General features: G+C 37.5%; 2 protein-coding genes, 1 long non-coding RNA gene and 1 pseudogene across 6 annotated transcripts; 2 read left to right on the forward strand and 2 right to left on the reverse strand.

The window, feature by feature from the left end:
• The first annotated feature begins 18,252 nt into the window (after positions 1–18,252).
• DCUN1D1 (defective in cullin neddylation 1 domain containing 1) lies at positions 18,253–48,716 on the forward strand. Its single transcript, XM_082624555.1, has 7 exons — positions 18,253–18,396; positions 31,044–31,260; positions 32,479–32,647; positions 34,850–34,980; positions 44,475–44,557; positions 44,790–44,886; positions 46,228–48,716. Exons 1-7 carry the CDS (start codon positions 18,394–18,396, stop codon positions 46,305–46,307), a joined length of 780 nt encoding a protein of 259 aa, XP_082480681.1. The 5' UTR covers positions 18,253–18,393; the 3' UTR covers positions 46,308–48,716.
• LOC309806712 lies at positions 26,252–27,386 on the reverse strand (annotated as a pseudogene). Its single transcript has one exon. The product of its transcript is annotated as an uncharacterized misc_RNA (transcript).
• Positions 48,717–87,557: 38,841 nt separating the features above from the next.
• Positions 87,558–208,292, reverse strand: ATP11B (ATPase phospholipid transporting 11B (putative)). 3 transcript variants are annotated; one of them, XM_082625863.1, is made up of 31 exons: positions 207,984–208,292; positions 184,882–184,998; positions 178,688–178,777; positions 176,957–177,037; positions 171,934–172,041; positions 171,618–171,746; positions 170,885–170,988; positions 162,387–162,434; positions 160,164–160,228; positions 157,579–157,660; positions 155,534–155,684; positions 154,249–154,446; positions 145,800–146,042; positions 144,833–145,008; positions 144,260–144,328; positions 142,844–142,917; positions 142,667–142,770; positions 139,670–139,851; positions 137,979–138,182; positions 132,629–132,782; positions 130,730–130,832; positions 127,977–128,122; positions 126,723–126,782; positions 125,050–125,177; positions 123,720–123,858; positions 111,267–111,332; positions 110,622–110,725; positions 109,171–109,336; positions 106,171–106,256; positions 95,501–95,634; positions 87,558–91,317 (listed from the first exon to the last, which is right to left on the reverse strand). In XM_082625863.1, the coding sequence occupies exons 1-30, from the start codon at positions 208,008–208,010 to the stop codon at positions 95,532–95,534; spliced, it is 3,507 nt and encodes a 1,168-aa protein (XP_082481989.1). In that variant the 5' UTR covers positions 208,011–208,292; the 3' UTR covers positions 87,558–91,317; positions 95,501–95,531. The 3 variants fall into 3 exon arrangements, with proteins under 3 accessions (XP_082481989.1, XP_082481988.1, XP_082481990.1); XM_082625862.1 differs by lacking the exon at positions 106,171–106,256 and having other exon boundaries at positions 87,560–91,317; positions 207,984–208,291; XM_082625864.1 differs by lacking the exons at positions 87,558–91,317; positions 106,171–106,256 and having other exon boundaries at positions 95,050–95,634.
• Positions 208,293–208,402: 110 nt separating this feature from the next.
• Positions 208,403–213,287, forward strand: LOC309806861. The gene is made up of 4 exons (XR_014294449.1): positions 208,403–208,556; positions 210,471–210,552; positions 211,131–211,224; positions 212,570–213,287. It is a non-coding gene; the product is annotated as an uncharacterized lncRNA (long non-coding RNA).
• The last annotated feature ends 75,071 nt before the right edge of the window (positions 213,288–288,358 follow it).

The following is a 288,358-nucleotide window of genomic DNA, read 5'->3' on the forward strand; positions in this document are numbered from 1 at the left end:
ACTAATAAATCTATTTTCTTCAAACCTCTGTAGTAGTTCTCTAAAAATCACAACAGTTGGTTAGCAAGCTGACTTTTTTATGTGCTCTAAACAAATAATGGTGAACTTTTAATATGTTGAGTGCTTTCATTTTGATAACTGGATCTCCATTTGATATTTTCATTTGTATAACTCACTTGCAGTTTGAAAGTTTTTTACTGCTAGTCCCTGACATATCATAGAAAGTTAATTTTTATTGCATTTTAAAATATCTGGATCATAAAGAACAAGTGATGAAAATAAGTTAAAACTAAAAAAAAAAAAAATTAAGCTAAAACCACCAGTATTTGAGGGTATTATTACTGTGCCCACAGTAACAACTCACCTTTATAAAGCATTTTATGATGTACTGATATTTTATCACCAAGAGAGGTATCAACACTGCTATCCTCATAGAAATTTGAAGGAACTGAAATTATGAGATCAAAACGATCATACTTTGCATAGTTACTGGGACCAAAACTGAAACCAAGGCTTTTCATTCCAAAATTCTCTGCTTTCTAACCATATAATGCTGTCTCCTGAAGTAGCCAGGCCGGGGCAGGGGTAGGGGGATGGGGTGTGTGTGAAGGAGGCAATTTTATTCATCCACAACTTATGTTCTCCTCTTGTTACTGCACCAAACTGTGGTCTGCTTGCCCATTTGCAGTAAAGCCAATCTACTGGTACCAGGTTGTGGTGAAGGAAAGCGCAGCATTTATTGTAAAGTTGCCAATATAAGGAGAATGGGTGGCTCATGCTCTAAGGCCCCAAACTCCCTGAAAGTTCAGCAAAGCATTTTTAAAGGGGGGGTGGGGTGGAGTGTGTCTCAGGGCAAGTGATCAGTCTTGCACAGTTCTCTGATTGGCTGATGGTGAGGCAACAGGGTGGTGTCACAGGGGTTAACATTATCAATCCTCAGGCTCCAGTAGGCCTGGGGGCCATGTGCTCATGATCATCAAGTATTTAACATGTTCCACTTGGTGGGGACTTTCACATCTGTAAAATAACTCGGGAAATGTGCATCAGATACAATTATCTACTTACTCCAGAGAGGAGCTAAAGCAGAGAATATGGGGAAGGGGTCTGTCCCGGGAAGGCCCCATAGGGTCCTGCTCAGCTACACTCTTACCCATTTTCTGAAAGCCTTCCCTCCTTGGCTGAGTACCTTCTCACTCTTTCAGATCTTCACCCAGAGAACTTAATGGTACCAGGGCCCTAACACTGGCTTGACCAGGGGATCACAATCATGCTACTGGCCAGATCAGTCACCTTTAAAAACTCAGTGCAACTTAAGGTGTAATTGGAACCTTGCAAATAAAAACTGTTCTATTCAGAATGGGGGTTAACATTAAACTATCCTCCAAACAAACCGATCCTCTGATGGCCTGATTTCTAGAATAAGATTATCCACTGAAACCTCAATAGAAATACCGTGTTTCAACATCAACAAGGAATTTGTTAATTTCCCAGATGAAAATCCCTGGGAATGTGTTAACTTCCCAGCAATTGGATGATAGATGGAGGTGATGAGGTCCACAATTCTCAGAGATTTATATTCCTTGAAAGGACTTTGGAAACATCTGATATTTGGGAAAATGTACTTCGTAGGTAGATTCAGTGACAGTTTAGTTCTTCTAAGCAGAAGGGTAAAATTTTACCCTCCTCCTGGAGAATTGTGAAGACAGATTAAGGGAAAAGATAGGACTCACCAAGGCCAGTATTTCATTTATAAACACTGAAAGAATTAAAAAGACAATTTCCTTATCAACTCTTTGCTTTTTTAGATGTTTATTCTTGTATATTTTGTACACTTTTATTATTTGCTAATATAATTCTCCTTTCAACAAAAAATCTGACCTGCTTAAAGAGATGTATGAAAAGCATTAAAACTACACAGTAGGATCCACATAGAAGAAAACTTTATGGGCAAAAGTATTTGCTCCTTCCTCCAACAGAACACCATATACATGTGCACAGAAATTTGATTTTGTTATTAAAACAAAAGTGGTTTGATCTCTTAGAGACACTAATAGAACCCACAGAAAAATATATCAATACCTTAATGATGATTTCTTGATTCACAGTGAGAAATATACCTGTCACAAATCAGAATACTTATATTGATTTGACTAGCGTGTTTCTCCTAGTGTGAAAAACACTTGGGGGACTTCCCTGGTGGTGCAGTGGTTAAGAATCTGCCTGCCACGGGCTTGAGCCCAAGAAGATCCCACACGTTACGGAGCAACTAAGCCTGTGCACCACAACTACTGACCCTGTGCTCTAGAGCCCACGAGCCACAACTACTGAAGCCCACGTGCCTAGAGCCCATGCTCCGCAACAAGAGAAGCCAGCAATGAGAAGCCTGTGCACCTCAACGAAGAGTAGCCCCCGCTCGCCGCAACTAGAGAAAGCCCGCACACAGCAACGAAGACCCAATGCAGTCAAAACTTAATTAATTAATTTTAGGAAAAAAGAAATAGAGCATTTCCACAGTAATGGAAAGTTCTGTTGGGCGACACTCATATAGACCATGTGAGTCACAACAACTTCTGTCCCTTGTGATTTAAAACAAACAAAAACTTGGAAGCCAAATTATAATAATGAGACTTCTTGATTAGCAGAGACCCAGATAAAAGCAGTTTGGTGCATGGTAAAAGATCTGACAATTTGATTCATCTCTCTCCACAAAAAGAACTCATACCGTTTGGGGCTACAGAGCCCCAAATGGTTGAAGACAAGCTACCAATTTTCTCCCCTGGAATTTCTATTTTTAAAATTTTCATTTGCTGATCCTTGTTTTTAAAAATATATTCTTCCTTTAGTTTTATTAATACCACCATTAGCCTATTCTCCCTAAGCCTTCTTGATAATAAGAATCACTTGGAGCGCTTGACAAAAGTAGGTTTCTGAGGGACTTCCCTGGAGGTCCAATGGTTAAGAATCTGCGCTTCCAATGCAGGGGGCATAGGTTCGACCCCTGGTCAGGGAACTAAGTTCCCACATGCTGCTGTGAAGCCAAGAAAAAAAAAAAAAAAAGATTTCTAAATAAATTTCTAAGGGAAAGGCCTGGCATTCTGCATAGTTAAAAAAAGGCCCCAGGAAGGTTTGGAAATGACTAGTTAGTTCACTGCAACTCAAAATGTAATGTTCCTACAAGCCACCTGCATATCCTGATTCCACTGGTCAAGAGAGGGCCCGAGATTCTCCTTCCTAACAAGCTCCCAGGCATCTAAGCTGGGGACCACACTGAATAGCATGCCTCCGTGGTTGTCATAAAGTGCTCCAGGGCCAGCAGGATGGGCAATAGCTGAGAACTTCTTAGAAATGCAAAGTCTCAGCCCCACCCTACACCTACTGAATCAGAAACTCTGGGGATGAGACCCAGCAATCTGTTTTAACAAGGTCTCCAGGTAAGATTTTGATACATCCTAAAATTCAACAACTACAGATCTAAAGTTATGCTTAGTTGCTTCTTACTGCTTCTGATGAGGAAATTATTTCATTTGAGATGAACCTTTGCATGTTTCTAATTTTATTTGTCTTGTGTCCATTTAGACAGTTTAACTCCATTTGGGGTGGTACCTTGCTAGCACCATTGTAAAGTGTTCAGGAAACATTAGCAAGAAAATCATCATGGAGTATTTTGAGGAAATTTGTTCCTTTTTATCTTTTTTTTTTTTTTTTTTTTGTCTGCACTGTGCATCATGTGGGATCTTAGTTCCCTGACCAGGGATCGAATCCACGCCCCCTGCATTGGAAATGTGGACAGAGTCTTAATCACCGGACCGCCAGGGAAGTCCCTGTTCCTTGTTATCTTTACATTTAATTTTTAAAGATCACTGAAGAAAGCATTTTGTATTAATACAAGGTAATGGGTAAGATGCCAATACAAATGCCCAAAGGGACCAAATAGCCAGATAACACCTGTAAGTGAAGTGATGGGTTCAGGGAGGAGCTTTGGCCTCAGAAAGCAGCTGCTTCTCAGCTCCACCCAGTCAGTGCCAGGCTGTGCGGGAATGTGGGTCCAGAGTGGGTACAGCAGTGCCAGCTGCTTAAAAGAAGTCAGAAAGCCAACTTTTCACATGAAATCTCTTGATTTTTAAATGGTGGCAAACTATGCAGGTTTGTAAATATTCTGTGTGCCTAACAAGTTAGACTTCTGTTAGTTACTCTACCTTGGAGAGACTAGTCCTAGTCCGGGAGGTGATAGGCTGGCCTTCTCCCTCTCTGTGCATCACTGAGACATATGTCTGTCTCAGAAAGAAGAGAGAGCCAAGCCGAGGTCTATCCCCAGCTCTGGGGGTCCACAGCTGTGAAACCCCAGCTGAAACCATGTACCATTATCCTGTGAAAGGCCAGTCAATCCTTCCCTTTAAGTAGCTCTGAGCAGCCAAGGGCTAGTGTTCATGGAACTATTTGGAACATTCTAAATTGGGAAACGGACAGTTTTACATTGTGTAATCCATCTGGAAGCAAACAATACCTAATAGGATAGTGGTTCTAGGGGCAGATTCAGATTTTGTGGGTCCTGAAGATTATACCATTTGGGGCGACTCTAAGAAAAAATGTGAAATTATGAATACAAAATTAGTTATGAAAGTACACAGAGGTCTTAACCAAAGGTGGGAAAATGTTTACTTCTGCAAATTTTACAGAAAGCAAATGTCCAGGCCCTGGAGCTTCCCAAGTGTCCTGGCACATCCCTCTCTGTCCTGGTGACCACTGGGGTGCAGGTAGGGGTTGGGATCAGGACTACAGGTGTTCTGGGGTGCTGCTGATGTTCTGTTTCTTAACCTTGGTGGGGATTCATTTTACAACAATTTATTAAGCTGTGCACTTATGTTTTTTGCACTCTTATGCGTATTTCATAATTTAAAAAATCATTTGACCCTTTTCTAAGTCAGCAAAAATACTAATTTCAGGGACTTCCATGGCAGTCCAGTGGTTAGGACTCCGAGCTTCCACTGCAAGGGACATGGGTTCTATCCCTGGTCAGGAACTAAGATCCCACATGCTGCATGGCGTGGCCAAAAAACAAACAAAAAAAACTCATTTCATTGGGAAGTAGATCATCAACAAATATTTGTTGAATGAATGAACAATGAATGAGTGTTTTCAAATCTATTCAGCCAATATATGTCAAGGGCCTAAATGTGTAAGGATCCCTGCTAGGTATTGTGTTATTAAATACTTTATAGTATTTAATATTTAAGTAAAAAGTAAAATTTAATAAAAGAAATAAAATAATTATATTATATTTTATTTCACCATTTAAAAAAGGTTAATCTGACTCTTTCACTATTGTTTTATATATAAATAACTAAAACTATAAAATATAAATATTATTTTATGTATATATATAAGCTGGATACACATTTAAAAATTTTTTTAAATATTTATCTACTTATCTATTTATTTATTTATTTTGGCTGCACCAGGTCTTAGTTGCGGGCACACAGGATCTTCACTGCAGCATGTGGGATCTTTAGTTGCGGCATACGGGCTTCTTAGCTGTGGCATGCGGACTCTTAGTAGTCGCGGCCCATATGCGGGATCTAGTTCCCCAACCAGGGATTGAACCCAGGCCCCCTGCATTGGGAGTGCGGAGTCTTACCCACTGGACCACCAGGGAAGTCCCTAAGCTGGATATACACTTTAAAAAGAAGAAAATATATTTAAATTTAATACCATTTTTAGCTTTAAATTTTTAAAATTTACAATCATACAATTTTTAAAAACGTTAGGTAGAGGGAACAGAAAAACAAAAGAAATTGTTATTTATTTAGCATATTCTAAAGGCCAGACATATAATATTTTTAAAATCATGCATAATTCCACCACACTAACATAACCACTATTATTACTTTATTATATTTCCTTTCGGTCTTCTAGTTACAGGTACACTTTTTACATAGTTAAAATCATAATGTTCATAAAATTTCAATCCTGATTGTTTTTACCTAACACATCATAAGCATTTTCCATGTTGCTACATGGTCTTCATAATCCTAATTTTAAAAACGTCATAATTATTCCTTAGTTATTACTGGTAATTGAACAGAATATAATTTATACATCCATTTTCCTAATCTTAGACATTCAGATTATTTTAAGTTTTTGCTATTATAAAATGAAGCAGCACTTATTTTGATGTACAAAGCTTTCTTTTTTCCTATTAGGATTATATGCTAAAGATACACATCCCTCATTTTTTTCCCTATAAACCCATATATTTTATTTGTCCACTCTAAAAAGGAACTAGTATTGGGGTGGAAGTGAGAGAGGGAAACAGATGGGGAGATGATACAAAAAGGAAAGTCCCTCATGCATAGATATTCAAAACTATTTACCTTGATTTAATCCAAGACAAACCTTCCATTTTTGTATTAAAATTCATAGAATGCATCTTTCTCCTATCAGGGATATTCTCTTACTTTTATTTGGTGGCCGTCGATAGTATGCCAAAACTGACAGATTCTCCCTAGAGACTCAGTTTCTCAGGTTGTCAGAAATTGTGATAGCTATCAAGAGATTTTTAGTAGCCAGATGTTTCAGATTTGCAACTGCCCATGTTATATATGACATTTTCATTTCAATTTAATTCAAGAAATTGAGGATCTATATTGTCCCTACTTCCTGTACCAAAAATCTGAACAGGTACTGTGAGGATTTTTTTTCTGATTTGTGAATGTAGTTACATGGAAAGTCATAAAAAGCTCTTTTATTATGCATTTAATTAATTACCTTTACTTTGAAATCTGGGCATAAGTATCAGCAAAGTGCTCAGAAGCAGGCATAAACAAAAAGTCCCTCTGCTCAAGGAGTTTATAATTTACTAGGAAATCAAGAACATAAACCTGAGTTAATTAACTTTCTAAGTAAAGTTTATGTTCTTAAGAAATGTGTAGACACTCCAGGGAAATGTAGACACAAAACGGATACTTGAAGATATTAAGGAATTATTGTTAATTTTTTAGATGAGTTACTGGTATTGTGGGGTTTGTTTGTTTTTTTTTCCTAAAGAAGAGATACTGAAATACAAATGAAATGTTTTAATAATATCTGAGATTTGCGTCAAAATGATGCAGGCCATGGGAATGAGTGGGGTATGGATGAGAGAAGGCTGGCCTTGAGATGAAATTGTAGAAGTTGGGTGATGGGTATACAGGAGTTAATTATACCATTTGGTGTACTTTGTATATGTTTGAGAACATTTAGAGTGAAAAATTATTATACCTTATTTAGTCTTCCTTCTATTGTGATATCAAAACACTAAATATGACTGGAGCCTCAATGATCCATCACACCATTTGGAACCCTCTCCACCTTTACCCCTGGCCAGCCTGCTTGCACTTTCCTCCTGGACCTTTACCAGACCCCTATGGTTGGGTCTCAGTAGAGGCATCTACCTGGAAGGGAGTTGACAAAGCAGCTTGGTTAGTGAGAAACTTGACTCCTGCCTGAACTTTAAAATCTATGTTTATTTGGGAATAAAACAGAAATGATTCATCTTATGAGTTTCCTCAGGGCCAGTGAAATCCTGAATTCTCTTGGGTGAGTTTATTCATTCTGAGCTCTAATTGAAACCACAACATGGAAACTGGTTGGCTCTTCTCTTATATACTATGTCTGTTAGAAGCAGTAACATCTGCCAGCATCTCAATTCCTGCTTTCCTTGGCATTGGGTTGAATTAATCAATAGAGTATATAACTAACACACACAAAAAATCCAAATTAAAAATCTTCCAGCAAAACAAATGTAAAATTACAAAATAAAATCTTAATTTTCTGCAGTTTTTCAAGTTAGGTGAAAATGATTCATTTTTCTTTTGATTTGAATTGTTTTGAATTAAAATTGAAATTGGTAATATAAACCTGGTACACTCTCAGAAACTACTGATATTCCTTTTCTTGTATTCCCTCTTTGTTGACATTGTTCCCCTTAATTCATTGAATTACATCACTGTAATCATTCAAGTCACTGTTACTAAATAGAAAATCTGATGCCACTATTATTTGATTTTAGATTCATACTATACACGATGATCCCATCAATGAGAAGGGAGTAAATTCTTAATATTTTGAAAGGTCTGTTTACAATATCTATTCTAATATCTATTACTATCTAGTTTAGTGGTTCCCAAGCTCTTTACCCTTTTAGATTCTCCTTAATTATTTCTATCAACAAGGACTTTCGGTATTAAAACAATTTTCTCCTAAACAAATAACCACATGTATTTGTTAAGAAGTCATCAAGTAATTTCTCCACTTAAAAAAAATTTTTTTTTTTTATTTGGTTGCGTCGGGTGTTAGTTGCAGCAGGCGGGCTCCTTAGTTGCGGCATGTGGGCTCCTTAGTTGTGGCTCGCTGGTTCCTTAGTTGCAGCTCACGGGCTCCTTAGTTGCAGCAGGTAGACTCCTTAGTTGAGGCTCGCTGACTCCTTAGTTGCAGCTCACCGGCTCCTTAATTGTGGCTTGCCAGCTCCTTAGTCATGGCATGCGAACTCTTAGTTGCAGCATGCATGTGGGATCGAGTTCCCGGACCAGGGATCGAACCTGGGCCCCCAGCATTGGGAGCACAGAGTCTTAACCACTGCGCCTCCAGGGAAGTCCCTCCACTTTTTTTTAAGTAATGAAAGAACACATGCAGCTCATAATGAGCTTGGAGTAACGTGTATTACTACCCCGAACTAAAACAGTCCCAGCTAAAAGGAAAGAATTTCAATCTTTTTAGCAGTAGAAAGCTTTTCTTTAGCTAAGCCATTTCTGTTAGACTTTTTTACATATTGAAAATTGTCTGTGATCCTTATTGCTACCTTTCCAAACAGTAGTTGGGGTAATAGCTCTAATTAATAAAATTATATCATTCAAGGCTCCTATAAAAGAAACTTGGTAGCAAAAAAATAATGTATATTCTTGCAGATGATTTTTCTCCTTCTCATTGATAAGCATTATTACACATAAAATTGCATGAGCTAGTAAATAATTTTTTACTAGTATCCTTTCTCCCATTCTTTCTTTTCTGTGTTCTCTTGCTATAAGACCAATGTCCCTGGCTGTTGCCAGAGAGAAGAGGCATCCCAAAGCTTACAAGCGGACATGTGCCAGCCAGGCAGGCAAGTAGTGAAACAAGTGGTTTATATTGAAGCCCTTCATGTTCTTGCCATAGTTGAGGTATAGTTGATTTATAATATTATATTAGTCTCAGGTGTACAACATAGTGATTCAAAGTTTTTATAGATTATACTCCATTTAAATTATTATAAAATATTGGCTATATTGGCTATGTTCCCTGTGCTATATCCTTGTAGCTTATTTATTTTATACATAGTAGTTTGTACCTCTTAATCCCCTGCCCCTATATTGCCCCTCCCCCTCTTCCCTCTCCCCACTGGTAACCACTAGTTTGTTCTCTGTATCTGTGAGTCTGTTTCTATTTTGTTATATTCATTCATTTGTTTTATTTTTTGTTTTTGTTTTTGTTTGCGGTACACGGGCCTCTCACTGCTGCGGCCTCTCTCGCCGTGGAGCACAGGCTCCAGACGCGCAGGCCCAGCGGCCATGGCTCACGGGCCCAGCTGCTCCGCGGCATGTGGAATCCTCCTGGACTGGGGCACGAACCTGTGTCCCCTGCATCAGCAGGCAGACTCTCAACCACTGCACCACCAGGGAAGCCCCATTTGTTTTATTTTTTAGATTCCACATATAAATGATAACATACAGTATCTGTCTTTCTCTGTCTGACTTATTTCACTAAGCATAATACCCTCCGGGTCTATCCATGTTGTTGCAAATGCAAAATTTCATTCTTTGTTATGGCTGAGTAGTATTCCATCGTGTGTGTGTGTGTGTGTGTGTGTGTGTGTGTGTGTGTGTGTGTATATGTATACAGACTCTTGCATCTTCTTTATCCACTCATCTGCTGATGGACACTTAGGTTGCTTCCATATCTTGGCTATTGTAAATAACACTGCTGTGAACATTGGGGTGCATGTATCTTTTGGAATTAATGTGTTTTTTTTCTTTTGCTATATACCCAGGAGTGGAATTGCTGGATCATGCGGTAGTTTTATGTTTAGTTTTTTGAGGAGCCTCCATACTGTTTTCTACCATGGCTGTACCAATTTATAGTCCCATCAACAGTGTAGAAGTGTTCCCTTTTTTCCACATCCTCACCAACATTTATTTGTGGTCTTTTCTTGTCTAATTGACTTTTCACACAATACTCTGAGGTAGGTATTTTGGAGATAAAGGAACTGGGGCTCATATTAAGAAATATGCCAACATCACCACCAAAATAAGCAGTAGACTCTTGTTCAAGCGAAGATCCAAGTAACTCGAAGCCCACGCTCTCCTGCTACACACAGCCTTGTGCCCATAGTCCTGTTGGGTTTCCTAGATGCAGGACTTGTAGAACCTTCCCAAAGACCCTTTCTTCAACTCTCATAGCTTCCACATTGCCTGATCCTAAGTTTCTGGGGTGGGTGGGCAGTGATGCCGGGACTATTTGGTTCTTTCTTTATATTCCTAGTATTTCACACTGCGGTTGACACGTAGGTGTTCAATGAATGTTGAAATAAATGACTGAATGAGAACAATTATACTTCCTAGAATTTTGAGCAAAGCTCAGATTTGAAGTTGGAAGGGAACCAAGAATTTATCTAATCCAAATTTGCCATTCTGAAGAATTGTGGTTCTGAGGAGACAGGTATAATTTGCCCAGTCATATGGAGACAGACTAGAACACCAATGTCTTAGTCTTTGACTTTTTCATGTAACCCTTTGAAATTTTCATGGTATAGGCCTATTTCAAATGTTTAAAGTTGATGCCACTCCTCAGTTTCTAAGTTAAATAAGAGAAATACACATGTAAAAAAAAAAAGGGGGATCTGAACTTCATATAATGTAAAGAAAATATTCCAACTGCAGTACCTTCATAACTGACAATATTATTCATTATTTCTTTTGAGAAATCATCCATCTGAAGGACTGGAATCAAATCTTAGGCACTTCTCAGCCACAAGATCAACCAAACACATGAAACATCTGGCTCTGGGGGAAGTGGACTAAGAACCTGGGCTCTGAGCCATACACTTCACCCAAGGTATGTGGCCCTGTCACATCCGCCCAGCCTGAGCCAGGTGTTCTCTTACACATTTCACAGCTATGTTGTTACTCTGTAGCACTGTATCCTATCGATCAGGAATGAAAATAATCTCTTCCTCTCTCCTAACCCCTCCCTCTGGCTGTTCTTTCCAGCCAGACCTGATCTGCAAATTATGCTGTCACCAACACCTCCCTAGAGCTCACCCGTCAGGCCTGACCCTGGACCTTCATGCTTGCTTCCCCTCCACTCAACCGTTAACCCCCGCACCCTTCTTCCAGGTCAGACTACCAACAAAATCAAGGGACCTCTTCAAGTTCTCTAAAATTCATTATTTTGTTTCAAAGTGGTCATCTGTAGCCACATTTTCCTTTCTTTCACTTGTGGTCAATTAAGGGTGGCCAGGTCACATTTCATCCATAAAGAGCTTTGCCCTGTCATCTCTTTTCCCAAATGTCCTGAAGGGTGTTCAGGTCTCCCACAACAGATTAACCCATTTGGGTTTCATCTTTAGATTCTTTCATTGACTTCCTCTTTCTGTATATTTATTTTCAAAATGATAATCTCACATTAACATTTTTTAATTGTTTTTTTCTCTTTCACAGTGCTGTAGGGCTAAACTGACCTTGACATTAACCTTTTTAGTTTTACAATATTTGCACAGAAACTCTCTCTTTCACCAAACTCTTCTCGTCTCCAATCCCAAATAATTTCTTTGAAAAGAGTGACATATCTTGAAGGAAATAGAAAAAATGGTATTTACTTAGTGTGTAGCCCTGAGGGAAACACCTCAGAACTCTAAAGGGCTTGTGAAATGCATTTCAGTGTTTAATATGTCTACTTTTGATTGAAAAATGCAGAAATTACATTTAATGGGATGACATGTTCAGGGTCAGGCAGATTATTGGTGCTTGGTAGACATTTATTAATGCGTATAGGTGATTTTCCTAGTTTGCTATACACACTGAAAACATTTATCCCAGATATAGGTGCGTATTTAAAGAATAATTCTTGGGACTTCCCTGGCAGTCCAGTGGTTAAGACTGCGTGCTTCCAATGCAGAGGGTGTGGGTTTGATCTCTGATCAAGGAACAAAGATCCTGCATGCCGTGTGGCATGGCCAAAAAAAATTAATAATAATTCTTATTGCCTTCCTGCCAATTTTTTTTCCTCCAGTTGAACTGTGTTAGCTTCCCAAATGCTAAATATTTTTGTGCTACTATTGGTTATATATTGATATTCCAGGTTTACTTTGGTTTTCATCTATTTCCCAGAAGTAAGAGTACTTATTACTCCCATTTGTTGGGCATCCACTGCAGGCCAGCCACTGCCTAAGCCAGTGCTGACCAATATAGTAGCCATTCACCATACTCTGAGGTAGGTATTTTGGAGATAAAGGAACTGGGGCTCATATTAAGAAATATGCCAACATCACCACCAAAATAAGCAGTAGACTCTTGTTCAAGCGAAGATCCAAGTAACTCGAAGCCCACGCTCTCCTGCTTGTGCAGGAGCACTTGAAATGTGACTGGTCCAAATTAAGATGACTTTAAGTGTAACATACACATCAGGTTTCAAAGACTTACTATGAAAAAAAGAGTCAAGTATCTAAATGATATTTTATATTGAGTACATGTTGAAATACTGATATCTTGGCTATCTTGGATTAAATAAAATATTAAAAACAAAACAGGTGAAGCCTGTTTCTTTTTACTTTTAAAAAATTTCAATACTAGAAAAACTTACATGTCTTATGTGCCTCACGTTTGTGGCTTTTGCATTGTATTTGTCAGTGTGGTGCTAGCTTAGGTGCTTCACACTCTGCACAATGAATGAATGAGTGAATAAATGAGACAGGCTCTGCTTTCCTGATATTCGAGGACAGCTCATAATAGTCTACCAGAAAGGAATCAAACAAACTTAAGGGTTGATAGAAACTTATTACAGTTCAGCCCAGCCTCTTCATTTTGAGAATACCGAGTCCCAGAGAAATCTGCATGCCTTATGAACTATCCAGTGAATAAAGACAGAAAAGCAAGGTTTTGATTCAGTACCAGCTTTTCCTGTGTCATCATCAGTGGAAAATTATGAGGACACCGAAGGTACCTAGGAACAAATGCCTGGGATTCTAGTTGATCATCTAGCCTGCTACCTGTAGAACTGTTTCAGTCATTATGATTTCAATGAATTCACTCATTGCAGCTGAGCAGAATTGTTCTAGACAGATACCTGGGCTGAGCCACAGTATCATGTAGGAAGGAACAAGCTGAGCAAGGCAGGGAGGTCCAGGATGGACCTCCTGGGACAGTAGGGCATTGTGACATCATCAGTGATGGTCTCAGATGGTTTCCCGTTGCTGGCCCTCCAGTCTCAGCTGTTACTGCAAATTCCGTTCCTCCAGCATGAGTGTGGAGCAGCTAAAATCAACAGATTCACATGTACCTTGAGATGAATATTCCCATTTTCCTATTTAGAAGGTGACCCACTGGAATACTGCTTTTATTGGCTCTTTTGTGTGAAGAGGACAATGGTGTCCAGTTTCCTAGGGACACTCCTTGAAGTTTATTCTCTTGTCCTGATTAAGGATTCCTTTACAAATGATTCAGAATGTTGGGGAAAGAGTCTCAGGCAGTCATTTCTTTGGCTTCACTGGTAACATTTATCAAGGACAGGAGCGCCCGAAACCTTCCACCTCTTCCCCTACTCTGGTGAGTTTGGTGTGAATTTGGGACCATGGTTCTCACATTAGACATCCCTGTCCTTGAGGCCTAATCCTGTCTGCTGTACCTTTAAAAAGTTATAATTCTGGACTGATAAAATCTAAATGTCATGTTTCACTCTAACTAAAATAGGTTGCATTGGTCAGTCTCATTTACTCTTACATATTTATAAATAGGCAAGCTTGAATTCAATAAGCACGTTTATATAAATGTTGGGCAAAACTGAGTCCACCCAAGTTAAGTGTGGGAGGGTGGTGGCTGTGTGTCCCAGACTAGTTCCTTTGAACTGTAACTATGTCTACATAGTTACCCTGCAAGCTTAATTTTAGCTAGATGAACTACCAGAAATGTTAGCAATCTGTCTTTTCAGATTGCTTATGCTCTTTCTCTTTGCTGAAAGATAGATTTTAAAAGTATGGAATCCTTGGTTTTACATGTTTCTTTAAACAGACTTGTAACAATTTTATCAGCAAATATACATATCTTAACATGAATTTTTAAACATCTGAGGCAACAATTATTTTCAAATAGTTGCATGTTTTACCTTGAAAAATTATACTATGTACAAATACTGTATACTTGTCTATGTATCTATAAGTATACAGTGACTATATATGTGTGTATGCGTTTTCTCCATATATACACACACACATGTGTGTGTGTATATATACATATGTGTATCTATATATCGATACCTTTTCCATATCTATGTATAGATACAGATATCTATCTTGTGGGGGAGAGGGAGAATGATAGTGGATTTCAGCTAGATGTTTCTATCTTATTTGTCTTGTTATATTGAAATTGTCACTGCAGAAAATCTTTATAAATTCTCTACTTAAGAAACCTCAACTTCTTAACAAATACTTGAAACCTCATAACATAAAAAGTGATATGAACATGGTAATGAATATTCTTTAGTTAATTAAATCTTGTAATTTATGCTTTATCTTCAGGATTTTTCCATTTAAAAAGTAATCAGGACAATTTTAACAAGTATGTTTCTCTAACTCAATAACGATTGAGTAATAATTCTCCACTTCACATTCAGTACTGTAGCTTGGAAGTGTAGTAATGGGTACAGTTGCTACTACATTTACCATCTGACCATATGGTATAACATACATCTGCCAAGGAGGAAAGACATTCCATTACAATAACAAACAATATAGGCACAGTCTTAAGGCAGGTAAGACATCAATTAGATAACTTCTTTCTTTTAATTTATCCAGGTATTGCCACGTAGCATATATATATATATATATATATATATATATATATATATATCTCCTATATGCTCGGCACTGATTTTTAAAAATATTTATTTATTTATTTATTTACATTGGCTGCATCGGGTCTTAGTTGTGGCACACAGGAGCTTCATTGCGGCACGTGGGCTCTCTAGTTGTGGCCCTCATGCTCAGTAGTTGCAGCACGTGGGCTTAGTTGCCCCCGCGGCATGTGGGATCTTAGTTCCTGACCAGGGATTGAACCCGTGTCCCCTGAATTGGAAAGCGGATTCTTAACCACTGGACCACCAGGGAAGTCCCTCGGCACTCATTTTGACACTGAAAACTCAAAGATGTGTGCAACTGGGTCTCTGGCCTGGAGCAGTGCACAACCTGGCAGGGGAAGTCATGGAAGCTAATAATTATCATATGTCATAAGTGTAATAGAAGTATATACAAGCAGTCACAGAAGTACAGAAGGAGAAACATACCTACCAGCTGGAATCCAGGTGATGAGGTCAGCAGATAATCACAGAGAAGATGGTCTTTGAGTTGAGTGTGAGGTCTTGGTAGGAAATACAGTGTGGTGGTTAAGAGAATAGAGTCTGTAGCCAGACTATCTGGGTTTAGGTCCCAGCTCTACTACATATCAGCTGAGGAACATTTGGCATGTTATTTAACCTCTCCATGTTTCAGTTTCTTCCTTGGTAGAATGGGCATAATCATTGGTCATAGTTCATAGGTTGAAGTGAGGATTATGTGAGTTAGAATGTGTCGTGGGTTTAAAACAGTGCCTGGTACATGGAAAGCCCTCAGTCAGTGTTAGCCAGTCCTCCAGGGATAGCAGAATGAGAAATGGCAGGTTTGGATTTTTAAAACTGAAATATGAGGTGTATTTGTGTGGGAGGTGGTGGAAAACAGCAAGGTGAGTGGACAGATTATGGGGAGAGAGCCTTGTACGCCACACCAAAGAGGCTCACGTTTATGGAGCCCAACAAGAGTTTTAAGGATGAAATTCAGATTTGTGTTATAGAAAGAGAACTCTGGAGCGGTGGGGAAAGAGTAGAGGCCAGAACATTGGTTAAGAGGCTGTTGATGAGAAGAGAGATAATATAGGCTTGGCTGAGGGATAGAGAATAGAATGCAGATACAAAGTTATTTAGGTGGTAAAACTGATGAGGTTTGGTGAGCTATTAGATTAAGGTGGATGAAGTAGAAGGAGTTGTGAATAACTTAGATTTCTGGCTTGGATGATCTGGTAAAAAGACAGGAGGAAAAGCAGGTTTGGGGATAAGGTTTTGGATTTGTCAAGATTGACAGGCCTGTGGAGTAACCAAAATTAGTGTGTAGGCCTGCCACTCAGGACCTCAAAGCCAAGATTTAGGACTCCTCAAGACACAGGTAGTAGTTGACATTGTGGGAATGTGAGTAAGAGCATGACACAGCTCATATACAGGAAGAGATTCAGGGATAGTTCTGGAAAGCCCACGATTTAAGAGCCAAAGAGAGCTGAGCCAGCCAAGGAGAGTGGTCACAGAGGAAGGAGGAAACACAGAAGAAAGTGGATCATGGCAAATGATGGAGAGGGAATTTAAGGAAGAAGTGTTCTAATGCAGGAGAGAGGTCAAGTAGAATGAGAACTAAGAGCCGTTTGCTGGAGTTGGCAATTAGGAAAAAGAGCTTAAAACCCATGAGGTATTACCTCAGTGAAGTATAACAGTATGGGGAAAGAGATACAGTGGACCCTCTTCATTAAGACCCTAGATGTTAGTTGATATTTCAGGTCAAATGCTAGGTGAATTCCTGGAGAACATCCATTGATGTGGTCCAGCTTCAGGCTTGCTGCACAAGGCAGATCTGGCCTGTCCTGACCAAGCTGTTTTCCCAGAGCCTAGCAAGGAGACTGGCACATTAATATGTATACACTGAAGGTTGTTGAAAGGAATCGATGTATGCTTAGTGGTGGCCCAGGATCTGTTTTGGTAGAGTCCCTGGAGCTCCTGATACATGGCTGCTCCAGGAAGTGTTAGGAGGCCCCCAGGAGTTGCCAAAGAAGTTCTGTTGCTTTGATAAGAATTTCAAAGCCATAAAGTTATAGGGTTGATCTGGCAGACTATGCCAGGGTTGGGGGGAAAAGGATGTTGCTGAGTACAGCGATAACAGGTGAGGGTGATAATGCTTCCACTCAGGTTGGTTCTGTTCTGAAACACAGATTTTTTGGCTCAGTCTTAGATGTGATTTTCTGATGTTTGCTTTATTACCTGTTTTTCTTATTTCCTTCCTTTGTGTTTGAAAGTGTCTCATCTCTTCAATTGGATAGTCAATTTCTTAAGGGCAGGGACCACTCCAAAGAGTCTTTTCTACTCCCTGCAGCACATACTTGTCCACTTGACCCCCAGCAGAGAATCCTGGTACCCTCAGCCGTAGCAGACTTAGAACCAAAATTAGGACAAGCCTGACATCAACCCTCAGTAAAAAAGATGTTCGTTACTTCCCAAAACTTTACCATAGGAAGGTCGAACTAAGCGGATATTTAGAGAAAGTGGTAGGCGCTGATATCTGCCACCAGTGTGGCATGAATGGGGCCCTGAATGCTCAGTCTTCCTCGCCTGGAACCCTAGGGCCATCCCACCAGTCTTCCTGTGGACACAGGTCTGGTTAGAGTCTGGGCCATTCCAAAGGGCATTCCAGCTCCCACATGGCTAGACTAAGGTCTCCTCTGACATGTTCACGTGGGGAACCCGACGCAGTCCAGACACTGGACTGGGAGAAGAAAACACTTGGTGACGGAGGTGTTTTTACTGTTTTCTTCCTTTTTGCGGGGGGGGATATTTATGCGGAGGGGTGGTTTGGGACGGATCTAGCGCCTCAGTCCTAGCCCTTCCAAGCGCCCCCAGCTGCATAAGTTATCGGCCACAGCTCTTGCCCTCCTCGAGACGGTGTAGACACGGCCCTGGCCATCGGACGGCGGAAGGAGCGCGTAGGAAGCGGAGGTGGTGTCGCCCGGCCCCCCGCCCGCCGGGCGCGGCGGGAGGATGTCGGCGCGCGCAGCGTGTGCGTCGCCCCCGGCCCCCCCCGCGCCCCCCGCCCGGGGGGACCCTCGCGCCCAGGGGAAGCCCCGCGCGGGGCGCCCGCCGCCCGCCCGCCCCAGTCCCTCCGCCTCCCGGAGGCCCGGGGCTGCCTCTTCGGGCCGCGCTGGGGCCGCCCCGCACTGCGCATGAGCGGGAGCCCGGCGAGCCCGTGAGAGGAGCCGCCGCCGCCGCCGCCGTCCATTCGCTGCGGAGCCGGAGGAGGAGGGGAGAGGCCTGGAGGACACCAACATGGTGAGGCACTGCGGCCGCCCGCCCCGCCGGCTGGGGGCCGGCGCAGCCGCGCACCCCCGCCCCGGCCGCCCTCCGCCCCGGGGCGACCCTGCCGCCCCGAGCTTCGGCCCGCGGCCTCCGTCCAGCTCCCCGGCGGGGCTCTCCTCCCCGCCTCTCCCTTCCTCCTTCGCCCCTTCCCGCCCGGGCGCCGCTGCTACGCGAGAGCCGAGGAGGCGGAGCGGAGCCGGGCCTAGTCGGGAGCCCCGGGTAGTTTGGGGCGCGGGGAGCGGCCCCGGGTGCCCCTTGCTGGGCCCGGCGCGGCTAGGGTAGGCGTTGGGGCTGGGGGAGGGGATGGGGCAAAGGCTCTGTCTCTGCCCGGCCCCCACGCTGGCTCCATTGTGTCTGGCCGGGGACCGGGGTCCGGGGTTCCGGGTGAGGAGCCTCCCCCCGCCCGGAGCCGGGGCTTCCCCCTCCGCTCCGCCGGGGAGAAGGAAAGACTTTCCCGGCTCTCCCCTCCCTCCTCCGCTCCGGCTCCAACACCCCTCAAGTCTCCAGGCAGTTTTGCTTGGGGCGGGGTAACAGCTCTTTTCCTTTCTCCATCACCTCTCGATGCGCCCCGTAGTCCTGGAAAATGGGAGTTTCACTGGCCAGTTGGTGGAGGTTATATTTACCTCTCTACTGAGAACATGGGAGACCGCTGAGCTTGGGGGACGTGGGGGGGAGGGGGGAGTACGGAAGTGCAACCTGTTCTCATTTCATAAAATTAGGAGAAACAGACTTGCTACCTTTTGGGCACATATTTTATTTCCTTGGGGTGGGAGGAGTAATTGCTTTATTATGCCAGTTAAAAACCATTCGTGATGTTTAAAAAACAGTTTGTCAAGTTAGTGCCCTCTCCCTTTTTTGTTTGGAAAATGTCTTACAAGCTTGAAGACATGGTATTCAAGTTATCTGTTTACATTTTGGTAATTATGTACCTGATTATTGGACTTTATGTTTTTCAGAAGCTATGTTTTAGTATTATAATCTGAGCATGAGTTGAATTCCATGCAGGTTACTGTATGAATAGACAGTGAAAATGATGTTCTTGTCCTTTTGCTCATGGGGAACATAAAGGCCTCTTTGAGGAGGGTGTATGTGTGTGTCTGTTAAGGGAATGCCCCGGTGTCTTGTTTTTAGCTGGTCTTATTTCTGCTGTATGACACTTACCTAGTCTCAGCCTCCAACTTGGCAGAATTTTGGTGTCTCGCGTATGGATATGTGGTTTAGTTTGCCATATATTCAAGAACTTAGGTTCTGTGGTAAGTTCCATGAAAGTTTACCATTTGTATTTGTAAGAAAACTTTGCCATAAAGTACAGGTGAATGTTTAGATTGATGTTACAATGTTTAAAGATCCACCAGGGCGGCTAAACAGTTTCCAATTTCTTAAGCATTTTGACGGTCATAGACATTACTCCTGAAGTTTCCAGACTCTTGGCTTGTACGAGTATGCTTGAAGTAATGAAATGTAATTCCCCGGTAAACACTCTGAGAGCATTGAAATGTGTTCTGCTCATAATAGTCTCCAATCAGCATCATCCTCTGGAATCCAAAGTGTTGATAATGCTCATTACTTGTTACGAATTCAGGAGTCATGTGGTTCATATGAGAGTTCAGCTTGTATTGGAGCTTGTAAGCTTCTATCCTTTTACTACTATTAAATTAGCTAGTTTTGGAACTTAGCCATAACTATTTAATTACACTACTAATGACAGGATAGCGCTAACTTAAAACACGTTTTGTGGCTGAACTCAGATCATGTCACTAGAATTGTCTTGGTATGCTCTTGTTAGTTTGGAAACTAAATCACCATGGGCCCTAATAGAAGTTAGGCCATAAGAATTTCCTAGTTAAGTTTTTCATTGTAAATTTATTTTACTTATTATTTCTTGATACAATTTTGGGGCTAATGTTTTTCTGTGTGTGTAATGCAGCCCATTTCTAGAGCACATGTTATATTGTCAATTCTGGGGCAAATTTAAATGACAGGATATCTGAATATGTTGTGGAAGAAAAAAAAATTGTTCGTTCAACCTACCTGACACCCACATAGAAAGGCCAAAAATAGCTCCAAAACTAGACAATATTCTGTTACCCCTGAAAACCTTTTTAAAAAGTGTTTGATTTCTGGCTTGTTTTCTTATTTGTAAGAGGACAGGATTTGATGATTTCCAAAGTTACATTCAGCTAAAAATTTTGATTTTAATTATTTTTCTTAGATGTGTGAGAAGTTTGTATACTATGTAACCTACTAGATTTTTATAGACTCACGGCATCATAGAATTTTTAGACCTGAAATGGCTTCAGAGATCATCTAATTTACTCCTCTTCCCTTTTACAGAAAAAGAAATTGAAGATCAAGGAGGTTTTGAGGTTCAAGTTTGCAAAATTGTTAGTTGCAGAACTGAAACTAACTTTTCCTGGTTTTACTGTTTCCCCCAGTATTTGTGGTACATGTAATCTTTTAACTCATATGAAATCTAAAGAAATGGTTGAAAATTGGATTTGAAATTAATTTACTCATTTAAACAGAGGGAAACCCAAGTGTTATTAGTGAAAATGTTAAATAACAAAATTCAAATTAATGATTAAGGGTGTTAATTTACTGTTTTTAATGTTTTTTTAAAAATATGTGGACTTATAATTTAAGATTATATTTTCAACAAATATCAGAGTTTGTAAGTCCAGATTAATGTAGGCCTGTTGAAGGTTGTCTCTGTAGAACTCGTTTCACATTGTTTTGCATATACATAAGTAATTAAGGGAGGGCCTTAACTAATTTTAATAATTATTTCTTAAATGCCTACCATGTGCCAGGCACTGTTCTAGGCACTGAGGATATGGATATACACACATGTATTTTTATATAAATATATATATATATATTCCCCCCCACACTGAAAAAATAAAAATCCCTACCGTGGTGAGGGTTACATTTTAGTAGGGAGAGACAAATAATAAACATAGCATATATTTTTCTTCCTTACTATGTTAGAAGGTGTTAAGGGCTATGGGAGAAAAGCAGTGTTATGGAGGAGAATTGGGAGTGTTGGGGCACAGTGGATTTGGGGTTGCAAAATGGTGTTTGCACCACTGATGAAGTGGGTTTTGAGCTGACTAGGAGATGAAAGAGTAAGCCATGCACAGATGTGGTCAGAGAGAGTTTGAGGAGCACTGAGTCCAGTGTGGCTGGGGTAACGTGGGGGGAGAGGGGCATGTTGGGAGTTGGAACAGATGAGGTCTGAGTGGTAAGGAGTGGAGATGGGCATGGGTGGCTATTGTAAGGATGTTATTGTGTTTTTACTCCAAGAGAAATGGGAAGCCAGTGAAGGATTCTGAGTAGTATGATAGACTTTGTTTCTACTCGCTCATAGTGTCCTATTAAAATTATAGGATACATAATTATCTTCAAAGCAGTTTTTAAAGACAACTTATGCAGTTTCTGTGTGCAGAGTTTTGAATTCTGATTAAGATGACTGTCCAATATTCAGTAAAAACTAGTTGAACATCAAGTTTACCTAGCCATGCTGGTTAATAAAAACAACACAACGCAATCTCTTTTGTAGATTGCTTTTGAGTATGTTCTTGTAGTTTGCATGTTGTTTAATGACTGTATGCAAAAATCTGGGCCTTTGGGAAGGAAGAAGGACTTTAATCTTTACTGAGAACATACGTCTGCTAGTCAGACAATTCACAACTCTTATTTTATCTCCACTCCAGTTTGTGAGATAGGTATTGCTACCTTCTTTTAACATACCTGAAAAAGGAGGTTTAGTGTTTCTGAAGAGATGGGCAAGGTAAAGAGCTAGTATATGACAGAGCCGGGATTAGAAGCCCGGTCTCTGGTTCCAGTTTATTTACTCCTCCTCCTTTTTTTTTTTTTTTTTTTTTTAAAAAAACCCAGCAAGCACCCCTTCCGTATAGGTGTGGAATTTTTGATTGGTTTCACTCTGGTTTCTTCCTTATATTGAATAGTGACCTAGTTGTTTACATATCAAATCAGATGATCTGATGTAAACATTTAAGTAATTGAAAAATTAGAACTTTTTTGATACATATGGTAAAAAAAGTTGAAAGTAAATTTAACTTGTGGTTTTTTTGTTTTGTTTTTTAAGTTTTAAAAGAGCTGATTTCATTTGAGTCAAGTGGCTCTTTTGATTTTGGCTTTGTAGGTTGGGTCAAGCATAATGAAAATCTGTGAGAAAGCCCCCTTTTAAATTTGAGTGTGTTGTTGTTCAGGTTGTGATAGTATTAGCCATGACATTTGATGAAGAGAGATAGTTCCAAATAGGATTCAGTTGCTTTGTGGACACAAACAAGCTCTTGAATAACCTGCTGACTATCTAGTTTACCTAGTCACTTTAGGTGTATACCCCCCACCTAAGAAAAAGCAAAAGCAGAAGGGGAAAATGCCACTGAAATGTCTTTCATCACTTTGTTGAATCCATTTTATATGATTAGTACCTAATCATTTAGAGTGATTAGGCTGCTTATTTGCATTGTAAAATTTTAAGAGAGATTTACTTTTCAACAGTCCTTTGCTGAAGAACTCTATTGCATTATACTTTCGAATCCCTCAACACTGAATAGTGTTCAGCAACAGAGATTAAGTTGAAGTACGTGGCCCATTCCTTTGTTATATTAGGATATTTTTGTTTCAGTAAACATTTAAAGCACTTACTTATTATACATAGGATTTTACCATTTCTAGATTTAGGACTTGAGTAGATACCAAATCTTAGAATTAGGAAATTTCATTTTTTGAGGATCATTTATTCTCTTTATGAAAAAAATATCCATGACTGTAGAATGCTAGTCATTATTATAAGTTCTTTAACTGTGGAACTTTAAAAATCTCATTTAATTCTTTGTTGTTGTTGTTTTGTTTTCACCTCAGTAATCTTTTTGTTAATTCAAGATTTCTTTAGAAAAGATGTTTCTGGAGAGGAGGAGCGAATTTAAATTAGCTGCCTTGACTACTTGTTACATGTTCAAGCACTAAGTTTGGGAGAATCAGTTGAAAGACGATGGCTAACACAAGTATTGTAAGGAGGTTATTTCTATCCCATTATCAAAGATAATCAGGAATTAGCAAAAATAACTTTTTAATAGTCAAAACAGTCTTCTGTAAACCAGAATCAAAACATTTATTCCATTTACAGTGGTAGTCATCTTTTGAAAAATAATTCTGAGGATGGGGAGGAGAAAATCCTTTAAATTTTCATTAATGGTATATTTTTTAAAAAACTTTGAGGAAAATTATTTAAAAGCCTACAAAACCAGTTTGAATCTTACAGATATACTTCTGAAATATTTTTTCAGGTGAATTGCCATTATATCAATATAAAACATAGTTGGGTACAATGTTTACACAGTATAGTATATTATTCCACTTTTGACTTAGAAGTAATGCAGCTCCTCTCAAAGAAGAGTTCATTGTAACTGTCATTCAAAGCGCAGGAAGTTTAGGGATGAATAATAAGACCCACAGGCCTACCATGAGTAACTATTCTATACTGCAGATGATAATTTACATGAATACTGGGGGTTTGGGTTTTTGTTTTGCTTAATATTTGAAATTGTATACATTTGCTTATATTATCTGGCTATGACCTGTACATGTTTCCCCCACCCCCTTCTGGGTTTCAAGCCTTCTCACTGGAAAAGGAAACCCTGACTTTCAGTGCCCCTAATTTTCCACCTCTGTATAGTTAAAGCTATAGATTTTGGCCATCTTTTTAAAAATAGACTATGACAGGACTATAAACACATTTTTTTCTTCCTGATGAATTACTTGTCTTAAAAATAACCAATCCACCTCTTCTCCCCTCCCCCCTTCCCAAAAAACCCTGAAAGGAAGTTCTATCCTTAAATTAGTCTTTTAGTTAGTAAGGGAATGTTTAATTTGCAATTTTTAGTCAGAATGCAAATTGTTTACATTTGAAAGGGAAAAGGTCAGTTGATTACTTATTTAACTTTTCCATAAAAATAGGTGAAGAAATATTGTTCACAATTCCCCTCTCTCCCCAGTGCACACAATAATTACTCAGTGGTTGCATTTTTGCCCTTTTTGTTTTCTCTCTTACTTGACGACTATGTAGAAGAAATGGAAAACTGCATGCCTTGAAGCCAGGCACCAGGGTTTCATTTCTGGCTCTGCTACTTTTTGGATAAGTCTGTTTAGATAAAACGAGCTCTGAGGCTTGGTCTCCTCATTGCTAAAACAGAATCAGTGATAACCACCTTGCAGAATTGTTAATAATTAAATATCTAGCACAGAGTTGGCACACAGTAGGAGCTCAAATAAACGTTAGCTGCCAGTGTTGTGATTATGGTGGTTGTTATTCTTTCTTATTTACATAAAATTTTTTCTCTGGAGTATATTCTTTGTGGACTTGTAAGGAGTCCTTACTATGTCCTAGTTACAGTTCTAAGAGTTTAACTTGAATTAGTTCAGATAACCTTCACACCCTATTTACAAATGAAGAAATTGTAGCACAGAGATTAAGTAATTTTCCCGATGTCACACAGCAATTAGGAGGCACAGGTGGAATTAAAATCCTGCCAGTTTGATTTGAGAGTCTGCACTCTTCACCTCTCTGCTGCAGGTGGAAGGGAAGAGAATTTCTAGCTACTCCTACCTAGATTCTTAGCCTGGCTTTCTGGTAGAACTTTACCTCTAGGTGAAAGTCTTCTCTAGGAGTAGGTAGTCTGGTTAGTTGAATTGATTTTTCTTGTACTTTTGACTTCAGACCTATAATCTGTGAGAAGGCCTTTTATAGATGAGTGGTTTGGGATATTGGTAACGTTTGGCTCTATCTGCTGAATACTATGTATCATATGTGGAAAGTATGATTTTCTGGACTTAAACCAGCTCTTCTAAATTTCAGATGAAGTTAAACTGTTAATCATATGGTAAACACATGAGAACAACATACAGAGCTTTTTTTTTTTTTTTTTTTTGCGGTACGCGGGGCTCTCACTGTTGTGGCCTCTCCCGTTGCAGAGCACAGGCTCTGGACACACAGGCTCAGCGACCATGGCTCACAGGCCTAGCCGCTCCGCAGCATGTGGGATCTTCCTGGACCGGGGCACGAACCCGTGTCCCCTGCATCAGCAGGCGGACTCTCAACCACTGCGCCACCAGGGAAGCCCAACATACAGAGCTTTTAATGAAAATTATGGGTGATCATTACAGTGTTTGATTTTTTAAACATTTTTTTGTGTGTGAAGTAGATTCATCAAATCCTGAGATAACTAGAATTGAGTTAGGAAATTAATTCCTTTAAAAATATAAAGGCCTTGGTGTCTTTTTTTCTGGAGTTTAGACTGAATTTGAAACTTAAGGGTGAGAGATTGAAATTTAAGGGTGAGATTCTATTCAGAATAATAGAAATAATGAATCTTAATTTTTTGCTTTTAAAAATGTTACCCATTAAAATTATTTTTATTTAACTAGAAAATAATTTTCCATGTTTATTGTTTTTCTTGATGGAAATACTTATAAGAGGAATTTTATAACTTTACGAGTTTTTTTTTTTTTTTTTTAAAGCTGTAGTTCCATTTATTATCCAGCAAACAGTAGGAGCTCCAGAGGAGGGGCCCAGCCTCGACACCCTCCCATTATTGCCATGGATTGCTTCCCCAACCTCGAGGGCCTAGAGGCGCTCGGCCTAGGGGGCGGTGGACCCAGCCCCGACTGCTGGGATGGAGCAGAGTCCAGATGGCCCTGGCCCTAGCGACCCCAGGCCTGTCTACCGAGGGCCAGCAGAGCCCCTCTTGGAGCCAGGCCGACCAGACTCTGGGCTGCTGGGTCCAGCTCCAGACAGGCTGGACTCTGAGTCCTGGACCCCAGCCTGGCTGGACCCTGGGATCCCGATTCCAGGTTCCAAGTGGGGTGGACTTAAGTCCCAGACTCTGGGCTAGGCCCGGGGCCTTCAGGGATGCAGCGGGTAGCTGCCTTTACGGCTGAGCTTCTGGGCCGGGGGAGCCTTCTCGGGTCAGGGGCCAGGGCTGGAGTTGGGACTGGATTCGGAGAGGGAGTCAATGTTGGCAGAGCGGGAGTGGCAGGCCCAGCAGAGAATGACCCAGAGCAGCAGCAGCAAGAAGCCTAGGAGGCCGTTGCAGATGATGGCAGTGAGGACCCCCTGGGAGATGGCTGCCCCCATGCCATGATGGGCAGCACCCTCAGACAAGCACAGACTGAGAAGCTGCCTCGATGGCAAGGCCCATGCTGAGGCGGGACTCTGGTATAGCCGGCCTTCCAAGGAGGCTGTCCTGTCCACACACTCAGTGATTCCCGGGCAGTGAAGATGTTCACCTGCAGTTCCGAGCCTGAGTTGAGCCCGGTGGGAGGGTCCCGGGTAGCGGGATGCTGGGCGCCGACTTCTGTCGGGAGCCTGCGGGTGGGGGGCGGGACAGTGGGAGGTGGGCAGGGGTGACGTCCCCTCCCCTGGCCCTCCCCGTGGCCGCTCCCCAGGGTGCAGCATTATTTTTTTATTATAGAGTTTTTCTGAATCCCTATTCTTCTATCACAGTAGACTTTGTAAGTTCAGTGGTCATACACTTGACTATATGATACTTGGCTACATCCAAAGTATTTGATTTTTTTACCCCAGATAAACTGTTATTTTATTTAATTAATTAATTTATTTATTTTTTGCGGTACGCGGGCCTCTCACTGCTGTGGCCCCTCCCGCCGCGGAGCACAGGCTCCGGACGCGCAGGCTCAGCGGCCATGGCTCACGGGCCCAGCCGCTCCGCGGCATGTGGGATCCTCCCGGACCAGGGCACGAACCCGCGTCCCCTGCATCGGCAGGCGGACTCTCAACCACTGCGCCACCAGGGAAGCCCCAAACTGTTTTTTAAATGTAATTCTTAAATTTCTTGAGTGGAAGAAAATTGCAAACATGCTAGATTTAAGTATTAATGTATATTGATAACCAGATTTTCTTTTATTTTGGAAAGATGAGTAAGTAGGTGCTTTTTACTGTTTAGATTATAGTAATAATAGTATTTCTAACTTTGGTAATCTTTGATGCAGTTATTAGCTTTCTATTACAAGAGACAGCATTTCTTTATCTCCCTCCCCCTCTTTCCTCCCTTCTTCCTTTCTCCTTCCCTCCCTTTTTGCTAGAATTAAAAATAATCATGGTATATTCTGTATTTTATACATTTTACATACTTAATCAATATTGAATTTCCTTGAAAATTTGGTAATCTCCAGATAGTTTTCACATTTGAGTCCTGAAGATTGTATTGCCTTATCTTATTTAATGACCACTCTAGTTTGTTCCTTTTAAATAAGTCTTAAATAGTATATACTACATTTGAGTGCTGAATCATTGTAGTTGTCATATGTTTTTGCTCTTAGGAAGATACCCACTGGGTTTGTAGTAGAAACAAAGACAACCCATCTGTTATTTCTTCCACCTCAGTTTTCTATCCACCCTCTCATCCCCTATAAAATAATTCTTTGCTGGTTAGATATCCTTTTTCTCTTCCTTAAGTTGATAGAAATTTAAACCTTTGAGCTGTACTCCGAAAATCAGAACACCTTGCCTGGTGCCCTCTTGTGGCCTGGGAAAAGGGGGTGAGAGTGTTGTAGCTCTCCTAAATAGGCTTGGGAAAAGGGCAGGTCTGTGTAGCCCACTCCAGCTTTCCTCTAGGACAGCCTTTGGGACTACAGAATTGAGTACATCCTCCGTAGTAGGAGAGCAAGTGTTAAGATTTATTCTAGGCACAGAGAGCTGACAGAGAAATGGTCAGAGTACATTTTAAGTACAAGAAAGGGGAGGGTACTTATCAGACTTTGCAGAAATGGAATTGCTTATTACTACTTGGCCTAGCAGGAACTCAGACTATCAGTTCTCTGCAAGGTATCACTCATTAGCCTCTGTGGTGTTGGAAATGGGTAGCTGCAACCCTTTTTCTTAAGATATATTGATATTGCCCCATGTACTGGAAATTTAAACCAGTTAAAATAGTTTCTATTTGCATATACATAGACGTTATTGATTACATATACTTTTATTTCAAATAAGATACAAAATGGAGTTAAATAATTCACTTACATAATTTTGTTATTAGTTTTTATGGATAAGACTGCTTTTTAACTTGGTCCCCCCAATTTTCTAATATCTTGCTTTCCAACAGGAAGTCAGTAGAGTGAACAACTCTTTTAGGCTTGCAGAAGTGACTTAAGCTGTGTTTTTCCTCCCTCTCTTCAACAAAACTGATTCAAGCTTCAGAGGAGAACACTGGATTTAATACTGTATGATAAAACCCCCAATAATCCTGATTGTTTTGCTGCCTTTAACTTTTAGGAGAATGGAAAAAGGTTATACAGAGAAGTTATGTCAGGTTTAATTATAAAGTAATTTCCAGGTTGTGGCCTGTAGTTGTTATACTTCTAGGTTAATCTCCAGTACTTTGTACAGCATTATACAGTGGTCAGTGATGATCATAGTGACCCTTAGGTACTTCCCTGTTCTTCGAAGGATTAAAACATATGTCAGTATACTATATCTCTTAGATACTGTATCTCTTATGTATACTATATCTTAGAAAGGTATACTAATTTTAAAAATAGCTCTCAGTAACAAAAGTTGAAATCAAAGTGGTTTCCTTTCAGTTAAACAGTATATTAAAATAAGACAGGTATCTTCCTTGGCATTTGATTTCATTATGGGTTTGTTGCAATTGAATAACATCTTGAGGAGATACTTTTCAAGAGGGAAGACTCCTAGACATTTGAGAGATGTGTCCCATAATAATATATGAGTTATCGGGTGTCCAGAAGTGGTAGAGTTATTTGTGAAATAATGAGAGGTTAGTGAATTTATAGTTTCTCAATTTTAATGGAGAACAGAGATTGAGATTTTAATCTGTAATCCTAAGCAATAACATATTTACAGAGAGAGAAGAGTATGGCTGACAGATTAGACTCCAGGGTATAAAAGATAGGGTTGGTTTTCATATTTGATTTTGCATAGTCTTATTTTTACTCTGTGGTAGGTAGAAATATTTATATCTTTGGTAGCCTTTTTCCTGAAAACCTAAAAAGGTTTATAAGTATGTACAGCAAGCAGTGTGATTTATGGAAAGATTACTAAGACCCAGATTCATGAGAGCTTTCTGTTCTTGTCCCATTTCTACTAATAATAACCTGGGTGATTTTTTTAAACAAATTCCTTAACCTTTGGGGTCTGTTCTCTCATCTGTACAATCAGGTGGTTGAGGTTTGTGATCTGTCAGTTTGGGCCAGATCAAAAATGCTGGGGTTTTCAGATGTGTTGCTTAAACCACAGAACACTGTATCTATTAATGTGTGCCCTCCTCACATGCTTTTTTCCCTTCATTTGCAATAATAGCTCAGGAAGAACCCAAGTATTTTGCTGAGAGATGGTATTAGGACTCGCGAGAGGGAAGAGTAATACTGGGGAGGCTGAAATTGCATAGGAGACCAGCTTGGGTGAGAGGAGAAAACGAACATGGCCCTTGATACTGGGAGAGAGTGGAGGGCCTAATTGCCTTGCTTCATTTTGCTTAGGGCTTAGGTCAGATGAGAAATGAATATGTGTCAACACAAGACCAGTGAGAAGGTTATTACAGTAGGAAGGCTGGTTAGAACGTCTGCTAGGTTCAGGCTAAGGGAAAGAGGTGATTCTTTCAGGGTAAAAAAGAGAGAATTCTGTGAAAAATTACCTTTGTTGGAAGGATGCGGGGTACTTGTTCATATTTCACTGCTTCTCATTTGACTGAAAATATGAGGAAATTCTATGGATAATTATCTTGGTTCCTGGGCATGCAAGGAGAAATGCAGAGTTCTCACATTCTGTTGCTTTCTCACATTGGTAAAAATAGCAAGAAAACAAGGGGGTAGGGTGGGGGTGAGGTTGGGGAGAATTGCACCCCATATTCTTTATAATGGGTTTTAGGACTGCAACAAATACCTGTTAATTTCATTGTTCCTCAGGGTCACTTGACTGTTCTGACTGGCTAAATAATGTCACCATTAGTGACATTAGTGGTGGTCTTCCTCACCACTCCTTAAGCATCCCTTAGAGCTTTGTTGCTTGGTTAAGGTTTTTTTTTTTTTTTTTTTTTTTTTTGCGGTACGAGGGCCTCTCACTGCTGTGGCCTCTCCCATTGCGGAGCACAGGCTCCGGACGCGCAGGCTCAGCGGCCGTGGCTCACGGGCCCAGCCGCTGCGCAGCCTGTGGGATCTTCCCGGACCGGGGCACGAACTCGTGGTCCCTGCATCGGCAGGCGGACTCTCAACCACTGCCCCACCAGGGAAGCCCTTGGTTAAGGTTTTGAGAGTAGCTCTCCTTCCCTTCGAGAGCCTTTGTACATGCTCACAGGACCCAATTTTAGGAGAAATGCAGGGTGGGTGAACTTCTCTTGCCTCTGTCCTAGTTTCTTTCCCCAAATGATACCAATTTTATGTTTTAGATTTTTTAAAAATTTGTCTTTCTGATTAATAGATCGAAAATAAGTCTTGAACTAAACGTTTTAATATTTTACGAGGAAAATGTACTGCTAAAAATGATTTAGTCAGCAGTATAGAAATGCTTAGTCTTTTGTGATGTTACACAGTTTCAGTTTATTTTCTGGTTTCGATAGAACAAGTTGAAATCATCGCAGAAGGATAAAGTTCGTCAGTTTATGATCTTCACACAGTCTAGTGAAAAAACAGCAGTAAGTTGTCTGTCTCAAAATGACTGGAAGTTAGATGTTGCAACAGACAATTTTTTCCAAAATCCTGAACTTTATATACGAGAGAGTGTAAAAGGATCATTGGACAGGAAGAAGTTAGAACAACTATACAATAGATACAAAGGTGAGTGTTTGCTTGTGACTTTAAATATTTTGAATGAGGTTTTCCAAATTTACATGCTGCTTGTGAGAAATCAAATGATACAGAGACCATTAATTGGGTGGATACAGAGCTCTTTAGATCTTAGAATTACTTTAAGAAATATGAAAAATTATTTTCCTCTTTTCACTAAAATTTCTTCTTAGTGTCTTTATTTCCTCCCCCTTTATCCGCCCCCCCCTTTCCTCCTTTGTGATCCAATTTGAGAATGGGGGCTGGGGGACTAGGTTTTTTCCCTCATTTTCTTATAAAACTCAGCTGAGCGGATTTTAAGAAAACCTGCCTAATAATTTTAATAACCTTTAAATAATTATAAAGTAATATACACTTAAAAAGTTAATACAGAATAGATTGAATAAGGAAAAAGTTAATAGTTTCTCCATCTTTTGCTTATTTATTCTCCTGAGGGAACCAATATTTAATAGCCTGGTGTCCAACTTTCTGGGTCTTTTATGTTTATGCAGAAATATATACGCAAAAAAAATTTCAAAATTTTGCCAAAAGTGGGATTATATTTTATGCATAGCTCATGCCCCAAAAATCAAAGGATGTGCAAATTTTTTATTCGTAGAGATGTTAGCAAATCACATTTGACAACAGTGTATGAGTGCCTCTTTCTTCTTGTATTTGTATTTAAATTTTTGCTGTCTGAAAAGTAAATATTGATAGTTGGGGGTTTTCTTCTTTAATTTGAACAACATATGTTTGCATTGTGATTAAAATTGAATTGCAGAGTTTATGTTTTTTTCGATATTCTTTAAGAAGTGATTTCTGTAGTGAAATGAACTTTAAGATAAAAAGAATTTCTGTGTATAATACTGTTTAGAATGCCTCTGTAAAATGTGGCTATGTTCAGTAAAAATCCTTTATCCCTATATAGGAGTGTCTGATTTTCTGAATGTGTGTTAAGTATGGAACTTTTTTCATATGAATAAATGAGACTTAAAAATCAGGTGCCTATCTGGGTATATATCTTGCTGTTAACTGTAAGAATGTTGTTTCAGGGGCAAAGTGGCTTTAAATATTACAGGGGGAAAATATCTCATAGAGCAATATTGCTTCATATTTTTGGTCTATCGTGATCATTAAAAAAAATGGAATATAAAGCAGTACCTTTCTCAGTTTCAGGAGTAGCACAGTAAAGTATGGCACTGATTTCATGTTGCATTGTTGTTTTTGAAGATCCTCAAGATGAAAATAAAATTGGAATAGATGGTATACAGCAGTTCTGTGATGACCTGGCACTGGATCCAGCCAGCATTAGTGTGTTGATCATCGCGTGGAAGTTCAGAGCAGCAACACAGTGCGAGTTCTCCAAACAGGAGTTCATGGACGGCATGACAGAATTAGGGTGAGTGTATAATTACCACAGGAAATTAGGTACATTACTGTGAGAATTACTGTGGAACTGACATTCATGCCCCCAAACATTGCTATAGATAGAAATGGGCTAATATGCTAGTTCCTTCCCATGTCAAGTTATTTGTGTAGTTAGTACAACCAACTCTATTTGCATTATGCTTTTATCATTTGTTTCTAAGGGAGATTGACTAATGTTAAAATTACTATGCTTTAATATTTTACATGGGTAAGTGAAATGAGCAAGTTTTAAGTTATTTCCTAATGTGAGGCTGTGAACTCTGAATTTACAAACAAACTCCTAGAATTTAAAATCTTGGAAGTTACTAATCACTTTTTGTTCTGCATAGACCTGGACAACTGATTAGCTAAATGTCTTGGTATAAATAGATTGAAAAATCACAGGTAGCGGTTTTACCTGTGGCCTTTAGTTGTCTGTATGTGATGAAGCTCCAAAAGTATTCAATTTGTGGATCGGTAACAGGCTGCCCTTTCTGTTTTTAGTGGGTGCTTTTGAATGATAATAGCTAAACACTTTTTGAACGTTTATTTTCTTTCAGGAACTATGCTAAATAAATACTTCACCTACCACTTCACAACAACTTTGTGAAAGAAGTGGTGTTTATATCCGCATTTTAGAGATGAGGAAATGGAGGTACAGAGAAACTAGAGAGGTAGTATTAAAGCCAGGATTTGGGCTCAGGCATTCTGATTCTTGGGCCTGAGGGACATTGTAATCAGTCAGGGTCCAGGCAAGACACACAAACCATACCAGTAATTTGAGCAGGGTAAATTTAAAAAATTGTTTTATTGTGTAAATGGGGTAAAAGAAAACTCTAAGCATAACAAAGGTGGCAGTTGCAAGAAGCTGCCATCACCCCTGGAACGGAGGGAAGGAAACAAGGAAGGAGCCTAGACACTTAAGAGGATCCCCACAAGGCTGAGATTCCGACCGCAGAAAACAGTGTGTAGCTGCCGTAGGAGCACTCTGCTCTGTTGCCTGCTTCTCTCGTGGAGAAGAAGCTCGCTAGGGGCCACTTGCTGCAGAGCCATGCAAGTTGCCTCCATTGGTGAACACTGCAGGGACCTCCCAACACGCTGAAACCCTTGCTCTCTGCAGAAAACAGACTGGGATAAGAAAAGTTCCTTCGTCCTCTCCCAGCCTTTCATCGCCCTCTCTTGGTAGAACCTAATAGTGAGCCAGCTGGCAAGAAAAATGAAGTTTCACAATTTGTAGTCCACTGCAGATAGTCACAAAGTAGGGCAAAGAAGGGTGAGTTTAAAGCCGAGAGACAATAAATTAATAACTGGCCTAGCCACTATGTTCTACAGCCAAAGCCAGCCTTATCCTGAACTTGCTGAAATGTTCTATGCTAGGACAGGTTTCATTAGAACTCTCTTTTTTTTCCCATTTAAAAGTGAGTTTATGTAAAATGTAATGAACTTCCAAATCAAAATTTTAATTTACAAACTAATAATCTGGGAGGTGTTATAAAGAGCATGGAAGGAACATAAAAGCAAAAATGATTTGAAGGAAAAAAAGTGGAATGCTTGGTTTGTGGAATCTATAACAGATCGAAGATTTCTACCTTATGGCTGTTAATGTGGAAACTAGGACTTGGTACTTGGACCCTTTCAGCTCCTTGGAAATTGAATGCTTTGCACATATAGAGAAAGTTTAATATTGATTTGAGGTAACTTCAGTTGGAGATGGTTGGAGATGATGTTTATTATGATACTTTGTATATATCAAGAAGTTTTCACGAGGAATGCTTGTTTCCTCACCTAGTCAAGACACTATGCTTTCAATTTGTTTGGAAGCTAGACATGTGATTTGTTACCATGTAAGGAATATCTACTACAGTTTGAACTGATGATTGTAAAGCTGATTACTATACATTCTCATCTGTTCACTACAGCTGACTTCTACAATTTGGGTGTGTTGACAGTCCAGTGAATTACATAATTAAAAGTAATAGCCCATTTCTTTTAAAAATAGTAGTTATTTATAACATTTAATCATCCCAGATCTTTTCTTCCTCCATCTAACCCCTTCTTATTTATGTAATGTAGAAAGGTGAAAATTTAATGGATTTTTAAAGAAGTTCTATGAAATATAAACTGTTGTAGGAATAAATGTTCTTAATATATAGTGAAAAAGTTTATCTTTTATAAACTTAATTTTACAATATAGATGTGACAGCATAGAAAAACTAAAGGCCCAGATACCCAAGATGGAACAAGAATTGAAAGAACCGGGACGATTTAAGGATTTTTACCAGTTTACTTTTAATTTTGCAAAGAATCCAGGACAAAAAGGATTAGGTAAGAATTTTTAAAAATTATATTTGGTGTTTCAAATATATTCAGATACATTGACAGCTTCACGTTTGTAATAGGAAGTTCTATGTTTTGAGCATAAAGTCATTATCAGTTACTGAAAAATACCGAGAAACAGTGAACTTCTAGTTAATCAGAATATACTCTGCCTATTCAATAACAGTGTTACCCTGGATACTATATGTGAACCACTGATTTTTTTTTTTTTTTTAAGAACTACAATACAGAAAATAGTTGTTAAAATTCCACTGACATAGGTTTGTATATTTGATCGTTTATTTTTCAGAAGATATTATAGGATCGTAGGATCATAAGTTTTTCACTATGTATCTGTTGAAATAGCATTGTAAGATTTCTGAATCACAGAATGCCAGATAAATGTATTCTTTTTTGGTGTGAATTATTTGGAAACTATAAGAAAGAATAAAAAAATGATTATCATTCATAATCTTATCCAGAAATAGCCACTGTTAACAGTTTAGATCAGTCAGTTTATACTGTAGAAACAACCACACATTTGCTTTGGGGATGGCTAAGGGAAGTGGAGGTAAAAGCTACAGTGTAATTTGCAGATTATTCAGAAAAAGTAGACAGTAGCACATAATGCAAAATAATAAATATGAGTGTGAGGGTTTTAGATAAAAGGAGAAATGAGTAAAAGCAGGAATGGTTGGGAAATGCTTCCTGGGCAAGAAGTGATGAGAACTAAAGGATTTGATATTTGGGCAAGGGATGATGAAAAATGTTCCAGGGAGAGGATAGTTATTAATGAAGGTCTCAGACTTCAGAAATAAGCTTGGCTTCTTTGTGGAAGAGAGAAAATGATTTGATTTTAGTGGGAATGTTTGTTTGGAGCTTAAATTGGTGAGATAAGGCTTCTTTTAAAAACAGGACAGAAAGGCTTAAATTGGAATTTATGGGCAATGGGGTTGCACTGAAGACGATGGTGGCAGTAACAGCCATTTAATGTGAGCTTTTGGTGTGCCTGGCAGTGTGCTGAATACTTTACATACACTGCCTCATTTGGTGTTTAACAACTTTATGAGTTATTCATTCTTTCATTCAGTAATTCACCAGCTGCCATGTGCCAGTCATAGAGTGCTAGACACTTGTTATCCTTATTTGGCAGATGAGGAAACTGAGGCACAGCAAGTTAAATAACTTACCCAATGATGGAAGTGAGTTTTTGATTTTGAAGATACAGTAGTTGGAGAGGCTAATAGGGGCCTCTTGTACTAATCATTCTTTATATTTTAGATTAGAGAGAAAAAAAGCTTTGAGAAAAGGATTGTGTGACTAGGAATTAGACTGGAGGAAGTGACTGAAAGCTAGTAGAAGGGATGAATATACAGCATTTGTATTTGAGAATTGGCCTAAAGAGTGACTAAATGTGACTGAATTAAGATTTACAAAATACCTATTAAGGAAAATTCGAAATAATGAAGTCTCCTTTCCAATTAATTTAGGTTGCATCTTATTCTTACAGGAAACTTCTTCATTTTGCAGGCAAAATAAGCTGGGATACCTAGTGTTAGTTTCTCTATCCTGTATCTGTGGCCACAAGTTAACTGGGCTAGTTTTTCTAGTCTCCTCTTTTCTTCCCACAAATAAAAACCAATTAACATCTTCGAACTTACATGTATATACTAAAAGAATTATTTCTTTGTGTTTAGAAATGTAGCACAATGTTTTGATACCATTAGAGAAAATGTTCTGAATCTCAAGTGTTGATTTAAAGGGGCTGAACCTATTCCTTAGTTATAACCCTACCCCTTACTAGAGCACAAAATAAATGATGTTTTTGGGTGACTATGTAGTCTTGATATTGAATCTTAGTTTTTATTATATTTGGTGAAGATAAGGCAAAATTAACATTTTTATACCTGTTTGATATATCAATATGATGGTAAATTGGAATTTTAGATTACAGGAAAAGTTGAGAAAAATATTGTGCTGAAGAATTCGATTTTAAAATTATGTTTTATTCTATTATGTAGTAAGTATTGAGCTTAAGAAAAATGTCACATTGTTTAATGGGTGTAGAGTTTCTGTTTTGTAAGATAAAGAGCTCTGGAGATTCATTGTACAACACCGTGAATGTAACTAACACTACTGAACTGTACACTGAAAAATGGTTAAGATGATAAATTTTATGTGTATTTAACCACAATTTAGAAGTTGTTTTTAAAAAAGCCCTGAACCATAGAATGTGCAACACAGAGTGAGCCCTGATGTAAAATACTGGACTTTAGTTAATAATATTGGCTCATCAGTTATAAGAAATATACCACACTAAAACAGTATCTTAAAAATAGTGGAAATGGGGGGAAGGTGGGGTAAAGGTATATGGGAACTCTGTACTTTCTGCTCAGTTTTTCCATAAACCTAAAACTAAAAAAGTCTTAATTTTAAAAAAAGACAAAATGTAATAAAAGACAAATCATAATTTCTCTTTTTGTTTTGCATTGGTATTGGGTGTCAGGAAATGTAATGACTTGCTTAGTTGAAGAACTTAATTAAACAGAAAACAGTTTTCTTGACAGCCTTTCTAAGGGTTCACAGGGCTCTTAAATTATAATATTTGGCAGAAAGGAATTAGGAGATCGTAGGAGAGGAGGTGAGGCCCAAACAAATTGGCAAAGAGTGACAGTGACAGCACTGCGGTTTATTTATAAATAGCTGTGCTAATTCTAATGAGAGCTGGTGTTTTCCATATTTTCTCATTTTCTATAACCTTATTTCTTGTGACACCAGGATAGGGTACTTCCTCTGTCATCATCTGCTTCAGTCACCTGCCATTTCTGATGGTCTTCTGAATCATAAATTTGAAAGGGATTTCATAAGTCCTGTGTTAAATCTAACCTATGCAAAGTAGCACCTGTACCTGATGCTCATTTAGCTTTTATGTTTGAATGTACAGGGTGGGGCTTGAACACACATTGTTTTAGAAAGTGGTCCATTCTTATCACAGAATACTCTTCCTTGCTATCACAAAGTTTTTCCTTATTAAGCTAACATCTTTGTCTTTATAACTTTTACCATTGTTCTTATTTGACCTTTGCTGCAGCACAAAGGAAGTCTAACCATTGTTTTTCTCATTTATCCCTTCTCCTTTTTTTCAGGTCAGCATTCCAAATTTTAACTGTTCTTCATTTGAGAAGACCTTTGTTATTCCGTTGCTGTCACCCCTAGATAACATTTCCAATTTCTCAGTTTCTCTCAAAATAGAGTTCTTAAAGCTGAACATAATACTCCAGAAGGAGGCTATTTAATGTAGAATACTGTGGGTCTGTTATTTTTTACGAGACTGTTCATTCTATTAATTTGTTCAAAAATTACATTTGTTTTTTACAGCCATGGTATTTTTAGGACCATCCTGAACTTTCTTAAAGTCTGTAGGTTATTTTCTTATGAACTGTTGTGGTTCAGCTAGAATGTTATACCTGTGCAGTTGATTTAAACATTTTTAACATTACTTGTTAAACATTCATTTAATATTCAGAAATAATTTTATAGAGTGTTTTTAATGTGTATTTTCATTTACGTAATCCCATTTGCTTCTCATAACAACCCTTGGAGCTAAGTAAAAAACCTCTTTGTCATAAAGATGAGGAAAGTCATGGTCAGAGAGGCTGACTTATTAAGGTCACATAACTTTAGAGTTGGTAGAATTGGGACTCAACCTCAGATCTTCTGATTCCACATTTTTTTTTTTTTTTCCGGTACGCGGGCCTCTCACTGTTGTGGCCTCTCCCACCGCGGAGCACAGGCTCCTGGTGCGCAGGCTCAGCGGCCATGGCTCACGGACCCAGCCGCTCCGAGGCATGTGGGATCCTCCCGGACCGGGGCACAAACCCGTGTCCCCTGCATTGGCATGTGGACTCTCAACCACTGCGCCACCAGGGAAGCCCCCTGATTCCACATTTTATATTCTTTTTATTATATTAGGTTGTGCTAACTATAGATATCTCTAGGTAAATTAAGACTTTGTGAGTAGGATTTTAAATCCCCATTCATCCTCCCTAGTGAGTTGGCAACATTTTGTTCCCCTTAGGGATGGTGTTTGGATCCAGTCTCAGTTCATTTCCATATTCATCTGTCACTCAATTGATCATCTTTTATGAAACACATTGCCCTTGTTGATTCAGTTTGAAAGAATAACACTGGGATTACCTCTGTTTGCATTTTAAATTTTATTATAAGGGCTTAAGGATTCATTCTGCAAGTATCTCAGTTTTAGGTAATACTATTATTAGGACTTGCTTGTGTCTTTTTCTCTGTGTTATCCTTCTGTTTATTCTAACTGCGGTTGTTGCTTCTTGTTACATTATTATTGACTTTGTTCTCTTTCCAAAACTGCTTCAGAATCTATAATAATAATTTTAAAAATTATTAAAAATAAACAATAGTAATAATAAGGACACGTTATTTACCAGGCACTGTTCCAATGTTTTAGGTGTGTTCACTCGTTTAATTATTACAACAACCCTGTGAGGGTAGGTACTGTTATCTTTTTTTTTAAACTGAATTACCGAGAGGTGAACTTAGTTGCCCGAGGCTACTTAATTAGTGGTGGAGTTGAGATTTAAGAGGCTAAACTACTATATTAAACCACTTCTCTCTAGCTGGGTTGTTCTTTTGTCACTCAGACATTTCTAACTAAAGGGCAGCTTTCCTTCCTCCCTCCCTCCCTCCCTCCCTTCCTTCCTTCCTTCCTTCCTTTCCTTCCTTCCTCCCTTCCTTTCGGTGTGTGTGTGTGTGTGTGTGTGTGTGTGTGTGTGTGTGTGTGTGTGTGTCCCCGTACTGCGCGGCTTACAGGATTTTAGTTCCCTGACCAGGGATTGAACCTGGGGCCCTGGCAGTGAGAGTGCTGAATCCTAACCACTGGACCACCAGGGAATTCCCTAAAGGGCAGTTTTTCATATGCTTGTGGCAATTGACATTTTATCCCTGTACAACTTAATCTTATGTGTTTCAGCTCCTAATAATAACTTATTAATCTTTTTGAATATTCCTGTTTCATCCAAAAACATTTATTGGCTGGTTACTCTGAGAGCATGGAATTAGGAACGTCTTAAGTCTGTCGGTGAGTTTGCATAGGAACATCTTAAGTCTGTCGGTGAGTTTGCAAAGTCTTCACAAAGATTATACTTTTTTAGCCTTGAAGAATGAATATATGTTTTCAAAGCCAAAAGAAAAAGAAGCCATCTCTAATGTGGAGAGATTAGAAAGTTCAGTTGCTTAGAGGTGAGAGACATAGCACCTTTGAGAAACTGCAAGTAAGTTCATTTGATTAGAAATGTAGATTTTTATCTGAAGGCAGTAGGAAATATTGCAGATTTTAAAAAGTTAATAGACTTTATTTTTTGAACTGCTTTAGATTTACAGCAAAATTGAGCAGAAGGTACAGAGATTTCCCAACTACTCCCTTCCCCCACACCATGTATAGCTTCTCCCATTATCACATTCCCACCAGAATGGTGCATTTGTTACAGTTGTACCTACATTGACACATCATTATCATCCAAAGTTCAACTTCACAGTAGGGTTCACTCTTTTTTTTTTTTTTTTAATTTTATTGAAATATAGTTGATGTACAATGTTGTGTTAGTTTCTGGTGTATAGCAAAGTAATTCAGTTATATATATATGGGATACATACAAGATTCTTTTCCATTATAGGTTATTACAAGATATTGAGTATAGTTCCCTGTGCTATACAGTAGGTCCTTGTTGGTTCTCTACTCCATATATAGTAGTGTGTATATCTTAATCCCATACTCCTAATTTATCCCTCCCCTAGGGTTCACTGTTAATGTTGTAAATTCTGTGAGTTTGGACAAATGTATAATGACATGTATCCACCATAATAGCTTCATACAGAGAAGTTTCACTCTCCCTAATAAACCTCTGTGCTCTGCCTGTTCATCCTTTCCTCCCTCCTAACCCCTGGCAACCACTGATCTTTTTACTATCTCCATAGCTTTGCCTTTTCCAGAATGTCATATAGTTGGAATCATGCAGCATGTAGCCTTTGCAGATTGACTTCTTCACTTAATAATATTATTATGCATTTGTTTTCCTCCGTATCTTTTCATGGATTGAAAGCTCATTTCATTTTGGCAGTGAATAGTTTTCCTTCATCTGGATGTACCACAGTTTATATATCTGTCTACCTACTAAAGGACATCTTGGTTGCTTCCAAGTTTTGGCAGTTATGACTTCTGTAAACGTCCATGTGCAGGTTTTTGTGTGGATATAAGTTTTCAGTTCATTTGGGAAAATACCCAGGAGTGTGATTGCTGGATTATATGGTAAGCGTATGTTTAGTTTTGTAAGAAACTGCCAAACTGTTGCAAAGTGGCTGTACTATTTTGCATTCCCACCAGCAATGAATGAGAGCTCCTGTTGCTTCACATCCTCGCCAGCATTTGGTGTTGTCAGTGTTTTGGATTTTGGCCATTCCAAAAGGTGTGTAGTGGTATCTCATTGTCGTTTTAATCATTGAAGAATTTTAACATGGAAGTGAAACCAAATTTATATGCCTGAAAGGTCCATCTGAAAGCAGTGTCGTCCTTTAAAAGGTGTGGAGGCAGAACTAGAGGAAGAGAAATTGGTTATGAAGCTGTTGCAGTGATTTAGCTAGACATGAAGAGGACCCTAGCATAGGCCCTAGCAAGGGATGGAGAAGAGAGAGAGATTTAAAAGGTACTTAGAAGCCAAAATGAGAAATCTTTGATTGAAAGTGTGATGAGGAAGTTAGTCTTAACTCCCATTTGGGGATATTTGGAAGTGGGGGGGGGTATTTTTGGTATTGTTACAACGACTGAGGGTTTCTACTGGGATTAGGGGTCTGTCTGCTAAATGACCTGCAGTGCATAGGACTTCATTTCCTTACAATGAAAAATTGTGTTTCATTGAGAAACACTGTAGGGTGATGACATTCATTGAGAGAAAAGAAAATGGTAGGTCTGTAGAGGTAAGATAATGAGTTCAGTTTGAGCCCTGTTGAATTTGAGTTGTTTGTGGATATCCAGTTGAAGATGTCCTTAGGCAATTAGATGTAAGAATCTAGAATATAGAAAGAGCCGTTTCAGATTTAGGACTTGTTAGAGATGGTTTGAGCGTATAACTTGAAAAAAGGTAAAGGTTTGAAAAATCTACTGAGAGAAGTAGAGGTGGTTATTGCTGACGTACAGTGTTATAGAACATCAACATTTAATGGACAAATGGAGGAAGAGGAGCAGTAAAAGAAAATAAGGCCAGAGAGGACAGAGGAAAATCAATAGAGTGATACCATTAAAGCTGAGAGAAGCGACAGTTCCATCCAGGAGGTGTACTCAATTTTGTCAAGTACGGCAGAGAGCCAAGTAAATTAAGGACTTAAAGGTTTATTTGGCAACCAGAAGGGCTTGGTGACCCTTCAGAGATTACTTTCAGTGGGGTGAGTGACAGAGGTGGACACTAGTTTATAGAATTAAAATGTGTGGTAGGTGAGGAAATTGAACAATGAATGTAGATTACAAAAAGTTCTTTTAACTACCTGAACTTTCAAACATCATATAGGTACACTCCTATTCTTGTAATATTCTTAGGTTAGTATATCAGCTGAGAAATGGGCCTCTATAGGTGTCTCATGGTTTACAGTTATTTGAATATTTCATTGTTTCTCATCCTTATTTTCTAAAAATTAATTGAAAAGGGAAAAAAATGCTAACACTAGTAATAAGCTTAGTTCTCATAAATTTAATGCATTTGAAGTGAAGAAGGATATCATTAAGCATGCTAATAACAGCAAATCCTACTATACATGCTAATAACAGCAATCTTACTGCACTTAAGCTAGACAATTATATGTTTGGTTGGTAAAGAAAAGGATAAAATTAAAGAACCTGGAAGGAATATTTGATACAGAGCTTTAAAGACTGCAAAGATTAAAAAGGAATTGTGATTAGGGATTGTTGTCATATTTCTAGTTCTCTTAAAACATGGGGATCTGAACTTGACTATCAGACATGTTTTCATGAGCACATTAAAAATAAAAGTAGAAGACTCCATGAACTCTCTCAAGATGATCTGTGGAGGGAAGGAGAAAGAGGGTAGCTTGTAAGGGAATGGAGAGATACAAGAAAGATTTATTAAAGATAGGTGATGACTTGAGCATGTTCCTTTGTGGGGGGAAAGCTGGAAGACAGGGCAAAGTTGAAGATACAGGGAGAGAAGAAAATTAATCAGTAGACCAGATTCCTTGAAAAGGCAGGATGGCATATTGGATCCATAGTAATGGTGTTAGGGACTTAACCTTGGATGGGAGAAGAGGTACCTTTTCCAAGGAAACTTGTTCATTCAGCAGTTTCTGAATGCCTGCTGTGTGTTTCAGTATGCTAGTTTGGGGATATGTAGTCCCTATCCTTGAAGAGGTTAGGGTCTAGTGAAGATGGGGGATTTTTTTGCCTTAAGTCCTATATGTTTTTTTTCAGGTAGGATGTGAGCCTTTTTGGAGTCTTTCCTAGTCTTTCATGATTCCTCAGATTATCCAGAGTAGTTTGGAGATCATATCTAAAAGGACTTTTAAGTTACTTGGGGTGTAATTTTTCCTGACCTGGAAATGTAAATTTACTCATAAAAGCTTGACCTAACTACTTTAGTTCCTTGAAAGAGATCATAGTTCTTTCTCTCTGTTGTTATGACAGATCTAGTTTTTTGTCATGTGGTAATATTGCTTCTTTATCCTTATCGGCTCCCAAACCAGATAAATAGTCATTTATATCCTCTTCATCAAACTTTTAAAAAGACAAATCTTAGTTTATTATTAATTTTAAAATTTTAATATTCTTAATGGTCTCCTTGAGGATCAGTCAGCCAACAACTTGGAGTGTAAGGTTGGTTAGGATTGTGGGTAGTAATTCTTTGCGTTACAGCTTATAGGTGTACCTCAGTGATTTACAGCTGGGGGCAGTTTTGCCTCCCAGGGGACCTTCGTCAATATGTGGAGATACTTTTGGTTGTCACCACTGGGGATGGGGCAGAACTGCTACTGGCACCTAGTGGATAGAGGCCAGGGATGCTGCTAATGCTGTAATGCATGCACAGGACAGCTTCCCACAACAAAAAATTATCCGCCCCAGAATGTCAAAAGTGCTGAGGTCAAGAAACACTGGTGTACATTAATATTTGAATACTTATGAGCTAGTCAAACATGCTTACCTACGTTATCTCATTTAAACTTCAGAAACCCCTTATGAGGTAAGTGATACCCTTCTTGCCCTGAAGGCACCATTCATTTGTGATGGAAGCAGGATACAAAGCTTGGACTTAACTCTATAGGAAATTTTTATTATGTAAGTATTCAGGACACAAGCCTTTTTTTTTTTTTTTTTTTTTTTTTTAAGGCTATCTTTTGTCTTACTTGGTGTTTTTTTGTTTCAGGGACAAATATTCCTGACATTTGAAGTATATAATTTATTTTTAATATTACAGATCTAGAAATGGCCATTGCCTACTGGAATTTAGTGCTTAATGGAAGATTTAAATTCTTAGACTTATGGAATAAATTTTTGTTGGTAAGTTCATATTTTCTGCAGTTTGGTGTTTTCTCTAAACTTTTGCTTTGTTTGAAGATAAATTAACATTTTAAAGCATAACTAATTTCAGAGCATGTAATGGACATAGAATGAAAAATTTGATTTCCAGAATTTTATTACATAGGTCATTTTGCATTCTTGTATTTGGCATCATCTGGACTGTTTTTTTGAAACTCTTTTTAGTGATTTGGATGCTTTTTTTTTTAAATAGGAACATCATAAACGATCAATACCAAAAGATACTTGGAATCTTCTTTTAGACTTCAGTACAATGATTGCAGATGACATGTCTAATTATGATGAAGAAGGTAATGAACATTTTGCTCTATGAGTTTTTTGAAAAATTTGTCTTCTTTTATCACACACTCTTGAACATCTTGTCTACTTCTGTTTTTCTTAGAGTTAGATTTCCCTCTTCTGAGCTTTTATTTGTGCTCTTCTGAATGTATGAAATGCCTTCATCTTCTTTACCAATCTGCATTGTTTCCTTAAATACCAACTCTGTGTATTCATATCTTGCAGAAAGGCATGAGTACTTTTCATCCATGTTTTAGATTTTCAGTTTACTTTAGGAACCTGTTCTTTTCTTAATGTACTTTTATAGTACTTGTATATGTATTTTTTGTTGTCGTCTGTTTGTTTTGTCTGTGAACTTGATCGTAAACTCCTTAAGTTTAGTGACCTTGTCCAAATGGAAACGGTTTAGTTTCCTACTGTAGTACTCTTGGCATTCAGTAAATATTCACTGATTGAATGCTTTTCTGCTGTTTCTTCATGTACATATAAGGATGATTTTGCCATCCACTATCAGGACATGTGCTTTTGTTTTTCTGGAACTGGCAGTGATTTACATTCGTTTCTTCACGCATACTTACCTAGTTCCCCTTGAGAATTAGCAGGATTTTTTTTTTTTTGATATTGTTGAATAGACAGGTATTCTTTGAAAAATCTCTAGTAACCTTGGTCTCCTTAAAAGTGTCCTGGAACTACTTAATGTAACCAAAGATATTGTTATTTCCTTATCTTTGTTTTCATTGTCATGTATTGTCTTCTTTAAGAAGTGAGAAATGACTGATAATTGATAACTGTGCTTTCTGTTAGACCTTACACAAAAGTGAAGAACTTCCTGATTTGGAGGTTGGCATAGAGAAGAGGCATGTATAGAGGCATGCATATATGTAATTTAAAATCCTTTAGTAATTTATTATCATGAAATAGATTAGAGTTTGATCCTTGTTGTTAATTTCCTTTGTAAGATTGCCACAAAGTGCAAAAAAAGATTAACTCCAACCTACTGTGCTTTCAGCAGCACTGGCAGCATGTCATCATATCAAGGTCAGATTTGACCAGATTACTTCAGTGGCCTGATTCAGTGGCCCTCAGAAAACCATAATATTATTAGTTACCAGAAGGGTTATTTTTTATCATTCAAGGAATTATCAAGTGTTGGAATAATAGAGAAGAGAGAAAGGAATATTCTAGGTAGAAACTCTAAAGAGCTAGGAATTTGGAAGTCCTATCTGTGGGAATACTTATAATGACATACTTTAACAATTATGGGGAAGATATTTTTTAAAAAATAAAGGATTCTATTAAAATGTTACCTTATTTCTGTTTTTCTTTCTTTCCTTTCTCCCCCCTCCCCACAGGAGCATGGCCTGTTCTTATTGATGACTTTGTGGAATTTGCACGCCCTCAAATTGCTGGGACAAAAAGTACAACAGTGTAGCACTAAAGGAACCTTCTAGAATGTACATAGTCTGTACAATAAATACAATGGAAAATTGCACAGTCAATTTCTGCTGGCTGGACTGAACTGAAGATCAATCCTCACAATTCAGACTGAGGGTTGAGACAAAACTTTAAGGATACATCTTGGACCATATCGTATTTCATTCTTCTAATGGTGGTTTGGGCTTGTCTTCTAGTCTGGGCCGCTCTAAACATTTATTATTCCAACATTGTGGATTTCATCTTATATCTGTGGACCATCCTAGTTTATTCTCCCATAAGTCTTAGAAGCTTTATGGTGATTATTTTGAAGTTTCCATTCTTGCATAAAGCACAATGCTGTCTTCATCAGAAAACAGTTTGGCATAAGAATTAAACATGTGAACATCACAATTTATAAAAACTTCTTAAATATATGCTTTGGGCTAGTTGCAAAGACTATGCTGATAGCACTTCCAGTGAGAGTGATATATTTAAGTGTACCAGATCTGGAATGGTGTTTTGGTATGGGGGGATTTTTTTTTTCCTGGCAAATCACATGTATTGTTAACGTGAGTAGAGTATCTGTTGAAAAAAAGTCAAAATAACCAACGTGAAAAATTTTTAGGATAACTTGGTGTGCCTACCCAAAATTTTACTGTGTTTTAGACCCTCGATTTCAGAAGGTTCCACAGAACTAGTCTGCACTTATCTTACCCATGTTTATATATAGTTGTCTTACAGGGGGTTTTATTTAGAAAAACATCTGCATAATGTTAGATTCTACTCCTGTCTACATTATGCACTCCATAATTGGATTTCATTATGATTTTGAAACGCTTATATGCCTGTTGAGTAAGTTAAACTATTTAATTTGTTTTGAATGTTTTAGATTGCTACATAATACAATATTCTAAATTTAGGCATGAGGGTTTATTTTTGTTTTTGGGGTTTTTTTGGTCAGCGCACTATGGAACACAAATGAAATTCTCTTAATTTATAAGATAGTAGGAATTAAATTTTGAAAATGGTTGTAATGAGCCATAAAGTTCAATTCTTATAATATAGGTACTGCTCTTTCAGACAAATAGTCCATTTTTGATGACTTCTTATTTTGTTGAAATTGCTTTAACTGCTAATCACTGGTTGCCAAATATTTCAGGAGCAAAGATTTTCAAGCAGGCATGCATTTGATGCAAAGTACCAATCTGGCTTCTATTTTCGTAAATTATTTAATTTCTACTGTTCTTTGTTTCACTCAGATTAGCTCAGTTTTCACATCGAAGCAGAACTCTGTCTTGTATGTTTTGGGTTTTTTTCTTCATTACAAGACCCATGAACTGCTTTCATGCTGAAAATGTTGATTTCTTTGTTCACTTCTTGACCTGTGAAGAAGGGTTTATTGCTTTCTTAAACATTTCTATAAGGCAGGTTAAAAAATGTAAAATTTCAGATATTGGATGACTGGTTTTTAGCAGGAGTAGATTTTGCTTGGTGTATCCAGGCACTCTAAGTTCTAATGTTGAAATTATCAAAGGTATGTACTTCAGAATAGCAGTACATTATAAGGTATATGCGGAAATGATTTTAAGAAACAATGATATATTAAAACTACTTTTTATTTACGATTTTGAAATTGACTAGAAAGCTTTTCCCATAGATATTAATATTCTAATCATAACTTTAATTCAAGAATATGATTCTATCAAAAGAAAATTTTGAAAATTTCTATTCAGGTTACTGGAATTCGTTATTTAAAAAAGAAAAGAAAAAAGAAGAATCCTGCTGCTTTCAGTATTTCCTGATTTCATATTTGTAAATATTAAGAGGAACTTCAATTATGAAAAATTTTTAAAAGATATATATATATAAATGTACTATTTTGTTTCCTGTCTTGAAGATTTTGAGTTATGGTATTGTTTTTGAATTGATTACTTAATTCCGGTATGCTGTGTTTTGAAATGAGATCCGATTAGCTTTTTTTCCCCAATATAAATTGTTTTTCATAAAAGTCTGATATTGATTCGTGGCCTAGTGCCTTGGGTTTTACAGACTTTTCCTTTTAAATGCAAGACCTTTTCAACAAAATAGTGTTTGTCATCAGTTTGGTACTAAACATTTATAATTACTATGTAATTATAAACAAAAAAATACATAAAGCTTTGAATATAATCATGTAGCATAAAAGTTAAGGTTGTTAACTCTATGATGGCGTCTTAGAATTAAACAATACTATTACTAGGGCTGAAAAGAGAAGACTGATTTAATGTGGTGTGGTTATTCTGAGGATACATGTCTGGTTACAGGGAATATTTTGTACTAAAAAATGCTTACACATAATGGCCGTGTGTGTGTGAGTGTGTGTGAAAGAGAGAGATTGACAGGTTGAAAGAGACACACATGCTCACGCACACACACACACACACACTCACACACACACACAACTTGAATTGCTTTAATTCATTAGTGTTTCAGTCTTCATTCTGGTAAACTCCCCATGCTGATTCTTTGTTTTAAACTGAACCACAGGTACAGTTTCCTTTTTGCCAAATGTCAAAACAGGTACACATTTTACAATGTAATGCTTTTTAAATAGTAAAGTGTATAAAATTAGAAGTGCCCACATATAAAAATACTTGAGAGTAAGATTATCTTTAGTGACTATCATCTGCATATCTCTGTAAGTTCAATTGTGTTTCTTACATCCCTGTCATATTACCAACAGAGGCAATAAAAGCTTCAGTGAAATTGCCATGACTAAATCTTTTCACATATTATTTCAGTGTAATACTTTTAAAGACTAAAATATACCGGAAAACTTTTCCAGAAAGGATAATTATTTATGGAAAGAGCATTATAATGGCAAGTTTTGGGGAGAAAAGACATGCCAAGTCTTGTTTACTACATTTAAAATGTTTACAACTATACTGGGCTGCTTTATTTAATTAACAGTACTGTAGTTGTGTAATACGGCTTTGTAAGTATGTGTTCTTCATTAGACTTTTAAAAAGTTTTAATGAGAGAAAGAAAACTTAATAAAATAACATGGGAAATCTTTTATATAATATGCTTACTGGGGAATTCTTATTTAAGCAAGGTATACTATTTTTTTCCTCAGAAAGATTTAAGTGAATGAAGTGTTCATCTATTTTTTATTTGACGATAATCAAGAGGTTTGAGTAGTTGTAGCCAGTTTAATGTGCACTTTGCTTAGATTTTTAAAAACATGTTACAATGAAGACTACGTATTGTAAACCTTCTGTAACTTTTACGTATGAATGACAGAAGAAAGTTAAACCTAATGAAAGAATTTTGGAATAAAAAAAGGAAAGTGGTGCTGGGGAAATTTATTATAGTTCACGAAGTATGCCTTTGTAAACCTGAATCAACTTTTAGCAAGAATTAATTTATGGAGTTCTAAATGTTAAATTGTGTATATTTAATAGAAAATACTTGACACCTCAGCAGTTTTCTTTAAATGTTACTTTATACTTTTAACAATATGATTTATATTGCATACATAGATGTTTTGATAAGATTTTATCAAATTTGATAATGTAATGATAAAATGTTTTTTAAATGTGAACTATTTAACATATAACTTAATATCTGAGGACGTAATACCTGAATTGTGATTTCTACATAATGTGATAATTAGGGTTCAAATTATGGCTCATCATTTAATTGATTATAAACGAGTATATTTCTGAACTCTTTACTTGCCTCCATTTTTACAATCATATAGCAATAATTTCTATTTTTATTTTATAGAAATGTGGTGAAGTTATATATCATGATACCTTTACCTTTGATTTCTGAAGGGGAAGGGGTTTATATTTTGTAGTTGATAAATCTGAAAATTCCTAATAGTACAAATCCCCTTTTCCAGGTTTACCCTTACTATTTGTCCCTATTTTGGTTGAATATTTGCTTGATTTGTACCTGATTCTGGAGGCAGATAGTCCTGTTTTTTTTTTTTTTTCTTAATTCATAATACAGTTACATAAATGGTTTTACCAGAGCATTCTTGCCATCTATTTTCTTTACTGCCTGTTGGGTAATTGGCATTTCTTGCTGACAAGCTCATTTATTTGACACTTTTCCACTAGGCTCAGTGTTTTGTGTTAATGTGGCTTTTGACTTCTCTTTCGTTGGTCTTTTTTTAATCTGTCATAATAAGGAAATTATGATAAAATGTGCACAGCCTTTGTAGTAGATGGAATTCCCAAAAAGTAATGTCTTTATTTATGGAGTTTTAAAGACAGATTATTTGGGGAATCATTTTATAATTAATCCATTTTAAAAATAGAGTCCCTAAAAAGTATATTTTTAATCAAGTATATCCAAGTTTTTCTTAAAAGTATTGCTTATGTATTTTCAGCTTACCTTTTTTGTATTTGTGCTGTGCAGAAGTCAGTGTAGCTTGTAACTTAAAGCATTTGTTTTCAAGCCATACCTTGAGGCTGCTATATTTATGAGGTTGGAAGCTTTCTATTTTATCTCTTGTAGGTTATTGGCGTTTCATATGAGATTTTGTTTGGGGAAAAAATGTTTGATTAAAAAAATATTTTAATGACTGGCTTAAAGGGAACATTACCTCTTTGGCAGATTTTTCAGTGGAATGGGAAGAGATGGAGTCAGAATCCATCAAATAAGTTTAAAACAAACAATTTTTAACCAAAATAGTCAAAACAAAGCTTGATTTGAAACTTCATTGTTTCAAAGTTTAGAAACTTAACAGACGGCAGCATGTGAGTAACAATGAACAAAGCAAAGAAAACAAGGATAATATTCATTTTATATTTAAAATATATATATATGTATTTAGGTAGATGTCTAATATAACTACTTAAAATTTGATTTCAGGTTATGAAATATTTTAAAACATTGGATCTAACGGAAAACTTGAGTGGTGCCAAATGAGATTTTTACGGAAAGCAACACTGTAGGGCATAAGTTTAGGGGAAAACAAAATGGCTAAGGGGAAATGCTAAGGAAAGCTCTAGACAGTGATTTTTGTCACATAGTTACATGACATAGAGCTTAAAGAGCAATATTTGATCAGTAAGGTTTAGAGATGTGTGTACTTGGAATCCTTTGAAAATAGCCAGTTTAGTTTTCAATATTCTTAATCCTGAGAGTATGTTAGAATTAAATATATTGAAATTATATGAAATGAAAGCCAGAGCTTTAAAATAGTCATTCCTAAGACTTTATTGTGATGGGACTCAACAACAACTTGATTGAGCTATAATTTACACACCGTAAAATCCACCCATTGTAAGTGTATAATTCAGTGGTTTTAGTAAATTCATGGAGTTGCAAAACCATCATCACAATCCAGTTTTAGAAAATTTCCATCAGCCCATAAAAGTTCCCCTCATGGTTCTTTGCAGTTAGTTCCTGTTCCTACCCCAAGCCCCAGGCAGCCACACTAATCTGTTTCTATAAATTTTCCCTGTCTAGAGATTACATGTGAATAGAACCATACAATTTGAAGTCTTTTGTATCTGGCTTCTTTCCCTTGGCATAATGTTTTTGAGGTTCATCCGTGTTATAGCATATACCTGTATTTTAGTTCTTTTAGTTGCTATATAGTATTCCATTGTATGGATATACTACATTTTGTTTATTCATTCACCAGTCGGACATTTGGATTGTTTACATTTTTGGTTATGAATAGTAACGCTGTGAACATTCCCCATATTTGTCATTGTGTGGACATATATTTTAATTTAGGTAGATTCCTAGGAGTGTAATTGTCGGGTTGTTTGGAAATTTTGTTTGACTTTCTAAACTGCCAAACTGTTTTCCAAAGTGGCTGTACCATTTAAAAATATTCCTATCACAGTGCATAAGGGTTGCATCTTCTCTAAAATCCTTGTGAATGTTTATTATTATTACTATTATTATTGTCATTCTGGTGGATATGTATCTTAAGTGTGCAAGTTATATATATCTAGCTATCCTAATTCACGTGTCTGTAGGATGTGCAATTTGGCAAGTATTGGGTTGGCCAAAAAGTTCGTTTGGGTTTCCCATACGATGTAATGGAAAATCCCCAATGAACGTTTTGGCCAACCCAACATAAGGTGGCCTGAGGGATTACTGTAAAATTACTTGCAATGTACTTAAACTTACTTGAAGGCAGTATTTTCTGTAACCAGTGAGGGTAGTTATACCCTTCCAGTGGGAGTTCCAGTCCCTTAGTGAACTCTGGTGAGGAGATGAACTGTGTAGGTAAAGAGTGATGCTGATGGCTGTTGCTTTGTGCTATTGTGTGTACGGTGATTGATATAACTACCCAGTTAGCCTGTGACTGGTGGTAATACTTAAAACGTTGTATATGTAATTGTACAGATATGTCAGTCTCATTATTAATTTTCTCAGAGCTCTTTTGCTTTGAGAAATTGATTTCTTAAGTTTGTAAAACTTTAGTTGATACTGTTTAGTTGCTGCCAGCCACCTGTGCTCTTAATACATAGTGGACATTGTTGTAGTGTTTATTTTATTTTTAATGCTAAATTTCAGAATATACAAAATAGTATGATGAACTTACTTCAACATAATGAATTCATGGCCGATCTTGATTTATCTATATGCCACCCATCTTCCCAACGCTGATTTATTTTGAAGCAAATCCCAGGTAGCAAATAGTTTCATTTGTAAATATTTCAGTTATGTATGTCTGAAAGGTAAAGCTCTTAAAGATAACCACAATACTGTTATCACACTTAAATGTTAACAATTTATTAGTTATTATTCAGTTAGCAATTATTCAGTTAGCATTTAAAATTGTCTCTTAATTTTCCAGTTCAAGTCAGGTTTCAAATAAGGTCCATATGTTGCATATATCTCTGAATTTCTTTTAACTTATGGATCCCCATACCCGCCTCTCCTCAGCTCGGAATTCATTTGTTTGAAAATGCAGTGGTTGCTTTAAATTTTTAAACTTCTATGCAATTATATTTAAGGTGACATTTGATGTACTTAATCAAAAAATATCGTTAACTTGAAAATATTTTGAAAGTTAATGACGTGTGGTCTAGAAAGCCACAATAATCGACAGACATTCCCTTAACTTTAAAATATAACAGGACTTGTATCCAGAATATATAAAGAACTCTTACAACTTAAGAATAGAAAGACAACACAATTTACAAATGAGCAAAGTATTTGAATAGACCTTTCTCCAAAACGTATATACAAATGGCTAATGAGCACATGAAAAAATGCTCGACCTCATTAGTCATTAGGGAAATGAAAATCAAAACCACAGTGAGTTATCACTTCACACCCTCAAGGATTACTTTAATAAAAGTGGACAAGTGTTGAAGAGCATGTAGATGAATAGGAACCCTTGTACATTGGTGGGAATGTAACATGGTGCAGCAGCTGTGGAACATGGTTTGGCTGTTCCTCAAAAAGTTAAACATAGAGTTAACATATGACTCAGCAATTCCACTCCTACAAATAGACTTGAAAACATATTCACATTCCAGCCCCTGGTAACCACTATCTTAATTTGTGTGTCTATGAATTTGATTATTTTAGGTACTTCATATAAATGAATTCACACAGTATTTATCTTTTTTGTGATTGGCTTGTTTCACTTAGCATAATGTCCTCAAGCTTCACCCTTGTTGCAGAATGTGACAGGAATTCATTCCTTTTAAAGGCTGAATAATATTCCATTGTAAGTATATATCACATTTTGCTTATCCATTTCTCTGTCAGTGGACATTTGGCTATTGTGAACAGTGCTGCTGTGAACATACGTGTGCAAGTATCTCTTTGAGATCCTTTCAGTTCTTTAGGTTACATACCCAGAAGTGCTATTGCTGGATCCTATGGCAGTTCTAGTTTAAATTTTTTGTGGAACTTCTATACTGTTTTCCACAGCAGTCACACCATTTTACAATCCTACCAACAGTACACAAGGGTTCCAGTTTCTCCACATCTTCATCATTACTTATTTCCTCCCTCCCTTCCTTTTTTTTTTTTTTTTTATACTAGACATCCTAATGGATATGAGGTAATATCTCATTGTGGTTTTGAATTGCATTTCTCTGGTTAGTGATATTGAGCATCTTTTCACATGCTTGTTGGTCATTTGTATATCATCTTTGGAAAAATGACTATTCAAGTCTTTTGCCCATTTTTGAATTGGGTTATTTGATTTTTTTGGTGTTGAGTTGTAGGAGTTCTTTTAATATTCTAGATATTAAGCATTTGGCCTTATTAAGTCCAATGTGTCTATATTGATTTTCTGTCTGGATGATTGATGAAAATGGGATATTGAAGCCCCCTACTATTATTATATTGCTGTCTATTCCTCTCTTTAGATTTCTTCTTTTATTTTGCTTTATATTAAAACAAAATAAGGGTTCGTGTGTATGTGTATGGAATCTTGGATTTTCAACATGAAAGATAATATCTGCAAACATAATTTTTCTTCTTTCCAATTTCAATGATTTTTAATTCTTTTTCTTTCCTAATTGCTCTGACTAGGACTTCAAAAAACATGTAGAATAGAAGTGGCAAGAGTGGGCATCCTTGTCTTGTTCCTGATCTTAGAGGAAAAGCTTTGCATCTTTTACCGTTGAAGTATAATGTTAGCAGTGGGATTTTCATATATGGTCTTTATATGCTGAGGTAGTTTCCTTCTATTCCTGGTTTGTTGATTTTTTCTTGGGGGAGTGGTGTCAGGAAAGGGTGTTGAGTCTTATCAAATGCTTTTCTGCATTAATTAGTATGATCATGTGGTTTTTGTCCTTCACTCTGTTAATGTGGTATATTAGAATGATTGATTTTCATGTGTTGAACCGTCCTTGCATTCCAGGAATAACTCCCACTTTGTCATGTTGTATAATTCCTACTGGAACTCTCCACAGAATGTAATCACTAAATGTTACACCTCTTCTCTTTAAGTCTTATTATTGTTGGGTGTCTGTTGCAGTAGTATGGCCGTATCTAACTACTACATGCACAGAATGTGAAAGTTTTCTAAGGGAAACAAGAAAAATTATTGAATTGGATCCGTACTTTTTATTTCCAGGCTCATTAACAAATCTGTAACTTGCTTAGAGACGTGAGGAAAAGAAAGTTTAGCTCACTGGTTCACAAACTTTAGTGTATCTAAGTTTTTTAGTTTACTTATTTTTAAGGTAACAACTTTAGTCCTACTTCTGGAGATTCTGAATTGGTTCAGTAGGGCCAGAGCTCCAAAAGAAAAGGAGCCACCCATGTGATCTAGATCTAGCAGAGAACAGTAGTTCAAAGTCCCTGAGTCACGAATGAACTTGGCAAGTTTGAGGAATGGAAGGTAAGGCAGTGAAGTGGCAGCACAGTGGCTGAGGAGCAGAGTGCCATGAGATGAGAAGAGAGGCAGGCAGGAGGCACATCACGTATGATCTTGTGAACTAACACAAGGAGTCTGAATTCCTAAGTGCAATGAGACACCTTTGGAGATTTTAAAACGGGGAAGAAAAAATTTTTGAGTTTTGCTTTTAAAAGATGACTGGCTACTGTGTGGAGAATGGTTTCCAGGGAGTTAGGAGGTTGCTGTCTAGAGGTGATGTTCCTTTGAACTAGTGTGACAGTGATAGAAGAGGGGTTGGCAGACTAGGGATATATTTTAAAGGTGGCATCAAATAATTTAATGATGGGTTGTATGTTGGGGGAGGGAAGGAAATATGTCTAGTTGGAACAATTGTGTGGATGATGGTGTCATTTATCATAATGGGAGACAATTAGATTAGAAATGGGGGGGGGAATCAAGTATTCTGTTGTTAGACATGAATGTTTCTTATTCTCTCAAACAAGTAAAAATAAGTAATGCCCCAAAGTATAGCCAGATAGTTTTAGTGCTTCCAATCTGGGGGCTATGAGCATTTTTGGGTAGGACAATTCTACATTGGATCTCAGAGCTGTACATTTTACCACAGGAAATGAAAAACTGCCCCCCCCCCGCATGTGATGATCTAAATTGCACACACATATTTTTAAATGCCAGGTAGGGTAGTTCTACTACAGGTTGTACCTCTGGTGTACCTTTGCTCGTGCAAGGGGTCTTTACATCCTTACATGTATCTTTTCTCAGGCAATGGACACTAAAACATACAACTTATACCGTAAATTCTGTAAATTTTTTATATTAAAGTTCTTATAAAAGATTTTGCATTATGAACTGGCACCTTAGTCCAGTCTACTTTGTCCAGGCCAGTTCATTCTATTATTCTCATTCTTAATTATCCTTCTTATGCCACCACTGTGAATCCACAATTAATTTTACATTTTTACTAACAAGAAATTTAAAATATTGGAAAATGTACCATATAAAAATCACAATCTAGTTACACTTGTTAGTCTTTGATAAAGTACAGACCTGGAAAGAATGAAGCATGTTGGAAATGGTAAGATTAGATAAATATAAAATGCTTTAAAATTTTTTATTTCTTTAAAATAATTCTGTTTAAAGCAAAAAGTGTTTAGTTGGGCTTATAAGATGTAAAAGTAAAATACATGACAATAGTACGAAGGATTGGATGAGGAATAAATGGAATTTTACTGTTGGAAGATTCTTATAAATGAAGTGGTATAATAAATACAGACTGGTTCAATGTAAAGATCATGGATTATAAATCATAGGAGTTATCACTGAAAACAGGTATGAGCAAAAAGCTAAAATAGGAGATTGAATGCTAAAAAATAATCCAAATGAAGGCAGAAAAGGAATAAGAAAGGCACAAGAAGAGATGGAATAGAGAAGAAAGAGCAAGATGGAAAGTTTAAATACAAATATATCAATAATTATATTGAACATCAATGGGCTTAAACATTCCAATTAAAAGAGGCTGTTGGAACAGATAAAAAGCAAGACCCAAGTAGAGGCTTTATACGAGAGTCATGCTTTAAATATAAAGACACAGATGGGCTAGAAGTAAAAGGATAGAAAAAGATGTACCATGTAAACAAGCATAAGAAAAGTGTGGCTGTGTTAATATAAGGTATAAAAGGACATTTCACATTGATAAAAGGATCAATTTCATCAAAATGTAATCCTAAATGTGTATGCACCTAATGTACTTTCAAAATGTATGAAGCAAAACATGACAGAAATGGGCAAATCCACAATTACTGTTGGAGATTTTACTACTCATTCAGTAATTGATAGACTTGATCAAAAGCCACACACACACACACACGTATACATACACACACATGTATGAATATAGATTTGAAAATCACAACTAATTGATGTTTATAGAACATATTCAGCAACTGTAGAATACTAATTCTATAGCTGTTACATGCTACACATTGTATAGTGCACTTGGTGGAATTTCGACTGGGATTACATTGAATGTGTAGATCAATTTAGGAAGAACTGAAATCTTGACAATATTGAGTCTTCCTATCCATGAACATGGAATAACTCTCCATTTATTTAGATCTTTGATTTCATTCATTAGATCCTCATATAGATTGTATGCATATTTTGTTAGATTTACACCTAATATTTTTTTTTGAGGTCCTAATGTAAATGGTATTGTGTTTTTAATTTCAAGTCTCACTTGCTCATTGCTGGTAAATAAAAAAGTGGTTGACTTTTATATGTTAACCTTCAACCTACAAACTTGTTATAATCAATTATTAGTTCCAGGAGTTGGTTTTTTTTTTTTTTTAATTCTTTTTTTCTTTTTTTCTTGTCTTGTTGCATTAGCTGGAACTTCCAGTGTAATGTTGAAAGGAGTAGTGGGAGGAGATATCTTTGTCTTGTACCTGATCTTAGTAGGAAAGCTTTGATTTTGCACTGTTAAGTATGTTAGCTGTAGGTTTTTATAGATATTCTTTATCAAGCTGAGGAAATTCCTCTCTATTCCTAGTTTACTGGGTGTTGGATTTTGTCAAATGCTTTTTCTGCATCTGTTGATAGGATCATGTAATTTTTCTTTTTTAGCCTTTTTTGTTTGTTTTTTGTTTTTTGGGGCATGAGGCACAGCTTGCAGGATCTTAGTTCCCTGACCAGGGATCAAATCCGTGCCCCCTGCAGTGGAAGCACGAGTCCTAACTAGTGAACTGCCAGGGAATTCCCTGGCCTGTTGATGTGACATTAATTGATTTTTTCTTTCAGTTTTATTAAGATATAATTTACATACAGCACTATATAAGTTGAAGGTGTACAGCATAATGGCCTGACTTTGACTTCATTAATTGATTTTCAAATGTTGAACCAGCCTTGCATACCTGGGATAAATATTGGATTTGATTTACTGATTATACACACACACACACACACACACACACACACACACATGCATATTTATTTGTTTTACCATTTTTATAAACATTTGAACAAATTTGACATATAACGTGTAAATTTAAGGTGCACAGTGTTACTCTGATACATTTATATATTGTAATATTGTTATAGTGATTTATCACATTACATAATTTTAGTACAATATTATTATCTATGTTCATTATACTGTGCATTAGATCTCTTTGGCTTATGACTACATGCTACAAGCTTGTATCCTTAAACACCATCAATCTTATCCCCCTGTCCCCCAATCCCCTAATAACTACCATTTTACTCTTTTCTTAAACAGGTTTGACTTTTTTAGATTCTATGTATAAGTGATATTGTACTACTTGTCTTCCTCTGTCTGACTTATCTCGCTTAGCACAATAAGCTCAAGATCCATTGAAGTTGTTGCAAGTGGCATGATATCCTTTCTCATGGCTGAATAATATTCCATTGTGTATATGTACCATATCTTTTTTTATCCATTCATCCATTGATGGGCATTTGGGTTGTTTCCATATCTTTGCTATTGTGAATGATGCTGCATTTAACAAGGAGTGCATTTTTCTTGTCAGAATCCTGTTTTCATTTCCTTTGGGTATATACCAAGAAGTAGAATTGCTGGATCAAATGTTAGATCTATTTTTAATTTTTTAAGGAAACTCCATACTGTTTTCCATAGTGGTTGGACCAATTTATATCCCCACCAACAATGTATTAGGGTTTTCTTTTTACCACACCCCCACTAGCACCTTTTTTCTCGTCTTCTTGATGATAGCTATTCTAACGTGTGACATATCTTACTGTGGTTTTGATTTCCATTTCCCTGATGACTAGTGACGTTAAACATCTTTTCATGTGCTTGTTGACTATTTTGATGCCCTATTTGGAAAAATGTCTATTTAATTCTGCCCATTTGTTAATTAGATTTTTGTTATTTTTTTAACATCTTTATTGGAGTATAATTGCTTTACAATATTGTGTTAGTTTCTGCTGTATAACAAAGTGAATCAGCTATATGTATACATATATCCCCATATCCCCTCCCTCTTGCATCTCCCACCCTCCATGTCCCACCCTCCCTATCCCACCCTTCTAGGTGGTCAGAAAACACCAAGCTGATCTCCCCATACAATGCAACTGCTTCCCACTAGCTATCTGTTTTACATTTGGTAGTGTATATATGTTGATGTTACTCTCTCACTTTGTCTCAGCTTACCCTTCCCCCTCCCCGTTTCCTCAAGTCCATTCTCTATGTTTTTTTTTTGTTTTTTGTTTTTTTTTTTTTGCGGTACGCAGGCCTCTCACTATTGTGGCCTTCTCCTGTTGCGGAGCACAGGCTCCAGACGCGCAGACTCAGCGGCCATGGCTCACGGGCCTAGCCGCTCCATGGCATGTGGGATCTTCCCGGACCGGGGCACGAACCCGTGTCCCCTGCATCGGCAGGCGGACTCTCAACCACTGCGCCACCAGGGAAGCCCCCATTCTCTATGTTTGTGTCTTTATTCCTGTCCTGTCCCTAGGTTCTTTTTTAGATTCCATATATATGTGTTAGCATATGGTATATGTTTTTCTCTTTCTAACTTACTTCACTCTGTATGACAGACTCTGGGTCCATCCACCTCACTACAAATAACTCAATTTCATTTCTTTTTATGGCTGAGTAATATTACATTGTATATGTGTGAGATTTTTGTTATTGTTAAGTTGTATGATCCCTTTATATATTTTGGATATTAACCCCTTATCTGATATATGGTTTGCAGTTTTTTTTCTCCCATTCTGTAGGTTATTTTTCATTTTGTTCTTTTTGCTGTGTAGAAGATTTTGAGTTAGGTGTAGTCCCATGTGTTGATTTTTGCTTTTATTGTTTGTGCTTTTGCTGTCATGTCCTGAAAATTGTTGCCAAGACAAATATTGATGAACATCTTCTCTACATTTTCTTCTAGGAGTTTTATGGTATCAAGTCTGATGTTTAAGTCTTTGATCCATTTTGAGTTTATTATTATTATTATTTTGCCCACATGGCATGTGGGATCTTAGTTCCCTGATGAGGGATCAAACCCATGCCACATGCAGTGGAAGCACAAAGTCTTTTTTTTTTTTTTTTTTAATTTAGGCTGTGCTCTGTCTTAGCTGTGGCACATGGGATCTTCGTTGCGCCATGTGGGATGTTTAGTTGCAGCATGTGGGATCTTTTAGTTGCAGCATGCGGACTTCATAGTTGTGGCATGTGGACTCTTAGTTGCAGCATGCATTTGGGATCTAGTTCCCTGACCAGGGGAAAAACTGAGGCCCCCTGCATTGGGAGCATGAAGTCTTACCGACTGGACCACCAGGGAAGTCCCAGAAGTGCGGAGTCTTAACCATTCGACTGCCAGGGAAGTCCCTCAAATTTGTTTGTTTGTTTTTGAGTGATGTGAGATAGGGGACTAATTTCATTGCTCTACATGTGTTTCTCCAGTTTTCTCAGCACCATTTGTTGAAAAGACTATCCTTTCCACATTTGGTGTGCTTGGCTCCCTTGTGGAGTACTACTTGACCATGTATGCTGAGGTTTAATTCTGGGTTTTCTATTCTGTTCCACTGGTTGATGTGTCTATTTTTGTGCCAGTAGCATACTGCTTTTATTACTATGCTTTGTAGTATAGTTTGAAACCTGGAAGCATGATACCTCTGGCTTTTTTCTTTTTTTTTCATTATTGCTTGGCTATTTAGGGTCTTTTGTGGTCTTACATAAATTCTAGGATGATTTCTTCTATTTCTGTAAAGAATATCATTGATATTTTGATGGGGATTGCATTAAATCTGTAGATGTATTTGGGTGTTATGGCCATTTTAACAATATTCTTCCAATTTATGAACATGGGATGTCTTTCTATTTGTTTCTCTTTGCAGTCTTGAAGTTTTTCATTGTACAGATCTTCCTTGGTTAACTTTATTCCTAAGTGTTTTATTTTTTTCAATGTTATTGTAAATGAGATAGTTTTCTTTCTTTTTCAGATGTTTCATCATAAGTGTAAAGGAATGCAACTGATTTTGTATGTTGATTTTGTATTGTCACTTTACTGAAATTGTTAATATCAACAATTTTTTGACTGACTCTTTGGGATTTTCTATATGTAAATTCATAACAGCAAATGATGACAAGTTTACTTCTTCCCTTCTGATTTGGATGCCTTTCATTCCTTTTTTTTTTTTTTTTTTTTTTTTCAGTACGCAGGCCTCTCACTGTTGTGGCCTTTCCTGTTGCGGAGCACAGGCTCCGGATGCGCAGGCTCAGCGGCCATGGCTCACGGGCCAAGCCGCTCCACGGCATGTGGGATCCTCCCGGACCGGGGCATGAACCCGTGTCCCCTGCATCAGCAGGCAGGACTCCCAACCACTGCGCCACCAGGGAAGCCCCATTATTTTGTTTTGCTTAATTGCTCTAGCTAGTATAGTAATTCCATTATGATATTGAATAGAAGTGGTGAGAACGGGCATCCTTGTCTTGTTCCTGATCTTAGAGGAAACGCTTTCAATTTTTCTCCACTGGGTATAATAATATTAGCTGTGGGTTTGTCATATATGGCCTTAATTAAGTTCCTTCTATACCCAATCTGTTAAGGGCTTTTTTTCTTTTCAATCAGAATTATTGATCTTTTGTTATCCTTACCTGGTTTTGCTATCAAGGTTATGCTGATTTTGTAGAATGAGTTTGGAAGTGTTTCTATTCCTTGATATTTGGAATTTTGAGGAAGATTGGTGTTAATTCTTCTTTAAATGTTTGGTAGCAATCTCCAGAAGCCATTTGGTCCTGGAGTTTTCTGTGTTGGGAGTTTGTTGATTACTGATTCAATCTCTTTACTTACTATTGGTCTGTTTAGATTTTCTGTTTCTTCCTGCTTCAGTCTTGGTAGGTTTGTGTTTCTAGAAATATATCTATTTTGTCTAGGTTATGTAATTTGTGGCACATAACTGTTCATAATAGTGTCTTATGATCCTCTGTATCTCTGCAATATCAGCTGTCACATCTCTTTTCATTTCTAATTTTATTTATCTTTTTTTTCTTAGTCTAGCTAAAGGTTTGTTAATTTTTGTTATCTTTTCAGAGAACCAGCCCTTAGTTTTGCTTATTCTTTCTATTGTTTTTCTGGTCTCTATTTTGTTTACTTTCACTCTAATCTGTATTATTTCCTTCTGCTAACTTTGGGCTTGATTTGTTCTTCTTTTTCTGGTACGTTTAAGTTAGGTTATTTATTTGAGATCTCTCTAATTTCTTTTTTATATATAAATTTATTATTTTATTTTTAAAATTTTTGGCTGCATTGGGTCTTTGTTGCTGTGTGCGGGCTTTCTCTAGTTGTGGCGAGTGGGGGCTACTCTTCGTTGTGGTGCGCAGGCTTCTCGTTGCAGTGACTTCTCTTGTTGCAGTGCATGGGCTCTAGGCACATGGGCTTCAGTAGGTGTGGCATGTGGGCTCAGTAGTTGTGGCTCACGGGCTCTACAGCACAGGCTCAGTAGTTGTGGCGCACGGGCTTAGTTGCTCCATGGCATGTGGGATCTTCCCGGACCAGGGCTCGAAACCACGTGCCCTGCGTTGGCAGGTGGGTTCTTAACCACTGCGCCACCAGGGAAGCCCTCTAATTTCTTAATATGTATTTATTGCTATAAACTTTCCTCTCTGTTTTTGCTGTATCCCACCATATTTGATAGGTTGTATTTTCCATTTTCATTGTTTTGAGTTTTTTGTTTTTTGTTTTTTTTGGCTGCTCCACATGTTTTGTGGGATCTTAGTTCCCCCACCAGGGATTGAACCTTCACCCTTGGCAGTGAAAGTGCGAAGTCCTAACCACTGGACCACCAGGGAATTCCCAGAGATAATTTTACATTTCCCTTTTGATTTCTTCTTTGACCCATTGTGCTGTTTAGTTTCCACATATTTGTAGGTCTTCTTTCTTTCTTTTTGTTGATTTCTAGTTTCATACACTTTTGGTCAGAAAAGGTAGCTGGTATGATTTCCATTTTCTTAAATTTGCTAAGATTTGTGTTCTATTATATGATCTACTCTGGAGAATGTTCCACATGCACCTGAAAAGAATGTGTATTCTGCTGCTGTTGCATAGAGTGTTATGTATATGACTGTTAAGTCAATTTATTCTAATATGTGGTTCAATTCCAACATTTTCTTATTGATTTTCTGTCTGGACAATTTATTCATTGCTGACAGTGGGATATTGACCTTCCCTACTATTATTGTATTGTTGTCTACTTCTCCCTTCAGGTGTTAGTATTTGCTTAATATATTTGGTTACTTGGGTGTTGGGAGCATATATATTTATGATTGCTATATCTTCTTGACATATGGACTCTTTTATCATTATATAATAACCTTCTTTGACTTTTGATACCACATTTGGCTTGAAGTCTATTTTGTTTCATGTAAGTATAGTTTCACTATCTTTTGGTTTCCATTTGCTTGGAATATATTTTTCCATCCTTTTACCTTAAGGCTATGAGTGTCTTTAGAGCTGAAATAAGTCTCCTGTAAGCAGCATACAGTTGAGTCTTTTTTTTTCAATCCATACAGTCTGTGCCTCATGATTGGTGTATTCAATCCATTTACACTTAGGGAGATTATTGATATGTAAGGATGTACTACTGCCATTTTATCTTTTGCCTTCTGGTTATTTTGTCTCTTCATTGTTTCTTTTTCCTTCTGTTTCTACTTTTGTAAGTTGGCAATTTTCCATGGTGATTTGCTCACTCTCTCTTTTATATGTTTGTGTCTCTGCTCTAGCTTTTTGCTTTGTGGTTACCATGAGATTTACATAAAACATCTCATACATACAATAGTCCTTTCCCTGCTGATAGCACTTTATTTCCATTTGTCTAAATATGTTCCATCCTTTTACTATTCCCCTTTTGTATTTTTGATTTCAAAAATTATCTCTTTTTATGCTGTGATTTTTGTTACCGAGTTTTAATAGCTATAGTTATTTTAAACGTTCTTCCCCTTTTAACCTTTATGCTATAATTGTTTAATATACTATTCTAAAAAATTTACAGTTTTCCAATTCTGACTATCACCTTAATCATTTTTGTGTACTTTCGTCTTTTCATTTTACCTTGAAGAGCTCTGGTCAATGTTTCTTTTAAGGCAGGTATAGTGGTGGTAAACTCCCTCATGTTTTGTTTGTCTGGGAAAGCTATTATTTCTCCTTTCTATCTGAAGGATAACTTTGCTGGATAGGGTATTTTTTTTTTATTGGAGTATAGTTGATTTACAATGTTGTGATAGTTTCTGCTATACAGCAAAGTGAATCAGTTATACATATATCCACTCTTTTTTAGATTCTTTTCCCATATAGGTCATTACAGAGAATTAAGTAGAGTTCCCTGTGCTATACAGTAGGTCCTTATTAGTTATCTGTTTTATATATAGTGGTGTGTATGTGTCAATCTGGGTAGGGTATTCTTGACTGACAATTTTTATCTTTCAATACTTTGAATATGTCATCCCACTCTCTCCTGATGTGTAGAATTCCTGTTGAGAAATCTGCTGATTGCATAATAGGGGTTCCTGTGTAGGTTGCTATCCTTTTTACTGGCTGCTTTTAAAATTCTTTATCACTGAATTTTGACAGTTTTAATGTGTCTTGGAGAAGGTCTTTTTCATTGAGATAAAGTGTTCTATTAGCTTCGTGGACCTGTATATCCAGTTCCTTCCCCAGGCTAGGAAGGTCTCAGCTATTATTTCTTTAAATATGCTCTCAGCTCCTTTCTCTCTCTCTTCTCCTTATGGTATACCCATTAATCTTATGTTTGCTCTTCTAATGGGGTCTGAAAATTCTCATGGGGTTTCTTCACTTTTAAAAAATCTTAGTTCTCTCTCCTTTTCCACCTGAAACACTTCTATATTACTATCCTTGAGCTCACTTATTCTTTCTTCCATCTGACCTGCTCTATTTCCAATGCTTTTTAATGCATTCTTCATCTCATTTATTGAGTTCTTGAGCCCCAGAATTTGTTTTGTTCTTTTTTAGAATTTCAATCCCTTTGGTATAGTACTCCTTCTGTTCATTGACTTTATTCCTGAGATCATTGTATTACCTTTCTGAGTTATCTTGTAGCTTGTTGAATTTCTTCATAACAACTCTTTTGAATTCTTTATCAGTTAGAGCACAGTATTCCACATCTTTGGGTTCAGTTCCTGTAAAACTGTCATTTTCTTTTTGTGCTACTGTAATACCATGATTTTTTTCAATAGTATTTGATGAAAAGTGCCTTTGTCACTGCATCTGAAGTAGAGAACACCTTTCTTATTGAGACTTTGTTTACTTTGATTCTAACAGTTCAACAGTTTGGTAATTAGGAAACTTCCTTTTGTTTTTTTTCAGAATGTGGCACTATAGCACAAGTTTTTGATTTCTCTTCCCAAAGCTGACTCACCACTAAGGAGGTTGGGAGAGTGCACATTAAAAAAAAAAAAAGCTGGCAGATAGAAATAAAAGGGTGGAAAATGGCAATGGCAGAGCTGGGGGAGGTATATGCTTGACACCTGGGGCTTTGGGTTGCCTACAGCCTGGTACAGGGATCCTTGAATGTGTGTGTGGGGTGTCTCAGGTTTGTGGGCAGTCCTCTTGCCAGAATCCTGGGCAGACAGCAGGAAATGCATCCTTTCAGTTCTCTTTGCCTTCTTTATTTTATTTTATTATTTTAATTTTATTGGAGTATAGTTGATTTACAATGTTGTGTTACTTTCAGGTGTATAGCAAAGTGATTCAGTTATACATATGTTCATTCTTTTTCAGATTCTTTTCTCATATGGGTTATCACAGAATATTGACTAGAATTCCCTGTGCTATATGGTAGGTCCTCATTGTTATCTATCTTATATATAGTAGTGTGTGTATATTCATCCCAAGCTCCTGATTTATCCCTCCCCCCGCCATTTCCCCTTTGGTAACCATAAGTTTATTTTTGAAATCTGTGAGTCTGTTTCTATTTGGTAAATACGTTCATTTATATCATTTTAAAATTAGATTCTACATATGAGTGATATCATATGATATTTGTCTTTGTCTGACTTACTTCACTTAGTATGATAATCTCTAGGTCCAACCATGTTGCTGCAAATGGCATTATTATTATTATTTTTTTATGGCTGAGTAGTATCCCATTGTATATATGTACCACATCTTCTTTATCCATTCCTCTGTAGATGGGCATTTAGGTTCTCTTTGCCTTCTTTTTCCTTTCTGTCCTCTCAGTCACTGCAACCTCTCCTCAGAGAAAGCAATGGGTCCTTCCAGCTCCAGCATGCATGGCCAGCGAGACCCCCACTCACTACTTTTACCCTCCATCTCCATTGCCCAAATGGCATGCTGGCCCACTGCTGCTCCTGCTGCCACCAATGTACTGGGTCCTCAGCCTCCTCTGAGGTTCCAGTCCACCCACATTCGGGTGCAAGGTGGATGGATCTCTCAGGTAGCCTGGTGTGCTGTGTAGAGGTACTTTTTCTGGATTATGGATGTCCAGTTAGATGTAAATCAAAGGGGAGAGGAGATGCTGCCATGAGGCTGACATCACCCCTCCTGATTTGCTAAAACTTTACTGAGGATTTTACATCTATGTTCATGAGAGATATTGGTCTGTAGTTTTCTTTTTTCTATAATGTGTATAATGTCTTTATCTGGCATTGGTATTAGGGTAATGCTGGGCTCAAAGAATGTGTTAGGACGTATTTCCCCTGCTTCTATTTTCTAAAGTAGATTGCAGAGAATTGGTGTAATTTCCTCCTTAAATGTTTGGTAGAATTTACAGATGAAACCGTCTGACCTTGCTGCTGTTTTAGAAGCTTATTAATGTTTGATTCACTTTCTTTTGTAGATAGGGGCCTATTCAGATTGTTTATCTCTTCTTATGTGAGTATTGGGCAATTGTGTCTTTTTTTTCTTTTAACATCTTGATTGGAGTACAATTGCCTTAAAATGTTGTGTTAGTTTCTGCTGTATAACAAAGTGAATCAGCTATACGTATACACATATCCCCATATCCCCTCCCTCTGCGTCTCCCTCCCACCCTCCCTTTACCACCCTTCCAGGTGGTCACAAAGCACCAAGCTGATCTCCCTGTGCTATGACGCTGCTTCCCACTAGCTATCTATTTTACATTTGGTAGTGTATATATGTCTGTTCTTTTTTGTTTTTTTGTTTTTTTTTTTGCGTTACGCAGGCCTCTCACTATTGTGGCTTCTCCCATTGTAGAGCACAGGCTCCAGACACGCAGGCTCAGTGGCCATGGCTCACGGGCCCAGCCACTCCGTGGCATGTGGAATCTTCCCGGACTGGGGCATGAACCCACGTCCCCTGCAGCAGCAGGCAGACTCTCAACCACTGCGCCACTAGGGAAGCCCGGTAGTGTATATATGTCAAAGCTACACTCTCATTTCATCCCAGCTTCCCCTTCCACCCCCCCCCACCCGTGACCTCAAATCCGTTCTCTATGTCTGCGTCTTTATTCCTATCCTGCCCCTAGGTTCATCAGAACCATTTTTTTTAAGATTCCATATATATATGTGTTAGCATATGGTATTTGTTTTCCTCTTTCTGACTTACTTCACTCTGTATGACAGACACTAGGTCCATCCACCTCATTACAGATAACTCAATTTGGTTTCTTTTTCTGGCTGAGTAATATTCCATTGTATATATGTGTCACATCTTCTATATCCATTCATCTGTCAGTGGACACTTAGGTTGCTTCCATGTCATGGCTATTGTAAATAGTGCTGCAATGAACATTGTCTCTTTTTGAATTATGGTTTTAACAGGGTATATGCCCAGTAGTGGGATTGCTGGGTCATATGGTAGTTCTATTTTTAGTTTTTAACCTCCATACTGTTCTCCATAGTGGTTGTATCAATTTACATTTCCACCAAAAGTGCAAGCAGGTTCCCTTTTCTCCACATCCTCTCCAGCACTTATTGTTTGTAGATTTTTTTTTTTTTTTCGGTACGTGGGCCTCTCGCTGTTGTGGCCTCTCCCATTGCAGAGCACAGGCTGTGGATGCGCAGGCTCAGCGGCCATGGCTCACGGGCCCAGCCGCTCTGTGGCATGTGAATCTTCCTGGACCGGGGCACGAACCCATGTCCCCTGCAGTGGCAGGCGGACTCTCAACCACTGCGCCATCATGGAAGCTCTGTTTGTAGATGTTTTGATGATGGCCATTCTGACCAGTGTGAGGTGACTGATACTTCACTGTAGTTTTGATTTGCATTTCTCTAATGATTAGTGATGTTGCGCATCCTGTCATGTGTTTGTTGGCAATCTGTATATATTCTTTGGAGAAATGTCTATTTAGGTCTTCTGCCCATTTTCGGATTGGGTTGTTTGCTTTTTTTGATACTGAGCCGCATGAGCTGCTTGTATATTTTGGTGATTAATCCTTTGTCAGTTGCTTCATTTACAAATATTTTCTCCCATTCTGAGGGTTGTCTTTTCATCTTGTTTATAGTTTCCTTTGCTGTGCAAAAGCTTTTAAGTGTCATTAGGTCCCATTTGTTTATTTTTGTTTTTATTTCCATTTCTCTAGGAGGTGGGTCAAAAAGGATCTTGCTGTGATTTATGTCAGAGTATTCTGCCTATGCTTTCCTCTAAGGGTTTTATAGTGTCTGGCCTTACATTCAGGTCTTTAATCCATTTTGAGTTTATTTTTGTGTATGGTGTTAGGGAGTGTTCTAATTTCATACTTTTACAGGTAGCTGTCCAGTTTTCCCAGCACCACTTATTGAAGAGGCTGTTTTTTCTCCATTGTATATTCTTATCTCCTTTATCAACGATAAGGTGACCATATATGCGTGGGTTTATCTCTGTGCTTTCTATCCTGTTCCATTGATCTATCTTTCTGTTTTTGTGCCAGTACCATACTGTCTTTATTACTGTAGATTTGTAATATAGTCTGAAGTCAGGGAGCCTAATTCCTCCAGCTCTGTTTTTGTTTCTCAAGATTGCTTTGGGTATTCAGGGTCCTTTGTGATTCCATACAAATTGTGCAAGTTTTTGTTCTAGTTCTGTGAAAAATGCCATTGATAGTTTGATAGGGATTGCATTGAATCTCTAGATTGCTTTGGGTAGTAAAGTCATTTTCACAACATTGATCCTTCCAATCCAAGAACATGGTATATCTCTCCAACTGTTTGTATCATCTTTCTTTCATCAGCGTCTTATAGTTTTCTGCATACAGGTTTTTTGACTCCTTAGGTAGGTTTATTGCTAGGTATTTTATTCTTTTTGTTGCAATGGTGAATGAAATTGTTTCCTTAATTTGTCTTTCAGATTTTTCGTTGTTAGTGTATAGGAATGCAAGAGATTTCTGTGCATTAATTTTGTATCCTGCTACTTTACCAAATTCATTGATTAGCTCTAGCAGTTTCTGGTAGCATCTTTAGGATTCTCTATGTATAGTATCATGTCATCTGCAAACAGTGACAGTTTTACTTCTTTTCCAATTTAGATTCCTTTTATTTCTTTTTCATCTCTGATTGCTGTGGCTAAAACGTCCAAAACTATGTTGAATAAGAGTGGTGAGAGTGAGCAAACTTATCCTGTTCCTGATCTTAGTGGAAATGGTTTCATTTTTTTCACGATTGAGAACGATGTTGGCTGTGGGTTTGTCATATATGGCCTTTATTATGTTGAGGTAGGTTCCCTCTATACCTACTTTCTGGAGAGTTTTTTATCATAACTGGGTGTTGAATTTTGTCAAAAGCTTTTTCTGCATCTATTGAGATTATCATATAGTTTTTATCCTTCAACTTGTAAATATGGAGTATCATTTTGATTGATTTGTGTATATTGAACAATCCTTGCATCGCTGGGATAAAACCCACTTGATCAAGGTGTATGCTCCTGTTAATTTGCTGTTGGATTCTGTTTGCTAGTATTTTTTTTTTTTTTTTTTTTTTTTTTTTTTTTGCGGTATGCGGGCCTCTCACTGTTGTGGCCTCTCCCGTTGCGGAGCACAGGCTCCGGATGCGCAGGCCCAGCGGCCATGGCTCACGGGCCCAGCCGCTCCGCGGCATATGGGATCCTCCCAGACCGGGGCACGAACCCGTATCCCCTGCATCGGCAGGCGGACTCTCAACCACTGCGCCACCAGGGAGGCCCTGCTAGTATTTTGTTGAGGATTTTTGCATCTATGTTCATCAGTGATATTAGCTTGTAGTTTTCTTTCTTTGTGACATTCTTTTCTGGTTTTGGTATCAGGGTGATGGTGGCCTCGTAGAATGAGTTTGGGAGTGTTCCTCTCCTACATTTTGGAAGAGTTTGAGAAGGATAAGTGTTAGCTCTTCTCTAAATGTTTGGTAGAATTTGCCTGTGAATCCATCTGGTCCTGGGCTTTTGTTTGTTGGAAGATTTTTAATCACAGTTTCAAATTCAGTGCTTGTGATTGGTCTGTTCATATTTTCTATTTCTTCCTGGTTCAGTCTTGGAAGATTGTGCTTTTCTAAGAATTTGTCTGTTTCTTCCAGGTTGTCCATTTTACTGGCATATATTTGCTTGTAGTAATCTCTCATGGTCTTTTTATTTCTGCAGTGTCAGTTGTTATTTCTCCTTTTGCATTTCTAATTCTGTTGATTTGAGCCTTCTACCTTTTTTTCTTGATGAGTTTGGTTAATCGTTTATCAATTTTGTTTATCTTCTCAAAGAACCAGCTTTTAGTTTTTTGATCTTTGCTATCGTTTTCTTCATTTCTCTTTATTTCTGATCTGATCTTTCTTTCGTTCTGCTAACTTTTTGTTGTTGTTGTTGTTCTTCTTTCTCTAATGGCTTTAGCTGTAAATTTAGGTTGTTTACTTGAGAGTTTTCTTGTTTACTGAGGTAGGATTGTATTGCTATAAACTTCCCTCTTAGTATTGCTTTTGCTGCATTCCATCAATTTTGGGTCATCGTGTTTTCATTGTCATCTTTTTCTAGGTATTTTTTTTATTTCCTCTTTGGTTTCTTTAGTCTGATCTCTTGGTTATTTAGTAGTGTACTGTTTAGCCACCATGTGTTTGTATATTTTACAGTTTTTTTTTCCTGTAATGGGTATCTAGTCTCATAGTGTTGTGGTCGGAAAAGATACTTGATACGATTTCAATTTTCTTAAATTTACTGAGGCTTGATTTGTGACACGAGATATGATCTATTCTGGAGAATGTTCCATGAGCACTTGAGAAGAAAGTGTATTCTCTTGTTTTTGGATGGAATGTCCTATAAATATCCATTAAGTTCATCTTGTCTAATGTGTCATTTAAAGCTTGTGTTTCCTTGTTTATTTTCATTTTGGATGATCTGTCCATTGGTGAAAGTGGGGTGTTAAAGGCCCCTACTATAACTGTGTTACTGTTGATTTCCCCTTTAATGGCTGTTAGCATTTGTCTTATGTATTGAGGTACTCATATGTTGGGTGCATAAATATTTACAATTGTTATATTTTGATCATTATGTAGTATCCTTCTTTGTCTCTTGTAATAGTGTTTATTTTAAAGTCTATTTTTTCTAATATGAGAATTGCTACTCCAGCTTTCTTTTGATTTCCATTTGCATGAAATATCTTTTTCCATGCCCTCACTTTCAGTCCGTATGTGTCCCTAGGTCTGAAGTGGGTCTCTTGTAGACAGCATATATACAGGTCTTGTTTCTGTATCCATTCAGCCAGTCTATGTCTTTTGGTTGGAGCATTTAATCCATTTACATTTAAGGTAATTATCAGTATGTATGTTCCTACTGCCACTTTCTTAATTGTTTTGGGTTTGTTATTGTAGGTCTTTTCCTTCTCTTGTGTTTCCTGCCTAGAGAAGTTTCTTTAGCATTTGTTGTAAAGCTGGTTTGGTGGTGCTGAATTCTCATAACTTTTGTTTGTCTGTAAAGGTTTTAATTTCTCCATTGAATCTGAATTAGATCCTTGCTGGGTAGAGTAATATTGGTTACAGGTGTTTTCCTTTCATCTCTTTAAATATGTCCTGCTGCTCCCTTCTGGCTTGCAGAGGTTTTGCTGAAAGATCAGCTGTTAACCTTACGGGGATTCCCTTTTATGTTATTTGTTGCTTTTCCCTTGCTGCTTTTAATATTTTTTCTTTGAATTTAATTTTTGATAGTTTGATGAATATGTGTCTTGGTGTGTTTCTCTTTGGATTCATCCTGTATGGGACTCTCTGCGCTTCCTGGACTTGACTATTTTCTTTTCATACTAGGGAAGTTTTCAACTATAATCTCTTCAAATATTTTCTCACTTTTTCTTCTTCTTCTTCTGGGACCCCTATAATTTGAATGTTGGTGCATTTAATGTTGTCCCAGAGGTCTCTGAGACTGTCCTCAATTCTTTTCATTCTTTTTTCTTTACTCATCTTTGTGTTAGTCATTTCCACTATTTTATCTTCCAGGTCACTTATCCGTTCTTCTGCTATTGATTCCTTTTAGAGAATTTTTATTTCATTTATTGTGTTGTTCATCATTGTTTCTTTTTTTTTCTTTTTTTTTTTTTTTTTTTTGCTCTTTAGTTCTTCTAGGTCCTTGTTAAACGTTTCTTGTGTTTTCTCCACTCTATTTCCAAGATTTTGGATCATCTTTACTATCATTACTCTGAATTCTTTTTCAGGTAGACTGCCTATTTGTTCTTCATTTGTTTGGTCTGGTGTGATTTTACCTTGCTCCTCCATCTGCTGCATATTTCTTTCTTCTCATTTTGTTTAACTTACTGTTTGGGGTCTCCTTTTCGCAGGCTGCAGGTTCATAGTTCCCTTGTTTTTGCTGTCTGCCCCCAGTGGGTGTGGTTGGTTCAGTGGCTTATGTAGGCTTCCTGGTGGAGGGGACTGGTGTCTGTGTTCTGGTGGGTGGGGCTGGATCTTGTCTTTCTTCTGGGCAGGCTGTGTCTGGTGGTGTGTTTTGGGGTGTCTGTGAACTTAGTATGATTTTAGGCAGCCTCTCTGCTAATGGGTGGGGTTGTGTTCCTGTCTTTCTAGTTGTTTGGCATGGGGTATCCAGCACTGGAGCTCGCTGGCCATTGGATGGAGCTGGGTCTTAGCGCTGAGATGGAGATCTCTGGAAGAGCTCTCACCGATTGATATTACATAGGGCCGGGAGGTCTCTGGTGGTCCAATGTCCTGAACTCGGCTCTCCCACCTCAGAGGCTCAGGCCTGACACCAGGCCAGAGCACTAAGACCCTGTCAGCCACATGGCCAGGTATGTGGGGATTTTCTTGCCTTTTGGGAAGTCTGAGGTCTTCTGCCAGCATTCAGTAGGTGTTCTGTAGGAGTTGTTTCACATGTAGATGTATTTTTGATGTATTTGTGAGGAGGAAGGTGATCTCCACGTCTTACTCCTTTGCCGTCTTGTAGGTTCCCTGACAATTGTGTATTTAAAGGAATTGGTCCGTTTATTCTAGGTAATCACATTTGTGGCCATAGAGTTGTTCATAATCTTGCTTTATTATCCTTTTAATGTCTTTGGGATCTGTAGTGATGTCTCCTCTTTCATTTCTGTTATTAGTATTTGTTTCCTCTTCTTTTTTCCTCAGCCTGGCTAGAGATTTATCAATTTTATTGCTCCCTTCAAAGAACCAGGTTTTGCTTTCACTCATTTTCTCTATTGATATCCTGTTTTCAATTTCATTAATTTCTGCTGTAGTTCTTACTATGTCTTTTCTTCTGCTGACTTTGGATATAATTTGCCCTTCTCTTTCTGGTTTCCTAAAGTGGATATTTAATTATTAATTTTATATATTTTCTAATATATACATTTAATGTTACAAATTTCCTTCGAAACACTGCTTTTGCTGCATCCCACAAATTTTGGTAAGTTGTGTTTTCATTTAGTTCAAAATATTTAAAAAATTTTTGAGATTTCTTCTTTGACCCTTGTTTTTTAGAAGTGTTTGCTTAATCGCCATGTATTTTAGAATTTTCCAGTCATCTTGTTACTTATTTCTAGTTTAAGTGTACTGTGGTCTGAGAGCAGATATTGCATAATTTCTATTCTTTTAAAAGTGTGTTTTATGTCCCAGATGTGGTCTATCTTGGTGAATGTTTAATGTGAGCTTGAGAAGACTTTGTATTCTGTTGTTGGATAAAGCAGTCTATAGATGTCCATTTTATCCAGTTGATTGATGACGTTGTTTAGTTCAACTATATCCTGATTTTTGGCTTGGCTCTGTCCACTTCTGATCAGGGTTGTTGAAATCTCCAACTCTGACAGTGAATTTATTTCTATTAGTTTTTGCTTCACATAGTTTGATGCTGTTTTGAGGCACATGTACATTAAATTTTTTATATCTTCTTTTATATCTTCATAAAGTTGTTGTATCTTCCCTTTGTCATTATCTAGTGCCCTTCTTTATTACTGATAATGTTCCTTGCTTTGAAATCTGCTCTTCTTGAAAATTATATAGCTGCTCTTGCTTTCTTTAGATTAGCATTAGTGTGGTGTATTTCTCTCCATCCATTTACTTTTTTTTTTTTTAAGATTTTTTTTTTTGGTGTGGACCAGGACCATTTTTTAAATCTTTATTGAATTTGTTACAGTATTGCTGTTTTATGTTTTTTTTGGCCCCGAGGCATGTGGAGTCCTAGCTCCATGACCAGAGATCAAAACTGCACCCCCCCCCCGCATTGGAAGGCAGTCTTAACCACTGGAAAGTCCCTCCATCCATTTATATTTAATCTCTATATCTTTATATTTAAAATGGGTTTCTTGTAGATAACATATTTGTTTGGTCATTTTTTTTTTTTTTTTTTTTTTTTTCTGTACGTGGGCCTCTCACTGTTGTGGCCTCTCCCCCTGCAGAGCACAGGCTCCGGACGCACAGGCTCAGCGGCCATGGCTCACGGGCCCAGCCGCTCCGCGGCATATGGGATCCTCCCAGACCGGGGCACGAACCCGTATCCCCTGCATCGGCAGGCGGACTCTCAACCACTGCGCCACCAGGGAGGCCCTGGTCATGCTTTTAGATCTATTCTAACGATCTCTATTTTTAAATAGGTACATTTAAATAACATTCAGTGATTACTGATACATTTCTATTAATATCTGTCATATGCATTACTGTTTCTATTTGTTGCCCTTGTTCTATTTTTGTCTTTGATTCTTTTTCTGGCTTTTGCAGTTTTAATAGCATTTTCTATGATTCCATTTCTCTCCTTTCTTAGCATATTAGTTATACTTTACTTCCCACCTTGTTTTTAGTGGGTGCCCTAGAATTTGTATATACAATTATAGCTAATCCAATTCTGTCAAATAACACATCACAGGTAGTGTACCTTATAGTAATAAAATAATCCTAAGTCCTTCTTCCCGTTCTTTGTATCACTGCTGTTATTCATTTCAGCTATATATAAGCATATACATTAGCATACATATTCATAACACAAATACATAAGCATACATAATCGAATACATTGTTGGCATTTGGAAGAAACTGTTATCTGTTAGATCAAGTAAAAATAAAGAAAAGCTTTTATTTTACCTTCAGTTTATTCCTTCTTCATTGCTCTTCCTTATTTTATATAGATCTGCGTTTTTGACCTATATTACATTCATTCTCTCTAAAGAACTTTTAACATTTCTTGCATGGTGAGCGTAGTGGCAACAAATTCCATCAATTTTTGTTTGAGAAAGTGTTTATTTCTTCAGTTTTGGAAGAACAGTTTTGAAGATTACAGAAATCTATGTTGGTGATATTTTTCTCTTAAAAATTTAAATAGTTCACTCCATTTTTTTCTTGCTCACATGGCTTCTGAGAAGTTAGATGTGATACTTACCTTTGTTCCTCTGTAGATAAAATGTTTCTTACCTCTGACTTCCTTCAGATTAGCTTGGTGATCTCTGAGTTTCCTGGATCTGTGGTTTGGTGTCTGACATTAATTTTGGGGAAATCTGTTGTTGGAAATATTTCATCTTTCTTCTCCTTTATTTCTTCTATTGATATTACCATTGTACATGTTATACCGTTTGTAATTGTACCAAAGTACTTGCATAATATATTGGGTTTTTTTTTTTCTCAGTCTTTGTATTTGCCTGCCTTTCCAATATGGGGCAGCAGTTTGCCCTCTGTCGTCCAGTCTCTTATGAATCCAAGAAGTTTTAAAATTTTCAATATCTGTTCAACTTCTTACTTGCTGCTAGGATGGTGACTTCCAGCTCTTTAAATGCCGAACCAGAAACAAAGTCTTGATGTACACTTGGAACATTCACCAAGATATATCAAATGCTAGGTTTTAGTATATTCCCAAGGTCTGAAATCATACAGGGTATGTTCTCTGACTATAACAGAATTATAATTAAAAATAATGTGTCCCCCCCAAACACTTGGCAATTAAATAGAAACTTACTTAAAATTTTTAATTAAAATCATTAAAACACTTAGAAAACTTAGATTAAATAAAGCTTAATTCTTTTTTTTTTTCTTTTTGCGGTATGCGGGCCTCTCACTGTTGTGGCCTCTCCCGTTGCGGAGCACAGGCTCCGGACGCGCAGGCCCAGCGGCCATGGCTCACGGGCCCAGCCGCTCCGCGGCATATGGGATCCTCCCAGACCGGGGCACGAACCCGCATCCCCTGCATCGGCAGGCGGACTCTCAACCACTGCGCCACCAGGGAGGCCCAAGCTTAATTCTTATAAAGATTAATCACTTATAAAACTAGTATGAAGGTTAAAAGACAAAAGTAGTAAAAATAACTATAATAGTTAAGTGATACACAATATAAAAAGATGTGAAGTGTGACATCAAAACCCTGAAACGTAAGTGGGGGAGAGTGAAAATATAGAGCTTTAGAATGTGTTCATACTTAAGTTGTTATCAACTTCAAGGACTGTTTTGTTATATGTAAACCTCATGGTAACCACAAAGGAAAACCTATAATAGATGCACAAAAGATAGAGAAAGGAATCTAAGCATACCACAAAAGAAAATCATCAAATCACACAGGAAGAGAGCAAGAGAAGAAAGGGACAGAGAAAATATAATACAGCCAGAAAACAATGCACAAATGGCCATGAGTATATACCTATCTATAATTACTTTAAAAGTAAATGGACTACATTTCCCAAAGATAGACTAGGTGAATGGGTAAAAAAACCAACCAACCAACCCAAGACCAATCTATATGCTGTCTACAAGTAACTCACTTCAGATGTAAGGACACACACTGACTGAAAGTGAAACGACTAAAAAAGACAATCCATGTAAATAGAAACCAAATGAAAGTTGCAGTGGCTACATTTATATTAGACAAAATAGACTTTAAAACAAAGAAAGACTGTAATAAATGACAAAGAAGGGCATTATGTAATGATAAAGGGGTCAATCCAACAAAAGGATATAATATTTGTAAACATTTAGGAGCCCAACACAGGAGCACTTAAATATATAAAGCAAATATTAACAGACTTAAAGGGAGAAATAGATAGCAATACAGTAATAGTAGGGGACTTTAATACTCCACTGTCAATAAACAGATCATCCAGACAGAAAATCAATTAAGAAAGCATTGGCTTTAAATGACATGCTAAACCAGATGGACTTAACAGAATATGCAGAAAATTTCATCCTAAAGCGACAAAATACACATTCTTCTCAACTGCAGAGGAACATTCTCCAGGACAGATTTTAGGCCACAAATCAAGTCTTAATAAATGTAAGAAGATTGAAATCCTATCAAGCTTCTTTTTTTTGAGCACATTGTATGAAACTACAAATCAATTACAAAACAAAGAAACAAACAAAAAACTGGAAAATTCACAAATATGTAGATTAAACAACATGCTACTGGACAACCAAAGGGTCAAAGAAGAAATCAAGAGAAATAAAAAATACCTTGAGACAAATGAAAATGGAAATACAACATATCAAAACTTATGGAATACAATTCTTAGAGGGAAGATAAGTGCCTAGAAAGAAACAAGAAACAAGAAAAATCTCAAACAACCTAACTTTACACCTTAAGGAACTAGAAAAAGAAGAAAAAACAAAGCCCTAATTAGTAAAAGGAAGGAAATAACAAAGATCATACTGGAAATAGATTAAAAAGACAACAGAAAAAGGTCAATAAAACTAAGAGCTGGATCTTTGAAAAGTAAACAAAATTGACAAACCTTTATCTAGACCCATCAAGAAAAAGAGAGGACTCAAAAGAAATGAAAGAGATGTTACAAGTGATACCACAAAAATTCAAAGGATCATGAAACTATTATGAACGATTATATGCTAACAAATTGAATAGCCTAGAAGAAATGGATAAATTCCTAGAAACATACAGAAAATCTGAGTAGATCAATTACTAGTAGGGAGATTGAATCAGTAATCCAAAACCTCCCAACAAACAAAAACTCCAGGACCAGATGGCTTCACTGGTGAATTCTACCAAAATTCAAAGAATTAATACCAAACTTTCTCAGACTCTTCTAAAAAAACAGAAAAAGAAGGAATGCTTCCAATGTCATTTTATGAGGCCAGCATTACCCTGGTTCCAAAAATCAGACAAGGACACCGCAAGAAGAAAAGTTACAGGACAATATCCCTGATGAATATAGATACAAAAACCCTCAACAAAACATTAGCAAACTGAATTCAAGAATACATTAAAGGGATCAGACACCATGATCAAGTAGGATTTATTCCAGGGATCCAAGGATGGTTCAACATCGGCAAATCAATAAATGTAATATACTACATTGTCATATGACTTTTATCCTTTATTTTGTCAGTCTCAATAGATGGAGAAAAAGCTTTTGACAAAATTCAACACTCATTTATGATAAAAATTCTCAACAAAGTGGGTATAGAGAAGATTCACATCAACATAATAAAGGCCATTTGACAAGCCTACAAATAACATGCTCAATGCTAAAAAGCTAAAAGCTTTTCCTTTAACATCAGGAACAAGACAAGAATGTCCCCTTTTGCCACTTTTATTCAACATAGTATTGGAAGTACTAAGCAGAGCAATTAGGCAAGAAAAAGAAATAAAAGGCATCCAAACCAGAAATAAGTAAAACTCACTATTTACAGATAACATGATATTATATATAGAAAACCCTAAAAACTCCACCAAAAACTATTAAAACAAATAAACAAATTTGGTAAAGTTGCAGGATACAAAATCAATATACAGAAATCTGTGGTGTTTCTATACACAAATAACAAACTGTCAAAAAGGAAAATTAAGAAAACAATCCCATGTACAATTGCATCAAGAAGAATAAAATACTGGGGAATAAATTTCACCAAGGTAGCAAAAGACCTGTACACTGAAAACTATACGACACTGAAGAAACTGAAGAAGACACAAATAAATGGAAAACTAGTCCATGCTCATGGATTAGAAGATTATTGCTAAAATGTCCATACTCTCCAAAGCAAATTACAGATCCAGTGCAATCCTCATCAAAATTCCAATGGCATTTTTCACAGAAATAGGACAAACAATCCTAACATTTGTATAGAACCACAAGAGACCTTGAACAGCCAAAGCCACCTTGAGAAAAAAGAACAAAGCTGGAGGTATCATGCTTCCTGACTTCCAAATATATCACAGTACTCTAATAGAACAGTATGGTATTGGCATAAAAACATATATAGATCAATGGAACAGAATAGAGAAACCAGAAAGAAACCCACACACATATGGTCAATTAATTTACAACAAAGGAGCCAAAAACCTACAATAGGGAAAGCAGTCTCTTAATAAATGGTGTTGGGAAAACTGGACCACTATCTTCCACCACACACACACACACACACACAAAAGCTCAAAATGGGGGGCTTCCCTGGTGGCACAGTGGTTGAGGGTCCGCCTGCTGATGCAGGGGACACGGGTTTGTGCCCCGGTCCGGGAAGATCCCACATGCCGCGGAGCGGCTGGGCCTGTGAGCCATGGCTGCTGAGCCTGCGCATCTGGAGCCTGTGCTCCGCAACGGGAGAGGCCACAACAGTGAGAGGCCCGTGTATCGCAAAAAAAAAAAAAAAGCTCAAAATGGGTTAAAGATTTAAATGTAAGACCTGAAACCATAAAAGTCCTAGAAAAAAATAGGTGGTAAACTCCTTGACATCAGTGTTGGCATTGATTTTTTGGATTTGATATCAAAAGTAAAGGCAACAAAGTCAAAAATAAAAAAGTGGGACTACATCAAACTAAAAAACTTCTGCACGGCAAAGGAAGCCATTAACAAAATGAAAAGGCAACCTACTGAATGGGAGAAAATACTTGCAAATCATATCTGACAAAGGGTTAATATCCAAAATGTACAAGGAACTCATACAATTCAATAGCAAGAAAATAAACTATCCAATTAAGAAATGGGTAGAGGATCTGAATAGACATTTTCCCCAAGAAGCCATACAAATGGTACATGAAAATGTGCTCAACATCACTCATCATAAGGGAAATGCAAATTGAAACCACAATGTCACATCACACCTGTTAGAAAGGCTACTATCAAAAAAAGAAATAAGTATTGGTGAGGATGTGGAGAAAAGGGAACTCTTCTACACTGTTGGCAGGAATGTAAATTGGTGTAGCTACTATGGAAAACAGTATAGAAGTTCTACCTATGACCCAGTGATTCTACTTATGGGGATTTATCCAAAGAAAAGAAAAAACATTAACTCGAAAAGATATGTGCACACCCATGTTCACTGAAGCATTATTTACAATACCTAAGATATGGAAACAACCTAAGTGTCCAACAATGAAGAAATGGATAAAGAAAATGTACATACATACATGAAGGAATATTCAGCCATAAAAAAGAAGGAAATCCTGCCATTTGGGACAACATGGGTGGACTTTGAGGGCATTATGCTAAGTGAAATAAATCTGACAGAGAAAGACAAATACCGCATGAGCCAACTTATATGTAGAATCTAAAAAACAAAAACAAGAAAACTGAGCTCATGTATTAGAGAACAGATTGGTGGCTGCTAGAGGTGGGGGCTTAGGGTTGGGTGAAATGGGTGAAGGGGGTCAAAGGTACAAACTTCCAGTTACAGAATAAGTAAGTCATGAGGATGTAATGTACAGTATGTGACTACAGTTAATACTGTACTGCAAATTTGAAAGTGCTGAGAGAGATCTTAAAAGTTCTCATCACAAGAAAAAATTTTGTAACTATGGTGAGGGATGTTAACTAGGCCTATTAACCATTTCACAATATATACAAATATCATTATGTTGTGTACCTGAAAGTAATGTTATCTGTCAATTATACCTCGATTAAAAAAACAAAAAGTGTGGAAAGATAATCTAGAGAGGAGAAATTATTTCAGACATATGGAGATAAAAGTCTTATGAACTAAATTGAAATATTTAAATAAAATGGATAAACTCCTAGAAATATATAAAATATATAGGAATAACTTGAATAGATTCATAAATTGTAAAAAGTATATTAGAAATAGTAGTCAAGGACCTGTCCTCTGAAAAAACCTCACGTCCAAATGTTTTTATTCTATCAAATTCTACCAAACTTTCAAAATAGCTAATTCTATTTTATGCAAGTTGTTCCAGAAACCAGAAAATAGGGGAAGTGGGAGGTCTTCCCAGCTCATTCCTTGAGATTAGTGTAATACTGACTCAAAAACCAGAAACAAAAAAACCAAACCAAGAGAAAAAGGAAAATTATAGGCCGATTTTGTTTATGTATGCAGATTCAAAATCCTAAATAAAGCAATAGTTAAATGAATCCAACAGAGGACTAAAAATAATATATCATGAACAAGCAGGATTTGTGCCAGTAATGCAAGGATTGTTCAATATCAGAAAAATCCATCAATATACTTCTCTATATTAATAAAATAATGGAGTAAAACATTTCATGATAATTTTAGTTGAACCAGAACAATCATTTGCAAAGTTCAACACCTGTCTATAATTGTTAGTAAACTAGGAATAGAAGGAAATATTCTTAATGAGGGAAAAGCTATGTATACTCAAACCCTACAGTATATATCACACTAAATGGGTAAACCTTAGATGCATTCCCTTTAAGATAAGAAATAAGATTAGGACATCCTTATCACCACAAATGTTTAACACAGTATTGGAAATCCTAACACTATTCAGAAAAAAGTGAAGGGACTGGAAGGAAAAACAAGTAAATCCCCCAAATATTTAGAAGTCAAAACACCTCTAAATAATCCAGGGATCAAAAAAGAAGTAAGAAAATATTCTGATTTGAATAACAATGAAAAGATAAAATCTGTGGGAATCACCTAAAGCAGTACCTAGAGGGAAATGTGCAGTTTTAATGCCTTTATTAAAAAGGGTTAGAAATCCATTTATCTAAGCTTCAAAAAAGCCATAAAAGAAGAGCAAATTAAAACCAAAATAGAGGGACTTCCCTGGTGGTCCAGCAGTTAAGAATCCTTGCTCCCAATACAGGGAGCACGGGTTCGATCCCTGGTTAGGGAACTAGATCCCACATGCTGCAACTAAAGATCCCACACACTGCAAAGAGTCTGTGTGCTGCAACTAAGGCCTGGTGCAGCCAAATAAATAAATGAATAAATGTTAGAAAACAAAATCAAAATAGAAAGGAATAATATAGATGACAGCATAGGGCAATAAAATTAAATGGGTAAAATTAACAAAGCCAAAAGTTGATTCTTTGAAAAAATTAATAGACTTGATTAAACCCCTAGCAAGACTGGTCAGGTAAAAAGTCTAGAAAAAAAGCTACCAATAAGCAAAAACAATACATATCCTATAGTCACTATAAGGATAATCAAAGAATATTCTGAACAACTTTATGTCAAAAATATTGGAAATTACATGAAATGGACAAATTCCTTAAAAGATACAACTTACCAAGTTTCACAAAAGAAACAGAAAATGTGAATAATCCTGTGTCTGTTTCAGAAATTGAATTTGTGATCCACAATATTCCCCCCTGCAAAAAAAACACCCCCCAAACCCCTCTAACTAGGTCCAGATGACATCAATGGTGAATTCTTCAAAACATTAAAAGAAAAAATAATAACCTCATAAACTCTTCCAAAAAAGGGGAGGAGGGAACACTTCCCAAATTGTTTTGTGAGGCCAGCATAACCCTAATACCAAAACCTAACAGAGATGGTATAAGAAAATGAAATCACAGATCTATATCCTTCATAAGCACAGATACAAAAGCCTCTAACACAATATTAGCATATCAAACAGCAATATATAAATGGATAATACATCATACCCAAGTGAAATTTATTTCAGAGATATAAAGTTGGTTTAACATTTGAAAATCAACCAAAATAGTTCACCATAGTACCAAGCTAAAACATACAAAACCATATGCTCATCTTGAAAAATGGAGAAAAAACATTTTCAAAACTCAACACCTCATGGTTCTCACCATGTCTATTTAACATTGTACAGGAAGTTCTAGCCAGTGCAATAATGCAATAACAAGAGGCAAAAGGCATGAAAATTGAAAAAACAAACAATTCTCAGATGACATAATTGTGTACATCAAAATCAAAAGCATTCTACACAAAAGTTAAAAAAAATAGAATTGAATGAATTTAGCAAGGTTGTTAAGTTACAAAGTAAAAAGCACAAAAACTAATTGCATTTATGTATAACAGTAATGAGTAATTGGAAGATAAATTAAGAAACAATTCTATTTACCACAGCACCAAAAACCTTAAAAATTTTGAGTTTAACACAGATTTGCCAGATGTCTATACTGAAGACTACAAAACCTTCTTGAGAAAAGACCTAAGATAAATGGAGAGATATACCATGTTCATGGGTTAGAAGAGTCAATATTAAGACGTCAGTGCTTTCAAAATTGATATATAAATTCAGAGCAATCCAAATCAAAATCATATCAGGATTTTTTAAAAAATAAATTGATCACCTGATTCCAAAATTTATATGGAAATGCAAAGAACCTAGGATAGACAAAACAATCTTGACAACGGAGTTGAAGGGCTTACACTACCTGATCTCAAAGCTAGGCATAAAGCTATAGTAATTAAGACAGTGTGCTACTGGTGTAAGGATAAATGAACAGAGTTGGAGAGTCCAGAAACAGACCCACATTTATACAGTTAACTTTATTTTATAAATTTTTTGGCCACACTGCATGGCTTGTGGGATCTTAGTTCCCCAACCAGGGATCAAACCCATGCCCCCTGCAGTGGGAGCATGGAGCCCTGATCACTGGACCGCCAGGGAATTCCCCAGTCAGCTAATTTTAAAGAGGCACCAAATGAATTCAATGGAGATAGAGAACATTTTCAACAAATGGAGCTAAACCAAATAGATACTCTTATGGGGGTTGGGAGGAAGGAAGATCCTCAATCCTTGCCTCACATCTTACGCATAAATGAATTTGAGATGGATCATGGACTTAAATGTAAGAGGCTGCTTTCAGAAGAAAACATAGGAAATTATCTTCATGAACTTGGGGTTGACAAGAATATTTCAGATAAGACACAAAAAAACACATAACCATAAAGGGAAAAAAATGGACTTCATCAAAGTAAAACACTCCTGCTCCCCAAAGTCACCAGTAAGAAAATATACAGGCAGAGCACAGACTGGGGGAAAATGCTAGTAATACATACATCTGACAAAGAACTTACTAACATCCTTATGAAAAGGATTCCAACCATTCTGTAATGAGACAAGCAACCTAATGAAAAGAAATGGCCAGAGTCTTCAATACACATTTCAGAAAAAAAAGATAAACTGTCAGTAAGCATATAAAAAGGAGTTACACATCATTTGTTATGCAAATTAAAATCATGAGCTATAATAAAACAACTGGAACTCTCATTATTGTACACAAATGCACAAAAAATGGCACCTACAGTCACTTGGGAAAACTTTTGGCAGTTTCTCATAAAATTAAACATAAACCTACCTTATGACCCAGCAATTCTACTCATTATTTAATAAGAGAAATGAAAACAAGTCCATGAAGAAGGTTCATAATAACTTTATTTGTAATCACCCCAAACTGTAAATAACTCAAATGTCCATAAACCAGAGAAAGGATAAATTGTGGGATGTTCATGAAAAGGAACACTACTGAGTAGGAAAAAAACCCTCCAAATTATGGATATATGCAACAGTATGTATGAACCTCACAGACATTGTGAACAACAAAGTCAGATGCAAAAGTGAACAATTCCATTTATATGAAATTCAAGAACAGGTGAAACTGATCTATGACAATAGACAACAGAAAAAAATGGTTACCAAGGGCAGAAGGGGAGAGAAATAAATTTCCTGGACACTTTCTGAGATGATAGAAAAGTTCTCTATCTGGACTTGGATTAGGATCACACAGATGTATACAATGTCAAAAGAAATAGAACGTAATCCTAAAATCTATGCACTTCACTGTCTACAGATTTTACTTGAATACAGACAGTTTTACCTTTAAAATTAGTATTAAAAATCTGACATCAGGGCTTCTCTCGTGGTGCAGTGGTTAAGAATCCGCCTGCCAAGGCTGGGGACACGGGTTCAATCCCTGGTCCAGGAAGATCCCACATGCCGCAGAGCAACTAAGCCCATATGCCACAACTACTGAGCTTGTGCTCTATAGCCCGCGAGCCACAATTACTGAATCCGCATGCCTAGAGCCCGTGCTCTGCAACAAGAGAAGCCACTGCAATGAGAATCCTGTGCACCGCAATGAAGAGTAGCCCCCGCTCGCTGCAACTGGAGAAAGCCTGCGTGCAGCAATGAAGACCCAACACAGCCACACACACACACACACAAATCTGACATCAGATTTTTTATCAGATCTGCCACTTCCAAAAACAGCTGTTCACACAGACATGTGAACTCACCTCAATTTACAATAGCTTTGTTCTTTGAGTCACTTTTCAAAATAAAACTTGAATTGTTTTCGAATTCACTAAAATTTCTAGTGAAATGCTGTTCATAAAATTTTACTGCCCTAAATTTCTTATTAAGAACATGACTCAGGGACTTCCCTGGTGGCACAGTGGTTAAGAATCTGCCTGCCAATGCAGGGACATGGGTTTCAGCCCTGGTCCAGGAAGATCCCACATGCTGCAGAGCAACTAAGCCCATGAGCCACAACTACTGAGCCTGCACTCTAGAGCCTGCATGCCACAACTACTGAAGCCTGCGTGCCTAGAGCCTGTGCTCCGCAACAAAGAGAAGCCACCGCAATTAGAAGTCTGCACACCACAACAAAGAGTAGCCCTTGCTTGCCGCAAACAGAGAAAGCCTGTGCGCAGCAACGAAGACCCAACACAGCCAAAGATAAATTTATATATAAAAAAGGAACATGATTCATTATGTTGTACAATAAAAGCTAAAGACCGAAGTACCCTAAAGATAGTCCAAACCCTCAACTCCTTTTAAAATAAAAACAGATGCCGAGATAAATTGACTTGTCCAGGATGTTGTTTCATTTCAGAAATAAAAATACATATATTATATACATTGTCACCCTTTGCAAATACTAACACACAAAGGCAACAGCTTACCTTTTTAATAAACGTAGAAGAAATAATTACGTGGCAACAGCAGAAGCATTAGAAACAATGACTGAACATCATTAGGAGGTTAGAATATTTTAGAAATAAATGTTATATATATTTTAAATGTTATATTTTAAAGCACATTTTTTTTATTTTTAAAAACTTTAATCTTTAAATTTTTTGGCCATGCCATGCAACATGTGGGATCTTAGTTCCCCGATCAGGGATTGAACCCTGAATTGGAGGCATGGAGTCTTAACCACTGGACCGCCAAGGAAGTCCCAGAAAGCACATCTTTTCTATTCAACTGAGGCATTTCCAAATTTACACTGGCTGGTTTTTCATGAATGATACATTTTCTAGTTGAAGTGTGTTGGTCTTTACAGTTGGTGCATTTGAATCAGACAGCTTTTCAGGTACTGTACCGATAAGCTATAAAACTTGGGTAACAAAAGAACTTCTGGATTTTTGAAAACTGCAGTTAGTGAAAGGCATAATGGAATTTCTATACTCTAATGGAGGGTAAATGTAGTAAAATTTAGCTCAAAAAACCCCCCAAAAACTTGGCAGTGCTGGTTGTGATGAGCAGAGAGAGGCTTAAAATGCATTTAAATAATGGAAAAAGACTTTTACTTACATAGGAAAATTTTTATTTGATAAATATAATTTCATAAACTTTAAAAAATTACTGAGAACTGTACAATAGGTATACTACATTTACTGACAATGCAGATAATTTAGATATTAGACAGCCACAGTGTCTGAGGTCCAAAATTTTAAACTTGAGTGTTGTGACAGTATTTCCTACTAATTATTCATAAAAATCTAAATCACCATTATTACAAACATATCATTAGTTATGATCTATTTTTTGCAGGAATATCATTCAGGTTATCCCACATAAACAGCACTTTAATAATGTTCTATTTTTATGAAAATAGATGACTCATCAGCATAGAAATAAAAATGTCTCTAAAGGGGGACCAAAATTAATAAAACAAGTTTTACATAACTCTTTGGTGTGTTAGTTTTATTAATGCCTGCTTGTATCATACTCCAAATTGATCTTTACAGGAAAAACACAAACATGGATGATCCCTTTCTCCCCAGTCCCCATAACTTTTCAGAGCAGCATATGTTAAAGTTTTGGTATTAATTATAAATTTTTTAGTGGCCGTGACTCCTGCCTATCAGCTAGGAGTCTGAAGCTTACCACAGAAGCCCAATTTCACAATCTTAACGCAGTAGAAACAACCCTGGTCTGAGTAAGGTATTCCCTAACTGGATGATTTGCCTCTGTTTAACCTCCTACTCAGGACAGTGCCAGAGTTTGGATCAGGTCTGGGAAGCCTTTGGACCTCAGGGAGATTAAGGCCCAAGGAGGAGGCTAGTTAAGAGAAATTCAAACTAAATTCTCCCCTTTTTTCTTCTCAACCCCCCAGAAAGGCTGGGTAGCTATAGTTTTCCTGGCCCACACTCTACTCCTTCTGGGGTGAGCCTAATGCTTGCTAAAGCTGAGGCAGGGTGCTGAGTCACCTAAAGCAGCTGATAGGCAATTTTGGAAACTGACTTGGTGCTTGCTGCTATCTTCAGGGCTACAGGCTTCAGGCTAGGCAAAAGCAAGCAAGTGAGGCAAATAGATTTGAGACCACTAACTAGCAGTAACACATGTAGCATCGTACCCTGGTTTTGGCAGATAAGAGTAAGTTAATTATCAACATCATACTTTCCAAAGAATTTTAAAGAAATATGCAAGGGAGAAAATTTCTGATTACTCATTATGCAGTAATAGTTTTATAATATGAATATTTAGCACTAGAAAACTACTGCAAGTTTGTAGACAACAGTTACTTTCTTAAATAAACAGAAGAAAACCCCTTTCTTACAAGATAATCTTCCTTTAAATGGAGTAGGTTTTGAACAACAGACTAGGAGAAGCATGTCAGCGGATGCTATTAACTTTTTTCAGATATAAAATTCCTACATAACTTCAAATACTGAATGCAGAAAATTGCATCAATCACACCTTGAGCACCATGTAGGCTAGCTGACCTCATGCCTTGCTGTACTTGGTCAGAGACTGCTTGATGGCTTTGCAGTCCTTCCCTAGTGTTAGTAGTCAGTTAAACTGATGGCAAATAAACACTGTAAGGTAGATGTAATGCAGGGCTACTAAACGTCATTTTGTTATATGAACATTTTATAAGACATTCTAAGAAAAAGCAAATTCTGTATTTTTCTCCACTAATACTCTACTGAATATTTTCTGCAATATTTCCTCTTCTGGAACATGAGCTGGTAAGGGTACACACTGTACATTTTATTATCCCTTTACTGTATTTGCAGGATAACAGTATCTTCCTAAACTCAATCTAAGTTAAAGAAGGGCTATTTATGAAAATTAATACTTAGGCTGAAATTCATAACCTAATTTAATATCCTTGCATTATTGAAAGAGACAAATGTTATATTAGCAAGAAAACAGTTTACCAGTGAACAAAGGTAGTGTTAATTCTACCATTCTTTCCCTACCAGCCCAATTCCAGAAGTCTTATATTCATGAAATGGGAAAGGGGTGGAGGGTTGTGCAATAAACCTACAGAAAGGAATTATCATATTCTCCAGGGAAAATTTTGGCAACACCTTACTTAACCATTTCCATACAATTTTGAATGTATATGTACACAATAATATGCTTAGGGATGGGTAACAGTTCTTTAATAATCATTTCCAAGTTTTAAAACATTACTTTTTATCAAAACAAATGACAACACTGGATCTACATAATAAACTCAGGATGAAAATCAAGTACTGAACTGCAGTGAGTTAACGGCAGTAATACACACCTGATTAATCATTTTTAGCATTTACATTTACTGCAGCCATTACCCCATATAATTTAGCATTTTAGACTTGTCTTCATTTACATTCTATAGCCACACCTTATAATGGGACACTGGGCAGATTTCACTTCACTGTAGTAGTCTGCTGTTAAGTTAGATAACGTACACTAACCTAAAAATAACAGGATTCTCATCTGAAATTCTTTATTCTAAAAGCTAGCTTACTGAAAGGCAAGAGCAATTCTGAGCTAGTTACAGAAAGAGGCTCTTCTCATTTTATTGATTTAATTATCCTAATATTTTGATTTGTATAATTAAAAGTATTTGCAATATTTAAATAGTTTTCAAACTGGTTTTTTATTGATTATAGTTGAATTTACAAGTGTTGTAAAATACTATACACAGAGCCTTCAGATAGACAAAAAAAGCAAATTTAAATATATTAACCAGATTAAAGCATGCAAAAGATCCAATGATAAACACATTAAATAATAATATGCTAATGGTGTCTAATTTACCCACTACAGGTTCTTTACATTGTCACAAAAATAGTAAACATCAATTTGAAATTTGGTGAATGGACTTGATTCCTGATTTATAGGTAAGATATGATATACCCTTTGCATGTATATGGTTAACTTAACTGGTTGTGTTACAGTACATTTAGAGAAGTTTTGGTACTGGTATATATTTACTACCCATACCGCAGTAAATAATGGTTGGAAATGCATTCTCCTAATTTGCTCTGTGAACTTAGAAAGCACTAATGAATGAACAAATATGGGTCACTGAGGGACCAAATTCCTTACTATTCACATTAACTTTTCCCATGAAAAGTTTCAAATATAACTCTAATAAAAAAATAGAGTTTTCAAGGCAAACTTTTCAGCATAATTTATAGAGGCAGATTTAAACAGAAGACTCAATAACCAAGCCATACTAAAAAATACAATTAACTAGGAATTAGCTCCCTTTTCTACCTTGATGTTAAAATATTTATTGGCCTTAGCAAAAGGCTGAAATGCCATTGGGAGTCCCGTAAGCACACGGGGACAACCCAGATAAAGAGATGAAAAATGTCTCTTTATTCATAAATTTTAACATGTTCAGATTTAAATTAAGAGGGCGGCTGACAGGGGTGCATGGTAATGCTTTTTGTTTGTTTGCCATTATAACTCTGAGTGGGCATGAACTACTCCAGAGATTTCAGAAAGTAATTCCGCAGAGGTAGTGTGGCCATTACCAGGATGATCACACTGAATTTTAGGAATGGAGTTGAAATGGCTCCCACAAAGTACTACTGTCCCTTTAACAAGTAGACGAGTCCATTGTGGAGAGAGTCAAGATGCTCCTGTCGTTGGTATAGAAAGGATCCGATGCACTCCACGATCTAAAGTAACAATAAGAGAAAAGTTTGGCTCACCAGGACCTATGTTTCAATTGAGAAAAAATTTTACTCTAAAACTTAGGACCAAAATGCGATTTGAGTATTAAAATAAGCACTGATTGATTCATTTTTAAATGCTAAAGATAAGTTCTTCTTACTAGCATTGAAGGACCAAACATTCTATTTATATTATACAAAAACTTGGGAAAAATAATGCTCTAGTCATCATATAAAAATATTAGCCAAAATTCATTAGCATTAAAACAATTTCTATAGGTAGTAAAGCATGAGACACTCTTAAAATCTTAATTCAATAAGAAACAAGTTTGTTATTAAGAGGTATGCACATTTGGTTTTACTGAAAAGCAACTAGGCTGTATTTTGACATCACGAAAGCAAACAAACAAAAATCCCACTTACCAAAAGCTTTGGAATGAAACAGTAGTATGTTCATATTATATTATTGTTTCTTTTCAGGTATAAATTCTATTCTGAAGGTTTTAGCATTAATTAGCTTGAACAAAGTAAATGTTTTAATTCAATAGGTATCAAAGACACCTTGAACGAAGTAAATGTTTTGACTCAATAGGTATCAAAGACACCTAGAAGTCACTAGGGTTTTCACTTATCTAAGAACAAATGACCCTCTACTGGTCTGGAAAAAGTTAACTACTGTCTGTCTGAATGATAAGGCCATAAGCAATTCATTATATAATACTTTATTTGCAGCTGTACCAATTTCAGCTAAAATAACTTAAGACTAAAAATAGCCTGCCATGCTTAAAAATGGCCTAACCTATTTCAAGGACAGTATTAAGATTACCAAGTTAAAGGTGGCTTTTCTTAGAAGACTAAAAGCACTTAATAAATACATTTTATGTAACTTTTTCCAGGGTTTCCACTTTCCTTAAATAAAGAAGTTAGAGAAAGAGATTAGCACTTAAAATGGCCCAAATTCACTTTTATAAAAAATCTGCTGTTTCCTAGAGACTAAAGTTTGTATGTAGTTCAATTTTAAACCGATTAAGTGAGCACAGTCACAATGAAGATTGGAACCTAGAAACTTTACAAAGTTGGCAAAGAGGAAGACAGACAAGCAACAACCATACCAGTGGTTTACAGGTTCTCTAATTTTACTAGTTTCCAGAAAACTTAAACAGCATCTACCTTCGTTTAAGAAGGGCTTGCTCACTACGGTCTCTCTAGCACCTAGAACTGTGCTATAGTAGGTACTCAGTATTTGTAAAATAAATGAATGGAGTAAGACTATGAACATTTCTTAGAGTAAGTATTTATGCAAGAAAAAGTATGCTCAGACACACATGACAAAACATAACTATAAACAATACTCCCAAACTGCCAATATTTTAGTTTTTCCAACTATTGCTTACACAGAAGAATCTTATTAGGTAAGGTTTCCTTCATTTTTGATCTTTTCAAAGCACACACGTGCATTCATATTGTTAAATATCATATTTGACAGAACATTAAACACCTGAACTACATACTATTTATTAACTCCTTTCTACTTAAAAGACAGTTTTGATTAGGATAAAGTAACTGTTGGTAAATTACATACAGAAAAGCATTTATTGCTGAAGTACAGCCCTTTAGAGTACAACATGGCATATCCTTTATATAGCACCATGATGCTATCTTTGAAACAGAGCTTGCAATATGGCATATTCTTTTGACAACATCAATTAGTAAAATGTAAGTAGAATTTTTGTGCCTGGATGGTAAAACTTTATTAGTAAAGAAATCTGTCATATGAAAGCACTAATTGTATTTCTCAAGTGATGACCATTACCTCTTATGTTTAATTAATGTTAATGGAACAAATATCCAAAGGATTCTACACCTTGTAAATAGAGGTATCAGTCTTGCCCTACCTTTTAAATTAGACATGAGAGAGAAATGTAGAATAGACGCTATTCCAAAAGCAAAACAGAATGCCAAATATATTTCACTAAAACAATTACAAGTAAAAAACAAAAACAAATGACTTTTCAAAGTTTAAATATAATGTTAATGGATCCATGGCAATATTCATATAGCCCTTAGAAAAGCACCAAGTGGTTTTGAATATTGGTATAATTTTATCCACTAAAAAAAAAATAGAACAAATCTCAAAAGACTTTTTAGATTATTCATTTGAAGAAAACAGGGAGATAATGACAGTAGTAACCAACAGCATAACCTGAGATGCTGGACAAAATTGGAAAGGTATTTATAGTCTGTCAAATAAGATATTCATTACTGTTAAACATTTTATTAGGCAAAAAAAAAACTCTTAAAAAAGAAAAAAGTGAGATGCAATTTTAAGTGGAAAGAAGTACAGATGATAAGAGACACCTTCAACAGAACATGCAGAAGTAAATCCCATAATTCCTTGGGCAGGTTCAAAAGGGATAATGCAGCATAAAAATGGCTATGTAAAGAATAATGGGGTGCATCACCTAAATAGTTGATATCCAGAAACTGGGAATATATATAAAGCAGAAAAACATTCTGGGATCATTTAAAATTAATTCTAGTCTTTTTTTTAGTAGTTAGTGAAGATGTATATTGTCATTAAAGAGAATTTCGTGTTGAAAAAGATGCTCTAAAAATTCTATACAAGTTCTACAAGTAGTCTCTTAGTCTAATTTCCACCTTAGTTCTGTGCAGTAAAGCTGTCTTATATTATACATTAGGTCTTTCTGGAACTTCCTTTGGGACACTTGTTGGCCTGGGTACATGACAGAACTACTTTCTTATAATGCATTTCATAATACAATTGTGTAAGTCATAACATACAAGTCCCAATAAATTTAGGTGCTCATAGTGATTTTTACATGTGGAATAAAATGCCTACAAAATAATATCACAGCATTATGGAAATATTTTTGATCACATTATAATCAACAAATGGGGACTGAAACCACAGACATTATGTTATTAATGTAAGAATGCTCTTTATAAATGCAACTGTACCATAAAGAAATGGCCACAACTAAAGGCAAAGTGGGAACTAACAAGTTCACCAGTAAAAGTTACCTGAATTCTATGATACAAGAATGATGTCATACTCATCATTTTTAAAACATAAAGCCAACCAAATACTAAACATTCTTTTATCAACAGATAAGAGTAGTGCCTCCTCCGCCCTTTATTCCCTGCTCCTGGGGTCTTTCCAACCTTTTCCCAGGCGTGGCACATGTAGAAAGTGATACTATTCATGTGGCACGCTGTGGACAATGGAAATCACCATCCATCCTTGCCCATCCGTAACCCTTCATGAACACGAGTACACTGCTGCTCTGACTTTGAGACTTTGATATCATTCACCTAAAGAATACCAAAGTGTGAAAAAAATTATGCCTATTCCTTAATATTCCCTAAATAATCACATGTCTCTTGGGGAAATGTATAAAGAATTGAATCAATTTCACTTTTAAATAATTTAAGTGGTATATACCAAAAAATGGTATTTTTGTTATGATCCAAAAGAGCAAATCTAATTCAAGAAACACATTTGGGAGGAGACAAAAACACTAAAATTCTTCTAAACCATAATTTAAAGAGCCTATTCTAACTTATAAACTTTTAATTAGACCATAAATACCAAGTAAAAACTTAAAAATCACAACTTATTTTAAAACCTCATTACACACATAAAAAGGTTTACGAGAGAATTTCAGCCTTTTATGTTTATAAATACCTCAAAGTCTCAAATGAGTGCCTAGACAATATACATGAAGAATAAGAAAGGCAAAATCTTTTGACTTTACTATTACGTGTAGATTATTTTGTAAATACAAAAAGCAAACATACAAGCAAAACAAATACAGGAAATAAAACAGTTTAGGTATAATCAAAAAAAGAAAGTTATAAAAACAAAACGAGTACCAGATACACACTCCTATTCACCACATTTGAGAAAGACTGTAAAGCAAGATTTTTTGTTCATTAGATGAAAAGTCTCTTCAAAGGTGCTTTCTGTTCCTTTGTTAGTGAAAGAACCCCCTACACCCTAAAGCCACAAAGTGAAATACCATCAAAGAGTGCTAATAAACAGCATACTTCCTGCTTCAGTTGGTAAAACCAGGGGCTGATTTATTAGGGATCTAGAGATGCAGGTTCATCCTGTTCCAGTTTATAGGATACTCATCTGCAGCAAAGGCTACTTAGAGAAATTTCACACCTGCTGACATGGGACGGACGACATCTTCCTATTACTCGTTCCAGCATTCTTCCAACAGATGCGCACGCTGTTTCTCCTTCTGAGAAACAGCACATGGAGTCCAAGCACTTGATACTTGAATTTGTTTCAGTAAGCTGAAGGAGTTGAAGGAGAAAAATATTAGTTATTTATAGATCTGTACTTCCAAAAAGCATTAAAAAAACTGCAACAAGCACTTTAAAACCAAAAGTAATATATACATGTTTTCTATAATATGGAAATGTATGGAAGGCTTTAATTAAGAGTAATCATACAAAAATATTTAAAAGGCACTGTGTCCTAAATTAGAGGCTGAGTAAAATCATTATATAAAACAAGTACCTGGATACTATATAAATCTGCAAAGATTTTTTATTTTAATATCTTAATATATTATGATTAAAATGATTTATTTACATCAACCACTCAGAGACTTAATGAATTCTCATTCTTCTTTGAGCTTTTGTTTAGGTGAAATGCTCCTGCAACTTCAATTAAAAATATCTACTAATTGAGAAAAGTAGAGTTTAAATTATTTTGAAGACTGGGAAATAACCAGGCAGGACCAAATCCCAATCTTCCACAATAACAACAACAGTAGCAAACACCTTACGTCGTGCCAGGTTCTAAACACCATATAGATACATATATGCATATCATGAATAATTCTTGAAAAAAGCATCATCTGCCTTAAATTGCTAAGCAACTATTAAGTGCTAACCATGCCCATAATAAGTTCATCTTGCTTTTTAAAAATTAACTGATGATACATTATTAAAATAAAGAAGTAACTAAGTAGTACTATTTAGATTTAAAACTGAATTAATTTCTGTAAGCTTGCAAGGTTTTTATATTGATTGAGGGATAAAAAAACCTGGCAAGAAAAACTTAAAGCCACAGTACTAATAATTTCAATCCTGTTAAAATAAGGGGGAAAAATGGTATGACCACATAGCCCAATGACTCCCAACCCTGGTTTTGACACAGTCAAGGGTACACCTAAATTTCTCAAGGGTTATCATTTTAAACAAACTTATTTTTCACTCATTTTCCTTTACATATATAACATATTGCATAACAAATCTTTCAAAAGTGTAGAGGAAGGAAAACAACAAAAATAGATTCATTAGAGTGCTGCAATTCACAAAGGTTGGGAATCACCAAGTGTCAAGTGTAGGCATGGCAACAGGGGACACTTGTGGACACACTCACAATGGACAGAGGACACAAACATGATGAAATGTAAATAACCTGGCATTCTGAACCTAAGCAACTGGTGAGGTCCTGCAAAATCCCTGCTCAGAATAATCCTGCCAAATACCAAGCAGTGCGAGACAACTTGGTTCCTGTTAGGCAATGAACTGATTGCATCAATGTCCTAGGATCTGCTAAGCACTGAGAAATAGCCAAATTTTACTTATTCTTTCATTATAATACCCTTGGGTTTAGGACTGTTTACGATACTATTTCTTAAACCGTGTATTTTGAGATATTTACAGACATTGCACGAAGAAAAGTTCTGTGGCCAATTAAGTTTGAGAAACACTAGTTCAAGGAATGTCTAAACAGACTTTGTGAGTAAAGGACTGTAAGTCAGGTTGTGTGGTCAGTCTCCATGGAGAGAGCTAGACATGGCACAATTCTCAAATTTGTTTTTTTTTCAGTAAACTCCCCTTCCTCCCCTCCCTACATGGAACATTAATCAACACCAGGAGGAACATTAATATTCAGTGGAAGATTTTAGGAAATGCTGGTTTAGGTAACAGGGTTTCACCAGTTTCCCAGTTTCCTCCTTGGGTCACTGGGCTCCAGCTTCCTCCATCTCAAAGCCATTCTCTGTAGGAAGCAGGACTTTAGAGCTCCCACATGCTCAAGGATAAAGTACTACACCTCAAAGAGGCTTGTAGGTCCCTTTATAACCTGATCTCAGGCTGCCTTTGCTGCTCTACTTCTAAATGCTCCTGTACAGTCTCCACACAGCCAACCAGGCAGTACTCCCTGCCTGTGGGTATGTGTCAGGGCCTGTTACCAATTGGGGGCAGAATGCTGACCCCTAACACCAAGTTCAGTTTAAATACCATCATCTCTATGAAACCTCCTCCACCTCTCCAATTATCAGTACTATCTCTTTCTCTCTAGATTCTATTCCAATTCTTGTTTGTATCATTTAAACGACAGAAGCACTTAAATTCAACTTATACTTCATTGAGCAAGGCACTGTGCTGGTTCCTAAAGGGGACAGCACCCCTGCCTTCAATCTGTTGAGTAAAGGATAAAGAAAAGGGTGGGAGATAAGCCAGGAACAAGTAATAATGGCAATTAAATTAATGGAATGCTTACTATGTATGTGCCAGTTAGTATGTAAGATGCTTCTCACAGATTATCTCATTTATAACCACCTTTTCGGACAGGCACCAGACTCATACACATTTTACAGATGAGGAAACAGAGAAGTTAAAAATATGTTCGTGCTCACCCAGCTGGGGCTTAAGTCTTGGTTTGATTCCAGGGCCCAAACCTCTTTACCATGCTGTTATACTGCCTTCTTATAATTATGGTATGAAGCAGAGTACAATATTGAAAAAGAGGAAGGAAAGCTCAAACCCAGCTGTTGTTGTTGGTATTAGTGGGAGAGCATGAGAGATTTGATGAAAAAGATGGCATACTGAAGACTGGATGGGATTTCAATAGCTGGAGATGGGAGAGAAACAGCATTCCAGGCTAAGCAGAGAGAATGAGTAACTTTGTGGGCAGAAAAGTATGATGTGCATTTAGTGCATGTTTAGCCTAAGTGTAGAGAGAATAGTTGTTACTCCTACCCCCTTGCAAAAAGACCAGTGTGACTCAAACTGTGATCTATGGATCACTGTTGGTCTGAAAACACTGTTACTAGCTCATGAGAGACAAGTGCGTCTGGTCCGTGAGAGTAAGAGATTAGACAATTTTATGGCAATTTGACAGAATACTTTTGTAACTGTTGAATCTAATTTAAAAATTGGGGCTTATTTTATATATCTTTCAAATTTCATTTCCTAGTAATTCATTTTTATTGTATTTTACAAAAGTATTGGTCCGTGATGAACTGGAAATGAACAACAACAAAACAAACAAGAAGACAAACTGGTCATTCACAACATTTATCTGGGGAGCACTGAACTAGACCAGAAACTTGAAAGAGCAAGGGGTTTGGTTCTTCTTAGCTTAACAACATGTGCTTTACTACTGCTGGTGCTCAACCGACAGGGATTCACTAAAGATACCATCCACAAGGTCAGCAGCATTTGAGTGTCCACGTACATGCAGAACACTGCTTAGGTTTGGATCTGCTTTGCATTCATCACCTTTTACTTTAAAACCTAAGGACAAGTATTAAACTACGGGCAACTCAACACAGAGTAAACATCTTAATATGTCAAAAGTATTATAAAGAAATGACTTTTTCAGATCACCTTCTGAACTAAGCAAAATGTATCTCCTTTTTATTCCCTAAGGAGAAAAAAAAAACCACCTGCTTTGAAAATGCTGGTTAACTGTGTTTCTGTAAAGCTATCTATAGAAAACACTATACTGTTCTCTAGCAAACCTCCAATTCCATCACTTTTCCATATATACATCTTTGATCTCATATCATAGCTTCCAGTATAATCGGGGGTGGAGCATTTAGATCTCATTTCATTCAAAGTAAGGAGAGGGAGTCATTACCTTTTTAAAAAAGAGACTATTAATAAAATACTAGAAAAGAAAACAAAGTAACAGGAGTGAGACCCTACCTGGTGGCACTAAACAGTAACTTTTAACTTAACAGAAATTTTGATTTATTGGTAAGACTCACTCTCCACCACATTTACTTCCCAGAAACAACCACATAACTTAAGAGCTAAAAGGGCTGCCAAGCAAAACAACTATGGAGATCCAACATGGGTATGTATGGCTAATAAAAATTTTCATCTTTATAGAACTTCCCTTTTGAAATAAATTCTGGCTCACTGCTCTTATTTCCATTATTTTCACATCAATGATGGTAAACATTTAGAAGTTCCTCCTGTTACTTCTATAAAAATCTTCCTTAAATTTTCTAAGTGTTGGAAAACTGTCATATATTTCTAAGTTTTTTAGTCACGCCTATGACATTTTACCCTATCAAATCAAATAAAGTTCTTTAAGTTTAGATAAAAATTATTTAACTATTGACCATATTTGTTCTTTTGCCCTTAAAATTGTTTTATATACTTCATAATCAAAGAACACCTTGCTTAGCCTTAAAGGAGATATTTGGAAAGAAGCCTTAAACTATAATTATGGAGGGAAAAAAAGGCTTCTGTTTAAGGAAATGACTTTCTTTTAAATGTGAGATCAAAAGTCATCAAATATTACCCATTTCCGTATTTGGCTAAGAATAATAAAATCCCTAAAACAGGTTAATAGCTTCAAGTTCTTATTCAGAATTGGAAGAGGTACCTATTTAATGATGGTATTTAAGTAACTGCTTCTCTTACTCAAGGCCTCTTTCTCCAAAACATGCTGTAAGCTCACATTTACTCCCCTGGACTCCCTTCCCTTCCTTTCTCACCAAGTAAAATAAACAATTTTGAAAGCCAATTATAAGTATAAATAAAATACCTCTATGCTGACTTTTAGGGATCTCCAGAATGAAGGAGATTTCCATATGTGTTGCCTAAATTTAAGTGTGAAAATAAGCATACAATATGAATTCTATTTATTAGGTAAGCTTATTTTAATAAACTTGGCTTATTCCTTGTTTCAAAAAGACTGAGGCCCCTTTATTTTAATGTGATTACAAAATAACAATATCTGACTAGGAATTTGTAGTTTAGGTGAACAAGAGTATGAGTTATCTGTGAAAAATGATAAAATCTCCAATTTTAGTTTAATGGAGAGGGTAAATCAGAATAGCAACAATTAACTAATCACACAGCTGATGTTAAGAAATCAGTTTTCTAAGTATCAATCATTCACAGCATATCATTACCGTTTGGTAGAAATAATATCAATACTAATATTTTTCATTTTGACCTCCAGATGAAAAAGCTGTTCAACAAGTCAGCACAGATTTGAAAATAACATTAGTTTTTGTAAACTGTCACACTTATCAGATATGCATCTAGGTCCTGCCTTATTATTATTAGTCTTTTAAATGTTCGATTGTATTTGTTTACAAAATTTTGCTCATTCAGAAAAGTGTAGCTTTTAGTGGCCAATAACTAAATACAGGCCATTAAGGTTTTCTGTTCCTTTTGTAGTTCACTGCTTTGTTAAGTGAAGCAATAGCTGTATGTATATTTGTCACACAAGAAGAGGAAGGTGACTTGTAGTTGGTTGAAACTGCTTAAAATGTTTTTTGTTGTCGGTGGTGGCAGATTTCAGGTCTGGGGCTTAAGCGTCCTGGTTCACAATGAGAAAGGTCAGTAGCCGTAGCATCCTGTTGATATCTCTATGGTAGCTAGGTGCAAGCTGGAAAGAGGGCATCCAGAGTAGGGCCAGGAAACCAGAGACAAAAATGTGACAGAACAATGAAGGCCTAAGAGGCAGGGTGATGTAGAGGGAGATGACTTAGGAGAGTCTAGCCCATGGCAACATTTAGGGCTCAGCAAAATTCTGCCAGATTTGGCAAGGCTGACCAAATTTTGATTAGAGAACAACTGCCATTTCAAGACAGGAAATATAGGAGAGAGATATTATTTAATACTTACTTTTTTAAAAGTGATTTTTATCTCAAAATATATGCCAAAGAGAAATATATGAGACAAGAAATACTCAAGATATATTTCATTCAACTAATTAAAATTCAGTGATAAGCAGGAAAAAACCTGCAGATCAGGGTAAGCACCTCCAGCAATTTTACTAAAATCATATCCATGGTTTGAGGGCTTTTCTACTTTCTTGTTTATAGGAAGAGAGACCATATGTCACAGGATGATAAAAGAATTCACTTATCATTCCTTTGCAAAAGTAACCATAACAACGCCCCTATTATTTAATAGGGGTATTCTAAGAACCCAATTCTCAACTGTTCTATACATTTTAATGGACATATTAAAGTAAAGCAGCACCATATCCATGTCTTTTGAAATATCCACTTGAGCTTGAATCTTTGGGAACTTACATCGCAGAGGACATAATTTCACAGTATTAGCACAGTCAGTTCCCAAATGGATTATGTGCTCTGGAAATTAACCAGGACATCTTATAAATCCCAGCCAGCTTCCCCTCTTTAATCATTGAATTCTTCAGCTGAGTTTTCCTTGTAGCCAATGAGGGCATATTCTAAAAACTAAAAATCTTTCTATATTTATCAAAGCAAAATATAAGATAAATATATTATGAAGGTAATCATATGAAATATCCCAAAACAAAATAAAAATTCAGAATTGTTTTGAATTTCTTTTCAACTAGTAATAATAATGACTGGGAGTTGATTAATCTTCAACATTTTCCATTTTGGGCAATTCACTAAAGGAATCTAATTTTAAAAATATGTCTTACAGAATAATTCACATTTTTTCAAATTATTGTACCTGTTCCACTGTCTGATTTATAATCTTCAAGTAGCTTTGTTTTAAAGTTCCACCATCGATGAGGGTTACCTCCGATGAGACAACAGCACCTTCGTGAGCAGTAATTAGAATGTACAGTGGCAAACAGCCCAAGTAAAAATGTAATTACTAGTGGTAAGAATTTTTATCTTCCATGGTTACTACCAATTAAAATATTTTGCATATCCCAATTAGGTCTAGAAGTGGTTGTTAGGGTTTAATTCTCAAGAGGGAGTGAATCAAGTCCTCATTAATTCATACTTTTTTATTACAAAGATGTAACTATGAAAGTTTATGAAAAGTTAGAACTGAGAGTTTGGTGAATACCAGTCAACAGAAAATTATTCAGTACCAAGTCTAAGCACTCACTCATTTGACCATTCAACTCAAGAGGTAGACTTAGATAAGTAATTCAGTGTCTAACTACATTAACATGTATAAAATGACATATAACTACAAGTGGGAAAAGTGATTTGGGAAATAACAGAAATAGCATGACATATTTTCGAAAGAAGTGAAAAGGAATAAATTCTTGAGTATAAGACAACAGGTTAGAATTTGAAGTAAAGTAAGATTTAACACTATAACTCCAAAGGAAGATTAATGAAATATTCAGGTACGGACATATAAAAAATGTAAAGATCATAAAAAAGGAAAACAGGTGAACAAAAACAATATATGAGAAACGGTGAAGGAATTAGTAAAGTAAAAACTGAAATGTCAGGCCAGTTCTCCCATAGCATGCCCCAAGCTTGAGAACTTAGCGGATATGTCCCCAGGAAGGTCCAGCGCAGTACTACCTAGTGCACGTAAGAACTGTCCTGCTGGCTGCAAGCCTCAGCTAGCAGGTGCCTACTGTCCTCCCCTCTGTGCTTGCTTTCAGCAAATTCATATGCTGAGCTGACTGAACCCTTATCTTCTTCCATCTGGAAGGACAGAAAAGCAACAAGTCTCATATTACAGAACAATACTCTCACTGTATATAAGTTTAGAATCAAAATAGCAAATTGGGGTCCACAATCTGTGAGGCACAAATGAAATTTCACACAACACCACATTCATTTACTGTCACAAAAGAGAGCAAATAGTAGCTTCTTAAGGAGCATACAACAGAGCATACAAAAAAAAAGCCATGATTTTCTGGTGCACAAAGTTAAATTAAAACCAGGTTTCCATCAATAAAATTAAATTTCTTCTATTAAACAAATTCCTTGCCACCAAGAGTTAGGGTTCTTATTGCAAAGGTATGTCCCATTTCACATCTCTGATGCTCCCTCTCAGAAGACTTCTCTACTTTAACTGGACTTCAGCAGAGTGGAAGGGTCAATCATATGGACTTTCAAATGTTAGACATATGAGTAAGGGGGAGCTTGACTTGATGTAGTAAACAAAATTAATTTAATCCTTAGTTTGAAATATATTTTTTAAGTGAGTGTTAACTTACTTATATAACTTTCTACTCTTTTGCTTTTCCTATTTTTTTTTTTTTTTGGCTGTGTCTTGTGGCTTGTGGGATCTTAGTTCCCTGACCAGGGATTAAACCCAGGCCCTCAGCAGTGAAAGCGTGAAGTCCTAACCACTGGCCCACCAGGGAATTCCCTCTATATTTTAAGTATTAGAAACCTTCTAAGGAGTATGTGCCCATAGCCAAGCTAAAATTAACCTTTCTTAAATTATAAAAAAATGTCCTCAATAAATAAAAAACAATTTTTCCCTAATTTCTATGTGTTTTCTCAGTCTTAGGACTAATCAATAATTATTTCTATAAAAAATGCTATAGTAAATTTCTTACATACATAAAAAATAAAGTAGTAGAATTCCTTGGTTTCAAGAGTACAATAAGTTTATATAAAGGTAGATTATTATTATAGTTTTGCCTATAACATAAAGGAGTGTAAAATACTCAAAATGAGTTTTCTTTTATTCAAAAGAAAATTATTAAGTTTTGTGTTAATGGTCCTTAAGAAGTACTAACCTGATTAAAGATTTGAAAGCTCTTAAAGATATTCGATATATGCACAATCTTCCTCTCTGTCACAACAGTAAACAATTAAGCTACCATGGATCACACCCAGGAATACCGTTCAACATAGTTCAAAAACAAGATGTATTCAAAATCCACAGCATGCATCAACAGACAGATGTTTGTGGACACTTGTTCTTCATGAAGCTATGAGCAAATGCCCATCCAGTGATCATTCACCACTCATGTAAGCAATTGTTATTTCTGCCTGGCCTTTGGTTGAGCACAGTATTTCTTTCTTTTTGTTTTTCTCTGATGCTGATAGTAAGCATATAGACCACAGTATGTAAAATAGTCATTTGATAAGTGAAGAACCTAGAGGCTCAGAAAGGTGAACTAATTTCATTAGGATATAGAGGGTGCAGGGCCAAGGGCATGCTGTGCTAGCATTCAGCCCCATCATCTCCCCAACAGGGCTCTTCTCCCTTTGTTACACCACCTGATTGGACAGTGCTTGCAGGAAACACTACCTGACTCATGTACCCTGCTTTCATTGTGTTCCTTCACAGATGGATGTTAAGCTTACTACTTTATTACACTATTAAAGAGAGTGGGATCTCTTTAATTTATGATCTCCGTGTATCATTCTTTTTTAGTCTATCATTGCTCAAAAAATGTTGCTTGATTTGAGCCACCATGATATGAGAAAATATGATTTAATAAAAACAAAAGTGCTTGCTGGAGTGTTCTTTTAAATAATGAGCTCTCCTATTGCCTTGGAGTTAAATAATTAGATGTTTGAAAATGTGGTAAATACACACTGTTTTCAGAAGGCACATATAGATAAAATGTGATGCACATATTTGGCTCAACCAAAGGTGAAGGCAAATCTTCCAAGTTTGTTTTGATTTTAGTTCTCCTTTTAAACATGAAATTTAGTTGACTACCACTTAAACACCCATTTGTATATTCATCTACAATTATTATACCTTTGTAATTCAAAGTAGAATATTTCAAAAATCCTGATGCTAATAGGAATAATAAAATCGAAAGGTTTGGTAAAATTTTGGAACAGCTCAAAATTATGAACTCATAGGATTACATAAGAAGTTCTTTACGCAGTGCTCTGTCAAAGTCATTTGTTTGATCAAGTGAACATAGATGGATTAGAAACCTTGAGAATAAAAAAGAATTTAAAAAAAATATATGACTAAAAACCCAGGGTGAGAAGTTGAAGGGTGCCAAAACAAAACAATCAGTTATATTACTTTTCCTTTTCAAACTAGACTGGAGTTAAAATTAATATATAGCTTTGGTATCTTAATATGAAAAGTTCTAGGATTTAAACTTTCATTCTCTTCCATCAAGACATCTTCGGATTACTGATTATTTTTTGTGGAAACTGACAGAATGGATCTGTCTGTGGAGATAAAGGTATATATATGAGATACAAAATGTATTGTTAAAATCTTACCTATTGTTTAAGCGAAAAAAAATTAGGACACTTTTGCATTATTTTAAAATAATTTGTAGTCAATAAACCTACTTGAAATCTAGAGTGATTTTTTTTCAGGGCTGAATTATTTATACCAATAAAATAATTAAAAAGTAAAAAAAAAAGTATTTGTTCAATTTATAGATGCACTAAACAGCAGTAAGGATATGAAATGTTTTAGCAGCCATTACAGTGTACAAAGACAAATATACACATGTATTTGCAACATAGATTAAGGCAAGATAAAAAATGGGCAATTCTCACTTCCAAGTAACTGAAACTTAAAACTTTAAATTTTATCATGAATTTCTGTAGCTTAAATTACTCAACATGCAGGAGCATTCTTACGTACCAGTATGACAAGCAGAAGCATTAGAATTGTGCTAGAAAAGGTAGTTAAGGTATAAAATATATAATAAGGTACAGATCTCTGTCCTGTTATGCTGAATTTTTGTCTCAAAGAAATGGATATATTTTTTAGGTTTTAACAGACATATCGATAAAGGTCAAATTAAGAGACAGAGCTGTGCTAACAGAAATGCCCCACTCTTAAATCATGCCTCTGCCCATCTTTTGAATATTTTTAAATTGACCTTTAGCATGCAGAAGAGTTAATGAGGTTCTACTCCTCCTACTCTACCTAAGTTTGCTCAGCTGATTCCTTGCCCTCGACAATGGCTGCAGTGCGATGAATTCGTCACTGAAAGCGACTGTGTTGGAGTACATCTATAAGTGGACAGAAAAGGGATGGGACATACAACAAGTCAGTGAGCTGTATTTATCACCTAAGAGACAGACACAGGACAAGCTTTGTAAAGACATTTGTCCCTACAAGAGTAGGATATATCATACATGGTACACATACATAACTGACATTTGTAGGGCCATTGGCTTTGCTATTAAAAGAATTTATTCTTAATACCACATTGTTATTCTGCAGAAAAACAAAGCTCAAAATAAATGCTGACAACACTTCTTTTGATACGATTTTTCTTGCTACTTTTGGTAAGCAATGAAGTAAGTACCTGATAACTTTCTAACAACTTTCTCAACATTTGAAATCAGAGGTGAAAGTACAAGGCTGAAATAATAAAGATTACTGACTATAGCGAAAGAATAATGTCATGCACAGGATATGAATGACCATATACTGTCTCAACAAAAAACAAAAAAAAATCCCCCGTAGGCTAGAAAATCCCTGAGTGGAAGTAGAGATTTCCTCTTTAGATTATTTTTATTTCCATGTTTATTTTTTATTGACATATAGTTGATTTACAATGTTGGGCCAATCTCTGCTGTACAGCAAAGTGACTCAATTTTAAAAATATATATCACACTCTTTTTCTCTTTAGATTAGATCACAGTTGAACATCCAGTCAAATCATTTAAAAGGAATTTAGTAGGGTAGAAAGGGAGATTATACTGGCTTTCATACATAGAAAAATGATGGATTTTTAAAATCAACTCCATTTTTAATCAACTTAACCTATGGTAAAAGAACTAAAATATATATAAAGTACTTCTAACTTTTTCTTGTCTAAGGGTCCGCCTTAAGGTATCAAATATTTCCTGTGTAATTCTTTAAAAAGAGGTCTATAAAAATGGTAATAAGGACTAATATTATCACCTTTTATTATCATTAAGAAATCTCTATGAAAAGACATAATGCTCTTCCTAAAGAAAATTTCTAAGGATAAATGTAAATAAATCACTATTTACTTTTATAAAGAAGTAACTTTTTAAGTGATGTCATTAATATATTTTGGTGAAATATAACTTTATATAGCCAAGAGGGCAAGACAAATATGTTCTCCATAAAGGTCTAGAAAAAGTATAATAGACAATGTATTAAAAGTAGTATTCTATTATCATGAATATCTCTGAAGATTAGAAAAAAGATATGCAAACCTTTCTGATATATATTTAAGTAATATATTGCACGGTGGAAAAGTCTGCCCATACTGATATAAATATATGCATAGGCAGACACAGTAATCAGATTATGCAAATTTTTTCAGCCCCAGCTGAAGATCAGTATCAGAGCAACATCCTCATCGTTCTTATAATTATGTTCTTACTGAGGACTTACTACATACAGACCCAGGGTTAGGCACTTTATATTAATGATCTCTAACCATCAAGTAAGGTAGTTATTATTCTGATTCTACAGAGGAAGAAACTGAGGCTTAGGGAAGTGACTTGATTAAGGACATGCATTTTATAAGTGGTTAAAACAGTATCTGAATTAAGTTTGTCAGGCTTCAGAGGCCTATGCTGCTTCGGTGTTGTTAAAATGTGTATTTGCTAGGACTGAGTGACCAAAGCAAATAAGTGCTAAAGAAATGTTAATATGATCAACTGAAATTAAAACCAATACACTGTTTAAGAAACCTAACTCAAATCACTAAATACTTAAGAAGCACTTATTCTATTTGTAGCATGAACACACAACTAGATTTCCAAAATTTGCTTGGCATATAGCAAACATGCAAAAAACAAAAACAAAAACCAAACCCCCCACAAAAACCTCAACCTAGGCAGAACTAAATGATTAATAAACTCTGTGTTTACAAGGGCATAAAAGTTGATTAGAATGTACTCTTGACATATGTTCAATGTCATGATACGGTTAATAGGGCAAACCAATATTTCTAGCTTATGTACAAGTCAAATACACAAAAAAGTCAAATATACTAAATAGCTATCATTTCTTGAGGATATACTCTGTGTCTGAACATTGTTTCATTTAATCCTTATTACAAACGTAATGAAATAGACATTTCTGTCATAATTTTACCCATGAAGAAACGGAGACTTAAAGTTACAGAGCTACTCAGTGGTAGAATGTGGGTTTTGAACCCACAACTATCAGGCCCTAAAGACCACATTCTTTTTTTTTTTTTTTTTTTTTTTTGTGGTACGCGGGCCTGTCACTGTTGTGGCCTCTCCCGTTGAGGAGCACAGGCTCCAGACGCGCAGGCTCAGCGGCCATGGCTCACGGGCCCAGCCGCTCCGCGGCACGCAGGATCCTCCCGGACCGGGGCACGAACCCGTGTCCCCTGCATCGGCAGGCAGACTCTCAACCACTGCACCACCAGGGAAGCCCTAAAGACCATATTCTTAAACACTATGTAACATACTGTTAATATCTGCTGTAGTTTAATATTATTAGTGTTTAGTGAGAAAATATATTTTATAAAAATCCATTCTGTAGAAGTTTAGGTTAAAGAACTTATTTCATACTTTTGTTGAAAACAATATGACCTGAAGAAGTACTACTGAAATTCTAATGGTTCTAAAGAAATGGATATATATCCCAATTATACATATTTGATAGAAGGCTGTGATAATACTATTTAAGACATATTTATACTATTATTTGGACATAACTTGAAAGTTTTATACTTAAAATCTAGTTCTATTAATAACACAATGTAATTTTTAAAAATTATAATTTTTCAGGAGTCATAAAATTAATAGCAACAATAACTTTAAAAATATCACATTTAATAATATTTATATTGCAAAATACTTGATACAGGAATAGATAATTTCCTATTTTCTAATATAAGCAAATTATAATGACAGTTATTCATCAAGACTCCTAATTAAAAAGGTATTGTATATAAAAAGTGGTTACCTGTGCCTTTTCAATATTTGTAGGATGAAACTGTCGGTCAAATACTTTCTTCACAATATCAAGAAATAGGCATGTAACAACCATGAGAATTATGGCAAACCAAGCAGAACCACTTGACAGGAGCTGAATAAATACAAAGTACATATTCTGGGAGCTCAAAAATGGCCTGCAAAGAAAGAAAGTGGGCTTATAATAAATGAAGAAACCGACAAGACAGATTCTTAAATCACGACATTAAGTAAACCCACTATACATGAAGGTTACAATTTTAAGAATACTCCAGGAAAATGTTCAAAATGTGGAATCAGTGTAATTTAATTAATCAACTAATAAAACATGGTAGATTTTAATTGTTAAAAATAAAATCCAATTTAATTCATCTGAATGACAACCATAGTTTTTATAATTAGGAAAGTGGCAAATAATTGACTTATCCTATCTTAGTGTTAGGATAATTCAAAAGAATTATGTAGTGAATAATACAGACTTAAGAGACCAAAAAAGCAAGAAAAAGTATGTAATAAAATATTTTCTACTAAGCAACTACAAACTTGATTACCTAAATTTTAGGTTGAAAAGCTCTACTTAGAGGATCTTCTCTACACATGGATTTTAAAATAAATGTACTCACAAATATTAGTTCTACATAGTAGTAGGTATTGTCAAGATACTCTTTTTGGGTTTGTGTATATATCACTTCAAAAGAATGAGGAGAAATACAGGAAGAAATGCAGAAATAAAGAGGATTAAAAACAAACAAACGATATTCATTAGAGTATCTTTTTATAATCCTAAATGAAAGTTAATGTTTAGCCAATACAAGTTTTTTCCCTGCCTTTTGTAATATTTTGCCTGATACAGGGATCACAGGCACAGTAGGCAATGTAATATACATTCTCCAACTGAGAGATTTCAGCTGTCCATCACTTACCAAAGAATCTTAGGAAAAGCATTAATTTTTAATCTATCAGAATAGCTGAATATCTGATTTTACCAATGAATATGCAGCACACTACTTTTGAGAGAGAAGTTAACTCATTCATGAAAATTTAATGATTCTATGTGACTTTTTAAATTATATACATTAATAATAATTTAGAGGTAATATGATTAGTGTAAAGAACATTAGTTTTCAAGTAAATCCTAGCTTTGCTACTTTTAACCGTTGTGATTTTGGAGCTTAGTTTCCAAATAGAAAAAAATGGGGTAACAAGATTATTGTGATGAATCAATTTAATATCTTAGGTAAAACACTAGAATATAGTAGGTATTCAGTAATTGTTAGTTTCTTTTTTCTTCCATATCAGTAAGATCAACTGAAAAAACTAAATTTCTTATCAGGATGGGGTCTCAAAACTATTCTGAGTAGAATTTGTTCATAATAAAATCTATCATAATAACTATTTATTAGAGTTGAATCAATATAACTAAAATAAAATATAGTCACTCACCAGAGAATTCCTCCATAAAACAAAGAAAATACAAAATAGAATAAAATAGATCCCCAGGTAACAAGATGATTGATCCAGGTCCAAAAATGAGTTTCCAAAGCCATCTAAAAAAATAAATTAAAAAACCCTTAATGTAAATCAATAAATCTTTAACTTCTCAGCTAAAACTCAAGAATAAAATGTATTAATTATAAGTGACTAAGGTTGCTATGGCAAAGTCCTTCAGAAGATAAATATTAATGAAAAGATCCTAGTATGAAATTCAACAATTTCAAGTTTATAGTATTTTTCTTCTGTGAGGAAGCAGTATTAAAATTTCATGAGTACTTTATTCAGAACTCAATGGCCTAAACCAGCTTGTGTTGTCTTGCATTACATAGAGAGAAGCAGGATTTCGGAGATGAGTACTGAGGGGTTAACCTTTATCTGACCATAAAAATCAGCTGAGGCTTTCCAAAATAATGAATTTAAAAAATGAATTCATAATGAATCTTTTGACAAAAATTAAAATGAATTATTAAACTAGGCATCCATGAAATTATTCATGACTGAAAAAGGAAAATCTATCAATAAAGAAATGAGGAAAATTAACCAAGAATTATACAGACACAAAATGTATCCATGCTTCTAATTTCTGTACCATACCTTTACTGTGACTGTAATAACCATGACTGTGAAGACCAAGGTACCAAATGTCCAATTTCCAAACATCTAAAACAGAACAAATAAACCAGTATTGCATTATGGGTTAAAATGATGCTAAATCAGAAGTGACGCAAAGAGTAACTAGTGTACGTTCTTTACTAAAAATTACTTGCATCATTTACGCCAGTTACATTTGAAATCTGTGACTAGATTAGTACAGTTAAAGGAGAATGAGAAGAAACACCATAAAGCATTATCATGTTTATTATTATGTAAAATGATTCTGTGGATAACATTATCAGACTGGAAACTCAAAGATGGGTGTGGAATTATGTGGCACAGTTTTTAGTGATAATGATATAGCTGTTAGTGACTGCTTTACTCTTATCACAAAGTAAAAATGATAATAAAACCCTGTTCAATCACAATTATTTTCTGAAACCATTCCAACCAGACGTCACAGCAGATCACCTGCCACTGTATTTCTGGACACACCATAGAAAGAGCAGGTAAAAAGAAACTTATACACAAAACCAACACCTGAAAGGAAAGGTAACGGCCAGTGGACCTATTCAAGAGATTTCAAGTAAAAATGCAGTTAATGCCAGTTAGATAGTATTGCCCTGGGCTTTATAGCCAAAACTTACTAAGGCCTATTAAAAATGCAGAATCCCCAGAGAATGTCAATTTAATTTCCACAAATAAGAGCACAACCAGAACTTTATGTTAATTTAGTTTACAAAGTAGTCATAATCTTTACCACTGATTAAAAAAAATTATTTAAAAGGCTGGTTGTTTTAAAAAAAAAGAAAAAGAAAGAAAAAATATACGGGTTCCAATGGCAATAAAACTCATCTAAGTAATTAAAGATAAACCACAACCTCAGTGCTTATAAGATTATTGTTTATTTTAAAATACTTAGTATATTGCCTGGTATAAATAAAATACTCAACAAAAAATTTTTTTTTTTTTTTTTTTGCGGTATGCGGGCCTCTCACTGCTGTGGCCTCTCCCGTTGCGGAGCACAGGCTCTGGACACACAGGCTCAGCGGCTATGGCTCACGGGCCCAGCCGCTCCATGGCATGTGGGATCTTCCCGGACCGGGGCACGAACCCGTGTCCGCTGCATCGGCAAGCGGAGTCTCAACCACTGCGCCACCAGGGAAGCCCAACAAAAATTTTTAAAATTTGTATGGAAACACAAAAGACCCTGAATAGCCAAAACAATCTTGAGAAAGGATAATGGAGCTCGAGGAATCACACTCCCTGACTCCAGACTATGCTATAAAGCTAATGCAATCAAAACAGTATGGTACCAGCACAAAAACAGACATATAGATCAATGCAACAGGATAGAAAGCCCAGAAATAAACCCATGTACCTATGGTCAATTAATCTATGACAAAGGAGGCAAAAATATACAATGGAGAAAAGACAGTCTCTTCAATAAGTGGTGCTGGGAAAATTGGACAGCTACACATAAAAGAATAAAATTAGAACATTCTCTAACACCATATACAAAAATAAACTCAAAATGGACTAAAGACCTAAATGTAAAGCTTCTAGAGGAAAACACAGGCAGATCACTCTTTGACATAAAATGCAGGAATATTTTTTTGGATCTGTCTCCTAGAGCAATGGAAATAAAAACAAAACCAAACATATGGGACCTAACTAAGCTTAAAAGCTTTTGCACAGCAAAGGAAACTATCCACAAAACGACAAGACTTATGGACTGGGAGAAAATATTTGCAAATGATGCTACTGACATGGTATTAATTTCCAAAGTATACAAACAGTTCATGCAGCTTAATTATCAAAAAAACAAACAACCCAATCAAAAAATGGGCAGAAAACATAAAAAGACATTTCTCTAAAGAAAACATACAGATGGCCAACAGGCATACGAAAAGATGCTCAATATAACTAATTATAGGAGAAATGCAAATCGAAACTACAATGAGGTATCCCCTCACACTGGTCAGAATGGCCATTATCAAAAAGTCTACAAATAGTAAATGCTGGAAAGGGTGTGGCAAAAAAGGAACCCTCTTACACTGTTGGTGGGAATGTAAATTAGTGTAGCCATTTAGGAGAATAGTATGGAGGTTCCTTAAAAGCTAAAAAGAGTTGCCATATGATCCTGCAATCCCAATCCTGGGCATATATCCGGAGAAAACTCTAATTTGAAAAGATACACAGACCCCAGTGTTCACAGCAGCACTATTTACAATAGCCAAGACATAGAAGCAACCTAAATGTCCACTGACAGGTGAATGGACAAAGAAGATGTGGTACATATACACAATAGAGTAGCAGTCAGCCATAAAAAAGAATGAAATCATGCCATTTGCAGCAACATGGATGGACCCAGAGTTTATCATATTAAGTGAAGTAAGTCAGAGAAAGACAAATAAAATAAGATATTGCTTAAATGTGGAACCTAAAAAATGATACAAATGAACTTATTTACAAAAGAGAAATAGATTCACAGACATAGAAAACAAACTTATGGTTACCAAAGGGGATAGCGGGGGGAGAAGATAAATTAGAAATTTGGGATTAAAATATACACACCACTAAATATAAAATAGGTAAACAACAAAGACCTAATAGCGCAGGGAACTATACTCACTATCTTATAATAACATATAATGGAAGAGAATCTGAAAAAGAATATTTATTTATATATAACTGAATCACTATGCTGTATGCTTGAAACTAACAACACTGTAAATTCACTATACTTCAGTTAAAAAAATAAAAAGCTTAAAAGGCAAAAAACAATCAATGAATAATGGTTATTATAATCAACAATGAAACATTAATATTCCTTCATTTGAGGGTATTTTGGGGAGTTTATTTGTCAAGACGAAAATAATGGAAAAGTCATATTGACTTTTCCTGCTTTTATCATCTCTAGAAATGACCTGGAAATACTGAAAAATCATTGGATCTCACTTAACTCAGCTCTTAAGAGAGCCAGCTCCTCTTTCAGGGATATGGAGATAGGTAATTGATGCAGTCAGGGAACCTGGGCCTGGGAGTGGTAACAACCACACATGTCTATCCCTCAGTATATGGTTTTACTGGGCCCAGACTGGGACTAGCTACATGGTATCTTCCTTAGAAGCAGAGGAAGATTTAGGGCTCTTTCTAGCATTCAAGGCCCTAGAGGGAGCTGTAGAAAACACATTGACATTCCCTCTCCTTTTTGGATAAAGTTAGCACAAGTTATGTATTTCAATTACATCAATCAGTTAAGACTCTTTCCATTCTGATTTCCCCTTGAATTAGTTTAGGTGATGATGAAGTGAGTGGCAGAATCTGGCTAAAGAGAAGTTGAGTTGGGCTTATTACATTGGCTTGGGTTAAGTGGGACCTATTTATGTCACTCATAATCACTTTCACATATACTTGTGTTTGTACTTACAGTTCTTTCCCTTAAAGAGGGCCTGCCAAAACGAGTTAAGGCTTAGATTACTCTGCTAAACCTGGATCTGCCCCTGCTCAGAAGAGACAGATGCTCAAAACACTTTCTAACACAATCTGTTTTTTTTGAATCACTTCTTCTAACTTAATTTGTTACCTAATTAAAGCCAACCGTGTATTCCAAATTTAAAAGGATCATTCATTATTCATTTGTACACTCAAGAAATAGTAATTGAGCATCTATTCTACACCAAGTACCATTCCAAGCCTTGGGGAATAAAGCAGCAATAAGGTAAAGTTTCTGACCTCAAGGAGCTTACACGTAGTGGAGGAGGCAAAAGATAAATAAACCCAAAAATATATACTTTGAGGTAGAGAGCCTGTGTGCTCTGCAACGAGAAGCCACCACAGAGAAGCCCGCGCACTGTTAACAAAGAGTAGCCCCCGCTCGCTGCATCTAGAGAAAACCTGTGTGCAGCAACGAAGACCCGATGCAGCCAAAAATAAACAAACAAACAAACAAATAAAAGAAAATAAATGTAGAGTAAGGGGTCGGGAAGTGATGGAAGGTGAGGGAGATGGGATTTTACTGGAGTGGGCTAGAAAGGCCTACTCAAGCCAGTGACATTTCAGGAGACCTGAATGAATAAGGGAGTCAGTCAAATAACCACGTGAGAGAAAAGCATCCAGGCAGAGAAACAGCAAGTGCAGAAGTCCTAAGGCAGGACTAATTGGTCTGAAAGAGCAAGAAAACCAGCGTGGCTAGAGTAGAGTGAATAAAAGGGAGGGTGGAAGGAAATACAGTCCAAGAGGTAGTCCAAGATCTTTTCATTTTTAAAAGATCACTTGGGCTACTGTGTGGAGAAGAGATAGTAGGAAGGGGAAGAACAGAAGCAGGAGCAGGAAGAAGGCAGTTACTATTATGGTCTCCGAAAGAGATGGTGATGATCTGATTGGTGTGGAGGAGGAGAGAAGGAGAAACATCCAGGATATGTGTGACATCAGAACCAATGCGATTTCCTATGGGTTGTGAGAGAAGAAGTGAAATGAAGGATGATTCCTAGATTTCTGCCCAAGCAGATGGGTGAAAGGTAGTTCCATTTATTAATAAATATAAGAAGAATTGGATGGGAAATGGGTTTGCAGAAGACATAAAAAAATTCTGTTTAGCAATATTAACTTTGAGATTCTACGAGACTTACAGGTAGAGAAGGCAGTTAGTTATTTGAATCTGATAAGCAACTGGCAGAGATGTAAAACTGGGAGTTCAGCATATAAGCAATGTTTCAACCAGGAGAAGGATGAATTCACCCTGTGTACAGATAAAAGATGGCACAGAACTGAGTCCTACGCCACTGCTCCATGTAGAACAGTTAGAACAGTGGTTCTCAAGTTGGGGGCATTTTGCCTCACGGTGGACAGTTGGCTGGATCTGAAGACATTTTTGGTTGTCATAACTGGATGGGGGGGTTAGGGGTGTATGCCTGTGTGCTACTGGTATCTAGTGGGTAGGCATGCTGCTAAACATCCTACAATTCATAGGGTGGACCTCCACAGCAAAAAAACTATCTGGCTCAAAATGCCATTGGTGCAGAGGTTGAGAAGCCCTGATTCTGAGGGTAGGAGGTGAAGACTGAAAAGGAACAGTTGCTAAGGAAGCCAAAGTAACTTACAGAGGCTGAGAGAAGATAATGCAGCAGGCAGGAAGGCTTCAAAAATTGTACGCAATGGTTGAGTTCAAAAGGGCTGAGGCACGCTCTTAGATTTAGCAATGAAGTGGTGGCTGGTGACCATAAAGAACATGGTTTTGATGGGAGTGCTGGGGGTGAAAGCCCTACAGGAGAACATTCAAGGGAGAAGAGGAGGCCAGAAAGTAGAAATAGTAAAAAATGTAACTTCTTCAAATTTCGTAACAGGTCTAACTTAACTACACATTGATCTATAAAAGAATTATCTTCTATAGAGTTAATCAGTTGTTCAGTTCTCCAGTACAAACTATCTCTTTATTATTGGTTTTAAACATTGACTAATTGTTGGGTGATACCATAAGAAGCAAGGTATATTTTTCTGTTCTCTGTATATGATGTAATTTTCTATTAATTGCTTGGAATATTATTAGTGCTTTAAATATTTGTCTCATGAATAAATGAACATACAGGGAAATTCTGTAATGAACTAGATAATCAAAGATATTTTAATCATACAAGGTTTAATTAAAAGAAATCTGTATCTACTGACAGGAATTAAATTGCATATGTGTTCTTGAATGACCTGATTGGTAATTATGGTGGTTAAATCATTTGAATGAAAGTAAAGGATACTGAATTCTCGGTGGAATACAAATATAAAATAGTATATTTCTATCTTAACACAGAGGTCTTATCATTTGATGGCTAGGTTTCAACAGCTGATGACATGTATAGTGTGAAAGAGAAACTAATTAAAGATAGGAAGTAAGGGGAGAAATCATTAACATTAAAAAAAAATACTAGCAAAAACTACAAAAAGTTTTATTTTTCTCTTTCTCTCAAAATTACAACCTGAAATTTCAACTCCTGGATTCTGTGTTGCTGATTGTTTCCCCCCAACTAATCTGGCAAACAGTCCAGACCTAGAAGGCTTGAATAAGAGGTGAAGAATTACTTTTTCATCCTTATTCGTTCCTTTGTCAGTTGATTTTTAATGTGGTGGAATAGTGAATATATAGTTTAGAACAGTGCCGAGGGTCTGACAATTCCAGCTTCTCTACTGGAGAAGTCTAACTGGAATTAGAATACTCTAATAGTTTTTCCCTTTTTCTCCGATCCCACATTTTTTTGAATTTCAATTATTTTAGTTTTCCAAACTGGGTATAATTCCACAAAGAGAAAAAAAGAAATTAATGGTTGACATTTTTGAGTTTCTGTATACTTCAGTAAAACAAAACCAAAACAAATTTTAAAAACCCTTATTAGGGCAGGATCTCATTTTAAACAGTAGTTATCTAGATTGTAATTTTCATATCAGACCACTGAGAATGAGTGGAATAGGTATTAGTGTTTAAGTTCCTGAGTTAACAAAGGATTCTTTTTTTCTTTATTGTCTTTTTCCTCTGAAGCCTAAGGTTGAAACCACTAGACAAGCAGAATGTCATGGAATGTTGGGATGGGAACTCAGCTACCTCTGAAACTACTCTCCCAAAATTTTTCTCCCTACATCATCTTAGTTTTCCACTCTTACCACATGACTAAAATTCCCTCTGTTCTGTTTCCTTCACTATAAATTTTAAAAAAAATTCTTCTAATATACACTTAACCAAGCCGCGATGCCTTTGCCATTGCATTCTGTGGAAGTTTGCTTTAACTGGAGGTGAACTCCTGTAATCTAAATTGTTCCTCTCATACTTTCCTTATCTATAATCTTCAGTAACATCTTCCCTTGTCTATGACTTTAAATATTCTTCCCTGAGAAAGTTTCTTCATGAGATCACAGAAAGACAACATAAGCTATTTCCAAAAATATTCTGGACAACAGCAACACTTAGAACAAGTAGTGTCCCAATATGAGAACACTTACTCTGTAGAGATAAACAAAGGAGACAAATTTTTCTTTTTTAAAAAAGTCATTTGCTTTTAGTACCTCTGTAATTTATAGTAACCTTAATAAACATTCTTCATTGGTGTTCACCTCCCAATTATTTAGCTTCTAAAAAAACATGATTTCATAGGTGGTCAAATTCACAGAAGCAGAAAGGACGGTAAATTCCAGGAGCTGGTAAGAAGGGAAATGGGTAGTTCTTAATAGGCACAGAGTTTCAGCTTTGTAAGATGAAAAAAGTTCTGGAGATCTGTTGCATAACAATGTGAATTTACTTAACACGACTGAACTGTACTCTTAAAAATGTTAAGATGGTAAAAAAGTATCAAGTTATAAATTTTAAATATATGCAGCTTATTGTATACCAACTATACCTCAATTAAGCTGTTTTTTAAAAACCAGTATCATGGAAGTCAGTTTTTTCTATTATTCTTGGAGGAGTTAACATTTTTTAAAAGTTACATTCAGATCTCTAACAAAATACATTACAATAATTTTACCTTTTGTCAAAATTCAATTAATAAAAAAGAAATGATTGGTCTCTTCTACAAAGCCTGTTAAAAAACACCAACTCAAACAAAGTTGATCTTGTTGGATTACAGAAATAATATGAAGTTTTATGTTAAGCTCATTTTCAACTCTGGAAAAAAAAAAATATGAAGGGACTTCCCTGGTGGCACAGTGATTAAGAATCCGCCTGCCAACGCAGGGGACGTGGGTTTGAGCCCTGGTCTGGGAAGATCCCACATGCCGCGGAGTAACTAAGCCCGTGTGTCACAATTACTGAGCCTGTGCTCTAGAGCCTGCGAGCCACAACTACTGAGCCTGTGTGCCACAACTACTGAAGCCTGCGCGCCTGGAGCCTGTGCTCCACAACGAGAAGCCACTGCAATGAGAAGCCCGCGCACCGCAACGAAGAGTACCCCTGCTCACCACAACGAGAGAAAGCCCAAGCACAGCAACAAAGACCCAACACAGCCATAAAAAAAAAGAAAAAAAAAATTATAAAAGAAAAAGAAAAGATTACCCAAACAAATATTCACCAAATTACAAATCTGACTTTCTGACAAATGTTTGTGATAAGATGATCCTAAGGTATTGGAAGACAAGCCCCAGTTTTGAACTAATACTTACATTCCAAATACTTTGAGTATTTTAAGCCTGCACACGGCTAGACAAATTTTATTTGAGTTTAACTCTTCTAATATTTAGAAGAAAAACAATTAAAAATTAGTCAGTAGTCCAGTCCTCTTAATATATTTTTTGTTCTCTGGCAATCAAGGAGTGACAGTAAAGGAATATCTTTTTTATGGTGCTTGGAAGGTAAAGATCTGTCCATAGGAAAGCAGTTTATACACACACACACAAACAGGTACTCAGACATGTCATATACATTCCTCTAGTCTTTCCAAATCTCAGAGAAAACTTATCAGGATTCTTATATTTTACTAAGAGAAAAGACCTATTAAAAAGATCTGAGGGGAATATATGAAGAATAAATAGTTCTTTCCTAAGTAAAAGAGAAGTTAAGAATGAATGAATGGATACTTCAAAAATATTTGTTGAGGGAGTTCCCTGGTGGTCTAGTAGTTAGGATTCGGCACTTTCACTGCTGTGGCCCAGGTTCAATCCCTGGTCAGGGAACTGAGATCCTGCAAGCCACATGGCATGGCCAAAAAAAAAAAAAAATTGTTGAAAATTAATTAATACCTAGAATATTCATGATACTGCTAGGCCCATCACAAAAGATGGGGGTAGAATCTTAACTTTCCCTGAACTGTCTTGCCCTTCGTGGATCCCAAACTACTGCAACTCTTTCTCCTCCTCCTTTCTCAGGATCAGATGTTTGCACTGACTTCATCTTCACCTCTAGCCACTTCTCTTCCCAGTACTTCCCCCTAATATTTTCTACTCTAGGTCCTCCACTGTTTGCAGATTTCTTGGGCATACAAGAATAATTACTGGAAAACAGAAAGCATTCAACCCATGTCGAAAAAGACTTTCAGTACAGGGAGGCGTTAAGAGGGAGCTGGAGTGAAAGGACAGGGACCTGTGGGCTCAATCTTGAAGAACAGACAGTCATAAGACTGACTTTGGGAAAAAGAGGCAAGAGCATTCTAGAGAGAAAACATAGTAATGGCTTGGAACTAGAAATGAGCACTGCATGTTCTGAGAGAGCCAGCAAGGACAGTTTAACTTACACCGTTAAAGAGGAGAGTTTCTGGGCTTCCCTGGTGGCGCAGTGGTTGAGAGTCCACCTGCCGATGCAGGGGACACGGGTTCATGCCCTGGTCCGGGAGGATCCCACATGCCGCGGAGCGGCTGGGCCCGTGAGCCATGGCCGCTGAGCCTGCGCGTCCGGAGCCTGTGCTCCGCAACGGGAGAGGCCACAACAGTGAAAGGCCCGCACACCGCAAAAAAAAAAAAAGGAGAGTTTCTGGGAGAAGTAGATTGGGGGGGACTGGGTAGAACAGGGTCTTCAATATAATGATTTGATAGTAATAATAACAAGTAATACTGCTAAGATTTATTGAGTACTTCTATATGCTAGCCACTATGCCTAATGCCCTACATGTAATATGTTGTTTATTCCTCACAGCAAACCTATAAGGTAGTAATCATGTTCCTAATTTTGCAGCGAGGAAACTGAGCCTTACAGAAGTTAAAGAATTAATCCCAAATCACTCAAATGGTAACTTCAGGTGCCAGGATGTAAATCCAATTTGACTGATTGCAATGTATGCTTCTTTTCCACTGTTTCTACAGGGAGTGGTATATATGAGTGGCAGAACCGGTAGGCTAAAAGGGGAAGTTAATGACGTACAATTTGAGTTAAAAAAAAAAAATAACAGTTGGTAAAAAGAAGAAAAACTTTTGTACTAAAGGGCCAACAACAATTTACACTTCATTAAGATTCTTTTCTTTTGTATAAAGCATGCTCAAGATTTAATTTTAAAAAATTATTTATTTTATTTGTTTGTTTGTTTGGCTGTGCTGGGTCTTAGTTGCAGCATGCAGGATCTTTGTTGCTGCGTGCGGGATCTTGAGTTGCGGCATGTGAACTCTTAGTTGTGGCACGTCGGATCTAGTTCCCTGACCAGGGATTGAACCCGGCCCCATGAATTGGGAGCACGGAGTCTTAGCCACTGGACCACCAGGGAAGTCCCCAAAGATTTAATTTTAAAAGTCACTAAAAATTAGAAACAAACCTAAATTATAAGCATACTTAAATAATTTATGCCATGTAATGAATATTATGTAGCTGTGAAAAAATATTTTTGAAGCATTTTTAATAACATGAAAAATCACTTAGACTATAGTAAGGGGATAATTATAATAAGCCTATCATTGAGAAATAAGGGGATAAGTTATGAGGTTAATGAAAAACAGTAAAAAATAAAAAAAGAATGGAAGAAAATATGTAAAAATGACAGAAATAATTACACCTGGGTAGAAGAAGAACAGGCGGTTTATTTTCTTTGTATATTTTTCCTATAGAGTATTTCAAATTTACCATAATGGGCACATGTTACTTTTAAAATCAGAAAAAAAGTAGTAACTAGCAACAAGAGAGATCTCTTTAACTTCCTTTTCATCCAGTGATATCTTCCTTCTTTCTCAACTCTTCTCCCCTCTTCACTCTGTCCAGTTTTAGCCCAGTATTTCAGGTGGAAATGGGCATGCTCACTCATATATCTATATGTTTGATGGTCTTTGCACAAGTGGCAATACTGCACAGAAGGGTACCAGGCTAATACTTGTTTCTCAAAGGAATTTAGGATCCTGGCTAAGCACATAGGCTTTGAAGTTATAGAGATCTGAGTTTGAATTATACTCTTGTAATTTATTCACTATGTGACCTGAGGCAAGTTTCTTAACCTTTCTGAGGTTAATTTTCTAATATGAAAAAATACTTTCCTCATACAGGGTTATTACAATTTAGTAAGCTAATACATGGAATATATCCGGAAGAGAGAAAAATTCAATAAAAGGTAGTTATACTTGGGGGAAGTGCTGTAACCTTCATGTTACACAAACTAGATTCATATATTTGTCCAAACCAGGCTAAATATGTCCTCAAAAGTAGAGTGGCAATAATACATATGTTCCATTTTTACATCCTAAAGGGATCTGCATGGTTAACACCGCTCTAAAATTGAAACCCATTTCCTTCACTGCACTTGAATATTTTGTTATTTTACTTGTTTATTTTCTGTATCCCTCACAAGACTCTTAAGCTCCATAACTGAGTGTGTTAGTTCCTCTCATAAATCCAGACACTGGTATAGTACATGGTAATGGTTGGTCCTCAATAAATGTTTGTTGAACAGATAAAACTTCATATTCTCCCAATTGCAAACCTTATATCTCTGTTTCTGCAAATATATTGAATATTTTGGAATACTTAAATATTGCCAATGGAAAAGAGAAACTAAAGGTGACAAGCATTTCCAGTCTACCATAGTACCACAGCTGTCATTTCTTTTCCTCTGACCCATCTAGCTAAGCCTAGAAAGAGAGGCCTAGTTCTGCAGAGTCTCTCAACATGAGCACTCCAATCAGGACACAGAAACAACGTACTGTGTGGTACTCCTTTCCAATTTCACATTTCAGAAAAATGGCCACTCTAAACAGTAACTTGACATCCTCAGAATTGCTGGAGTGCACTGAAAAGTACAGTAGCACTTCCCAAGCATACCACCACGCCCCCCCCACCCCAAAAAGAAAAAAAATTCCCCCAATTAAAAGCAAAAACCTGGGCTTCCCTGGTGGCGCAGTGGTTGAGAGTCCCCCTGCCGATGCAGGGGACACGGGTTCGTGCCCCGGTCTGGGAAGATCCCACATGCCGCGGAGCGGCTAGGCCTGTGAGTCATGGCTGCTGAGCCTGCGTGTCTGGAGCCTGTGCTCCGCAATGGGAGAGGCCACAACAGTGAGAGGCCTGCGTACCGCAAAAGAGAAAAAAAAAAAAAAAAAAAAAGCAAAAACCTAAACATTAAGTCCTTATTTCTCATCTAAAAAAGCTGAATCATATCTCTCCAATGGGATTATTTTGAGGATTAATGGAAATGGGGCATGGAGAGCACTGAACACAATAGTTAAGTACTAAATAAACAGTAGCCATTGTTAAAACACAATCCTGAAGTGAACATCATGCAGGGGCATGAACATATCCCCTTGTGTGAATTAATTTTTGAACAACAAAACTGCTTAGGTAACCTGAGTTTCATATTAAAATTACACTGCATTGCCTTTCTGTTTTAATTCTCATTTGTATAAAATTTTATTAAGTAAAAAAAAGTTAAAAACCTTTTTATAATTGCATTTTAATTTAATACCTGCAATTTTATAACTTAAATGGAATTTTACTTTATTTTATATGACAGAAGGTTATCAAAAGCCAAACTAAATTATTAAAAATGTTCTTTAAAAAACTATATATTTTACCTGGCCATTTCCAAGCAGAGATGTATCTTTCCCTATTAGAAAATAGGATCCAAAAAAGAAAATAAAGGCATGACTGAAACCCAACATGGTCCAATAAAGAAATGTTTTCATGCTTAGTTGACGGTTTTTACTAATGTCTCTGCAAATTTAAGAAAAAGGAAGAAAAAAACAAATGTATTAGGACTTACTATACCTACTAAATAATTATTACAGTTTGATAATTAAAAATACAAGATGGATTTTTAATTTAAAATTGCTTAAAAATTTTAGCAGAAAGAATAAAACCTAATTTACAAACCACTGCTTATAATATACATCTGTGTAACAGCTTATAATTCTCATAACATATTCAAATACATTTTCTCATTTAATAAAGAAATATGATATAGGCATAATACTTCAGTTTAATTGTGAAAAGTTGACTTTTCTTTGTTATATTCTTTTCTTTTTTTTTTTTTTTGGCTGCGCCTCATGGCTTGTGGGATCTTAGTTCTCTGACCAGGGATCGAACCTGGGCCCCAGAGCAGTGAAAGCTTGGAATCCTAACCACTGGACCACCAGGGAATTCCCTCTTCGTTATATTCTGTTGTAAACATTCAGTCATTCTGCCGTGATTGTTTCTTTTCAGTGGAGTCATCTGAGTTAGGTTCAGCACTGAGGCTCCTAAATGAGTTCTTGTCTATCAATAGCTATTATGAGAAGAACCATCTGTGCCAATCTTGGGTCAAGGCCAGTCCTAGATAACCTGGGAAATCAAGGTAAGTTACTGCCATTTCTGGATAACTGAATATGTCTGTTAAGTGTAGAGGTCAAGTTAATGTGGGAACCATAAGCTGGTCCTGAGCTGACTCCACATATCTATGATTACTTGGTTCTGAGAAAGGAATACCCAGGGGAGCTGGGAAAATTTATGTCCTCAACTCTGCATTTTGCATCAATTACTACTCATAAATTTGGCAGTGCTAGAACATGAACTAATTTTTTACGAACTCTAGAGACAACTAATTACTGAATAACTTCTTTTGTGCCCATGAAACAGAGTATTACTGGTTTACAACAGTAAGTGCAAATTACACAACTGCTCAGTGCATTCCTAGGATGAAACTATTCATTCTTAAAAACATTGGAAAAAATCATTCAAATGTTCTCTTTAATGTTCAACAATTATAAACCATATGACAACTGAAGTACTTCCTTCGTAAAGCATTAACCACCAAGACAGTGCCTGATATATTTGCTTATTTTTAAGATACTTTCAAAAATTGATAACTATGTAACCTACTATTTGCAGTAAGAAATGTATGGACATTTAATACTGGAAAACACTTACCGATAGAGAGTGGGCTTGTTCTGTAACACATGAGGGTCTATATGCTGTTCCAACAGACTATATATCAGAATAGGCAGGGATGTAAAACAAATATTGTATAAAGTCAGGTACACGCTGTCATACAATGTCTAGAAAGAGAAATTTGTAGGAATTTTGAGACCCTAAACTATGTATTACTATTATACTTATACATGTAATTACAAAGAAGCATATTAAAAATAAATATAGAAATTACATTACATATTTTCAAATTTACACAAAATCCATTTTAATAATTCCAACTTGTTGCTTATATAGACATAATGTTCCTAGATTTATAATCTTTGTGGAAACTGGAACATTTTGTTATGTCAAGTGATTCTGCTATTATAGTGAATTGGATCTATATTTCAAGATACTCAAATTTGGTCCTGTGATGTAATTTTACACAATTCTCCTACATGCATCCTGGGCTTGTTAATATTCCCTTGATATACTACACACATAGTTTTGCTTTCATGGCTTTGTCTTCCCATCTAAGTCCTACACTTCCTTTAATCCATGATCCATGAAACTTAAAAACACTGGCTCAAATTCCTGATGATAGCTGCTTCTTCTAAAAAGTCGTATGTGCTACTGTTGGTAATTAGTTGGTACTAATTGCTTAGCACTTTGCCTATTCTTCGTATATTGCTTTTCTTAACATTGATACTGTCTCTTGAATTATACTAGAAACTCCCCCCGAACCTAATCAAAATAGGTTAAGTCTCCTTGTCACATGCTCTTACAGCATTCTTTATTTCATCCAAGTAAGCAAACATTGTTACTGGCAATCAATGTCCAAGCAGGTATCTGAAATTTAGAGTTATAGGTTGTAAACAGAGGAGAAAACAGTGATTAAGGGTAGAAACAACTCATTAAAAAAACCTAAGAATAATACACTTGTCATTTCAATAAACTAGAATAAACGTCTTGATCAATTAGAGATGTGGAGTGTGGTATGTGAAAAGGGTGCTCAGGTAGTCAGAAGCAGTAGGTCCAAGTATGGTTTAGCTATGTGATCTTGGGCAAGTTACTTAATCTCTATGGATTTCAATTTCCTTATCTATGTGACATGTATACAACAAAAGACCCACCATGTGTTTATTATAGCTACTGCTAACCTATTACAGAGTTTTCCCTCTGAGCCTATACCTTCAGAACCCTTTTCAATACAGCACTCCTGGAACCTCTATTAATTATTTACCTTCTGAGATGAAACCTGTATGTCATCCCTGGACTCAATCACTAATGTTTCTTCCAAATCTAAAAAAATTCTATGACTCAAAAAATAAATAATGAGGTAAACTTCCAATAATTACCTGGCCTGGCTTGATACGGATTTTGCAGAAATACTACACGTAAGTTGAAGAAAGTTCACCAAATTCTCTCATAAGCTATTAAGAGTTAATATCTATTTTTTAAAAAAAGCATCCAGAGTTAAAATATATTTTGGTATTAACACTTGCTTCAAACTGAAAATCAGAATAAAGAAATATTATGGATGTTATGCTAATTAAATACACTATTAGAAAAGTTTTGTCTAGTTATCTGTAGGACTAGGAAAAATGGAAAAAGTCCCTCCAAGTATCTACCAAAAACTGAACACACACACTTTACTCTAAAAGGATAAAACAAAAGATTTATTTACTTACTTGTTGAGAAAACAAACAGTAGAACTGATATAAAAACTGGGGTGTGATAAAGCACACATTCTGAAAAACAAGATTAAATGGAAATAATTGAAATATTTAGGTCTAAAAGAGAAACAATTTCTAAAAATGTCTATTAAAAGAGTCCAAAAATATAGTATCAGTTGATATGGTAAGTAGATCTGCCCATAAGAACTTGGCCGTATAAAATGGGGAAATAGGATTCCCATTTTATTAAAATATGTCTAAAAGTAGTCTAGGCAGCATTGCAAATGTCAGAAAGAAAACACCTTTGACTCCTATCATTGCCAAGCAATACCGTAATTTTGAATTTATAACCTACCAACTATTATTCAATACTTTTCATTTATAGTAAAATAAGAAAAGTTTACTTAAACTTTAGGGCTAAAATTGCTTTAAAATGCAAAAATATTTAAAATACAACAAATGGAACGATCAAAACATCTTTCCATTTCAATAGCCTTATGTCACAGCAAAAGTTATAATAATAAGCTAGGAAAAAACTGCCACCATCATCTGTTAGCATTATGCAATCTACCTGTGTTCTTTCACTGGGTTGCAGCTAGTAATTAATTACAGAAATATACGCAATATAGGACATTCTGAGGTATTAAATGCCTTGGTACTCAAAGGCTCTTCATATGGATTCCACAGAACCCCATCTTTGCCCATAAGGGTCAAGAGATTAGGACAGTGTTTCAACGTAATTGGTTTCCTTGTTATCCTATGTATTTTATTTTATGCATCTAAAATCCCTATAATTTGTAATCTCAAAAAAGATTAAGAACCTCTGCTTGAAATCATCATATTGGAGTTAAAATTCAAATTTATTACTAGTTCAGGACAAAATAACAATAAAGAAATCAAACTAATTGTGTTCTAATTTGCATAGAATAAAATTAAGTGTGAATTTTGATGTATTCTGACAAATTCATACAGCCATGTAACCACCACCATAATCAAGTTGAACTTTTCTGTCATGCAGAGTTCTCTCATATTCCTTTCTAGTCAATTCTATCACCTGCACCCTTGGCCTCAGGCAACCACTGATTTGCTTTCTGTGAGTACACATTAGATTTATTGTAATAAAATAATAAAAGGATATTCCATAAACTGTTAGTTTTACTTATAGAGAAAAAAATTTTAAGAATAATTTGTATGGTAATAGCATTCCTTAAATTGAAACTTCAAATACTCTGTCAGAAATTGATTCTAAAATATATCCATGAAACTTACCTTATAAAAAAAATACTGTACAAGGGTAGCTATTCTAATATAATAAAAATGACCATGAACAAAAAGCAATTTGGAGAGAAATTTAAATCTAGCTATTGCATAGTCACTGTTCCTTGCAGCTTGTCTTCCTTCTTTACCCATGATTCCTGTAATAAAGGGGACAAAAAGGTAAGTTCACTGATAACTGATAAGTGTAATTTTTATGATATACCTGCAAATACCTTAATTAACTGTAGCAGCTGAACCTGGACTTAGGATCACTATATCCTAAAATATAGTAGACAATAGATTCCCAAAAGGTTGCTCCACTTAAATCAAATATGTAATTAACACAAAGCTATAACTTATACCAGGCATGTAATATCAATTTTCAAAGAATCAGAATATAATAAAAATATTTAAAAAATATTAAAAGTTCAGGATCTAAGAACATTTAAAAAAATTCTAATGAAGAGAATGCTATAAAACAGCTTTGACTTCACTATTTCCAATGAACATGAAAAATATGCAAATTGAGTAATTTGAACCAAGCAAATATGATTATGTTTAATGGTCTTAAAACTTTCATGCATAGTCAAACACAGTGTGCTTTTTAAAAGAAAAATGTACACTATTACTTGAAATCAGTACATAATCTTATCTGATAAATATGAGAACTTATTTTTAGGTTACTAGAATTCTTTAGGTTTCAAAAGTTATTGCCAAGTTTGTTTATTCAATATGGAAGCGGCTTCGAAAAAATTATTTTTCAAAATTAAAATTTTTTACTTTTGTCATAAAAGGATCAAAAATGTTCCAAAATGTATAGGTAAAGACAATCACCTATATTCACAACTCCTAGAGAAAACCACTATTTTTGGTCTATATACTTTTAGAATTTTTCCTTATGCATATTTCATGTATGTATATTTAACATATATAAAAACGAGTGCATAAAGATGGGACTATTTGTTTTGTAATCTGCTTTTGTCATTACTACATTATGGACATTGTTTATAACATATGTGTTTGTTAACATATTCACTTATTTTCTTAAGAGAAATTCCTGGATGCAAAACTGCTAGGTCAATAGGCACACATTTAAAATTGTTATACATAATAATGCAGGGTGTACCAACTTACATTCCCACTAACATCGTATAAGGGCATCTGTTAATCTATACCTTTGTCAATTCCAGGTTTTATCAATCTTTGTAATTTTTGCCAATCTGATAAGCAATTTTAATTTATATTCTTTTGATTATTAGGGAGACAATATCTTTTTCATGCATTTAATATTGTTTAGATTTCTCCTTTTGTGACAACTGATGGCTCACACCTTTCAACATATTTCTACTAGAATGTTTGCCTTATTCTCCTTAATTTGTTAAGACCTCACATATTAGGAAGATTAAGACTGTCATCTATTTTGCAAATATTCCTTACCAGTTTGTCTTTAAAATTTGTTTATGGGAAGTATTTACTTCTGCCACACATATTGATCTTTTTCCTTTTTAGTTCCTTGTTTTGTTTGGTTTTGTATCTAAAAGATCCTTCCATACCTCAAATAACAGGATTATTCATTAAAGTTTCCTATTATTTTTTATGGCCTTCAAAAATAATTTAAATCCTTAATCCATCTGGAATTTGTTTTACTATAAGCAATGGAAAGGAACCCACTTCTTTTTTTCCAAATAACTAACTAGTTATACCAGTATTTTTTAATCAAATAATTTGTTTCCCTACTTATCTGAAACATCTCCTTTGTTATATACTAAATTTCCAGATGTTTGAACTGATTCTGTTTACTGGTCTGGCTGTTATCATATTAGAATCAAACTGTTATAAATACTGTAGCTTTTTATGCTCTAACATATGGTATAGGAAGTTATCATCAAATTACTATGAAGACTTCTGGGAAACAACAGTATACACACTAGAAAGAAAATGAAAATTTCAAAATGAAGAGTTAATAATCCCAAAGAGGAAGGAGTTGATTTGAGAGATACACTGGAAATATTAGAGCCAATAACTACTCATCACATAGGCAATTCCAGAGCGAGGACTGTCCTCTTTTCTAACTCTGAAATTTTATCCTTCAACAAAAAACCCATACTCTTCTCTTTTCCTTCCTCAATAAAATTATTGAGGAAGATAGGTCAGAATATGGTTTTAAATAGGAAATGACTGATAATTTAAACATAATAAAATGATTTTAGTATTCTGAATCTAATAAAAATTTTAGGCAAAAATAGAAATCAGAATGAAGGTTATTAAATTAGAAAGTTATTTGAAATTTTATAATTATATTATAGTTTGGTGTAATTTCCTGTCTCTAAAATTATCTTTAAAATAAGTTGCAGAATCTTTGATGAATTAAGTAAATAATAACATTCTAAAATGAGAATTTAAAACCATGAGGGTAACTATGTAAATCACAAATTTAGAGTTTTAAAATGACAAAATAATGTGTAAAAGTACTTTAAAAGGTGCAAAATGGCAAGTATAAATAAAGTTACTTTATTGAGAAGGAGAATTGGCAAAGATAAAGTTCACTAATGTGGTATTTATTTCCTTGAAAATTTGGAAGTAAAATATCCTAAATATTGGGCTTAATTATAATAGCTTTCTGATGGAAATACACTGTGATATATTACCCTACTGCATTTAGTTTTCATTCATATATTTGATATTGTGCTTTAGTCTACAAAAGGAAAATTCAAAATCACCGAATGATTAAACCAACTTTAAAAGTTCAAGAAAAAATCAGTCACCTATTCCAACATGTGCTTCTTGTATCATGCTTACATCATTAGCACCATCGCCAACAGCCAATGTTATAGGCTTCTCAGGTGAGATTTTTATCAGTCTTATTACCTGAAAGACATACAACTAATTAGTTATGATAAAATTTAAATCTTCATGTATTTATATAAAGTCATTTATCTCAAATGATCTGTTGTAAGAAAAGTAGAGCAATGAAAAACATTTTTATATTAGACGATAATAGGCACCAAGGTTCACTTTTTGAGGGATGTCTCCATTAAGATGTTAGGAATGTCTTTCAGAAATGACACAGCAAAACACAAAAATGACACAGCAAAATTTGGGTTTTATGATGGTATGTAAGAATCTTTTAAACACAGTTTAAATTTGTAAAAAGCTTAATAATAATTGTGTAAAAAAATAATTACAATTAATTGAACTTTGTCAGGCAATTTTTTTTCTTTCTCAACAAATTATTCTTTTGATACAGGGGAAAGATAATTATTTTCTCTTGTAATAAAATTTTTAAAAATTTATAAAGCTATCAAAATTAAATTCAATAAAATCAAAAGAAAGGTTTCTTTGGAATACTTGAATATACTTTTATAAAGAATCTAGGAGGACTTCCCTGGTGGCACAGTGGTTAAGAATCCACCTTCCAATGCAGGGGATGCAGGTTCGATCCCTGGTCAGGAACTAGATTCCACATGCATGCTGCAACTAAGAGTTAGCATGCAACAGCTAAGAAGCCTGCTGGCCGCAATCAAGGAGCCCACCCGCCGCAACCAAGAAAAAAAAAGAATCTAGGCATTAGCTCTGTTTGGTCTCAAGTTTTAGTCTCCATAGACTGGGGGGAGTACATGGGTTATAATAATAATAAAATAAGCACTGTAAAAAAAATCCATGAAGCCAAAAAAACTGGATGTAAAATTTTTTAGATCTATATGTGAAAAAATGTGTTTAGATGTGCATTTCAAAGGGTATCCTTGTGAAGATTACAGTTGTAAAAAATATTTGTATAGGCTATCACTTGAATCATAGTTAGCTGAACTTTAAATAATTCCTGTATATACTTTCATATCAGAATTGTCTTTTTAACTTTTTACTAAAGTTCTATTTATCACTTAACAGCTATCTTTAACAAAGAGAATTATCACTTCGTAAGAATGCAAGAATAAGCACAGATCAACAGAACCACCTGGAGGTGCAGATGAACTGAAGTCTTATAGGCTCCCTCACCAGTTAAGTAACTAACTTGTGAGACTTCAGTTATCACAGTTCAAATTTATGTCTCAGGAAAATCACAAACTGCTACCTACCACGTGGTCATTTCTAGGTCACAATGATCTATTTTTAGGTCATTATGAATAGTTAAAACTTCAATATTCACTGTGAAATTTCCAAAGGCCTAATGTACGTGGTTAAAATTCATATTATGAGAAGTGACTGACCCCTAGTAAGATACATATACTGCATACCACCAAATGGAACTAGATGAGGAATTAACCTTTTTTTTTTTTTTAAATTAATTTTATTTTTGGCTGCTTTGGGTCTTTGTTGCATGCAGGCTTTCTCTAGTTGCGGCAAGCGGGGGCTACTCTTCCTCGTGGTGCGCGGGCTTCTCCTTGTGGTGGCTTCTCTTTTTGCGGAGCATGGGCTCTAGGCACGTGGGCTTCATTAGTTGTGGCACATGGGCTCAGTAGTTGTGGCTCGCGGGCTCTAGAGTGCAGGCTCAGCAGTTGTGGCGCACGGGCTTAGTTGCTCCACGGCATGTGGGATCTTCCTGGACCAGGGCTCGAACCCGTGTCCCCTGCATTGGCAGGCGGATTCTTAACCACTGCACCGCCAGGGAAGTCCCAAGAATACTTTTAAATCTAAATATGGGACTTGTTATGACATAAACATACCTTTGCTTTCTGCAGTGGTGCCATACGACAGCACATTACAGCTGAACAATTTTTACAAACTTCCATAAATAGTTTTTCATGCTCCCTGAGTGCAAGAGACAGACTGATCCCATCCACCACCAGACCATGCTGAATCACATGGTCCTCTGTAATTCTAAAAAAGAAAATAATTATATCCTCTGTAAGACACTTTAAAGCCATATTATTCAGACTCATCTAGTAAACAAAAGCTTCTTACTGAAAGATGGATCATTTACTCACAGACTTCACTGTTACAAAACTGGCATGTCAGGGAACAAACTGAGTTCTATCACTTGAAAGTTAAGATTAAGCAGAACTGAGTGACTGATATGATGAGTAAAACAGATCATATTCATTTTTACAATGAATTGGTATATACACGCAGTAACCATATTTTCTAAAATGTGAACTGTAACACATAATCTGAGGATATTCTCCCAAACTGTGAGCATGGAAAGTCTTATAAAAATAAAAAAGTTACTAGTTATACATTTAGCAAATCCTGATTTTAAAAAATTAAATGGAATCAAGAATGTTCAGGAAAATTTACAAGCTAGATTCACCGTAGGAAGGAAAGGAATGAAGGAATCATAACTGTCTCTTGATATTTAACCCTACAATGGACAGTAATGCCAGGTATTACGATGGTGGAACACGGGTAACACCCCTCTTGTGGGCATACACTATACCGAGGACTACTCCAAAGCATGACCTAATTACTGGCAGCTGGGCAAACTACTTGTGACAAGAAGGAGGTAAGAAGAAGAAAAACAAAAAGAAAGATAAGAAGTTTGCATCAGTATGTAAATCAACTGTATTATTGAGCACACTATTTTGTTCAACTGCTTTACCCCGCTCCTCCTTTGGTAATAAGAGTTTCTCGTTGAAAGAAGCAGTGTATGTATATACAGATTTACATTCTGGAGCAAGCTTCTTATGCTGCTAAAGGCCAGCACTCAAAGTAGCATTGCACTAAATCCACCAAAAGGAAAATACTACAGTTCACCACTGGGTTCACAGTATAGCAAGACTGCTACTGAGAAACATCCATACATTTTCAATTTTTTTCAGCTTTATTGAGATATTATTAACATATAACATATGTAAGTTTAAGGTTTGCAACATGATGATTTGATACACATATATACTGCAAAAATGACTACCACAATAAGGTTAGTTAATACCTCCATCCTTTCACATATTTTTTTGTGTGTGGTGATAACATTTAAGATCTACTTTCTTTACAACTTTCAAATATATAATATAGTACTGTTAATTACAGTCACCATGCTGTACATTAGATCCCCAGAACTTATTCATCTTATATATAAGCTTATATATAAGTTTGTACCCTGTGACTATCATCTCCCCATTTCCCCCACACCCTAGCTCTTGGCAACCACCCTTCTACCACTGGCTTTTTAAAATTCCACATGTAAGTATTTGTTTCTCTCTGACTTATTTTACTCAGCATAATGCCCTCAAGGTCCATCCATGTTATCACAAAAAGCAAGAATTCCTTCTTTTTTATGGTTGAATAATATTTCTTTGTGTGTGTGTATACACACACACACATCACATTTTCTTTATCCATACACACATCAATGGACATTTAGGTTGTTTACATTCTTGGCTATTGTGAATAATGCTGCAATGAACATGGGAGTGTGGATATCTCTGAGACAGTGATTTCATTTCCTTTGGATAAATACCCAGGAGTGGAATTGGTGGATCATATGGTAGTTCTACTTAAAATTTTTTCCATACTTTTCCCATAGTGGTTGTACCCTCAATTTTTAAATGACAAGTGAGAAGACTATTAAATGAGCAACAAGCTATAAAAACTAAACAAATACTGTAATTTTTTGTCTTCTAATACTTAAATCTTTTCTGTAAGTTAAAATGATGTCTTTCATAGTATGCCTAGCAACTACTGTGTTGCACTACAACTAATAAGTGGTAAACAATTAACATTCACAACATAAAATTTAAAAAAATGTATATTTCTTTTCATAATTCTCCAATATCCAAAATCAACACCTAAACTATTCTTCCTCCCTGTTGGCTGAACTTATTTAGCAGCCTCTGCTGCCTCCAATGCATTCAGCATGAGCACTACCTGAGCACATGGCCTCATAAGAAGAAGTAGCAGCCAAGAGTAGGATAGATCAGGTCAGTTTTCCTTGGCAACCTTCCCACGGCACACTAACTTAGGTTTTCCTCTGGACAAGTATCATAAATCAGCATACTATCTCACAATCCATGGGGTGACATTTATGCAGTATGGAAAACCAGCTCACAGTTCTGGTACACAGTAAGGTAGCATCTGCTTATTTCTGTAGTCTCATGTCTCAATACTTCCCACAACCTCTCCCATCTATTCCATTCTCTGGCCATACTTAACTACTATCAATTTCCTGAATGAATCTCTCAGCTCTGGGAATTTGCATACATTGCCCCCTTTGCTTCTTGGTGTTACTCTCTGACCAGTTTACATTTCATCGCTGGAAACAACAGTCGTGAGTTCTAATGTACAGCAAGAGCTTAGCCTAGGCTAAGCTCAGGCTAAGCTTCCCTCTTCTGTCTACCCACAGCTCTCGGTTCTTGCCTCAGTTACAATTCAGTTGTGATAGGTCTATGACAATATATTTATTTCTGTTTTTCCTACACATTGTAAGTATTTTGGGAATAAACAATACACCTTATGTGACTCTGTTCCAAATGCCTAGATAAGAGACAATCATTATATGTTTGTGAAGGACTGGATATATACACTAAAGCTTTCAAAGGTAGGGAATTTTTTTTGCTATACCCAAGATTTTTAGAATAGATACTTCCTGAAAGTCTGTAAATCAAAATCCTATTGACTTACACGGTTAACTCAGAAAATGCACTCCAGGAATTCCCTGGCGGTCCAGTGGTTAAGACTCTGTGCTCTCACTGCTGAGGGCCCAGGTTCAATCTCTGGTCAGGGAGCTAACATCCCACAAGCCTCACGGCATGGCCAAAGGAAAAAAAGAAAAGAAAACGTACTCCACCAAAAAGATGGTATCTCTAAAACATAAGTTTCACACAGCAAGCCTAAAATTCATTTTAAGGTATACCTTCACCTTATAATACAGCTGTTGTACAAAAAGGGAAATAAACAATACCCATGATCTTAACAGACTCACTAAAAGCACATATATAGAAGACTTAAAAAAAAATCTAAAATACAAGTAATAATTATCTTTAGATGGCTGTATTATGTTATTAACCATATCTTCTTTACCATTTTCAGTATTTTTTAAATGAACATTTACTATTTTTAAAATCAGAAGTAATATTTAAGAAGTAAATGATTCTGAGCAAATAGTTTGTATGTTTTAGGGAGTTCTTGACATTATGATACTTAAATGTTTAAGCAATCACAATAGTGTTGGCACTGCTCCAAAACTGTAGTATAATTACCTAGATCAATCACCTTTTTGAGCTCAAGCAAAGACCCTTCTGAGCTGTACTGTCTCTTTAAAACATTCCTTAAGTAAGTTTTTCTCTGATGAAATCCAGAGTTTAGTATCACATCAATCCCTGCATAACAAACGTAAATCAAGCACTGAATGTACATTGACAATGGTGGCACTGTCTTTTCGTATTTGTTTTTCTGCATTAATATCACAAGACTGCAAAGACAGGTACCTGTAGAATATCTTAGATGGCTACATACAAGCAACCCTGATGCTTCCACTGAAGCACTCCTAATTTATTGTAAAAACAACTGACTGTGTTAAATGGAGGCTCCTAAATAAAGTTGATTTAGAGAAAAAGAGAATGCATTAAGAGCATAAATACCTATGAAATTATCTTTGAACAGTAAAATGCAGATTAATTTCTCTGTTTGGTCATGTGAACCACATCAGTGGTTGGCAAATGTTTTCTGTAAAGCGTTAGAAGTAAACATTTTGATTTTAAGTTTTGTGGGTCATGAGGCTAAATTGAGGATATTATGTAGGTACTTATGCTACAAAAGAGGAAACAAATTTTGACAAAAAAAATTTTAAGTAAAAAATATAATAATTAAGGGCCTCTCTCGCCTTCTGAGATGGCCCACACTCTTGTCTGTGGAGTGTTTCTCCCTAAATAAATCCACTTCTTATCTATCACTTTGTCTCTCACTGAATTCTTTTTCTGTGATGAGACATCACGAACTTGAGCTTCATTAAGTCCTGAGACCAGTCTTTGAGTTCTGCCGGAACTAAGGCCTGCACCCAGGTGGAGGATGGAATGGTGACGTTGACCCACATGATTTCAATCAACTCAAGCTTGGACTCTATCAATCGTGGCCCCTACTCTATGCTGAATTCTCCTCTGCTCAAGCCCCTTCATGAATATGCATGTACCCTTAACTTAAAACTTCCCCAAGTTTGCTGTTTGGGGGAGACCCTATTTTACGAAAGATCCCCAGTGTTCTCCTTACTTGCTGCAAGTAATAAATCTTTCCTTTTCCCGAAAAAAAAAAAAAATTAAGTACGATTTTTAAAATAATAGAAGTCTACTAATGAGGAGAACAGAAACCTTTTTATTTTGCAGGGGGAAGAACCCCAATTAATTTTGATTAGTTGGGGTTCAAAGTTCATGTTTCCTATCATCAAAATCAATGGCACATGTCCATCTGTTAATGCTGATCTGTAATGAGACTTTACATTTTATTGTAAAAGAACCATCTGTAATGAGATTTCGTATTTCATTTTTGATTATGTCTTTTCAAACAGGCAGTATATTAAAGCATATTATCACTGAATAGTAAACACAATGCTTTGCCACCTAATTTGATAATAATCAACACTCCATTATGCTTTAAGAGTGTGATATTAAAAGTCCATTTTTCTTTTCATGTTTGGACATGATGGTTAAATACTGATAATAAAAATATACTAAAATGTCATATGGCAAAATGTGTGGCACGGAAAACATTAACAAGTTATAATTGTGTCGCTGTGATTTGTAGTATATCAAGCAGCAGTGAGAAATGATAAAAGTGCTTTATAAGGTCTCTGTCCCAATTACTCAATTGTGCTGTTATAGTGCAAAAGCCTTCACTGATGATATGTAAATGAACAAATGTGGCTCTGTTCCAATAAAACTTTATTTACAGACACCAAACTTTTAATTTCATGTAATTTTCACACCATGAAATATTACTCTTCTTTGACTTCTTTTTCAACCATTAAAAAATGTAAAAATTATTTTGAGCTCATGGGCTGTAAAAAAGGCAGTGGGCCATATTTGGGCCCATGGGCCATAGCTTGCTGGCCCCTGAACTCCATGATCCAGATAATTATATTCTTACCTTCTGGCAAGCTGCCTCAACTTTTCAGCACATGCACTGTCTGACGTCTGGTTTATAAGTTCAAGGATGTTCATGGTTCTGTGAAAATGTCCACATGACAAACTCACACTAACAGCTGTTTCATGTTTATCTCCAGTAAGTACCCATACTTTGATACCAGCCATTCTCAATGCTTCAATAGTTTCTCGAACTTTATCTTGTAGTCTGAAAATAAAAGAAACAAAATTAGTAGTAGAGAACACTTTTTTGACTGTATTTTAAGTATAAACCACAAAGTACAAGTAAGGTAATTCTGAACTCCTTAACCTAGGGATGTTATAGTATAGTAATATAACTGAATTTTTTTTTCCTTTAGGGAAAAAATAGGAATAACCAAATTAGTGACCACCTGGCTAATATAAAATCTACAACTGTGTGCTAACACATGTTTGTCACAATGGGCATTCCAGAGTTGTGAGGCATTTTAGGTGACAGATACTAAATGATCGCCTGGGTCAATACTGCCTTAATGAGAACATCTGTGCATTCTCAAAATTGTAAAGTTTCCTTCCCTTCGTTTTGGTTACTGATAATACTACTGTAAATGTATTTGGTTTTTTGAAGCTCACAGGGTATTGATATGTTGGAGAACTATGTAAACGTAAATGTAAAATCTACAACTTCATATTTTAAGAGTGTATCTTCAAAGTTGATTTTTATAGAACCAACTAACTATATAGTCTTCATAAACTCATTTTCTTAGAAAGTCAAATTTCAAATTAGAAGATTTTCTCCTTTTTTGGCAAGAAAATCTCTTACCTCATTAGTTCAAAAATCAGACTGGACAATAATGGTCTACATATAACCTCAGGGAGTCTCAGAAATCTCATGAGGACAACTGAAAAGTAAATGAAACCCTAGATTTTAAAAAATGCAAGCACCTTTAGATCTAGGGGGTAGAGAAAAACAACAATAGGCTTCATTTGTAGAATTCAATTTAATTCAAGAAACTGTGAAACACACATGGAAAGAGATGCTGGGAACAAAGGCAAAGAATAAGTAGACCTCAAGGAATTCACAGGCTAACAGAGGAGAGAGTCTTCAAACAAATAATATACTGCCACAAGGACAACAACAGAACTACCTACAAAACATGGAGGCTTTCTAAAGAAGAGAATTTTTAATACTATTAGGGGTTAGGAAAGGTCTTCCTGGAGTGGGGTGATATATGAACTATGGTTTATGAATAGGTATTCACAAATGGATAAGAGAAGAATGATCCAGGCAGAAAGCACAGCCTTGCCAACGAAAAAAAGCACAAAATAGAACACTTTTAACTATAGTTGTCGTTCAGAGAACTAGACAGTTTGGTACTGTTGAAATGTAAAGTAGAAGGGGGCAGTGGTAAGAGGTGAGGCTGGATAATTAAGCAGGAGTTTAAAATCTTTGTATGGAACACTGAGGAATAGTCTAAAAACTCAAGACTACAGGCAAAACTATCCATGGCTGGATTCTTTCAACTATTTCAGATAGCTGGCTAGAACAAAAATTATATATATGGACTGGGAAAAATTAAGGCTTTAATTCTCTATTTTGATTTTAAATATATTAAGTATAAAATGTTAAAAAATAATTTGTCATAAATTAGAAACACTTGGCTAGAAAAATTCTTATGAGAGAAAAATGATATTGCCTATTTGTCTGATACTTACTTGTCTTCTACTGCTGTAGCTCCCAGTAATATCAGGTCTTTCTCTATGAACTGGAAGACATCTGCCAATTTCTCTTCCCGTTGCTGCAAGGCAGTCCTGGCTTCAAATAAATGTCTATCTATTTCCTCATACTCTTTAGGTGTAAACTCTCTATAGGCCATACACAGAGTTCTTAGCCCTTTCTAAAATAGGAAAATTAAAGACAAAAATTGAACAAAAATAACTAATGGGGAATTAAGAAGTCATTGAAATAAACTGAGGACCCCGTTACCAAAATTCAATTATAAATAATTTAAAAAGTACTATCATCTAGTGATAGGAAATAAATAAACTGTCACAAAACCCTAGTTATCTGAGTTATGGGACACATATTATCATAGCTCTTGCAATTTCTGATGAGTTCTTAAACAGTTGCTCAAAATAATTAAGGTCACTGAATTGTAGAACATTATAGAGCCTAGACAGGATCATAAAGACAATCTACCTGTGATTTTAAATATGTTTTACCAGGAAAGCCAAAAAGTTCTATAATGGTACCTTTAGGATTGTCAAGAGAGAGGCAGCCCCAGGTTCTTCTCTCCTGTTGTAACCACCACAACTCCACTTTTATCTACTTTATTTTTTTTAGACAATTTTTTAAAAGTCTTTATCGAAGTTGTTACAATATGGCTTCTGTCTTACGTGTTTTTTTGGTTTTTTTGGCCGCAAGGCATGTGGTATCTTCCCGACCAGGGACTGAACCTGCATTGGAAGGTGAAGTCTTAACCACTGGACTGCCAGGGAAGTCCCCACTTTTATCCACTTTAAAAGAGCTTTTTTTTTAGGCAAAGGGGACTATAATTTCCTGAGGGTTCATGATATGACAAATTCACATTTCAAATAAAGAAGACTGTAAAGTGGTCATTATCAACCAACCAATACTTTCTAGAGCCACTGAATGAATGATTTTAAATTGTATCATTATACCTTCACTGGTGAATTGGAATTTCACAAAACTTAGGAATATATATTTGATTATCTGATTCTACCAGGTGTAAACTTTTCTTATGGTATTAATATTTGAAAGTTGGTATCTAAATCTGAAAGCTTACAAAAGTTCTTTTTCTTGCAACACATTTTCCTCAGAAAAACCCAAAATAAATGTTCTAATAGTAGGACTCAGAAAGGGAAGGTTTTAAAATACTATATGACACTACTTAGTAGATTTCTAAATGTTGTCATTCCTTGATTTACAAATGACCTACACCTATAAACACCTGTTTCTCTTAAATAACAGTTAAGAGACTATGAGAGTTACTAAATTAATTCACTCCACAACAAACATTTATTGAGTGCCAACTACGTGCCAGCATTTTTCTGGATTAAAATGACAGAAAAGTAGAATAGGACTTCCCTGGTGGTGCAGTGGTTAAGAATCTGCCTGCCAATGCAGGGGACACGGGTTTGATCCCTGGTCCAGGAAGATCCCACATGCCACGAAGCAACTAAGCCTGTGCTCCACAACTACTGATCTCGCACTCCGCAACTACTGAGACCACATGTTGCAACTACTGAAGCCTGCATGCCTAGAGCTGGTGCTCCGCAACAAGAGAGGCCACTGCAATGAGAAGCCCATGCATCGCAATGAAGAGTAGCCCAGCTCGCCGCAACTAGAGAAAGCCCACACGCAGCAACGAGGACCCACCGCAATCCCTGCCCCCCACCAAAAAGGAGAACAATGCCTTTGTTCTTATGGATATTACAGTGTGGTAGATGAACTAGACCATAAACAAATAGAAAGTTATAGGAGAAAAGAAACCATAAGTAAGTAAAGGAAGCAGGTGGGCACCATTTATAGAAATGCAGAAATGAGAGATCATGAGGCTCTAAGACTGAGACGGAGCTGCTTAATAAGTTTCCTCTTCACATGAATTGTGGCACTTTGTTTTTGTAAGATTTTCCTACATTCTTTTATTAAGAGGGACATAATTCACGTACCATAATTCACTTTAAAAAGTACAATTCAGTGGTCTTTAGTGTACTCACAAAGTTGTGCAATTGTTATTACTAATTCCAGAACATTTGCATCACCCCCAAAAGGAATTCCATATTCATTAGCAGACACTTCCCTTTCCCCCCTTTCTCCAGCTCCTGGCAACCACTAATATGCTTTCTGGCTCTATGAATTTGTCTTTTCTGGGTATTTCATATAAATGGAACATGTGGTCTTTTGTGACTAGCTTCTTTCACTTAGCAATCTTTTCAAAGTTCATCCATGATGTAGCATATATCAGTACTTCATTCCTTTTAATGGCCAAATAACATTTTGTTATATGGATATGACACATATCATATATGGATATGACACATCAGTTGATGGACATTTGGGTGTTTCCATTTTTTTGGCTATTAGGAATAAAGCTGCTAAGTACAAGTTTCTGTGTAGACATATGTTTCCAATTCTCTTGGATGTATACCTAGGAGTGAAATTACCAAGTCATATAGTAACTCTATATTACTCTATGTTCTATGAGGAATTGTAAAACTATTTTTGGAAGTGGCCATATCATTTATATTCCCATCAGCAATGTATCAGGGTTCCAGTTTCTACACATACTTGGGATTTTTGTACGTCTCCTTTTTTTTGGGGGGGGGCCATGCTGCACGGCATGCAGGATCTTAATCCCCCGACCACGGATGGAACTCATGCCCCCTGCAATGGAAGCACGGAGTCTTAACCACTGGACTGCCAGGGAAGTCCCTCCCTTTTTAATATAGCAATCTGAGTGGTCCTTGTAGCCATAAGTACTCTGGCTGTACTAGGTGCAAAGAGAAGACATATTTTAGCAGGTTAAAAAAGGTCAAATTTTAACCAACGAATGAGGAGCCAATACATAATGTAACAGAACTGCAGAATTTCTATAATTTTTGATAAAATACTAATGCAAAAATGAAACCCCAAATCTTTCATAGATATATATTTTTAATGGTTGTTAAATTAGAGAAATTTGCACTTACCAAAGCAAATTCATCTACATGAATTCTGGTTTTTTCTATTTCTCCACCTATACATTCTGGGAGAATTGATGATTCGGCTCCTTTAACAAATAAAAGTTTCTCACCTAAAAAGAAAAATGAGTTATCAAGCTCTTAGTATTATGTAAATAAAAATTCATGAACATTTAAATTGGTTACCTGAAGGTGCCTGAACAATTACACTCATTCTTCTACGATCTGAATCAAATTCCAGAATATGAAGCAGTTTGTACCTAAGGAAGAAAAAATAAGAAAGACAAAATCTGTACTTTTTTGAATAATATTAAGTGAATATTTGGAAAGAATCCCTATAAAAGATAAAATGGTTAATTTAGAACAAGAAATTAATCTCAATTACGTTTTTCAAGATGATGGATTATGATTCATTAATAACACAAGATAGAAAAAGAAGGAACTGACATTTATTATGTACTTACCAAATGCCATGTACTTTACATACCTTATATCATTTAATACCCATGAGAACGAAAGGAAGTAGGTCTTATCTCATTTTACAGGTGAGGACTATTAAACTCAGAAAGATACACTCATTTGCCTTAAGTCAAATAAGCATGTGAATGGCACAGCAAGAAATGGAATACATATCTGCCCAGCTTCATGTTTTTCCTCACTAAAAAAGGTGACTGATTCTCAACTCTTTTTTTCTGCCTAAACACACCTGAGAAATACGAACACTCACATTAGTAACAGAGGCTCATTACAGCAGTGATTCTGAACCTACGACAAGGCATGTGTGTGCAGTTGGGGGACACAAAGGCCTCTCTAGGGAGCTGTAAAAGAATTTGTGTGGATGGGTCAGGTGTGGATTGAAAAGTCTTCTAGATGAATTTATACAATGATGTACATATGGAATGTTTTGGCACATCTCAAAGAAAAACACTGAGTAGAATGGTTTATAAGTTGATAAAATGAGCTAGACAGGCTCCCAGATAAAAGTAGCCAAAGACTGGGCACTATTTAGTTCAGAAAAACATAGTCTGAAAAAGCACAAGTGGAGCTGAGATATGATCAGAAATGATAAAACCACGAAAGATAAGAATGTGATAAGAATGGACTAACTTATCAAACAGTGGAAATACTGGAAATTATTGCAATGGTTCCTTAATGTTTGAAAGATAAAAATCATAGGAAAGATAAGGAAGTTTTTATTTAGTGAGTAGAAATTTACAAAACTCATTATCCTAAGAACGTGTAAAAATAAACACGTAAGTAAATTCAAGAACCATTAAGCTAAAATACAGATGAAAGTTTCAGAGCATTATACTGTTACTACCATGATGAGGTACAGTGTAATACTGACATCATTCTAGAGCAGGTGTCAGTAAACTTTTCCTGTAAGGGGCCAGATAGTAAGTACTTTAGGCTTTGAAGACCATATATGATCTCTGCTGCATATTTTTTTGCTTTGGAAAACACTTTAAAAATGTAATTTAGTTTGCAGGCTATACAGAAACAGGCTGTAGGCCAGATCTGGTTTCTGGGTCATAGTTTACCAATTCCTGTTCTATAGTAAACACTTAATAAATAGAAAATTACAATATAGAAAAAACTTACCGTTCCAGTTTTCCAAGTGTTTTAACTTCCATAGTTTCTCCAGAATTGCCAATAAATACAATGCCGAATCTAGGGAATAAAAGGAGAAAGAAATATAAGATTTAAAAGATGATATTTTATAATCCACAATATAACTAACTTGAATAAAAACATTTAAAATATAAGTTTAAGATGTATTTTAAAGTTATTTCCTTTGAGTAAAGGATTATTTTTAAGAACTTGAAGGGTGAGAGTAGATCCAAAACAGTACATACACAAGTATTTCTCACAAATTATATTGTTCATATTTCACAGTAACCAGACTTTTAAAGAGATCTCTTCAAAATATGACTTAATGCAAGCTTGACAACAAAATTAATGACATTTCAAATTCTCATTTAAAATACCTTTATGTGTAAAAATATATACATATAAATAAAATATCTTTATGTGTAAAAAAAAGTATAAAAATAAAATAAAATACCTTTATGTGTTTCTGAACTTTGTCTGAGAATTTAAAAGTATGTTCTTGTATTTTCACATTTTCATTTAAAAGGTATTTTTCTGAAGATTTGAAAATTAAATTTAAACTACCTTGCAGCAGCTTCTACGAGAGCCTTTTCATCTGGTGAAGATGCATAGTACTCCAACTGGGAGGGTGCAAGGTTGGTTTGCCAGGGACTATCACCAATTCCATCAGTCTGAACACTGCTAATCTGCACAGTATGACAGAGACTGACTGCTTTAAAGAAGAGATCATGTTCTTTAATCTGTAGAAACATAATTAATATTCATAATAAAATATACCAATACCAAATAACATGTAGGAACATGTAGGAAAACAGAAACAAAATTCTAAAAAATGCCAATAAATACAGCCCGTAATTTAATAAACTAAGATGTAGAACAAGAGTGCTACAATTCTGAATTGCATAAATAATAGCTGGTTGCTTCTGAATCCCAAGAGTAAAATGTCACATTTGCTTATGACCCTTCAACATCTGAGTATATTTTTAGGAGGCATAACCAAATTGCAAGTAAAGGTGAGAACTCTATTGTGGAAGAACTGAGATCTCAAAAGCTCTATTAAGCTCTATTCCTTAGGAAAGTCTTCTTTATTTCAAGGCAGAAAGGGCTTTCCTTAATTTAGTCCCATTTAAATACACAGAGAACTAAAGTAGATGCATATATATATATATATATATATATATATATATATATATTTTAGTGGAACATTTTATTTATTTATTTATATTTTCAATAGATCTTTATTGGAGTATAATTGCTTCACAATACTGTGTTAGTTTCTGTTGCACAACAAAGCAAATCAGCCATATGCATACACATGTCCCCATATCCCCTTCCTCTTGAGACTCCCTCCGTAAAGTAGATGCATATTAAGTGACAAGTTAAGCTGGCTTATGACTATAAATTCTCAGTGCTGAATCAAAGGATAAACATTACAAATGTATATCCCTCGCCCCACTAACACTTAAACTTTTTCTCCTGTAACCCACCAACAACCCACCAACTCCTATTTATTAACTTAAAAATTGCTTACTAGTTCAGTTTCATTTTCAGGACTGGTTCTAAAAGAGGAACTGGTTGCAAGATGGGATAAGTTGTTAAGATGGGATAAACTACTAAGATAAGATAAGTTTCCTTCTGAAGAGTCTGGTGTTGGTCCTTCAGATACAAGTCTACCATTGATTTCTTGGTATTTTATACCATTAATTGAACATTCCCGAAACTGCATCTCATTTTCGGTCAGTGTACCAGTTTTGTCTGTAAACACATACTCCACCTAGAGATAGAAAACAAAAGAAAACAAACCTTTATGTTCAGGGTATTATGTTAAACAAAAAAACTTTGTACTCTGGCTCCTGAAGTTGTTTACCTATTAACATTGATATACTCATGTTAAGAGTCTTACTTATAATCCGAGCACATAATTAAAGCAAATAATTAAAGATGCCACAGAAACAAAACAGGATAATACAAAATATTTAAAATCTATATACTCTTTGAAGTCTGTGGCATCTTTTGGTTCATGTTCATCTATAGAGTTGACTGATAATTTCTGTTGAACAAGCAGGAGAAATACGAACTGCAGTTATTCTCTCTGGGTAAACTGAGGAAAAGCCAATACTGATATTTGGGGATACCCCCCAAAAACAGCTGGGCTGCCGGGCTTTTCTAAGGAAAACTTTTGGACTTGTAAAGAAAACCAAAGATTAGCATTCATTTGAGGATATCCCCTTACATGAAAAGGTAAAGGGAGTCTAAAACAAATGACAGGCATTTCCACTATAACACTGTCTTGAAAACACAAGAATTTATTACAATGAGATTGATATATAAGGGAACAATTTGAGAATAATATGAACTTTGCATTTGATTATGAACAGTTTCATCTGTGAGAAACACTAGGTGAACACAGAAAACTGCACCCAGAATACATGAAATATACAAACCTCAAACAGCTAGCAGCTACCTCAGGTCACCATGTGTGTTATGAGCTATAACCATTCACATCTGGTATTATACTTTCCTTCTGTTTTCAGATAACCTTCCTTCCAGTACTTCACAATAACACACAAGTTGCAATACTTCTGATGGGCACTTCCACAAGTAAACTTAAGGTCATTTTCAGGATAAAGTGCCATATTTATTGTAGTATTTATGTATTTCTTAATAATTTAGCAAGTCCTGCCGTCATTAGGTTCTTATCTTTTTATTTTAAATTTGTTACTGACAAAGTTTTTGTTGTATCTCAATTACATTTTGCCATAAGCCCTGTGGTTTTTACTGAGTAATTTTGCATAGCACAGTGATTTTAGGAAGCATATATCACATTACAGCGGAACTGATGTACTGAGAAAGGAACTAGGAAAAAACTGAGAAAATGCAACTAGCAGAAGGCTTTAAAGAAACTGTCATTAATATCCTCAAAGAGGTGAAAGAACAGATTATATTCAAGAAACAAGAATAAGATGTAATTAAAAGACGACCATTCTGGGAATTCCCTAGCTGTCCAGTGGTTAGGACTCTGCGCTTCCACTGTGGGGACATGGTTTCGATCCCTGGTTGGGGAACTGAGATCCTGCAAGCTGCGCAGCCAAAAAAAAAAAAGACCATTCAGATATACTAAGATATTAGAAATTAAAAACATTACAATACAAATAAAAGAAATCAAAAGATAGGTGGAACCAGAGGGCAGACAGCAGAAGCAAGAAGAACTACAATCCTGCAGCCTGTGGAACAAAAACCACATTCACAGAAAGATAGACAAGATGAAAAGGCAGAGGGCTATATACCAGATGAAGGAACAAGATAAAACCCCAGAAAAACAACTAAATGAAGTGGAGATAGGCAACCTTCCAGAAAAAGAATTCAGAATAATGATAGTGAAGATGATCCAGGACCTCAGAAAAAGAATGGGGGCAAAGATCCAGAAGATGCAAGAAATGTTTAACAAAGACCTAGAAGAATTAAAGAACAAACAAACAGAGATGAACAATACAATAACTGACATGAAAACTACACTAGAAGGAATCAATAGCAGAATAACTGAGGCAGAAGAACAGATAAGTGACCTGGAAGAAAGAATGGTGGAATTCATTGCTGCGCAACAGACTAAAGAAAAAAGAATGAAAAGAAATGAAGACAGCCTAAGAGACCTCTGGGACAACATTAAACACAACAACATTCGCATAATAGGGGTCCCAGAAGGAGAAGAGAGAAAGGACCAGAGAAAATATCTGAAGGAATTATAGTCGAAAACTTCCCTAACATGGGAAAGGAAATAGCCACGCAAGTCCAGGAAGCGCAGTGAGTCCCATACAGGATAAACCCAAGGAGAAACACACCGAGACATAGAATCAAATTGGCAAAAATTAAGGACAAAGAAAAATTACTGAAAGCAGCTAGGGAAAAATGACAAATAACATACAAGGGAACTCCCATAAGGTTAACAGCTGATTTCTCAGCAGAAACTCTACAAGCCAGAAGGGAGTGGCATGATATATTTAAAGTGATGAAAGGGAAGAACCTACAGCCAAGATTACTCTACCCGGCAAGGATCTCATTCAGATTCGATGGAGAAATCAAAAGCTTTACAGACAAGCAAAAGCTAAGACAATTCAGCACCGCCAAACCAGCTCTACAACAAATGCTAAAGGAACTTCTCTAAGTGGGAAACACAAGGGAAGAATAGGACCTACAAAAACAAACCCAAAACAATTAAGAAAATGGTCATAGGAACATACATATTGATAATTACCTTAAACGTGAGTGGATTCAATGCTCCAACCAAAGACAAGACTTGCTGAATGGATACAAAAACAAGACCCATATGTATGCCTGTCTACAAGAGACGCACTTCAGACCTAGGGACACATACAGACTGAAAGTGAGGGGATGGAAAAAGATGTTCCATGCAAATGGAAATCAAAAGAAAGCTGGAGTAGCAATACTCATATCAGATAAAATAGATGTTAAAATAAAGAATGTTACCAGAGACAAGGAAGGACACTACATAATGATCAAGGGATCGATCCAAGAAGAAGATATAACAATTATAAATATATATGCACACAACATAGGAGCACCTCAATACATAAGGCAACTGCTAACAGCTATAAAAGAGGAAATCGACAGCAACACAATAGTGGGGGACTTTAACACCTCACTTACACTGATGGACAGATCATCGAAAATGAAAATAAATAAGGAAACAGAAGCTTTAAATGACACAATAGACCAGATAGATTTAGTTGATATTTATAGGACATTCATCCAAAAACAGCAGATTACACTTTCTTCTCAAGTGCGCATGAACATTCTCCAGGATAGATCACATATTGGGTCACAAATCAAACCTCAGTAAATTTAAGAAAATTGAAATCATATCAAGCATCTTTTCTGACCACAACACTATGAGATTGGAAATGAATTACAGGGAAAAAAACGTAAAAAACACAAACACATGGAGGCTAAACAATACGTTACTAAATAACGAAGAGATCACTGAAGAAATCAAAGAGGAAATCAAAAAATACCTAGAGAAAAATGACAATGAAAACACGATGATCCAAAACCTATGGGATGCAGCAAAAGCAGTTCTAAAAGGGAAGTTTATAGCTATACAAGCCAACCTCAAGAAACAAGAAAAATCTCAAGTAAACAATCTAACCGTACACCCAAAGGAACTAGAGAAAGAAGAACAAACAAAACCCAAAGTTAGAAGAAGGAAAGAAATCATAAAGATCAGAGCAGAAATAAATGAAATAGAAACAAAGAAAACAATAGCAAAGATCAATAAAAGCAAAAGCTGGTTCTTTGGAAGATAAACAAAATTGATAAACCATTAGTCAGACTCATCAAGAAAAAGAGGGAGAGGACTCAAATCAATAAAATTAGAAATGAAAAAAGAGAACTTTACAACAGACACTGCAGAAATACAAAGCATCCTAAGAGTCTACTACAAGCAACTCGATGCCAATAAAATGGACAATCTGGAAGAAATGGACAAATTTTTAGACAGGTATAACCTACCAAGACTGAACCAGGAAGAAATAGAAAATATGAACAGACCAACCACAAGTAATGAAACTGAAACTGTGATTAAAAATCTTCCAACATGGGCTTCCCTGGTGGCACAGTGGTTGAGAGTCCACCTGCCAATGCAGGGGACAAGGGTTCGTGCCCCAGTCTGGGAAGATCAAATGCCGTGAGGCAGCTGGGCCCGTGAGCCATGGCCGCTGAGCCTGCGCGTCCGGAGCCTGTGCTCCGCAACGGGGAGGCCACAACAGTGAGAGGCCTGCCTATCGCAAAAAAAAAAAAAAAAAAAAACTTCCAACAAACAAAAGGCCAGGAACAGATGGCTTCACAGGTGAATTCTATCAAACATATAGAGAAGAGCTAACACCCACCCTTCTCATACTCTTCCAAAAAACTGCAGAGGAAGGAGGGCTCCCAAACTCATTCTATGAGGCCACCATCACCCTGATACCAAAACCAGACAAAGATACCACAAAAAAAGAAAATTACAGACCAATATCACTGATGAATATAGATGCAAAAATCCTCAACAAAAAACTAGCAAACAGAATCCAACAACACATTAAAAGTTTTATACACCATGATCAAGTGGGGATGCAAGGATTCTTCAATGTACGCAAATCAATCAATGTGATACACCATATTAACAAATAGAAGAATAAAAAACATATGATCATCTCAATACATGCAGAAAAAGCTTTTGACAAAATTCAACACCCATTTATGATAAAAACTCTCCAGAAAGTGGGCACTGAGGGAACCTACCTCAACATAATAAAGGCCATATATGACAAACCCACAGCAAACATCATTCTCAATGGTGAAAAACTGAAAGCATTTCCTCTAAGATCAAGAACGAGACAAGGATGTCCACTCTCACCACTACTATTCAACATAGTTTTGGAAGTCCTAGCCATGGCAATCAGAGAAGAAAAAGAAATAAAAGGAATACAAATTGGAAAAGAAGAAGTAAAACTGTCACTGTTTGCAGATGACATGATACTATACATACAGAATCCTAAAAATGCCACCAGAAAACTACTAGAGCTAATCAATGAATTTGGTAAAGCTGCAGGATACAAAATTAATGCATGGAAATCTCTTGCATTCCTATACACTAATGATGAAAAATATGAAAGAGAAATTATGGAAAGACTCCCATTTACCACTGCAACAAAAAGAATAAAATATCTAGGAATAAACCTACCTAGGGAGACAAAAGACCGGTATGCAGAAAAGTATAAGACACTGATGAAAAAAATTAAAGATGATACCAACAGATAGAGAGACATACCATGTTCTTCGATTGGAAGAATCAATAGTGAAAATGACTATACTACCCAAAGCAATCTACAGATTCAATGCAATCCCTATCAAATTACCAATGGCACTTTTTACAGAACTAGAACAAATCATCTTTAAAATTTGTATGGAGACACAAAAGACCCCGAATAGCCAAAGCAGTTTTGAGGGAAAAAAACGGAGCTGGAGGAATCAGACTCCCTGACCTCAGACTATACTACAAAGCTACAGTAATCAAGACAATATGGTACTGGCACAAAAACAGAAATACAGATCAATGGATAAGGATAGAAAGCCCAGAGATAAACCCACGCACCTATGGTCAACTAATCTATGACAAAGGAGGCAAAGATATACAATGGAGAAAAGATAGTCTCTTCAGTAAGTGGTGCTGGGAAAACTGGACAGCTACATGTGAAAGAATGAAATTAGAACACTCCCTAACACCATACACAAAAATAAACTTAAAATGGATTCAAGACCTAAATGTAAGACTGGACACTATAAAACTCTTAGAGGAAAACATAGGAAGAACCCTCTTTCACATAAATCACAGCAAGATCTTTTTTGATCCACCTCCTAGAGTAATGGAAATAGAAACAAAAATAAACAAATGGGACCTAATGAAACTTCAAAGCTTTTGCACAGCAAAGGAAACCATAAACAAGACGAAAAGACAACCCTCAGAATGGGAGAAAATATTTGCAACGAATCAGTGGACAAAGGATTAGTCTCCAAAATATATAAACAGCTCATGCAGCTCAATATTAAAGAAACAAACAACCCAATCCAAAAATGGGCAGAAGACCTAAATAGACATTTCTCCAAAGAAGACATACAGTTGGCCAAGAAGCACATGAAAAGCTGCTCAACATCACTAATTATTAGAGAAATGTAAATCAAAACTACAATGAGGTATCACCTCACACCAGTTAGAATGGGCGTCATCAGAAAATCTACAAACAACAAATGCTGCACAGGGTGTGGAGAAAAGGGAACCCTCTTGCACTGTTGGTGGGAATGTAAACTGATACAGCCACTATGGAGAACAGTATGGAGGTTCCTTAAAAAACTAAAAATAGATTTACCATATGATCCAGCAATCCCACTACTGGGCATATACCCAGAGAAAATCATAATTCAAAAAGACACATGCACCCCAATGTTCACTGCAGCACTATTTACAATAGCCAGGTCATGGAAGTAACCTAAATGCCCATCGACAGACGAATGAATAAAGAAGATGTGGTACATACATACAATGGAATATTACTGAGCCATGAGAAGGAACGAAATTGGGTCATTTGTTGAGACGTGGATGGATCTACAGAGTGTCATACAGAGTGAAGTCAGTCAGAAAGAGAAAAACAAAGATCGTATATTAATGCATGTATGGGGAACCTAGAAAACTGGTACAGATGAGCCGGTTTGCAGGGCAGAAGTTGAGACACAGATGTAGAGAACAGACAGATGGACACCAAGGGAGGAAAATCGCCATGGGGTGGGGATGGTGTTGTGCTGAATTGGGCGATTGGGATTGACATGTATACACTGATGTGTATAAAACTGATGACTAATAAGAACCTGCGGTATAAAAAAACAAAGCAAAAAAAAAAAAAGATAGGTGGAAAGATAAAGTTCATGAATTCTCCCAGAAAGATTATAAAAACAGAGAAATTAAAATTGAAAGTCAAATAAATTAGAGAATCAAGATAAATGATCTGACATCCAAAATAATAAATTTCAAAAGAAAATCCCACATAACATAAAAAGACACTTTACCAAAGAAATAATATAAGAAAAATTTCTAGAACTGAAGGACTTGTGTTTCCAGGCAAAAAGGGCTCATAGAGTTTATTGCCCAATGAAAGAAAATAAAAAGACTCACACCAAGGTATATCATCATAAAATTTCAGATTCATTGAATAAAGAGAAGGTCCTAGAACACTAAACACTTCCAGAGATAAAACAACAGATCACACATAAAGAACTGAGGATAAGAATGGTATTGGATTTCTCAAAAAAACATTGGAAGCTAGAAATAAATGGAGAAATGCTTTTGAAATTTTGAGGAAAAATAATTTCCAACCTGGGATGTGTTACCCAGATAAATTATTTTTTTAAAGATTTATTTATTATTTATTTATTTTATTAATATTTTAATTTTTTTTGGATGTGTTGGGTCTTAGCTGCAGCACATGGGATCCTCGTTGAGGCATGCAGGATCTTCCATTGCGGTGCATGGGCTCCTCGTTGGAGTGCATGGGCTCCTCGTTGGAGTGCGCGAGCTCAGTAGTTGCCGCACATGGGATCTTAGTTGCCCTGCGGCACGTGGAATCTTAGTTCCCTGACCAGGGATCAAACCTGCGTCCCCTGCACTACAAGGCAGATCCCTTACCACTGGACCACCAGTGAAGTCCCTACCCAGCTAAATTACTAATCAAGTGTAAGAAGGGAATAAAGATACTTTCAGACATGCGAAGTATTTCCCTGTTATGCATCCTTTTTCAAGAAGTTATTAGGAGATGTGTTCCACCAAAATAAGAGAATAAGCAACAGGTGGGAAGACATGGGATCCAGAAGACAGGAAATCCAAAACGGGTGGGAGACAAAGGAAGTTCTAGGGTGATGGAAAAGCAAGTCCACGGTGACAGCTGAGAAGCAGGCCCAGAAAGAAGTCCAAATTGAAGCAGAAACATAAAAGTCTTCAAAACAGAAAGTGAGCGAGATAACAAGAAAGAGAAAGGAAATCCTAGATTACCTGGTGTGTTTGAATACGTGGAGAGATGGTTCATATACTTGTCAACAGATTTGTTTGTGGTAAATGAAAATTAAGCAAATAAAAAACAGAGCAATTAACTCCAGCAAAACCAAAATACATAAGAAAGAAAAATGTAAGTATAGTATTACAGGGCAAACAAAGAGAACAAGGAATTAGTAAATAATACCAAAACAGTCCTAATAATGTAAATGAATATTTATTAAATCCCAAGTTGTGATTTAACAATACTGTGCTGTCATGGGGAGGCAAAGTGGGTATATGTCTGTTTTTTGGTATAAGCCTTGTAATATTTAGTTTTATTAGTCTTTGTACACTTATTATTTTGATAAAAATAACAAATTAGAAAAAAAAGGATCATTTTTACCTGTCCAAGTTCTTCATTCAGATCAGAAGTATTGACTTGAGCTTTCTGATCTGATTCTTCATGATAGAGATCAAGATCCCAGCCAATAAAAAATGATCCAAGAAATTTCTGCATTTCGACTGTCACATATAATGAAATTGGAATGATGAAATTGTAGAGTACCAAAAAAGCAAGGAAGTCTGAAATAAATTTCAGAATCTAGGGGAAAAAAATGATTGCTTGATAAGAGAAAAATACGAAGGAAATTATCAGATAGTTTCATATCTAAACAGACCATCAACTATATTCTGAAGCAGGAAAGTCTCATGAAATGAAATTCATTTACTGAATTGTCTTTTTAACACACTTCCTTTGGTTATTTTATTGCTCATTAGAATCTTGAACAAATTAAAAGAAGAAAGGTTAAAACCAAATTACTTAATTTGTTACTTTTTAGAAGCTACCAGAAAAGCCTGGTGTGACTGAAATTACTTATGGCAAAATTATAATTAGAACCTCTGTAGCATACTTACCATTCTACTTCTACACATCAAAATCACAGATAGCTAAAAATTGACTGTAATTTTAAAAATGTAAAATAATTGCTAGGCTAGAACTGCTAGAAATTAAAACTCTCAATTACAGATTACAAAGGAATAGCCTACTTCAATGGCACAGCAGTTCCACATTTTAAAATGTGTTCTGTAAAAGATAAAATACCTAATTGTAAATGATACTGAAAATATGTTCCTGTGATTATCTGCTTTTTGGTCTCTTGAGATTCAAACTTATCTTCCAATATTTGCACTTTAAAGTGAAATTTGGAGAACAATTTACCAAAATTGCAGGTTAACTTCTCCTGGTAGTCCATATTTAATCAGTTTAAAACTTTTTATGACATAATTCGTATTTACTTCATACCACCAATATACTGACAGTAAGACTCCTTGAATTATTCTGATAGAACTGAAAATTCTATTTACATAAAGTAGAATAAAAATTTCAATTTGTAGTACTAAAATGGAATGCCAATACAGATGACTTAAATGTCTGTGATCTCTTTTAATTATTCAAGTCATGCCATAGGGAATATAAATGCTTATTCTGTAAAATGTAAAAAGCATACCAGTACAAACATGCTGGCTACTCTTCACGTCCAATATCCTTTTGTCACCCTTTAATAGTGATAGTTTTAGGGATGACAGTGGTCACTCCTATCAGAAGTCACTACCAAAGCATTAAAAGAAATAAAATTTCCAAAGAATAAAATTTTCTTTGTAACAGAGTCAAGAACACCATGAAGTACCTTACTACTATTTCTTTGATGTTCTGTTTTTTGGTTATACCAAGGTTCATCCCATTTTTCTTCAGCTTGCCATGTATATTTCAAGATAGTACTGATGATGGCTTCAGAAATAAGGATTATTAGATAAATTATCAAAAATGTATTCATTGACCTGAAATGAAGAAAGAGAATATAAAATGTACCAATTATATGTTACCATACTCATTTATTTGGAAATTAACATTGGTATTAAATAAGATACTAAATATCAATATATAAGAAAGATATTACAGTAGCTATTTAAAGGACACAGTCTTTGTTTTTAAGAAATGACCATTCAATTCAATCCATTTACTAGCAATGAAAGAACAGATACATAAGATTACAAGCATATTTACTATAGTTAACTACTGTTCAAAATGCTTATAGTGGGCTTCTCTGGTGGTGCAGTGGTTAAGAATCTGCCTGCCAACGCAGGGACATGGGTTTGAGCCCTGGTCCGGGAAGATCCCACATGCTGCGGAGCAACTAAGCCCGTGTGTGCCACAACTACTGAAGCCTGTGTGCCTAGAGCCCGTGCTCCACAACAAGAGAAGCCACTGTAATGAGAAGCCTTAGCACAGCAATGAAGAGTAGCCCCTGCTCGCCGTAACTAGAGAAAGCCTGCACACAGCAACGAAGACCCAATGCAGCCAAAAATAAATAAATAATTAATTAAAAAGAAGAAGAAGAAGAAGAGCACATTTCTTCATTAGCCTGTCCCAGGAAGAAGAGAGACATGAGGGGCAACGCTGAGTCATCCCAGCTCCTCCTGGCAGAGCTCAGCTGACCCTCAGCCAATCCACTCATCTGTGAAAATGAATGGAAGTGAATGAGTTGTAGGACAGTTTATGATGCAGCAATTTGGTGGCAGTAGCTCACTGGTACACCCTCTATGTTGGTACTTCCCCTCAGCCAATAAGCCTGCCTAAGTCTCCCATTAGACAGGGAGACTCCCAAAAGTCTTTTCTTTGTGGGGGGGGGGAAGAAATCTCGCCATCTGTGACAATATGGATGAATCTAGAGGTTATTATGCTAACTCAGACAGAAAAAGACAAATACCATATGATCTCACTTATATGTGGAATCTAGAAAAACAAAACAGGGACTTCCCTGGTGGTCCAGTGGTTAAGACTCTGCTTTCCAATGCAGGGGGTGTGGGTTCGATCCCTGACCAGGGATCTAAGAACACACAGACAGTCCCTGGTCAGGACGCTAAGATCCCACATGCCTTAAAAAAACCAAAAAAACCCCAAAAAACATAAAACAGAAGCAACATTGTAACAAATTCAATAAAGACTTTCAAAAATGGTCCACATCAAAAAAATAAATAAATAAAAATTAAAAGAATTAAAAAACAAAATGAAAACACACTCATAGATACAAATAGGTGGTTGCTTGCTGGTATTGGGGGGATGGGTAAAATAGGTGAAAGGGATTAAGAGGTACAAACCTTGGGTTATAAAATAAGTAAGCCATGAGAATGTAATATACAGCATAAGGAATATGGTCAATAATATTGCGATAACTTTGTATGGGGCCAGACAATTACTAGACTTACTGTGGTCATCATTTCATAATGTATGCAAATGTCAAATCACTATGTACTACACCTGAAACATAATATTTTATGTTAACTATATTTCAATAAATTAAAATTAAATAAATAAAATGAGAAACCATCCCTATCTTCAAGGATACCATCTTCTGTTGACTTGAAATACATATTTTTATATACATATTTTATACATACAGAATAATATACATATCAATAGTCATATTGGGACTTCCATGGTGGCTCAGTGGTTAAGACTCTGCGCTCCCAATGCAGGGGGCCTGGGTTTGATCCCTGGTCAGGGAACTAGATCCCACATGCACGCCACAACTAAGAGTTCACATGCTGCAACTAAGGAGCCCTCGAGCGACAACTAAGGAGCCTGCCTGCCGCAACTAAGACCCAGTGCAAGCAAATAAATGAATTTTTAAAAAGTCATATTTATGTGTAAATAAATGAAAAGTTTTCTTACTTTTCTACTGCAGATCGTTTCTGTGATTTGCTCTTGTAATTTAATGCCATTTTAGTTTCCATTCCAGTATACACAGCAACACCTGCAAAACAAAAGTCTTAAGATAATCCTCTGCCATGTTTCACAAAAGGAATGTACTCACTAGCACGAAAGAAAATCTAAGAAACTGTATCATCTGAGAGTTGTCAGAATTTGTCTTTCCTTTAAGTCTTTCTGGAGTTTTTTTTTAAAAGGCTTTCCAAGTGCAATTTTGGGAAATTCCAGTCATTCAACCTGCTGAATGAGGAAGGCATGTGGGTTCTGTTCCTGAATTACAACTGGGATATCTGAATGAAAGAGGTATTATTTGAGTTGGAATTGACGGAGGAAAGAATTCGGAAAGATAAAGAAGGCAGGGAAGGCCATTATAGACAGAGCAAACAGTGTTAACAAAGACAAAAATAGAAAAGTGCTTTCTGTTAGGCTGTAACAATGGACTGGCGTCAGTTTGAAAGACCTTGAATGCCAGAATCTGGAGTCTAGACATAATCTCATAAGCACTGGAAAGATAATATGGAATCTGTCAGAGTAAATGAAATAAACACAAGGAAAGTGCTATTTTAAAAATATGTGCCTATGTGAATGACTGAGATGAGAATGACAGTAATAAGGGGACTAAAACTGGGGTAAGACCAGTCTTATTAAAAAACTTTGGAGTTAGAGCTTGGTTTGAAGGCTAGCTCTGCCACTTATAAGTTCTGTGACCTTGAGCAAGTTATCTAATCTTTCTGAGTCTCAATTTCCCCATCTTCAAATGGGAAAAATACCTAATAAAACTGGTATGGGAGTTGTGTGACAGATTAGCAAAATGCCTAGAAACAGAAAGATGATCAATAACTGCAATTTTCACTATTGGAATTATCCTTCCAAAGCAGGGATTACAACTCAAATGACAACGGGCACCAAAATTATAGAAATGTGAGAAATGAGACAAAATGGTACAACACAGAGAGGTGGTGCTGAGGAAAACAATAGCAGACTCATTTAAAGGCATTCAAATACACATTTCCTAAATTTTAAGAGTGTGAAAGGTGTTACTGCTAGAGAGGTGTTAAAATACAGCATTACACGAGAGGGCCTAAAAGCCCTGGAGGTTTTCTCTGGCTTCTGCCATTAAAACTTCACTATGGTCCCCTTTTAAAAATTGTCGTTACAGACACATAACATACAGTTTGCGTTTTCAATACAATTCAGTGGCACTTAGTTACATTCACAATGTTGTGCAACCATCCTATCTAAGTTGAGACTACTTCATCACCTGCCCCCCGCCAAAAAAAACCTGTACCCTTTAAACAATCATTCCCAATTCCCCTCCACTCCCCAGCTGCTGGGAACCACTAATCTACTTTCTGTCTCTATGAATTTGCCTATTTTGGGTATTTTAAGTATAAATGAAATCATACAATATGTGGCCTTTTGTGTTTGACTCCGTTCACTCAGCATGTTTTCAAAGTTTATGTATGTTGTAGCATGTATCAGTACTTCATTTCTTACGGATGAATAATATTCCATTACTTGGATATCCTACACTGTTTATCCATTCATTAGTTGATAGACATTTGCGCAGTTTCTACCCTTTGGCTATTGTGAACAGTGCTGCTATGAACATTCTCATACAAGCCTTTGTTTGAGCACCTGTCTTCAATTCTTTAGGATATATAGCTAGAAGCAGAATTGCTGAGTGATACGGTAATTCTATGTTTAACTTATTGAGGTATTGCCAAACTATTTTCCACAGCAGCTGCAACATTCTACACTCCCACCAGCAATGTATGAGGGTTCCAGTTTCTCCACATTTTTGCCATACTAGTTATTTTCCTTTTTAAAAAAATATATGGAATTCTTTATCAGAGAGCCTACTACTGACAGATAAGATACAGTACAGTTAACAGGAAAGAAGAGACTGAGGAAGAAGAGCTCAAAAGCTGTAAATATTCAGTGAATAACATAAGCTGGCCAGAATATGATGGGCCATTCCTGAAAGGCGAGGAGCCAGTTGACAGCTACAGGTTATCATTGACTTCACAATTTACCTATAGTTGACTCAGAGCATAGTGAATTAGTTTAGCTCGACAATGCAAGAGCACTATTTATTCATCCTTTTGATCCAGTCAGTGTATGTTCCAACAGTATCTGTTACATAGTCACAGATCAATAAGAATTCATTGAATGAATAAATGGATGACCAAAAGAGTCAGCAGTTTTAACAATCCAATCTAAGAATAATCATAATGGAATTATACAAGTGGTTTACTGCACCAAGGTGTCAGAGTATATAGTTCTCAACACCATTAACAGAAGTGCCAGAATTATCTTAGCATGAAGTATTCATGAAGAAAATATAAGAGCAAGGCTCTAACCCATTACTCAAAAATAGGAATTAACAAAAAATACAACACAAAATTATATTAATACAATCTTTGAAAGAAAATTATCACAGACAATAAATTATCTAACCAAAAGACCACAAATGCTGTGCTTTTAAAAATACTTCATATAAAGCATCAAAATGAATCTATAATTTAAAATTTTCAATATATACAAACCAAAAATTTCTTTTGTGTTTTTTAATCTGGCTCCACGAAGCAAGAGACTCTCTGGCCCCAGAGGTCTAGGGAAAAAATAACCAAAACCATTGAATATATTAAAATTTCAATTAAATTTTAAAATGGCATCTTTAGCAGACAGAAGGTACTTCAGCTATACTTATAACAATGCTTTCATATAAAACCAAAATCTCTGCTACTGTAAAGCTGTCGAGGTCAATCATGATGCTAGTTACCATAACAACAAATATCTGCCTTAGCATTTCAGTCATTTTAAGATCAATGGCTCAGAAATAAGACTATGCCTGTAGATAAAATCACAAAGCCACTTGTTTCAGAAGTTTAAACATAAAACTCAACAAAACCAAAAATTAAGCAATGATTTTAAAATGTTTTACAGAAGATAAAATTTTTAAATTTTGAGCAAAATCAATTAACAGTTTTCAAAGGGAAAATACAGAATTAAAATGCAGTGTAAACAGGTTGGGTGAAGAAAAAAATGCAAAATAAACATAAATTGTAGTATGATTTGTATATAACTGCATGAGTTCTGCACAATTAAAATTATACTAGGTTATAAAAGATAACATAGTAAGTGAGTTAGTACTTTTTCTAGGCAAGATCAACACTACAACTTGACTACTTGCATTGCATACTTCTTGGAACACAGGTCTTCCTGCTGTTTGAATTTCTCTCCATAAAGGAGATATAAAATGAGGAGAAGTAACTAGAAAGGAAAATTGTATTTTCTTAGTGATAGCAAATGATAAGACTCTGGTATGGATAAGTAAAAAAGCCTTAATTTTGTTGATATTCCTTATCATAAGGCTTTTCTGAAGGCTTTTCTGAAATATACATACACAGTTATCCAAATCAAACAGAATCTGAACCAATTCTGAAGAGGTCTGCAAACCTAAACACTGTAAAAAAAATTAATCCAATGAACACAGCGGGGGGCGGGGGCCAGGTGTTTGGTCTATGGTTAACAAGTATGGTTTTATTATATAGTCGTATCTGGAGCACACTGAATGGATATTCCAAAATCAGTTATTCAGGAGCCATATTATAGCTCTTTTCTACTTGGTTTTGGTCCCAGCAATGAATAGAAAAACTTTGAGCTCATGTTGGCATATAAAATTGGGATATAATGATAGAAAGCTTCAAATTAAAAGATAATTCATCACTTCACTCTGGTTGCTTTAGCAAAGAACATGGCTCTTTTTTTTAAAAACCATTCTACCTGCTAAGGTAACATAATTGATCTTTTCCTTTACCAGCCACAATATCTTAATGCAATTCATACTACGTATCCACACACGCATCCCAATATGTCACTGTAGAAATCAAAATAAAACCCAGTCACTGTTATTCAGCAGGGGTCCTACACTTAAAAAGACCTTGTTACACAGTTTATTGAACGTGCTCCTGTGTTGACTTTTATTAAAAGTGTGAATCCATGCTGATGCATATTTTTGGTAGCTTGTCTTGAGGATTTCATTTTTAAAAATTCTCAACTCTTTATGTCAGTGACTTATTTCATGCAGTCAGTATAAATTGAACGTCTCCAGAAAAGAGGTGGAGTGCTAAGTTAATTCGAAGTTCAAGGGCTGATTCCAAGGTTTATTCTAAATTCAGCTTTGTGGTCATGAGTAACAATGTAATCTCACCCTATCAGAAAATCTTTGAAATGACCCAAAGCCTTTCATGTAGGTACCAGAAATTAACCTGAATATTGAGGGAAAACAAAACAACCAACCAACCAAATAACCAATCAGAAGAGTATATAAGAAGTTATTGGCCAATAAATACTCTAGTTTGTAAGGAATGATTTTGAAGTGAAGAAGACCATAACATTTTTATTTGTTAAACATTACATAAGACATTTTTTGTATTAGAGACTTATGTGGTGGTACGTTTAGATGTGTAAGGATCTGGATAGGGACCATTATGATTCCTTTATGTTACTACCTAATATATCAGACAAAGAAATACGAGTACACAAATAATCTTACTAAATGATTTTGATGTCATTTCCTGGCATTTGCTTCATCCTCATCTCATCTGCTGCTGCTAGAAATTACTAGAAGGTGAAATGCTAAATGTTTTTAAATTAACCCTTTCCCATGATATGCTGCTTACTTATCTAATCTCCCTTTAACTTGATTTTAATCCCTCCCCCAAACAATTCTCACTTAAAAGCGATTGGATAATACAAATTCTTACCTTACAATTTCTTCCATTTGTTGAGTTATTATCATTCGTCCCATGAATCTATCAAAGAATTCACTATGTTACAAAAAAACTAATGATACATTACTTATGATATCAATGGGTGGAAAATTTTAAGACAGTTCTGGCACTATTCTTAGATATGAAACAAAACCAACCTTTTGCATATATGAATGGTCCAATATTCATGTTAGAAATTACAAAGGTAAATCAGTCATTAAGCTTTAAAAAATTAATATTCTTAGAGTCTCAGGGAGTGATCAGCGGTGCTGTTTGCCTTATCATCCTCTTCTGCTTCACCCCTTTCCCTTTCCTGAACTGTTTTGTGGAGGAGCAGTGTAAAGCCTTCCCTCACCATGAAGTGTGCTCCTTGCCATCTGCTGCATAATCTTCCTGGGCTTCGCAGATGATGTACTGAATGTGCACTGGCGCTATAAGCTGCTGCTGCTATCCACAGCTGCCTCACACTACTTCTCCTCATGGTCTATTTCACCAACTTCGGCAACACAACCTTTTTGGTACCCAAGCCTTCTGCCCAATTCTTGACCTGCATCTAGACTCGGGGATCCTGTACTATGTCTACATGGGGCTGCTGGCAGTGTTCTATACATGACCCTCGTCAACTTGCTATTTAAAGTCTTTGGGCCCATGCATTAGAGAAACCTCACTCTGTTCCTGCTGCTGCTACATGTCATGAGCAGTGTTGTCACCTTCTCCAATGGGTACCAGCTTGTCCAACTCTTCTGTGATGTCTGAGTCCCCTAATCCATTGCCCTTTGCTTCACAGCCTCCAGGGTTCCTGACTTAGGCTGACCTCTTCTGGATCAAGACTGCCTCTGGGCTCAGGCCTCTCCCACCCTTCATTCTCCTTCAGATTTTGTCCGCAACATTTCCTTTCCCCTGTGATTGTTGACATCCTGGGCCTTTCTTGCCCTCTAATGACTACTGATTGGACTTTACCTATGGCTTTCTTCAACTTGCCACTCTCCCCTCTCTGTCCCATCTCTGCGGCCTCCTAAGGTGGGATACTGTAGCTTTTATGCAGTTACCCACGACTCTGACACTCAAGGAATATGTTGGGCCTGGGGATAGAGGACACAGGCTCCTGGCTGGGGATAAGGACACAGGCTCAAAGATGACTTGACATTTGACTATAAATTAAGTATTCTGATGATTAAGAGCAGACTGGGGCACCAAGTGTTCCAAATGGTGACAAGAAAGTATTGTCTTTAAAAAATAATAATAATATTCTTGCCATTTCTACTCCAGCTATGAGCAAACTAATGAATGAAAAAATGTTTTCAAAATGGCAATGCAAATGTAATATATTATTATGATTATCAGTTTGGTCATGATGAGACTTTATAATTGCTACACAGAGATGCATATATTATTTAGCCAACAATGAATGCTCACACATTTTTATCACAGTTTACTAAATAAAGACTCCGGTAACCAGAATCATTCATTCACTCATTCACGTACTTATTCATGCACTCATTTATCCAACAAATATTCACTGAGCAACTACTATGTGTGAATTACGGGCGGAGGGTAGAGTAGTAAGCAAAAAAACTATTAGTGACCTCCAGAGATTAACTTTTGGTTTCCTGAAATTTAGAGTGAGTGGCCTGTTGTTATAATGAATTTTCATAGCCTGGCCTTTTAGTTCCAACTTCCACTACCAAAACAGCTCCATAGCACAAAGTCAACTCAAGTGAAAAATTACTTTCTATAATAGTGAGAGGTAAATTCTGAGTTGAAGCAAATTCTGGGCAGAGCCTCATGTTAGTCATTTAACTATGCAAAGAAATATTAAGCATGACTTTCCAAATGTCCCCTATTATCCCTCCTGTTTCCAGGTCACAGATGCTTTACCCCTTGTAGACTTTGGATTCATTATTTCTTGCTAATCTCTTACTTCTTCTTCCTTCAGTCTCCTGTATCAGGGAGAAGCACTGCTTTTTTTTTTTTTTTTTTTTTTTTTTTTTGCGGTATGCGGGCCTCTCACTGTTGTGGCCTCCCCCGTTGCGGAGCACAGGCTCCGGACGCGCAGGCCCAGCGGCCATGGCTCACGGGCCCAGCCGCTCCGCGGCATATGGGATCCTCCCAGACCGGGGCACGAACCCGTATCCCCTGCATCGGCAGGCGGACTCTCAACCACTGCGCCACCAGGGAGGCCCGAAGCACTGCTTTTTTAAATTTTTTTTTAATTTTTACTTTTTTGCCGTGCCGCGTGGCATGCGGGATCTTAGTTCCCCAACCAGGGATCGAACCCATGCCCCCTGCAGTGAAAGCATGGAGTCTTAACCACTGGACAGCCAGGGAAGTCCTGCTTTTTAATTATCTCTACTTAATGGAATTTTATGTAGCTCTGGTTTGAGCCTCAAACTTTGGATTTAGATTCAAAGAGCCAATTCAGCTGGTGACTCCTAGGCACTGTTCAGAGATAATGTGTGGTCAGTCTTTTGATTTTCCTGGGCCAAGTGCCAACAAGAGACCTGTTCTCCTTCATTTTATCTGTCCCATTATCCTTGATTCTAAAGCACTTCTTGTATTTGTTCATGTTAGTATCATGCTGGATTAACTCACTCTGCACTTTCTGTAGCCCTTTCTCCAAACACACACTATGATTTGTTTCAAAATGGAAAAGAGCTTTATTATTCTTTACTGATTATAAAGACTAAATACACTCAAATATACTTTATAAAATGATTCAGACGATGTAAAAAGACGACAAAAAGGAAATAACAATCATCAGTAATCCCACTACTCAAATAAAACATTATTAATATTTTGAGGTATGTTTTCCAGGCTTTTTTCCATGCCCATATAAATATGTATGTATCTTAAAAACAAAAATGGGATATCATAAATACTATTGGTAACATTTTCTCCCCACTTAACATGTCCTGTCAAAAATACAGATCCACATTTTTACTTTTAATGGCCACACATAGCATTGTATTTTTGGGTCACTGCATAATTTATTTAAGTAATTCACTACTGACAGAAGCTTAGGTTTTTCCCCAACTTATGGATAGTCTAAATAATACAGCCCTGAACAAGCCAGTGTACATATCTTTTCACATTTGCATTAAGATATATTTCTAAAAGCAGAATTTCATTATTTTGTTAGGAAAAATTCCTAGAAGTAGAATTGATGAGTTGGAGTCTACAAAAAATAAAGAGAATAGAAAGAACAAAAAAAAAAAAAGAACAGAAAGAGCAAAGGAGCCAAGGAAAGAGACTATGGAGAATACTGTGAAATAGGCACCTGCTAGAGGCTGTACCTAAACAGAAGACTCTCCTAGTTTTTATTTCTTCCAGTGTTGGGCAGAGATAATTTCTTAACCATACTCTAGCCTCTCCTCAATAAGCTGTTAAAGTTTTTTAAAAGGAAATAATGTGGACTTCTCTGGTGGCGCAGTGGTTAAGAATCTACCTGCCAATGCAGGGGACAAGGGTTTGAGCCCTGGTCCAGGAAGATTCCACATGCCGCAGAGCAACTAAGCCCGTGCACCACAACTACTGAGCCTGTGCTCAAGAGCCCGCCAGCCACAACTACTGAAGTCCGTGCACCTAGAGCCTGTGCTCCCCAACAAGAGAAGCCACCGCAATGAGAAGCCCGTGCACCACAACGAAGAATAGCCCTCGCTTGCCTCAACTAGAGAAAAGCCCGTGCGCAGCAACAAAGACCCAATACAGCCAAAAATAAGTAAGTAAATAAATAAATTTATTTAAAGAAAAAGAAAAAGGGAAATAATGTAACCACTGTTAACTAATAGGTAATTGGGAAGGAACTGACAATGTTCAAAGGAGAAAAATTAATAAACACAGAAAAATGTTCAGCCTTTCTTTTTTTTTCTTGGCCGTGCTGCATGGCTTGCAGGATCTTAGTTCCCCAACCAGCGAATGAACACAAGCCCCGGGAGTGAAAGCACCGAGTCCTAACCACCGGACTGCCGGGGAACTCCCTGTTCAGCCTTTCTAGTAAAACAATAAATTAAAACTAGTTTTAAAACTATAAAACTGTTAGCTACAAAATCAGCAAAAATTTAAAAACTATAATACTTAATACTAGGGACTTCCCTGGTGGCACAGTGGTTAAGAATCTGCCTGCCAATGCAGGGGACACGGGTTTGAGCCCTGGTCCGGGAAGATCTCACATGCTGCAGAGCAACTAAGCCCGTGCACCACAACTACTGAGCCCGTGTGCCACAACTACTGAAGCCTGTGCACCTAGGGCCTGTGCTTCGTAACAAGAGAAGCCATCGTAATGAGAAGCCCACGCACCGCAACAAAGAGCAGCCCGCGCTCACCGCAACTAGAGAAAGCCCGCACACAGCAACGAAGCCCCAACGCAGCCAAAAATAAATAAATAAATAAATTAAAAAACAAAGAACAAAAAACAAAACTTAATACTTGTAACATTTTGAAACAATAATAAGCCTCATAAACTTATACTTAGCTCATAGCAATAAAAATTAATCCAACGTTTTTGGAAAGTAACATGTCAGTAGGTTTAATAAAGGCCAAATTCGATTAGGGTTTTAATCTAATAATTCCACTTTTGCAGCTCTGTCTGTTCTTAGGGAATAATCTAGTATTAGATTATTAACTCTAGGAGTCAGGAGCTATCACTGTTTCTTTACTGCTGCATTCCCAGTATCTAGCACTATGCCTCAGCTATTGGAGGCACTCAATATATGATGAATAAATGGGCAATAAAAATGTTCTCAAATCCTTTGATTAAGTAATACTGTGGAACTCTATCATTCATTTACTCATTCAACAGATATTTATTGAGTGTCTATTCTGTTCTAGGTATTTCAATTCAATAGTTAAGTGAATTGTAACACACACAAATCTTAGTTGCATATATCACAGAATTCAATAAAAGGAAAAACTTAAGTGCATAAAATTAAGTCCATAAAGATATTTATTCAACTGTCAACAAACATGCAGTAAGGCCTCCTATATGCCAGATCTGTTCTAGGTGCTTGGGATACATCAGTGAACAAAACACACAAAGATGTCTGTCCTTGAGTTTATAATTTAGTTGGAAAAGGAGATAATAAGCAACAAACATAATAAATAAGTACATTACATAGTATACTAGAAGGTATTATGTGCTATTAAAAAAAAAGCAGGAGAGGGTAAGAAGGATTAAGTCACAGTATTAAATAGTCAAAGTAGGCCTCACTGAAGAGGTGATTTTAAGCAAAGACTAGAAGGTGGTAAAGGAGTTAGATAAAGAACAGCTAGTGAAAAGGTAGAAGTGGATACGGCATGTTCAAGGGAAAATAAGGGTGCCAGTGTAGCTGGAGGGTGAGGCAAGAGGGAGAAGGGTCAAAAATTAGATCAGAGATCAGTTGGGGATGGAGACAATCAGTAAGATCATTATAAAGATATGAGTGAGACAGAAAAGCCATTGTAAGGTTTGGGCAGAGGAATGCCATGATCTGACCTACATTTAAAAAGGATGACTCTGGCTGCTTTTGTGAGAACAGACTGACTGCAAGGGAAAGAAGAGTAAAAGCAGAAAAACCAGTAAGGGAGCCTTTGATAGCAGTAATCCAAGCAGGAGATAATGCTGGTTTGGATCAATTTAGCAGCAGAGAAGGGGGTGAAAGACGGTCAGGTTTTGGATGTATTTTGAAGGTAAACCAATAGGATATTCTGATGGATTGGAACGAGATGTGGGAGAGGAGGTGAGAAGAGGTGAGCAGAGAGGGGATGAAGGAGTCATGGCTGACTCCAAGGTTTCTGGCCTGAATAACTGAAAAGATGGACTGTCATCAGCTGAAATGGGAAAGGTTGTTACCATAAAGACTTCTGGAGGATAGATCAGGAATTCAGTTTTCAACATGATTAATTTGAGATTTTTACTAAATATCCAAGTGGAATTGTGGAACAGGAAGTTGGATATAAGAATCTGAAGACTAGGAAAGAAATCTGGGATTGAGATATAAATTTGGAGTCATCAGCATATAGATGGTCTTGAAAGCCATCAGCCGGGATGAGATCACAGAGTGAGTTCAGATAGTGAAAGGTATATTATAGGTAGAGGAGGGAAGAGGACTGAGGATAGTCCTGGGGCACTCTAACATCAAGAAGTCAGAGAGAAGAGGAGAAATCAGCCAAAGAGATTGAGAAGGAGGGACTACTGAAGAGGAAAATCAAGAGAGGGAAATGTCCTGGAAGCCAAGTGAACAAGTTGTATCAAAGAGGAGGAAATGATGAACTACTGGATGCTGAGTTGGTGAACTTATATGTAACAAGGTGTCATGCAGTATTTCTAATAGCAAAACAATGGAAGAGTTAAGTATGGAAAGACTGGGGAACCATTAGGTTCTAGTACGTTTACTTAGACTATTATGCAGCCATTAAAAGAGATCATTAAGAATACTGTGCAGTAAAATGGAAAATACTTTAAAAAACCACAAAGGCAATCCATATTCTTTCAAGAAATAGAAAATATGGAGAACAAAAAAGGTGACTGAAAATCAGCTGAAATTGTACCACCAAGAAATAAGTACTAACATTCTGACATGTAATTCCTCTAGGTTTTTCTTTCTCTCTATACCTATTTATTTTTTCTATCTAACTACTTAACTACCTATCAAATACACATACATACATATTTCTTTTTATATAATTGGGATCATATGAGACTACAGCTCTATAACATTTTATTCAACATTGTATTTCAGTATGTTCCTATGTCATTAAATTCTTTGAAAGCATCATTTTTATTACCTACCTAATTCATCTTACATCTATACCATAAAGCCATTTAAGCATTCCTCCTACTTGGACATTAAAAATGCTTTCAATATTTCCCTTATAAATAGCATATAGTATAGTATAGTAAACTGAAAAAATACAGTTAGAGATATATAAAATATCTTTACAGCTGTGAGTTCCTCAAGGATGGAAACTGTGCTTATTAATCTTATTTATCACTTATCATAATGAGCACAAAGGTGCTCAACAATAATTTGTTGAATGAATAAAGACAGCAATAAAAATTTTAAAGTAGTGGTATAATTAATTATGAGTTATTTTTCTATTACAAAAGTCTTCTGTAGTAATTACATTACATTTGTATTTAAAAAATATATATACTTTCAGTAAGGAAGAGGAAAAGAGAAAATAAAGAGGAATACCTTATATTTAACAGTGAATTGCTTCTTATTTAAAAAAATTTTTTTTAGGGGCTTCCCTGGTGGCGCAGTGGTTGAGAGTCCGACTGCTGATGCAGGGGAAACGGGTTCGTGCCCCGGTCCGGGAAGATCCCACATGCCGCGGAGCGGCTAGGCCCGTGAGCCATGGCCGCTGAGCCTGCGCGTCCGGAGCCTGTGCTCCGCAACGGGAGAGGCCACAACAGTGAGAGGCCCGTGTAACGCAAAAAAAAAAAAAAAAAAATTTTTAAACTTTCTCCCCATTTTCCAAATAACGTAAAACCACCCACCAAAGCATTAGTTACATTCGATCTCATATTAATCTTATGCTTTCTTAATGCTGCATCATTTTCTAGTTTTTAATACTAATCTTTTAATAATTCACCCTTGTCTGAGACTTGGAAATAACAGCAATAGAGAACTCTTAAAGTACTAAATTCTTCACAGTTAAATCTATCTTATAATTTAAATGCTCTTAAAGCATAGAACTCCAAATTTTTACAGTTAATTGGAAAACTCCATATTGCATCCATATTTGACTTTGATGAAAATGCAAGATTTTTATAATATCACATAGAGAAAACTCCATTATAAATATATGGACCCAGAATAAAGATATGTAAGACATCTGAAAAATCCAATGACTAGTGATAAGATTTTAAAACATTCCAACCAACAAATGGAGATGGAGAATATGACAAGAAGCTGAGGGTAATTTTTACAATGTGGTTATAATTTATATTCTATCACCAGTTACTGAGTAAAAATGAGTAGTTTCTCATGGAAGTCTTTAATAATAAAAAGTTGTTTCCATTCCATAGACCACAATAATTAGCACAGCACTCACTGAAAGATGACTCACACTGTATTAATATTTAGTAAATTGTAATGTTAAAAGGAGTTAGCTCCTATTGAACACAAAGACATGGCCCTTGCCTTCATGGAGCACATATATACACATGCACGCACACACCCACACCATTAGATTATTTTCTTCTAAGGCAATAATCTTATTTCTGTTGTAACTACTATTATAAAGTTTATTGCTATTGTTATAAAGCCAACTCATACCAAAGTAGAAGGTAATAGGAGAGAACATGTGAATAAAAGCATGGCTTTTGAATTAATACTTTGGCTTAGAATTCTGGCAAATTCTGCTTTTAGCTTTTTTCCCCTTTAACTGATCTCCCACCTTGCTCCCCCCAATAATGTCAATTAGCTAACTATCTCAGTGCACGTTTATCATTGTAAAAACGAAATCTGTAAACAGAACTTAAAATGAGCATGGTGATTATCACACCATACCTGTACAAGTCTGCTTCTGGTTGCTGACATTCTATCACAGCTATAAGAGTGTCCAAATTGGCAACTGTTTGTAATACTGCTGTTTCTGGAACTGCCACATGGGTCTGAAAAAAAGAAAAATTAAATCGCACAGTTTCGAGATCTACATGGGACTTTAGATAACATTTATTTCCAACCACTTTTACATATGAAATCACAGCATTCTGTAGCTGAGATCACTTAGCTAGATGGCAGAAGAGAAAGAAGAATGTAAAATAACAAGTAGTAAAGGGAGCTACTGTGATTACCTGTCTACAGAGGACATTTGCATACCAGGAAATTAAGTCTGTGTTAACAGTCATTACTGCTCTAAGTTTATTATAAAAAATTTAATAGGGGGAAAAAAGTGAATCAAATAAAATCCTTGATTGTATTAATATTTTGAAAATTGAGAAAAATGTAAATGTGTCCTGTATCTAAAAAAGCACCAATGTATTAGAAGATTATTTTTTTCCTAAAAACACTTCTTGCTTTTCTTAAACTTGACTAAATTATGTGAGGCTATCCTTGAAGTAAATGTATAATAACATTATTTCTTTAAAAAAAAACTTAAGTTTTAAAAAGTTTCAGTAATTTAAAACATTTCTCCTTTATCAGGTCAAACTTTTATTACCTTAACCAAAGGAAAATATTACTATAATCCAAAGACATTTTGTTCACCAAGAGCGACACTCAAACATAAGCATGTACAAACCTTCAGGTTAGTTTCTCCATCCAAGCTAGCAGTTGTAACGTGACAAGAACCATCAAGTCGATCTGAGGACAGAAGCACCAAATCTGCAGGGAAAATTTCATCTTTGGCTACTCGAACAATATCACCCACCTATGAAGAATTTTGGGGAAAAGTGGATATACAGATTTTAAAAGGCAAGGACTTAATTTTATTGAGTTCTAAACAAGTGGTCTATCATAATATTTTAATGTAGGAAAGCAGACTTTTAACTAAAACATAATCAGAGAATTTGTGATTTCAAAATATAATTGATTTCTATTATTTACTAACTGCATACCCGAATGTTTTTTGATCTAGTTTTTACAAGGCCACCACTTCGAACAACATAAACAGGAGCTCCATTTACTTCATTATCTGAGTTATGTCTTAACCAATCTTCATATCCCTGTAAACATCAAAAGAATAAAAAATGCTCCTCTTAGTATTAGAAGATACTTTTTATCAAACGAGAAAAAGAAACATAAAAATTTCCCCCAAACATTTCATTCATTAGAATTATGTTAGGCTACTTTGACTCAGGTATTTGACATTCATCACTACTAAAAACACTGTTTTCTCTTGGTTTTCATCACATACATGTTCCTGGTTTTCACACTATCTCTCTAATTACTCCTCCTCAGTTTCCTTATAGGAGGCTCCTTCTATGTTACTTCAATGGGCCTTTTTTTCACCGTTCACTTTCTCACTACCAGATTTCTTCTATCCCTGTGTCTTCAAAAAGTTCTGAAATTTAGGGACTTCCCCAGTGGTGCAGTGGTTAAGAATCTGCCTGCCAATGCAGGGGACATGGGTTCGATCCCTGGTCTGGGGAGATCCCACATGCCGCGGAGCAACTAAGCCCGTGTGCCACAACTACTAAGCCTGCGCTCTAGAGCCCGCGAGCCACAACCACTGAGCCCATGAGCCACAACTACTGAAGCCTGTGCACCTAGAGCCTGTGCTCTGCAACAAGAGAAGTCACCTCAATGAGAAGCCCACACACTGTAACGAAGAGTAGCCCCCGCTCGCCGCAACTAGAGAAAGCCCGTGCACAGCAACAAAGACCCAATGCAGCCAAAAATAAATAAATAAAAATAAATAAATTTATATAAAAAAGGGAAACATAAGCATTTCACAAAGAATCCTTTGATTAAATGTTAAAGAGTGGCAATTTAAAAAAATTTTTATTTATTTATTTTTTATTTGCTTGCACTGAGTCTTAGTTGCGGCAGGAGGGCTCCTTAGTTGTGGCTTGTGGGCTCCTTAGTTGCAACATGCATGTGGGATCTAGTTCCCTGACCAGGGATCAAACCCAGGGCCCCTGCATTGGGAGCGTGCAGCCTTATCCACTGGAAAAGACTTATGCTATTTTAGAGAAAATTCAAGAACTCAGAGGTATAGCACAAGTATAGATAATGGAATGATATCTAAGAGGTAACGTTAAGTGATAAAAGTAAGGTACAGAATGTGTTGTAGCCTATGCTATCATTTGTGAAAAATATACGCTTACTAATGTGAACACTTGGTATAGATACCTGGACTAATATACAAAAATAATGGCTCCCTCAGGGGAGGAGAACTAGGAGACTAAGGGATAGGAGCATAAGAGACTTTTACTATATGTTATTTTATTTATTTATTTAAATATTTATTTGGTCTACAATAGCGAGGACATGGAAGCAACCTAAGTGTCCATCAACAGATGAATGGATAAAGAAGATGTGGCACATATATACAATGGAATATTACTCAACCATAAAAAAATGAGTTATTGGTAGTGAGGTGGATGGACCTAGAGTCTGCTATACAGAGTGAAGTCAGTCAGAAAGAGGAAAACAAATACTGTATGCTACATACATATGGAATCTAAAAAAAGAAAAAAAAAAGGTTCTGAAGAACCTAGGGGCAGGACAGGAATAAAGACCCAGATGTAGAGAATGGACTTGAGGACACGGGGAGGGGGAAGGGTAAGCTGGGACGAAGTGAGAGAGTGGCATGGACATATGTACACTACCAGAAGTAAAAAGCAGCTCGGTGCTTTGTGACCACCTACAGTAGAAGGGTGGGATAGGGAGGGTGGGAGGGAGGGAGAAGCAAGAGGGAGGAGATATGGGGATATATGTATATGTATAGTTGATTCACTTCGTTATAAAGCAGAAACTAACACACCATTGTAAAGCAATTATACTCCAATACAGATGTCAAAAAAAAATTATTTGGCTGTGCTGGGTCTTAGTTGCAGCATGCGGGATCTTTGCTGCAGCATGCAGGATCTTTAGTTGTGGCATGTGGGATCTAGTCCCCTGACCAGGGACTGAACCCAGGCCCCCTGCATTGGGTGCACACAGTCTTAACTGCTGGACCACCAGGGAAGTCCCTATATGTTATTTTATACTGTTTCCATTTTTTAAAAATATGTGCATCTATTACCTAAAAATATTATAACATTATAAAATATAAAACAAATACTAAAGATTGCTCTAAAGGTCTATGTTTTTCAGGGAGAATCCTTTTGGGAAAGCATTTTTAAGACACAAATTATGTTGGCTCAATTTAAGATGTGGTATGTCAATTTTAGAGAAATTTAATTGAGAGTCAAAATACCTTTCCTGAAACTGTCAAAAAACATACTTTTATAGTCAGATGACATCAATAAAGCAATAATTTTAAAATTATCTTTTTGTGAAGTTATCATTCCACTTACTTCCATTGACAAATTTAAACTAAAATAAATATGTATTAGAAATCTTTGGCTTACAAGTACAAATGAAAAAGTATCATTACATACAATCTATGATACAAAATAGACTGCTTTTTCACAAGAGCAGTCATAAGCAGATTTATTTAGGGTTTTATTTTTTATATTGATTTTTAAAAAATTTGTTTTGTTTTGCTTTGTTTTTAGCAGTTACACAGTGATTTTATAGTGCAGGGATTTCAAGTGTTAACATAATTCCTGATTTTTCAATTGAAAACTCTAGAGACAACTTCTTGATGTTTCCTACCCTGGAAAATGTTGTTGCTTCCCTTGATTCTTCAGACTCTTTTGTTCTGCTTTTTACATTCCTAATTACCTTTCATATCTTGCTTACTATTATTCTTTTGTGTAGATACATTTGTCTCCCCAAATCCAAATATATATCGGCAACAACTCTAAACAGCTGGGGAGACATACAGTTAAAATCTTTTTAAACACAAGTTCACAAACTATAATTCATCCTACATGTCACTGCCAGATTAAGCTTTCCAAAACAGTTTTAATTCACTATCCTGTTCAAACTCCTCCTGATAACTCTCAAAGAGTCTTCCAGCCTCTTTAATTTAGTACCAACATCCATTTCCAGTATGTTATCTTTTAGTACGTTCCTACACAGGGTCAAACATTAGTCAGATATGTCATTCCCTAAAATAGGTCTTGCCTTTTCTTCCATTTAAGCCTTTGCTCAAGTTGTTTGTTTCTCTCACCTTCTTTACCAACTATCATTTTATCCATATTCCAAAGTCTCATCTCTAATAATATTTCTTCCATGAAGCCTTCCTTGATTATCCAGATGAAGTGTTCCACCCTTTCTCTGAATACCTACAGCTCACTGGCTCTTTCTATGATCTTATTAAACTATAATTATTTTTGAATTTGGTCTTACCTTCTCTACTTCATACGTTTTAAGCTCATACAGGACAAAGATTATGATATTTACCAGAGCACTATATCTTGCATTACACAACTAAAGAGAAGACAATTTGCAAATATAGTTGGAAGAAGTTAAAAAAAAAAACTAACAACTTCATTCATATTAAAGTATAAACCAGGGCAAGAAGTATTACAACATTTAACATTGCCTTAAAAATATTGAAGAGATTCATTCATTCATTTATTCACCTATCAAACAAATATTTATTGAAGGCCAAATATGTGCACAACCTTGTTCTGGTCACTGGTAATAAACTAGTAATATAAAACAAAGTCTCTGCCCTCACAGAACGAAACATTCAAATCAACACGACAGACAAACTAATAAACAAGCATTTATTCAACAGAACCATAGGTAGGCAAAAATGATATGAAGCAAAAAGACCAGAGCAGGAAAGGAGAGAGTGACACAGAGGTCAGGAAAAGCCTAAGATCTCCAAGTGGAAACAGCTGTATTTCCAAGCACAAAGAGTTGTATATGTGTGACTGGAGTTCAGAGCATAGTTTCAGGATACATGTAAATTTGAGACCCATCAACATATAAATGGTACCTTAAGCCACTAGATTGGAAGAAATCACCAAAAAGGAAACTATATATAGAAAAGAGGTCCAAGGGACAAATGTGTGTTACTTTGATGAAATAAGTGACATCTACAAAGCCCAGTAAATATGTAATTGCATTAAGTGATGTGGATGCTTACTGACTTACACGAATTCTCATCTCCAACAGAACACTGAATATAGGGAAATCAAACTTAGAATAGTAGCATGATATTCTGACACACTAGATAAATAATGTAACTGTTAATCTACAGACTCCCCTTACCCTTATCACGTAATAAATATACTACATCTCAGAATTATAAAATGTTTTCCAATTTTGTTTCCATGTCAATTTACATCTTATCCCTAAATCTTATACAATGAATATTTATCATACTGACACAAGAAAATTCAAATTAACTCCCTTTCAGGAGGAAGGGTTCAGTTCTGTGTAATTGAGCCTCTGGCCCAATATCTTCTCAAAGATATTTTGAGAAATGGTAGTATATAAACATGACATTTCTAGGAATTTTTAAACTTCTTACTTGTCATGTTTATCCAATAATACTGTTTTTCTATACCTACATTTTAATATCAATTCAAGATCTGGTTGAAGCTATTTCCCCTAGAGTACTACTTTACATAAAGATCGACCTCACCAGAGGAAGTTGTAAAAAGTAGGAAAGCACTATATAATTTTTATTCAGAAATGTTCGTGCCAGAAGTACATGTTCCACTCCTTATAAACATATCCCCTTTGAACTGTAAAGACCCAACTCTACAAAGGTGATTATAATAATTAATCTGTTACATACATGAATTGGTTTGTACATATAAAATGCTTGTTTTTGGATGCTTCCTAGGTGTATCAAAGGAACGACATATTTTAACAATTGTAATCATCCCATCAGTCACCAGGTACGTGATAAAGATGGCTTAACTCAGTTTAATTTTACCATAGGCAGAATCAAATAAATTTCTTCTTATGAAAATTATTTTGACAACAATAAATCTTACTTTGGAGTGGAAATATTAAGCAACTTTTGAATGACTTGGGAGAAAAAAAACAATACAAACTATTTCATACCTGCTTTATGGCAGTTACTGTTATCACAAAGAATAACGGAAGTCCACTGGTAATTGGACTGGTAGGTGTATCAATCATAAGCTGGATTAAAAAACAGAGAAGGCAGAGTATATTTTATATTGTACACATCACACTATTAACATCTAGAATCTCATAATTATTGACAAATCTGATAACATTATATAAAACCTGTATCATGGTCCAGATGAAAAAATAACATGAGAGAGAGACTACGCAGTGAGTGTAGTTTAGTTCACAGTTTCACAAGTTCACTTTGATGGCTTTTATATGGGGTTAGTAGAATATCTAAATCTATTGCATACCCACAAATACTGCTAGGGTGGACTCAGTCTCTGCTTTCTTAACACAGAGTACTTAAGGTCTTCCTCGGTATTTGCCTTGGAGGGGAGCTATAGCTGCTCAGAATCTCATTTCACATTTCTTTGCCCATCCTGAGAAATGCTGTAAAGTCTGTCAGTTTTTACCCTGGGATCCAGAATAAACTCACCACTTAGGGAAAGAGAACAAGAAATGGGACTAGGGAAAGGGTTTCTTTCTACAAGTGATTTTGTTACACCTAGTGGAGCCAGAAGGGTACAACTTGGAAAATGCTGCTGCAATTATCTAAATCATACAACTGAGGTTTCAATAAACTGCTGGAAAGTAAATATTTGCAGTAATTATATTTGGTTATTTAGAACATGGGTCTAATGATGTATTAACATTCCTTTACTCTGGGTAGGCCAATTAAATTTGTTCTACTCCACACACAAGCTGAATTCCTGATCTTAGCTAGTAATTTCACAAATGCATGTTACATGGACATAGTAAGTTTAAATTTCTCATTTTTCCAACTAAACCAAGCTGAAGTTCTATTGATGAAAAAAAATCAGAAGTTCCTTTTCTGTTCATGAAGCAAAGCAATTAAATAAAAAAGTTTCCTCAAGCTTTACAGTGACTACTTCACAAGTTTTTTTCTTTTGAAAGCCCAGGTTCTATGGAGAGAAAAGTTCAGAGTTTATACAAAAATTCAATGCCACACTGGAGGAGACTGCCAAGGTATTATCAGAAAAGAATAACCTCTTTAAAAGAAAATGACACTTATTTTAAATCTTGATTTATACTCAAGTTTCATAAGTTGTTCTCTTGATATTTTGACATTAGGAAAAAAAGCACAATGTGAAAATCAAGAAACTGTCAAACAGCTTATAATGAACATAGATTTAGGTTAAGAAAATAGTCTCCTGGAGAAAAATCAATATTCACGGAGATTCTTAAAAATTATAATTAAAAAAAATTTTAAATAAAAGTAAAATTTCAATTAAAAAAAAGAAAAGCCAAAGAAAGATTTACTTTGTACAAAGATGGTTCCATAGGCAGAAATGTGCCAAAAACATGTGCTGTATATTAAAAGCCAAAATATTTATGTCCGAGGAAGAACATCTGAAAGGATGATGTTATTTTCTTGGCTTTGATTATGATTATCAGCACCATTGCAATCAGTGATAAAACAAAATACAATTAATCTTAAAATTCACTGGCTATTTTTCAGACATCTTGATGCGGTTTAAATCATTGTATTCAGTGAATACAATGGGGAAGCTCTGCAAAAAAAAAAAAAAAATGGTCCCACAGTCAAATGATTTAGAATGCAATATAACTTTTCCCTGAAGATATATTTTTAGAACCCATGTCTATAAACTTAACAATTTATGAAGTGATAAAGCTTACCTGAACCAAAAATATAATAAGAAAATAAAAGTTTGCCACTCTTCTGAATTGTTCAAATAAATTTTTTGGAACAAAATTCCACACAGTATACTAAAAAAAAAAAGGAAAAAAAAAAGAAAAAAAAAAGATCAATAAGTTAATATTTTAAAATAATATATACTATATACATATAATAACAAGAAAAGTAGTATCCGATTTACTAAGCCCTTAGACAAATTCATGTAACTCTCAATGCTACAAAAACTATCTGGTTTTTAGAGTTTCAGGGCTTTTTTTTCTATTTTTTTTCTGTCTTTTACTATTTATTGGTAATTTTAGTATAATTTTTAAAAATGAGATAAACTGGAACCCATTAATTTTGCTATTAAATTCTTGGTTTTTTAGAAGTTGGAGATGGCAGATCTAGAATAATACTTTAATAACTGATTTTGGATTTTGGTTACACAAGACTGAACCTAATGCTGAAGATGAATTAAGAGTTGATAGAAATGCTAACACTGGATTCAATTTATTTTAAATTTTATTAAATTTATATTATATTATATTTATTTATTTTATATTTTATTTATTCAGAAACAGAGGAAATGGTATAATTTTTCAGTTATTCCATTAAGCATGGGATATGGAAAAATAACCTAGAATGTGAAAAAGATTAAAAATTACTTTAGGTAAGTGATCACTGGTATAACCATCAAGAAAATCTCATAAAGGATATGAAAATCTGTCACAATGTCAATTTTTAAAGACAGTAGAGTATAATGGCTATGAACATAGATGGTAAAGGGTTAAACTGCTGTGGCCTAAATCCTAATCCAAGGTCATTTAGTGACCCTGGACCTAATCTCTTTGTACCTCACTTTGTGCCTCTATAAAATGAGGACAATAATAACAATCATACTGTATAGGGTTGTTACAAAAATTAAATGAGCTAATATATTTATGAAGCACTTACAACAGACCCTGGCTCATATTAACTGCTGTGTGTCTGCTGTTGTATTATTCATCAGTTTATAAGCCTATAATGCTATATGATGGGGGCAGGGTAATATTGTACAAATTGTAGTTGTGCCACTCACTATTCACAACACAACTTTATGCATGAAACAGGGAAACACTTCACAGCACTGTTACTTTACCCTATGTCCATTCTCTCAGTAGAATGTAAGATCCCTAGAGACACTGTTTTATTTACTGCTCTATCGCAGTTACACTAGAGCACACAGTTAGAGATAAAAACTTTAGCAGAATAAATATATAAATATGGTTGGAAAAAGAATTTTTTTTCCAGATAACTCTCCTGATGTCAGGCAATAACCATTGGTCAATTCAACTATTGACCAATAACCACTGGTCAATTCAACCACTGACCAATTCAAGATTTTCTCTGGTGCAATGGAAGATGGTTCTAATTTCTGAATTTTGGTATGTCAGAAATTTGCTTCTTAATCAGTTTTTTCCTTTTCTTTTTTTTCTTGGCTGCGCTGTGCGGCTTGCAGGATCTTAGGTCCCTGACTAGGATTGAACCCGCGCCCTCGGCAGTAAGAGAGGAATCCTAACCACTGGACCACCAGGGAATTCTCTTAATTAGTTTTTTGAGACCTCAAACATCCTTTCACATATGAACAATTTTATAAATATGGTTAGGTTCCCAGAAGAGCCCACAAAAGCCTATTTGACCCAAGGGTATATAAAGAATAGTACAATGCCTAACACCTTCCTTTCTTAGGTGAAATTATATTTTCAGTTCTAATCTGGGATACCTGAAACATATTTACCTGTGGTAGTGGTAGCACCAGTGGCTCTAGAATCTGGGATTGGTAACTATGTTCAAGGCTCTAGAGAGAAGAGAGGGAGAGACTTCCTGGAACCAGAAGAAGTCAGTGCTCAATGTGTGCATATGAGGTGGTAATTCTGGGTCAAACCATCGGCAGTTGATCTTCACTGGGGTAAAAAGGCAGTTGTCCTTACAGGGATCATAGTATTTCCATGCAACTTCCTCAGCACCAGATCAAATGTATAAAACTTTATAGGAATTAACTTGATGATGTTCTATGTTTACATCAATCTATATAATAGTGACAATATATTTTATCTTTCAGAATCTTGAAAAGAGCAACTATATAAGTTGGTAATAAAGTAAATTAATTGGTTTCAGGATGCTCTCTTTGACTAGCTCAATAATACAATGGAAAAAGTGAGAAATAAAAATTTCTTAAGAAAGCTAGCTTACAAATGTTAGAAATTATTATTTTTGGGTTTTCTGAAACACAAACATTAATAGATTGAATGAGTCTAAATTCTGCATTTGTCCTGTCACACACAGAGGAGGCACTCTAGTAGAATAATATTAAGACACATGAAAAAACTTCTAAGAAAAATAATTCATTATGCTTTAAAATTCTTTTAATTATTATGTAATAACAGTCAAGAAAAATGAACTAGAAGTATACCTTCTCTATAGCTATGTATACAACTTTATCATTGACTTTTTTCCTCCTAAGGTCTGACATTAGTAAGAAAACAAAAACATGGTTATAAAATTAAACCTTCTGCAAGGAAAAAAATTTTTTTAACATCTTTACTGGAGTATAATTGCTTTACAATGGTGTGTTAGTTTCTGCTGTATAACAAAGTGAATCAGCTATACATATACATGTATCCCCATATCCCCTCCCTCTTGTGTTTCCCTCCTAGCCTCCCTATCCCACCCCTCTAGGTGGACACAAAGCATCGAGCTGATCTCCATGTGCTATGTGGCTCCTTCCCATTAGCTATCTATTTTACATTTGGTAGAGTATATACGTCCATGCCACTCTCTCACTTCGTCCCAGCTTACCCTTCCCCCTCCCCGTGTCCACAAGTCCATTCTCTACGTCTGCGTCTTTATTCCTGTCCTGCCCCTAGGTTCTTCAGAACCGTTTCTTTTTTTTTTTTTTTTTTAGATTCCATATATATGTGTTAGCATACGGTATTTGTTTTTCTCTTCCTGACTTACTTCACTCTGTATGACAGACTCTAGGTCCATCCACCTCACTACAAATAACTCAATTTCGTTTCTTTTTATGGCTGAGTAATATTCCACTGGATATATGTGCCACATCTTCTTTGCCCATTCATCTGTCAGTAGACACTTAGGTTGCTTCCATGTCCTGGCTAGTGTAAACAGAGCTGCAATGAACATTGTGGTACATGAGTCTTTTTGAATTATGGTTTTCTCAGGGTATATTGCAAGGAAATTTAAATTTAAGATAAGGAAGTTACTATAGCAAATTAAATTAAAGACATATGCATCTACAATGTGTAAGACACACTATAAGAGGAACAAAGAGAAGAAGTTTAATTTAAATAGAGGAGATTAAGAACAATGTAACAATAGCTATATTCAAAGATAAAGTAAAAGAAGGAATAGACAAAGAATTCAATGGGAAGGCAATTCAAGAAGTCAATGAGACAGAAAAATTTAATGAAGGAGGTCACATTTGACACAGGCTTTAAGAGAGGAACACTCAGCAGGCTGAAAATAGGGGGCAAACAGAGGGAGAACATTTCAGGAAGGAAAGACAGAATGAACAAAGGCAGCGAGGAGGGAAGTTGATCGTGGCTTTGTGGTATAGAAGATATACAGTCTGAAAGGAGTTTAGGGAAATAATACAGGAGTAGAAAGGTAGTAAAAAGGGAACAATGAGAAGCCAGCCTCATTTATGGTCAGGAAAAAAAAGACACTGTCTATATAAATATCTACATTCTTGAAATTGTGGTCAAAAACATGAAATATACATTCTCTGCAAAAACATATAATCTACATTTAAAAAGCTGCAGTTATCAATACAAAATCATAGCAAAGGCACAGTGGTAGGGAAGTTCAACATGAGTTCATGGAATAGCAGGTAATCTGGTTTGGAAGTTTAAAAAAGTGGTAGTGGAATAATAAGGAAGTAATAAGGGAGTAATGAGAAAGACAGTCTCCACGTGTGTGAAAAAAGGGCAATGTTTATTTAAATATCTACATTTTTGAAACTGTGGTCAAAAACATTAAACCTCATACTGCTATATATGAAAAGTCATAAAGATAGTTAATCTCAGAAGTTCTCCAGGACACTCAGCTTCCAGTATTGGCAGACTGTGAACTCCTAGCAGATAAGAATTATGAAAACTAGATTAAAACAAACTATTTAAAATCCTGGAACATGTCCAAAATATCGACAGAAACTGGACGAGAGTTTAATTTCAAAAAAATTACAAATGGAAGGAATAATGATAAACTATGGCTTCTTAGTCTGGAGATAATATCTAACTCTCACAGCTATAGCAGCCAAACAGTGGGGGAAAACTACCCCCTTATCAACAAAATATCACAGAGATTCAGAGTTCAGGGCTAGAAAAGTGGCTGGAAATTGATGGGAAAATACTGATCGTGAAACCATGCAAGGAAAATGACCCAAATTCAGGACATAAACTATCCAAACCTAGGCTGACAGCTAAACTATGCACTAAAAAGGAAATGAACTAATGATACTGATACTTGCAACAACAAGGATGAATCTCAAGAGTACTGTGTTAAGTGAAAAGAAGTCAGACACAAAAGACTCCTACTGTATGACTGTATTTATATGACATTCTGGAAAAGACAAAACTATAGTTAAAGAAAGCAGATCAGCTGCTAGTGCTAAAGGTGAGGAGGAGGGGGACTGGTTACTAACTTTTTGGAGTGACAAATATATTCTGTATTTTGATGATGGCGGTCACATGTTACACATTTGTCAAAACTTATCAAATTATACACTTAAAATTAGTGAATTTTATTGTATATAAATTATACCCAGTGTTTTAAAATTTTTTTTCAAGAAGGACTTTTATTTCTTGCATCACTTACTAAGAACTGTATCATTAATCTGAAGCTCCTCTATTACCACTAGATTCTGATATTTCCCCTTCCTGCACTCTACTTTAGAACCACTGTCCAAAATGAGATGTCAGTAATGGGTGTGTTGCATATGTAAATAATGTAAAGGCTGGAAAAAAGGAACAGGGACAAGGAACCATTGACCTAAAACAACATCTTCAAGAAAAATGAGATCAGGATTAGAGAGAAAATATTAGTCGCCCCGGAAGAAGCAATACAAAGATGCTTCTTAAGGTGGTCTATTAAGCAATAGCTATGCTCAGAGAGAAACTTACCCTCAGTTTCTGACTCACATCCTCTATAATTGCACTGTCCAATAAGGTTGCCACTAGTCACATGTGGCTAACTGATAATTTTTTTTTTTTTTTTTTTTTTTTTGCGGTATGCGGGCCTCTCACTGTTGTGGCCTCTCCCGTTGCGGAGCACAGGCTCCGGATGCGCAGGCCCAGCGGCCATGGCTCACGGGCCCAGCCGCTCCGCGGCATATGGGATCCTCCCAGACCGGGGCACGAACCTGTATCCCCTGCATCGGCAGGCGGACTCTCAACCACTGCGCCACCAGGGAGGCCCTAACTGATAATTTTTAAAAAATTAAAATTAAATTAAAAGTTAAGTTCCTCAGTTACATTACCACATTTTAAGGCCGAAACAGCCCTATGTGGCTAATGGCTATCATATTAGACAGCATGGAAAACATTGCCATCATGAGAAGAGTCTATCAGATAGTCTATTTTGAAATTGAAGATTATAGAATAATGCTAAGACATCTTAAAAATGCCATAGGAAAAAATGAAACAAGGAAAAATATGTAAAAGTGAAGTGGTTCCTTGGTACTATAAAATGTTTATAGAAGAATGATAAAACTGGAGGAAGTCAGGCTTTAAAGTCACACAGAACTGAGTTCAAACTCCAATCTCATCCCTGGGTAAGTTATTTCCCTGCACTTCAACTGAAAAAACTGATATAAAATGAGTATAATAACACTTTGTTAAAGCTATCTTAAAGTTGTTTTAAGAATTAAATAATATGAGAAGTACCTAATACAGTGTCTGGCACATGGTATAAATATTAGTTCCTTAGTTTAATTGCAACTAAGGGGAATTTTTGGCATATTGGCTACCTGATACTAGCAACCAGAAACTTTTTATTTTACAGTTCACAATTTTGGTTAAGATAAATCTACCAACCACCATTTTCTTGAATTTTTAAGGATATAAATACAAACAAATCACCTTTTAAAACAAAATAGTACATAACCCACAGTTTTAGTAATAAAAGTGTTAATTCTTACCTTAGATGAAATGATCCGGTTATCTATAAATTTCTGAGGTGTGTAAAGGCCATACTGAGGAAACCTGTTGGCTATGTAAATAGTTCTTGTGTCACTTTGATGTGGTGGGTCAAAACCCTAAGGCCAAGCAAAAGAAAAATAATGGTCAACAAGGTTAGTTGTTATGATTCTTTACTGCTGGTTCTATTTAACTGATCATATTACACATATTATTACTGGCCTTGAACTGCATATAGGCTCAATCTATTTAATTATCAGAAGAGTTAAGCCATATTTTTTTTTCTTTCAAAGTAAACAGGTACATTTTCTTCAGATATAAACTAACTAGGTAATAACCTCTAGTAATGAAAAATAGTCCATACTCTGTCAGAAATGCTACCACAAGAAGACCTACAGAAGCACTTGAAGACAAGGCTTCTTTCCTTCCCTTTCATTCCTGGGGTTCCTTGCTTTTCTCTTAGGATAGATTCCTAGCCAGTGGTATGGAAGTCCTGTGTAGCTAAGGCCTAGTCAGCACCTACCATATCTAAGGACAAAGGCTTACATTTTATTTTACACCCAGATCAACTCGGTTTCAAAGGGCTTTGTTCCCAGAGGGCTTAAAATGCATTGGATAGCCCAGATTCATTCCATACAAGCATTTCTTTGCGCTAGTTACATTATCAATCTACTCCCTGAAATATGGATATATGCTATAATTCTGGCCTCAAATTTAGAAGACCCTCAATTAAGGTACATTCAGGGATGATCTCTAGTGGAAAAGTTTGCCCTGGTGACAAGAATACTGATACTTTATTCTACAGCACTGTACTCTTTTCCAGAGTGGCAAGTGAATCTTTAAGACTCCTTGATAGATATCGGCATCCCTGTAAAATTTCCACTAAGCACAGACACACACAAATAGTGGAAATCCCCATATTACCTAGAGGGATGTTTTGTTTAGCACATCAGAATATTAGAAGTGCTACATATGGGTTTCAACTGCTGTTATTCATGGTTTTAAACAATTTATTTTGTGATCTTAGAAACAGCTAGTACAGAACTGTGCAAATTAAATGTATTTGTATACTCCATTAAAAAATGAAGTTTTATTTTATTTGTTTATGCTACTTAAAGTGATGACCACATTTTGTGGATGTGAATGTGCTATTATGTATCTGATTTCAAAATCAGTTTAGGGATAAAATGTGGCACACATGTTTATTTTCCTCATGAATTTTCTTTTAAACATTTCATAATTGTGCCCTGTAATAACTCATGGGAGAAAGAGGGCAGGTTTCAAAATCAGGGTCAGAACTCACTGCTCTATCTGGAATATCATAATTATTTAAAAGATATATACCATTTATTCAATCAATAACTATTTACTGAGTTTAAGCACTATGTTAAGCCATGAAGGATTATGTGATTTGTTACATACTCGAGCATATCATAACATGCTCCAACTCAATAAATAAATCAATGAACAAACAGTTTGAATGCTACTGCTGTAGTCTATGGATGTGTTTTTCAAAGATGGTCCACAGAAGTTTGCCTGTAACTTTCATAAAATAACAAAAGGGACACACAGGTAATGGAAGTATTAGACTCCATGGAGCATATGTATTCTGTATCCACTCTGTAACCATGTTAACATAACACTAAGTCATACCCCATGCATGTAAACTTCTGAGATAAAGAAAAAAAAGTAAACTTGAGGGTTTGAAAGAGTATATAAATCTTTAAGATGTCAAGACAACTAAGACTGAGAAGCACTGATATAAAATTTTATTTTATTTTTTGCTAAATCCCACCAAGATTATTACTATGTACATCTAAAGTTAAGAAACAAAAAACAGGGACTTCCCTGGTAGTCCAGAGGTAAAGAATCCGCCTTACAATCCAGGGGACGTGGGTTCACTCCCTGGTCAGGGAACTAAGATCCCTCATGTTGCAGGGCAACTAAGCCCATGTGCCACAACTACTGAGCTTGCACGCCTCAACTAGAGAGCCTGTGTGCCGCAAACTACAGAGCCCACGCGCGCTGGAACCCGCATGCCACAACTACAGAGCCCACATACCTTGGAGCTTGTGCGCCACAACCAGAGAAGAAAAAACCCCGCACGGCACAACTAGAGAGAAGCCCGTGCTGCAACGAAGAGCCCGCGCGCCACAACGAAAGATCCAACGCAGCCAAAAATAAATAATAAATCTCTAAAAAAAAAAAAAAAAGAAACAAAAAACAAGACAAATGCCCTCCCCCAAAATATACTGATGTTTACATTATAACCTCTCATTCATTACTAGAATATACTATATATATAAATGCGTGCACTATACAGAAGCAAATGCTCATCATTCTCCATCCCTCTCTCCTGGATGGACCAGTGATCACATACTAAAGTTTTGGAACTCCTGAGATTTCTACAATTATTTCAAGGAGATATTTTGAGATGTTCCAAGAATAAAATCAGTTTTAAATTAAACTGAATTTTAAATTCAGCATCGCTATATTCCAAGAAATCATAATTTAAAATAAGATGACAATACCAAAAGGAGAATAACGATAGTATGTTTTTCCTTATTCCCAAAGATGCTATAACATCCACTTAAGCATTTTGAGTTGTTTTTCCAGTGATTAATTAAAATGACCGTATCCAATCATGTTATAATCAATGGCATGCATATACATGTGGGTGTGTGTATAAAATAGTTAAAATTTATATTTGTGACTGCGGTATAAGTACAGCTAAGTGTCCCTCATGGAAATTAAAGCTATAACTTCAATTCATTAGCATCAACTTCTTTGCCACAAATTCAAGCAGCCATGAACTAACTAAAAAGAACAAAACTGTCCAAAAATGAGAAAAGTGACTTAGGGCAGGTCTGTGAATCTCTGAAATTGTACGCAAATTCGCATATCTGTGCATTAAAAAAATTTTTTTTTAATTTTGGCCACGCCACGCGGCTTGCAGGATCTCAGTTCCCTGACCAGGGACCGGACCTGGGTTACAGCAGTGAAAGCGCCAAATCCTAACCACTAGACCACCAGGGAACTCCCATACATGCATTTTGCTGATGACAGAACAGTCTTCCTCAGATTTTGATGACATAAAGAAAGTTAGAACCACTTATCTAAGGTCTTGCTTTTATAATCAGTTCCCCACCTCAATATTCCATATTTTAAAAATGACACAGAGAATTGTTGTTTCAATAACACCTCTACTTTGTTTAACAGGAATCAAAACAGATTTTATCAAAATTAATTGTATAACTATACCATTAATGTGAAGTTCAAGTATAGTTTCATGCTATTTCTAACAAGCATTACCAGCAATTCTATGCTACTGTACAATCCGAACTCCCTAATCACTAGGCTACGGCTACACATCAGGGTTCAGAAACCTCTGGTATGTATTACACTTTCAGCCCAGACTACCCATTCACACCCTGAACCCCTGGATGGCTTGCTCCTTTCTTCTATGGTTTCATCTTGTCCTGGATAAAGGAACTGAGATAGATTAATGCTATTCTAGCCACCCTGGTTTTGTTTTTACTTTTTTTTTTTTTTTTTTTTTTTTCTTTTTGCGGTATGCGGGCCTCTCACTGTTGTGGCCTCCCCCGTTGCGGAGCACAGGCTCCGGATGCGCAGGCCCAGCGGCCATGGCTCACGGGCCCAGCCGCTCCGCGGCATATGGGATCCTCCCAGACCGGGGCACGAACCCGTATCCCCTGCATCGGCAGGCGGACTCTCAACCACTTGCGCCACCAGGGAGGCCCTGTTTTTACTTTTTAACATTTATTTATTTGGCTGTACCAGGTCTTAGCTGCAGCACGCAGGATCTTTAGTTGTGGCATGCGAACTCTTAGCTGCGGCATGTGGGATCTAGTTCCCTGACTGGAGATTAAACCTGGACCCCCTGCATTGGGAGCACAGAGTCTTAGCCACTGGACGACCAGGGAAGTCCCCACCCTGATTTTATTTTAATGCCTGCTAAAAAGTACAGTTGACCCTTGAACAACTCGAGGGTTAGAGGAGTCGACCCTCCACACAGTCAAAACTCTGAGGATAACTTCAGAGTTGGCCCTCTGCATCCTCAGATTCAGCCCTATAGTACTGTAGTATTTACTATTGAAAAATCCACATATAAGGGGACCTGCACAGTTCAAACCCCTGTTGTTCAAGGGTCAACTGTATAGGCTTTTGGAAGCACACAAATTTAAACTATTTAAAAATAACAACTCTCATTAACTCTAAAAAAGTATGAAATTAAAAACCTCTTTTCTGTGTGGATTTATGAGCATATGTAAAAACCACGGGTACTTTTAAAAAAAGTGGATTAGGGCTTCCCTGGTGGCGCAGTGGTTGGGAGCCTGCCTGCCAATGCGGGAGACACGGGTTCCAGCCCTGGTCTGGGAGGATCTCACATGCCGCAGAGCAACTAGGCCCATGCATGACAGCTGCTGGACGTGTGCTCTGGAGCCCATGAGCCACAACTACTGAAGCCCGCGTGCCTGGAGCCCATGCCCTGCAGCAAGAGAAGTCACCGCAATGAGAGGACAGCGCGCCGTGGTGGGGAATTGGCCCCTGCTCACTGCAACCAGCGAAAGCCCAAGCGCAGCAACGAAGACCCAATGCAGCCAAAAATAAATACATTAATTAAATTTTAAAAAAAAAGTGGATGAGCATTTAAGGTGGAAAAAAAAATCCCATGATGGCATTCAAGGAAAGAACTGAAAACACATGGGACTGATTTGAAAAAGACTCCTTTTGTAACAGTAAACTGATGAAACCTGGGGAAACCAAACCAGAAAACAGCTTATAATTTTTAGATGTTGGTCTCTGGCACAAAGCAGTACTTAGAAATGACTCATAACATTTTATATTTTCATACCAAATATACCAGTCTCTGTACTATTCTTAAAATCCCAAAGATTTTATGAAAAATACAAGCATTACAAATAAGAGCTAAGAAGAAACTAAAACTACAGTCCTATAATTAAATATTGTCACACTTCTTTAACATAACTAAGAAAACATTTTTAGAGTTCACAGTGATTAAAGTAAATTTGTACATTTAATCATTCCTACGTGTGATCTATTTCCTCCATAATAGAAAAAAGCTACAAAACAAACCAAAAACCATGAAAAACAACATAAAAAGAAGCATTCAAAATTGCAATGGCACTGTTATTAAAATAAATGAACAGAAGCTTTATTTCGGTCACACACTTTCTATGACACAAAGTGATTTTTGTTGGCTACGTGTTCCGATGTACACAATACTTCTGGGGAAGAATGATTTAACGTATTTTACCAAATCTACAAACTTAATTGTGAATTACTGTTTCCTGGATATAGACTTTGAATAAAATACATCTATACGAAGGTATTATAAGGACAAGATAATTTTACACTGTTAAGAGACCAAAGCAAGGTGAGAGGGAATAACTTAAAATGTCCATGATCTAAACACAATTTAATTTTAACTTTTTGTATCATGTTACATAATTTTCATTTTAGGATTTAAGGTAGTTTGCCATCTGTTGGACCAGTCTGGGCTTCCAAGAACTCTGGCTTACTGCAGAGGTGGGTTGGAACTGGCTTTCCAGTTACAGGGTTCAAAATTTAGAGTGATCTTTGACTCCAAACATCTTAAATCATCTGCAAATACTTTACTACAGGAAGTTCATCTCTTATAGGAAGCTCATCTCTTATATTACCTCCCAAACTTGATTTCCCACTCCAACATACACCTCTAGCAGCCCCTGTGGAAATAATATGGTGACCCCTCAAAAAGGTAAACACAGAATAACTGTATGATCCAACAATTCCACTTCTGTGTATAAACTCAAAAGAAATGAAAGCAGAGACTCGAACAGATATTTGTAAACCCATGTCCGTGGCAGCATTATTCACAATAGCCAAAAGGTGGAAGCAACCCAAGTGTCCATTGACAGACGGATGGATAAACAAAATGTGGTGTGTACAATGCGATATTATTCAGCCTTAAAAAGGAAGATTTTGACACATGCGATAACATGGATGAACACTGAAAACATTATGCTAAGTGAAATTAAGCCTGTAACAAAAGGATGAAACTTTAAATTTATTCCTCTTATATAAGGAGTAAGAGTTGACAAATTCGTACTTTGCATGGCATTTATTCAAGGGGAGCTGGGGAGGGGAGAGGAACAGGGCATTAGTGTTTAATGGGTACAAAGTTTCAGTCTGGAAAGATCAAACAGTTCAGGAGACAGATGGTGGTGATTGATGGCTGCGTAACAGTGTGACTGTACTTAATGCCACTGAACTGTATATTTAGAAATCGTTAAAATGGCAAATTTTATGTTAAGTATATCTTACTAGAATTTAAAATATGTCAATTTCACCCATTTGGGACTTTACCACGGATCTTCTGGATTACAAGAATCCTATTTGGCCATAATTCAACTGTGACAGTAAATGTCTCTTATTTGCTAGCCTGGTGATTTGAAATCACAGAGACATTTATGATAAAATAAATGTGTGAGGTAGTTTTAGTTTAGATCAAATTTAAAATCATAGATTTCACTAAGGGAGAACTGAAGGTTTCTGTAACCAAGAACCCTAAATTGATTTTTTTGGTTTACCTATCCAGTTGAACACTGGCTGGATAAGGAATGAAACTAGTAACTCTTCCACCTGTGGTATCCAGATTGGAGATAGATGAGTAAAATGGAATTTCTACTAAGGTTTCCCAAACATTTTTAAGCCTCCTCCCTCTCCACTCACAATCATAAACAACAACGGCAATGAAGATGGCTTCCTACGTCCTCCTCAGTATATCAGAAGCAATGGGGTTACAGTTCTGAGGCCAGAGACAAATATCCTTTACACAGAAAACATATCCCTTACAAAGTATCTTCAAAGTGTAATATTTTAAAATATATATCAATCACAAAGACACACCCACAAAATTCTAAACAATAACAACATTAAAAAGTATATTGAAATCAACTATACTTCAATTAAAAATAAAAATTAAAAAAATTAATAAATTGGTGAAAAGTATATTGAAGACAAAGAATAGAGAGCTGGTGAATCCTACTTATTTAGGCAAAAATTGACACAAAAGGTAGAAAGAAGTAGGGTGGAAGGAAGATACACAATTGTCCTGTTAATAGGAAACTTGTTTTCAGGAATGCCTGAACCAAGAAACTGGAACCAAATAAACAGCAGCAGTGGCAATAACAAAACCCAACAATCTTGTACCTACTACCAGTCTCACTTTCCACAATCTAGACATCCCACCTTTCAACCTGCCATAATTATAAACATTTTAAATGTTTCTCAAAATTGGTAACACTCTTGCTCTTATGTTGAATGAAACTGTATGCTGTTCCTGTTACCAGATAGCTACAACTGAATACCAAGCATTAATATTTAGCAAATCAACCAAAATAACACTATCACTGAAATACTATTTCTGAATGACCATATAGTTTGCTTTCCAGGCTTTTCTACTCACCTATGTTTTCTGATCAGTTGCTTAATTGTGTTTCCCTATTCTCATTGAGAGAAATTATATATAATGGTTCTCAATTAGAGCTAAGAGATTACATGCCTCAAAGTTAAAACTCCTTTTGGGGAATGAGCCTAAGGGAAAGAAGGAAGACTTCTAGAAACCGTTTTCAGAAATGAGGTTAGTACTGATTTTCACAATGATTTGAGGGGTGGGGGTGTCTAGTGGCATTTACTAGGTGGGTGAATGGGTGGGGCAGAGAAATTAGACATTCTTCAATGAACATCAGAGTCCTGACAACAAGGAAATGTCCTGTGAACCAGACAACTTTCAAATGCCCTGCCTGATATTCACATTTGTAAAAATCTCTTTAGAAAAATACGAACCTCCTCTTTAAAAACAAACACAAAATGCTTTGCATGGATTTGGGAATTTTTCAGCAATGCAACTACCATGTAAAATGAAGGAAGATAACATTTTGTCAGAACTTCCCAGAGTGTTCAGTTTCAGAAAACTGCATCACCAATGGGTATGTCACTTGTATATGAGTCACCAATATACTACACTTTCAGCAGTCTGCACTAGTAGCCATGAAGTCACACTGATTACAGCATTTTATTATTCACTACCTTTAGTGTAGTTACGATTGAGTACTTACATACTGAAACAGATATTATTTAATATAAATGTATTTATTTTTCCTTCATACTAGTTTCCTTCATAACTAGGGTTATAATGTTGATTTAAAAAAATCAAGTTATATATGTAGGTTATATATTTAAATTTTATTTCAAGATAAAAATGGAAAGAACATTATGAAATATCTGTTAGAAATAGGGGGTACTGGGTCCAACAGGATTGAAAACTATGTACTTTTATGGCCAAAATCTAACCAATATTACAAGTACTATCTTGGGTTTATAATAGAATCCCCTCAAGTTAGAAGCTGCTGCTTATACCATGAGCAGAATATTGGTATTCAAACCAGGAAACTACAACAAATATTTCCAAGTACATATTTAAACAGGCTTAGGTGTAACGGAGAAAAATTCTAAACAATAACAACATAAAAATATATTGAAGTCAGAGAATAGAGACAATGAGTGAATCCTATTTAGTTAAGACAAGAACTAAAACAAAAGGTAGAAAAAAGTAAGGTGGAAGGAAGATACACAATTGTTTTACTAATTTTATATTAGTAAAGAGCATGAGAAACATGCTTTAGAAGAAAGTAAAACATGTCTATATAAGATTTAAAAAAAAAGAACTTAGCAAATCCTAAACTATTGCTATGAAAATTTGAAAATTAAATTTTAAGCATGGAAATGATTATTCAGCAGCACTGGATCAAACTGACATAACTCTGAAAATGTATTTTTAAAAAAACACAAAAGAATATGTTTGCATATTTTCAGTTCTTTTGGCAAACAATTCATTTACCCTGTATAATGACTATTAAAATTCTACTGGTGATCTGCAAATTCTTGCCTTTTGGTATTTTCTGGCATGTAATGAAAAAAATTTACTTTAACAACCAAAGAGTATTTACTGAGTACTTAACTAGATGCTTTTCAATGCACTAAGGACCACTGATGATAAAAAGGAATACGTGACTTAGTCCTTGCCCACTTGGAGCTGATGAAACCTTAGTGTTTTAAGCCCTACAATTTATTACTTAGATATCACCTAATTTCCTATTTCCTCTCACATATTTAAGATCAAACTAGAATTATTTTCTGGTTTGAATGTGGTACGCCCAGCATGGATATCTACTAAGCAACTTTATGTAGAGTTTAGGAGAGAGGGTTAGACTTGAGATTGGAAGCCAGCAAGCATAATGATGGTGGTTAACGTCAAAGATACGTATGAGACTGCCTGTTAAGAGAGTACAGAGGAAGAAGAGAATAAGGGTAGGAGATGGAATTCTGAGGGCTATCATTTAAGATACATGTGGGAGAAAAGGCGTAAGCAAAAAGGAAAAAAGATCATCAGAGCAGAAGAAAAACAAGAAGAGTAGTATGGCAGAAACCTGGGAAGAAGTTGCAAAAAGGCATTATTTCATATGCTGCAAAGGAAGATAAGAACTGAAAAAAGGACAACTGAATTTAACAACTCGTAAATCATCAGTGGCTTCTGCCAACGCAGTTTGAGTACAGTTAAAAGGGCTACAGTGGATTAATGACTGGGGATGGAGAGGAGGGTGGGGAAATGGGGATAGCGGTTAACAACTGAAAAGGTGGATCAAGAGAAACATTTTTAGTAAAAGCAAATCATAAGCTTATTTTTATGTTTGAAATGAAGAATCTGGTAAAGAGGAAGAAAAAGTTACGGGAAGGAAAAGTCACTGAAGGATCAAGGAAAAAGAAGAGAAAACAATCAAGAGCCAAGGTATAAAGTATTAACTGTGGAAATGCACAGGATCTCTAATTTGACATGGAATTTAAGAATTTGAACATGAAAAATGAAGAAAGCTGAAATCATATACTATTACATTTTCTATTTTGGTAATTTTAAGAAATACCTTTATGATGAGTTGATACAGTCATCAACTGAGTAACTAAGTTCAGTTACTCAGTGTTTACAGACTTCATATCTTCCTATGGCTTTCTGTATACACTCACATCTAATGGAAACTCTGACTGCGCCACAAATCAGATCACCAATTCTTCCCTATAAGATTCAATTAACTCTAAACTTCACATTCACTTTCTAAAAAAATTACTAATAGATATTTCTTTTATAACAACAAAAAAACATAATTAGGAAACTTGGAGACACTAATTATTAATGGTCATCACACTGATTTCTGATAACCAAAGGCAATGGTTCACAGAGTTTTGGATTTCACAGAACAGAAAAAAAATTTTTAACTGGAAAACTAACATAAATTTGCCAACTTCTAATTCTTCTAAGCAAGAATATTAATAAAAAAGAAAGTAAGGAAAACAACCTAAGACTTAGTTCTTCTCGTAAGGCTGAGAAACTATCACAGCCCAGTGGAGCCTAAGAACACATGAAGACTAAATGTAATGTGTTATCCCACATGAGATTTTTTTTTTTTTTTTTTCTATATGTGGGCCTCTCACTGTGGCCTCTCCTGTTGCGGAGCACAGGCTCCGGACGCGCAGGCTCAGCAGCCATGGCTCAAGGGCCCAGCCGCTCCGAGGCATGTGGGATCTTCCCAGACCAGGGCACGAACCCATGTCCCCTGCCTTGGCAGGCAGACTCTCAACCACTGCGCCACCAGGGAAGCCCCATCCCAGATGAGATTTTGAACCAGAAAAAGAATACTAGTGAAAACCACAATGAGATATTACCTCACACCCGTTAGAATGGCTATTATCAAAAAGACAAGAAATAACAAGTGTTGGCGAGGATGTAAACTGGTACAACCACTATGGAAAACAGTACAGAGGTTCCTCAAAAAATTAAAAATAGAACTACCATATGATCCAGCAATTCCACTTCTGGGTATTTATCTGAAGAAAATGAAAAACACTAATTTGAAAGATATATGCACTCCATGTTCACTGTGGCATTATTTACAATAGCCAAGGTATGGGAAAAAACTGAATGTCTATCAACAAATGAGTGGATAAAGAAAAAGTGGTATACACACACACACACACACACACACACACATATATAAAATATTCAGCCATCAAAAAAATGAAATCTTGCCATCTGCTGCAGCATGGATGGGCTTTGAGGGCATTATGCTAAGTGAAATAAGTCAGACAGAGAGAAGACAAATACTGTATGATCTCACTTATATGTGGAATCTAAAAAAAACTCCAAGCTCATAGATACAGAAATAATGGAGAACAGACTGGTGGTTGCCAGAGGTGGGGTTGGGGAGTGGGTGAAATGGGTGAAGGGAGTCAAAAGGTACAAACTTCTAGTTATAAAATAAATAAGTTATAGGATATAATGTACACCCTGGTAATTATAGTTAATAATACTGTATTGTATATGTGAAAATTGCTAAGAGTGTGGATCTTAAAAAGTTCTCATCACAGGGAAACAAATTCTGTAACACTGGGTGGTGATGGATATTAACAAGACTTACTGTGGTGATCATTTTGCAATATATACAAATATGAAATAAAGTACAGGGTTTAATTAATAATAATGTATTAATATTGGTTTATTAGTGTAACAAATGTAGCACAGTAATATGTTAATAAGAGAAAGTGGGTGAGAAGGATGTATAGGAATTCTCTATTATTTTTGCAACCTTTCTGAAAACCTAAAACTATTTTAGAATAAAAAGTTAATTTTTTTAAAAGTTAAAATGACAGTCCTCAAAAACAAGGACATATATAAGTTTAAGCAAAGACAAAGACACACACACAGACGTGTGTGTTACATTGACCTTGCTTTTCTCATTTTGCCACAGACCACTGAAAACTTTATCTCCATCTACAGGAAACATTATTAGGGAACTCATGGTCTAAGAGACTATATAAAGATTGATAAAAGCATCTCTGATTATTTAAGAATTTTGACTTTTCCTGTCTCATAATAAATTCCTAAGTTTCTTTCTTTTTTTTTTAATTCTGCAAATATACGATGGAAAAAAAGTTGATCAACACTCACAGGTAAGCACTGCATCAATTCCCTTTAATGTTGCATAGGAGTTGGACACACAGTCTGAAGGTCTGCACTTCTAAGTTAGAGGCCAGTTCCTCCACAGTATTTAAATTTCAATAGGAGGGACTTCCCTGGAGGCGCAGTGGTTGAGAGTCTGCCTGCCAATGCAGGGGACAGGGGTTCGAGCCCTGGTCCGGAAAGATACCACATGCTGAGGAGCAGCTAAGCCCGTGCGCCACAACTACTGAGCCTGAGCTCTAGAGCCTGCGAGCCACAACGACTGAGCCTGTGAGCCACAACTACTGAAGCCCACGCTCCTAGAGCCTGTGCTCCGCGAGAGGCCACCTCAATGAGAAGCCTGCGCACCTCAACGAAGAGTGTCCCTCGCTCGCCGCAACTAGAGAAAGCCTGTGTGCAGCAACAAAGACCCAACACAGCCAAAAATAAATAATAAATAAAATAAATCTAAAAAAAACTTTCAATAGGAAAAGACAAGGTTAGAGAACTACTTCCCTGCCTTTCAGTAGTAAAAAAAAAAAAAAAATCAAGCCCATCCTCACATCTCTGTTAGTTTTCTGAACTAATATATTAAAGAGTATAGTGGAGAAGTGAGGTAAGGAAGGATATCTATATTCGTTTTGTAGCTCATGAAATGCAGTAGTGAAGAAACAATTTCCTAGGTAAAATGTGATTAAGACTTGAACTGACTTATATACTACTCAAGCTTTATCTATCAATTGCACTCATTGCAAAAGACTCTTCAAAGCAAAATCTTAAAAGACCAATATGTAACACAAGTATTTACTGAGGAACATGTGCTTGATACTATGCTAGGCACTGCACCAATTTAAGTAAAAATATTCGACCATTATCAAGCCATCTACTATTTCATTTGTTAAATTACCCTATAATTTAATTTTAAAAATCATTATAAATACTGTGAGCATTGACTACATGCTAGGTAATACGCTTGGTACTGTGGAAATACCAAAATAAGAAGTAAGGGTCTGAATAAAACCTCATTAAAACAAACAAAAAAAGGCCTTTTAATAAGCACAAAAAGTGAAACAAATATCAAGTAAAATGAGTAAAATTTTGACTGAAATAACAGTAAGTCATTAGATGACTTGCTTTTTTTCTATAGAAAATTATCAAGTACATTCTTCTGAATAAAGAGTTAAATAACATAATTTTTAAATATAAAAAATAAAGTATGGCATAATTTCATTACAGATGTAATAAAAGTTATTAATAAAAATGGACAACTAGGAACTTCCCTGGTGGCTCAGTGGTTGAGAATCTGCCCGCCAAGGCAGGGGACACGGGTTCAAGCCTTGGTCCAAGAGCAGCTAAACCCATGCACCACAACTACTGAGCCTGCGCTCTAGAGCCCGCGAGCCACAACTACTCAGCCCGCACACCACAACTACTGAAGCCTGTGTGCCCTAATGGCTGCATGCCACAACTACTGAAGCCTGCACGCCTAGAGCCTGTGCTCCGCAATGAGAGAAGCCACCACAATAAGAAGCCCATGCACCACAACAAAGAGTAGTCCCGGCCTGCTGCAACTAGAGAAAGCCCCTGCTTAAAATTAAATAATTAAAAAAAATTTTTTTAATTAAAAAAAAAAAGACAACTATCTTAACTCTTTGGCATTTCCAATTTCTATTTCAACATCACAAACTTCTCAAACTTCAAAACAGTTGTGGTTCCTAAAGTTTAAGATGAAAAAAGAAATTTAGAACTGAAAATCTTTCAAAAAATTTGCCATGCTGTTCAAAATCAATTTAAATGTATTGCATTTCATATTAGATAACATATTCAAGAGGAGATATATATTAAGGTACAAGCAAGGCCTAGCTTCTTCTGGTACCTAAAATATTATGTCAACTTGAAAATGGCCATAGCTGACTAACTACAGGAACTCTTGATCACTTCTCTCGTTTTCCTCTACAAACCTGTCACCCCCATCTCCAGAGTATCACTGCTTCCTAAATTTCTTTCCCTAACTCATTCTTCTTGCCTCACTCTTGGGTAGATTTAAAATGGCAGGATTAGGAAAGAGATATACAGGGAAAACTGCTGCTACTGCTAATTCTCTTCTACACTGCTAAACCCTCTGGAAAAACTCTCTGGGTTAAGTCCTGCCTCTGGCACTAATTAGTTACTGACCTTGGAAAAGCACATACTTTGAACTCCTCCTTCTACTTCACAAAAGCAAAGACAGATAAAAAAAATTTTTTTCTTTAATTAAGACGACTTAGCTAGGCTTAAAAGTAAGATAATCATTTCGGTAATCAGGGGCTGAGCCTATGGGACTCTGGGTCTGGAAATAGGCAGTCTGAAGTTCAATCCCTTTTGTACCAGGATCCTAGAGTCAGGTTCAACTGCAAGGAGGTTGAAAAAAGCTGTGTACTTTTAAACATGTATAAAATCTCCAAAGAGGTAACAGAATAATATATTTTTTTAAAAAAAGAACAAAATATTACAAGACAAATCGGCCAATATGCATCAAGAACAGACAGAAACGCAAGAGGTCCAATAATAAATTCTGGGGGAAAAAAGTCATTTAAATTAAAAATTCATAAGACAAGGATGAACTCTAGATTGGATATGGAGAGAACTGATGGCTACAAGCTAGAACTAAGGAATTCACACTGAAAGCAGCACAGAGAAAGTAGATGAGAAATATGAACAAGAAGTTAAGAGCCAGAGCACAGATTAATATCAAGCAAGAGTTTGAGAATGAGAAAATTAAAGCCTGAGAAGCAATATTTAAAGGGAAAAAAAGACTAAACTTTTCTGAGCTGTAGAAATGACAGCTTTCAGATTGAAAATACACACAAGTGTAGAGCAGGAAAAACAAAAATCATATGAAACAACATGATGAATACAGCAGAGTAAAAACTGCAAAATATCGAGGACAAAGAGACAATCTTAAAAACGTTTAAGAGAGTATCAGCAAAGTAATGACAATTAGATTAAAAGCATATTTTACACCAGCAATAAATGTCCGAAAGCAACAGAATAAGTAGTATCTTCAATATGTTGAGTGAAAGTAACTGTTAATCTAGAATTCTGAATCTACTTAAATTAGTGTTCAATAATAATTATGAAATAAAGACATTTTAAGACATAAAAACTAAGAAAGTTTACCACACATGAAGCCTTGCTTAAAAATAACTAAAGGATGTATATTTCAGCAAGAATAAAAGTAAATACAGAGGGAAGAGATGGTATTCAAGAAATAATGGTGAGTAAAAAAAATCACTGTAATCAATCAAAATGAGTAACAGTTAAAAAGTTAAGAGAACGTTTTGAGTTTAAAAAGAAGTAGAACTACAACACACATCATGGAAGAAAATATTTGCAAATCACATATCTGATAAGGGTCTTGTATCCAGAACACATAAAGAACTCTTACAACTCCAAAAAAAAAAAAGAAAAAAAAGACAACTTAAATACGGGCAAAAAGATCTGAGTAAGCACTTCACCAAAAAACAAACAAACCCATAAAATACAAACAAACAAAAAACTGGTTAACAGGGACATGAAAAGATGTTTGAAATCATCAGTCATTAGGGAAATATAAATCACAACCATGAGTTAACATTTATACTCACGACCACGACTACAATCAGAAAGGCAAGAACAAGTGTTGGCACGGATACGAAGACACTGGAACCCTCATACATTGCTGGTGGGAATGTAAAACGGTGCAGTTACTTTGGAAAACAGTTTGGCAATTCCTCAAAAAAGAGAGGTACCATATGACCCAGTAATTTCCACTCCTTAGGCATTTACCCAAGAGAAATGAAAATATACATCCACAAACTGCACATGAATGGTCAAAGAATCATTATTTCTGATAGCCAAAAGGTGGAAACAAACTAAATGTCCATTAATTGATGAATGAATACACAAAATGTGGTACATCTATACAATGGAATATTATTTGACATTAAGAAGAAATGAAGTACTGATATATGCAACAACACAAATGAACCTTGAAAACATTATGCTAGGTGAAAAGAAGACTGTGACAAAATATCACATAGTGTATGATGCCATTTACCTGAAATGTCTAGAGGAGGCAAGTCTACAGACACAGAAAGTAGATTAGTGATTGATTACGGCTGGGGGCTAATGGCTTGGGGGAATAGAGAATGAGAGTTAGTGGGTAGGGAGTCTCCTTCAGGCAGTATGAAAATGTCCAAACATCCCAGTGTGGTGGTGGCTGCACAACTCTACGCATATGCCGAAAAACTGGACCGTGCACTTTAATGAGTAAATCGTACAGTCTGTGAGTTATATCTTAAGAAAGCTGGTAAAAGAAAAAAATAGAGCTAAACTATTATGTAACAGTAATGTGGAAGGTGAGAGGGAATACTGAGGTCAACATCTTCTAAATCCCTATATTATTTGTAAGTGGAGAGAGATGCTCAATATATAGGCACAGCTAGGAAAAAAAAAAGGATAAAAATACAATCCATAGCTTCTACATGATCAAAGGGAAAAAATATGAATAGAAACTTAACGAATTCAATGCAAAGCAAATCAAAATCCTAGAAAGATTTCCACAGAATTAGACAAACTGATTATAAAAAATAGCATATGGAAGAGTAAAGATCCCAAGCAATTCTGGGGGAAAAAAAAGGATTGGGGGTTCTGCCTGGCCAGATATCAAGACTTCTCATAAAACACTGTAATTAAGATAGTGCCTTACTGGTGCACCAACAGATCAATACATAAATGAAACAGAACAGAGAACCTAGAAACAGATCACAAAACAAAGAGAATGATGGTATGTGACAGAGAAGGCAAACAACACTGGCTAGTGGTGAAAAGATGGCTCATTCAATGAACAGCACTGGGACAAATAACTTCTTATGTGGGAGAAAACAAATTCCCTACTTTATTCCATACACAAAAATAAATTCCAGGTATATTAAAGACCTAAATGTTGTAAAACTAAATTTTTAAACAACTTGAAGAAAACACTAGAAAAATAGCTTTATGACCCTGGTGTAGAAAAGGAATTCTTAAACAAGTAATAAAAAGTAGAAATCATTCACCTAATAAATTAACCTACAAATAAATTTAAAACATCAAAAAAAAAGACACCATCAACAAAGTTAAATACAAGGGGCAGGTTAAAAGAAGATATTTACAACATATACAACAAAGAATTGGCATCCAGACTACAAAAGAAACTAATAAGGAAAAGACACACCACCCAACAGAAAAATGGGTAATCAGTGGAGGCTAACAGAACGTTGTAAAGCAACCATACTCCAATAAAATAAAAAGAAAAGTGGGTAATCTATTCATATGAGTGAAACACAGGACACCTGAATCTCACTAGCAATCAGCAAAATGCAAATTAGGGCAAAATGATATACCTCTCACACTCATCAGATTGGTAAGTTTTTCAAGTCTGACAGTACAAAGTGTTGACCAAGCTGTAGGAAAAGGGGAACTCTCATGTTTTAGAAAATAATCTGGCAATATCTAGTAACAGTCATAACATGCACACCCCATGACCCAGCAATTCCACTTCTAGGTATTCCAATTTAAAAAAAAACACACATAAACAAAAATGATCACCGCAACATTTTTTTAAATAGGAAAAAAACTGACATCAATTCAAATATCCATTAGTCCTCGAAGAATGGCTAGGGCTGGCGGTTGCTTCATTTTGGTAGTTCCAGAGCCTAGCAATATGCTATCACAGGTATATGTTCAGAAAATGTTTGAGTGAATTAGTAAATAAATGAGAAAGAAATAGTGTTACCTAAAAGTAGATGCAGAGTTGACAAACAGTTTTTATTACATGGAGAACTAAAACAAAATAGACAAAAATCCTTGCTTTCATGATATAAATGAGACAAATAAGTAGAGTACAGAGCATGTTAAATACTGATAAGTGCTAAGAGAAATAAAAAAAGCAGTGAAGGGGATAGGGAAGTATGGGGGTGGGGATTTACAATTTTATACTGAATGGCCAGAAAAGGCCTCACTGATAAGGTAACATCTGAATAAAGATTTGAAGGGAGTGAAGGAGCCAGCAGATACCTAGGGTAAGAACATTGCAGGCAGAGGTAACGGCCAAGGCAAAAATCCTAAGACTGAAGTACGCCTGGCACTTCTGATGAATAGCAAGATCTGTGTGGATAAAGCAAAGTGAGTGAAGAATGATGGAAGGAACTTCCCTGGTGGTGCCGGTGGTTAAGAATCCGCCTGCCAATGCAGGGAACACGAGTTCGAGCCCTGGTCCGGGGAATGATCCATCCCACGTGCCAAGGAGCCAACTAAGCCTGTGTGCGCCACAACTACTGAGCCTGCGCTCTAGAGCCTGCAAGCCACAACTACTGAGCCGCACGCCACAACTACTGAAGCCCTCGCTCCTACAGCCCGTGCTCCGTAACAAGAAGCTGCCGCAATGAGAAGCCCGTGTGCAGCAACGAAGACCCAACGCAGCCAAAAATAAATAAATAAATATATAAAAACTAAAAAAAAAAAAGGATGATGGGAGATGAGAAGTGGTTTGGGGAGCAGGGTGGATACAGATCTAGCAGAGACTTTGGCTTTTACTCTGAGCAAGAAGGCAAGTCCTCAGAAGGTTTTAAACACAGGAATTACATGACCTAACCTGTATTTTAATAAGATCACTCTGGCTGCTATGTTGAAAACAGACTGCAGGGATAGAAGGGATATTTAATGATGATAGTGGCAATCACAAGGTTCTTTGGGGTATCTGGACAAGGTCCCTACTTCAGTGCTGTTAGGATAATTGGGATTCCACTAATGCTTGACCTCTCTAACCAAATGAAAAATTGGGTATCTGAGAATGTAAGTCTGAACATAGAGATAAAATAAGCAAATACTCTAAGCTCTCGGATCTTAAACATTTTTGAGGTTAAAATTTACTTAGTCACACCAAAATAACACCACCGTAGGCCTGTGCTTCCCTGACCTACTCCTCCTCATTCATTCCTTGAGAGAAAGGCAAAGAACACAGGTACTTCCAAATTGATGCTGAAATAAATCTGATACTCATTCACTTAGTCAACCAACATTTGGTGGGTGAGTACCTACAATATGGGCCAGCTGCTGTCTTGAGTGCAAGGGCTATAAAGATGAAAAAAATATGGCCCATCTTAAGATATTTACAGTCTAGTGTGTGAGCTACCTAGACTTACATAACGTGCCATAAAGAAACACAAGCTCACTTTTAATGTTATACAGCAGCACTAACAGAAATATAACATGAGCCACAAATGCAAGCCACATATGTAATTTAAAAATTTCTAGTAACCATTTTTAAAAAGGTAAAAAGAAACAAGCAAAATTAATTGCAATATTTGACTTTACTGAATAAATCCAGATTATTTCAACATGTAACAATATAAAAATTGAGATTTTTACATTCTTTTTTTATACCATTTTTTAAATCCTAGGTGTATTTTATACTTAAGCATATTTCAATTTGAACTAGCCACATTTCAAGGGTCTTGAACAGCATAATTATGCAGAATAGACCTATTTTTTAGAAAACTGAAGAGAATTTGACACAGGTACAGGGCAAAGTAAATTAGTAGAGGGAGGCTTGAACATGTTCACAGCTTAAAGAAAAAGAGTAAACATACTATAGATAATTGATATGGAGTGCGGAGAGCAGGATTAAAGAGCACGAGTGGACTGGTTAGTTTGGAAAAGAGGACCGTCGCACCTTCCTCTGTGACAAGTGGAAAGGTTAGAATTAAGATATAAACAAGTTTGGTGAATGCGAATGGGTTGAGAGTTTAGGTTAAGAGCTTCCCATTTTTCTCAGTGAATCAGAAGACAATTTTACTAGCCTCCTTCCACCACTGCGGATACAAACCTGAAGGGACTACATTTATGGAACAATTTAATAAACTGTATCCTAGTATGACAACATTAAGTTGTGTTTTTAAAAATTATAGTAATTTTCTAGCTTTCTTATGGACTGGTCAATCTTTGAATTTTGTCACTTGATCTCTAAACACAGAAGCAATACTATGGATTCATTCTTTATTTTCTCACCTATTCATTTATTCAGCAAACATGTACCCAGTGTCTACTCTTATGTCAAGTACTGTGTGAGACAATGAGCATACAGAAATGAATAAGGCCCTCAGTGAACTACATTTGTGTCCCCAGTATTTAGCTTATTATGTCTGCACACAGTAAGTGCTTTAAAAAACACAGCACTACATTGCCCTGTAAAGAAATATTACATGTCAACTAAAATATGAACTGACAAAGACTTTCATTGGTCTAAAGTAGCGCTGTACAATAATTTTCTGTGCTAATGAATATGTCCTACTCTGAACTGTCCAATATAGTAGCTAATAGCCACATGGATTTTTAATTAATTAGAATTTTAATAGCCAAGGTGGTTAATGGCTACCACAAAAATCTAAATATGAGAATACTGTGAGTAGCTAATGGCATTTCCACTATTATAATCATGGTGCTGTCATCTCTAATGAGTTAACACACATGTGATGCTAGAATAATACCAACTGTACCAGAAAGACATCATAAGAAAATTTTCTTAGTGTAAAATAACTTTAGCATTATGAGCCCAAAAAGAAAGAACAAAAGAGAAAGAAAAAGAAAAGGATAGTCCAATCTTTTCAGTCTACTTCCCCAAAGGAAAACATCAACTTTCTGACAACCTCCTAATTTTTCTCATTGTGTCAAGAAGTGAAAATAGTCTGCGGAGATAAGGAGTCAAACTTTTTTTAATTAGAGAAGAATTAATAGAACATGAGTTGTTTCAGTACAAAATGACAATAAACTTTTTTTTTGGCAAGACAATTTAAATTGTTGAAAATCGGGATGCATATAATGAATAAAGTGTTTTTATAACTCAAAAAACCTGTCTTTGTGATCTGCTTCTTAATTTCTCCACATCTGTCCTAGTTATCTGAATTTTCTTAAGTGAACCTATTGCTAAAAGACTCAATTCATTGAGCAACTGGAAGTATAACTTAAACTAGACTTTGAATTGAATAATTCCTGGTGTAGTAACCAGAATGGCTGTTTATGACTGGGATAGTAAAATACACTTACATTACTCTGTGAATCCACTATCCTTAATGTATAATTTAAGTGACTGTACAAAGGTAATCAGAGAAACAAAGTCCTACATGGGCACAGGTCTGATTACATACTTCCGTACTTCCATACTGATAACTTAAAAGTAAAACCAGTGAAGTGAGCGACGAGTGTCAGAGAGCATTTTTTGTGTACAGCGAACTTGTTCAACTTGTTAACCACCCTGTAAGGCAGCTGTCTTGTAAATTAACCACACAACTCCCTGCCCTTCCTTTTAGTTGTGTTCAGCTGAAGCCATTTAAAAAAAACATTACCAGATTGCCTGTCTTGAAGATGAGAATGGTTATACAATCAGGATTTTATTCAGGTTAACAAAAATACCTAACACTGAGAAGTGGTATCTTAAACCTACTAGAAAAAACTTTAAGAGAACGACCAGCACACACAAACACCATCAGGTAAACAAGACTTCTATACATGAAGATGGGCAAATCAAAGGCATGAGACCAGACCTGAAATAATCAACTTCTCAAGTTACCGAGCTGCCGCTTACTGCAGCGAAGCCAAAGTATTACAACAATTCGGTATTATAATGACATCATTAGCTTGGTTGCCTAATAAGGCATATATCTGGGATATATGAATGCCCAATTACCTAAAAATAGAGAGCTAACATTTGTCTGAGGCAGTGGCAGACAATTCTAGTTTTATTTATAAGATTTTTTTTTTTTTTTTGAGAATGATGCCCACTGCCAAATGAATTAACAGAAGGCTGGCTCTGAAACAGCATACTTCTTAGTCATAACAACAACAAAAAAATGTTCTTTCGGAGCAGGGAAAAAGAGGTATCAATGTTTTGGTCCCACAAAATCTTTACAGTCCCACAAAAACCGTTTTTGCTTCACGGCCTTTTGAATTCGTAAGTGAAAACACCGAGTTGTAACAGCATTTAATTACTAATGCGATTTAGAAATTAAGCCGCAAACAGTAACAGACCTCATCATGGAGGTAAGGTTAGGCGTCTTCAGCCAGGAGCAATTTCAGTCCTAACTGTCACGTTGCCTTAGTGGTGTATTTTGCGGGCTGCAGTTGCCAGGAAGCAAGAAAGTTTTCTCTTTGAGTTAATTCTGAGAAAGGTGGCGCTTTTTATATGCCTTAAATCACCCCTTTCTAAGATCCTTTTTTTCTCCAGGTGTTCCAGTAAAACTGAAAAGTTAACCATTGATTCCAAACCGGTCTCGTTCAAACTGCCTCGGGAGAACGGAAAAAAGGGAGGTTCGCGTTCGAAAAGTTTCACTTGGGGTTAGGGCGAGGACAAGGTAAGAAGGAAAAGTCCTCCATTACTACCATACTTACCTTCGAAACTAGACGGGGTGTTGGAATATTCTTTCTTTCCCTCACCCAGGCCTTGGGTAAAATTTCTTTCGTTGAGAGCGGTTAGACTAGGTAAGTGACCCTCCTCCTTGATAACGCAACCGCGAAAACAGCGACGAGAGGGAGCTGGAGACAAGTCCTCACCCTCCCCTTCGCTCAAACGAGTCCCAAATTGTTAGAGGCAGGAAACACAAGCCTCTTTTCTCTCCCCAAGACCTACTCTCTTTCCGTGCCCTCGCCCGAGTTCCTCAGGAGAGACGCCGACCCCGCTCCGGACTCGCTTCTGATCGCAGCCGCCCAGGTGCGCCGAGGAGGAGGGAGTAACCGAGAAGCGCGGGCAGGAAGCGGCCGCCGACCTCGGCGGCCCGGGCTCGGCGGCGAAACGCGTGCCGGAGCTGCGCGGGACTCTGCCGGCTCCCGGGCCCGCGCCCGCCTCCGCTGCGGCCTAGCCCGGAGCCCGCGCCCCGGCCTCGCGGCTCCGCGCCGCCGGCCCTTCCTCGCCACCTGGGCCCAAGAGACCGCGCAGGAGCGAGCGTCCGGGAGGTGAGGGGCGGAAGCACCTACCAGCTGCTGCCGGACCCAGCGCCACATGCCCCCGCCGTTGCCGTCCCGGTCCCGCGGGACGCGGGGGCCGAGGGGCTGCAGGTGGAGGCCGAAGAGCCAGAGGGGGAAGCAGGAGAGCCCCTCCGGCTGAAGTTCCGCTCGCCGTCACACCCGCCTCACTCCCCGCGCCGGGGCCCCATCTCGCCGCGCCGGCCCCGAGGTCCTACAGGCGCGGTCCCGGCGCCGCCCCCGCCCGGCGCAGCTGAATCCGCTGCCGCGCCGCAGCCACCTTCATTATTGACCGTTGTCACCCGCAGCACCGCCACAACCCCACCCCCGGCCCCACCCGGGCCAGCCCCCGGCGCCCCGGCCCGCCCCCGGACGTGACGAAATTGGCTGCGCGGACCGAGGGCCCAGGCTCAGCCGCGTGGGTGGGGTAGGCGGCGAGCTTGGAAGGGGGCCGGGCTTCCGAACGCGGCGTCTGGGCTCTGCCCCCTCCCCTCATTTCTGGGGTAGGATTTAGTCGCGTGGGTGTGTCTGTCTACCGAGTCTGCAGCTCCTGGCCGACTCCTCTATTCCTACCTCCTGTTGCAGGTCTGTTTCTGGTTCTCTGCCTTCTTTGGTTCCCCCAGCAGCCCGACACGCATACGCAAGATCAGGAGTGTAGAGACTGAAAGTTAATCCCCGGAGGTCTCCAGTTTCGGTTCAGTGAAATTGCCAAAGCCTTTGTCTCAACACTTAACGCAGCTCTCTTTAGCAAACGACTGAGCTGGGGCTAGGGAAATCTTGATCACTTCAGTAATTTTGAAAGGGGATGCAACTCCCCTAGGCCTGGTCCGGTGCGGACTAGCGTTGCCGGGAGAATAGACAAGATACGCTGTCTTGCAGTGCTAAATTGAACAGGTTGCGGGAAAAATACTTTCTGTGGGAAGGTAGTTGTTTACTGTTAACTGCCGAACTCCTGCAGTCAAAAACACCTCATCAGTAGCAAGACCTAGGTAAGAGAGGGTGTGGAAAAACAGAGGTAAGAAGGAATATAAAAACAACTGGAATAAAACTTTGACTTGGAAAGCTGAAATGAAGTGCCGGGTCTCGCTTTATTCAAAAGCAAGCCCGTATACATCTTGAGTGTTATGTATGTGTATTGTGTGCAGTATTTTGCTGAATTAAAGCACATTTCACCATTCGACACACAAGAGTTAAAGAATTTTTTTTACTAAGCGAAAACAAATCTAAATGAGATTAGCAAAACTAGACAAGGTTTTTGCATATATAAACACACAGTCTTTTAGTTTCAATAGACATTCCTTATTATATAATGATTATCCAGCACCACAAATAGAGCCTTTCCTTAGAAGTATTTATGACCTGTAAAACCAGAAGTGGAATTCTACATTATATATAAATCCAACTATAAAAATTAGCTAGATATCTAAAGAGAAAAAGTAATCTCACTTTTGTTCTTCTAACTGAACCTTGGTTTATGACCCTAAAAGGAAGTTTGAGATACATTTACTTATCTCTAATTGGGATAAAACATTACTACCATTCGTGGAACACTTGTGTGTCCCAGGCCCCGTAATAAACTCTTTACTTGCATGGTCTAATTTAACCCCATCAATCCTTTGAAGTTGATACTACTGAAGTTGATACAATATTATTCCCATTGTGTGGATGCAGACATGGAGGCACAGGTTAAGTAACGTGCTCAGGTTAAGTAACTTGGCAGAGCTTGGATTCAGATTCTGGATGGTCAGGCAACAAAAGCTCATGCTCTTAAGCTATTGTAAAGAAAAATATGAACGTACCTATTTTTATTCATCTGCAAGTGGTCTGATTAAAATTAGGCCAGCAAATTTTTATTTATATGTCACTAAAGTTTGTCAAGACAAGACAAAAAACAGAAATCTAGAGGACATTTTGTGCGTTATTATTTAACTGTGTCCCAATTTTCAAAAGGTGGAAGTGGGAGGAGTTGATTCTAAACACCATGGTGGAATATGGTGAGACATTATCTCAAGATAGCTGTGTAAAGATAATAATTGTAGCTCAAACTGTCAGTAACAGAATGAGTACTCAGGGCAGTGTTTTGGTCTAAGCATTTTTCAGGAGCAATATTCTACACCTCATATTAATCTGAGAAGCATAAAATAGAGTATTTTTATACTGTAGATTATAACTCTTTGGTGGTGATTAAATCAATTTAGTGTGTCATGAGCTGTCATGATCAGTATCTTTAAAAACCAGAATATAAAACATCAGAATATATTGCTTAGTGTAAATAATATGTATTGTTTTGTGAAACTTGTTTCAGGTGTGTGTGTGTGTGCGTGTGCGCACACACACGCACATCAGATCACAATATAAAAAGAATGTCTTCCTATTGGTTGTGGTTGGAAAAGTCTGAAAATATTGAAATCAGAATATACAGGACTTAAGGCAAGCACCAGCTGTAAAGGAAAGAAAGAAAATATATTTGCAGTCAATGGTATTTCATTCATTCCACAGCTATTTCTTCAATGTATTGAACACCAGATGTATGCATAACAACTGCCTAAAATTAGGAGGAGACACAAGTGCAACTTTTAAGGTGAGCCCTTCTCTCTGGGAAGAGTTTACAATCTTGTTGGAAAGAGAAGTTGCAGAGAGGAATCAGTTAAATAACAGTCCAAGGCAGTATGAGATTAAGTTCTAAACTATACCAATAATAGTCATTAATTTCAGAAAACTGATGTGGGCAATAGCAGTTGAGGAGCGTTCAGAAGAAAGGAGCTGAATTTGAGCTGAACTTGAAATGGGAGGATGAAGGTGGGAGGGAAAGGCTTTCCAGCAGGAAGAAGTGCGGAAAGCTAAAGATGTTTGAGGTACAACTAATTTGGAGTAATAAGAGGTGGGGTTGGGTGAATAAGGGGAGGTGTAGTATTAGGAGAGTTTCTGGTTAGTCACAGGAGTTTACCGGAAATTGGGCAATCACTGGAATTTTCTGAACAATGATATGACAGGTTGAAATCAGAGTGTTAGTCCATAGACATTATACGTGATAGGGTGAAGAGAGAAGAAAGGTCAGATAGGAAATTATTGCTAGAGTGAACCATCCAGTTCAAAAGTGCTGGACTGGCAAAGAGCCAGAAGTAAAGCACGTTGTAGGAAGTTGTGCTCTGGTGACAGACAAGGAAACCTGAAACTTAAGCCATTTCAAGTGAGGTGACAGACCTTCCAAGAGAATAACAGCATCACACAACAGCCACTGATTTAATGGTAAGTATGGTTCTTTCTCTTGAGTAAACTTGTTAATATAATTCTGTGCTAAATATACCTGTGAGATGTGTTTGTTCCCAGGGGGTAAAAAATCTCCTGGTTTGCTGTAATAGAGATTCTTAGGTATAACAAAGACAAAGAGGGATATTTTTCTTGATCAGAACATCTTGGATTATCAATAGGAAGCACAGACTGTGAGCTTGTTAAGGTCACGATTCCTGGCTCATTCGTTTTGGAACCCATAATGTCTAAAAGATACTCAACAGATGTTTGTTAAATGAATTAATAAATTAATTCCAATAACTGAGTAGTTAGGGAAAAAATATTTAGTTCCTGAATATCAAAGTGATATAAAGCAAAGTATACTGAATGATTTCAGTAGATCCTAAGCTATGCAGTAAGACCACTGGTCACCATCCTTTGGACTCAGGACACACTCTCTGTTGTGTGCCTCTCAGAACTCTTCAACGTTCAGTCTGGTTGAAGGACAGTAAGCCTTGCCAATCTGTTGCCTTAATTATTTCTACATTGAGGAGCCATCAGGTGGGTCCTAGAATCTGCTCTCATTTTTAAAAGGGCAGCTTTCTACTTTCTCAAAATCATAAATCTAGTATATTGTAAATTATTATGCTTAAAAAGCAGTTTCCTTCTGGTTAACTCTCATTCCAGAATTTCCAGACCAGACTTTAGGCAAAGAAAAAACAGACTTCAGGCAAGCTTTTTCCAGTGCTGACCAGGATTATATATTTTATCACCTCGTAAGGAAATTCATCAGGAACAATCTCATATTACATATTTGCAACTTTTCTTGAAAATTTCTCAAACAGATGTCAGTTGTGGACTAAGTTATATGAACACAGTTTTAATTTCTGGCTATTTATGCTTATACAGAACCGAAACTCAAAGCCACTGTGAGAGTTAGGATCCATAAAAATGATCGCTTTCTTGAAAAAGTCAAAGTATGTAAAGCATACATATGTTCTGAACTGTACACTTAAAAATGGTTAAGATGATAAATTTTATATGTGTATTTTACCACAACAAAAAAAATGGGAAAGAAAGACTGCATTGGGGAGGCGTTTGTTAACAGCTACTTCATAGATTTTTCTAGGCTAAACCATCACATTTGTGTTCAATGGCAAAATCTTGGCATTTGCCCTTTTATCTATATTAGAATAGATCCAAAATTCTTTTCTGAGGAAAATCTTGACTTAGCCCACAAATATTTCCTTAGCTCCCATCTGTTTCCTTAACTTTTATGAAAACACGTTAACTCCATCCCCATTTCTGCTGAGTCCTAATGGAAGTGAGTATGCCCTAACTTGCCAACATACCTTTCTGATTTGCAGATCAGAAATTCTCAATTGGGAGAAGAAATGTTAATGGAGGATTTCCTGAGGACTATGTACTCTCTTCTGGTGATGTCAATTTTATTTTTAGATTAAAGAAAAATGATCAGGAATCTGTCTTTAGATAGTCTTGTTTTGGCTCCTGCTGCAGTTACTTTTACTGAACTGCTGTTGAGGATCATATGAACAGCATAAGTCTAGAGATGGGAGGAGAAGCAGCCTCAGGAACCCCGCGACTGCTTTTGCTGTGGAGGTGCAACTGGGAACACCGCTCACTCATCACACTGTGTTCTCTTGACGAGAGCCTGCAGAAATTCATTACCACAAATGACTCTGCTTCTCTTGAGCAACAGTTCGTTTCATAAGCTTGTGAGCATTATGTAATTGAATGTGCTTCCTTCTGTCCTTGTGTTGGTACTTTAAAAATTCAGAGGCTTATTTATGGCAAATGCCCAGACTCTACAGTGTATACTTTGTGAATTACTCTTACCCTGACTTCTCATTTTGTCTACTTCTAGTTTCCCTTTGGCTGGTTATGCCACCTCCTTTATATCTTATTATACTTTGTGTATTTTGTTAAGCCATCTTCAATCTTTTCTGAATAGAAGGAATAAAGGAAAACATAAGACAATCATTCATTTTATAAGTCATAAAGATTAGTTTTAAGATAACGATGAGCTCCAGATAATCTAATCGGAAGATTATATGATTTCTTTATCACTACCACAATTACATATGTTTTTCACTACTTTACAATGAGTATAGATGTTAATTTGTATGAGTATAGATGTTAATTTGTATGAGTAGGAGATTAAACTGGAAGGAAACAAAACAATGAGTAAAGGCTGAAGCCAGGTTAGGCAGTATGTGAAAGGAGGAAAAAAATGTGAGCAAGAAAACATGCTGAGTCAAAGAGAGAACTATTTGTTAAGGTTGCAAGAAGTAGAATGGGTTGGAAGTTGAATATTGAGAAATACTAATTCAAAGAGATTTCTGTATGGGAAACAGGAAGAAAGTGGCTGCTTGTTTGAGGGGCTTTTGGTAATAGCTTTCCACTAAGGAAGGGTCTGGGAGATTCACAGTAATAAGAGCAAGGGGATATCAGAGAGCAGGTGAGGGTGCAGTGGGGCAGAATCCTGGATAACAGGTATAAAGCCTGTTGCTGCTTAGTGCTCAGGGAGGCTGAGAAGAAGTTCTCTGGGATAGACTGAAGACAGTAGCTGGGTTGGTTTGGGATCAGGGGAGATAGGATGCTGGGGCAGAAACAGAATGCAGCCAGGAGGAGAAGCCACACTTCTCCAAGAGTCAGGTGAGAGAAAGATCTCAACTGAAGACATCTGAGATCTGGCAGTGGCCCTACAAGAACCCAGAGTAGGAAATCATTGGGTAACCTAAGGCCTGGCACACAGTATGTGTTCAGAAATTTTGGGGCTGCATTGGGTCTTCGTTGCTGCGCATGGGCTTTCTCTAGCTGCAGCAAGTGGGGGCTACTCTTCGTTGCAGTGTGTGGGCTTCTCATTGTGGTGGCTTCTCTTGTTGTGGAGCTCGGGCTCTAGGCGCATGGGCTTCAGTAGTTGTGGCATGCAGGCTCAGTAGCTGTGGCTCGTGGGCTCTAGAACGCAGGCTCAGTAGTTTTGGCGCGTGGGCTTAGTTGCTCCGCGGCACGTGGGATCTTCCCGGACCAGGGCTCAAACCCGTGTCTCCTGCATTGGCAGGCGGATTCTTAACCACTGCACCACCAGGGAAGCCCCAGAAATTTTTCTGTTACATAAATAAAACTGTACCAAAATGAACTCTGTATCTATGTTACTGTGATTGCCCACTTGCCTGTGGTTAATATCCTGACATGGCTCTCACAGCAAGACAGCAATTTGTTGTACATATATGACAAGATCTGGATGAGTCAGCCTTCAGAAGTGACTCCCTACAGAGGAGAGGAAAGAGATGAATGAGGCTGTGGTCCCAGCCGCTTGTGGGTCATTTCACATGCAGCATGTACCTCTGTTTGGAAATCTCCTCTGATATCCTCTACCGTCTTACTTGACTAATTCTGTTACCGAGTCCAAGCTGCCAGTGAATCAGAGACGAGGTGCTGAGGCAAGGAATACGACTTCATTCAGAAAGCCCGCAGACCGAGAAGATGGCAGACTAAAGTCTCAAAATAACCATCTTATCAGAGTTTGGATGCCAGTTTCTTTTATAGCACAGAGAATGCGAGGAGATGAGGAAGTAAAGTTAAAAGGCCATAAGTTTTGCAAATATCACCTGGAATGGCCAGCCTCGGGGAGGGGATGTGTTCATTTCTTCTTTCTTGTAGCCATCCACAGGTGGAGAGGGTCCGGATGTTTGACTGAACAAAGGCACTTTGGTTTAACATTCAGGCAGAGGGGCAGGGTTCCCCGAGGCAGGCCATTATGTACAGACAATATCCTTTTAGTGAACAAAAGCAGCGGAAAGCAAAGGTTAAGGTAAAAGAAACAGATCCAACATGTCCTCAAGATTTGGCTCTTTCCCGTTACAATTCTTCATCATTTAAGTCTCAGCTTAAAAGTTACCCTTCAGAGAAGGTCAGGTCCCCTTGTAGAGCTGTGTTAAGACATTTATAAATCCTACGCACTTAAAAGATCTCAGTGGCTGCCAGCCCCCAACTAAATGTGAATTCAAACACACACAAAAAAGTGTGAAACATTTACCATTTTTTTGAAATAACATACAGCAAAATGTATACATATCCTGAATAACTTTTTAGATTTTCTTCTGATTCAAATTATCCCCCTCTGTCTCTGTCTCATACGTGCTGTCCTATTCTCTCTCTCTCTCTTTTTTTTCTTGAGCCTCTGCTGGTGCCCCAAACAAGTGCTGAGTCAGCCGTCCAGGTAATTTTGCACACTCCCCATTAAGCATTCCCAGTGTCCCGTATCTCTCCACGTACTTTGCACACTGGTAGTCATGTAATTGCTTGCAGAAATCTCTTTAATATCTGTCTTCCCTATGACGCTGTATTCTTCTGTAGGTCAGGGTCTCAGTTTGTGAAGTTCAAGAGCTCAAATATTTGGTTTGACCAGCTATTTTGTAAAATGTAAACAACTTTTAAGTGACTAATGAAGAAATCAGGGAATCTTCTAGAGTGGTAAATTGGACTTTTATGAGTCAAAAAGGGATAAAAGAAGATGATGACTTACTAGGTGAGAAAGACAAATGAAATAAGAGGTATTGTCTTCTACCATATTGATTTCCTCAAAGACTTTATAGACTATTTAATGTTACTCTTCTGGCAAATTCATTTCCTCTAGATAATTCCTAGTCAAATACATCATAAATCTGTCATTACAGTCAATATGTCATTGATAGTTTTATAAGACCCATTCATAAAATCTTACTAAGGACTTTCCTATTCTGGCCCAGATGCTACATTCTACCTCCTTCCCTCCACCCTCACCTCTTCTGCCACCATTCAGTTATTTAACAAATGTTTTTTGAACATTAAGCAAATGCTAGTCATTGTGCTAAGTGGCTGGGCTAACATTCCCACACACCTTGCACTCAAGGAGTTCACAGTTTAAGGCCTGGGCACCATCTTAGAATGAAGTTATTAAAGTAACACAATTTTATGTCTGTCATCTTAAATATAATAAAAGTATTATATGTGAAAGTATTCAGAAATTACTGGTACATAGAGTAAAGAAGGTCTGTAAGAAGATAAAATTTAAAAATTTCTTAGTTCTGTCACCTCCAACTTCAGACCTGCTTGTTCACTGACCAGATCCTCAAAGTTTCAACTGGGACGTGGTAACTTTTTTAGATGGAGCAATGCTTCTTGCCAATCATCATATACATACTCAGTGACCTTTCATGAAGAAACATCCTGTCTGCAGAAAAGGAGACTGCACCTCATCTACACAAGGCAGGGCTGATAGGTTTGTCAGTGTGTATGTGTATTTATGCATGTATGTGTGTATCTATGTGCCAAGAGGGGAGGAGATGGGGAGGTGATGGGTACATGTTTTATTACTTAGCTCATTCGATTTTTATCCAGTTATTGATGAGTGTAAAGTCATAGGCTCAACCTTCAGAGGTGGTTGTTAGCTTTACACAGAAGAACACTTTATCCCATGGCCATAGCTTGCATTTCCAGCCCGAAAATTGGACAGGAGAGAACAGGTAATTCAGTGAACTCACCAGCATGACCAGAAATTCAATTCAGTCATATAATGGCAGATCCATATTATCATTGTAAATAAAGGGGAGATTACTGTTAGATGCATCACTCTGTGGCTTTCCACTGTCCTGTGGAAAAAAAGAGGAAAAAATCCCCTCACAACCACAATAGGAAAGGTAAACAACTTTTCAAACACGCACATATGTGTATGTTTTCCTCTGTATTATTATATATTGTTTTTATTAATGTATCTTTACAGAAAGATGTAAATCTAATTTAACCTTGAATAGTATAATACTGCATGTGAATTCTTATGAATAGGCCTTAGTCCAACTCAGTAATTAATGACAGCTTTAAAGAATATGAGTGCTCCACAAGGTTGCATTAGAATTCTGAATAGCATCTTGTTTTTACTTTATTGAATTGTTTTGATATGCCAGACAAGAAAATGCAACTTTTCTCCTGTGTTAATTAATTAAATAGTATATTGGGAGAGATACCAGTTTTTAGGTTGCATCTATCGGTTTTAGCTCCATCTGTTGCGTTTTATCAAGTTGCTATTTAAACTCTGATACAGTACTTCATTTGTAGTTTCGATATTGTCCCCATTTTCTTCCCTAAAATGAATACTCCACTACTGACCCCTAAACATGCTCTCATGCTCCTCAGCATCAGGGTGGGTGGTCCAGTACCAGAAAGAACCTCTTCTTATTTGAGGCTGGATCATGGACACATGCATGTCTCAGAGTCTTAATAGTTCTCCTAGGGGCTCTTTGTAGAACATACAGGTGGAATTTGTCCCCAGTTGGAACCTGGGAGTCTCTTTTTCCTGGATTTCCCTTCTTCCTCTTGCCCTGTCTGCCCTTTCCCAGAATCCCAGTTCTGAGCCTCTCCCTGCTCCTTGGGTCAGAGTCCGAGAAGATGCATCACTGAATCCAACTTGGAAGAATGACAGAAAGTACTTGTGTTCTTCAAAGTGGGGCATTTGCTGCTATTGATCACCAGTTTTAATACAACTTTGATGCTTTATTAATTTTACTATTTATATTTATTTAATATTATCGATAATTAATAATAATTACCAGAAGTGAGCAAATACAGCCTGCTCTTTAATTCCTCTTTATTCACCTGTCTCGAATTTCTAAATATGCTTAATTAGATTAAATGTGGCTACTTATAGAAAGATGCAGTTTAACTGTGATGCAATAATCACACTATTTAACACTATACGTTCTTGTAACTAATAGAGAAGCTTTCTTATAACAAATTTAATTATTAATAAATGGGGACATCTCCTCAATATGGTGCTCAGAGAAAATAATTGTGGAGTAAAAGACATCTTTTGTGAATATACAGTGCCGAGGGGCTCAAAGTCTGTTATTTCTTTGTATATATTTCTTTCTCCAACAATATCATCTCTGTGGATAAGAGAAGATCTTCAACATCTTGCTCTCACCTATCTTTCTTCTCTGTAACCCCAATTAGTTTCAGCTTCCTTCTCTGCAAGCAATTACCTTTATTTCATTATTCAGATAGTGAGGTCTTTGAAAGCCAGTGAATCAACAGAAGCCAGAAAATTATGTATCGCACTGTATATTTAATAATGGTGTACAATCTGATTACTGTGAGTACAGTTTTAAATGGTTTTCTGTTTTAAAAGAATTTTATGTGATAGCAACCTTTGTTCTCTCAGGATTACTTGAGTGGAAAAATCCCTTTAAGGCTAAAACAGAACTCATGGTATAATAGTGATTCATCAGTAATGCAAATTAGCTTTGAGCTTACCATCCAAATGTGGGGGAAAAATTGAATCAAAACTGAAAGTAAGACCCTCAGTTTTGGCCCTGGGCTTCCTTAGGTGGTTGATGCCCTTGGACACACTTCCCTCATAGCAATGGTGAGGACTGCTACCTTATGGGGTAAAAAAAATAATCTGCTGACTTTTACTATTGTACCTGAAACAAAGCTAAGAGGAAAATAATGTTGATTTTACATGTAGGTAAGTTCAATAGAATTTCACTTCATCTCACCTACATTCCAAACCACTAGAGCACTAACTGTTCACTGGAGACTTTAAGGTCATTGTAAAATGAGATGGCAGTCTGGTAATTAACTGATTTAATGTTGAGTGCCAAGACACAGTTGAGGCTCAAAACCCACAAACCTCAAATCCATTAAATTATCCTGTTTTGAATGTCTACTTCAGGAAAAATAAGCAGATGATTTTAAGATAGCTATTTCATTTTGTATAACCACAGTCTGAGGAAATGTTAACTTGTGTAGTCTAAGAAAGCTTTCAGAAGACTCAAGATGTGAGCTGATGTATTTCATTAAGGAAAGATCATTATCTCCTTGCTAATTTAGCCAAAAATATGATTTATCTTTAATATAAACTCCCAGATATGAAAAAATATACCATTGGATTTTAAATTATCAATAACAGTTAATCAATATTCAGGTTGCTTCAAGGATGCTAGAATTGATTTGATTATTTTATCACTTCCTTTATATTGTGCCTTCTCTGGATTTACAGTCAGGAATTTGTCAGATACAATTATATTTATAAATTTAATTTTCTTTTGCACTATTTGACAAACTAGGTGTACTCCCAGATTATAAAATTATTTTTTGGATTTATTCTTTGTTTTTCTTAAAATCGTTCACTAGTTTTCATGTTATTTCCCACAATCTTACAACATGAGTACAGTAATCATTTAGTAGCTAGAAAAGCTGTGATTATACACTATTTACTGGCCCTGATTGATTTGTTAATCCACTGCATCCAATTTAATTCACACACTTTGGTATTCAGCCCAACCAAGAATTTTAAGTTACAAAAGTAACATTTTATATACTTTTAAACTATGTTTACTTTTATATAATTTTAATGCCCAAAATCCAAATACCAAATGTTGAAAACTTTTGGCATTATATTTTGCTTCTCTACTTATGTGTCTCATCTATTACATCTTTCTCTCCATTTCTGATAAAAAGCTAGCCTCCAATTTAGCAACCTAAATGTCTAGGTCATTACCCAACACCATCCTTAATAGCAAAGGAAATGCAAATGCTATTATTACAGTGCTATGTATCTTTTAAAGGCTGTTGCTTAGCACCCACATGTGAATCAACAAATCTGCCAACTACAAAGTTCACTTTTATTTAACAAAATGCAGTAGGCCTCCCAGGATTGGATATCCCTCACCCCTGTGCCAAAGCAGGAAAATTTGATTAGGGGAAAAGCAGAAATTCCCTGGATGTGGTGAGATGTTTATCCATATGTAGCATTAGGAAGACCTTTGGAAGATATATATATGTGGCATCCGGGTCAGGGCCAGGAAATTTTCTTAGCTGAGGTCCTAGTCTGGCTCTTTTTTTGGGACAGCAGCCTGTGCCTATCTCTTCCTGGTCCATTCAAGTTTGCAGTGGGACGTTTGGCTCTATCTGAACCCCATGGGACCAGTGGAGGTGTCAGCCTGCAGCAGCACTAAGCAACCTCATCCCAAAGCAGCAGCAGGGATGAGATACCTGCCTGTTCTCTCTCCTGGGCTCTGAGCAACACCTGTGGCCCTAAGACTGTGTGTGGCCACACAGCTCTCTGGTGATAGTTAATCCTGGGACTTACATTAGCATTTAGGAAGGGATGCAGCCTGCCCCACGGTCACCTTTTCACAGGTTCAAGGTGGCTGCAGGCAAGGATCTGAGCTCAGAGAGTTGTAGGAACACACCTGAAACTGGAGCTATTCCTCACCATTCCATGCAGGGAGATCAGAATTAGTGAGGAGCAGCCAAATTAGGAGCTCTTGTGGTTGCTGAGGCCTGGAGCAAGCGGGGTGAGAATCCCCTGGGACCCTGATGGAAGGCAGAAGGGACTTGGACGGGGAGGACTGAATCACTAGCAAGTACCCCAGGGAGGCCCAGAGCTGGTGATGATTGTATGATCCTCGTTTCTTTGCATTGTTTTTTTCCCCGGGAACCTGAGAAGTATCTATTAAAAAAAAAAAAAAAAAGTCACCCAAATTGTGGGAAGTTCTGCTGTCTTTAGGGCCATACTCTTAGACTAAATCGTCCAGTCATGCATAGTCACGAAAATACTCGCAGAATGGCAAGTTGCCTCCTTGTCCTTGTGAGAGACCATCAAACATGCACAAGAGCAGCCATCATTTCAACATATATTATATTACGAGGGCCTACTATGTGCTAGGAGCTGTATTTGCTACCACCCAGATCAAGGGAGGTGGGGCAAGTGAGGCCTGTTTCACCTGAAGACAGAAAAGGAAGTTAATTTCTGGATGTCATCCCTGTGCATCTACCATTCTGTTTACATTCTGTAACTGACCTGGAGTGCACTGCACTCACTAGTAAGGGTGTAGACAATTTAGAATAGAAAAGGTTTGTTTGACACTTATAAATGCAGAGATTACCTGGGGAAGACTTGGAGAATTTACCTGTTCAGTAGAGTCTTCTCCAAGTGTTCCAGATTAGAAAACATTTCATCAGTATTTTGAAGTTGATCAGACTGGGGATGTTCAATTTAGCAAACCTCCCAAAAGACTGATATATGAGATCAGAAAGGTACTTTATTAATTTACAATGAGAAGTAAAACCTTCAGGGATTGGGGAGTCCATTGTTTAATTTTTCTTCCTCTCATTCTCTGAATGGAAACCCCATAAGAAACCAAACAATCAGAATATACCTTGAGGAGATAGACTTAGAAGAGTAGGTATTTATGAGAGACATTTAATGGCATTATGTTAAGATAGCCCAATGCATGCATTTCTGCTCTAAGAAAATACCTACCAGGCAGACCAGATACTAAGTAGAAGCTGGCTGGGTTTTCTTTCCTCAAGACACAAATTGACTGGACTCTGTCAATGTTTACACTGTGAATCTCATTTTCCTATATTTTGGGGGCAGACCAAGTCTCACTACCATTCTTACCTTTACTCTATTAATTAGGTAGCAGGCTATTTTGTTTCTTTAAGGTGCATCTCAGTGTTGATCTTTGTTTTAAAACCCAGAGGGCAATCTTATTTCTCATTCTTCAAGAGTATCTCCTTATGGCATGTACTACTACTTGTGAGTGATTACTAAACTTTTAGCTATTAATTATTTTGACTTCATTTCCAGTTTTACGTTAGTTTCAGAAATGGAAAAAATAGCATGGAGAGTGCATCATTAACAAGCTAGGTTTAAAATTAGGGTTTCCTAATGCCTCATCTTTTGATAAGTTCACTAGTTTTTGAAAGCTAATTCCATGTTATTATTACTTTTTTAATTAGCAGGCTTATTATTTAATTGGGCACTAAGGTGCCGATTAAAGAAAGAAAACTCTATTGTATACTAAGGAAAACAATTGATTAAATTTCCTAGAAGTCATTGTGTTTTCTACTGTTTGGAGATTAAGTAGAAGTAAAATCAGTTAAAAACATTTTAAAAAATTTCCTAGAAGTAAAATCCATGGGAGATATAAAATCACTGTCAACTGGGCATTCTCTCATTGTGTCTGTGTCTCTGTGGGTTAAGAAAATTGCCAAGGCCAGCACACTGTTCCAAATGGATAAGCAAAAATCCGTCAGTTTTAAATCAGCTCAAGTCAATTTGGTTGCTTGACACTGAGAACCCTGACTAGTACACCTGGTCTAGCCTACAGCCAGGTCTAGGTAGCTACTCGGTAAATGCTTTCTCCTGAGCCGCCGCCTCTTCTTGCTTGCTTCTGTGGATTAGGCCAGAGCCACTGTTTGGCTTGGAAAGTCACCTTCCCAGGGGAGCAGTCAGTACATTGACTTGTAACTGGATGGCCACAGGACTGGTTGTTAAATCCACTGGGTTTTCCAACAGAAAAAAAATGGGAGGAAATGTTATCATATATTCAAACCCTCTGGGAATCTTCCTTCCCGAGACAGTACCCTCTGCTCCCATCACAGAAAATGAAATTAAAACCAGAAATATTTATATCCACTCCTAGTAAGCTAATTTATGAAAACTGAGACTTCACCAGATTCTGAAATTCTGTGCTCCCATTATGTAGTTATGTTGTCCAGACATGCCTTTTAATAGTTCAAGAAAAATCTCTTTTCTACCCAAGGAACATAGTTAGTATACAAATTCATGGGCAAAAAAATGTTCATCCTTGATAGTAATCCATCCAAAGAATGCAAGTGAAAGCAATTTTAAAATAACATTTTACATTTACTGAAATAGCAAAGAAGTATATCTTTTTATTATAACAATTGTCAGTGTTGAAGTGAAATTATGTACTCATTCTTGATGGCACTGTAAATTAATACTATCCTTTCGGAAGGGAGTATGGCAACAAAGAACAATAGACGTAAATATAATCGAGTCCTTTGTTCCATGAGGAATTTATCACAAATAATTCAAAAGAAATAAAAAGGTATGTACATGAATACATTCATTACCTCTTTATCCATAATAATAAGGCATTGGTACAGAGTAAATAATCAACATTGGGGTATAAATTAAAATTTTGGTTGATCATTTTTGCAAACTAGGTACGACATTCCTTCATCAATCATAACTGAAAAATGAGTATCTATTTTATGATATAAATGTGTAGTACAGAGACTACTGACACAATCCAGCAGCTGACAGTGGTGAGAAATGACTGATTCTGCAATATAATGTCAAACATAAAATATAATTACTGGGCTTCCCTGGTGGCGCAGTGGTTGAGAGTCTGCCTGCCAATGCAGGGAACACGGGTTCGAGCCCTGGTCTGGGAAGATCCCGCATGCCGCGGAGCCACTGGGCCCGTGAGCCACAATTACTGAGCCTGCGCGTTTGGAGCCTGTGCTCCGCAACAAGAGAGGCCGCGATAGGGAGAGGCCCACGCACCGCGATGAAGAGTGGCCCCTGCTTGCCACAACTAGAGAAAGCCCTCGCACAGAAACGAAGACCCAACACAGCCATAAATAAATAAATTAATTTAAAATATATATATATATAATTACTAAAATCTTAATGAAAGCACAATTTCAATAGTCAAGGATACTATTATGACCTGTACCTTAGAATAACCTAATAGTTATGAGGGAAGTTTCTCTTTTATACTATTATAGCCAATAAATTAGGAAGAAATCATAGAGTATCACTATATAGGTATTGCTCAACAAAGGCTACTTGTATCCCAAGAAGACAACCAGACATGTACCTTCTGATAGAAGTTTATAAACATCTATGAGGTGGCTTTGTCCTCCATCAAAAAACAAAAAAACAAAAAAAAACTAAATATGATCAAGTCTCAGATACACCGCTGGAAGAATATGTTTAATGAGTCCATGGATATTCAATCAGCAAAATCTAGACAGTGAGGACTTCTGCAGGACTACAACCTTTTTCTTCAACAATAAAATTCCAAGTTTTTTAAAAAGAGGGAGATCCAGGGGAAACTTATAGATTAAAGAAAAAAGCCCTCAAAATATATATCAATCAATAACAACATATGGACCTTGTTGGTATCTAGAGTTGAACAAACTGTTTTAAGAAAATTTTTTAAAATTACAGTAAGGAAAATGTGAACACTGGGTATTACTAGTATTAAGGAATTTTTCCTGACTTTGGAGAGAATGATAGTATTGTAGCTTTTTAAAAAGGGAAGTCCTTAAAAAAATGATGCAATATTGAAATATATATAGAATGAATGATATGATATCTTGAATTTGCTTCAGAACAATCTGGAGTTTCTTCAAATAGAATTCACATCAATTTTGTTATGCAACTGAAGCCCGCAGAATGTTGCACATGTGCTCCAGACCTTTCCATTTACAAATTTATTTATTCCTTTGAAGGAACTTATCTTTTTTCACCAGAGCCTATTTAGAGCTTATTTCTGCTTCACGGATTTTGTCTAGCTTCTCCCACTACTTCAATACCATAGGAACTATTTGCCACATTTGTTCTTTAAAAAAACACATATAGAAATTCTGCTATTAAGTTTTTTTTTTAGGCTGCGTTGGGTCTTAGTTGCAGCACGCGGGATCTTTCATTGTGGTGTGCAGGCTTCTCTCTAGTTGTGGCGCATGGGCTCCAGAGTGCATGGGCTCTGTAGTTGTGGCATGCAGGCTCTCTAGTTGTCGCACGTGGGCTTAGTTGCGCTATGGCATGTGGGATCTTAGTTACCCTGACCAGGGATCGAACTGGCGTCCCCTGCATTGCAAGATGGATTCTTAACCACTGGACCACCAGAGAAGTCCCCAGATTCTGCTATTAAAATGTATTCTTGCCCCTGGCATTCTCATCATAAAAGGAAAGTCAAAGAATCTGAGACCAATTAAACCCATAAGTACTTATTAGAGGCACACAATGGATTATGCATAGAGGGTGATTGAGACAGGTTAAAAATAAATTCTCTGTCTTGAGAAATTGACCAGCTAAATGGGGAGAAAATCATGTGGAAATAATTATAACAATCATTAACATTTATTGACTTCTTACTGTGTGCCCAGTACTAGCTAAGTGCTTTACATGCATTTAATTTTAACCCTCACAATGACCCCATGAAGTAGATATTATTATTCCTAAAATACAAATAAAAAAACTGAAATGTGCAAACTTTATATAACTTGCTCAGTATCATATGGGTAGTAGAAGGGCCTGGAACCCAGGTCTCTGTGAAGCAAAAGCCCACACCAAGGGCTTCCCTGGTGGCGCAGTGGTTAAGAGTCCACCTGCCGGTTTGTGCCCCGGTCCGGGAGGATCCCACATGCCGTGGAGCACCTGGGCCCATGAGCCATGGCCGCTGAGCCTGCACGTCCGGAGCCTGTGCTCTGCAACGGGAGAGGCCACAGCAATGAGAGGCCCGTGTTCCGCAAAAAAAAAAAAAAAAAAAAGCCCACACCAAGCACAGTCATACAAAACTAGCTGTAGTCAGCTGTAGTAAATCTCAATCGAGATTTACTCCAAACTTTCATTGTGCAGAGAGATATACAGCGAACAGGCCTATATAGACACTGCCATCTGCCACATGAATGTTATGATGGTTAATTTTATATATTAACTTGATTGGGTCATAGGATGACCAGATATCTGGTCAAATATTGTTCTGGGTGTTTTTGCAAAGGTGTTTTTGGATGAGATTAGCATTTTAATTGGTAATCGGATTGCCCTCCATAATGTGAGTGGGCCTCATCCAACCAGTTGAAGGCCTGAATGGAGCAAAAAGACGGACCTTCCTCCAGATCAGAGGTAGCTCTCCAGCAGACTGCCTTTGGATTTTATCTGCACAGTCAGCTCTCCTGGGTCTCTGCCTGTAGGCCCACACTGTAGATTTGGACTTGCCAGTATCCATAATCACATGAGCCAGTTCCTTATAATAAATCTTTCTTTCTCTCTATGTATATATTTAGTTCTGTTTCTCTGGAGAAGCCTCACTAATGCAAATGTATTTCAAAGAAGCAGTGTTTAAATTACCACTAAATTTTGCACACTGACACAGTAATTTTATATGAAAGTGGCCTTTCTTTCCCATGAATCATATTCCTGAAAAAATGTGCTTCTAAAAGTCATAAACAGATGATCCTACCTGCTATATTTGATCCCATCTTAGAGAAAAGACCAAAGGAAACAAGTTTTAGTTGTCATCACTAAATCTATTTCTAAATCATTCTACTGATAGAAATGCTGACCTTATATTGGTATTATACTACTACTTTATGGAATAAAATTATTAATGAATTCAATACATATGGCAGGCCCCATGCTAGGCACTGAAAAACCACAGAAAAAATAGTCCCTGACTCTAAGTAGCTGACAATCTTAGTTTCAGCCAGATAAGTTAAAGCCATTATAATATCATGATACCTGCTGTATTGAAGGAATGTCCCAACTGCAATGGGTACAAAGAAGTAGTGTCTAATCTCCAGGAGAGTCAGGAAGACATCAGAATAATAGTTTTATTTTTTTTTACATCTTTATTGGAGTATAATTGCTTTACAATGTTGTGTTAGTTCCTGCTGTATAACAAAGTGAAATAGCTCTATGCATACGTATATCCCCATATACCCACCCTTGTGTCTCCCTCCCACCCTCCTTATCCCACCCCTCTAAGTGGTTGCAAAGCACCGAGCTGATCTCCATGTGATATGCAGCTGCTTCCCACTAGCCATCTATTTTACATTTGGTAGTGTATATATGTCAGTGTTACTCTCTCACTTTGTCCCAGCTTACCCTTCCTCCTCCCCATGTCCTCAAGTCCATTCTCTACATCTGTGTCTTTATGCCTGTCCTGCCCCTAGGTTCATCAGAACCATTTTTTTTTTAGATTCCATATATATGTGTTAGCATACAGTGTTTGTTTTCCTCTTTCTGACTTACTTCACTCTGTATGACAGACTCTAGGTCCATCCACCTCACTACAAATAACTCAATTTCCTTTCTTTTTATGGCTGACTAATATTCCATTGTATATATGTGCCACATCTTCTTCATCCATTCATCTGTCGATGGACACCTAGGTTGCTTCCATGTCCTGGCTATTGTAAATAGAGATGCAATGAACATTGTGGTACATGACTCTTTTTGAATTATGGTTTTCACAGGGTATATGCCCAGTAATGGGATTGCTGGGTCGTATGGTAGTTCTACTTTTATTTTTTTAAGGAATCTCCATACTGTTCTCCATAGTGGCTATATCAATTTGCATCCCCACCAACAGTGCAAGAGTGTTCCCTTTTCTCCACACCCTCTCCAGCATTTATTGTTTCTAGATTTTTTGATGATGGCCATTTTGACTGGTGTGAGGTAATATCTCATTGTATTTTTGATTTGCATTTCTCTAATGATTAGTGATGTTGAGCATTCTTTGATGTGTTTGTTGGCAATCTGTATATCTTCTTTGGAGAAATGTCTAATTAGGTCTTCTGCCCATTTTTGGATTCGGTTGTTTGTTTTTTTGATATTGAGTTGCCTGAGCTCTTGTAAATTTTGGAGGTTAATCTTTTGTCAGTCGCTTCATTTGCAAATATTTTCTCCCATTCTGAGGGCTGTCTTTTTGTCTTGTTTATGGTTTCCTTTGCTATGCAAAAGCTTTTAAGCTTCATTAGGTCCCATTTGTTTATTTTTGTTTTATTTCCATTTCTCTAGGAGGTGGGTCAAAAAGGATCTTGCTGTGATTTATGTCAAAGAGTGTTCTTCCTATGTTTTCCTCTAAGAGTTTTATAGTGGCCAGTCTTACATTTAGGTCTCTAATCCATTTTGAGTTTATTTTTGTGTATGGTGTTAGGGAATGTTCTAATTTCATTCTTTTACATGTACCTGTCCAGTTTCCCCAGCACCACTTATTGAAGAGGCTGTCTTTTCTCCATTGTATATTCTTGCCTCCTTTATGAAAGATGAGGTGACCATATGTGCGTGGGTTTATCTCCGGGCTTTCTATCCTGTTCCATTGATCTATATTTCTGTTTTTGTGCCTGTACCATACTGTCTTGATTACTGTAGCTTTGTAGTATAATCTGAAGTCAGGGAGCCTGATTCCTCCAGCTCCGTTTTTCTTTCTCAAGATTGCTTTGGCTATTCGGAGTCTTTTGTGTTTCCATACAAATTGTGAAATTTTTGGTTCTTGTTCTGTGAAAAATGCCATTGGTAGTTTGATAGGGGTTGCACTGAATCTGTAGATTGCTTTGGGTAGTATAGTCATTTTCACAACATTGAATCTTCCAATCCAAGAACATGGTATATCTCTCCATCTGTTTGTATCATCTTTAATTTCTTTCATCAGTGTCTTATAGTTTTCTGCATACAGGTCTTTTGTCTCCTTAGGTAGGTTTATTCCTAGGTATTTTATTCTTTTTGTTGCAATGGTAAATGGGAGTGCAGAATAATAGTTTTAATAGTTAAAAAATGTATTGTGGTAGGTCATCACAGACTGATTTTCCTTTCAGACCTTCACTTAAGGCAAGTTCCACATTACATCAACACAAAAGGAATCCTGATCCTTTTTTTTTTCTTGTTGATTGACCTTCCGTACTTAGTAAAGCTACCTTAATACCTGGGAGGAACTCATGTTTTCCTAGGCAATTCCATTTTTCTTTCTGTCTTTTACGGAGTCCTGGAAGATGGGTTTCAGAGCAACATTATACTGAGTGAAATTACACATGTCCAAAATGCAGTCACTTCCCTTTTTCTCTTATAAATTCCAGATCAACAATGTCAGCCTCTGACTACAGACCTACAGATGGAGAAAGAATGATTCATTTCCCTATGGGTTTTCCACACTCAAATGCAATTAAGGATTTTGAAATTGTTTAAAATAATTAACGATAAGCTCTCCTACTTTTCTCCCTTCCTTAGATTATTTTTCCTTATGAGCCATCTCTGGGAACTCTTTTTTTTTTTTTTTTTTGCGGTATGCGGGCCTCTCACTATTGTGGCCTCTCCCATTGCGGAGCACAGGCTCCGGACGCACAGGCTCAGCAGCCATGGCTCACGGGCCCAGCAGCTCCGCGGCATGTGGGATCCTCCCGAACCGGGGCACGAACCCGTGTCCCCCACATCGGCAGGTGGACTCTCAACTACTGTGCCACCAGGGAAGCCCCTGGGAACTCATTTTTAAGAGCTTGATCTTCCTTGACATTAACGAGACTAATGTTACCTTATAAGCAGCCCCTTTATGCCTATTTGCTCAATCAAAACCAAATTTAATCACTACATTGCACGCTGTGACTTAGACAATGCTCTCAAATTAGACCCTTTGCCAACTTGTGTCTCCTAGTAACTTTCTTGATGTAAACAGAATCTTGACATTAGAATAGATTTTCACATCTATTCACTAGTGAGTAGAAAATAATGGTCAGATTTTAGGCATACTTCTGTGATTTAAAACTGAACTAATTTTATATATATTTTACATCAAGAGAGGTTAGGTATCTTTCATTATTATCAAAGGGTTTCTGCCCCTTGCACTCCCTCCTTCCTTTACAAAATGGCATTTTGAACGATTACACTAAGAAAGGAGGAAACATTTTGAGCAGAGGCAGACTTGTGGCTCGCTGTCCAGGGATTTACTGACTGGGATGTACAGTGGCTTTTTGCTCACTGGAAGGCATAACAGCTTGCTAATATCTTGTTGAGGGTGGTGGAGTGGCATGTGATAAAGTTCAGTTTGTTTCATGCAGGGGTCAGTGGCCAAAGGGATCTGATTTGAAGGGGCAGAGCAGGTAGCACTAGCTCTGGATGTTCTGGGGCCTAAAATTGTAGAGCAAGAGGTGTGTTTATGATGTGGTGAGGCATACCATGGGCCAGCTTGCTGGGGTTCAGAGCTGAGCTCCAATCTCACAGAGGTTCAGGAGGGAGGCACAACCAGGCACAAAGGACCAGCTGTGAACCCTGGTCAGTTTTAGTGAAGCTAGAAAGGAATAGTGGCTCTTGGTGCTCATGTGGCATCTGGGATTCACTTTTCATCATGGGGAGCTCAGAGTAACAGACGAGCATCATTCCCCAGAGGAGGAGGAGGTAGGAATTGAGCTGGGACTTAGGAAGGGTAAAATTTTAATTTCAGTTATGATGGAGTTCACATTTGAAGTCTGGTCCTATTGGGAGTGGCTGAGAACTTAGAACCAGGGACTAAGAAGGGGGGGCCAATGAGGCAGACTGACCACACACAGGAGAGATAGTTATTAATACTTCCCACACCCCTATGTTCATAGCAGTACTATTCACAATGGCCAAGACATGGAAAAAAGCTAAATACCCATTGACATTGACACATGAATGGATAAAGATGTGGTATGGACATACAATGGAATACTACTCAGCCACAAAAAATAATGAAATAATGTCATTTGCAGCAACATGGATGGAACTAGAAATTATCATACTAAGTGAAGTAAGTCAGAAAGAGAAAGACAAATACCATATGGTATCACTTATATGTGGAATCTAAAATATGACACAAATGAACTTATCTACAAAATAGGAACAGACTCACAGATATAGAGAACAAACCTGTGGTCATCAAGGGGGAGGGGGAGTGAGGGAGGGTTGGAGTGGGAGTTTGGGGTTAGCAAATGCAAACATTATATATAGAATGGATAGGGCTTCCCTGGTGGCACAGTGGTTAAGCATCCGCCTGCCAATGCAGGGGACATGGGTTTGAGCCCTGGTCCGGGAGGATCCCATGTGCCGCGGAGCAACTAAGCCCGTGCACCACAACTACTGAGCCTGCGCTCTAGAGCCCGTGAGCCACAACAGTTGAAGCCACAACAACTGAAGCCACAGCAACTGAAGTGCCTAGAGCCCGTGCTCCACAGCAAGAGAAGCCACTGCAATGAGAAGTCCGCACACTGCAATGAAGACCCAGTGCAGCCAAAAATAAATAAATAAAAATAAATACAGTTATAAAAAAATAATAATTACCCTCATTTATGTGAAGCATTTCAAATAGTAAATGCATTAAATGCCTATCACCCCACAAAATATGAGTTATTTAAAAAAAAAAAGAATGGATAAACAACAAGGTCCTACTGTATAGCACAGGGACCTATATTCAATATCCTGTGATAAACCATAATGGAAAATAATATTTAAAAAGAATATATACATATAACTGAATCACTTTGCTGTACAGCAGAAATTAACACAACATTGTAGGGACTCCCCTGGTGGTGCAGTAGTTGAGAGTCCACCTGCCAATGCAGGGGACATAGGTTTCAATCTCTGGTCCGGGAAGATCCCACATGCCCCGGAGCAACTAAGCCCTTGTGTCACAACTGCTGAGCCTGTGCTCTAGAGCCCGCGAGCCATAACTACTGAAGCCCGTGCGCCTAGAGCCCGTGCTCCACAACAAGAGAAGCCACCGCAGTGAGAAGCCCGTGCACCGCAACGAAGAGTAGCCCCCGCTCGCCACAACTAGAGAAAGCCCGTGCGCAGCAACGAAGACCCAATGCAGCCAAAAATAAATAAAGTTAAATCTTAAAAATAAACCCCAAACTCCGCAACATTGTAAATCAACTATACTACAATAAAAAAAAAAAACCTTCCCAAAGTACCATTAACATCTTTACATATATCTCATTGTCTAGAATTTAGGCACCTGGCCACAACCGGCTGTAAGGAAGGTTGGGGAATATAGTCTTTTATTCCAGGTGCCAGTGTGCTCAGATAAAAACTGGGATTCTGCTAAGGAAGAAGAGGGGAATTGATATAGGGAGGCAATTACCACTTTCTACCACAATCCTCACATCCTCTGTAAGAGCACTGGCTTAAAAAAAAGAAATCCTGACTGTGCCACTTGCCAACAGTATGACCAAGAGCAAGTTAATTAATTCATCTGAATCTCAGTCCTAGCATCTGTAAAATGGGCATATCAGAACCTAGTCCACAGGTTTGTGAAGATTAAATAAAGTTAACATATGTAAACAGTACTAAATACATGTTGGTTTCCCTTGTCATAAAGCTGGTTCTGCTTTTCTCTTGACCACTTTCCTGGTAGTATTTTGACTTCTTGATCAAGATTACCCTGGGAGATCATGTTAACTAGATGTTATCCATGAAGACAAGGAAGGGGATTCATACAATGCAATTCTTCTCTTACCTCAAGGAAGGGAGTTGGTAGTAATAAAACACATTCAATGAATTATTAGCATTGAACCATTGTGGGTTTCATGAAAACTTTTGAGGAAATTATTGATTCGAGTCCAAACTGGTATCCTCCTGAAGGATGCCTTAAAAACAGTTAAGTGTGTCATCTTGAAACAAAATGAAGGTTAGAGTTTACTATTAAAAATAGTTATTTTTTTTGATGTCTGCCTTAAATGAAGTTCAGTTTATGGAGCCTAAGCATTGAAATATTTGCTGCCTTACAGTAAGACATTTATGGTGGCATGTTTTTCTTGTCATATGATTGTCACCTGTTAGACCTCATTATAATCATGGACTCATACCTTTGGGTCCAGCTCTTGTTTGCTAAGGCAATATTAAACTTAGATTAGATATGAACTCTCTGCTAAACTCAGTGGTTGAAAAAGTCCCTTCAGAAGTGCAGTATCTGATTGTCCTCCTTTTGACCTTCTCTGTGCATTTTCTTTCTTATCTTGGTAACCATAGAAATAACTTGGAGAGGTGAAGTTGGCAGAGATCCACACCTTCACTGCATGGAAGGTGACAGCTGCACTAGTGCTTTGCCAATGACGATTTGACAGAAAAGGTGAAGGGTTGGACCTTTAACAGTAGCTATTCTGGCTTTTGAAGGAGCGTGGGAGAAAGAGGGAGGGCGAAGGGCTTACTGTCCCTGCACTCTTATCTCTCAGTTAAATGCACCCCCATATCACCTGAGACCCTTCATTTTTCCCTCTACAGGTCACTGATGCCCACACCTAGTTGGTCCTTCTCTCCCACTTAGACTCATTTGTCCTTATCTCCTTCTACTGATCTGTCAGACCCTGTGTCCTCTCTGAAGGTATAGGGTGAATGTGAACTTTGGAATGACAAAGATTTCTGAGCTAGTGCACCTGATCCTCAATTTCCTGCTCTGTGAAATGGTAATAAAACCTACTTCTCACAATTATTCTGAGGATTAAAAAAAGATGTGTTTATGTATACATTTCTAGGCATGCAGTATGCATCCTATAAATGTTGGTATATTTCCCTACATATTAATCTTTCTCCTTTGACCATTTCCATGTTCTTTTTACCTCTAAAACTTTACTACTCAAAGTGTGGTTTGAGGACCAGCAACATCTCAGACCCAGCCTGGACAGTATGCATTTTAACAACATCTCCAGGCGCTTCAAATGCATGTTAAAGCTTGAGAAGCACTGCTGCAAGACAGGGACTCCTTCTCTCACTATCGTTTTTCTAAAGGGGAAAGAATAATGAACATCACTGATTACGTGACTGCTCTGTGTCAGGTGCTGGTTTCTATGCTGCCATTTCCCTCCTCCTCACTCTGTGAGGTTGGCACTATTTCCCTTTACCTGTGAAGAAATGAAGATGAAGGAGTTAACGCCCCAGCCCAAGAGCCAGTAGAAACTCAAACTCAAGTCTTTTTGCCTGAACACTTTATACTACTTCCAAACCACATGGGTCTACTGGCTTTTACTGCTGGAGAAGAAGACTAAAGTGGGGAGAAAAAACGAAAACGAAAACGAAAACGAAAACGAAAACAGAACAAAACAAAAAGAGAGACATGGAAGCACTAACCTTGAGTTTCAGTGAAGTCAATAAAGAACCACTTTTTTTTTTTAGACTTATAAGAAACTTTTTTTTTTTTTTTTTTTTTTTTTTGCGGTACGCGGTACGAGGGCCTCTCACTGTTATTGCCTCTCCCATTGCTGAGCACAGGCTCCGGACGCACAGGCTCAGCGGCCATGGCTCACGGGCCTAGGGATCTTCCCGGACCGGGGCACGAACCCACGTCCCCTGCATCGGCAGGCGGACTCTCAACCACTGCGCCACCAGGGAAGCCCTAAGAAACATTTTTAATATCGATTTTAAGTTAGAGAGATGCACAATTTTTGTGTTTTTTAAAAATTTATCAGAACGGGAAAGAGAAAAAATTTGAAAATCACTGTTATACAGCAAGCATTAATTTCCAATAAAATTTTACATATTTTCTTAGTAATTCATGTAAAATTTTTATCCTAATTATAATGAATCAAAAACATTGCATTTTAAATCATTCCATATATAAGATGAACCGCCTTGTTGTCTTATGGGTGAGATGCTACTGCATTATCTCTTCAGAACTGGAAACCTGGGTTGAGCTGAAGCTACCTATAGCCAGGTTCCTTCTTTTCCCTGTCTGCATGTCACATAAATGTATGGATAGAAATGGCAATGGTGATTTTTTTAGTATTGTTTGTTTTTCCTAATTGCTCTCTGTGCTCAGGATAATCACTGAGAAGAAATGTCCAGAATTCTGTCATGGATTTGGTACAGATTTTTCCAACTACAGTTGGATAAATTTTCCATGAATTCATCTTGTATACCTTATGGTAGACTGAAAGGACCTTTCTTCCATTGGCAGTGAGGTTTAAATAATTTAATGTATGTACAGCACATCTCAACTCCAATTTACTTTCCTCACAACATCTCCATTTCTTGCCTGTTGTTCAAAGTTTTGCTGCATTTTGCTGTTCAGCCAAAAGCTTCTGTGACTTCAAATCTGATGACCTCTCTGTGTTGTCTTATAATAAAACCCTACATTCAGACTTTAAGCTTCAACTTCTATATTAATTGAATACAGCTATTGCTACAATAATGCTCCATAACAAATCACTCATAAATTTAGTGGCATAGGGGCTTCCCTGGCGGCTCAGTGGTTAAGAATCCGCCTGCCAATGCAGGGGACACGGGTTTGTGCCCTGTTTTGGGAATATCCTACATGCCACGGAGCAATTAAGCCCCTGCGCCATTACTACTGAGCTTGCGCTCTAGAGCCCATGTGCCACAACTACTGAAGCCCGCATGCCTAGAGCCTGTGCTCTGCAACGAGAAGCCACCACAATGAGAAGCCCACGCACCACAACGAAGAGTAGTCCCCGCTCAACGCAACTACAGAAAGCCCGCGTGTGGCAACAAAGACCCAATGCAGCCAAAAATAATAAATAAATAAATAAATAAATAAATTTTAAAAATAAATTAAAAATAAAAAGCAAACGTTATAAAAAAAACAGTGGCATAAAGCATTAACTCACTTGTCTGCGGGGTTCCTGGATACTTCTGATTCTGGCTATAGGTGTGAAGATCAACTAGGGCAACTGTACTTCATATGTCTTATTCTGGACCCCAGTTTACAGAGGGTGAGGCTGCCTTGAAGCTACCAGGAAAATACTACCTAGAGCATTTTGTTCTCATGTTGGAGGCTGGAAGCTCATAGGAATTTTAGGATTTAGAAACTTATCTCTCAAGAAAATGTGGCCTTCCTACCATATATACAATATTTCTCTTATTTAAAAAAATCATATATATTTTTTAATTTTTATTTTATATTGGAGTATAGTTGATTAACAATGTTGTGTTAGTTTCAGGTGTACAGCAAAATGATCCAGTTATACATATATATGTATCAATTCTTTTTCAAATTCTTTTCCCATTAAGGTTATTACAGAATATTGAACAGAGTTTCCTGTGCTATATAGTAGGTCCTTGTTGGTTACCTATTTTAAATATAGCAGTGTGGGGGACTTCCCTGGTGGTCCAGTGGTTAAGAATCTGCCTTCCAATGCAGGGGATGTGGGTTCGATCCCTGGTTGGGGAACTAAGATCCCATATGCCATTGGGCAAATAAGCCCGGGTGCCTGCACTCTGGAGCCTGCAGGCCACAACTAGAGAAGCCCGCACGCTGCAACGAAGACACATGCAGCCAAAATAAATAAATAAAAATAAAAATAAATAAATATAGCAGTGTGTACATGTCAATCCCAAACTACCAATCTATCCCTCTCCCCCCAACCCCTTCCCCTCTTGTAACCATAATCTCATTCTCTAAGTCTGTGAGTCTGTTTCTGTTTTGTAAATAAGAACCACTTTCTTGATGCCTGATTCCAGCTGTCCTCAATTCTTTTCCAGGTTCCTTGACCTTTATTTGATATTGACATACATTTTGGAAGCTAGTGAACGGTGATAAAATATTCCACAAACATGAAGTGATTGTTTAGTTTTCAGCCTGTTCAGTGAAATGAAGTATCAGCTGATTTGGCACCCAACCCAGCATGTGACTGTGTTGCTTCCTTCATGAGTTTTTTTCAGAGGTATTTTTTCTCTTGACTAGATTGTATGATTGTAACTATCAAAGTTAATAAACTGTTCCAATTTACCAATTTCTTGTTTGTTACCTATTTTTCCATACTTTGAAGCTTAATTCACTAGACAACATTCCATAACCTGCCAGAAATGGGATGATAACTGCTCCCACTAAGTAATTATTTAAAACCTCTCTACCCCACTTACTCATGTAAACTTGTTAAGACATCATTATGTAAAAGGGGATGATTATCTGAATTCATCCCCTACGGACACCAAAATTGGGAGAGTCAGGTGGGGGTAGGCATCCATTCCAGATACTTATCTGTTGTGGGAATGAATTTCGGTTCACAAACAGCTGTGCAGGAAATATCACATTTCTCTATTTTCCCTAAATCAAGTGAAATCTGACTCTGAGCCCCCATCCTGCAGAACAGGCAGAGAATTCACTCACTGTCTTGACTGGCTCTTGCCACAGAACTGTGCTGAGATTCTGGGGAGATACGGACCACTCTGGTCACTGACCAGTGGCCCACCCTGGCTTCTGCTGCCAGGTCTGTGTCTCATCAGCATGGTTTGAGGGCTTAGCTGCTTCTGGACCATGCCTGGGGAAGGCGAATCCTGGGAGAGCTTGGGGACCCTGTGGCCAGGGTCTGTCCTTAGGAGAACTATAGGCCTTTCTCTCGGATGCCCTGCCTCATCCTGTGGCTCTGCTGTTAAGTGATGCAGCTGGTCCCTGGTGCTCCAGAGAATCGCTGACTTCTGTCCCCTGTCCAGTCTCCCAGAATCTTGGCTCTCTCTCTTTTCTGATTTTAAAAATTCTTTCCTCTCTCCTCTTCCCCTCTTGGACACCCATGATTATGTCATTTATGGACTTAGGTTTTTCAAAAGATCAGAAGAGCCTCTGATTTCATATGTACATGTTTTCAGTTCTATAAAAATTCCTAAGGTAAGAAATTACAAAGGACCTTCCTTCTTGCTTGAGACTGAAAGAAGAGAAAAAAACAGGAAGACTGGGTAAATTAGAATTAAAAAAAATTATCCTGACACAGGTCTATACCAGTCCCTCAAAGACGTTTCTATCTTGGGATTTTTGTGAAGACAATAAAGGCATTTATGTTTGATTAAAATCTACTTTGGGGACTTCCCTGGTGACACCGTGGTTAAGAATCCGCCTGCTAATGCAGGGGACACGGGTTCAGTCCCTGGTCCAGGAAGACCCCACATGCCGCAGGGCAACTAAGCATGTGCACCACATCTACTGAGCCTGCGCTCTAGGGTCCGCGTCTCAAAACTACTGAGCCCACACACCTAGAGCCAGTGCTCCACAACAAGAGAAGCCCGCACGCTGCAATGAAGAGTAGCCCCCGCTCGCAGCAACTAGAGAAAGCCCACACCCAGCAACGAAGACCCAGCGCAGCCAAAAAATAAAAATAAATAAATCTACTTTGGGATGAAAACTCTATATGCTTTACTATAAACAACACTAAAGATAAATATATGATTCTGATATAAATTTCCCGTGCCTGCCTCCTGGAACTGGGAAGAACTTGTAGCCCAGGTTTAGGTCTGATCTGTGTTCCTTTGTGGCATTTCCTCTCTTACTTTGGTTCATGGGGGCATTTCAAACTTCATACTTTAGAAAGAGACATTCTTTACTAGCTGTCTAAGGGGAACACAGATTCCCAAACCATTTTCCCTGTAATATCATTCAACATTCCTCCTGTTCTACATATGCATCATGTATGATAATATAAATATTATCATCCTGTTTTTGATTCATGGATTTAACATTTTATCTTTTTTCTTTGAAGGTACTAATCACAGTCTTTTTGCAATTTATTCGTGCCCTGCAGGATTCTCTAGCACAGGAAACTATGTTTTATATATATATATATATATATATATATATATATATATATATATATGTATTTCCAAATAGATAATCATATTTTTAGGTTTGTGTATCTTAAGTTTGTATTTCAGGTGTATTAAATAAAGATCGATGTATAGATTGATTTTAAGGCATTTAACTAGATAATTTGAAGGTGAAAATCATTTTAAAAGGAGAATAATATGCTATTTTCCCAGAGTGAACTTATTAGTTCACTAATAAAAACCAGTTTATGCAAATGATGTTTTCCTGAGATGTGTGATGCACAATTTTATAAATTATGTCATATTTTTTAAATATTAGGATATGTTGATAAAATTCTTTTAGGAAACCCTTTTTGAAAGTGAAGAGTTGATCAATAATTTATCTCTTTTCAGCATGATGAGGTGGTGAATAACAGGCTCAGAAATTGGACTCTACGGTTTTCAATCCTGCCTTCACAGCTTCTGTGTGATGTTGAACAAATTACTTAACCTCTCAGACTCTCCATAAAATGAGGATAATAATATCTACTTCACAGGGTTATTGCAGGGATAGAATGAAAAAATACATGTAAATCACTTAGAACTATGCCTGACACATATTTAGTACTTAGTAAATGCTAGCTACTATTTATATTTTAACAATAGAATGAGGCACCACTGTAAACTATCTTGGTATGTAATCCATCCCACTAATTATTTATGGATAACTGTTACTTATTCTTTTGTTAAAAAGTATTGCATATGATGTCTATGACATATTTGCTTCTTATAATAATGAAACTTCAGAAAATTCACTATGTGTTATCAAATGTGATTGTCTCGAACAATTACTGAGTATGATCTCAATCATCAGAGTGAAAAAACGTTACTGTGGAATCACATGGGACTCTGAGACTCTCTGATACACATGCACCCCTTACAACACCTATACAGTGACATACATGCAAAAGGTTATTGCTTGCCTCAATGTTTGCATGCAAGAACAAACAAGAAATGTGTGTCTCTGAGGTAAAATGTTAACTTTTAATGCCAATATAGGTATTTATTGTTTGTGGGGACATCATTTAATAGATAGGTATTAACACTTTTACAATTGTTACTTAGGATACTGTATTTTAACTCAGGATCAGTCAGTTTTTCTGAAATGTGATATATTTTCTTCCTCCTTTAATATTTGTACTAATAACAATGGTACCTAACATTCATTGACCAATTACTACATGCCTGTGCTTTCTTTGTATTAACTTGGAACAGCCTGATGAGCTGGATACTCATTATTTCCATTTTATAGGTAAGGCACAGAAGTTTGAATAGCTTGACTAAGTTAATAGCTAGTGCGTGGTGGAGCCTAGATTTGGACCAGTAATCTCTAGCATCAACTCAGTTTAACCATTGTACCATACTATACACTAAGTTATATATTAGTATGTTAAATGTATGATGTTCTACAAAATGCCTGACAGGGGTTTGCATTTGCCATTGGTTGATTTTAAATCAAGTGAAAATTAGAAGTGTGACTCTGAGACTATGTTAAAGTGAACTTTATAACATTTAAAAAATAAATTTACTTATTTTATTTTTATTTTTGGCTGCGTTGGGTCTTCATTGCTGCGCGTGGGCTTTCTCTAGTTGTGGTGAGTGAGGGCTACTCTTCATTGCAGTGAGCTTCTCACTGCAGTGGCTTCTTTTGTTGCGGAGTACGGGCTGTAGGCACACGGGCTTCAGTAGTTGTGGCTCACGGGCTCTAGAGCGCAGGCTCAGTAGTTGTGGTGCATGGGCTTAGTTGCTCCGCAGCATGTGGGATCTTCCCGAACCAGGGCTCGAACCCACGTCCCCTGCATTGGCAGGCGGATTCTTTTTTTTTTTTTTTTTTTTTTCTTTTTGCGGTATGCGGGCCTCTCACTGTTGTGGCCTCTCCCGTTGCGGAGCACAGGCTCCGGATGCGCAGGCCCAGCGGCCATGGCTCACGGGCCCAGCCGCTCCGCGGCATATGGGATCCTCCCAGACCGGGGCACGAACCCATGTCCCCTGCATCGGCAGGCGGACTCTCAACCACTGCGCCACCAGGGAGGCCCGGCAGGCGGATTCTTAACCACTGTGCCACAAGGGAAGCCCCTATAACATTTTTGTAAAATATTTTATATAGAAGTATACCTTCTCCAGTTAACATAGATTTTGTTTTTTTAAGCTCTAAGTTGGTTCTTTTTTTTTTTTTTTTTTTTTTTTTTTTGCGGTATGCGGGCCTCTCACCGCTGTGGTCTCTCCCGTTGCGGAGCACAGGCTCCGGACGCGCAGGCCCAGCGGCCATGGCTCACGGGCCCAGCCGCTCCGCGGCATATGGGATCCTCCCAGACCGGGGCTCGAACCCGTATCCCCTGCATCGGCAGGCGGACTCCCAACCACTGCGCCACCAGGGAGGCCCTCTAAGTTGGTTCTTTAAAGTGAATTTTTTAAAAGCCCTTTTTTAAAGAAAAAAAAACAGGTATAATGAAGCTCACTTTGTCAAGAAATGTGTTGACTGAGACTGTGAAAATAATAAAAATGGTACCTTACATTTGTCTAATGTTTTATTTTTAAAATGTTTATAGGTGTTGAATTCGCTATTACAGGAGGAGCAATTCTTTACTTTGCAAAAAAGATCCAGCATTTTCTGAGAATTACATTATCACATTCACTTGACTAATGAACTCCTTAAAGCTTTATAAATATTATCCACTGTCCTCTGGCAGCAGCAACAAAAAAAAAAAAAAAAAAAAGTCACTGAGTTACTGGCCTCAGGAATGCTGGTCTGATAGGGGAACGTTTACTCTCTCGTTAATTTCAAGATGCTTTTAAAAATAGTGATGTGGAAGTTACCTATTAGTTAATACAGGAATCAACCTTATCCTTTGCTTCATTCATTAGAACTCCATTTGGTGGAAAACTTTGTCCTATGAAGCTTGAGTTCTGATGAAAAGTCTCCAAGGCACTTACTTTTATATCTCAAGTCATCTGGGTAAATTTTGAAGTGGGGTTTGGTATTAATTAGATTAGTGGTAAAAATATCCCTTATCTGCAAGTTTGTATGCTGTTTGCATTCCCGTTATAATTGTCCTTGTCAGAGGTCTGTTCCTGCCCTTTCTAGAATAGCCCCACAGACATGTGGGAACTCAAGACAGTCCCTAAATCCTTCCTCTGTTCTTCTCTTTCTCCCTTTCCCTCTCCCTCCCTCCCTTTCTTCCTTTTTACTAGTGCTTTCCATTTATTGTTTTTTATCCTTCCTACAGGGCCACACAAAATAAATCCACTCCGTCCTCTGACTTATTGTCCTACAACTAACTGGAGGCAATTATTATCTTGATTCACATCCCTCCATCTAAGATTGAAGAATCACTCTAAATTAAAGGGTATAGGATCCTTCAAGCTTTCTTTAGAAACTAGTATTAGCCAATGTTTATTGAGCACCTACTATGTGCCAGGCAGGATACCTACACCATTTCTAATCCTTACAACCTTGCTAGATGAATTAATGATAGCCAGTACTCACACAGCCTTTACCATCAACTCATCTAAGACATGATAAACACAAGTAAAGCTCTTATAATAGTGGTTGACACACAGTAACATTCAATTAACTGTTTTTATATCTTCTTGTACTTCTGCAAGCATCTGGAGAATTTTTAACTCCATTAGGGTATTCTACATTTATCCTTTTTTTTTTTTTAATTTCAACATGATAGAATTAACCTGAGGAAAACTTTTGGCTCCTTTTATTAGTTTACTATTTCTCCTAGCTTTGTATTAACCACTTATTTTGGTCCTTAAAGTCACTCAAAAGAATGATAAAAGATCAAGGATGGAGGCCTGCGGTTTTGAAAAACTTCAGTTTATTCTGGGTCAGGCCTTCCTTGCACAGTTCTCTGAGGTCTGTTTCTTCTGTGGAAGAAGCACTATCCTGCACAGGGGGAATGGCACCTGAAAGTGGAGTTTCAGCTCTAACAGGAGAACACTAAAAACATCGCTCTAGCGTGCCTTCCATGTATTAAAATTCATCTTGAAAAAAACCCTGCCATTTTTCACAGCTCAGTTACAGAGAAGGAGAAAGAGCAGATGGCCGTGGCGATCAGGGGTGGGGTGGCTGGGTCAGCTGCCACTCCAGCCCGGGAACAGGTACCGGTCGGCATGTGCTGTTTGGGGAACACCACTTAGGGAATGGGCATTAGAATTCTACCACTGGCCATGCAGGGTATTGCATTTTAGCTCAGCATTGCTTTCTGACCTCCACATCAGCTGGGATTTTTGGCCAGTTCTCTTGGGCTCACACTTCTCTGAACTGGGAAGGACTTGTGGAACTAGTCTAGGTGGTTAGAGAAGCCTCAGCAGTGGGACAGCTGTGGCTACTGATCTGTGATGCTCCCCTTTGGGGAAGGAAGTGCTCTGGAGTATAGAGTGCTCGGTCCGATTAGGGAACGTGAGAAGAAGCCTGCGGGAAAGTGATCTGGGATTTTATTTCCATGTGTTACACCCAATCTCAAGAGGTACTGGGAGCTGTTCTTGCCCTGAAGATGACTGTATCAGCTTCCCAACTCCTTTTCTATTTTTCCATGTATAACTTCAGCCTGACTCAAAGAGGGTTAAGCTGCCTTCCAAAGCACACAAGGTCACTCCTATTCACAAAATGTCAAGGCCAGAAGCAGAGCTGAAAATATATTCAGTGTAGATTTTAGTAAAATATATTTACATGGTTCACTGTCACTTCCATGGGTAATGTTGTTGCTAGCCATTCCAGTGTAGGAAATGGAATGGCTTCAAAGAACATTCCTACCAAACTCCGTGCTGACTCACATGTCATTCTCCACCCAATAGTGCAGGACCAACTGGGTCATTACACACCAGAAGGATTGAGGGCTTTAAGAGGGACATCTCCAAAAGATAGAGTTTCTAGAATATTAAATAGCTTACAAACTCATGCCCACAAAAAAAAAGTGATCACATTCTTATCATGAGATGTGTATGTTCCACAGAGACCAGTACCAGTGGCAGCGTGTCATGGAGGAAAAACAAGGTTTAAAATATTAGGAGCCAGAAGCTAGTCTATGAAAAAATTTTCTGAATCTGATAAATCATAAATAGAAAAAAAATCTGATAATAGAGCTTTTCTCAAATTTGACAGCATCCTAAATATTTACATGACATTATCAAATATGAGTAGTGAAGCTAAAATAAGTTCTGCAGGGATTTCGCTGGTGGTCCAGCGGTCAAGACTCCCAATGCAGGGGGCCCAGCTTCGATCCCTGGTCAGGGAACTAGATCCCGCAGGCCGCAGCGAAGATCTCGCACGCGGCCAGGAAGATCCTGCATGCCGCAACTAAGACATGGTGCAGCCAAATAAATAAATAAATAAATGTTAAAAAAAAAAGTTCTGCAGTATATCAATAGTAAGAGCAAAAAGCTTCAAACACTGAATTATCTTTTTGTTTTCTTTATAGGAAATATTACAAAATAATTGTCAAATGAAGATGTGATGAAAGACTATACAGCCAAAAATGTTCTAAACAAGTAAATATTATAGAGGGGTGCCAGGCAGTTAATCAACAAACATACTGTTGCTTTTTGGATCTTGTGATTTTGTGACATACCAACTTTTCAAAATTTGTAATTGCTTGTAATTTATTTTTTCATTCCAAATAAATATTCATTTCCATACCAGCTTTTTCTGTCTTTACTGATCTTTTGGTTACATGTCCACAATCTGACAACAGATACTGTGTCCTGCTTCCAATTTTTGAGTGATACTCTGTTTGGCCCAGATCATAGTCAATAAATGTTAATCTAGTGAATAAAAGCATAGATCATTGCAATATGGAGGGTTAGGTGGACCCGAAAGAGAGTGGACTAATCTTGGGTTTGGAGGATGGATAGAATTTGAAGAGTTGAGAGGGGTAGTGGCATTAGCAAAGATGTAAAGATAGGAAGACCATGGAAAGATCAGAGGATAACAGTTAGGATTAAGCTCAAAAAACTTGCAACTCTGTGACGTGATGGAGATGTTAACTAACCTTATTGTGGTAATCATTTTGCAATACGTGCTTATATAAAATCACTATGTTATGCATTTTAAACCTGTGCAGTGTTATTTGTCAATTATATCTCAATAAAGCTGGGGAGAAAAAGGTTGGCTCAACTGAAAGGCTTGTGTTGAATAAGGGGTGAGCAAAAAGGAAAGGAAGTTTTAGGCTACATTAAGGTAGAAGGATCTAGAATGTCAGACTAAGGGAATTTAATTGTACTGTACAGTCAAGGGACAGTGTATTGGACATCTGTTGCCTCTGCTTACAGATAAGCCCATCCCCTCATCTTGTAATAGCACCTTTATTTTCTACAGAACCACGCTTTTCCCACTCTTACTCTATGTAGGTTGGATGGGTTGACATCACCCCAGGCTCTAGGGATGGGTCCATGACCCAGGTCTTGCATATCAGAGTCTGTGTTAGGACTTCTGCTGGACTATTGAGAAAGAGTCCTCTCTTTCTGCTAATGATGCTACATTTCTTCAGTATAAGTCTGCAGATAGTGGTGGCTGTTTTGTCACCCTTAGGAAGAGTGTGCCTGAGAGTGAAGCCAACCCATAGCCAAGAGATGAAGGGAGAGAGACTCTCAGTGATGTCACTTGATACCTAGACACTTGGGCAACCATGCTTGAAGGCAGATACCCTTGGCCTTTTCAGTAAGGTGTGAACCAATATATTTCTTTTTTAATTTGTCAGTAGGAACTGGGTTCTTTTTTTTTTTTTTGCGGTACGAGGGCCTCTCACCATTGCGGCCTCTCCCGTTGCGGAGCACAGGCTCCGGACGCACAGGCCCAGCGGCCATGGCTCACGGGCCCAGCCGCTCCGCGGCATGTGGGATCCTCCCGGACCGGGGCACGAACCCATGTCCCCTGCATCGGCAGGCGGACTCTCAACCACTGTGCCACCAGGGAAGCCCCGGAACTGGGTTCTTTTATCTGCAACTAGAAGACTTCTGATTACTATAGGCAATAGAAGTTTGTGAGCAGGGTTTTATGAAGATTAATCTAATGGAAAACAAGGTAGAGAAATCAAGATGCTGGTAGTGGAAATAGGAAGGAAAGAAAAGTACAGAGGAAGAATTCAGAGGGCTTGTTGACTAGAACAGGAAGAGGAAGCAAAAATGACTGGAATTTGGAGACTAAGTGAAATGACTGTACCATTGAATCAGAAAGTATAGCATGTTCCCCCCCACTCCCTCAGGAGTAAGTACATTTATTCTTAGGCTTTCAATTTAAGGTGATGACAGGGAAATCAATTGGAAATATTTAGCACTTAGTTAAAATGTAGAATTAAACCTCAGGAGAAAACTCAGGACCCAAGATATAATAAGTATATGTGTTGGCAAGATGGAACAATGTGATGATCTGAGGGGAGAGGGAAGTCTGTAATAGTAGATTGAGAAATGGGTTGATGGACAGGAATGTCAAGAAACACAAGGCTAGGAATGAATCAGGCCCTTTTCCCCTGCCAGACATCTAGTCTCCACTTGCTGCAATTCAGGAAGCAAAGTCTGTGAAATGAGGACATGCCACTCGGGTAGGCACAGATGCTTAAAAGTGCCTTGCAAGGCGAGAATTGAGCGAGTGTGGGTGAGATTTCTGGAGGAGTGGTTGGGAGAAGAGAGTGATGAAGAGCAAAAGAAACAGAGATGGGAGGATGATTAGGAAACTCTCTTGGAATTCAAAGAAAGAGAACCTCCCCAAAAATGGATAGTCTGCTGTGGAGAGATGAGGTGAACATCACAGGAGATTGTAGATTCGCTGGGCTCTAGAGGTGGAACTAGATTAAAGTGAGTGGTTAATATAAAAGTGGAAGCAGTGGGTGGAGACCAGGAGTTTGGCAGAGGAAGGAAGGAGAGGGGCAGGGTAGTTTACTAATGAAGTGGCTTAGCTAGGGCTTTTTGTTTGCTTTGTTTTATATCTAGGACAGAGGAGGCTTGTTTCAGAGGGTAGACAGAAGAAAGGGCCAGTGGATTAGTAGGGAGTGAAGAAGATAGAGAGAGAGGATTCAACTGAACAGGGAAGGAGGTAAGACAGACAGTGGTGGAAAGAGCAGATGGGAAAGGAAGCAATACATCCCCCATCTGAGACTGGTGGGGAGGCTGAGAGAAAGGGTGTAAAGAGAGATGATTGGAGGAAGAATGGAGAGAGGACGAGGCATCTATCATGTGTGTCCAGGATCGATAAGACAGTAACATGAGGTGTCTGCTGCATTCAACAGAGTCTGTGAATCAAGTTACAGTGGGGACGTCCAAATTGCTTTTCTCCCCAGGAGACTTCACAGAAGATTATATTACTGTAAACTGATGTGTGAGCTAGGAAAAAAACAAAAAAGGCTACACAGTCTGTTGCACACCTTAGCTTTGTAACTTCCAGTGAAAATGGGGTAATTGTCTGTCTTGTCATGACAAGAAGTAGATAACGCGACCTCATCATGACACGATACAGACAACTTGTCATCAGTTATATGAAGTAAAAGTACAGATGTAATTGGAGGTGACATAAATTTTATAACTGTGCTGTGGAATATATACTCCTTTCTCTGAGAGGATCCCAGACAAGCCAAGTAACAAGTTTGGTGGCTGTGGCTTACTTTGGTGAGTAATAAACTCATCACAAGAAGAAGAAAAACTTGCTCTGAATCAGAGGCAGAGCCACGAGGTAGTCTATCTTTGGTTCTTACTATCGGATCAAACTACCCAGTGCCAGAAGAACCTGAGAAACCTGCAGGGGAGGAGCGAGTCATTGTGTCTTGTTGGATAAAGGTTGCTGCATTCTGTCTGTCCGTCTCTCTGACAAAATTGGACTATTCTTCAAGGCAATGGCTTTTGCCCTGAAAAGGTAGTGTGTACCAAAGGTGTGATGGTGATGATGGCCCTCACTCAGATCTTCCTTTTTTGAACCAGTCCTGTGGCATGCAAGCCACTCTAACCCAGCCCCTTCCTGGCACCTCTGTGCTCCTGGGCACACCCCTCCTTGGGTCTATATAAGGAAACAAAAAGCACAAGTGGTGGCAGAACTGGGTGGGCAGGTGAGTGAAGCAGGGCAGGACTCTCTTATTAAGACCTTCTTACTTAATGACAATTACTTCAGAGAAGTGTCGGCCCAAGGGACTTGGCCAAAAAGTCCAAGCAGCTGCTTGTAGGGGAAAAGAGTGGGGGAAAACATAATTATTTCTTGCAGAATAAGTAGCTAGAACCATGTCAGTATCATGGACTTGTGATGACATAGTTGCATTAGGCCATATGACTATAATAGACAAGATTCCCTTGAGTCAAGGGGCCCTAATAAATGTACAATTCGTGGATCTCTGCTAGGGTGGGTCAATGCTCCCCAAGGGGTGTTTGGAAATGTGAGGGGTTGTTTCTGGTTGTCACAATGAATAGGATGAGACTGGTGTTTAGTGGGGGTGGGGTGCAGTGATGCTTACCATCCTGCACTGACTGCCTAGAGAGCGCAGCAGAGGGAAGAATGGCCCCACCGAACATGCTGACATCACCCTGATGAAAAACACCAAGTTACAGGTACCAGAGAATGCTCCCTCGTGGAACTAGACTGTATAGCTTTTGAGTTAATGAATCAAATTATTTGAAAACAAAATCCAATTAAGTTGAATATTTTGGACATTGATTAATTTCACTGCCATTTGCAAATATAAAGGATAAATACCAAGGGATGAAGCCTAAGTTTGTGGAGAATGAATAAAGTTGTTTGGATCTATGTTCAAGATACAGTATAAATGGGAGAGGGAGATGGGGAATTAGTGTTTAATGGTTAGTGTCAGTTTTGCAAGATGATAAACTAGAGATCTGTTGGCACAACAATGTGAATATACTTAACACTGCTGCACTGTACACTTAGAAACGGTTAAGACAGTACCCAGAGTCATAGAAAAGGAACTATGGTTACTAAAGGGGAAAGGGGAGAGGGAGGGATGAATTAGGAATTTGGGATTAATAGCCACGCGCGACTATATATAAAAGAAACAGGGAACTATATTCGATATCTTATAATAAACTATAATGGAAAATAACCTAAAAAGGAATATATATATAATACAGATGTATATATTATATGTATATATAAAACTATATCACTTTTCTGTACACTTGAAACTAACACAACATTGTAATTCAGCTATACTTCAATTTTAAAAAATGGTTAAGATGGTAAATTTAATGTTATGTGTTTTTTTCCCATTAAAATAATCAGCAAAATAATAAAATTAAAAAAAGATATAAATGGCTTGAGAACTGGACAGACCCCTCATTTAAAATCTTTGGAACAGAATTTCCATATAGGAGGGACAGACCTAGGGAAATCATAGAGAACTTTGTACTTAGGGTCCCTGATCATCAACCTTTTTGTTCCTCTGTCTCTTTCTCAGCAGGAATCCTCCCTGTCATCCCTCCAGGAAGCCATAATCTAATGATAATCCCTTAGCTTGGTACAGCTGAGCAATCCTTTTCACATATGTTGTCTCATGCGTCATCCTTGATTCCCCCCTTTCCCTCGTCTGTCCCATCTCTCCGCCCCAATTCAGCCTTGTCCAGGCTATTTGTCTCTCTGCTGGATTCCAGCAGTAGCCTTCAACCTAGTCTCCTGCATCCCTGCTAGCCCTTCCCTCCACCCCCAATTCATTCCCCACACACCAGCCATAAAGATCTCTTTTAAACATTATTCAGATCATGTCACTCCTTAGCTTCAAACACGTTAATACCCTCCTTTGCGCTAAAAATGAAAGCAACCTTCTTACATGCCTCTCTCCTTCCTTGTTTCAACCTCCTGCCCCTTGCTCACTGTGCTCTAGCCACACTGGCCTTCCTTCCCTTCCTCCCCTTCCCCAAATGTGCTCAGCTTGTTGCCACCTTGGGAACTTTGCACTTGTTCCCTCTTCCTGGAATGCTCTTTAGATGGCTAGCTGTTTCTTATGCTTTACGAGTAGCTAAAGATGTCACCTTTTCCAGATTCCTTCTTGGTCCTCCCCCACCCCTACCCTCATCTCCATCCTCATCTAAAATTGCCTCCCTCCTGCAATTACAATATTTATCTCAATCTGAAATCATCATCTTTTATTTGTTCACACTTTCATTGTTTGTTTGTTTTCCTCTATTAGGATATAAGCTCCATGAGGACAAGGTTTTGACTATTTTGTTCACGATTTTATTACCAGCATCCAGAACAACACCTTTCACAGAATAGGCACACAACAAATATTTGTTCAATGACAACCTAAATGGGAAAAGAATTTGAACAAGAAGAGATACATGTAGGTGTATAACTGAATCACTTTGCTGTATGCCTGAAACTATCACAACATTGTTAATCAACTATACTCCAATACAAAATAAAGTTAAAAGACAAACATGAAAAACTGCAAACTTAAACCTCCCTCCAACTAACTAGGCTAGCCTCTCACTCCCCTAAATAAAAAACAAAAACAAATATTTGTTCAATGAATGAATAAGTGAAAGAATGAATTTGATTTTCATAACAGTCCTGAGGGACAGAGAAAACATTCTCAGTCCTATTTTACCAACATATTTTACAGAGTATCTGTATTGCCAAAATCACATAAGTGATTTTGTCTTCTAAGTCCTCTATGCTGTACCCTATTTGATGGCTCATAAGCAGTTAATCTTAGCCATTTTAGAGGATGGAAGAGGCAGGAAGTGGGGCACTTGAAGAGACTACAAGTCATATTACATACACATTCTTATTCATAAAATTGTAGCCACAGATAGAGAAGGGGATGGGGTCCTATCTCCTCCATCTCTCTATTGAACCCATGCATAGCATGGCTGGATGAGCAGGAGAATGTGGTGGTTCATTGCTGGGGCTCTGGAGGGAGATAGAACTGGGTTCCACTTTTAATTCTACTACTTACTGGCTGTGTCTTTAGATAAGTTAGTTATCTTTTTCTGAGACTCAATCTCCTTTCTTGTAAAATGAGAATAACACCATAGACTTTTTAAAGTTCTCTGGGGGATTATTAAATGAGAGAATATCTGATGTTTGGTGTATGGTAAGTGCAGGATAAAGAATAAAGAATATGGTGTCAGAGTGTTATAAAGATGGGATTGAACAGGCTTACCAGAAATTTAGCTTTCCAACACCACTCTCTTCCACCTACAGACACAGAAGGAAGTTAATTTCTAGCACTTAGAACTGACAAGCTGTCGATAATCATCCAGTCAAGCCAATTTTGCACTCTGAAGAAACTCAAGATCAGAAGGTGATGACTTGCTTGGGTGCCCTAGGCCACTAGCAATGGCATTGGAGATGGAAGAGGAACCTGAATGAACTGACTCCTGTTTGTGACTCTCTCTACTCACTGTCGATAGCACAAGGCATGGACATCTCCATCTGTTCCCTTCCTTGGCCAACGTACACAACTGAAGCCAGGAGGGTCCCCTTAGGGCAGATGGGATCATACAGATAGGGGCAGGGGCTGAGGAGTCTTGGTGCTTTCTCCAAAGCCCAATTACTGACTGTGTGACTTGGGCAGTCATGTCCTTTCACTGAGTCTTAGTTCCATCCTCTACAAAATAGGGATGATAATAGTACCTCTTAGGATTGCCATAAAAATTAAATAAAACAACCTGCAACACAGGAAACAATAATAGATCTATTTCTAAACCTGTATTAAAAGTGATTTAAAAGTGCCTGTTGTGGGGACTTCCCTGGTGGTCCAGTGGTTAGGAATCCACCTTCCAATGCAGGGGACGTGGGTTCAATCCTTGGTCGGGGAACTAGGATCCCTCATGTCATGGGGCAACTAAGCCCACGTGCTGCAACTACTGAGCCCACATGCTCTAGAGCCCGTGCACCACAACTAGAAAGCCCGCATGTTGCAACTATGGAGCCTGCGTGCTCTGGAGTCCACACGCCACAACTAGAGAACAGCCTACGTGCTGCAACGACAGATCCCACGTGCCAGACCCAATGCAGCCAAATAAATAAATATATATATATATTTTTAAAGTGCTTGTTGAAGGGGGAAAATATAGTTTTGTTCATATGATACAATATACAATATATGATAATTTTCCACTAACCTTGGAAAAATATAAAATATATAGTTCTAAAGAAATATATTGATTACCACTGAATATTGGTGACTAGAAGAGAATAAAACATCACAAACTGACTGGTAAATTAAGCCCCCTACCCTACCCTACACATCATATTGTAAAAGCAAATAATGAGACTGTGGTTTATTAAATGTTGGTACCAATAAGTGAGTTACAACATGAAATACATTAGAATAAACTTCTGCATAGTCTATAAAGACAGAGGAAATATATCAGTAAAAATGGGCACAAAGCAAGCAGCAACATAAATCTGAATGAATTTCTATACAGGGAGTCACAGCACATGTAGCTAAACAAACATTCCACTAAACACTAGCACAAAATACAGGAGCAGATTATTGCATTGGAAGGTATGTCAATATCACAGTTATGTGGGCAGTTAAGTCAAGTAATTCACAGAAAATTAGTAAATAGAAAACAACAAAGAAACAAATTGAATTCCAACAGAAATCATGTGATATCCCCATAACAATGAGCAGAAACACGACAAAAAGCCATCAAAGAGGTTTACCCTTTTTGTTTGTTTTTTTTGCGGTATGCGGGCCTCTCACTGTTGTGGCCTCTCCCGCTGCGGAGCACAGGCTCCGCACGCGCAGGCTCAGTGGCCATGGCTCACGGGCCCAGCCGCTCCGCGGCATGTGGGATCTTCCCGGACCGGGGCACGAACCCATGTCCCCTGCATCGGCAGGCGGACCCTCAACCACCGCGCCACCAGGGAAGCCCTAGAGGTTTACTTTTTATCTTCAGAACCTACGCAGCCTTCTCCTTTAACTCCCACCAAACATCAAACCCAAACCCTCTGCCACTGCTGCATCCTGATGGGTCTCTTCATCGTTAAGTGTCACTACACTAAAAATAAAGCCAACATCCTTCAACAAATCAGTAAATCCACATTTTTAGACTGATTTCACCATTATCTACTGCTCTGTAACAGTGTGTTTACTATCAACCCAATGCTTCTCTCCTTGTTTTCAAGTTTTTGTAATTTTCTTGGTTGTCGCAAGATCTGAATAGCACGTGTTAACACTGTTATGGTCTTTTCTAAGTCTTAAAACATTAAGCCTGACTCTAATGTTAGAGAAAAGCTTGTACTGCTTTTGAGCCATGAGTTATTTTTAAAAAGAGAGAAATATAATGCGAAATAGAAATTATTACAGGAATAATATAAACTCTACACCCATCAATTTGGAGACCTATGACATACTTTTTTAAGGTAACTCCTAAAGGGTGCTGCACCCCACCAGTAGGAGAGAATCATAATTGCTATTGCTTGGTCATCCATTATATTCCTTGCCTCCTAGTTTTGAACTTTTTATTGGTAGCACTTAATTCAACATGGGATGATTTTTATCTTTTTTTTTTTTTTTTTTTGTGGTACGCGGCCCTCTCACTGTTGTGGCCTCTCCGGTTGCGGAGCACAGGTCCTGGACATGCAGGCTCAGCGGCCATGGCTCACAGGCCTAGCCACTCCACAGCCATGTGGGATCTTCCCAGACCGGGGCATGAACTCGTGTCCCCTGCATCGGCAGGCGGACTCTCAACCACTGCGCCACCAGGGAAGCCCAACATGGGATGATTTTTAGATAACTCTTTCAGTGAGAAAAATACATAGCATACATTAACTAATATGATCATTTAAATCATTTATGCACATATACATCATTTAAACCTCAGAAAACTATGTTTCCAGTAGTAGCCTAGTAGCCTGAGCACTGCTATAATGTATTTCAGTGCTTCTTGAAATATGGTCCATGGACCACCTGCATCAGAATCCTTTAGGGTGTTTGTTTAAAATGCAGATTCATAGTCTCTGTCCCTTGTTTTCCCCCAAAGTCTACTGAATTAGATTCTCATTTTTAACAAGGTCCCCATGTGATCCTGGGTCCAGTAAAGTTTGCCAGCCTGGGCATTTCACCTTGGAGTTGGTCTTCTTGCCCCCATATCTCAGTGAGCATTGAAAAGCTAGCTGAAGGGAACAGCCCTCCTCTCAGGTATTTGCCCAGGTGGCAGCCCCAGCTCTGCTGGAATTCACAGGCTCTTTAAGCTTGGATTTGAACTATGACTTGTGATATTTACTGCAGACCCTCATCTTTGTTTGATTACCTCCTTGAACAGTCCTCACTGGATAATCACCCTTTTCCTCCTCCCATTCTCGTACCCTCAAGGCCACACACACACAGAACCGGCTGCTTTGCCCAGTTTGTTGGGTTCATTCTGACCCATCTGTGGTCCAGGAGAAAGAAATCCCTGTTAGTGGGGTCATGCTACCAGGATAGCCTCTCTCCTTGGCTCAGACAAGCCACAGGGAATGGGAAATTTACAGACATTATAGAGAGCCATCTCACTCAGGGAGGTGGGCTTTAGACATTCTACAGGACAGACAAACCCAAAGGTACTTGTTCCTGAAAGAAAACATAAATTAGACTTAATGAGGCAGAGAGTTGGATGCACTTTGTGACTGAATGATTTCCTATAAATTCAGGGCACCCTTACCCAAATCCAGGGCAAGTTCTTTAAAACCAAAGTTTAAGCGAAAGTCTGAGTTTCTATGGCATATTCTTCAGTTCAGGACCACTTTTAAATACACTAGCTATGGGAATCAGAACATTTAGGGAAGAGCTAGGCAAATGTTCCCCGGGGACCAGAGTGCCACCTGGGCATGAAGGGATGTGGGATTTTGTTTGGCCATGTGGAAGAGGCTGTAGAGTCATCTGAGATTTTTTGGCTACAGAAGCAGTAATCTTTCATTATACGTCATTCTAATCATTGCTGGGGTTTTCTTAGATGTTGATAAATGAGTCTGGGTATACAGCAGTGGGTCTGTGGTGTAACCGTAACTGCACATGACAGTGGTCTTCCAGGTGGACTGTTCATAGAGGAATGATGCAAGCTGACTCATTCAAATATGGAAAGAAAATATTAGAGCTTCTAACTGTAGAATACTGCATTATAAATGTTTACTTTTATGTGTGTGTGTGTGTGTGTATATGTGTTTTTCCGTGCCTGCGCATCTTGTAGGGTCTTAGTTCTCCGACCAGGGATTGAACCTAGGCTCTCGGTAGTGAAAGCTCGGAGTCCTAACCACTAGACCACCAGGGAATTACCTGTGGGCTTTTTCTATGAATAGTTCCTGTATATAGTTTATAAAAATAAATATACCTTTATTGAGGGTGTGTGCTCAATAATTTTTAACTGACTAGGATGCATAATCAAAAAAATTGGAGATCACTGTCCCATAGGCAACTGGTTAGGTGCACAAAGCAGAATAATATTTGATTTTAGTTTGCTGAGCAATTTCTCAGTTGTGTGCTACTTACTTGTCATTTAGCCACTGATTTGGTAGCTAGGATTGTAACTAGGGAATAATCTGCTGCCGGTAATTAAGGAACTCCAAAACAAACCACTGAGTCGTGGCTATGGTCAGCCTCTGCTTCCCACTGTACTGTTTCCCATTGTTTTCCCACTGTACCCCTCCTCTTCTTCCCTTAGGTGGAGGAGTACAGTGGGAAAACAATGGTTTGGGCGTCAGACACACCCGTCTGACTAGTATGACTCTAAACTCTGCCTCTTATTAACTTTATGATTTTGAGAAAGTAAATTAACCTTTAAACTAGTTGAACCCCAATTTCCTCACTTGCATGATGTGTTTGTTATAAAAACAAAATGAAATGACATAAGCTAGCAGAGTGCCTGGCACATAATAAGCACTCAACAAATGTTGGTTCCCGTGCTTCTCAAATCTCTTGCATATAGATCAAATCACATATACTGAGAGAATTGCCAAGTCTATAAAGTAGGGCCAAGTGAAATACGTGAACAACATAGCCTGGGAATTACATGACATAGACTTGCCAAACTAAAGAAAAAAAAAAACCACCCTGCCAATACTAATGACAGGGAACCATGCCAGATGGTACTATCTAAACAGGAGCTCCTTATCTACACAGAGGGCCTGGTATCCCACCCCTGGCCAAGGGAGAAGAGAGTGTGTAGTTCCAACCTTTGGTGCTGGCCTTGGCGGGCCTCCAGGTCTGTACTCCAGAGGAAAGAAACACCTCCCATGCCTCTGCTGGAGTTCTACTGCCTGCCTGCACACTTGGCATGTGCAAAGAGCCCCACCTGGGCAGGCAAGGCACAGGTGACAGAGCAACACTTGCAGAGATTCGGATGGAACAGCAGCCTTTCCCAGGCTTCATGAAGACCACAGCTATGGCAGGGTGGTTGGTGAAGCTTCCTTTCTTGGCTTGTAGTAGCCAGGATAGGGTTATCTTCCTATTCTGTTGGTTGTAACCCAGGGTGAAATAGGCTATGGGAGAGCCTGGGTGTCAGGGGCAATTTATTTTCAATAGACTTGATGAGTTTAAAAGTCACTGGACTCTCCTCCTTCTCCGAAGCATAATTTGTAGATAAAACCTGTGGTAAACTGAATAATGGCGCCAAAGATAGCCTAATCTCTGGACTGTGTGAATGTTATTTTATATGGTAAGAAAGACTTTGCAGGTGTGAATAAAAGATCTTGAGATAGGAGATTATCCAGGTGAGCCCTGAATGCAATCACAGGTGTCTGTCTCTCTCTATTTTTTAAATTGAAGTACAGTTGATGTACAACATTATATAAGTTACAGGTGTACAGTATAGTGAGTTACAATTTTTAAAGGTTCATAGGTGTCTGTTTAAGAAAGAGACAGAGGAAACAACAAGGTCCTACTGTATAGCACAGGGAACTATATTCAATATCCTGTAACAAACCATAATGGGAAAGAATATGAAAAAGAATAAATGAGTCACTTTGCTATACAGAAGAAATTAACACAACATTGTAAATCAACTATACTTCAATAAAATCTAAAAAAAAAAAAGAAAAAGAGGCAGAGAGAGATCTTACATAGAAGAAGGCAAGTGGACACTGAATCAAAACGCCACCCTGTAGGCTTTGAGGATGGAAGAAGGGGCCATGAAATGGAATGCTGCCTCAAAGTTTGTGGCAATTTGTTACAGCAGCCAAAGGAAACAAATACAGAACTTTATATGTAATGAAGTTTTGGGTTTTTTTGGAAGCTTTTCTGTACATGTAATCTCATTGGGTCCCTACGATGATTCTATGGCTTATAGCCATAGTTCTGTAGATGGGGAAATTGAGGTTCAGAGAGGTTAAGTAATGAATGGTCCAAGCTCATCGAGCTAATAAGTAGGGGGGCATTGGGATTTGAACGCAGTTCTTCTCATGTTAGAGGTTCTGTCCTGTTAACGACTGTGCACTTTTGCATATTGTTATGTATTTTATTGTTGAGAAACAAAGAAGTTAGAAGTTGCCTGATGACATAAGCAAATAATAGGGCTACAGGTAGAAGTTAAGTCACTGATTATTTTCTAGTGTCTTACAACATATGCAGAATAAGGAGAGAACATGGGAACTAATTTCCTTTCCTCAAATTGTTCTATTTCCGAAAAACAGCCACCTCAGTCTTGTAGGTTGTTGTGGGGTGGTGGATTCCTACCTTTCTTTTTCTGTCTCCAAGTTTCAGTTTTCGTGTTTGAGTCACAGACCAAAATCAGGGGTGACTCCTTTCTCTGGGCTGCTGATAGTTTGTAAGCATTAGGTGGAAACTTCAGAGCACAAAGAGAGTGAATCAGGCCAACGGTTATTTGCCACTTGAGGGTCCATTTAAACCAATGCCCAACAATGGTATGATACTGTGTTTTAAACCCCCTGCTTGTGAGACCTTGTGTTTTTTTTTTCTCCTCCTCCTTCTTCTGAATGTTTGAGAAGTTTTAATCCTCAATTTTGGGGTCTGAGTGGAGAGAGGATTGCACCCACAGGGCTGGGTACTCTCTAAGAAGCTGCTTTGGAGAAGGGAGCTCTTCCTCCTCTCTCACTTCCCTTTGGGAAGACATGACTGGCAATGTTGACATTCAATCCTGATCCACTCCCTCAATGCAGAGGTCCTTCTGAGTATTTTAGGAACAACACGAACATAAATGCTTCTTGCCCAGGCAGGTAGCCCCTCCTCCTCCTCCTCCCTGCCATCAACAGACGCTCTGAATCACCACAATATTGGTGGGGGAGGGGCCCAATTCTCCATGTGTGGCCTTTCAACCGATTCTGTTTTCAGACTTCTGTAGCATCTCCCACCTTCTGTGGCTCCTGATACCACCAAATCCTTAGCTGCCCAATGGTTCTGCAGGGCACATTGGTTTGCTCTCCACAGGAGCCCCTTCTACGGACAATTTTCATAGCTCTCTCCCCTTTGCTAATGAAACCGAGATCCCTTAGAACCGAGTTCCCCGGCCAAGTTTCTGATCAACCTCTCTATCCAAAACTTTATTTCCTTTCTTGTCCTGCACCTGTTCCCTTCAGGATTGAGGAGTATCAAAGAAAATGGGGGACTGAAACTGAGCAGGACCCTCCGGGGCCCTCCATGGTAAAAAAGCCTCTCTGAGGGCTTCCCTGGTGGTGCAGTGGTTGAGAGTCCGCCTGCTGATGCAGGGGACACGGGTTCGTGCCCCGGTCTGGGAAGATCCCACATGCCGTGGAGCGGCTAGGCCCGTGAGCCATGGCCGCTGAGCCTGTGAGTCCGGAGCCTGTGCTCCACAACGGGAGAGTCCACAGCAGTGAGAGGCCCGCATAACGCAAAAAAAAAAAAAAAAAAAAAGCCTCTCTGTGTCCCCCATTTCTTGTTTGTAGAAAAAGGCTTTAGTCTTTTAGGCGTTCCCTAAGTTCCAAAGAGCAGGCCCAGGCAGTTACTAATTAGGGAAGTGAAGAAAATTCCTTCAGAAACAACGAAAAAGCAGTTAAACAACAAAAGTAACGACAATATTTCAGTGATAAAGCAGAGTCCTAGTTCCTCCTCAAGGGATACACATAACAATCTGATGTATATCTTTGAAGTTGTTCTTCAGGAAATAAAACCCTCACTCAGGCAGAGGATGGTGACTACTGCTGAACATAAGCACTAGACCCATACTGGATGGAACCAGAAGGTTAATGATTGAGATTCCTGAAACATCACCCTGTTACCTCACCAATAACCGATCAGAAGAAAAAAGTTATGAATCCTCCAGCCCCTGCACCCAAATGTTGTCTTTAAAGCCACTTCCCTGAAAACCATCACGGAGTTTAGGTCTTTTGAGCATGAGCCACCCACACTCTTTGCTGGACACTGCAATAAGCGCTGTACTTTCCTTCACCACAACTGGTATCAGTAAATTGGCTTTTCTGTGTTGTGGGCATGTTGCAGGAAAGAAAGTGGGGCACAAAAGGATGGTCATGTCCCAGGTCTCAGGTGAGTCCTTGGGACAGCCACCAAGTGTGGGCTCTTGGCTTTGCACAGGAAAGCAAGAGTGAGCCATACTAAAGTGAAAGAAGGTTTATTCAGGGAGATACACACTCCATAGACAGAGTGTGGGCCATCTCAGAAGGCAAGAGAAGCACCAGGGTACAGGGTTGTCAGTTTTTATAGGAGTGGGTAATTTCACAGGCTAATGAATGGGAGGAATATTCCAGCAATTTTGGGGAAGAGGTGGGGATTTCCAGGAACTGGGCCACCTCCCACTTTTTGACCTTTATGGTTGGCCTTGGAACTGCCATGACACCTGTGGGCGTGTCATTTAGCTTGCTGATGTGTTACAATGAGCATATACTGAAGCTCAAGTTCTAGTGGAAGTTGACTCTTCTGCCATCTTGGACTTATTTGGTTCTAATCAGTTTATGTCATTCTTTTAAAGGTTGTGCCCTGCCCCCTTCCTGTCTCAGGCAAGCAGACCCAAGTTTGGTTTGGTAACAATAAGACAATTTACTTTTTGTGTCATAAAATTTTGTTACATCTACTGATATCTCTTCTTCTATTCTCTTTGTTATGATAGATTTATACCTTTTTCTCACGGACATTTTGGTGAGGACTTGAATTGGAAAGGAGATAAATGTATGTGATCAGCCTATTTGTTTAACTAGAAATCAGCTTTTACTTTGAGTGGTTCAATTTGTTTTCAGTCATGTCTCTTCAGGGCAACAAATGATGGAATTAAAAAATCTTTTCCAAAAAAAAAAAAAAAACCCTTTCCGTGATCCTTTTAATTAAAAGGGAAGTTTTGTAACAGGGAAGAACAAAATCAGACTCCATGTTGGATCTGTTTCTTTTACTTTGACCTTTGCTTTCCATTGCTTTTATTCTGTCTATAGCTATAGGCATACATAATGGCCTGCCTCAGGGAACCCTGCCCCTCTGCCTGAATGTTAAACTAAAGTGCCTTTATTCAGCTCACAGGGAAACATCCTGACCCTGCCCACCTGTGAATGGCTGCAGAAAAGAAGAAAATAACACATCCCATTCCTGAGGCTGACCAAAACCAGGAGATATTTTGCAAGACTTATGGCCTTTTTACTTTACTTCCTCATCTCCTCCCCCTTTCTGTTCTGTAAAAGAAACTAGCATTCAGACCCTGATAAGATGGTACTCTAGGACACTAGTCCACCATCTTCTCGGATGCCCAGCTTTCCGAATAAAGTTGCTATTCCTCGCCTCGTTACCTTTGCTCCCAATTTATTAGCCTGTTGTACAGTGAGCAGAGTGAGCTTGGACTTGGTAACAGTTTAGAGCTTGGACTCAGTAACAGATTAGTTCTTTTAATGTTTTCATTGGTACATTTATACATTGTTTTCTACTGAATCCTTTTGGTTATGCCATTTCTACAGCACATTTTAAAGTCTTCACTTAATTTCATGTAGATGTTACTGAACACAAGTTCATGTGTCCAATGCACAGTGAAGCCAAACAAACTGAAACATCCAAGTTTGGAGCAGAGAAAGGTTTATTGCAAGGTCAAGCAAGGAGAACAGGTGGCTCATGCTCAAAAAATCCCAAACTGTCCAGTGGTTTCCAGGGAGAAGTTTTTTAGGCAAAATTTGGGGTGAGGGCTGCAGAGTGTGTGACTTTCTTCTGGTTGGCTGGTGGTGAGGTAACAAGGCAGTGCTCCAGGAATCTTGTGCTCTGCCTGAAGTTACCATCCTCCACCTGGGTGGGGGCTTTAGTTCCTACAGAAGACTCAAAGATATTGTTATGTATATTCCTTGAGGAGGAACCAGGACCCTGTCCCATGGCTGTACTATTGTTTCTTGACTGTTCCTCCCCTGTTTTTTCATTCCCTCCCTTCCCTGATTAGCAACTGTTTGAATCTGCCTTTTGGAACTCATGGAAGGTCAAGGAGGTTGAATGAAATCTATTTCCTACAAACAAGAAATGGGGGACATGGAAAGGATTTGTACCCGGGAGGGCCCCACAGGATCCTGCTCTGTTTAATAGATGACAATCAAATGTTTTAAATCCAGTTCTTTAGCTTTAGTGTTCTAAATGCTTTTATTCTATAACCCGAATTTGAGTTAATTATCTTTAAGCCCTCCCTGGGGGGCTTGTCAGTATTTTCCAGTTGGCTAAGTTCAACTTTGAGGCATTTGATCCTTCCTAACAAAAACAGTAATAATATCCATCTGGAAATTTATTGTTTTAAAAATATCTTCATGCATACCATACAATTTTCTTCTCCCAATAACCTGTAAGGGAGGCAGTGAAGATATTTTCCAAATTGACAACAGAGGAATAACCAGAGGTTGGGAGGGGTGACTTAGTGACTCACCTAAGTCCCCATAGCTAGTGGAGTTGAAACAGGAGGGAAGGGGGCAGGGCACAACCTTTGAAAGAATGACATAGCCTGAGGACAGGACATAAACTGATTAGAACAAAATGGGTCCAAGATGGCAGACAAGTTGACTTCCACTAGACCTTGAGCCTCAGTATGTGCTCACTGTAACACATCAGAAGCTAAATGACACACCCAAAGGCACCATGACAGTTCCAAGACCGACCATAAGGATCAAAAAGTGGGCGGTAGCCCAATTTCTGGAAAGCCCTGCTCCTTCCTGAAATAGCTGGAATATTCCTCCCACTTATTAGCCTATGAAATTACACACCCCTATAAAAACTGACAACCCCATACCCTGGTGCCTTTCTCACCCTCTGAGATGGCCCACACTCTCTCTGTGGAGTGTGTTTCTCTCTAAATAAATCCACTTCTTACCTATCACTTTGTCTCTCACTGAATTCTTTCTGCAATGAGACATCAAGAACCTGAGCTTCATTAAGTCCTACGTGATCCCAGTTGGAAGACTGCAGGTTTTGGCCAGGTTAGAGTCCCAGCAGCATGGGTCCAACTCCCATTCTGGGTTCTGGCTGGGTTCGAGTCCCAGCTCGTGGGTTCAAGTCCCAATCTGAGGTGCACAGTTTCAGAGTCACAGCCAGTCCCAAGTCACCCAGCTCTTTAAGGTGCTCTTTCCAATTCTAAACCTGCTGACATTTATTTCTCATGATAAATGAATACTATCTCACATACATTATTCCCTACTGTACTACCACAAGCCAAACCCTTGATACCTCAAGTTCAGTTTACTGAGAGTCTTTCTTCTGTCCCCCTTCCCCGACTCTACATCAACACATTGAACTTCTTTTTTTAAAATTAATTAATTAATTAATTTGGTTGTGCCAGGTCTTAGTTGCGGCAGGCTGGCTCCTTAGTTGCGGCTCGCTGGCTCCTTAGTTGTGGCCAGCAGGCTCCTTAGTTGTGGCATGTAAACTCTTAGTTGCATGCATGTGGGATCTAGTTCCTGGGCCCCCTGCATTGGGAGCTCGGGGTGTTAACCACTGAGCCACCAGGGAAGTCCCCAACACATTGAACTTCTATTGTGCTTCTACCTTTGTCCTATCTTCCTAAGTATATCTCCTTGTTACTTACCACTCAAACTTAGACTGATTTTCAAAGCCTTCCAAAATCTAACAGCTACCATTATCTGGTGCTTCCTGTATGTCAAGTGCCATACTAAAAGCTTCACACATGCTAATTCATTTAATTTACTTACCAATTCAGTGGGGTAAGCACTACTATTATATTACCATTCTCACTTTACAAAGGGGGATAGTGGGGGTACATAAAGATGAAGTAATTTACAAAGCTAGCCACACACCTAGCTAGTGCTGGAGTCAGGGTTTGAAATCAGTCAGTCGACCTCAGGAGCTTCGCAGATTCCATAATCTCACTTTGGTATGACTTCTAGCTGTTAAAGCCCATCATACAAAAGCTCCATCTCCACCCAAGCCTGAAATCCAGCTGGCAAAAAGCAACTAGTTCACTTTTTTTCCCCACATCTTAGACATCCAGTAATTCTTGTGGGTGCCAAAGGCTGACCTAGGATTTTCCACTTTTTGCTCACTATCTGACTTCCTAAGGAAGAGCTCAGGGCTGTCTGGACCCTGTGGCCAAGTCGTTGCAGAAGTTGAGATTGAGGTTAAAGTTCTACTCTTACCTTCTCCATCTATCTTGCCCTCTTGTTATTCACAGCACTAGGCATGTTGTGTCCCTTGGAGCACATGCTCAGTGAGTCCCAGTCACAGGTTTTTAATTTATTTCTTTAGCATGAGCTTGATTATTGGTCCATCTCCTACTGCCTCTCTGTACTATAGACAGGACTTCTTAAATTAATTTGAAGTAAATGCATCAAAATGTTGATGGTTAAATATTTTTGTTTGTATTTTTTCTTTTTAAAAATTTAAAACAATTTAATTGTAGTAAAAAACTCATAACATAAAATTTACCATCTTAGCTATTTTGAAGCGTGTAGTTCAGTAGTGCTAAGTATATTCACATTGTTGTGCAACATATCAATAGTTAAACACTTCTAAAACAATACAATTCTAGGTGGATATTATTGTTTTTGTTAGGGAAGAATAAAATACCTCAAATATTGTGAATGTAGCCAGCTGGAAAACATTGGTACTTGATAGAAATAGGAAATTTGGGAGTCTGAAATTTGGGGGAGGAGTTAATGGTTATCTCTGGGTTGTGGTATTATACATGATTATTTTCTTCTTAGTATCTTAAATTTGATGGCTTTCCTACACTGTGCATGTGCTACTTTTTGTTGTTGTTACTTTTTTTTTCACGAATGAAACAAAAGAAACAAAGAGAAAACAGCACAGCTTCCTGGCAGGTGTCAAACATGTATGCCCCAGTTTGATATCAGTATATTGGAAGGCTACTTTTAGGCATACTTTTGTAGGGGAACTTTCCTGGTCTTACCCAAGATGAAACAATTTCAGAAGTCTGGGCATAGAAGGTTGAAGGAAGCTGCTGATAGCTGGGGCTCCTTGGGATGCCCAAGTTAACTTGGAAGTTCTTGCTGTATTCTTAGCCATTCTGATTAGATTGGAGTATTTTGTCCAGTGCATAAAACCACAGATTAAAACATCCTTTGGCGCCACCTTATGCTAAATTGAACGAATTGCACCTATTTAGACCAGTTTCACTGTATAGTCTCAGTAGCTAGACTCTCCATGAATTGGAGAGGTAAGGAACTTATTTTTGCAACTATACACTGTTAATTTCTTTCCTTTTTCCAAATTTACTCTTATGTGATGTGATACTTGAATTGCTTGACACTAGGATTCACGATTCAATTAAACATCTGTTTGGACAAATATTTGTGTGGAATTTATACATGTTTGTATCAGGTTCTCCTTCTGCTTGTGTCACAAAGATGTCCTAAGACTGGCTTGGGATGATGCACCTGAGGGCACTTCATATATGATATGTTTGCCAGGGGAGGACAGAGCTAGGGTCATGGCTAAACTGAAGGAGGAAAGTGCTTTATAATTATGGCAAGATCAGTCATTAACAACAATGACAGCCAACATGCATATGGTGCTTTTGGTGCCAGGCCCTGATCTAAGCACTTTTTATGTATTAACTCACTTAATCTTCCCAACAACGCTATGAGGTAGGTCCAATCACTATCTCTCCATTTTAAAGACCAAGAAATGGGGGCACACAGAAATTTAGTAACTTACTCAAAGGTCACACAGTTAGGTAAGTAGCCAAGCCGAGATTTGAACTCTGAACTTATGCATTTTGGCTGCAGAGTCCATAGTCATTAGGCAACACTGTCTCCAACATTAAGATGCTAGAGGTTATAGCTCCCACCTTTTGAGCAACTACTGAAACTGAGCAGGACCCTGTGGGGCTCCAGGGCACAGAAGTCCTTCTGTCCCCCATTTCCTGTTTGTAGGGAATAGACTCCAGCCTCCACGACCTTCCCTGAGTCCCAAAGGGCATATTTGAACAGTTGATAATCAGGGAAGCGAGGGCATGCAGAGAAAAGGGAGGAGCAGCCAAGAAACAATAGTGCAGCCTTCCTCTGCAAGGGATACACATGACAATATCTTTGAGCTCTTTACAGAACTAACACCCCCAACAAATGGGAGATGTGAACATTCTTCACTCCAGAGCAGATCACAGTTTGATAACCTCAAGAAGCTCATCAAGAGACCACCTAAGGCCAGGTTAAAGGAACCAGGTATTCTGCCCTCCCTGCTCTCTCCTGCCTCAGAGCCTTTGAACTTGTTTCACCTGCTGAAGAAACCCTCCACCAGAGTTTTATATAGTTCACTTCTTAACTCTATTCAGATATGTTTACATATCACCTCCTTTCTCCAACTTGAATGTCAACTCTATGACAGCAGGGCTTTACTGCTGAATTTCCAGAGCTTAGGATAGGGCCAGACACATAGTAGGCTCTCAATAAGTACTGATTAAATGGGTAACCAGGTTATCAGTAGCTCCAGGAACCTCACTGGCAGGAATTGAGGGGTAATCTCTAAGACACTGGAATGAAAAAGTTGAATGGAATATACTAAATTTTTTCCTAAAAAGCGTCTGAAGGTTCTGGTCACCAACTCTGATTTGTATGTGTGTATGTGGGTGGGGGTGGGGTATGAGGGTGGTTGCCACACCACCAAGCAATTCTTCACTAGTGGGTGTCCTACAACTCAGTTCTGACACTATCTACCTGGAGACAGTGAAATCGAGCAGGGCCTTGTGGGACTCCTGGGCATGGAAGCCTTACTGTCCCCCTCTAGCCTCCAGACCTTATCTGAGTTCCAAGGGGCATATTTGAACAGTTGCTAATCTGGGAAGGAAGGGGTGCAAAGACAAGGGAGGGGCAGCCAAGAAACAGTAGTGCAGTCTTGGGGCAGGGTCCTGGTTCCATCTCAAGGGGTACACACAACAATGTCTTTAAGCCCTTTATAGAATTAAAACCCAGCAAATGGAAGATGTCAGCATTCTTCATACCGGAGAAGACCACCTGAGACCAGACTAATGGAACCAGAGGAGCTCATCAAGAAGATTACCTGAGATGAGATTAAAGGAATGCAGGCCCTGAACATACCCTAATCTTATCAGCAATTCCACCCTTCCTGTAAAACTTCTCATCAAACTCCCCTGGGTTGGGACACATAGTTTTGAGGAGCCCACTGTGTCCACCCTTTGCCTGGCAAAGCAATAAAGCTATTCTTTTCTACTTCACCCAAAACTCTGTCTCTGAGATTTGATTTGGTACCAGTGTACAGAGGCTGAGCTTTTGACATCAACAGTGTCAGATCCCACATGTTAAGGACTCAGTCCTACAAGACTGTCTATCCTCATCTGCGCTGTGCCTCACATTACAGACACAAATGGTAAGTCCAAGTTGTCATCTGGGCTTCTGGCCAACTGGCTAAAGATTGAAGGTTCCAATGACCCCACCTTGGGTTTGATTAATTTGCTAGAGCAGTTCACAGAACTCAGAGAAACATTTTACTTATTACTGGTGAAACCAAGCAGGACCCTGTGGGGCTCCTGGGCATGGAAGCACTTCTGTGTCCCCTGTTTCTTATTTGTAGGGAACAGGATTCAGCCTCTATGACCTTCCCTGAGTTCCAAAGGGCAGATTCAAATAGTTGCTAATCAGGGAAGGGTGGGGATGAAGAGACAAGGGAGGAGCAGTCAAGAAACAATAGTGCAGCCTTGGGGCAGAGTCCTGGTTTCCGCCTCAAGGGATACACAGAACAATATCTTTGAGCTCTTCTGGAGAACTAAAACTCCCAACAAATGGAAGATGTTAACGATTTGATGAAGCATTCTTCATTCCAGAGAGAAGGTCCCAGTTTGATAACCTTGAGAACCACAGAAGCTCATCAGGAGACCACCTGAGGTCAGATTAAATGAATGCAGGCCCTGCACACTGATCCTTATCAGTAACCCCACCCTTGAACCATTGTTATAAGACTCCTCACAAAATCCCCCCTGGTAGGGACACACAGTTTTGAAGGCATGAGCCTGCTGTGTCCCCCTTTACCTGGCAAAGCAATAAAGCTATTTTTTTCCTACTTAACCCAAAACTCTGTCTCTGAGATTTGATTTGGCACTGGTGTACAGAGGCCGAGTTTTCAGCATCATTGGTTTATTATAAAAGGATATAACTCAGGAAGAGCCAGATGGAAGAGATGCATAGGGCAAGAAATGCATAGGGCAAGGTATGCATATGGCAAGGTATGGGTACAGAGCTTCCATGCCCTCTCCAAGGCCACTTTCACAGTACCTCCATATGCTCACCAACCCAGAAGCTCTCTGAACCACGTCCTTTTGGGGTTTTTGTGAGGCTTCATTCCATAGGCATGATTGACTTAATCATTGGAAGTTGGCAATTGATTCAACCTCCAGCCCCCTCCCGGGAGGTCAAGAGAGGGACTGAAAGTTCCAACCTACTAATCACTTGGTTGGTTACGTTCTTTCCAAAAGTCACCTCATTAACCTAACAAAAGACACCTTTGTTGCTCTCATCACTTAGGAAATTCCAAGAGTTTTAGAAGCTCTGTGCCAGAAATGGGCATGAGGACCAAATATATCAGCAAAGCTGATCTACTGACACTGGCCTGTAGTGAAAGAAAGTACAGTGTTTATTGCTGGGTGCTAAGCAAGGGAGAGGAAGACAAGGCTCAGAGTCATTCCAACTTGGTCTTTGAGTTAGGATTTTTTTTTTAAGGGGAAGAACAAAGAGGCTGGAATTAATCACTGTCTTGTGCCATTTCTATGAAATTTCTTAATCATAGTTTTGGGAGTCGGGATGTCTCTGGTTTATGATTCTCTGGCCTGGTGGTCCATGGCTCAGGGGTCTGTTTGTCTTGCCCTGGGGAAACAACCTGAGTTTGTACGTTGGTGATGATATATACAATAGCAATTGTAGTCATCTGACTCTGGTTGATTAGTGCTCAATTAGCACAGGATTGAGGTCACAGGGGACAAGAAAGGGAATAAAGTTTTGGATAGAGAGATTAGATTAATCATAAACTTGGTAAGGGAACTTGGTTTTAGTGGGACTCGATTTCAGTATTACTTGATCACTTTTGCTGTTGATTCAGTGAAGGCAGCCATGAGGCTGAGCTGAGCTCTCACTGAGTTAGGGGGTGTTAGAATTGGAATCCAGGCATGCAAAGGGTGTTCATCCCGATAAATAACACCTTACCCCTACTCCTTGGACTGGGAACATGGCAATAAAAATGAACAGGAAGTAAACCAGATCTTGTACAGTCTACACCTTTCCAGTTGTATGGAAAGCCCCCCAAATCGTGAGCAAGGTGATCCTGATTGCTACTGCCTCCAGGTGCCTGAATAAAGCAAATAAAAATGACATTTGGAAGATTAAAATCCTACAGTTGGTTTTAAATTATTCCTACACATATTTTTATGTCTAATCCATTTTGTAAATTGTAGGGTAATCACTAAAACAAACAAACAAACAAACGAAATAAACACCTAAAAAGAGTGTATATCTTTCAGGCTAATAGGGAAATAGCACATGCAAACAAGAATCACTACACAGAGGGCAAGAGAGGAGAGAAAAATGAAAGAGCTGGTAGACAAATAGAAAGCACATGGTAAGATGATAAATATAATCCCCAACAAACAGTATTACGTTAAACAAAAATGGACTAGATGCCCCAGTTAAAAAGTTGTATGTGTATAATGTATAATGGGAGATCTATCTATCTCTCTTGCTGCACCAGGCAGCTTGTGGGATCTTAGTTCCCTGACCAGGGATTTAATCCCGGGCCCTAGGCAGTGGAAGCACAGAGTCTTAACCACTGGACTGCCAGGGAATTCCCTATATATATTATTACTTTTTTAAAATTTATTTTCAAGCAATATACCTAAATGAGAAAGATGACAAAGGTATAGAAAGACAGTAAGGAAAATATTAATCTGTCCAATTTGTTTTAAAATTGGAGCAGATACGTTAATATCAGATAAAACAGAATTTAGGAAAGAAGCATTACCAGAGTTAAAGGGCTTTACTTCATAATGATAAAAGGTTAAACTCATCAGGAAGATACGGAAATTCTATATTTGCATGCTTTTTTTTTTTTTTTTGTGGTACGCGGGCCTCTCACTGTTGTGGCCTCTCCCATTGCAGAGCACAGGCTCCAGACGCGCAGGCTCAGCGGCCACGGCTCACGGGCCCAGCCGCCCCGCGGCATGTGGGATCTTCCCAGACCGGGGCATGAACCCGCATCCCCTGCATCGGCAGGCTGACTCTCAACCACTGCGCCACCAGGGAAGCCCTATTTGCATGCTTTTAATATGATAACAGCAACACATGTAGAGCAAACTCAGGCAGAACTACAGGAAAAACAAATTCACCAACATAGGGAAGATATGATGCACTATACTGAGCTGTAAAGAAAGTCTTAACAAGTTTAAAGAACTGAAATCATATAGACTACGTTCTCTAACAGAGTGTATGTATGCTAGGAATCAATAACAGAGATAAATAAAGAATCCCCATATGTTTACAATATAATCAATATGCATCTAAACAACCCATAAGTTTAAGAAAAAAATCACAATGGAAATTAGAAGATATTTTTATCTGTATAACAGTGAAAATGCTACAAATTACATCTCTTAAGAGAGGGTTACAATGCTCAAGGGATCAATCCAAGAAGAAGATATAAAAATTGTAAATATTTAGGCACCCAACATAGGAGCACCTCAATACATACGGCAAATGCTAACAGCCATAATAGGGGAAATCGACAGTAACACAATCATAGTAGGGGACTTTAACACCTCACTTTCACCAATGGACACATCATCCAAAATGAAAACAAATAAGAAAACACAAGCTGTAAATGATACATTAAACAAGATGGATTTAATTGATATTTATAGGACATTCCATCCCAAAACAAGAGAATACACTTTCTTCTCAAGTGCTCATGGAACATTCTCCAGAATAGATCATATCTTGGGTCACAAATCAAGCCTTGGTAAATTTAAGAAAACTGAAATCATATCAAGTATCTTTTCCAACCACAGTGCTATGAGACTAGATATCAATTACAGGAAAAAATCTGTAAAAGATACAAACAAATGGAGACTAAACAATACACTACTAAATAATCAAGAGATCACTGAAGAAATCAAAGAGGAAATCAAAAAATACATAGAAACAAATGATAATGAAAACACGATGACCCAAAACCTATGGGATTCAGAAAAAGCAGTTCTAAGAGGGACGTTTATACCAATACAATCCTACCTCAAGAAACAAGAAAAATCTCCAATAAACAACCTAACTTTATACCCAAAGCAACTAGAGAAAGAAGAACAAAAAAACCCAAAGCTAGCAGAAGAAAAGAAATCATAAAGATCAGATCAGAAATAAATGAAAAAGAAATAGGGGCTTCCCTGGTGGTGCAGTGGTTGAGAGTCTGCCTGCTGATGCAGGGGACATGGGTTTGTGCCCCGGTCCGGGAAGATCCCACATGCCGCAGAGTGGCTGGGCCCGTGAGCCATGGCCACTGAGCCTGCGTGTCTGGAGCCTGTGCTCTGCAACGGGAGAGATCACAACAGTGAGAGGCCCGCGTACTGCAAAACAAAAAACAAAAAACAAAAAACAAGAAATAAAGAAAACAATAGGAATGATTAATAAAACTAAATGCTGGTTCTTTGAGAAGATAAACAAAATTGATAAACCATTAGCCAGACTCATTAAGAAAAAAAGGGAGAAGACTCAAATCAATAGAATTAGAAATGAAAAAGGAGAAGTAACAACTGACACTGCAGAAATACAAAGGATAATGAGAGATTACTACAAGCAACTCTATGCCAATAAAATGGACAACCTGGAAGAAATGGACAAATTCTTAGAAAAGCACAACCTTCCAAGACTGAACCAGGAAGAAATAGAAAACATAAACAGACCAATCACAAGCACTGAAATTGAAACTGTGATTAAAAATCTTCCAACAAACAAAAGCCCAGGACCAGATGGTTTCACAAGAGAATTCTATCAAACATTTAGAGAAGAGCTAACACCCATCCTTCTCAAACTCTTCCAAAATATAGCAGAGAGAGGAACACTCCCAAACTCATTCTATGAGGCCACCATCACCCTGATACCAAAACCAGACAGAAAAGGAAAACTACAGGCCAATATCACTGATGAACACAGATGCAAAAATCCTCAAAAAAATACTAGTGTTATCAAGGGACTTCCCTAGCTCATCACATCCTCACTGGCAATAAGAAATATGACTCTACCAAGCACTGGATTCAGACTTGTGTCTACACAGTCTGCAAACAGATGTGAGTCACTCTCCATGTTATCTCTCCTTCTAATGATTCTGCTTCCAGAACCATAGCAAGATGCTGTCTTTTTCTTGTTACTTTTTTTCCTGTTTTCACTTTATTGCTATTAGTAAAGTGCCATTTGCTCAAATGGAAGATTGATAGAATTATAATTTGGAGGTTAATTTTTGTCATTGTAGATAATTTCATTGTGAAACATATGATTTAATTACTTCCATTTAATTCTATTTGTTTTTTGTGTATTTACAGCATTTTTGTTGTTAACAAATGCATTAAAATAATCCACATACACAGCAAAAAAAAAAAAAAATACTAGCAAACAGAATCCAACAGCACATTAAAAGGATCATACCGACTTCCGGGTAAGATGGCGGAAGAGTAAGACGCGGAGATCACCTTCCTCCCCACGGATACACCAGAAATACAGCTACACGTGGAACAACTCCTACAGAACACCTACTGAACGCTGGCAGAAGACCCCAGACCTCCCAAAAGGCAAGAAACTCCCCACATACCTGGGTAGGGCAAAGCGGAGAGATCCGCACACAGAGGATCGGTGCCGAGCGGCACTCACCAGCCCGAGAGGCTTGTCTGCTCGCCCGCCGGGGCGCGCAGCGCTGGAAGCTGAGGCTCGGGCTTCGGTCAGAGCGCAGGGAGAGGACTGGGGCTGGCGGCGAGAACTCAGCCTGAAGGGGGCTAATGTGCCACAGCTAGCCGGGAGGGAGTCCGGGAAAACTCTGGAGCTGCCGAAGAGGCAAGAGACTTTTTCTTCCCTCTTGGTTTCCTGGTGCGCGAGGAGAGGGGATTAAGAGCGCTGCTTAAAGGGGCTCCACAGACGGGCGCGAGTCGCGACTGAAAGCGCGGAGCCCAGCGACGGGCGTGGGACGCTGGGGCTGCTGCTGCCGCCGCCAAGAAGCCTGTGTGCGAGCGCAGGTCACTGCCCACACCGCCCTTCCGGGAGCCTGTGCAGCCCGCCACTGCCGGGGTCCCGGGATCCAGGGGCGGCTTCCCTGGGAGAACGCACGGCGCGCCTCGGGCTGGCGCAACGTCACGCCGACCTCTGCCGCTGCAGGCTCGCCCCGCACTCCGTGCCCCTCCCTCCCTCCCGGCCTGAGTGAGCCAGAGTCCCCGAAGAGGCTGCTCCTTTAACCCTGTCCTATCTGAGCGAAGAGCAGACGCCCTCCGGCTACCTACACGCAGAGGCGGGGCCAAATCCAAAGCTGAGACCCAGGAGCTGTGAGAACAAAGAAGAGAAAGGGAAACCTCTCCCAGCAGCCTCAGAAGCAGCGGATTAAAGCTCCACAATCAACTTGATGTATCCTGCATCTGTGGAATACATGAATAGACAACACATCATCCCAAATTGAGGAGCCCGGAGTCAGTGCTGTGCCTCTGAGGTGGGAGAGCCAACTTCAGGACACTGGTCCACAAGAGACCTCCCAGCTCCACATAATATCAAACGGCGAAAATCTTCCAGAGATCTCCATCTCAACACCAGCACCCAGCTTCACTCAACGACCAGCAGGCTACAGTGCTGGACACCCTGAGCCAAACAACTAGCAAGACAGGAACACAACGCCACCCATTAGCAGAGAGGTGGCCTAAAATCATAAAAAGTCCACAGACACCCCAAAACACACCACCAGACGTGGACCTGCCCACCAGAAAGACAAGATCCAGCCTCATCCACCAGAACACAGGCACTAGTCCCCTCCACCAGGAAGCCTACACAACCCACTAAACCAACCTTAGCCACTGGGGACAGACACCAAAAACAACAGGAACTACGAACCTGCAGCCTGCAAAAAGGAGACCCCAAACACAGTAACATAAGCAAAATGAGAAGACAGAAAAACACACAGCAGGAGAAGGAGCAAGATAAAAACCCACCAGACCTAACAAATGAAGAGGTAATAGGCAGTCTACCTGAAAAAGAATTCAGAATAATGATGGTAAAGATGATCCAAGATTCTATTTCCCAGATCCAAAATCTTGGAAATAGAATAGACAAAATGCAAGAAACAGTTAACAAGGACCTAGAAGAACTAAAGATGAATCAAGCATCGATTAAAAACACAATAAATGAAATAAAAAATACTCTAGATGGGATCAATAGCAGAATAACTGAGGCAGAGGAACGGATAAGTGAGGTGGAAGATAAAATAGTGGAAATAACTGCTGCAGAGCAAAATAAAGAAAAAAGAATGAAAAGAACAGAGGACAGTCTCAGAGACCTCTGGGACAACATTAAACGCACCAACATTCGAATTATAGGGGTTCCAGAAGAAGAAGAGAAAAAGAAAGGGACTGAGAAAATATTTGAAGAGATTATAGTTGAAAACTTCCCTAATATGGGAAAGGAAATAGTTAATCAAGTCCAGGAGGCACAGAGAGTCCCATACAGAATAAATCCAAGGAGAAATACGCCAAGACACATATTAATCAAACTGTCAAAAATTAAACACAAAGAAATCATATTAAAAGCAGCAAGGCAAAAACAACAAATAGGGCCTCCCTGGTGGCGCAGTGGTTGAGAGTCCGCCTGCCGATGCAGGGGATACGGGTTCGTGCCCCGGTCTGGGAGGATCCCATATGCCGCGGAGCGGCTGGGCCCGTGAGCCATGGCCGCTGGGCCTGCGCATCCGGAGCCTGTGCTCCGCAACGGGAGAGGCCACAACAGTGAGAGGCCCGCATACCGCAAAAAGAAAAAAAAAAAAAAAAAAAACAAATAACACACAAGGGAATCCCCATCAGGATAACAGCTGATATCTCAGCAGAAACTCTACAAGCCAGAAGGGAGTGGCAGGACATACTTAAAGTGATGAAGGAGAAAAACCTGCAACCAAGATTACTCTACCCAGCAAGGATCTCATTCAGATTTGATGGAGAAATTAAAACGTTTACAGACAAGCAAAAGCTGAGAGAGTTCAGCACCACCAAACCAGCTTTACAACAAATGCTAAAGGAACTTCTCTAGGCAAGAAACACAACAGAAGGAATATACCTACAATAATGAACCCAAAACAATTAAGAAAATGGGAATAGGAACATACATATCGATAATTACCTTAAATGTAAATGGACTAAATGCTCCCACCAAAAGACACAGAGTGGCTGAATGGATACAAAAACAAGACCCATCTATATGCTGTCTACAAGAGACCCACTTCAGACCTAGAGACACATACAGACTGAAAGTAAGGGGATGGAAAAAGATATTCCATGCAAATGGAAACCAAAAGAAAGCTGGAGTAGCAATTCTCATATCAGACAAAATAGACTTTAAAATAAGGACTACTAGAAGAGACAAAGAAGGACACTACATAATGATCAAGGGATCGATCCAAGAAGAAGATATAACAATTGTAAATATTTATGCACCAAACATAGGAGCACCTCAATACATAAGGCAAATACTAACAGCCATAAAAGGAGAAATCGACAGTAACACAATCATAGTAGGGGACTTTAACACCCCACTTTCACCAATGGACAGATCATCCAAAATGAAAATAAATAAGGAAACACAAGCTTTAAATGATACATTAAACAAGATGGACTTAATTGATATTTATAGGACATTCCATCCAAAAACAACAGAATACACATTTTTCTCAAGTGCTCATGGAACATTCTCCAGGATAGATCATATCTTGGGTCACAAATCAAGCCTTGGTAAATTTAAGAAAATTGAAATTGTATCAAGCATCTTTTCCGACCACAATGCTATGAGACTAGATATCAATTACAGGAAAAGAGCTGTAAAAAATACAAACACATGGAGGCTAAACAATACACTACTTAATAACGAAGTGATCACTGAAGAAATCAAAGAGGAAATTAAAAAATACCTAGAAACAAATGACAATGGAGACACGACGACCCAAAACCTATGGGATGCAGCAAAAGCAGTTCTAAGAGGGAAGTTTATAGCAATACAATCCCACCTTAAGAAACAGGAAACATCTCGAATAAACAACCTAACCTTGCACCTAAAGCAATTAGAGAAAGAAGAACAAAAACATCCCAAAGTTAGCAGAAGGAAAGAAATCATAAAAATCAGATCAGAAATAAATGAAAAAGAAATGAAGGAAACGATAGCAAAGATCAATAAAACTAAAAGCTGGTTCTTTGAGAAGATAAACAAAATTGATAAACCATTAGCCAGACTCATCAAGAAAAAAAGGGAGAAGACTCAAATCAATAGAATTAGAAATGAAAAAGGAGAAGTAACAACTGACACTACAGAAATACAAAAGATCATGAGAGATTACTATAAGCAACTCTATGCCAATAAAATGGACAACCTGGAAGAAATGGACAAATTCTTAGAAATGCACAACCTGCCAAGACTGAATCAGGAAGAAATAGAAAATATGAACAGACCAATCACAAGCACTGAAATTGAAACTGTGATAAAAAATCTTCCAACAAACAAAAGCCCAGGACCAGATGGCTTCACAGGCGAATTCTATCAAGCATTTAGAGAAGAGCTAACACCTATCCTTCTGAAACTCTTCCAAAATATAGCAGAGGGAGGAACACTCCCAAACTCATTCTACGAGGCCACCATCACCTTGATACCAAAACCAGGCAAGGATGTCACAAAGAAAGAAAACTACAGGCCAATATCACTGATGAACATAGATGCAAAAATCCTCAACAAAATACTAGCAAACAGAATCCAACAGCACATTAAAAGGATCATACACCATGATCAAGTGGGGTTTATTCCAGGAATGCAAGGATTCTTCAATATATGCAAATCAATCAACGTGATACACCATATTAACAAATTGAAGGAGAAAAACCATATGATCATCTCAATAGATGCAGAGAAAGCTTTCGACAAAATTCAACACCCATTTATGATAAAAACCCTGCAGAAAGTAGGCATAGAGGGAACTTTCCTCAACATAATAAAGGCCATATATGACAAACCCACAGCCAGCATCGTCCTCAATGGTGAAAAACTGAAACCATTTCCACTAAGATCAGGAACTAGACAAGGTTGCCCACTTTCACCACTCTTATTCAACCTAGTTTTGGAAGTTTTAGCCACAGCAATCAGAGAAGAAAAGGAAATAAAAGGAATCCAAATTGGAAAAGAAGAAGTAAAGCTGTCACTGTTTGCAGATGACATGATATTATACATAGAGAATCCTAAAGATGCTACCAGAAAACTACTAGAGTTAATCAATGAATTTGGTAAAGTTGCAGGATACAAAATTAATGCACAGAAATCTCTGGCATTCCTATATACTGATGATGAAAAATCTGAAAGTGAAATCAAGGAAACACTCCCATTTACCACTGCAACAAAAAGAATAAAATATCTAGGAATAAACCTACCTAAGGACACAAAAGACCTGTATGCAGAAAATTATAAGACACTGATGAAAGAAATTAAAGATGATACAAATAGATGGAGAGATGTACCATGTTCTTGGATTGGAAGAATCAACATTGTGAAAATGACTCTACTACCCAAAGCAATCTACAGGTTCAATGCAATCCCTATCAAACTACCACTGGCATTTTTCACAGAACTAGAACAAAAAATTTCACAATTTGTATGGAAACACAAAAGACCCCGAATAGCCAAAGCAATCTTGAGAACGAAAAATGGAGCTGGAGGAATCAGGCTCCCTGACTTCAGACTATACTACAAAGCTACAGTAATCAAGACAGTATGGTACTGGCACAAAAACAGAAAGATAGATCAATGGAACAGGATAGAAAGCCCAGAGTTAAACCCACGGACATATGGTCACCTTATCTTTGATAAAGGAGGCAGGAATGTACAGTGGAGAAAGGACAGTCTCTTCAATAAGTGGTGCTGGGAAAACTGGATAGGGACATGTAAAAGTATGAGATTAGATCACTCCCTAACACCATACACAAAAATAAGCTCAAAATGGATTAAAGACCTAAATGTAAGGCCAGACACTATCAAACTCTTAGAGGAACACATAGGCAGAACACTCTATGACATAAATCACAGCAAGATCCTTTTAGACCCACCTCCTAGAGAAATGGAAATAAAGACAAAAATAAACACATGGGACCTAATGAAACTTAAAAGCTTTTGCACAGCAAAGGAAACCATAAACAAGACCAAAAGACAACCCTCAGAATGGGAGAAAATATTTGCAAATGAAGCAACTGACAAAGGATTAATCCCCAAAATTTATAAGCAGCTCATGCAGCTCAATAACAAAAAAACAAACAACCCAATCCAAAAATGGGCAGAAGACCTAAATAGACATTTCTCCACAGAAGATATACAGACTGCCAACAAACACATGAAAGGATGCTCAACATCTTTACTCATTAGAGAAATGCAAATCAAAACTACAATGAGATATCATCTCACACCAGTCAGAATGGCCATCATCAAAAAATCTAGAAACAATAAATGCTGGAGAGGGTGTGGAAAAAAGGGAACACTCTTGCACTGCTGGTGGGAATGTGAATTGGTACAGCCGCTATGGAGAACGGTATGGAGGTTCCTTAAAAAACTACAAATAGAACTACCATATGACCCAGCAATCCCACTACTGGGCATATACCCTGAGAAAACCATAATTCAAAAAGAGACATGTACCAAAATGTTCATAGCAGCCCTATTTACAATAGCCCGGAGATGGAAACAACCTAAGTGTCCATCATCGGATGAATGGATAAAGAAGATGTGGCACATATATACAATGGAATATTACTCAGCCATAAAAAGAAATGAAATTGAGCTATTTGTAATGAGGTGGATAGACCTAGAGTCTGTCATACAGAGTGAAGTAAGTCAGAAAGAGAAAGACAAATACTGTATGCTAACACATATATATGGAATTTAAGAAAAAAAAAATGTCATGAAGAACATAGGGGTAAGACAGGAATAAAGACACAGACCTACTAGAGAATGGACTTGAGGATATGGGGAGGGGGAAGGGTAAGCTGTGACAAAGTGAAAGAGCGGCATGGACATATATACACTACCAAACGTGAGGTAGATAGCTAGTGGGAAGCAGCCGCATAGCACAGGGAGGTCAGCTCGGTACTTTGTGACCGCCTGGAGGGGTGGGATAGGGAGGGTGGGAGGGAGACGCAAAAGGGAGGGGTTATGGAAACATATGTATATGTATAACTGATTAAATTTGTTATAAAAAAAATGGGAGAAAATAAAAAATATATGCATAAAAAAAAAAAAAGGATCATACCATGATCAAGTGGGGTTTATTCCAGGAATGCAAGGATTGTTCAATATACACAAATCAATCAATGTGATACACCGTATTAACAAACTGAAGGATAAAAACCATATGGTCATCTCAATAGATGCAGAGAAAGCTTCTGACAAAATTCAACACCCATTTATGATAAAAACCTTCCAGAAAGAAGGCATAGAAGGAACTTACCCCAACATAATAAAGGCCATATGTGACAAACCCACAGCCAACATCATTCTCAATGGTGAAAAACCGAAACAACTTCCACTAAGATCAGGAACAAGACAAGGTTTCCCACTCTAACCACTATAACTCAACATAGTTTTGGAAGTTTTAGCCACAGCAATCAGAGAAGAAAAATAAATAAAAGGAATCCAAATCGGAAAAGAAGAAATAAAACTGTCACTGTTTGCAGATGACATGATACTATACATAGAGAATGTTAAAGATGCTACCAGAAAACTACTAGAGCTAATCAATGAATTTGGTAGAGTAGCAAGATACAAAATTAATGCACAGAAATCTCTTGCATTCCTATACACTAATGATGAAAAATCTGAAAGTGAAATTAAGAAAACACTTCCACTTACCACTGCAACAAAAAGAATAAAATATCTAGGAATAAACCTACCTAAGGAGATAAAAGACCGGTATGCAGAAAACTATAAGACACTGATGAAAGAAATTAAAGATGATACAAATAGATGGAGAGATATACCATATTCTTGGATTGGAAGAATCAACATTGTGAAAATGACTATACTACCCAAAGCAATCTACGTATTCAATGCAATCCCTGTCAAACTACCACTGGCATTTTTCACAGAACTAGAACAAAAAATTTCACAGTTTGTATGGAAACACAAAAGACCCCGAATGGCGAAAGCAATCTTGAGAAAGAAAAACGGAGCTGGAGGAATCAGGCTCCGTGACTTCAGACTATACCACAAAGCTACAGTAAACAAGACAGTATGGTACTGGCACAAAAACAGAAATATAGATCATGGAACAGGATAGAAAGCCCAGAGATAAACCCACACACATATGGTCACCTTATCTTTCATAAAGGAGGCAAGAATATACAATGGAGAAAAAACAGCCTCTTCAATAAGTGGTGCGGGGAAAATTGGACAGCTACGTGTAAAAGAATGAAATTAGAACACTCTCTAACACCACAAAAATAAACTCAAAATGGATTAAAGACCTAAATGTAAGGCCAGACCCTATAAAACTCTTAGAGGAAAACATAGGCAGAACACACTATGACATAAGTCACAGCAAGATCCTTTTTGACCCACCTCCTAGAGAAATGGAAATAAAAACAAAAAGAAACAAATGGGACCTAATGAAAATTAAAAGCTTTTGCACAGAAAAGGAAACCATAAATAAGACGAAAAGATAACCCTCAGAATGGGAGAAAATATTTGCAAATGAAGCAACTAACAAAGGATTAATCTCCAAAATTTACAAGGAGCTCCTGCAGCTCAATACCAAAAAAACCCAATCCAAAAATGGGCAGAAGACCTAAACAGACATTTCTCCAAAGAAGATATACAGATTGTCAACAAACAGATGAAAGGATGCTCAACATCACTAATCATCAGAGAAATGCAAATCAAAACTACAATGAGGTATCACCTCACACCAGTCAGAATGGCCATCATCAAAAAATCCACAAACAATAAATGCTGGAAAGGGTGTGGAGAAAAGGGAACCCTCTTGCATTGTTGGTGGGAATGCAAATTGATACAGCCACTATGGAGAACAGTATGGAGTTTCCTTAAAAAACTAAAAATAGAATTACCATACGAGCCAGGAATCCCACTACTGGGCATATACCCTGAGAAGACCACAATTCAACAAGAGTCATGTACCACAATGTTCATTGCAGCACTATTTACAACCGCCAGGACATGGCGGCAACCTAAGTGTCCATCAACAGATGAATGGATAAAGAAGATGTGGCACATATATACAATGGAATATTACTCAGCCATAAAAAGAAACAAAATTGAGTTATTTGTAGTGAGGTGGATGGACGTATAGGCTGTCAAACAGAGTGAAGTAAGTCAGAAAAACAAATACCATATGCTAACACATATATATGGAATCTAAAAAATAATGGTTCTGAAGAACATAGCGGCAGGACAGGAATAAAGATGCAGACATAGAGAATGGACTTGAGGACATGGGGAGAGGGAAGGGTAAGATGGGATGAAGTGAGAGAGTAGCATTGACATATATATACTACCAAATGTAAAATAGATAGCTAGTGGGAAGCAGCCACATAGCACAGGGAGATCAGCTCAGTGCTTTGTGACCACCTAGAGTGGTGGGATAGGGAGGGTGGGAGGAAGACGCAAGAGAGAGGGGATATGGGGATATATGTATACATATAGCTGATTCATTTTGTTATACAGTAGAAACTAACACATTGTAAAGCAATTATACTTCAATAAAGATGTTAGAAAAAAAAGAGGGTTAGACCAGTATTTAACAGAAAATTTACTGCCTTAAATGCATATATTAAGAAGGAAAAAAAGGCTGAAAACTATTTCACCATACATGAATCTCAAGAAATTAGAGGGATTTCCCTGGTGGTCCAGTGGTTAGGACTCGGTGTTTTCACTGTGGTAGCCTGGGTTCAATCCCTGGTTGGAGAGCTAAGATCTCACAAGCCATGGGGTGCGGTCCCCCCCAAAAAGTTAGAAAAAACAGGAAAGTAAATCCACATAAATTAGAAGGCAGGAAATAAAGCAGATGATAACATGAACTAATGAAATAGAAATCAAACATTCAGTAGAAAAGATTAACAAAAACCAAAATGCAGTTATTTGAAAAGACTAATAAAATTGATTAACTTCTGGTGAACGTATCAAAAAAAAGAGAGAAGGAACAAATAATAAATAATCAATATATGAAAAGATTGTAAGAGGATAATATGAACAACCTTAGGTACCGAAACTGAAGATTTAGATGAAATATTTAGATTCCTAGAAAAATAGCAAACTTACCAAAACTGACATAAGAAAACACAGATAACCTAAATACTCTATAACTATTAAGGAAATAAAGCCCCTCCTTAAAGAGCATCCTGGGTCTTCCCTGGTGGTCCCATGGTTAAGACTCTGAGCTCCCATTGCAAAGGGCCCAGGTTCAATCCCTGGTCAGGGAGCTAGATCCCGCAGGCTGCAACTAACAGCCCACGTGCCACAACGAAGATTCCACGTGCCGCCACTAAGACCGGCACAGCCAAAAAAAAAAAAAAAAAAAAAAAAGCATCCTGAAAAGACAATTTGTGGTCTGATTGGCTTAACTGGAGAGTTCTACAAAACAAGGGGGGAAATGCCAACAGTTTTTTTTTTTGTTGTTTTTTTTGTTTTTTTTCGGTACGCGGGCCTCTCACTGTTGTGGCCTCTCCCACTGCGGAGCACAGGCTCCGCACGCGCAGGCTCAGCGGCCATGGCTCACGGGCCCAGCTGCTCCGCGGCATGTGGGATCTTCCCAGACCGGGGCACGAACCCGTGTCCCCTGCATCGGCAGGCGGACTCTCAACCACTGCGCCACCAGGGAACCCCGCCAACAGTTTTATGGTCTTTTTTTCTTCAGTTAATTTCATAAGGCTAGCATAATCCTGTACTAATATAATAGACACTGCATACACACAAGGAAAAATATAAATTTCATTTACGAATATAGTTGCAAAAATTCTAACAAATATTAACAAACCAAATCCAATAATATATAAAAAAGAATACATCATGACCAAATTGGGTTTATTCTAGGAAGTAAAAATATAGCTTAACATCAAAAGTTCAATAAATGTAAATATTCATATTGACAGATTATATGAGGAAAGTCATATAATCATCTCAATTGATTCAGGAAAAACATTTGATAAAATTCAACATCTGTTTATAACTAGGAAAAAGTATTGTTGGCAAACTAGGGATTGATGATATCTTTTTAAGGATAAAGGACATCTAAAAAACAAAACAAAACAGGGAACTAATGGAACATTCAAAGCTTTCTCTTTGAGATCAGTGTATTGATCATGCTTTATGTCTTCTGTATCTTATGATGTTTTGACCTCTTTAAAATCTTAATGGTCGAGCAGAGGCTGGCCTCCCAGGGCTAGCTAATTCCTAAAATCAGTAAATACTTTACTTGAAAGCATGTCTCTCACATGCAAGCCAATCACCTCCTTTATCTAACACTTACATACTAAGCCAATATTTCCCCTGGCTAAGTCATCCCAGGGCCAGGAACCAGGCAGCTAGAGAGGACTCCATAGCCCAAAGCCCACCATTTGTTATTCAAATTAGCTAATCCTAAACTGTTTATTCTGCCCTGCCTTTCCCACAGAAACTCTAATAAGGGCTCTGGGTTTAGGCTTTTCCCTCCCTCCTGTTCTGCCCCCTGACCACATTGCTGCTCCTCATGTGGTCTGTATGATGTGATGTGGCGTCTTCTTTAGGAAATGCAAGTAATAAGTTCTTATTTCAATGGCATTAACCTTTGTGTCATCACTTAGTCACCTCCATAAGTTAAAATCCCACAGTTGCAAATCAGACAATCAGGAAAAATACAGGGATGTCCATTATCACTATTTTCACTGAGAATTTTAGCTGAGACCCAGTCGGAGCCACTAGATAAGAAAAAGAAATAAGAATTATAAGGATTGGAAAGGAAGACACAAAACTGTCATTGTTTAAAGATGACATGATTATGACAAAATCCAAAATCACCTGTGAATACAGTATTAGTTTATAACCAAATGGAGCAGTGGATACAAAATCAATATAAAAATTAATTGTATTTCTATATATCAGCAGCCAATAGTTAGAAAAGGAAATAAAAGATAACCATTCAAAGTAGCTTAAAAAGTCATGTCCCAAGGTATTAAAAAAAATGTGTAAGACTTTTGTGAAGAAAATTGTAAAACTTAATGAAAGAAAATAAAGGCAACTTAGGGACTTCTCTGGTGGTCCAGTGCCTAAGACTCTGCACTCCCAGTGCAGGGGGCCCAGGTTGCACCCCTGGTTAGGGAATTAGATCCCACATGCCGCAACTAAGAGTTCTCATGCTGCAACGAAGATCTCGAGTGCAGCAACTAAGACCCCGTGCAGCCAAATAAACAAACAAACAATTAATTAATTTTAAAAAAAGAAAATAAAGGCAACTTAAATGTACCATGTTTATGGATCTGATGACCCAACAGCAACAAAAAGAAAAAGGAGGAGGAAAGGAAGAGAAAGAAAAACAGTAGAGAAATTGGACCCATAATCAACAACATGACAAGTCAATTTTAGGTAGAAAGTAATCTCAATGTCAAACACAAAACTATAAAGATTTTTGAAGTTAATCTAGGAGAATATCCTTATGCTCATGGGCTAGAGAAAGATATTTTAAAATAAACTATAGGAAATAATGATTGCTAAATTTTGCTACATGTGTCAGACGACACATTAAGAGAAGGAAAAGGAAAGTCACAGAGAGGAAAAAAAACACTTGCAGTACATCTAACAAAAGGCTCACATGCAAATATAAAAGGAACTTCTACGATTCAATATGAAAAAGACAAACAAATAACCAGATAGCTCAATAGAAAAATGGAAAAGACTTGAATTGACAATTCACAAAAGAGGATGTCTAAATGGCCAATAAACATATCTAAAGACATCCAGACTCACTGGCAATCAAGATCACGCAAATTAAAACCACAGTGAGGTACAACTACCTATCACATTGGGTAAAATCTAAATTCTAACCATAAGAAGTGATGGCAAAGATGTGGAACAATAGGAAATTTCATATACTGTTGGTCGGTTAGCAGGTGGTAAACTGTTTCAACTATTTCATAAAACTGTTTGACTTTACCCAATAAAGTTATAGATTTACATGTCCATTGACACAGAAATTCCTCTCCTAATAAACCCTAAAAAGTGTGTGCTTATGTTCACAAGGATACGTGTACAAGAATATTTAGAGCAGGATTAATTGAAATAGCCCCAAATTGAAAAACTATAAAGTAAAGCAGGGGGATAATTACTATAAAATTCAAGAGAGTTGTTAAGGAAGGGGTAAGTGATGGGGTCAGGGCATTCCTCGGATTTGGCCAGGGTCAAGAAGGTAGCTAGCTACAAAGTTTATTTGCATCCACACCTACATTGATGATTACAACGTGACAACTCTAAGGGTTATGGAATGGAATTCTCTTTTGCAACATAGACTTAAAGTAAAATACTGAGGCAATGAGATTCAGGGCAGGTAGGGAAAGAAGGATGAGTGGAAATAATCTGGAACAGAAAAGGATCTCTCTTGGGAGGCAAAGGGCAGCTGAAGGAGAGGCTCTGTCCAGTCAAAGGATCACATAAGGGTCTTGAAGGGATACAAAAAAGGGACCCATGGTGTAGCCATGGCACTGGATAAAACATTATGCATCTCATAATTTCTCCTCAGACTCATCTTACACAGGAAGTAATCATACAACCTAGATATTTTAGGATACCGTGGATTCCAAGTGTTCATGTGTTACCTGAAACAGATATATCACTCACTGAATTGTATAGTTATTTTGTATTTCTCTTCATACAATTTACAGTCATTAAATGTACATATAAATGATATTTATTTGTATCCCTTGAATAATTTCCATGTAAATAAATTCACACTTGAGAGAAAACTCTTTGACAGATCATGGCATTCTGATTGTTGGTTCAGGGACCTTGATCAACCATCACCACAGCCCTGAGGGTAGTGGCTCTGGTCTCTTCAGGTGGAACAATTTCCTCAGCTTCAGTGAAACCGGAGCCCAGTATGACCTCTTCCTAGCCACAAGAGGGCAGAAGTCATGCACATGAAATTTTTGAACCTGCACCTGTGCTGTCCATAACCTGAGACTTAGTGAAAGAGTTAAATCAAAACCAAGGGTGACATGTATGGCAAACGACTTTTGTTTGGCCACAAGGCTTATGGGATCTTATTTCCCCGACCAGGTATTGAACCCGGGCCACAGCAGTGAAAGCGCCAAGTCCTAACCACTGGACCGCCAAGGAATTCCTGGTAAACAACTATTTAAAAGAACTTTTTGGTTATAAGTTTTGAAGAAGATACCTCATCAATGTTGCTAAAATAACTGGAATTTTCTTTTCATTTTCTCTTTTATTGATTTTTCTCCTTAGTTTCCCCAAGGCCTATAATATCCTGGGGGCTTCAGAACAAATAGTAAGAAACAATTTGGTGCCGCTTGGGTGGGTGGGTGTGACAGTGTGGATATGAGGGAAGAAGAAAACGCTCACCTGGATATAGCTATTGCTGCAGCTCAACTCAGAAACGATGACAGAAATAATGAGGAAAATAATAGTGGTTTTAAAAATGATTTGGCAGCAATTTTATTTGTTGTGCAATAAAATGGTTGGCCTGTGGCTGTATATGTAGATTTAGAGTAAACTTTCAAAGCATGCTCAGGAGGCATGCACGGTAATCCTATTAACTGATAACAGGATTTGTGCACATACCTCCCACGTGCAGCATCAGTAACCCACCCTTTTAGTATGCTGTGAAATGCAATTTGTGTGCAGATGAAAAGTTTACAGAACATGGGCCCGTGCCATGAAGCTCAACAAAGCCAGCGCACTGTGTGGCAAGGTTCCTGAACCCAACCTCTGTTGCTCCTGCTGTCTCCCTCCTTATTGATTTCTGTCCCTTGGCCAAGCAGGCTTTGTGATGGTCTGCATCGACCCAGAAACTTGCAAAATGAGCTAATCAAATAGGTGCAGCAGAAACCAACCCTGAATTTCTGGGAGGCTTTGGAGTCATGCCATACATGGGAGGTGAAGAAATGATTGGGTCAAACAAATGGTGGCAGAATGTATGGGGTGAGGCATGAATTTTGGGTAATCATTTTTACAGAAACATCCACAGAAATAGGTAAAGCAAAAATTAGAGGGTAATTCTTGATGGACTAAGTCTTAGTCTGCTAGAGCTGCCATAACAAAATAGCACAGACTGGGTGGCTTAAACAACGGGAATTTATTTTCTCACAGTTCTGGAGGCTGGAAGTCCAAGATCAAGGTCTCAGCAGATTTGGTTTCTCCTGAGACCTCTCTCCCTGGCTTGCAGACAGATGCCTTCTGGCTGTGTCCTCACATGGACTTTTCTCACCAGACCCCTTGGTGTCTGTTCCTCTTCTTATGAGGACACTGGTCATATTGGATTTGAGCCCCACCCTTATGATCTCATTTAACCTTAATTACCTTTTTAAAGAACCTATCTCCAAATACAGTCACAGGGAGGGTTTCAACATATGAATTTTGGGAGAACACAATTTGGTTATCACAGAAAATGACATAAGTAGTTATTTAAAAATAAGGTCTTGCCATACACATGGCCAATAAGCATATGAAAAGATGCTTAACATTGCTAATTATTAGAGAAATGCAAATCAAAACTACAACAAGGTATCACCTCACACCGGTCAGAATGACAATCATTAAAAAGCCTACAAACAACAAATGCTGGAGGGGGTGCAGAGAAAAGGGAACCCGCCTACCCTGTTGGTGGGAATGTAGATTGGTGCAGCTACTATGGAAAAAAGTATGGAGGTTGCTCAAAAAACTAAAAATAGAGTTGCCATATGATCTAGCAATCCCACTCCTGGTCATATATACAAAGAAAACTCTAATTCAAAAAGATACATGCACCCCAATGTTCATAGCAGCACTATTTACAATAGCCAACACATGGAAGCAACCTATATGTCCACTGACAGATGAATGGATAAAGAAGCTGTGGTAGGGACTTCCCTGGTAGCACAGTGGTTAAGAATCCTCCTGCTAATGCAGGGGACATGGGTTCGATCCCTGGTCCAGGAAGATCCCACATGCCGCAGAGCAACTAAGCCCATGCGCCACAACTACTGAGCCTATGCTGTACAGCCCGTGAGCCACAACTACATGGCCCACATGCTGCAACTGCTGAGCCCACATGCTGCAACTACTGAAGCCCGTGTGCCTAGAGCCCGTCCTTCACAAGAAAAGCCAACACAAATGAGAAGCCCGCACACAGTAACAGAGAGTAGCCCCCACTTGTTGCAACTAGAGAAAGCCTGCACGCAGCAATGAAGACTCAATGCAGCCAAAAAAAAAAAAAAAGAAAATGTGGTATATATACACAATGGAATATTACTCAGCCATAAAAAATAAATAATGCCATTTACAGCAACATGGATGGACCTAGAAATTATCATACTAAGTGAAGTAAGTCAGAAAAAGACAAATACCATATGATATCACTTATATGTGGAATCTAAACTATGACACAAACTTACTTACAAAACAGAAACAGACTCACAGACATAGAAAACAAACTTATGGTTGCCAAAGGGGAAGGGGGAGGGATAAATTAGGAGTTTGGGTTTAGCAGATACAAACTACTATATATAAAATACATAAACAACAAGGTCCTACTATATAGCTCAGGGAAATATATTCAGCATCCTGTAAAAACCATAATGGAAAAGAAAAAAAAGGGTCTTGCTAGTCATATTTTAAGGTTTTCGTTCAACATGTTCTACCTATCTTCCTGATGAAGTTTATAATAACTGGTGTATATTTTCACGTGAACATCATATAAAAAGCAGCAGATGTTAGTAACAGAAGCTGCTGTGAAAAATATGGAAAAGGATAGACTCATTACTTCCACTGCTTATGAATGAGAAAATACAGATTCACACTTTTATTTTCTTAACAAATGATTATACAGTAAATTCACATATTGATATATGAATTTCTTGATTCCTCCCAACAAGCTAATCGAGAAGGGGAAGTTATTTTAATAAAATGTATTTATGTTAACTATTGCTCTTAATATACTGTGACTGCATATGGTTTAAAGAATGTATAATCATTTAATGTACAATAGATTAAACAATGAGTACAAATAGGACAAATAGATTTAGTTGGGGGAAAGTTCTAAACCATGAGATAGTATGAAATTTGGATTAGGGACTCTGTTGGTGGCTGGTGAGGAAATAGGTTATTCTAGGTCTTTTCTTTTCCATATAAAATTGGAATCAGCTAATCTATTCCTACAAAAAACCTGCTGGGATATTGATTGGGAGTGTTGAATCTATAGATCCATTTGGCAAGAATTGATATCATAATAAT

The sequence above is a fragment of the Mesoplodon mirus genome (assembly GCF_964341445.2).
Source record: "Mesoplodon mirus genome assembly, chromosome: 6".
NCBI classification, from domain to species: domain Eukaryota; kingdom Metazoa; phylum Chordata; class Mammalia; order Artiodactyla; family Ziphiidae; genus Mesoplodon; species Mesoplodon mirus.

What these genes read in the sequence shown, in the direction of transcription:
- DCUN1D1 (XM_082624555.1), top strand. An exon ending in GACGGCATGACAGAATTAGG is followed by an intron (nt 32,648 to 34,849) that starts GTGAGTGTATAA and finishes TTTACAATATAG; the next exon opens with ATGTGACAGCATAGAAAAAC. An exon ending in TATGGAATAAATTTTTGTTG is followed by an intron (nt 44,558 to 44,789) that starts GTAAGTTCATAT and finishes TTTTTTAAATAG; the next exon opens with GAACATCATAAACGATCAAT.
- ATP11B (XM_082625862.1), bottom strand. Translation starts at nt 208,010, where the DNA reads ATGTGGCGCTGGGTCCGGCAGCAGCTG. An exon ending in AATTGTTCAGGCACCTTCAG is followed by an intron (nt 142,771 to 142,843) that starts GTAACCAATTTA and finishes TTTTCTTTTTAG; the next exon opens with GTGAGAAACTTTTATTTGTT. An exon ending in CACCACTGCAGAAAGCAAAG is followed by an intron (nt 130,833 to 132,628) that starts GTATGTTTATGT and finishes TATGTCTTTCAG; the next exon opens with GTAATAAGACTGATAAAAAT.